This window comes from Cololabis saira, chromosome 10, assembly GCF_033807715.1.
Source record: "Cololabis saira isolate AMF1-May2022 chromosome 10, fColSai1.1, whole genome shotgun sequence".
In the NCBI taxonomy this organism is placed as follows: domain Eukaryota; kingdom Metazoa; phylum Chordata; class Actinopteri; order Beloniformes; family Belonidae; genus Cololabis; species Cololabis saira.
In genome coordinates this window covers 15,272,631-15,560,988 of record NC_084596.1, presented here as the reverse complement: position 1 = coordinate 15,560,988, position 288,358 = coordinate 15,272,631, and the positions used below count along the sequence as shown (strand labels likewise).

The following is a 288,358-nucleotide window of genomic DNA, read 5'->3' as shown; positions in this document are numbered from 1 at the left end:
AGTGTGTGAGATAGAAGTGGACGCTCCACTGCCTCTCGGAGAGACAAAGGGGCTGGTGTCTTGTCTGTATTCACCCAAACAGCATTACCTGCTCTCTCCGGAATTCATTGTCCTTGGTGACTCCAAACAGAAACGTGTGAAGCTATGGGAGGAACAGCAATGACAGGTTTTCAGACTGCGATTGCTCACAGCATCGAGAAAGTGGCTCTTTCTCTTGACTGTTTGACAGAAGATTGAAAAGTCTGTGCAAAAAAAAAAAATTGGAGTAAGAATGATGAGTTTTTTTCATATTAAGGATTAAATGCATTTTAAAAAAAAGATACTAAAAGTGTATTACTGCAACGTTTTCTTCCAGGTCAGAAAGATTGACTATACTGCATTGCTCATTACAGTACATGTCCTAAGAAAGACGTTTGAAAGTTTTCAGTCTTTACAGTAAAAAGAAAAATGGTGGTGAGCAGAGCAGAGGGGCAGTAATGCTGGTCATTAGGAATCCTAATTTTATCGTCATCACTTTCATTTGAGTAAGAAAATTAAATTACATCAACTTTACTTTGACAATTCACATTGAATATTTTAAAGTGCTTTGGGTCTTGGGAGTAACTTTAGGTGTCAATATGCTTTGAGAGTTTTATAATGACATTCTGATCATTCAGTTGTTCCGCTTTCTGAAGCACATAATTAAGTGTATTTACAATGAAAATGCAAAACCTCTCCAGCAGTACTGGATATTCTCTTTTTAAATGCATTGAATTACTTTTTTTCAATTCGTTTCAATATTAATGTATTAAAATACAAGCCTCATGAGCCATAAGCTAAGCAGTTCAGACATATGGATAGATTAATACAATTTAATCAGGTAGAAGGGCATTTTTATACCTGACATTGACATACATGAGAGTGATCTAATTGGAAATAAACAGTTCTAAATATGCTTTTTTAACTATGCCTTTTTTTAAGTGTTCTTTCAGATTTTTTTGCAATATATGTCGTCTCATTAAAACAAAAAACTGCAAGAGGGAACAGCAGGAACATCAGTCTCGCAGGGGCAGTAAATGGCGAAGCGCTGCAAAATACTCGCAGCCCCCTGCCCGTTGAGTTGATGCTCCTCCTTCATCTCTCACCCTCTTTCTGTTTCTCCTTCTCTGTCTTTTTCAGTGTGTCAATTGCGAATTAGTCTATGTTTTCCAAAGTCAAACATTAGCTCCTCCAGCTACAGAAGAGGTCATTCGCCCCACTTACCGCCACTCAGTCTGAGGAACTTTAATGAATTTGAAAGTTTATGTACTAATCACTGTAAAACAAGTGCAGTGTTTTTCACCCTCCTGGTGATATGTAGACAAAAAAAGAGTGACCTATCTCAAAAATTGCTTCTCCACATGAGGGTGGAGCACTCTCCTTTTAGTAAAATGAATATTAATGAATATTAATTGATATTAAAAGGAGAGACAGATAATGTTCATGACTTCTTCGAAAGCAAGTGAAAAGTATGACCACTGTCAGGTTGGTGCCATGGAGGGGTAAACAAACAGGAGGATCACATCTTCCTTATCGCTGCCCCAACAAGGCAAACACCAACAATCCTGTCATGTTGACTGTGTAAGCATGTACAAGCGCAGGAGCTTTGTGTTTGTGTGGATGTGTTTGTTCATGTCACTGTGTATGGTACAATAAAGCTTGACCTGAACAATGTGTATATTCTATGAAGGATGTTGCACAAATGACACTAAAGGGCTGGTGGGGACAGGCACTGCAGAGAGAATGGTGGACACGTTCCTGCAAAAAACTCATTGCAGCGCGACGCCCAGCTCACCTGTGAGCTGTTTTACAGTAGAGATATGCAGTGTTGCGCTCCAACATCAAAAATCATGAATGTTAATGAACGTTTGAGTGACAGAGGTCATACATTTCATGATTATATGCAAAATGACAGCTGCAGCGTATTCAGTGATACAGTGCACAGTAACGGCACGTTACCTAGGCAACCCCAAGTAGTAGTTGTTGCTTTTTTATTTTCTTTCTCTACCCGGGATGATTGGCATTTGTCTTTTCTGGAGCATTATTTCGTACAAACTACCAAATTAAAACTGATGTCACTTTCTGAATACTTGAAGAAAGGTTGAACAAAAGACGAAGCCGTCACACTTTCTTGTGGAACTGCACTTTGGCTGATGTGTCCTACAAGCACTCATTAACAATTTGGTGCGAGTTATTTCAGTGTGGGAAAGGGTCGGTGGAAGTCCTGAAAAGTTTTCTATGAAGATTCATGACAATGCAAACCAGCTGTATGCTTCTGCATCCCACCAAAGCTGTGCAGCATGTGGACAGGAGCAGCATCTGCAACTTAAAGTACAGAGTCTGTAGAAATTCCAACTACGCCATAGCTGGCATTTGTTGTGCTTTGTTGTGTTAGCATGGCATTGTCACTTCATAGTACTGAGCTTTACGTGTACTTCCCTTACAGTATGTACTAAAGACGTGGTGTCTAAAGAGGATCTTGGGTGATTTGGAGTGTGGAGCTACTTTTGCTGAAATTACAGCTTTTCACTTATACCCAGAGAAGAAGTAGCCACATATACTGTACATACCTAGGACATATGAGAGTGAACCAATCACAGTTGTTCTCATCTGCATGGATCCAGTGCATTGTTACATTTTGGGGTGGTGCATTGGTATAGGGTATGGTGTAGAGTCCCCAACTATTCGGGGTGTAACGATACACTAATCTCACGATACGGTACAATACACGATATTGAGGTCACGATAACGATACGATACAATATTATAGCAGTATTTTTTTAACAACCTTGAATGAGGAACATATGACTGGAAAAATTTGTTTTTTATTTGAAAGACACAAAATACAAAACAATACTGTATGTTTGCCCAATTGTTCCAGTTTGTAATGCTTTATAACTGTTTAAGTTTTAAAAAGCAAGCCAAGCCAACCATTTTCCACAAACTGAACTAAAAGTAAATGTCAGGTTTGCATTATGCATCTCAGTTTCATACAAGTAAAAATATTTAGCCACAAACTGAATAGTTTCTCTCATGTATGATCTGACTTTTTTCTTTTCCAGAAATTAAACAACTAAAATTAAATAAATAAATAAAAGTAAATAAATACATACAATGTTAAAGGAGCTGTATGTAAGAGCAATAATAAAACGAATCATAAAATGACCCCGATATGTCAACAGACATTTGAAAATCATGTTCATTTCAAATACTTATGTCACTGACAACAGCACTCAAGCCAGGATATTCCAATTTAAAAAGAGGAGTTGCAGCTCTCAACTGATGTTGATGTTGTCAATTTTTGTTTTGGCCTGAAGCTCCACCCTCCACCTATCTCCCAATCACCAAGTCAGTATTGTTTCTGAAGCTCCACCCTCCACCTATCTCCCAATCACCAAGTCAGTATTGTTTCTGAAGCTCCACCCTCCACCTATCTCCCAATCACCAAGTCAGTATTGTTTCTGAAGCTCCACCCTCCACCTATCTCCCAATCACCAAGTCAGTATTGTTTCTGAAGCTCCACCCTCCACCTATCTCCCAATCACCAAGTCAGTATTGTTTCTGAAGCTCCACCCTCCACCTATCTCCCAATCACCAAGTCAGTATTGTTTCGGCATCCGGGTTGCCAGCTCGGCTCTAATTACCGCAGCCATGGCAGCCTACGTTCCTGCTGCATTCTGCAGCCTACCTGGCAACCTCTGGTCGGGGGGAGGAGGGGGAGGGTACACGCCGCTCAACAATATTTTGAAAGTGACTGCAGTACCAGTTTTGGCCATTTCTTACAGACGGCTCCTTTAAATCATAAAAAAGATTGATTCATGCTCACCTTATAAGTGTAAGAGGAGATTTATTTTTGTTAAGAAGGTTATTTCGGTAATTCATGGTTCATTATTTTATTAATATATTCTTTATATTCTGATGTAAATCAGAGACTATAATTACACTCGTCAGTTTATCTGTAGTGCTTAATATGTTTTAGATTGGGCGGAGTGATAGGCCACAGTACGGCACTAGGTGCTGTGTTGATGTTCTAAAATCCTACACTGTTGAGCGGACATTAAAGTATCATTTTATTGCTACTTTGTTCCTCTGTTATTGTTTTGTATTCTGTCTTTTAACCTTGTGATTTTATTTGTTTTGACGTGCGCTGCTGCCTTCTTGGCCACGTCACCCTTGTGAAAGAGATCCTTGATCTCAATGGGCTACTACCTGGTTAAATAAAGGTTAAATAAAAAATTTAAAAAAAATCACTCGAACTCAGCAGAAGTTGTCCCCGTGTTTATCCTACTCACGACCCAAAAAAGGTTTAATAAGGTAAGGCTTAACTCTACACCAGCCTTAAATAAGTAAAAGTTCAGAGCTCAAAACCCCCAAGAGCCCCGTAATCGGGACCGCAAAACGGTACTAGTTTCTTCTGAGCGGAGTAAGATTTTCGTCCGTGGGTCGAGGCGCGGTCGGCACAAATACGCTGCGCGTTACTAGTCAACACAATAGATTCATATTAATAACCCAATATCGCAATACAGTTTGTCATCTCAATGATGTTTGTTTTTTTTTTTAACAAACATGGCATCAGTCATTAACTTTGGTCTCATCTGTCCACATGACAGCGGAGACTTGTTCAAGAAGTCTTGTCATGTGTTCACATGCTCCTTTGTCACCTTTAGACAGAAAGGGCTTACTCCTGGTAGCCCTTCCAAACAGACCAGACTTGTTCAGACTTAATCTATTTGTGTACTTGAACATTTAACAATGTCAGCAAAGCCTGATTGGTTCTCAGAAGGAACTATTTGTATATGATCAGAGGAGTGAAAACAACAACAAACTGTGGTGGTAAATTTGTAAATTTGTTGGGGCGTCCACCATCAGGAAGATTTGAAAATGCTTTCAATGTTTTACTTTTTTTCCCACTGTAGAATACTCAACTTGGAAATCGTTTTATGACCCTTATGACCCAGACTGATGTGCAGCAACTCATTTTTCTCTAAGACTATTGCTTTTTTTCCCCTCTTGGCATTAACACACACCGGAACGCCCCAAACCAGAAAACTGCAGAAATATATGCTTTTAAATAGATTTTTACATTTTTAAACAAAAATAGATTTAAAAACTTTTGAACTTTTTCAATAAAAGGCAATCATAAGAGCAGATACACTCTTTAATCATTTAAAATAAGCAGATCCCGGTGCTGAGAATCTGTCGGCCACGGATGATTGTGAGTGAACATCACTGAAGACCAGACAGAAAGAATAGATACCCTCTCACCATCCACGCACCAAAGAGAAATGATTCGAAGAGGACAGTGCTGCTATGTCTTTTGATCTCTTATCTCAAACATATCATTTTCCAAAGCAGGTTATGTGTCTAACATTGGTTACCATGGCAAAAATCCCTGCAGCCAGCTTCCTTTGTGACACTGAATATGCAGAGTTAAATGCAAAGTTGCCTCGTTAAACCGTAACTGTTGCTTTCTGACTCGATTTTAATATTCTCAGCAGCACAATGTCGTTTCTTTATCTTCTTTTATCGTACAGAGTCAGAAGGCTGGTAAAGTATACATATAAGACTTTAGAGTTTGGATGTTTATACATTTAGACACCTACGGTGTATGTGTGTTTGTCTGTAGAAAGGCAAATATAACGAAACCTTCACTATAAAAGCACACTAAGACACACCATCATCTGCAATTTAAATGAACAATTTGCTGATTAGTTAACAGAGCCAAAAGGTCTCAGTACAGTTATGAAATTACTGAAATGGAATTTCCATTCAATCAATTTTTTATTCATAATGAGCAATATGGAACTCTGCAGCAAAGAAGGATGGCAGAAGGATATTCTTTTAGGCAAATGCACATTTTGCTCTAAAGATGAAATAATTGGCATGTTATGGGGGGAAGGGGGCTGCTTCTCTTTTCTTTTTTTTTCTGCTGCTAAGCCTAATTAAGAAGAAAATATTTCCATTTCTGCCAAGCAGACTAAAGGTGTGCTATGAAAAATTGGTGACTTATTATAATGCGAGAGCGCAGAAGACGAGGAACCGTGACAACTTTGGCACCCAAATATTATGAACACACAGTAAAAGTTCTTTCAGAGAAGAAAACTTGTAAATGTAAAGGCGACATTACAGGAACAAGGGAATGGAGGAAACCGCGCAAAAGATCAATACAGCAACACTTGCTTCGATCTCTGGGAGGTGGTTAACAGGAGTTTTGATGAAGCACCGGAGGTCAAAGGTCCCTGTTTGCATTGATTACTTACAACTGAAGATCATCAGAAAGCCTTCCTGTAAGATCAATGGTTTATTTCTAAAAGGATGATTTATGGAGGACATTTTTACTTGTCACAGCCTTATAGAAAAATGGCAAGGCATTGTGGGTGCAGAGGGGGTGGGAAACAATAGCGGAGATGTGTGTGGAAAGTGATGGATCTGCTGCAGCGGCATTCATTCCTCTGAAGATGCAGATAATGTTCCGGTGGCTGCTTCTGACTCCCCTCTAAAGATCTGGATGTCATGCTGCTCGGTCTCAGTCGCGGACACCGTCAAAATAAAGACCAAAAAGGGTTGATCATCAGTGTGATTAAAAACTGCCAACTTTAAACATCCACTTGGTTTGTTGCAGTAAAAATGGCTTAAACAAGCGAACAGAGCTCAGAGGAGAAGTTGAGTCATTTAAAACCAGATCGTCAAAGTCTTGATGTTCTATCCTACGTGAATAGATAAACTAAATAGGTAAATTCATTAAAAAAGTAAGCAAATACAGAAACTGTGTACTGGCCGAACTGAAAGGAGCTTTGCCACGTCTTTGATGAGCGACACATTGAACTCTGCTCAGTGGCGGTCAGGGTGTGAGGGGCCGAGCAAGTGAACGGTTTCCTTCATAGGGAAGAATAAGACAGGTAGGATTCAGTTAGGAAACAACATGTGACAAGAAAAAAGATAGGTACAAGATGACAACGGATTAAAAAAAAATGTAATCAGTAACTTACTCTACAATAAAAAGTATTACAATAAAAAAGTAATGCCCCAGATTACTTTGTTACTTTTGGATTACTTCCATTGCAAACATGCAAACAAGCCAAGGGAGAAGATGGGTGAAATTTACAAATCTTTTACACAGCATACACAAAATGCTCTTTAACTTTAACTGATAAAATGTTGAACTCTAAGAGAACAGTACAGTGGCAGCACAAGTAGCAGCGTTGACGGCTACTTACAAGTTAGAAAGTTAACCACACTTGGACGTTGAGTCCCTGGATGCTGACAGCCCTTTTACTGCTGGAAGGCATTGTTTGCATTGTACCAGGATGTTGTCCGCCTTCTCCAGTCTCCAGCCAGCGAAGGCGATTTTCTCATAACTATGAGCAGCCGTCCGTGGTATCCATGACAACATGGGGTCCTGTCACGTGTTGGTTTGTTGTGGTGTTGTGCCATAAAGCGCTGTGAAGTGTCACAATGCGTGTGCACGGCACAGAGGTCAGCTGCATTGTAGTGTGATTTTAAATCGTAATCCCACTCAGTAATCCTAATTTTTATCAAATATACCAGTAACAGGATATTATTCTGCACTGTAACGGTTTACAGTTACCATTTTTTTGTATCCTGATTATGTAATCTGTTACTCCCCAACCCTGATTATTGACATCATTTATTCATGAGCACTATGACATTTTTTGCGGAAGGAAGGAAGGAAGGAAGGAAGGAAGGAAGGAAGGAAGGAAGGAAGGAAGGAAGGAAGGAAGGAAGGAAGGAAGGAAGGAAGGAAGGAAGGAAGGAAGGAAGGAAGGAAGGAAGGAAGGAAGGAAGGAAGGAAGGAAGGAACGCAGTAAGGAACGCAGTAAGGAACGCTGGAAGGAAGGAAGGAAGGAAGGAACGCAGTAAGGAACGCAGTAAGGAACGCTGGAAGGAAGCAAGGAAAAGTCTGAAGTGATCTCTGGTTTGAGGAAATATTATAATGCTCTTTGAATATTCTCAATTATTTATTTTTTTACATTTATTTTCTTTTTTTCTTCTTTATTCCTATTTTTAATAAATGTTAAACAACATATCTGCAGCACACACATTTTAGGTAAATGTTGTTCTTCATATAAGTTAATTACAATAGCGTTCATGTTTCTTAATAAAGCAGAAAAGTACAACAACATGCCGCAAGGCTTTTTGTTCACATGTATCAGACAGAGGTAAAAAATGATTTGACTTTTGAAGGCTTTTCACTTCAGAGCAACCTCTCTGATACGGCCATCTTCCACTTTGTGACATTTTCCATATGGAAAGACGGGAAAACAGCAGGATCACTGTGGAGAGAATGAACAGCTAAATGTTCAACATCACAAAACTCAGCTTGGAAAGCAGCAGCGCAGCTCATGAGATTCAACAGCTCACAATCATCATGTAGGTGGGTACGTTACCAGCTCCTGTTCACTGATATTTCTCTGGGGTTCTTCATGCAGTATGTATGTCAGTGTTTATTATTTATTTTTAATAGGACTGCACACCTAAATTGTGTAAATCACAGAGTAGAGTCTGCATTGCGATCTGTATTGCACATCCAGCGTGCAGCACGTGCTCCTACCATGTGGCACATGCTGGAAGTCTGGATTCAAAGAGGAGTATCATAACCGGATGCATCTCGTTATGGGATGAGAACTGAACTGCACTCGGAAGCACAATTGCATGAATACCCATCCCCATAATTATAACATTTACAGTTCAAGACAGGGAGCTAATTACTGGTGTAAAGAGTTGTTGTAAATATGAGTCGCTCTCTGGGCAAAAAAGTGCTCTCAGATTAACCTTTGTTTGTAGGCATCAATGTCCTCTGGGCTGATTTACAAACCGAGGCAACACAGATGGCAAACACAACAACAAGCATATGCCAGCAGTTTAAAGTGATGAGACATTAAAAATGGGGAGAAGGCAGAAAACCAAGAATGATTATCAAATTCAGCAAGGCGAGGCTGACACCAACAGCTGCGGCGTTTAAGAAAAAAAAAAAACTAAACGTTTGCGCTGTTAAAATATGATGTGGCATTTCAATAAGAAAAGCAGAAAAACGTCCTTCTGGCATCTTAAATGCTCGCCCTTGGGATGTTTCAGCTTTATACAGTTATATTTCTAATGTTATTTCAGCCAGCAGATGTTAGGTCACAATCATGTCGGGTGCACTAACAAAAGTGGGAAAAAACACCACTTAGGAGGAAAAAAATCAATATTTGGAACAAACAATCAAGCTTTCGAGGGTAGAGATCAGCATTTTATTGAGGATAACATTTGGGGATTTTTTTTAATTTTGTAAATGCTTATTTCTTTGATTTCAGTGACCAATTAATTCATCTGCAAATACATCAACTTTTTAATTAATGTTGTGCAGCAGCATTTATACCTTAACTGTATTAATTTTGTGCTGATGCCAAACAATCAGTATCCCTGTAGGAAACGATTGATCATGTGTGGTATGAATCCGCCCACCGCTACCAAAAATATTAATGTTTGACGTGGGATGATTCCTGTCCAAAACTAATCATTTTCATAAATCCTGAGATCTGGAGGCAGGTACAGACAGGAGAGGCGGCAGTCCTGTTCAAACAGGCAGGTGATTGGATTGACTGTGGAAGCCGGGCCGTTATATCACAATGGAACACGGACTCTGTGTTTGAGGACAAACAATGAGTGTCTTTTCAGCTAAGCCAAGTATGGGAAAGGGAAAAATCTGTAGCAATATACAAGAAGCTAAAAAACATACTTAGAAACTAGTAACAGTAGGAAAGAAGCTCTAAAATGATGTTCTTTAACACTAAAACGTTCATTTTTAGATCATTGCAGGTCCAAATGGAACTTTGGTAATGTTGTCAACCTATAAATGTTTCCTCCAGCCATTTGCTTGGTGCTTCTTTTATCTGGTTTCTTAACTGCCTTATGGAGTGTGTCAACATTTCCTTTTTTTGATCCACTCCTTTATGCTGTTGGATTTTTGCTTCAATGTTTTTGTGCTGTTTAACTATCCAAGGCTTCTGTCTCTGGATCTAGTTTCTGACACGGAGTTGTGCATTTGTCTTTATTTAGACATCTCTGTAATCTTGTGAATTCATCATCCATTTAGTGTACACAGTGCCTCCAGTGTCGAGACAGAAGCGCAGTGCTTGTCATGATATCATGTGTTACTGGAGGACTTTTTCAGTATGAGCTGCATTTCATCAGCTATTAAAAACCACATCTATTTTAGTTTCTGAAACACCATCCAGACATTATCCCTCACTGGAACCCTGGGGGGGGGCATGGGCATTTACCCAACCAGTCCACATGTACTTTGTGGACTTGGAGAAGACATTCAGCCAAGTCCTCTAGGGATATTTTGTAAGGGACATGCTCAGAGTACGCAGCATTGCTGGATCTGTTACTATGAGCCATCCAGTCTCTGTACAAACAGAGCCAGAGTTTAGTCCACGTTGCAGGTGGTACAGTAAGTCTAAATTCTTGGGGGTGGGAATTTGACTGCCATGGCGGTCATTCGTTACCGATGCCATTCATAATGTCTGTAGAGAGAAGTTTATAGCGCAGTCCAGGGGTGGAAGAGGTCCGGTTTGGTTCCGTCTCTCCTACTTGTGGATGATGTGGTCCCGCTGGCTTTTCCAAACTGTGATATTCAGCCGTCGCTGCTCGCACAGTTTGAAGCCGAGTGTAAAGTGGCAGGTATGAGAAGCAGCGCCCCTAAATCAGAGTTCATAGGTCAGAAAAGAGTGTAATCTCCAATCTGGCTCGGGGTGAGGAGCTGCCTTAGGTGGAGAAGTTCAAGTGTCTTGGGGTCGTGGTCACGATGGGGGAAGAATGGAGCGGGAGATTGACACGGGGACTGGCGTGGTGTCTGCAGTAATAACGATTCTGCACCAGTCTGTTGTGGTAACTGATGGTAACGGATTGTGGCTAGTGACTGAAAGAATCAAATCGTATAATATTATATTATATAAAATGATTTGAAGATAAACTGTTACTAAAAACATGGTCTGGTTTCCAGTATTGTGACTGAGCTGGGATGGGATGCAGAGCCTGCATCACTTTGTATCTGAAAGTACTCGTAGACTAGAGTTTTTGGATAATAGTGTTATTCTGCTACTGTTCTTGGTCATGGTTCATGGTAAAGTATATGGTGGGGTTGAAACGTATATACTCTTGATTGCTCTGGCCACAGATCTCTCACTGACTTTCCTCTTGGCACCATATTCCACAAAAAAGAAAAATGGTCATTTTCAGCCAACCTGCAAAAACTATAGTGTACTTGGCTGCGCTGATTACATTTTGTGAGTACAGCATGTCCATCTTTTACTGCTGCACAAATTTGAATTTGTGCTACTAAAATGAAGATATAAATTGATCCCAGTCGTAAGCTAGGTGATTTTTAGCCCACTTTCATTTCCTGTACTATTGTTCATAAAGGTTTCACAAAGCTGTAACTTTACTTCATCTGTTTCCAGCGTGTAACAGCGCAAGTCCTGATCAAATCAGGCATGGAGGAGCTGTCTTCAGTGGGACAAACAGGATCTGTCAATGCATCCCAGAGTGAAGAGAAACACAACAAATGGAGCTGGGGGGTGGGGGGTGGCAAGAGACAATAAAGGCTGAAAAATTAGAACAGAACAACATGCATTATTCACTTTTCCACAAGCTTCCAAAGAACAAACATGGTACACTGGCTTCAGGTGGAGCACTGGGCTTCCGACTTTTCTGTCCTTTTTTTTTTATTAAAGCTGCATAAAGTATAAATTTGAGCAATAGTAAAAGTGCATTAGTGAGACAGATCTGTCCACAAAATGAAGATTAATTAGACAAAGAAACGCTGTAGGAGAAGAACAGGCTGTTGATGGAGTAGCATTTAGCTTTTTCCTCCTCAGCCTACTTAAAATTCAACGTCAAACTGAACTGCAATGGCCTATAATTACAACATCAGTCATTATTGATCATTGTCACTTTAATAAACAGCTCTCAACATTTCGAAGAATTTGTCGAAGATAAAACACGAGGCAACAAAGCGGACCTCTTTGCATTTATCTCGAGGACACGCACTGAGCAAGACCAGCCAGAACAAGGAGCTGTGGGTTTTAAAGAGCTTCAGAATCAACATTCAAATGGTGTGTTTGTTTTTTTTTTTTAAAAGGGAGACTGTCATGTTGGCTCGGCCCCAAGAAAGCGCTTCAAGGATGCGCTGGCTTTGTTTGCACTGTTTTCAGGATATGTGCGAGTGTGAAATAGCTAGAGGAAAATGTCAGTGTCATTCCATTATGTATCAAGGCAAAACACTGAAGATATGAATTACAACTGCAGGGGAAAAAAGAAAAAAAGTGGGTGCTCTTGTAAGTGCCTGCGCTCAGGTAGAAAACACAAAAGAGCATGTCTTCAGGGCAAAGCAATGGTCGTTGGGTCTATTTTACATTTCAAAGTAATCACTGCGACAGCATATCAAAGAACTGCGTGAACACTAGCAGCATAAAATCATTTTTAAGCCATCGATTTGGATGTTGAGATAATTGAATTCATGGCAGAGATTTCTGATTGTTTGGATAACATGGCCACCTTGAAACAAACGGCTAGTCACTAAAGAAAGACTGAGTACACAGATCTGTTAAACCAAGCCATGGTTTCACTTCTTTATTCCACAGATTGTATGATTAAAAGTCACATAATCTCAGACAGTGATTTTCTTTCTCTTTTTTCCAACACTGAATTTTTGTATAACACTCCGGTACTGCTCAGTGGCAACTTCCTTTCACAGTATTTTGTTCCTCTGCTAAATGAGAGCCACAGCTGAGGTAAGGTTTCAGTTCTGTTAATTTTTTTAAATTCAACAAAAATTCAAAGGCTGCTCTCCATGAAACCTGATGGAGAGGTGCACTACAACCAAAACCACAACTTGTAGTTTAGAAGATTTCAACAGAGATTCAGAGAGGCTTCATTAAAAACAGCAAAATAGGATATTTGCCCTGATTAACGATGCTCTGCTAGTGCATGAAAGGTTTCCCACCAAAGGTAGCCCTTTGTGTTTTCAAAGCAGTGGAGAGGGGGAGTCACAAAAAAGGGCCACAGGCTGGGACTCAAGCCTTCACCCATCTACTTTTCCTCACGTACAGTGAATGTTTAATGACTGCTTTCAATAAAGACTCAAGAGATTATAGAGCTTGTGTCATCGGCGTAAACATGTGGCGTTTGTCCATTATAGCAACTTACTGTATACAGAGCTTAGATAACATTTTGAGGCAAATGCAGAGAAACTTTAGAAACTCTAAACAGTTCACATCTTTTTCTGGCCATATGAACGCTGCGAAAAAAAAAAAAGGTTTTCCCTCATGAGCTTAATTGGCAGTGAGCTATTAATTAGACCAATATATAGTAGCTTCTGAGCCAGTACAGGATGAGTGATGAGGCAGCAGTGGAGACTGGGGCAGGCAGCCAGTAGGAGACGGGCAGAACCAGCAAAACATAGGACATCTGATGATGCAGTTCTTTCAGTGTCTGGAAAAAGGTAAGTCTCGGTAAAAAACCTGCTGATGATTTTTGAGAAACTTTCACCATGGTCCTGAGAATTTGTGCCTACATGTTTGTCCACATTTGTTTCCACATGTTTCCGGGAAGACATTTTCCTGCCTTAATCAAATGTCAGTAATTACACACTGTCACGTGCATAATAGGTGCCTAAATACTAATAAGAAGGATTATTTGCGTAAAAGCATGACAGCTATTTACTTGTGGAACTGAAGCACTAATTTAAAACTGTTCCTTATGGGAACATTTGTTTCTGGTATAGTTGCTAAATGTCGCTATTGATTGTAAAAAAAAAAATTTTTTTTCATTTTTTCATTTTAATATTTAAAAAAATAAATTATAAATTGACAATACTTCTGTTAAATGCTCATCAGACCTTCAAAACTCAAAAAATGAATCAAATGTTATAGTTTAACAAAAAAATCCGGATCTTTCCTGTATGGACCTATTACATTCCTTATTCACCTCACACCCCTCCATGTCCCATCGCCTTGCTGCTCCATTTCACAATCAGCTTGTGACCCAGAGACAAATCAGTCTTCCCATGCAATGGTTATTTAAACTTTAATTATACAAATTCCTTCAGGACGTTTCTGCAATAATCAAATGACAGTGAGCAATTATAGTAAACCTCTGAGGAATCAGCCCACCAGTACTTTTCTACTGGTCAAGAGCAAAATGAGATGGAAACAACCAAACAAATAGTAACCAGTCAATAACAGCATCATTATCCCCCCCCCCCAACAAAAAAAAAGTAAACATCACTCAAGCTCTAGCTTGTTTGAAATGCTGTGATGTGCTTTGAGGGCTGAGACGTGATAAGCCAGGATCCCTGCTACTGAGTTTGCAGAAAAGCACACCGGCCCTTTGAAACGCACAGACGCTGTTCAGGATGCGAACCAACTAGGACAGCTGTTTGAACAGTCTCAGTATGAAGACAATAAAGATGGTGAAATGTTTTTTAATGTGATGTAATTTCCCTGGAGGAACATCTTTATGAAACAGTGCACTGCAAGTCAAGCAAACAGCAATAATGTTTTGGCTGTATCCCTTTCCTTGAAGGAGTCGTCACCACAGCAGAGCTTTATAGTCCGCACATCGTGTCGGCATGTATTTTAGACGTCCTTCCTGACACAAAGCGGGGAGCATGTACAAAACCTCACGCTACCAACCACACCAGCCACTGGGCTGCCAAAGCAGTACTGCCAGTAAACCTCACAAAGTAGTTTTCTTCTTGAACCTGAAGTGTTTATTTGCATTTTCACTAGTTTAGCTGACAAGAGTTCAGCCCTGTGTGACGTAAGTCATGTGACCTCTTAAACTCATTGAGCCGTCGTTCCTGGCTGAGGTTTAACCTGCAGCTGAGCCTCTCAATCGCAGGGCCTTTAAGGAGCATGAGGCTCCTTTTAAGAAATGAGACTCATTAGCGCCACGACGGCCGTCGGGGGTACTGCAGCCAACAGCGAAGCCGGCACGGGAGAACTGGGAGAACGCGCATGCAGCGTCATTTGACGTCACATTCGCAGGACAGCGCGGGAAATTCTGCCCCACAATTGCAGCACATTTTGCAGCACACAGCCTGTTCAAGGCAACGGAGAGATACACTAAAGGGCTCATTCTTTTAGGTTTGGAACGCTGTATCTGACATTATTACTAGAAAACTTAAAACGTATACAAATTTTTTTCATAAATCCTGCCTCAATCCTGCCTCATGCTCCTTTAAAGAAAGTCACAACAATCACTAGACATCTTTGTCACTAGGTGTTTGTGACTTCATAACAGGAATCTAAGTCATTATCTAACATAAGGAGACGTGTATCACCCTACACACTGGTTTTGTAAAGAATCATCCTAATTTAAGTTTATGCAGGTTGTTCCCTCTAAAGACCACCAGAAAATATATTTTTGTAGGGTATTACTTGACGCTCGGATGACACTCTGTCCTACACTGCAAAAACAGCCCCTGCAGGAATGAGCCTAGTATTTCTAAATCATTCAGAATTGTCTTGAGAAAAATGTCTGTGCCAATGGGGTTAGAAAAATGTCCTTGACAAGAATTCTTATAACTAGCAGAGCGGCAGAAAGGCTTTACAGGAGTGTCCTTGAGGTATAACTGGGAAGTTGGAGTCGTGTGGCTCAATTTTCAGTCGATTCAATTCCATTCAGTTCAATTCAAAATACTTTATTCATCCCTGAAGGGAAATTGATAAGTGGGTGTGGTAGTGGTGACATGAGGGGTAGAGATGCAGACGACAGGTCAGCAGTTTCTGTGGCACACCGAAAGAACAAATGTGCGTCAGGACGAATGAGACATATGTTTTCCTGCTAAATAATTTAGAAATATATTTTGGTCATTTTAAAATACTACCGTATTTTGACGACAATACGGCGCGCCGTGTGGAAAGGCGCACCCTCAGTTTTGTGTGTCATTTCTGTATTTAAAACACACACACGGCGCACCGACCGAAAAGGCGCCGTCTACACACACAGAGCGCCGCCTTACAACACGCACACACGCTGCACAACACACAAGCATACAAGTGTGCGTATTTAAAAATAAAGCGGGAGCAAAACTTAGTTTGATTGTACTTTAAGTTATTGCATTAATCAGTTGTCAGGACTCAGCGTGTCGGGCTTCATCCGAGCCTGATCGCGCTGAGACCGGGAGAACCGATCAGCTGAGACTGGGAGAACTGCTCAGTGCAGCTCTGGCCATACTGACCAGCCGAGTAACTTTCCGATGCCGGTGTTCTGCAGAGTTGTCCTACCTCCGCAAATCGTCCTACCCGTAGGATGAACAGAAAACCAAGAGTGGTCAGCACCTGTATATGCCCCGGGATGGCGCGATTCCGGCGGGTCGGTCTGTCTAACACTGGACCAGTTCAGCACATGGAACTAACATATATTTAAAACATGAAGCATCACAATTTGATTCCTCTGCTGCAGAAATGAAGACAAGTTGTCCCAGCGTGATTATCGAGGTGCAAATGTGAGAAATAAAGAGCAAAGTTGCTGTAACTCGGAGTGTTGAATCCGCAGGAGGAGAGACCGGTCTTAGTCCTGGTCCATCACCGGAGAAACACTTTCTGGATCCTGCAGCACCTGCAGCCGACTCGATATCAGACTCTGAAAGTTGCCTAAACATTCAATAACAACTTTATTCATTCATTGCTGAGTCACATCAGTTCGTAACCAACCTTTCCGTGACATCTTAGTTTTATTTTAAAGACAACTTTACAGAACCGGTTTTCTGCCGATTTCTGCTGCTTTGCCGAAAAATGCTGCCTAATGGTTTTCTACCTTTTGTAGAGCTACAATTTTACTGTGTTTTACTCCCTAGCCCACTTAATTTTCCCACAAGTAGTCCTTGTCTCTTGCCAGGCCGTCATTGTAAATAAGAATGTGTTCTTAATGACCTGCCTGGTTAAATAAATGCCAAAGACTGAATGAATATCAAATAAAGCGATACAATTGTTTTTTTTCTCTTTATCGTATAATGTTCACAAATTGTAATGCAATTCATGTCATGGGTCGTGTATTTTGAAGGATCAAATACTCAACATCCCATATTATCAATTTTACATCGTGCAAGAAATGATGCAAACTTTGCAAATCGACTGTGCGCGTGCGCAGAACCACAAAGTAGCATTTCTCGGCGGGTAGCGAGGATCGGCAGAACACCGGTTCTTCACTGCAAAATGTATTTTAATGTTTTTCTGTCCAGACACAGTTATGGGGTGTTTTAGGATCTGGCTTTAATCTCCAGTAGTCGTCCCATACGGTCTTCATGGCAACAGAGATGTCCGACCTGTAGCAGCTCCAGCTGAAAGTATCATGTTGGTCCGAACCGGAGCAGCTGGTCCAGTTCAGGGCAGAGATCCAGAAGAATCTGGTGACTAAACCAGCTGATGGTCCAGTCTTAGTCCTGGACCAGCAGATCAGTGTGATCTGATGCATCAGCAGGTTCCTCTAACGGAGACAAAGCTCCATTGGGATTTGCGGGTTCCATCGTTGAGCTCCTGCCTTTAGTTGTTTGTTCAGATCATGTGGTTGATTGTGAGATTGTTGCAGTTCTACTCGTGTGTAACTTATCTGGTGATGTGGGGACTGTCGTGTCCTTCACATGTGGTCGCGAATTTATTGTTGACGTCACGTTTCCTCATATTCTGCACTTCACTGCATCCCCAGTGAGTGTCGCCAACGGACAAAACCTCAGAAAAGTGCGTACGCCAGACATGATTTGTGCGTGAAAGACCGCAACTTTCCACGTTCAAATCACTTTTTGAACATCCGACCGTGAGCGTAGAAAGTTGCGTACTCACGTTTTTTGTGCGCCGCACGTTTTGTACATGAAGCCCCAGGTCTGCATCTGAAGTTAAGCAGATGGGAGGGAGAGAGGAAGAACCCTGGTGGAAGAAGAACTGGTGACTGTGACAGATGAACACATTTTTAGTTATTCACTAGCATTTCTACTCTACTGAACATCATTTTAGGATGCTTATTATTGATATGAGCAAATGCTCTGCCAACATCACATGCTCTGTTTCATGCACTCTAATTGGTTGTACGCCTATCTAATGATTTCCAGAAGAAGTCTCCACTGGCATTATCGCCTCGGGGGAATCCAGAAGGTAAATCCAGAAGAACCAGACAAATTCTTCATTATGATGACAAGCCAGATAATCTCTACTCAGGGAAGCTGCTCTTAAACTGGTCCATCCATCAGGATGCACCATCCCTGCACCAGTATTGTAGTGTATTTCTGGTTTCCAGTCATGTTGAGGATAAGCTAAATTTGTCCTTGTCGTCACATTCAACTTTGAGCTCAGCTGCAGGTTAAACTGATGTTTGTACAATCTAAACTACTTGTGTTTGAAATAGTACCCCATTAAGCCCCTCAAGGGTAAAACTAAGTGAAGTCCTGTAACTTATTGAAGATCTTAATCCACCATCAGCCCTCCTTTATGCTAGACTTAGCAGGCGTTCATTGGATGGTTTTTAGGTAGTAGGTCAGCACGATAATCTCAAAGGACACAGTGCATATCTGAGAGACAACATCAATTTTGACTTTTTCACTCTGAGAGTAAGAATGGATAGAAGATTAACACCAAAGAAATGTGGTTATACTGTTTCCTCAAATCATTCCTGTCATACTTTTGTATAAATTGTTGCTATAGCCAAAGGCCATAGAAAGTCCAAGTACCATGATGTGAAATCCGGCATTTGTAAACCAGACAGAGAAGGTTTTAAAAAAAAGAAAAAGCAAAGTTTGATGTGTGTTTGGCGTGAGGAACCTGAGAGCTTCAGAATTCAAACATGTTCATATGGTCTGCACCTGAAGAGCATATCCTCAAAGGAGTTGTGTAATCCCTACAGTATATTCTGGGTCTGATTTAGGGATCACCCACCGCTGGAGCCTCCAGAGAGAATGCCAAATAATCAAAAACGGGCTGTCAGCGTGAAGCTCACCAGCAGACTGATGGTGTCGAGACCTGTACGCACGGTGCTCAATCAGGCTTGGTGTGAAGTGGGAGGATGCTGCCAATTAGGAGCCTTTTCATTCTAAGTAAACATTACCATTGATACTTTTTCAGTTACTATGTCTTAAAGAAATGTGTGCAAGGCATTCAAGAGACTTCTTTTTGCCAATCAGCGCAAGTCTGATGATACTCATATCTCCATCACACCTCTACAATTGTTATTTTACGACGCTTTTGTCTTTGACAGAGCTTACACAGTGAAGGATGACAGGAATTGCGTGGGAAAGAAAGAAAAAATAAAACTGCTGACACTGTTATGTCACAGCTCTCACTGACAGATTTGCAGCTGAACAAACACCTTGAGGCTACCGGTAAATTTCCCTGAGGTATTTGTTTTGATATGTGACAGCGGTGTAAATCCGCAGAACAACATCTGCGGAAGAGTTTAGAGACCAGGAGATTTTAGGTTTCTGCAAAAGCATGTATACATATTGCACTAAATTCCTGGTGTATTTTCAAAATGATACAGCAGAGCTTTAGTAGAGTCGCAGGTTGAAGTGGATTTACTCATTTCAACAATACATACTCTATTATGTAAAGAAAAAGGGAAAAAAAACTTTCTGCAAAAGCCCACTGGGGCTTTGTAGTGAGTACTAACTTTGACGTTCATATGAGTGATGGAAGCGAGCTGCTCTGTCTGAGCAGTGACTAATTCTGGCCAGATGCCAGCAAACAGAAGGGCTTTATAGAAACTGGACAGGCAGCTAAAGGACGAAATAAAGGATTTGTGGAATTAATTGGATTGGCAAAACTTCAATGGTGGAGTTATGAAGAGTTGGTCTTAAATCTTTTCAGAGGCATTTTATTCAATAAACCAAGACCACTTACAAAGCAGAAAGTTAATGCACGCAAGTAACACAAGACTCAAACATAACTTTTGAAAGCAGTCTCCTTTGTGTACTTTAGTGCAAAACTTAGAATCTCTTTAATGTAATTGGATCACCAAAATCAGGATTTGGATTGTTTGTTTTTTTCTTATTCTGATTAAACATTTTATTTTTTATTGTTATGTACTAATATACAATAGTGTACAATTACTCCACTTATTGGTGGGAGTAAAAAAATACCCCCCCAAGCATTTCTAAATAGTAGTGGTTGCTAAGTTGTAAATACTGGATAATTTCCAGTTTCCTGAGAGCCAGAAAAGCACACACAACAAAAGACATGATCAAACAGCACCATGGGTTGAAAAAAAGGAAGCATGCAAACAAAAGACATAACAATGAAATTGTAAGAATTTTGGAAGATGAAAAAACATCCACAGTAAGAACTGAGCAAGAGTTGAGGGGGAGGTTAAGCAAAAATAAGAGTCTCTTTTTTAAAAACTGAATAGATAATGAAATTTGCTTTTTGTTTTAAGTTAGAGGTTAACCCAAATGCATTTCGAACTCTTATATGAGCAAAGTATAGTCAGAAAGTAGTTCACATAATGATGGCGCCATTGTTCTATAACTGGTACACTGCAGAATCACACTTATCTTGATACTTTTTAGTTAAAGCAAATCATTGTTAAATACAGATAGTTGTAAAAGACACACTATGTAATTAATACTACTGCAGACCAGATGGGGGCAGCACATTGTGATCACATTATTATCAAAGGGTCAAATCATGTCTATATCATGGGTTAGGTACTTAGATGAGCCCCGAAAAACTGCTGAGAACAGGATGGTGTTTGGTCAGTGCTGATTGGATTTGCTGTAGGCAAGAGATGACGTTCAGCCATCTCAGTGTCTCCTTCAAGTACTGGTCCCAAGTACTCCTCTCGTTTATCTCCACCATGCACCAGAAACGCAGCAAACATCTCGGCACCTTCGATGTTGATCTTGTCACTCTGGTTTGCTTCTTTTGTCTTTTTGTTTTCGCTTTTGTTAAGTTCTCTTCTTCATCTTTTATATATTTTTGTTTTGCAAACAGTGAAGGTGGTGCACTACTGGCACCAGGTGGCATGGGACAGTAGTTGCTAAGTCAGTACATCGTACTGGCTCCCTCGCACGGACTAAGGATGTATTCAGACCTGATGGAAATCCACTCACTTTAAATGTGTGCTGGAGCAGAGAAACATAGAAAACATTTAGTCCCTGAGGACTGAGTTCAAGAACACAGTTAAAGCTTTACTTAAAGTGTACATCTTACAGCTTGAAACGTTCAGTGATTATAAATGAGGGGGCATGTCATCAAAATACTTATTAGCCAAATTTACTCACATAAATTGGGTGCAGCTTATTTTGCAAAATCGGGTTTTCTGGATACATTATATGATAAAACTTAAAGGAGCATGAGGCTCCTTTTAAGAAATGAGACTCTCTAGCGCCACCCTTCACCACGACAGCCGTTGGGGGTACTGCAGCCAACAGCGAAGCCAGCACGGGAGAACGGGGAGAACGCGCATGCAGCGTCATGTGACGTCACATCTGCAGGACAGCGCGGGAAATTCCGGCCCGGAATTGCAGCACATTTTGCAACACACAGCCTGTTCAAGGCAACGGAGAGATATACTAGAGGGCTCACTCTTTTTGGTTTGGAACGCTTCATCTGAGATTATTACTAGAAAAATTTAAACGTATACAATTTTTTTTCATAAATCCAGCCTCATGCTCCTTTAATTATCAAAATTATTGTACAAAAACAAGAAATTCAATCAAATAAAGATTATGGAGGTTCAATATGATAGAAGTTGCTCTAAAAATGCAGTACAGTACAAAAAACTCTCAAAAAATTGTGAAAACTGCATTTGATTATCAGCATCTGAGCTCTTTTTGTTCAAATTTTGTTTTAAGAGAGCAAGCATGTTCCCAGAACTTCCCCACCCTATAACTATCATTCTGAAGATCATGATTTGATTTATTCATTAATTCTTTTAATGAAAGAACCCTGTAAACGAGGAAGTGGTGGGTCAATAATGTTCAGATAGGATTTTGGCATAGTAGCATTCCTTCTTCTTAGCTTTTTAAGTGTAATTAGAATGAGCTGTAAAGAAAATCGTTTTGAGAAACTTCCACAAACCAAAGAAAAAAAACTGCTCTTGCTGCTCATTATAGTAGTGCAATTACTTTATCTTAAACAAACATATTTTCTTATCTAATCGCATCAAGAAATTACATTTCTATCACAGGTTGGGCTGCTCTGCATTCCTCCTGCTCTTTGCACAGCTCCACACCCCAATGTGTACAATCTGTATGGATGTCTGGCATATATCCCCTCTCAAACCTTGCATAACACCCCACTACGACTCGTTCACAGTTGCATTCCCTCATATCACTGTGATTCATCGCCAAGCCCTTCTTGATCCCCATTGCAAATAGGCCCTTATCAGTCAAGAGCCCCCTCTTAAGGAATCCATCCTTTTTTCATATGCGCCACTCGCTCGTAAAGGAATTCCAATAACACGACGTAAATCAAGGCTAACGTGGCCCTGTTCTCAAGGCTCCGGCAGAATCAACAAGAGCTTGGCAGTGGGCCTGGAAGCAGGAGTGTGTTGTGAAGCGGTGCTTGTAAAAGGAGTTATTTGATTTGGCTGGCCAGGCACAACCGGTATGGTTATGTTCAACATTCTTTAGCTAATGGTCCATGTTACAGCTGGTTTGCACTCGGGGGGGATTAACAGGGAGAGCACGGAAAAAGTAAATGTTTTGAAGTAGCCTTATTCTGCTAAATCAATCTATTTGCTGACCCATGAACAATATAGTTCAATATGCATACAATAACACGGAGAGAGTTCACAAAATGTGATGTGTGGCCTGAAGGTTTGAGGCAGTACAAGCACAGTGTTACTGAGTGGATCATTAGCTTTCCAAAGATGAATCTGCTCAGATGTAAATAAAGGTGCAAATTGTTGCTTTTTAACTGAATGTTGTAATCAAATTGGAAAACAGTGAACAGTGATATCAAAGCAAAAGTACACTATATAAAACAGACTAAAAGCTTTGAGTTTTTCTTCTACTAGAAAATGATTCTGCAGTAATCCACCTTAGTTGTTTTTCATGGACTTCCAGGGATGTTGCATGTTGGATGTTGACCACTGCTTTCTATATTTTGAACGCTTTTTAGAGGTACAAATACTGGTTCTGTGGCTCCAAGAAAGAACTGCTAATTTCAACCTAATAGGTTTGTGGAAGACATCTGCCAACAGAATCAATCTTCTTTCCAAATTCTCCATAACCACTGGGAATAACAAATAACTCTCAAAGGGTGTAAGGGACCAGATTCTAGACCTGAAAAGGCTGAAATAAACAAGAGCATCAGCAAGAAGCTTGGTAAAAAATGATGCGATTATTCAGTGATGCGATTATTCAAAAATGAAAAAAGAGCATCAGTTGCCCCCAGTCTGGAGCTCCGTACCAGTCTTCATGGTGTATGGGTGAGAAATGTGAATATTGGCCCAGAATTACACAAGAGTAGCTTGTTTGTGATCTCAAGGCAGTTGGAGCCACAGTCAAAAAAGCCATTGGTAATGCACTACGTCCCTTTGGAGTGAAACGTTGCAACACCCACATAGTCCCTCTAGTGAAGAAGCCACATGTCTTAATGATTTAGAGAAGGCTTCCAGGTTTAAAGCGAGAGACGTGTCTTGTTGCTGTTTCTCAGCTAAGGGTACTGGATGACTTCACCACATTGAGGGGCCATAGAAGGTACCGTGTAGAATACAATCTTGGACGACGACCTTTCTCAGATAAAACATCAAAGATAGGTTATAGATGTGTCTTCCAGCATAAAAAAGCAAGTTCTTATTTGACTAAATCAAATTTTTATTTCTGGATTTTTCATTTTATCTCGTCTTTTTCTTTTAACATAAACCTACCATTAAAAATATATATCAATTTCTTTGTGAGAAAATGAGCAGGCAATCAAATCATTATTTCACCTTCTTACTTTGGAGAAACATCTGCTATTCTGGTCAATTACTTCTTTTGTCTCATCCACAATGGGTATTTTTGGTTCGGAGAACCCTGTCATAAGGGAAATGAACTCACAACCACATCAAAATTGAGTTTGAAGTTAGTTGGTGGAAATATGAAGGTGAGGTAAATTATTCCTTTTATATTTTTCTTTTAACATCTTATGTACTTGTACATCACTATTGATCTGTTCTCTTCTCTGTATATGTTATAAAGCCTATGAATTGTATTATACAAATACACCTGCCTTGCCTTTAAGTTGCTGAAACTGGATCATCTGAAAAATTCAGTCCAAGTTGAAGAATTTCAAGACTTTCATCTGCATAATTGATGTATTGACAGGAAAAGCAGGTAGCAGGTGACTCTTTTCTCTCTATAGTGCAAGTTTTACACCAAAATCAGAATATATGCTGGGTTCTTTTCTTCTTCTTAAACTGGCTACTTGTGATAAAGTATATTGGTCAAATTTTTCCCATTTCTTGAAGTGGGATGGTAACCCCCGGTGATCTGGAACGTTCATTCAAGTTAAGTCCAACTGGAAAGAGTCACAAAAAAAAAGAAAAAGAGGCCACATGACTCTGAAAAGCAACATCTAATATCTGAGTAATAGTGCAAGAGGGAACAACAAAAAAAATTGATTCAACAACAATAGCTTCACTCCACAGTAGGAGTTTGTAATGAGTGTGTCTGACAAGTTTAAAGGCTTTCAAAAATACACCTTCAGATTCCCCTGCTAATCAAAGTAGCATTTTTCTAATCTGCAACATTTACACAAGAGAACGCTGTCACTACTACAGTAAAATCAGCTCCTGTAGACATTGAACTTCTGAGGCATTGTTGTCATCAAATACAACCATCACTCCAGCTTATTTCTCTGTATTGCTCATCTGCCAAAACCAATCTGACTTGTGTCACTTTCAGACATCATCCATTACTATTGCAGCACTTTGGCAGAGGCTTTTTTAGATGGATTCCCTGTGTGCTGCACTGACAGTCAGAATGTAAGCGCTGGCAGCTGGCCAACATCAGTCATTGAAAGTAAAGGTTGTTGAAACGCTCCCCTGATTTTCTCACATGTGCTTGCTCACAACTATCATTTATCATTTAGACGAGTCTTTCATCGTTCGATCGTGAGGCAGCAGGGCACACAGAAGTCAGAATATGAGGCTGTTACACCACCGGCCAGTGCACTCAAACACTCCACTCAGTCGATATAATAACACAATTTAGACTCCCAAATAAAGTGTCAAGAACTGTGGTGGTTGCAGTGAGCAGCACGTCTTATATGGTCCAGTAATGGCAACAGTGGCTGAGTCTGGTTTTATTGGACAATTACGCTGCTTCTTTTCTTTAAGTTAACAGGGTAAAACATACTAATGAAAAACATATTTTAGAAAGTAAAACATACAAAAAAAACTGTTGTATTGTGGCCACGATGTGTGAAGTTTGTCAGACAAAGTGAAAACCCTTCAAAATGAGACAATTTTCAAGCAGGTGCTGACTTGCTGCTGCTCAGAGCACATGGCATCCCCCGTCTTCTTAAATAGTTGAATAAATAATGTGAAGTTAGATTAGTAAGAACTTCTGATACTCTTGTTTCTTGTTTATCTTTGCTTAGACTGATCAATCAATTTTCATTCAGAATCAGCCAACATGTTGGCTAGAGGTTTTCAAGCAAGCGAGGGCTGTATGGGATTTATAGAAAATCATACATAATGTTTACAAAATAGAACTACAGAAAGAATTACAGGTTTAATTTACTATTTTTGTACTTGGTACATACTGAATCCCTGAATCAAATATTAATTCAAATGTTGAAAAATCAATCACATTCCTACAGGGAGCAAAACTCAACCAGGACAGAGGACCAACGGAAAACTGAACTGAAATGAATTGAACTCAATCCTAATTTATTATTCCTTAAAGGGAAATAGTTATGTTGCAGCATACATTGTGACTTAGCTGGAGTTGCACAAATTACATATGCAATTTTTAGTTTTTATATTGTTTTTAGAAACCTAAGAATCTTTTTTTTTTTATCATCCATCATTACTTTCTCAAATCTTAGTTACATCTGCCATGGTGTCTACTGTAGCTCTGTGAGCAAGTTTCATTGTTGTAGGTGTGTGACAGCGCGGTAAATCATTGCTCTGTTGTTGCCTGAAATGACCAGGGCGATGTCTAAAGTTACCTTGGTGGGTTTTTGCCAAAGGTAGAGAGGGAAGACAATGAAAGGTACACAACACTTCCTAAAAGCAATCAAATATTCTGTGAAATAAAATTTAAAAACAGATTTCTTTTTTTTTTTTTTTTTTACATTGGTAAAGAAACTTATTTCAGCTGCTTTGATTAAAAAATAAAAAACATTTAAAATCTCCACAGATTACCATAAAGGCATGGGGTGTTTTTGTAGCTTGGAAACAGCCGAACTGATGATGTCATGCGACCTTAGCACCTAACATGGATGGAAACGCACAGCCATCAGTTCATTATTCAGGGAGCAAAGACATTCCTTCACATAAAAATGTCAACAATACAGCATCTGTTAATAACCACTGCAGTCGCTCCTCTTTTATCATTACTGTTTCATCTTTAGTCTCTGCATGTGTGGTATGAAAAGGTGGGTACATGAAACATGATACTGGTTTTGCTTTCATCGGAGCTCTGGGGTCTTTCATATTATGTGCCGGTTATTTCCCATTCTCCTTGACAGTCGAGAGTAAAAATGATTTAAATGTTTAACGCCTTTATACCTATTTTACTCTTGCCCCACTTACTTGATGTCTCCACTTCAACTTGTCTGGACCTTTTCTGTAAATTACTTGGGATTTCAAAATCTCAATGATATGCATCCACATAAAAAACAAACATGAAAGACAAAATAAAAATCCTCCTGTTTCTTGTTTCACATAAAAACTGCATCTACATTTGAATGGCATATCCTGAAGGGGAACCTTTTATATTTGTAAATATTTGTTTCCAGAAAAACAAACAGAACTTTAACCTTGAGAAAAGGTCAAAGGTTCCCCTTCAAATGGAGCTGGAGATTTTAATCTCAGCAAACACTATTTTTTTTGTGGGATGGGTGGAAATGTCTGACGAAGCAACACCAACAAGTTACATGCTAGCAGAATGTATGGCTAAGATTTAAAAAACTCAGTGGAGACATCCATCCTTCCGACCTGTGGAAAGAAAATGCTGAAGCAATGTGAGCTTTTGATGTGCTTGCAAAAGTATTTGACAAAACAATAAAAGAAGAAGAAGAGGAATCAACAACATCCCAGATGGCTTTGGATCAGGGATCACTGGCAGTCATTTCAGACTTTGAAACAGAGGGCTGTGTGCTATTTTTGATGAGTGGGCAGCATTGAGGAGCATTACAGGATCTCAGGCCAATGTAATCCAGAATGTTCAAGAAAACAGCTGACCTGCAGAGCAAGAAAGGAATGTGCAGAGCTTTGTATGACCGTCTCACGCCAGAATTACAGGGAGCTGCCTCTTATCCCCTCTGTGTATTTTAGCATTCTTTACATGGGTTTACATAAACAGGAGAAACTGGAGGTCATGCATGACATGGAGTGGCCGCCTCTTCATTACCTCACAGATTTGAAGTAAAAAAAAGAAAAGCAAAAACGAACAAGTCACTTTTTTTTACTCTCTTGAAATGTGGCAAAAAAAACACATTAGCCAATAAATAAAATGTGACTAAACTTACACAAACTATTTTCTTTTTCTCATGTCATTGCTACCGTTTCATATTTGATATTTGAAGTTTCAAATTAATCTTTGGTTCATCTATTTATCATTCGTGATTAAACTGATTACAGGGTTTTGTGTTTAAGTATTGCTTTGTCTTAAGATGTTTGCTTTCCTGTTGCAGTTTATGTTGCATAAAAAGTTGATCTGCCAATGATTTTAACTATTATGGCCATCTTCGCTGTCCAAGGTGCTGAAGTTCAGGGCTTATACATTATCATACTTTGGTTTTATTCAGACTGCAAGCCCAAATCAGATTTTTAGCATGACCAGATTGTGTCTAGTTAGGTTTTCTGACGGGCCCCAAAACCCAGCTGAAATTATATTTGTATGATTTAAACCACATACAGAGTTTGTTGCAAATGTGGATTCCATCAGGATATTCACAGATGCATCTCCATCTGAATGGTCTGGTCACTCAAAGGGGATTTCAAATTGTCTTTTGCATAATTCACAATGAAATACAGTACAAACAATGTTTACTTCCACAAGAGTGACAGAGGTGACAGTTTATAGTTTAAAAACAACTCAGTTTGCCTGATGGACAGTTGATATGACGTCAGAAACAGAAGTCTGTTAATGCATATTCAAATAAGTTAAGCCTCCTCCACATCTGGCACTTTTTGTTTGCAGAAAATTTGTATCATGGCTCCTCATAAATATTAAAAGAAAAGGTTTTTTTCGCCGCACATCATATTGTAATGTTTATATCAGATTGTATGCATGTACTGTATGTTACCATAGCAACTATGCAGATTAGGATATGTCAGCAAGGATTGTATCTGCTCACTTGCAGTAGGTTATGTAATGTATACGGTCAATCAGGAAGATTGGATATCTGGTTGGAGATGTCTAAAATTGAAGTTCAGGTTACACTCTTATTATAACATACTGTAAGATGAGACACCACATGGTTGCAGATCTTATTTTATATTCTAAACGCGTATCCTATGATAAATGGTCATTGGTTGATATTTGAAATAAAACTCCTGCAAAAAGACATTGATATAATCTTAATAATGTGACAACTCGCTTTATTAAAAAAAGAGCCATCATAGTAGTGTGCTTCACTACTCACATTTTAATGTTTTTTCTGTTTTATCTCCTAAGAAAAGGGAAAAAAAGTTTGTCGTTCAAATGTTATTAGGACTATCTCCTTAATTTTGTGTGGGATTCCTCATACTTCCAACAGCTCTGAAATGTTATTCTGCAGTATATGGTGCTGGGATGTTTGCTCATTAACCCGGTAGATCCAATTCCTTTATGGATTGTTATGTTACTCTGGTCACTGACCAGTTTTTACAGTATGCTGGGGCAAATATTTTTGCTGGGAGAATCTGTTTATATAACCCGATGTCACCTGGAAAATATGAATCAAAATGATCTAAATTAGAATTCCAGGACCCAATGTTTTCCCAGAAGAACGTGACTCGTAGTAGGGTTTAGCTTGGTTTGTGTTTTCCTTTGTTTATGGACTTTTGCTTCCTTATGCTTTATGGACACTGTTTTGTTTTGTTCATCTTTTCTGGTGTAGTCTTGATTTTTCTTACATTACCCTTAACAATCTATTCCTCGGTACAGTTTTTTTCCCCTGAGTCTTTGCTCTCTTATGTGTTAAATGTTTTTTTTCACTTCCTGTTTTAGTGTGGAAGTCTTTTTTCATTCTGTGTCTTACGTTGTTCCCATCTCTTCTGACCATTCATGTGTCGTATCAGCCTGTCTGAAAACATTGTTTTGCTGTTTCCCCTTTCACAATCTGTCAATTCGCTACCTCATAATAATTTGTCATTTCCTTTGCAGTTTAGTTATTTTCCCTGTAGTGGATGTTCTGTTTCTGGTCTGCATTTCTTGCAGCGCAGAACCTTTTCTTTGTAAGTGACGGGCTCTTTGATTACTCCGATTACTCCCCCATCATCAACTGCACTTTAGTCTTCCACACCTCAGTCTTTACAATACACCATAAGGAGACAATCCATGTTGTCTGCTTGATCTCAAAGTAGTGACAAGTTATGACTAATCAAATCCACATAAGACTCATTTACAGATGAGCTGTTACACAAAGTTGATGAGTTTGAGAGACAAATGTTTCTTGATCACAACACTGAAACAGTCACTCAAGAGAAGATTTGCTACAATAAAGATAGCTTCAAGGGGACCTATTATGAAAAACATGTTTTTTCTTGCTTTAACATATATAAAGTTGTCTCCCCTCAGCCTGCCAACTCAGAGAAGGAGGAAAGCAACCAAATTCTGCAGGGTCTGTACCTGGATGAGCCATTCAGTGTGATGTGACTTCTACGAGCCGTTCAGATTCTGCTCCTGTCGTAACAGGAGCGATACATGAAACCACGCCCACAACTAACTCCGCCGGCCGGAGCTTTCGCCATTTTTTCGTGGCGGTGTATCGTGTCATAGCGTCAGGCAGCCAATCAGCACAGAGCCTCATTATCATAGCCCACTCAGAATCCTGCATAGATAATGAGGTTAGAAACGGGGAAGATAAAGACATGGCTTAGAGACTGAATTTCTAATTTATTTAGCAAAAACAATCAAAAGCTTGTTTTTAAGACATTCAAGGCCTGTTTAAAATAGGGATTAGATGCCATAATAGGTCCCCTTTAAGTAAAATTTCTTGGAAACACACTGTGTACCTAGATTAGACATCCATAGTGAGGATATTATGACCTTTGATGTCACGATGCGGTTGTAGTAGGACTCAGATGCAGGAGTTCAAAAACCAGTGATCTATTTTATGAAAACAAAAAGCGCTGCTGAGCAGGATACAAAAAAACCAGTGCTCAAACAAGAACCAAAAACCTGAACATGGAAACACGGCGGGAGGTAAACAGTACAGACCAGCAGGGAGCAAGGGAAAGACAAGACCAGATATACACAAGGGTTAACGAGACACAGGTGCAGACGATCAGGGCCTCGGCGTGGGCTGAGGGGGACACCGGGTCCTTGGCAGGGGCCTGGGTGTCGGCTGAAGTGTGTCCGGGACCACCTCAGGAACAGCGAACGGTGCATCCAGGGCCGACTCGGGAACAGGAAGAGGTGTGTCCAGGACTCCCACCGGAACAGGCTGGGGCTGGCGCCGCCGTCGATTCCCCTGGGGCTGAGAACCCCTGGGCCCGCCTCGAGACAGGCGTGTTTCCCAGAAGAGGGACTCCTCTTCCTCAAGAGGCACCAACATTGTTCCCATCTCTGTCTGAAGATGGCCTGACAGCTCTTGGGCCCACCTAGAGCCAGACGTGATCCCCGGAAGGGTGAATCTGGCTCCTGCCAACAGGGCCTTCTTTTTTCTTGCTTCCTGGAAGTAGAATTGCCAAAAGGCAAAACTTTCTCCTGCTGGGTCCATGCTGGCTGGATGCGGTTGTAGTAGGACCCAGATGCAGGAGACTACAAGGCAGGAGTTCAAAAACCAGTGATTTATTTTATGAAACAAACAAAAAGCCCTGCTGAGCAGGATACAAAAAAACAGTGCTCAAACAAGAACCAAAAATTTTAACGTGGAAACACGGAGCGAGGAAAACCGTACGAACCAGCAGGGAGCAAGGGAAAGACAAGACCAGATATACACAAAGGTTAACGAGACACAGGTGCAAACAATCAGGGCCGATGGGAAACAGGAAGGTCAAACCAGAACTAAAACGCAAAGACATGGGCTTCAAAATAAAACAGGAAGTATCAAACCCTGACATTTGATGCATTTTTATCCATGTATTATTATTATTATCATTATTATTAATATTTTTTCTATAAAAACATATACCTAATTATGTATATATTTACAAATGTCATGCATGTGAAATCTTGCTACCGAAACCAAAACTGTTTGTTTTTTTCATACCAGGCTGTGAATATTGGACAGTTTAACATATGGGTCAGTGGTGAGAGTCTTACTCTTGGAAACCAGTCCCTAGTGATCATTTGATGAACTCCACATGTTTGGCACTCGGATGATGTCATTGTAATAAGACTGGATGTTACCTCTTTACATCTTTGTCATTAGATCAGCATCAGTTCCAATCAGATAAAAAACAAAAAAAAAAACATTACCTGCTTCAGACTTTTGCTTCCTATGGGGATTTCTGTGTTTAAAAATCTATTCACATCTGCCTTTTGATCTTGACAGAGAAAATCCCTTATTCTGTTTTTAATTAACTGTATTTTAATTTTGTACTATATTTGGCGACATTCTTCTCCTTTTGTTCCTTTCTTCTGTTACCTTTTTTACCTCTTACATTTATTTTGTTAATATTCCCCCTAGCTCTAGTCAGCTTGGGGTCCATTTGTAACAACAATGCATTTCAGCTTGGCTGTGATTTAGATGTTTTAGGTCATTTGGACAATAATTGATAAAAGTTAGTTAAGTTGGCTGTCGGCTGCTGTACACTGCAACACCACCAAGCTCTTAAAAACACAATTTGTAATCCGTCAGAGATGACACACTGCTGTTTTCATTTAACCGGCCTGTTAGTACTTCAAAAAGCAACACTGAAACATAGTCAGCCTTGAAATGATGAGCGAGAAAAGATTTCGTGCAGGATGCTGTCATATCACAGCCAGCAGGAAACTGAACTCCTAAATGATAATATTTATAAAATAAAAAAATGATAAAGAAGAAAAACAAATGAAAAGACAAAAACAACAGAACTCTTATTCGTTCTTATGTTTTCGCCAGCCCTCACGTATCTCTAAAGTAGAAGAGGGTTTTAATCTTCTTACAAAAACTCAGGGGTCATGAAACTAATCATGAATTAGCCAACACAAGTCCTTTCATTTAACACAAAACTTTCATTCAGAGCAGGATAAGAGCCAGCAGCTTCCCTGCTCAAATGTCCTTGAATGCAGCACTGCCAACTACAAAAGCAACCTCTGCTCAAGTTTCTCCCTCAGGTGTCAATGGAGTATATCCGTACAGTGGAGAGAAAAACACCCTTAACAGTGTACAAGCAACATTTTCCCACCAGAAGCAGTATGCGTGAAAGCTAGACTTGACATTTGGTTAACCCATATGTGTCATAGATGTCTGAAACACAACAGTAAAGGCTCTTTAATCCTCTGAGGGGGGTTGTTGTAGAACCGCATATTACAGTGAAGATGCACAGAACCATCTTAGATCACCGGTTTCCTTGCGACATTTCAACTTATATACCCATGTGAAATAAATACACAATATTTTCCAGTTTCAGTTTGTTTTTTTTGTAATTTACTAAATATTGGAAAGTTGGATACTGACTCTTATATTAGTCTGGTTATGTGTGGACTCTAGTATATTGTAGGGGGAGATGCGAAGCAGTTGTTCAAGAAACAGTACTAGGAGAAAGTAAATCAATGTAGCTGCATTAGATCTCTAATTAGTTCTTCTTTTTATTTATGCAGTAGGATGCTGGGACCTGAAGAAGCTAAAGACATTCAACCCCTACACTGGGCCATTGAGAATACTGAGTGATTCTCTTGAAAAGAGTCAAATAAAAACCTAACTCGATTGTATTTGGTGTGATAATTCTGGGATAAAACCCTCACTGGCTGGAGATATGCAACAATTCGGTTAATCAGATTTATATCAAAATGACGCAAGTGAAAAGATTCTTGTATACTTTTTTTAAGACTTGCGGAGGAGCAGAGGAGCAAATGCTTTGAAGTACAAAAGGAAACATGGAGAGTAACTGAATAAATCAAATTATTAAAAACTAGGCCTAGACCAGTTTAAGCTAGAGGCTGGTCTTAGGTGGTGTTAACTGGCCTTACCAGGTCTTAGGCTGGTTTAATTGGTTTACCAGGATGAAGACGCACACATACCACTATACACAAACAAGAGAGCATACTTAAAGAAGAGGTCTGAAATGGTAATAACTTCCTGTGGCTCCTCACTGGATGTTATCAAGTTGTGTTTAATGATGGATAAGACATGATTTGTTGTTTTTTTTCGAAAATGTTGATACCTATATGTGTATAGGTTGTATTAGGGTCATAATATTTCGCTATTTACTTCAATAAGAGAGATATGTGTTGCTAAACATTGTAAGAATGCCTGCTGGAAGACAGACAGGGCTCCAAAATTTAGCTTTTCTTGTGATTTGTTGGTTTAAAAAAATATCCCAACTTAGTTTCGGAATGATCTGAGGATGTGTGGCTTGTGAAAAAAATGTGAAGAATATTTCCCTCAAGTACTGGGAGTCTGACGAGTTGATATGAATATGGGTTCACCTTGACGTCTCCTGTCAGTCTCCTAAAAGGGTAAGTCTGTCAGAGATACGGGAAACAACTCCAGTGGGGCATTTTGTTTCTTGTTTTCCTTCTTTCTAATACTGAAGTGGTGTGATCTGACAGCTCTGGGGGACAGAGGACCTTTTGAGTGTGTCCATATTGCACTTCAGGTTCAGTAGCCTGTCACTCAAGCGTCTCCGTTTGACGACGACAGTGTGAAGAGGACGGCTGTCATCATCCACCAGCACAATGCTGCGCTGCCAGCTTGAAACAGACTTTCATCAACAAAATTACATTGAAAATTAAAATGTGTAATTTCACACACACACACACACACACACACACACACACACACACACACACACACACACACACACACACACACACACACACACACACACACACACACACACACACACACACACACACACACACACACACACACACACACACACACACACCATAACTGACTTTGAAAATTAAATTATAGTGTTTGAAAAACAGTTTTAAGAAAATCAATAGTTAAAAGGGCAAGGTGTGAAAGGTATGGAGGGATGTTTACCAAGACCCAGAGAATACAACAAATTCTCAGTTTAGGCCTGTATCGGGGGCGATGTTTGTGTTAGGCAATAAAAAAGATGAGATACATATTGTAACAATGTTTCAATGTTATAACATCCATGAACAGAAGATGCCATGATGCATTTTCTTCAGAATTTGGTATGGTTACCCATTTCCATGTTCAAATGTTTTTTAAGAAATGTCAAATTAAGAGCAACAGCTGTTTTGAGAATCTTGCTGTTGCAATTAGAAAGTCACATGCGTAGCTACGATGATTTAACTTTAATACAACAATCAGTGCAAACAGACGGGTGATTTCTGGACATACGGATGACATTCCAAACGAAAGTGTGGATGATCCGTCCAACAAATTATATCTTTGTTTTTAGAATAACTCCCTGGAACATGTGCTCAGCCCTTCAGGGACAAGTTGAATTCTTTTTGCGATTCACAAATCACGTTTTTTTTTTTTTTTTAATGTTTACATATGAAACGTTACAGGAAATGGACTTCTCCCCCCACGTTTGCAGGGTGCTAACCATGCATTACTGTCCAAATTGTGCGTGACAGCATCGAGTGGGTAAGCCGCCTTCGAGAAACTTGTCAAAGGGGTCGAGCATGGTTTGAATTAATTTCCTCCCGGGCGCTCTGGATGTTGCAGTTTGATTGACGGCACTTTTCAGCTCTGCGAGGACCAGGAAATTGCATCACAAAGTGTGTGAGTGAAATCATTTCGGTGACTGATGGCATATCTGTGCCGTCAGTGCGTCGTCTTTTGTGTGTGTATGGGTTTACAAGTGCGCATCTCTGCAATGTATGTGTGGGAATGTGTGTTGTGTTCCCTTCTTTTTTGTGTGTATAAGTGTTTTTTTCTTTTCTTCTTCTTTTGAGACTGCATATGCTGAATGCCCCTGATCTTTTGCATGTATCAGTGCACTGTGTGTGTGCTGGAAGGGGGTTTTGGAAGAACTGGGTCATGCCTAATCAAGAGGAAAGACAACTCTATCAATGCCTGTTCTCGACAGATGATTACCTAAACAATGATCTCGCCTGACATCTTCTTATTCATTCTTAATGTTGTTTGCTCACTGAGTGAAGTGGGGGAGCGCCGATGTGATCCGAGATAAATCACCCAGCAGATGCAGATGATTTTATATTGTTTTCCCCTGTGCTAAGACACCAAATGTTACATTCATTCATAGCTGGGGGCCCTTTACATTCGCATATCAAGGGTTCTGCCTACATTTGTTTCAGCTGCCAAAGAATAAGTGCTCTCTTTGAAGAATGGCATATTAGTGGGAACTGATAGGTCAAGTTAGGGTCATGGTGTCACCAGACAATAGACGTGTAAGATAATCCGTTGGAATAGCAGGGATCAACATGAAGAAAGAAGCTAAATGCGGTGCAGGCAAATGCACTCACAAGCACAAGCAGACCGCAGAGGAGAGTGGGCGATGAGGAAATCTAAAATCAAACTTAAAATCCATGCAAGCTGTAAGATATTTTCAGTCATAAATGTTCAATATAATTATGGAGTTTCCATTTTGTTTTCATTTCATCTTGGAGTTTTACAAAGAAGTGGAAAACAGTGATAACAGTTTCTTTTTGTCACTTTAAAAAAAAAAATTCTCCTTATCTTCCAGTGGGAGCAAATAATTTTTCCAGGCACTTTCACAGTTACAGGAGAATCTACCGTAACTAAATAACATCCTGAGAATTTTGCTTGAGTTGTGGCATCCCGCCATCCTCTCAATTGAAAGTGTGTCAGTTTATGAACGTTGTAAAAATCAGGTTGGTTTAGCATCGACTATATCTTTGGTATTTAACCTTGTACTATCCGAATGGTGAAGTTCAACTACATGACAAGAAGTAAGGGCACAACTTCCTGGCCATACACGTGTAACATGAAGACTCTGCTCATAGTTTTCTTGGATTGTTTAGGATAATTTGTGTATTTTAGTGGAAGTTACTGTATTTAGAGAGCAGTATACAAATAAAGTACATCACAAAATATTTAAGTGGAATTAAAGTAAGAATTAAGTAATTAATTCAACAATTATTATTCATTAATTGAGAATTTAAGTGAAGCAGTAAATTACATACAACACAAGAAAATAAAGTAAAAGAACATTTTTCATGATTCTATTACCATTATGATAACACCATTATAGTACCTCCATCGGATGAATGATGGAGGTAAAATGATCTAGTTGTGGGCAATTGTAGTGACTAATTATCCTAAATATATATTGATCCTAATTATTCTGCTGAGACGGGTTTGACATGGAATATTTTTGAACATTGATACAGCATGAAACAACTTTAACCATCTTTCAAGATGTGGCATTTGAGCTGGAGTGCAAGCTCTCGTGCTCTGTGTTGCTGCAGCTGCTCTCGCTCACACGTGCATGTTAGTGCATCAAAGTCCCAGCCGTGCAGTTTAGTGTTCACGCGGAGACGAAATTCCAGATTTTATCCCCACTGAATAGATAAGCGTCCAGAGGGATGAAACCTGGCACTGCTCCACGAGCGACTCAAAAGTCTCCAATTTTGATTTCAGCTACTTTGAGTTTGTTTTTTCAGTTGTGCTTTTACAGAAGCTTTATATTTTAGGCTTTCCTATCAAGTGTTCATGGTTGTTAATTTACAAAATTGACAGTAAATGTTTAAAGTTGTTTCTACTTTCCATGAAAATGGGAAACTTATGCTCCAATGTAGTGCAAAGTAAGAATTTTCACCGTACATTTGTTTTTCCAATTATTTTCATCATCGTGTGACACTTAAAGGGAATCCAGACCACAAGTGTGGAAATGTTACTTTGAAAAGCTTGAGGAGCGATACGATCTTTTATTTACAACATTTGTATGAGTCAAAACATTTCCCCAACCATAATTTGTACATTGAAAGACTTTTTGCACTCAAGCCACAACACAGTAAAAAAAACAATATGTACAGTAAATGACAAATGAAGGTCCCATCAGAATAGCTTTAAACTTAATCTATAAAGAGGAAACTGAATGAACAGATCAGCACTTTCCTCCCCAGTCTTGACTTTGTGAATGTCGTGTCAGCAAAGCACTGCCAACTGTGTCAGGGATTACGCGCTGCGTGTTGCTGCCCTGCACCACAAATTCTTGACTGGCACTGTTAGACTGCCGTTATATTAGGTCTTTAATGCCTCCTCCCATCTCATCTGACCTCCGCACCCCGACTCCCCAAGCGAGGCAGCGGCTCTATTTTTGGCCTCTGGGCCCAATGCTTGACACACTAATTATATAACAGCAATGCAAGCTTACATTTTGCTGCCCCATTTCTTTTCTGTGCCATAGTTTAGTGTTACAGTCTTTCTTCGTCAGCACACTGCCCTGCAGCACTCCATGTGGGTCCTTGGAACTGGTTGCAAGTGTAGTATCTGTTTATATGTAGGTAAAATTAACTTGGACCACACAAAAGTCTCTGTAAATTCCGCCCACATATTTTTTTTTTTTTTAAAGGGAGAGGGGGCTCAAACTTCAACATATGCAGTTCTAAACTATTCCATATTATACATGCACCACTACTTTTGTGAATGCAAAAGATAAGGACATGGATCGATGTCAAAGAGCTGCCAATGGTTAGCGGCAACAGCTTTGATGCAAAGGTAGAAAATGGAACTATTTTACTCTTTGAAAATGGTGTGATAGTTGGTCGGAAATGACAGCACTTTCATCATTTGAGAAAAGTGTTCCCGTGTGTAAAAGGTACCCAAAGTAGTAGTAGAATAATTTTACATGTATTTATTTCAATGGATATTTCTGTGAATGTGTGTTTTGCAAGGCGGCATGTGTTTAAGCGCCTTATATACATTTAAAAGTTTTTGTGGGGTTTTTTCTTGTCTTATTTATAAGGTATGTAGAACCTTAAAACTAAGATGATGCAAGAAAAGTAAGTTGTTGTTTTTTTTGTTTGTTTGTTTTTTTTAATTAGGAAAGTAAATAAAAGTAAGTTAAATAAATTCAACAGAACTGGATGAGTCAGATCTAAACCTTTAAAGTATGCATTGAATTTATTCGAGAAAATGTTTCTAGTGTGACCAATTTTTTTTAAAACCTTTTCTAAAGTTTGTATCCTGCAGAATAGGTCATGTTCATGCTTGTCATTGTGCATTTGATCACCACATATGGCCGTGTACATGTGCACACCTGACACTTGACTAGATTTGTTGCACAAGCATACGAGTATGACCGTGTCTGTGTGTGAATATGTGCAACAAACAAGCAGGGCAGCAGCTCGCAGAAGGCATTCAAATCACGCTTATCTTCGTCTGCCTGCTCAAACCTGACATTCAGCTTGCAACATGAGGCACTGCTGCAAGAGGTCTCACACACACACACACACACACACACACACACACACACACACACACACACACACACACACACACACACACACACACACACACACACACACACACACACACACACACACACACACACACACACACACACACACACACACACACACACACACCACACACACACACATTCCTACACAAAGGATTTGGATCACTGTTTGTGCTGATTCCCAGATTCTCCAGTGGGCTTTGACTCTCAACCCTTGCAAGGTGTTGATATTGTTCTTCCCCTTTTCAAATATTTAATTTGGGCTGCTGCCAGATTCTGGAGAGAGACAATAAAAATATTTTTGCGGAGCTTCCTATCAAGGAGTGTCTTCTGTCCTTCCTCTGTGTAGTCTAGTACTACTTCTGGGAGGATGCTCAAGGACTGTTGAGTAGCCCCAGCCCCCTTAACTAACATACACACACACACACACACACACACACACACACACACACACACACACACACACACACACACACACACACACACACACACACACACACACACAACACTTCACATCCATCTGTCTACACACTACAGAACCGCAAGGACAAATTGATCCAAACTGCAGACAAATGTATGCTGTAGCTCACATCACTTCTATGGGAGTTATTCAGTGGGTTTGGTCGATATGCATCTCTACCGCAGGGTGGCTTCATATTTGGTGAGATAAGCTTTTGTTATGTCATAATGTGCAAATACGACCTCTGAACATTGCGTGTTTTGTTTTCTCTCTCTTTTTTTTTTACTCAGCCCCAGCCCACAATCCTTGATGCAGACCCCATGACAACATTATTATTATTCTCTACGTTTTTCCACATTTCCTTGTGTTTACGTCTTAATGTTTTCTGTATGTGTGTGAGTCAGCAGGCTCCCCTTGGACCATCATCTGAGTTCTTTACACCAGTCAATCCCAACATTAAAAGCATCTGCCTAATATTGTCAAGGTCGTCTCTATGGTAACATTGGTTTCCAGGCATGTAGAGTTTTCCGACTTGTTCATAGACAGACTTTTAAGCAACAGAGCGGATTATTTTGCCAGCATAAGTGCTACTACCACGATTGGTGTTTCTGTCTCATCAGCAGCAATAATTTAGGTGGATCGTACTGTATGTGTCAAGGTAATATCTAAATGAATGCCAGGACCCAAGGGTTTCCAGCAGAGTATTGCATTGAAATAAAAATTAAAGTTACTTGCGTCATCTTGCACTTGTTTTGCTGTTTAAACTGAGCTGAAATTGATTTCCTTTGTAATGAAGAGCACATCACCTCCTTGGACCCAGTCAAGCCTTCTCATACATCATTGCAATTCAGATGAAAGCCAACTATAGCGATCAGTGTTGTCACATGACCTCTTCATGGCTGAACATGAATCTCACCTTGCCTCTGACTTATTCACATGGATGAACCTTTAACTCAACTTCTAAAAGATTGATCTACTGATCCCATCTCACACTAAACTGCCCCAGCAAATGTAAGAAACCTGTGTGTTATTATTGATGATCAATTGTCCTATGGCATGGGTAAAGCAGCACAGAGGGGAAGAAGTTTGCCCGGATCGCTTCAAATTGAGCACGGCAGCCCTCGTTCAGGCACTGAGCATGTAAGACTTCGTTTGAGTGTACCTCCGAAAGGATGCCTATTGGAACGCATTAATTTTGTTTGACTGTAGACTGATGGATGCCTTAACACTCAAGACTACTTTATATCCCTTTTCCAGCCTTGTGCAGATTAACAACTCTTGATCGTGTCCCCAGAAATTTCAAATTTTTGAGCCATGGTTCATCAGTAGACGCTTCCTCTGCTGGATAAAGCTCCTGCTGAATGTAATGTCAATGCCTCTTAGACAGTCAAACAAAACATGTTGGCCTTTTATCATTCAAAGTAGGTCTAAACCACGACTCCGAAATTATTTCATTATTTTGTCTCCACATGTGCAACCTATTAACTTCAATTAGCTTTCTACATGGTAATTAGTCCTGTGCTTCTTTTAGACAGTTTGTCTAAGTTGTTTACTTTTTCCAATGTTTAATGATGTGTTTAATGAAGACACAAGAAAGTTTAAGTGCGTGTTATCAGCCTGGGCAGGCTGAGTTTGTGTCTATTGGGACTTAGATGCAGATCCCATCACATTAAATGATTGCTTTTTTTTTTTTTAAACAGAAAATCTAAATAAATACATTCCAAAGGGTTCACATACTGTATTGTTCCTTGCCACTGTATCAAAATGTAAATTTTTATGCAGACTGTCATGAAGTTAATATAAAATAAAGCAGATTTTTTTTCAATATTTGATGACTGAAAGTGATGAATGTTCAGCAGATAAAAGTGAAGGATGTTGATGGAGGATGATGGATGAAGCTGGAGTGAGGGGGCTACACAAGGCCAGCATAACCCTGAACAACATGCCTAACGCCCCCACAGTTAAATACATATCTAATTAGACATTTTAAACACCACCAACCAATTGAGAGGAAAAACCAAAACAATCTTTTTTTCTATATATGTCAAATAAAAAAAAGAACATTCTTTGTAGCTTATTCAGAAATCGTGTTTTTGACGAGACCACACACGATCTGTTGACGTCGTTTTCACAACTGCTCAAACCCCGTGAAGAATGTCAGCCACTCTTATCTATTCATAACTGAAAAGCAAAGCAGAGGCAGTCGGTCAAGGTTGGAGGGACTCCCCCTCCTTTCCCAGACAAAGAGGAAGTGGGCAGAACAAAAGATTGTGGTTATAAACAGACGGGAATCGGCTGACAGAGAAAAGGGTTTCTGTTTCTGTGTCATTTTGAATGAATAGAGGCATGGAAGAGGAAATAGACCATGTGTTTTCCTGTGTGCTCATTCAAGGGGGGGGTGGGATATTTATATTACGGATATCGAGGAAACTTGACAGAGATGGTTATCGCTAAAGATCAAATATACACAACAAGTCATACGTTTGGACACACTTGTTTAGTTATCATGAAGTATATGAATGAAAAGTTAATGAATAATGAAATTCATAAAATTTACGTTCTTATCTATAACGTTTATTTTTTGGGTCACTGCTAAAGGGTTGCATTTTTTTTTTAAGCAAAAAGAGCTTCTTCATAGTCACTCTTACACAGTGTTGTGCTAGTTACTGAAAAATAGTAACTAGATACCGTTACTAGTTACTTCATTAAAAAAGTAACTCAGTTAGTAACTCAGTTACTTAGACCAAAGAGTAATGCGTTACTATGAAAAGTAACTATTGAGTTACTTTAAATAAAAACATTTTTTTAAATGCTCCCATTAATGCCCCTCTAGCCTTCATTTCAGCAGGTACTGTATGGATTTGCATTGTGCCTCGTTCTGCATTCTGATTGGCTAAACAGTCTCCCCGCTTCTTCACTTCCTGTATCAATAACGTTGGTTGCTTAGCAACAAGCTGAGAACGGCCAATGAACTTCAGCAGCAGCTGAAGAACGATCCTTTGATGAATCGTTTATTACAGTCTCAAATATAACCAATGGTGGCATGTCGGTTTATAAGAATCTTTTTGCCCAGAAGAAAAAACAGCAACAAAACGACCTATAACTATTTTCTTCTCTCGAAAAAACCCACCTGCACCGATGGCTTTAGGAGAAAAAGACGCTACAGAGTCGGGATGCAGCGGCGCAGTCAGAAGAGCAGTGGAATACGTGTGAGGTGGTGCTGATCTCCACAATTTGAAGCCTTTTTAATTGTAAAAAGAATTTCACTTACCACAGGTTCATTTTGGAACGGAACCGCTGCGAAAAACGAGGGATTACTGTAATGATAATATCTCCAAGTTGCGAAACTCGCCGTCTCTCGGCTCTCCATGACCGCAGTGAAGTTAATTTTATGTTGGATATTCGACAGACGTTCGCTCTGGGGGCGGTATTTCAGTTGAATATCCAACGATTATCCAACGTAAAACTAACTTCACCGCGGTCTCGCCATGACCGTCATGTTTGTGAAAGCACACACACATCCACACTACATTTCCTCCGGTCTCCGCGTGCGGGGAAAAAAAGCTTCACTGTAGCCAGAAATAACAGAGTAACGCACCGTTTAGTAACGGTAACTGCGTTACTGAATTTAAAAAGTAATGCGTTACAGTATTAGTTACCGCAAAACTAACGGCGTTACTGTAACGCGTTACTAAATAACGCGTTAGTCCCAACACTGCTCTTACATTAATCATATGGTTTGTCTACTGTTAACTGTACCAACAGACCACCACAATCTGAGCTCGTCTCAAAGAGTCCAGGGACAAAGGTCACCAAACAGCACAGGGGTTGCAGCCTTTGGCTGCGGGCGAAGCTTAGCTAAGCAGAGACAACCTCTGACTCTTTGGATGTCATCTCCTTGTAGCTCCTGGGTCCTACGGTTGGTCGACCTTTGCCTCGGACCATTTCCTGGTTGACTAACTAGACTACTAGAAAACAGTAGCCAACAGGCTGTGTTCAGTTATGCCCACTGCTCTGTCACCTAGCCGACCAAGCAACTGTAGGTCCTGGGAAAGCTCTGCTAGTTCTCATTTCAGGTGCAGCTGCTGTTCTTTCAGATGTCAGTTTGGTGGCAACATCTGAAATGAAGATGGATGGACGGATCTCAATAGCATGGGTGACCTCACAAGTGTTTCCACTTCTTTTTAAGCAGTTTATGATTGTCCTAGAGTCAATTACACAACACCCATGTCATCATTCCATGCTACATTGTCAAAGCGCTTGTTTTCAGTTCCTATTTGTGTGTTTCTTTTGGTAAAAACTCATTGTCATTTAAAAAAAAAAAATCAATTTTTTGTAAAATTCCAGATAAAAATGAACCTCATTCTCTTTGTAACATTTCCAAGCCCTCCCCTTCATATGGAGAAGATTAAAGTTGTGCTGTCTTCAGCGTCAAACGCAGGCTTTTTTCGTCTGTAAATGCATTGAAACGAGTACCCTGCTCTTTCTGCTACATCGACAGGATGACCATTGAGAGCAGGAAATGTCCAGTAGTCGACATCATATGTTCTTTATGAGTGCATCCTTCAGGTACTTGCATAGACTGCACAATTACACAGTCTTTGCTTTGCTCCCAATATATTAAGTGTAAGTGCACAAGTGTGATTTTGAACACTGCCTCATATTTCAAGATTTAGCGCTTAGCAAGTGTAGGCTACAGCATATATGAAATTAAACGCTACATGTATTTTTTTTCATAGATTTTCTTACTGTAAGAGCCTGAATAATGGTACATGTTAACAAAATGAATGTATAGTTTGAGATATAGGTCACTTTTTGTTAAAGTTATTTAAACTCTTCTTTAAACTTAGGTGTATGAGGTGTAAAAAGTTTAAAAAGAATTTTTAAATCCAGTGCTTGATGTGAAATTTTCTTAAAGAATCGATGAAGGTAACCTCCAGCTGCAGGTTGAACCACAGGAGATAACGCTAATGCTTGCAATAGTGTAAATGATCCAACATTTAAATGTATAACATCAACAATTAACCACCGTAGCCTATTTTAAATTCAACAAACGAAAATGTCTCACATTTTAGTGAAATTCTTCAAAATAAGTAAATATCAAGAAATACAGTCTTGGCCTGGCTCTGAGACCGGCTCTGAGTCTTTCTTCCAAATTATTACTTGTTCAACACAATAATAGTTGTATATTTATATTGTAAATTTAAAGCCAGAACAAGTGACTTTCTGCAGGGATCCTGCACTACAAACACACAAGCATTGAGACAAGAATACAGGAGTCCAGGGAAAAGTCCCAAGACCCTCAACATATGAACCAGAAAGTGCTCATATTTTAATTGTCTTTTTATGTGCACCACAGAGACACATTTTGGTCTGGACGTTTGGTTGATGGCACCTGCTTTTATATATCCACCTCTGTGTAGTCAAAAATCTCTGCAGGCTTTGCAACAACCGCAGTATTGACATCTCTGTGGAGCCATAGTATGACCTGAGCCGTAAACCACTCGGTCCCTTGGTCACTGCACGCTCTCAAATAAATACACTCCCTGCATACGACTCGGACCAAGTATGCATGCAGAAAATATTTCTAACATTATTGATTTGTGTATTGATTTTCTTTCTTCTTGTGGACATAAAATTAACTCCACAGTGAAATACAATCTCAATTCATTTTTTAAAGATTGTCACAGGAGTAGTTTTCCAGATATTAAAGAATGTTTCAATATTTTTGAGGCGGGATTGTTTGATGGATTTCAAAATGGAATAAACAAACTAGTTTTGACTGAGCATAATCAGTTTTTGTACAACTGCTGGTTGTGATCAAAAATTGCCAAAAGAAAAAACTGTGCTGGTGTTACGTGTTTGGAAAAGGTTTGAAGTTCTGCTCCCTCAAATATCAACAAACCTAACTGCTTTTTGCCCCATTTGTCAGTGAAAGCAGATCAAAATCAGCATTTCTGTTTCTTCCAAAAGAGCCTCAAAGTGGATCCTGAGGCTGACCATTTTTATTATTTTTTTCTCCTCAACTGTCTGCAGGTTGGCCATTTGATGGTGGAATGACGTCGAGGACCTGCAACTGGAAGCTCTGGTCCGGCCAACCTCGGTATTCCTGTTGCATTTTTGGGTTTGATTTTATTTTCACATCTGTATTAGGAATCAAACTAAACTACCTAGCTAGGATTCGGAGGAGATGATACACCTATCTAAGAGTTCTCATGCGCTTAGCTTTATATCTATATTTTTTTTAATCACCCTTAAACTAGGCCTGATATTCACAGTCCTGCTCGCAAACATGCCTGATTTAAATGTAGTATATCTGAGTAATAAGAGCTATTAGAATAATTGTAGTATTAAGTTAAAGGGAGCAGAAGTGTAAAATTAAGTAAAAATATTACCAGAGTAAATGAAGGTGGAAGATGGAACAAAGAAAAATTGGCAATTTGACAAAATATTACATGGATTCATGTAGTGAAACATCTGAGACATCAATTCAATAACATCTTTCTTTAAATCTACCATTTTTTTTTTTATTTTTTTTTTACTCAGTGATTTTGATTTGTCACACAGGCTCAGGTTTATATGAACTGGCGGAGTTTAATGTTTGGTTTGGTTTTTTACTGGAATGTGATTTATGGTTACTAAAGATCAAAAGGTAAGACGAGTTGAGATATGAGCTGGAGAAAGTAATTTCAATGTTCTTTTTATTTCCAAGTTTGAGCTTTCAGGCGATACCTTATGCGAGAGACACACCAGCTAGTTGCTTGTGCTGTTGTTGTTTTTTCGGGGGGGCGGGGTGTTGCACAATTTTTTGTCTCAATGTCTGAGGTCAAATCAGACTAAACCTCTCCTGTTTCAGGTCAGTCAGGATTACCAAAATTATTTCATTTTGCTAAATGCCATAATAATGAGAGTGTGAGAATTTATATTACTTTCTTCGAGGTCAAAAGTTTACATACATTCCCTTAGTGCAGTGGTCCTCACTCCTGGTCCTCGAGAGCCGCTGTCCTGCATGTTTTTGATGTTTCCCTGCTCCAGTAAACCCTGATACAGATGACTGTGTCACCAACAGAACTGTGCAGACCTGGAGGAAAGATTGGTGATGACCACTAATTAAAATCAGGTGTGTTGATGCAGGGAAACATCAAAAACATGCAGGACAGCGGCTCACGAGGATCAGGAGTGAGGACCACTGCCTTAGTGTTTAGTAGCATTGCCTTCAAACTGCATGACTTGGGTCAAACGTTCTGAGTAACCTTTCACAAGCGTCTGACAGAACTCTGCTGGAGTTCTGGCCCATTCCTCCCGACAGAGCTGGTGTAACTGAGGCAGGTTTGTCGGTTGCCTTGCATGTACAGACCTTTCCAGATCTGCCCACAGATTTTCGATGGAATTCAGATCAAAGCTTTGTGATGGCCATTCCAAGACATTGACTGTTGTCCTCAAGCCACTTTGTAAGTATTTTGGCAGTATGCTTGGGGTCATTGTCCATTTGGAAAACCCATTTGCAAGCTTTAGCTTCCTGGGTGATGTCTTGAGAGGTTGTCTTAATATTTTCAAGTTCTTTCTGCATGACGCTGTCTATTTTATGAAGAGCTCCAAGTTCTGCTGCAGCAAAACAGCGCCAGAACATGATGCTGCCACCTCCGTGCTTCAAAGTTGGTAGGATGTTCTCAGGTCTACAAGCTTCCCCCTTTTTCCTCCAAATGTAACGTTGGTCTTTATGGCCAATCAGCTCCATTTTAGTTTCATCGGACAACAGAACATGTCTCCAGAAGTTAACGTCTTTTTCTTGGTGTCTTTTTGCAAACTTTTTTGAGTTTCTTTAGGAGTAATGGCTTCTTTCACGCTGAGTGGCCTTTCAGCACATGTCAGTGCAGGACTTAACTGTGGATAATTACTCTCTTACCAGCTTCATCCAGCATCTTCACAGGGTCTTTAGCTTTTGTTCTAGGGTTGATTTGAACATTTCAGACCATAACATGTTCATCTTTGGGACACAGAGCCTGTCTCCTTCCTGAGTGGTGTGATGGCTGAACATTCCCATGATGTTTATACATGCGTATAATTGTTTGACAGATGAACGTGGCACCTTCAAACATCTGGAAATTGCACCTATGGATGAACCAGACTTGTGGAGCTCCATGATTCTGTCCCTGATTTCTTGGCTGATGTCTTTTGAGCTTCCCATGGTTTCAAACAAGGAAGCAGAGTGTTTGAGGTGTGGCCCTAAAATACATCCTCAGGTGTGCCTTCAATTAACTCACATGTCAGTTAACTTATCAGGAGCTTTCAAACCCATGACATCCTCTGGGCTTCCCCACATTATTTAAAGACTTAGTACTTTTTGTGTATGTAAACTTTTGACCTCAAAGAAGGTAATATAAAATCCTCTAAGAAATGTTCTCTCATTGTGGCATTTAGCAAAATGAAATTTTTTTTTTCTGACTGACCTGAAGCAGGAGAAGTTTAGTCTGATTTCACTTCAGACAGTGACAACAAATGTTATGCGTCTTTGTTACCAAGTGAGGATGTATAAAGGCTGTTTGTCAGAGAAAATACATTTAGAGTGACAAGAAGCAGACTTGTAGATGAAAGAAAAAGTTTTAATGTGTTCAAGGCTTGGAAAACTAAAGACAAAACTAACAACAAATTGCCACATAGCGTGAATCACGAGTTACCAAGTCCACCTCTGGGCAGCCTCTACCTTACTGAACCATGTTCTCCTTATAAAGTCTACTGACCCCACCCCTGATCGATTAATGGGCAAATCAGAGCATTGTTGCAACCCAAGCCAGATGTTTTCCATGAACTAATCAGCCATACAATTAATGCAGCTTCCAAATAGCAATTCCTGTATTGATAAGTAAAGATCTCTGAAAATCACATGTCCCAGCAGAATGTTTACCTTCTGTGGGACAGAGAATCCAACATGCAAATAAACAAAACACTGCATACATACATATAATGATCACGATCACTGTATTGCTTAACAGCATAAACACTCAGACAGCGGATACTCTGTCACAGTCTTTTTGCACAGTAAACTTCCTGTTTCAACTGTATATATATTGTATCAAGCTTTGTGTGATTTAAAATGGCTTGAACCCTCAGTACTGGGAAAACTCATAAGGAAGAGGTTTTTAAACATAAATAATATGCTTCAATAGCAGATTACACTAAAAGTGTGACTTTTTGGTAGGGAAAAATCTGAAATGCTACTGTAAAGGTAAAACAAAGTTAATAGATTGGATATCAAATAAATGACCAAACTGTGTGATTGTGGTAATCCGGTCTCATGTTCCTAATTAGTTGATTGTTTTAAATGTAAATCTTTGTGCAAACTAATTTGCAGAGTTTGTCACAGACGACCAGGCCCATCACCTGTCCTGTAAATATGTCAACAGTCTCCCCGCATCATATCCATCATGTCTGGGTTGACAGCAGAGACTGAACCTGATCTGGTTTTTAATAAAAGGTCAATACTGGAGCAGTTCTGCGTGGCCCTTCATCAAAAACACAAATAGCTCAAGGTCTGCATGATTTAGAGCCCTCTCGTCCCATCAGGGGTCTAAATATCCTGAAACATAGGCATTGTTCTGCCTGGACGACACTAATTAAGTGCCTCTGTGTTCAGAAAAGCTTCCCCAACCTTTCTCCATGTAAAGAAGTGCATCTCATGCACGTCTCAGTCTCTCCTCATCTTCTCTGTCACTACCTATCTTTCTTTTGCTTCTCCCTTTCACATCTTTTGACCTCTCTCACCTCCTGTATTTGCTTTCCTCTCATCTGGCCCCTCCATTTCCATGTGATCCTCACAGCCAGCATCCATTCATCCTGGATTCTTGCCTAAATGCATCATGAAAAAAAATCAACAACAAATTAATATGAATAAAAACCAAAGAAGATGGCAAGAAAACAACTGGTATCACACTGCGAGCGCTATGGCATCGGTTTTTATCTGTGAAAGGAAGCTGTGAACGTCCACTAATTCTTTACCCTGCCTTCCACAAAACCAAGCCTCTCTCTCCAAAATTTCAGTTTTTATTATCTTTTAAGTTTCACAATCAATAAGAGGTAATCAAGTATCATATATCTCGTCTGTGTTCTTAACTCCGTGGGTACTTAGACTAAATTGCATGCTGTTTACCCCTCCCTTTTGCCTGCATTTAAACTGCAATAAAAATCAATAAAGAATGTTATCATTTTATAGGTTGGCTGTATTGCAGTTATTTGTTCTAAATGCCATAAATGAGAAAAGCCTGTGTTGTCACATAAAATGTCAAACTTTCCAAAAGGCCTGTTAAATATAATCGTATTTATAGGCTGTATTTTCCTCTTTATTTATCTTTAGATGGTTAATTGTCATTTTTTTTTATTTAAAACATTAAAACATCGTGCCAGAAACGGTTTCATCAAATAAAAAGGTGACCTAGTAAAAGGTGAATGGGAATAAGCTGTTCCTTTGTTTCAATGATTTTCAAGTTGTGTGTTCCATGTTCGCTGTGAAACTGGGTTGTTCTACCACAAAGTAATGTGCTGCCAGGAAGCCCATTGGGCAGTTCTTTATCTAAGCTCACCATAGGCCTGCAAGCTTGAGGATTTTACCCAGTAACTTAGCTTTTCTTGGGACTGTGCTGGCTTGGAAGAAGAGCTCCAACGTTCTTCCCAGAATCTGCAGGAAACACTCTCCCATTTTGAAGGTTCACAACAGCAAAGTGCTCCAATTACGACTGACAGTACTGTTTTAATTTTTCCCATTTATTTTTATTTTTTATTTCCTGTTAGCCGAGTACAGTTAGCAATGTTCAGTTAGCCAGCGGAGAAGAAGTGGCTTTCACAAATGCCATGTAAGAGCACATTCAAGAAGTGCAACACTTGCTCCTTCCCATGATGTATTAGGTGGTGTTGTTGAACACTGGGGCTGCACTTTGTGTGGCAACTGCAGATTATCCCGTAATAAATGAACAAAATCTTTGCTGGCAGGCAAGAATAACTAAATAATAATACGTTTTGGTGTGCAATATTACAACGGAGTATTAGGGCCAAACTAAGACCAAAAAAAAAAAATGGAAATTACGAGAATAAAGTCATAATGTTGCGAGAATAAAGTCGTAAGAGAATAAAGTCGTAATATTACGAGAATAAAGTCGTAACATTACGAGAATAAAGTCGTAACATTACGAGAATAAAGTCGTAATATTACGAGAATAAAGTCATAATTTATGAGAATAAAATCGTAATATTATGAGAATATAATTTATATAATTATATAATTTATGAGAACAGGAAGAGTCGTCTTCTCCCTGTGTTAAAATGAGGAATATTGATTATCTTGTGAAGTTCTATTTATATATTTATAATATATTTAATATTACGACTTTATTCTCGTAATATTACGACTTTATTCTCATATTATTATGACTTTATTTTTTATTTTTTGTCTTAGTTTGGCCCTAATACTCCGTCGTACAATATGATGATTCAGCTGCCTTAGTATTAATTTGGGTTCTCATCCTGATATTTCGCCACATTTTCTCTCCTTTTTCATTGTTGTTTTTTTCTGTTTCTTTTTTTTTCACTTTACTTTTTGCGTCTCTACTGAAATTCTCCAGGCCCCCGAAGGGGAGGTGCATCTCACCCTTCAAAAAACCGCTGCTGTACCCCTTTCCAGCTACTTGGTAATGCTGCTCCACGTACGCCATATCTGCACCTCTGTGTGTTATATCTCGAGGTCTCGGGGTCAGACCCCGGCTCTGTTACTTTTGTGCTCCAGGCTTGTTCTTGTGCTGTTATGATTGCTACCTCAGTGCTATTGTGCAGACCAGACTTCTGTAGTCACTGGCAGGACTCCTGGATATCAGCTACTTCATGGCCTGGACCACCACCAGTGGTGCACACCCTGCAGGGGGTTCTTCTATCTAAGGTGGTTCATGCTCTTTCTGCTGGTTCTCTTTGGGTTTCTGCTCCTTGAAACATTCATGTAGTAGCTCCTTATTGGTTGCCATCTTCACTCTAGATATACACTCACCGCTTTATTAGATATGTCAAGTCTACCTCATAAAGTGGACAGTGAGTGTGTATACCGGTACATATAAACCTGCAACGGTGAATTTATTTTGTGTTATCAAAGCAACATGAAGTTATAGCAGGAAACATTTTAGAGCAAGTAAAATGAGCAAACCATCTTTTAGGCTGACAATGGAACCAGGAAGCAGAAGAAATCCCTTCAATCTGAAAAATATAGTGAGCAGTTAGGTGTTTGAAATGAAATGGTAGAAATTATTGGCTGCCCATGGTACATAGAAGACCCAGTTGAGTAATGGGATCACATTAATGTTGAGAGCAGAATAATGCACAACAGGCAATCACTGTCTCTCTTGCCATGCACCACTCACTCCTCCCACACCTGATAAATCTCTCACTGCTCATCTATGAATGTCCCTGAGCCTTTAAAGAATATTTCATGGATGACCTCATCAGTTTTTGGTTGAGAAGAAGCCTCCTCAGGCTGTTGCTGCTTACCACCAAAGAATAGATCAAATATGTGGAGAGCAAAGTGCAGTCAGCGATAAACTGGAGCCAATTATTATCTTTGTTTCTCAGCCCCAGGGGCCCCAGTGGGCTGGCCCAGCCGGAGACCTGAGCAGGGTGAGGGGTGGGACTGGGTATATGGTGATGTGTGTATCTTGGCCAGGGAGGGGTTGTTTGGAGCGCGCAGAGCAGCAAATCAAGCCGCTCAGCATTCCAGTCACCATAAAAATATCATGAAGCGAGACCCTTGCTTCTCTTTTTCTGTTTCTGCAAGAGCAAACTGGCTATCAGCTATTAAAGAAGCCAACCCACAGAGCAGACTGTTGCCATAGAAACGAGCAATAAAGAAGTCTGGGAAAATGAGCCTTGTTCGGGGGGGGGGGGGGGGGGGGGGCTGCGCGCAAGGTTGCTCTCAGGGTCGTGTTTGCGCTGACCACCGCGGCCTTGTTACAATATATATGACCCATTTATGTCTCCATCCACTGCAGTGGCTGACCTTGGTGTTTACGATTCCTCCGCGGCAGGGAAGGCCATCATACAATTGGCTTGATTCATGTGACATGTCGGCCAAACAACGGGCTTGTTACCCCCAACGCTCCCGCCTTGCTAGTTCATAGCGGTTGCTGTATAGGTGCTTGCTAAGATATATTAGCTCTAAGCTCAAGGCGTTATTTTGACAGGTAGATTTAGTTACTTGTTAGGATCGATGCGTGCTGCTGTACCTGTTAACCGATGCGGTACTTAATAGCATATGTTGGTGACATTTTCCAAAATGACATTATAGATTTTGTTGAGCTGAAGTGGCATTATGAAAGTTTTTCATATTAAAAGGCTATTAAACGGACACATAATCAATCACTGTTTATCCGTGAGCCCTCTTTTGAAGGGCTTAATCCAGTCTCATCCTTTTGTTGACTGTTGGGTTGTGCAGAAAAAAACACTTTCTATAGTTAAGGAAGCAAGAGATGAAAGACAAGCAGAAGCAAAAGAAAAGAAAGAGTTTGTTGCCGTTTGTTATGGCCTACACTCTGAGTTCAGCATCAGCTTCCTAAACGCATGCTGAGGCTCCAGAGATGCCACTTACATCAGCTCCGTGCAGGATGGTAGCTTGTCAAGATGACTGACAAGTCTGTAGAAATGTGAGACTAACAATAAACTTCTCATCCTATACTGAAAAGTGGTATGTTTATCTTTTAGTGGCTACGATCAACATTTTAGACATTGCGGACTAAGTACATGTCAGCCAATGCTCATCATATAAAACTTTTAATTATTATTATTAACTGAGTCATTATCCAGAAAGCATGTCAAGTAGTTTAACTGTAGTATTGCTTAGTCTGCTCCTATTTAACAACAGATTTCTTACCCTTTTGGACTCCAGTGTCCAATCTTCAAGTGTTAAATGTACAATATTGTGGCAGGGTGGAGGATTGAGCCTGGTCTGCGGGGAAGCAGCGCACAGGTGGCGCGGGCTTGGATCAGCTGATTGGGCACACCTGTGCCCAATCAATCTCTCCTCCCTGCCTGTGCATTTAAGCGATGGGTTGATTGTGCAAAGGGGTCTTGAAGAGGGATGACACGGAGCTGCCGGAGACCCTGAGATGACGACGACGGCGACGGCGGCGGCTGCTGCTGCTGCTGTTGCTGCTGCTGCTGCGGGTGCTGCTGCGGGTGCGGGTGCGGGTGCCGGTGCGTGTGCGTGTGCGTGTGCGTGTCTGTGTACGTGTGGTGACGAATAAAATCCACCATTTCTCCGCTAAACCTCGTGTCCTCATTCCTGTCGGCTGGCCCCGGTAGCACGAGTTGGCTACAAATATATTTAGGGAAACTGCTTTATCTCTTTATCTCTTTCAGAATCTTTAAGATACTTCTCTATAGGCATGGGCAAAAATATCGATATGGCAATTTATCGCGATACTTTGCCAGCTGATTCAATAACTTGAATTACAAATTTGAATATCGATTTTTTTATTATTTAAAAATAATAATAAATCATGTTTCAGACGGTTTGTAAATCCAGTACAACTCTATCGTATTTGGCAAATGTCCTTTCCCACATTAACACACACAGGTGGATTTGTGAGTTATCAACCTAAAAAAAAAAGACTAAAATTAAAGCTGCAAGCAGCGATGAATGGGCCCTCGCACCCTTGTGCACGTTCATTGCAGCACGTTCAGTGCTGCAGTGGAAGCGCTTGTATGACTTGCATGTAGATGTCAGGCCTGGACATTTAGCGGATGACACCACCCACGACTCTCTATATCAAACCATTCAAAAGTTATGGCAGAAAGTAGGGTCTATCACATATCGACCAATCAGAAGAAGAGGCGGGGTTAATTCATGCCAATGAAGGTCAAGTACGCAATACCAAGTCAGATGACACCACCCACACGTCTTTATCACAACCTGTTCCAAAGTTATGGCAGAAAATAGGGACCATGGCCGTAGCTACCATTGAGGTCACCGAGGTCATGACCTCGGTATTTTTTTCGACCAAAAAACCCCAAAAACGTTTTATTGTGAAATTACGTGGGAGAACCGAGGGAGAGTGACTCCTCTTCTCTGCGGAGACGATCTTTGACACCCGCGTGTCCGCGCGTGCAGGTCGCACTTTGTATTGGCTGCCAGAATGTGACGTGGAAGTAGAGCACGGATACTATTGGACAGAGCTTTGTTTGGGAAAGATGAGGAAAAGACTGCAGCCTGCAACGGAGGTGCCAGCACTCGGCTCAAACGTTAGCGGGAAATACAAGAAGGTACGTATAAAACATATAATATTACTGAGTGTGTGGGCTGCTTGCGTCTTGTATTTCTTTCTATATCGAAATTACATTCCATTATAATAAGCTAACCTCAGTAATCAGCGGGAAATACTCGCCTCCCGTCTTGTAACTATAGCAGAGGAATTAACAGATCAATAACCATGTGTTGCTTTTCCTCACTGACACAGAGAGACCAAGAAAAGACTTCTGCAAAGCAAGCTCAGGTTTGGAGAGGGAAAGCGAATTGCAGTCACCAAATATTGACCTCATGACTGCCTACAAAGAGGCCAGAGATGTGGCTCACGTCATTTCTGAACTGAGGAATGAGGAGGACTTCAGTGAAATTTATCAAAGATCAGCAGAACTTGCCAGCACCATTGGTGTGGTTCCAGTGAAAAAACGTGTGACAAATAGGCAGCAAAACAGAGCCAACACACCCTCACAGTCAATAGAGGAACATTACAGACTCAATCTGTTCTACCCTTTTCTTGATCATGTGACAAACCAACTAAACACCAGGTTTATGGAGAGCTCTGAGCCAGCTATGCTTGCTACCTATCTTATACCCTCAGCTCTGTCCAAGCTCACACATGAAAAGCAACAATTAATGGTGTCATGGTACAGAGAAGACCTTCCTGAGCCAGACTCCATCAACCAGGAGATTCACAGATGGAAGGTAAAGAACCCAACATCTCAAATAGCACTGCCATCCACAGCAAAGGAAACCATGGATCTCATAGACATGCAGTACTTCCCCAACATCCGCTGTATCCTCTCTATCTACCTCACACTTCCAGTGACCACCTGTTCATGTGAGAGGTCATTCTCTGCATTGAGGCGGTTAAAGACCTGGCTGCGATCAAGCATGGGCAATGACAGGTTATCTGGACTTGCAATGATTCATGTGCACAAAAAAAGAACTCTGGATTGTGAAAACGTTCTCAGGCGCTGGGATGCATCTGGACACAGACGAGTAGCACTGGCGTTCAATTAAAAGGCAGGTAGCATATATAATAAATAAACTTTGAAATATTATTCATTTAAGGCTATTCATATGTTTGTAATAGACATTGTGTTAACAGTTAACATTCATGTGGGCTAAATAATGTGATTTCAGTGATTCTACTGATAGATTTGTGTGTATTATAGTTTGTTTTGTTAATTTGTTGATAGGTAACCAACATGGACAGCAGAATGGAGGAGCGGTGGAGAACTGGAGGAACATGATCTATGTGACAGCGCTGGCCCGACCCCCCGACTCCTCCCATGACCTCTGTATTTACAAAATCCTGGCTACGGCCCTGATAGGGACTATCAAATATCGACAAATCAGAAGAAGGGGCGGGGCTAATATGCAACAATTATGTTCAAGGACTCAAAACCGAGTCCGATGACACCACCCACGAGTCTTTATGTCAAACCATTCAAAAGTTATGGCAGAAAGTAGGGACTATCAAATATGGACCAATCAGATGAAGGGGGGGACGCGCTTTTTGGCGTCTATCGTCGCCACAGTAACGCTTTTGACTGAGAAAAGTAATGCCCATCGTCGCAGGATCTAGACGCACATTTTGATGTAGAACACACCTGGGTGCACGTTACGGTTTGGGCGAAGCGGCCGAAGAAATGGCATAAATTGCGCCAAAATTACACGATTTATTCAAAATGGCCAACTTCCTGTTCGGTTTCAGCCATGGAACTTTTCTGACTTTTCTTTAAGTTGCGACATGATACAGGTGTGTAACGATTTTCGTGCATGTACGTCAAACCGTATGGTGGGGCTTGAGGCAAGAAGTTTTCTAGGGGGTGCTGTTGAGCCATTAGGCCACGCCCATTAATGCAAACCATTAAATATAAAATGTTTTGCCAGGCCTGGCTTACGTGCAAAATTTGGTGACTTTTGGGACACGTTTAGGGGGGCAAAAAGGCCCTCATTTCGTCGGAATAAGGAGGAAAAAAAGAATTCCTACGGATACAATAGGGTCTTCTCACTGTCAGTGCTCGGGCCCTAATTACAGTTGCTCGACCAATGGTCCCCGTTCATTCATATAAAAGATGCCACTTCGGTCCGGTTGCTTTGCTCCTGCTGTTTTGGTAGAACCATCACACGTCTGAGACAGTTTTCATTCAATTGACTTTCTTCTGGCTCTCATGTAGAGAAAAAAAATCTTTCAGCCTTACAGCTCTTTCAGACTTTCCCAATGTTGGACAAATGGGTCGAACTTAGATCATAAAAGTAGCCCATTTTACAGCCCTTTCTTTTCTCATGATCAGTTATAGGAAAAGGCTTTTATGACCAGCATGTGGCACAATATGAAAGAGAAGCAATCTGCCACTACGCTATAACTTGTACAACACTGCAACTCCTTATATAATACAAAACCATCTACATGGGCTTGGATAGCATGCATTTATGTCTGTACTTGTATTCAGTTTATACAAAAACACCAGAATACATTTGCAAAATGAGTGTTTATAAGGATCAAAGAACAGGAGGTGGTACCTTTTTGAAGCAGCTCTTATTAGAAGACATTATTATAAAGTTCAGTTTACCCTGTAGTGATACAGAAACTGATGGCACGCTTCTTGAAGGGAAGATTTATTGCAAGATTGCTTAATTAGACTCCATTAGTTCTAGGTAGGTACAGTAAACTGACAAGTGAATGAAAATTCAATGCCTTGAAGTTATGTTTTCAATCTGAAGTTTTTATATTTCTCCCATTTGTCTTGCACGGTGGAATAACAAAGCAGCATTCACCAAACTGCTGCCAGATCCATTTGAGTCACTTCATATTAGGATGAAAAAGAATTGTGTTGGTTTATAGCAGCGATTTCAATATCCTCGTAAAAGTGATTGTAGGCCTGAAATACAAAATAATCATGACAATATGAAAGGGTTCATGCCAGAGGAAGATTTCTCTGCCATTGAAAAAACATTTACTCTGCCCTGTTTGCTGATAAAACTGGTGAAAGACATTAAAACTTTGAGTAAACATGAGGAAATAAGCTGGTTTCATTACTTCATGAAATGTTTTATAGGCTGTTTTCTTAATGGTTTGTCATATTACCTCTTATGTCAGCTTGTTTTTTTTCTCATCTTTTCCTTCGTTATCTTAGCTTTGACTGGATTCTTCTTCCTTCATTTCACTCATTGTAAATCTGAAAATTCACATCTAATTCTTGTGAATTCTTTTTCACTATTAAAGCCACTTGCTGAAAATAAAATGTTTTAAAAATGCGTGTGTGTGTGTGTGTGTGTGTGTGTGTGTGTGTGTGTGTGTGTGTGTGTGTGTGTGTGTGTGTGTGTGTGTGTGTGTGTGTGTGTGTGTGTGTGTGTGTGTGTGTCAGTGTGTCAAAGATGCCTCCTTGTGAGTCCAATAAGAGATAGTGGAGGATTCAATTAATTAATTTTTCCTATTTTCTCAGACCTTCCATCCCGTCCACTGGGGTGCAGGTTGCAGCTATGTGGAGGTGAGTGAGTGCACGTCACTATTGCCATCACATCACAACTTCCTGAGCCACAAGTATCTCCAGTTGCAAAGCATGGGGATACAGTCATGTGACAAAGAAAGTATACAGTTTCAAATACTTAAGGTATCAAAGCATTTTTCTTTATTTTTTTAAAGGAGCATGAGGCTCCTTTTAGGAAATGAGACTCTCTAGCGCCACCCTTCACCACGACGGCCGTTGGGGGTACTGCAGCCAACAGCGAAGCCGGCACGGGAGAACGGGGAGAACGCGCATGCAGCATCATTTGACGTCACATCCGCAGGACAGCGCGGGAAATTCCGGTCACAATTGCAGCACATTTTGCAGCACACAGCCTGTTCAAGGCAACGGAGAGATACGCTTCTTTTTGGTTTGGAACGCTTCATCTGACATTATTACTGGAAAACTTAAAACGTATACAATTTTTTTTCATAAATCCTGCCTCAATCCTGCCTCAAGCTCCTTTAAAGGTTTATTAGGTCTTAAAACCAGATTAGAAGCTCAGATGACATTCACCATGTTATCATTTGTGTATAAAAACAGAAAAGAGCTTTAATTCAATAGACTGTAGAACATCAGTTTAGGATCAATAACCTCTAATATACTTTTGTATAGCGTTATCTGTTTTCGCAAATCATTGTGGCAGAATTTTGGCCAACTCTTATCAACACTGCTGCATTTCCTTGGGGTTTGCAGGCATTCCTTTACGTAACAGCCTCTTCAGGTCCTACATCATCGTACTAACTTCACTGAGGTCTAGGCATTGGAAAGAAAATTGCAACACTCTGATTTTTTTTCCATCCAGTTCCTCAAGTGGCATCAATGTCCTGCTACATGACCCAGTTCTGACTGAGTTGTGGTTGTTGAGCACATGGCCTCACATGTGACTCTATAAGGAGTTTTGTAGTCAACTCATTGGCTGTAACTTGACGACATCATGCAGCTGCAAATCAAGGCCACCATGCTGGGTAGTGGTGCTGAGGTGTTTATGCTGATGTGCCGTTTGTGTATTATGGGCCCAAATCTGACTTTGTTTCATTTGTTAAAAGGACATTGTTCCAGAAGTCTTGTGATTTGTCCAGATGTCACGTTGGAAACCTAGGCCAGCCTACCAAGTCCTCTTTTGAGGCAAAAGAGGGTGCATCTTCCGAATAAGTTTATTTTGTAATACTGCACAAACTGACCTCGGGGTAAACCGGGAAGTGTGCTCCTGGACACACCACTGATTTGATTGCATGTTTTCCAGTTGTGAATACTCTTTCCCACTCTAGAAATATGGACCTAAGATTATTTGAAAAGTACCTTTCAACATTTCCCTGACGGATAATAGAAACTATCACATGTCCAAGATTGTGGCTGATGTGTTTCCTCCTCGCCAATGTGTTAAGACGTGCCAGAGTGCTCCAGACCACCAAACTGCCAAAACTGTCTGCTTTTATCGGGTGCTGATGGTCAATATATCAGGTGCGTTTAACAACTGCTTTTACCTTCCCAATTCCTGCTGAAGCAATGAGGGTTCACTTTTTTTTTTTTAAACACACCGCTTCTGTTTTTGTGCTTAGTTTTTGTTCAATAAATATTGACTGCATGTAATAGTTTTAGTTCATCTGAGGTGTTTACCTCATGTTGAGACTTTATAAAAGGTCCTTGTGACATTTAAAACCCTCAGAAAAAGACGGTGAACTTGTTTTTTTTTTTACGACTATATTGCATGTATGCAGAAAAAGAGCAGTATGATGATTAAAAGGCCCTGAAGAGTCTGCACAGAAGATGACAACACTTCATTTGGAAATTCAAAAGCAACATTCGGAGCGCGGAGATGTTGGAACCCTGGTGTCATTTTGTATGAATAATTCCTTTTATTTGATTATGCACTTTCAAAAGTTGGCGCCTTTGATCAACACTGTGTCAGGTTGTTTGCAGGTGTGGCTGTGTCCTTTTAGAGCTGTATTTTATTGGGAATCTCTGTTTGAAGAGTTCTGTTCCAAAGTTTTTTAAATTCACAGTGGGGGAACATAAAAAAAGTTACCTCGTATTTCTAAAACATGCAGAATCTGTTTAGTGAAAGAGTGAAACTGTCAGGGTCATATTCCTCCATAAATAAATTTGATGTCTGTAATATTTACATCTCAGTGAGAAGCATATTTTTATTGGAAGCTTGAGGGTTTGAATATTGAATTCAGAGTGAATGTAATTGCATGATTATAGGAATGACTTATTTGTAAATGTGCTGTACATATGAAAAAACGGTCCAACGAGGACTTTTTTTCCCTGTCTGCACATATTAAGGCTTGTTTTTGTGCCTACAACCCTGCTTTCGAATACGTTGGGACATTTTCTAAAGAGCAACAAAAATGTAAAGATGTCATTCAGTTTGTTTGAACCTTTATTCAACATGCAGAACAAAGGAAATTATATTTCGGTGTCTTCACCAATTTTATTGTAGTTAAAGTAAAATTTTAAGAATTCTACAATTTGATGGCAGGAATATCTTCAAAAGCTTTGAGATTAAGGAAGAAAAATGACACTGCTCTGGTAAATTTTCCAATCAGCAGAGAAATCAGTGACAGGTGAGGATGCCAGCATTGGGTATAAAAGCAGCATTGATAAAAAGGTGGAATCTTTCTGTGCAAGGGTTAGTCTTTCAGTGATGTCAAAGCGATACTGAACCTCAGTCCTATTGAAAAGAAAGAAAGTAAAACCAGCATCTATGCATCTACAGTACATGATGCTGGTACTGGCAGGTCACTAGGCTGCGATCACGTCTTACACCCGTGACATGTGAAACCATATTTCTCTCTACAAAAATGACTCAGCTTCAGCCACATTTTATTATGTTGCAGGTGGCTTTTGAGTTTTAATGTTAAGAAGTTTAGCTTGCAACTTCTGGCTCGGCTGCTTTAGTCCAACCCTTTTTCCTGCACCACTTTCCTCATTTAATGTTTAGTGAATAGTCATGAAATATGGCTTTTTTATTTTTTATTTTTTGCTTTTGGCTATGATTTAATAATTGATTGTTATTTTTATTCAAATCAATTTTGCATCAATTTTATGTTGAGAACAAACCGATCAGTTGTTCAATAGTTAAAGAAAACATAATGTTACAGCTTTAATTCTCTGGAGTAGTTTGCATTCACCTCTTCGTTGCTGCCCGACTCACAGAAAGACAAGATGATCCAATTATCAGACGATGAGGGTGTTGATGACAAGTTACTTAGCAATCAGGGCCTCTTAGTAAGTATTTATTGGAAGCTAATAGGCTGTGGGCTCATGAATATCTAACCATTAGCAGCTAATTGATAATTAATTAGCTTCACACACTCATCCAATTAGAGACATATGAGGCCATTAAGGAATGACAGATGGGTCGTTAGTGTCAAATATGCAAATAAATGTTTACACATTAGGGGGAAATTTATCCAAGTAAAAATTATGAGGTGGTGCTTGGAGTTTCTGTACAACTTGGCGGAAATAATAAAAGTTAATTGCCTTCAAGCAAAAACAAAGTGCAAGGGAAAGGGAAAAAAAACAACCCAGGAACAAATTTGTTTTCAAACCTTATTGACTTACATGCCTTGGCTTAGTCATTAATCAGCTTTAATTCCAAGTCGGACCTGTTTTTATTTTGTCTTCTCTTGTAAGATCTGAATTTATGGCAAACTCCTCCTCTGGCGTCACAGGCAGCTCTGCAGAGGGCCGCTGCACAACACGGCACTAAACTTTCAACCAATCCTGAATGGATTCCTTCTTTTATAGCACAGAGAAAAGAGCTACTGTTCTCTGACTGTAGCAGGGAGGAAGATACAAACAGGAAAGCTAAAGCAGAGTTTGCTTCAGTCAATATGTGACAAGAGGCGACAGATAGAGAAGTTGATACACTTGTTATAGGCTCTGTAGCTGCAGATATACTCTATATCTTTTTGTAAGTGAAATTAAGCTAATTTCGAGTGTTACATTTTTCTTAACTAGGCTTTAAATATTGTTTTCTGCTGTAAAGTTAGATATATTAATATGGAGAATGTTATCTTAATGGAGAATGACTCGCTTTTAGAGCCAGCCTCCAGCAGCCAGTTGAGGAACTGCAACCAATATGTATATACCATATGTATTTTATATTAAAAATGCACATATATATGCTTTAGGTTATTACCAGCATGGTATTAACCATTAATATGTGTGCAGACCGTATTGTGGGGCTTGAGGCACTAAGTTTTCTAGGGGGCGCTGTTGAGCCATTTTGCCACGCCCATTAATGCAAACCATTAAATATCAAATTTTTCGCCAGGCCTGGCTTGTGTGTAAAATTTGGTGACTTTTGGGGCACGTTTAGGGGGGCAAAAAGGCCCTCATTTTGTCGGAAGAAAAACAAGAAAAAAAGAAAATTCCTACAGATACAATAGGGCCTTCACACTGTCAGTGCTCGGGGCCTAAAAAAGGCGCACACTGGAACGTCACTAGCGTTTGTGTAGGGGGTGGGGGAGTAAGAGGAGGGAAGGTGAGGGAGCAGAGGGGCGCCTATTTGGTAACATGCCTCTCTGTTATTGATCATATCATTTATACTTGCACAAACAGCTGTTAAATACAGAAAATGCCGACCCCCATCACTTTGGCGCCCCCTCTGGCGCAGTGCTCCTATGCGGCGCATATAGACCCTTTTTGTGTTTGTAAACAATGATGACGTAGAACGTATGCGCACGCATTTTGGCAACAGAAGATGGCGGAAATGAACAGCTTGTCAAGCTATGCAAGGGAATTATCAACTAAAGGTCGCGAATGTTACCTTAACAAGTTGACTTTGACAAATGGTGTCGACTTCCAGATCCGTGTTCTATTAATGAGTGGGTTGAAAACGTTAGCAAGTGGCCAAATGGGTTGTCGTCCAGGGGCGGTCCCTCCCCCCTCAACGCGGAGCTGCAGAGCCTCGAACCCAGACTGAGAGGGTCATGAGCGGCCAGCGGATCTCCGAGCTCCCGGAGCGGCTCCCGGAGGATCCGGAGCGGCTCCGGCCGGCCCTGGAGAGCCTGCGGTGGCGGGCGAAGCGGGTGTGCGGGGTCCCCGGGTCCAGAGGGGTCCGCGGGAACGCCCCCGGGTCCGGGGACCCCGCCGGCTTTTCCGACCGCTTCCTCCTCAAGTTCCTGCGGTCCAGAGACTTCGATGTCCCGCTGTCCCTGAAGGTACGAGCTGCCGCAGGAGCACCGGTTGCTCTGAAATGGTCGTGATCCTGTCGGAATCCTATAAAACTTTAGTCCGCCGGTGGAATAGCGATTCGTACAACCGTATATGCAACAACCAGACATGTTGATGCTGGGAACAGGTTGTTAAATGCCTGCTAACCAGTTGTTTCAGTCAGAACTGCTGGAGATCAACGCCACTTCCCTTGCCAACATGCGCGTGCAACATTACAGATGGTGCTAAATTAACATGGCTGTTTCACTCACGGGATACAAGATTCACGCAATTATAATAATAATTCTGGCTCCCTGCTGCTGGGGGCTGAGCGGTGTCTTCCTGCTCACAGATGCCCCTGGTGGGTGTTTGGCTACACTGCAGCCTCTGGTGACCCCCCCTCCTCCCCCCTCAAACAAGAGACGTGATTCTCACATGAGATCTCGTGAGAATCATGCGTGAGTGGCATTGCATGGAACTGGAACCATCTGTATGTGACGTAGGCTGAAAAAGGGTCTATAGTGCATACCCACTTTTTGTGCCACGGCTTCCAACAGAGCTGTGCGTGCATGGTTGGAAAGGGAGCCGTTATAATGTATATTTGTAACATTAATGCTAACATTTTAATTTAAAACCTCAGGAAATTGTGAACGTTTTGAAGAATTGTATATTATGTCCCTTATAAGGCTTGAAAAACTAGAGTTGTTTATCATGACCTCTCCAAAACAAAATGTTTAGATGATTCTAAATAAATAAAGTGCTGTGGTAGCAATTTCATTACATTTCAGATGACAAGGCTACTGAAACTGACCAACCAACCATGGCAAAGCAAAGATAACAAAGCTGTCTCTTGGAAGTGAAATGACTTGTAAAAGAAAAGATAATTTGGTCTTAAGTCAAAAACCCATAAAGATGATGTTCAATTTGTGTTTACACAGAAGAAAGGCATCAAGGCAAGGAAACACTGAATAAGTTTGTAGAAAGAAGTGGATGGAGACAGAGATGAATAATTAAAACTGGCATGTGATAATCCAGAAATGATCAAATCATTTTATGGACTTGATACCGATTGGTTGCTTTTGTTGTTGTTGTTGTTGTTGTTGTTGTTGTTGTTGTTGTTGTTGTTGTTTATTTACCATATGACCACACCCAAAGTTATGACTTTACAGTGGGGAAAAAATGTAAAAAAAAAAAAAGATAATAATTAATCTGATTAAACATTGAACCAACAGTATCTATAATGAAGACTAAAGAAAGCTTTTAGTGCCTGTTCCTCTCTCACCAGGGTAAACTTTAATACGAGAAAACTTTGTAAACCTATAAAAATGTTTGGGTCTTTCTAGGTGTCATTGTTTTAAAGCTTTATTTTCAGTTTTCTTTTGAAACCATTCCCACCTTCTGTACTCTACATATTAATCTTCTTGACCGTGCTTCATACTGGGTGGAGTTCCCAGCTGCTACACATCTGCACCAGTTCAGTCATGGCTTCCCACATTAAACATTCTAGCAACTTTCCATTTTTCCTCTTTTGTGGGGGTCACCAAAGCACATCATTGTGTGTTCCGCATATTGATTTGCATGAATTTGACCTTCCTGACACAACCCTCCCCAGTTATCCAGTCAAGAGACCAGAACTATGAGTTGCTGGGCCGGTGGGGGCAATGCCAGGTCCAGCGTCCTGCCCAGGAGCACTCTGACATGTGACCAGTCTGGGGGCTGATCTCAGCCTTCCACGTCCCACCAGGTTTAGTTTGGTGTCGTTTTGTGTCAGATCCTTCCTGTTGTCATCTTCTGCATCCTTTCCAGTTACCTGCTTGGTTCTGCTTTTCTTTGTTTCCCCTTTTGGATTTTTAGTTTCCTCGGTTTATTTTAGAGACTTCCTCCTCGCTGTGCCATGCCTGAGCTTATTTGTTAAAAAGTTTCTTTATTCAACGCCAACCTGCCTCAGTTTGGGAGTCTGCATCAGGGCCCTCCGATCTACTGTTTGTTGTCTGGCTTTAATATTGGTACAGTCGGTGTGTTGGGGTTCTTACAACAAAGGATGCCTTGTGCCTATTTCAGAGGCACTCTGGGTTTCGACAAAACGGCAATATCTGACACCCAGGGAATGAGAGCGTGTTGAATAAAAATAGGATTATACTGATTTCAATCACTGGTGCTCAACAACACACGCAACAGAACATACGAATCTGGAGGCTCAATAGCTTCAAACACTTTCCTGTATTAACCCTAGAACTTCACTGTGACCTGAACATGAATTATTTAACTTTTTTTTCTTAATTTATCTGACAGTTTTCTGTTTTTGGCAGAAGAATGAGAAGGAGGAACAAAAATTCTATTTTTTTTTTCCCACTGAGGCAAATAAATGTATTCTCTCATCAAAGCAATATGTAAATGGTGGCGCTCGCAGGATACGACTCCTTTAGGACTCGCAGTCGTCGCACAGCTGAGTTGTTGAGGGTTTGCTGTTTATTTCTTTTCTTCATACTGACTTTATAGGGGCCCTGCTATGGAAAACGAAAGAGAAAACGCCCTGTAGTTCTGTCATAAAAAAGTGAGGGAAATAAAAATCAAATCAAATTTATGTCTTTAATTAAGAATGTTGCGTGGCCTTTGAGGGAAGTTACTGTTCATGTCACAGGAGCTGGTGTCTTTTGCCCCATGAACAGTATGTGTTGTTGGGGGTTGGTTTACAACGGTCTTGGGTGCACTCTTAGGAAAAAGAAAACAGAAGATGGAGAAGTGAATGTTGCAAACTCTGCTGGAAAAATGAGAATACTTTCTCGTGAAGGGCCAGAACAGCAAACCTGAGTGAGAGTAAATATACGAGAAAATAAAGGTTTACTATGTTTGATCTTACGTAGAGAAGAAAATTCAGATTTCTCCCTTTTTTGGGAAAGGGTTTGGCAAGTAAGTTTGGCCTCGGGCCAAATTTTTTCGGAGCAACTGAATGGTGGGCCAGAATATCACATCAATCAGGCGAAACATGTTTTTTTTTCTACTAAACAAAACTTTTTTCCCCTTATCTATAGGCTACTTACGGAGCCCTGGAGGTGACATGGAAATTATTATTGTTATCTCGTGCGCACGACTTTTTATCTCGTGCGCACGACTTTTTATCTCGCGCGTGCGACTTACTGTATCTCGTGCGCACGACTTATTATCTCATGCCATTCACTTCAACATATACAGCTATTGATGCCAAGCATTTATCTAGTCGTCGAAGTCCGATCTCGGGAAACTGGCTTCACAAACGACGTTTTAAAAGTGGAACTATTTCCAGAGGCGGAGTTGACACAAAGTGCTTCGACATTGTCACGTGAGCGTGCTGGACCAATCAGAGTGGCCGCTGGTCCAAGATCGCTGCCTACAGTGCTGATTTTATTTGTAGAAATAAGCTTTAAATTATGTTATATGTAAAGGAAAATTAATCTGAATTATAAACCTAAGAGACCTGCTGAAACAGTGATAATTCTGTCATTAGAAATAGGGGGTTCTCCTTATTGATGGGAATATAATACCCATATGCTCAAAACCTATGTTAAACCTGCAATAATAACATGTTTTCTATTAGACGTAGAATTGCACGTGTGAATTTCTATTAAAATAGAAAATAAAAAAACGTGACGTGACAATGTCGAAGCACTTTGTGTCAACTCCGCCTCTGGAAATAGTTCCACTTTTAAAACGTTGTTTGTGAAGCCAGTTTCCCGAGATCGGACTTCGACGACTAGATAAATGCTTGGCATCAATAGCTGTATATGTTGAAGTGAATGGCATGAGATAATATGTCGTGCGCACGAGATACAGTAAGTCGCACGCGCAAGATAAAAAGTCGTGCGCACGAGATACAGTAAGTCGCACGCGCGAGATAAAAAGTCGTGCGCACGAGATAAAAAGTCGTGCGCACGAGATAAAAAGTCGTGCGCACGAGATAACAATAATAATTTCCATGTCACCTCCAGGGCTCCGTAGCTACTAGTATTATTATACTATTATATCTTGTACAAAAAAGTAATTTAAGAAAGTCATTAGTTTAAATAAAGTAACTTGAATTTGCTACAGACTGTAATTAGTTTGTTATTACTGCTTTAGCGCTACTCTGTGGCTGCGTTATGAAACCGTTTATAAGTAACTTGGTGATAATATTATTTTCTGCCAAGCTACTAACAATTGCAGTCCTTCTTTAAAATACACAGAACGACATTAAACACATGAAAAACCCATGACGCACCTATGAACAGTAGCACAGGGGACAGTCAGCACGTGCACATGGAGCAGCAGCTCTCTGTGTCTCCTGAAGCGAGTGAGAGGATATGCAAATGAGGCGGATTTTCCGACGTATTTTTACACATATAATGGACGTTTTACCATTTAAAAGACCAACAGCAAAACTCAAGGTAAGTTATCAGTTGTATTTTTCACAGTTTAAACCACAACAAATCACTTGACACATACGTCTTACCATTTCAACAGCTTCAGGAGTTCCCCGGGAGACTGTGCCTACGTCACTCCTGAATATTTGTGTGCACCTCTAATTAAGGTCCCCCTATGCTACAGGTGACAGGGAACTATACACAATTGTGTGCGTCCGGAATCATGAAGATTCTACTTTTATCTTTTCTAAATAAAGGCTTTGAATTCTCTATGAATTTGTCATTTGTGTGATAGTAAATAATAAAAATAAATAAATAAAAAAAAAAAGATCAGATTTTCAATGTCATATGGCGGGCCAGATATTATTGGAGACGGGCCAATTTTGGGGGCCGCCAGTTGCCGACCACTGGGTTAAGCGTTAATTTGAAAGACAGGCTGGGCTGACTCTGCTAGCATTTTCTTTATGTGTTTACCAAAGGTGACAAACAGTTACTTGATAAAAAATAAAAACACTTGACAACTGTCTTTCAACAATCAGGGCAGCACCTTCTCAACCTCCATCTGATGTTGGTTAAAACCACTGAAAAACATTGTTTATATGTGGAAATCTCGAGCTGTCTGACACTAAAACTGTTATCCACATCATGTACCCAGTGGTGGACAGTAACGGAGTAAATTTACTTGAGTACTGTACTTAAGTACATATCCAGAGGATTTGTACTTTACTTGAGTATTAGATTTCTTTGGTACTTATTACTCTTACTTGAATACATTTCCAAGACAAATATTTTTACTTTTATTCGAGTACATTTCTAGGAAGGCTGAAAAGTACTCGTTACTTTCAGGTCTGCTCTTTTTTCTTCTTCCCTAAAATCCTATTGGACACAAGCTGTTTTTGTCAAAGGAGGAGACCTATCACAGTGCACGCTCTCCACTGGGATGTACGTAAATGGAAATACGTCAAGCCTCCTCAAAACGATACCGCCAAAGTAGCCTGCGTTTGTCAAGACAGAGCCGCAACAAGTCAAGACAGAGTCGCAACAATGGCTACGCCTGCGTCAAGAGAAGAAAGTTAATAAACTCTGCATCATCTGCTCTTATGATCCCATTCATTTGATTTGTTTTTGGTGTTTCTGCAGGTTTTATATAACATTGTGGTTCTAAAAGCAGCACATCAGTGCAGCTGGTTTCAAAGAGTTAATTCTCAGAAACAAGAGTTAAAAGATCCTTAAATTAATTTAGAAAATATATAGTAATTTACTGATGTGGAAAATGAGAAATTTACTCTTACTCTTACTTTTACTTAAAGTAAATTTAAAAGCATTTACTTTTGGATACTTAAGTACCTTTAAAAGCAAGTACTTTTCTACTCTTACTCGAGTAATATTTTGACTGAGTTACTTTTACTTGTAACGGAGTAAATTTTGACCAGTAGTATTTGTACTCTTACTCAAGTACTGGGGTCGAGTACTCTGTCCACCTCTGCATGTACCAATACAGCACAGTCGCTGGACTCATGAACGGTTTGTTCACAGCTGATTGGAGGAGCTTGTCTGACATTTGAAATGTAGTGACAGTCAGTAACAAGCCATCTTTCTTTGAACCAGTTATTATATTACTATTAAACAAGCTTTTTTCCACCATTTTTGGACCATTTCTCTATTGTGATTTGTTTGCTGTGGCAATTTCTCCTTGTAATTCTGTCACTTCAATCTGTTATGATAAGTAAGCATGTCAACATGAAATCTGTTCACATGTTTAGCACATTACGGAAATAAAAAAACAATTCCCAGCTTCAACTGTCTTTTTGTACAGATTCTTAGAGAATGTCGGCAGATGGACTGCAGGCGGAGTGGTAAGAATAAACGAGAGACTGCAGTGCTTGTTAACAAGAGATGTTACTGCGAAGATATTGATCTGTTAGATTTAAGTCTTTGTCTGCTCAGAGACATGACATGTGCGGCTTACCGAGGCTGCCTGTGACATCATCAACTCAGCTGCTTGCTTTTCTGCCGTGAAACAAGTAGAAAACCCAACAAGTTGGTGTTAAATAAAGAAACATTTGCTGTCAAGCTACAAACATGTCATCAATTATTTTCATCTCTCAGTTTCTTCACTTCTAATTAGAATTGTAAACAACACTTTCTGTTGATATTTTTTCAATTATTTTTCCATTATATTTGTATATTGTTTTAACTAACTGTGTACATAAGACCTGTCTTTGCAAATCATTATACTGTTGTGATACATAAACACAGAAAGAGGATTACAACAATGATGATGGATATACACTTCATTTATTTTCATTTCACTAATATAAATTATTTTTCTGATATGATTACTTTCCCATCTTTGACAGATATTTGTTGTTGCAGCGTTTCAAGGAAATAGAATCACTAACTATCACTGAGAACATGAAATGAATATGCCATTTAAAAATGCTTTTTAGAATCATGGAAGTTTTCCATCATGCAGACAGAAAAGACAGAGTGAGATGGAAACGGAGAGCCGTAGTGATCTCATCGCCACGATGATCTCATCGCTCTGTATCCGTGGAGACTATGTAGATGTGTGGATCATCCGGTGGGGGGAACAGGGGGAGAGGTCAGCCACTGAAAGAGGGGAATTACCCTCTCTTGTCTTTCCCACAGCAGCACACACCAACACACACAGACTGAGCTTTTGTATCCGACTTTGATCTGGCATTGCTGCGAACATCAAAAAGTCCTCTTGTCACCAGCAACGCAGCAGACAGTTCAGTCAAACACAAACAAACTAAAAAAAAAAAAGAAGTTAAATGTTTGTAGAAATCACGGCAGCTGTCGATTACAGCTGTCGGAATCAATAATTATCTTTAAATGATTTATTCTGAAAGAAACCTGTTGGAATCAATAATTATCTTTAAATGATTTATTCTGAAAGAAACATGACAGAGATCAGATGACAAAAGTGTGGATGAATTTTCAAAATCAGTTTAGTAATTGCCAGGTTTTGTATATAAACTATGCAAAGCACTAACTTTGTGTACATTATAAAAGTCAGTGTTATCCTGTCTTTTCTACTAAAACTGAAAACGATCCTTCCAAAACTTTTTTCCTAAAACCTTAAGTATTACATTCAATCTATCCCCCCCAAAAAAAAAAAAAAAAAAAAAAAAAAAAAAAAAATCACAGGGGACCAGTATATCTGCACTGAATTGGAAAAAAAAGAAAAAAATATATATATATATATATATATATATATATATATATATATATATATATATCTTTATACACATATATACACACACACATACATGTATATATTTTCTTTTTTTTTATTGTACATAGATTTGCACTATTTCACTCAGGTTTTAGACATGAAATACAGCAGAGCTTGTTCAGATGTTCAAAAATGAGATGCCCCACTGAAGGCTTGTTCCCTGGACCTGAGCCATGTGGTTTTCACCAAATGACACGGCGCTTTAGGAGATGACCAGCAGGCCTCGAGTCTATTAATTCCAATGGGACACCTGAACTTGAAGACAGAACTTGATTGATTCTTCAGCTCCACAGTCTCTGAGGGAAGTACTGGACCTATTTTACACGGGCCACAAATCTTCAGCACTCTGACACTAAATTGGCCTTCTTCTTCTCCTTTTTTTTCATTTTTTTTGTTTTAAAGACACAGTTCATGAGAAAATTAGCTTTGTTCCAGACATGTTCGTCTCAGAGCACATTAAGGCAAGACCTGGCAACACACGTACCTCTTGGGAAAACAAAAGCTGAATATATGACCTTAATAAACCCTGAGATTGGGTTTTATTCATGTACTGGCATTGTGACTTACAACACCACGTTAGGTGACAGAGTATTGTCAGGATAAATACTGTGAACTGAGTGCACTTTTTTCCTTTTTTTTTTAAGTCCAGTTCTTGCCTAGCGCTATGATTTACATTTGTGAATGGGGGTGTTTTTTCCTACTTTGAGGGGGCTTTATCCTTTCTCTGAAGCCACTACTCAGTGTCTTCTTCACTGTAAAACAACTTCCATTGCTTTTATGTACCGATAAAACATACAAAAAAATAAAATTGTGAGAGAAAGAACAAATTATTTCTATACCCCCAATTTGATGAGCAAAAAGTAAGATTTGTTTCACAGCAGAAAACCCATAATTGCATCATTCCATTGAGTCTGCACTGCACAATGAGCTTTGATGAATATGAGGCTTAGCACCAAATTATTTGTGCAGGCTTTACAATAAAGTATCCAGCTTCAAAGCTGAGGTTTGTCATTGCTTTTTAAGTTAAGTAATGAGTGTATGAATCTTCACGAAACTGTAGACAAAAGAAAAATGCACAGAAACAATCTTCTTTCTGTTTTGAGCTGTGATGTTCAGATAGCGGTGACTGCAACTTCAGAGCAGTCTTTGTTTACAGGTTAATTTTTTCTTAGTGAAGAGGGATTTTTTTTCTTTCGTGTTAATTGTTCTTTGCATCAGTGCTGAATGTTGCGGAGAGAAAAATCAAGGACGTTTCTCAGAAACTTTCCTCTGGCATTCACAAGCAGCTGGAACCGACTCATTTTACTACAGATATGACTGTTCAAACAATAATCCCACAAAAATAACTTTTAATTTTGATTTGAACTTCGTAATTAAAGTAGACATTATTCATTTGATCTTAAACACATCTGCATTAACTTTCTTGGTACGATCTGTGGTGATGAGCTCAGAACAGATTTAAAGACATGATAACTGATTACACATAAGCATCTGATACCTCTTTTTGACCATTTTCAACAAGTTGCTGGCACATTTGCAAGTTGCAATTATCATATTTTGGCTTTCATGTTCTGTATGTGTCTACAGAATCAAGTCCAGAAGAGGTCCACTGCCTGTTCGTGTGTTGAAAGGGCAGAAGATTGTTTGTGTGAGATGCATTCTCACTATTAAATGTTTTCTGGAGTGATGCCAAGATAGAGCACTCAGGATGAGAGACATGATGCAAAAACTTCCCTTGGAAATCGCTTCTTGTTTACAGCACATCAGTGATAGTCGACGAGGCCACAGAGCTCTTAGCAATGATGAACACAAGTGCAGTGATTGTGATTACATGTATTTTGACATAGCTGCAAGGACAAGCAGTGGACAGGCATATGGGCGAGCAGAAAAGGGCTATAATACAACACAATATCATGACATGTCCAGATGATTATCTGCTCTGTTCCTTCAAAAGTTAAACCAAGTTTTTTTTTTTTTAAAGATCCAAAACATTTTATAGGCTATAGGCAGTTACACATTGAACTTTCAGGCCATTGTTCATCAGTGAAGCAGCATGTTTTAAAACACAGCAAATATCGTCATTTAATTTTAGTGCTTCTCAGATGTCACAAGAGGATGTAACTGACACTTAATCCCAGCTCTTATGGCCTCCATTAGAAATTAAAATCAGATTTTCTTAAATACCGTATTTTCTGGGCTATAATCCGCTACTTTTTTCATATGTTTTCAACCATGCGGTTTATACAAAGCTATTCTGTGGATTTTTCTCTTTAAATGGAAAGAGAATCAAAACTAAGACAACATTTACAGTTCAAAATCGTTCTGTACATGTAGTAAATATCTAATCTAACAACATAAATATCTGTGGCTTGCATATCTTTTTTTTTTAACTAGAGCGGATGTGGCTTGTATGCAGGTGCTGCTTGTATATCTTTTTTTTTATAATTTTAAAAAAAAATAGAGCAGATGCGGCTTATATGCAGGTGCGGCTTACAGTCCAGAAAATACGGTATATATATATATTTCTACTCGGCAAATCAAAAACAAAAATACAAATGGATGCAAACCCCATGTAATATGGAGACTGTGACTTTGGATTAAAAATAGAAATTACATCTTGTTATAATGTTGAGAAAATATGATCAGGTGTAGATTTATTACCGTCCCCATCATAAATCTGTTATTGTACCACCCCCATGTCACATTTATATTCAGGGCTAAAAGCAAACCAGAATAGTAATGTAGATAGTTAAAAACACAAAAACTGTAACTGATACTTTGACTTTTAGCTTATTGCTGCAGAAGCATGTCAGCAGTGGCTATGAACCTGCACGTGTACGGCGTGTGCAGGTTCCTGAGTTTTTACAGCAACAGTTCACATACTGTAGTGACTGCCGTTACATTAACGCAGATTGCTAGCAGCCTGTTTTTAACCGTCACAACTATGCACTGAGTAGTTGATCATAACGAACCAATGAAACAGCATTCAGAGGAATTGTCGTGGCTGTGGTAGGCCAGATTGTAAGTTTATATTTGGCCGACTGATTTTGTCCTCCTAGAGAGTGTACGTCAAAATATGACTCCAGTCACTAAAAAAGAAATGGAACCCTTTAAATTAAGAAGACAACAGTCCCAGTATGGTTTTTACTACTTGAACCCTCTTTGTCCATGAGTTATCACTCTAGAATGATGTTTACTCTCAAAATCTAACTTCTAACTGAATCCGTGGACCAATTGTGCGAAGGATCTAGCGGCGTAAAATTCAGCGCAAAGTCAATACACTGGGTATTTCTGCTGGGTTTATCCATTAATACTGCAGCCTTCTATAGCCATTAAAAATAGAAATAGAGTTTGATTTACACATATGATTAGCCAGATTTCTTAGCTTTTCCAGGCTAAATATCTACAATCTGTCAGATTTCAGACGTTCATCCAGAACAGGGTGTGAATGGAAGACAAGCAAGCATCTTATGTAAAGAAAAAAAAGAAGAAGCATAGAAAATATCAGTCATATATGCCCATTAAATAAGGTGGTAGCAAAAATAAGAGATGAATATTTCAACATGTTTACTGTTTGACAGTGATGTCTTTTTAATTTTAGATTTATTTCACTATTCTCTGTATGAAAATGTGTTCAGGCCAACCGAGCACAGACCCGAGAAGTGGAGGGAAAAACAGCCAGAAGGCAAAGCTTCGTTGGACAGGTTTACCTTTCAACAACACGGCAATTTGAAGTGTGTTCCCGAAGGTATGAAAGGGAATTTAAAAAAAGCAAAAATAAACAGGTTGGGGGCAAAGAGCCGCGACAAGCTTGCTGCCAGATTTTCAGCAGTCGAAAATAAGTGCTGTTTTATCTTTCTGCCATCATTCAGTGAGTTACTTTATACTGCAATCCACTCCTAAATACCTCAAAAGAAGAGGAAAAACCGTAGATATATGAAAAATGTCCTGTATTTCTTAAATGTAAACCTAATTTTTAAGCTTTGAGATTTTAAAATGAGACATTTTGCTGTGTGAATATACAGTTGGCCCTGTGGCCCTGTGGCCAGAATAATGAATGAGGTGAGTGGTAGTGCACACCTGACCTCCCAACACCTTGTACCATGACAAAGGCCACTGTCCTGTTACATAATATACAATGACCGTAGATATTGCACTGCTCCGCCAGGGATATATCAGACGTATCAGGCTGGATGTGTAGTTTTCATCTTGAATATTGTTCATCCCTCTGAAAAAGAGACCAGTGATAGCCACCAGAATCAATTTGACATTGTGGCAAGAGAAAACTAAATTACATAATTATATACATAATGTAAGAACAAGTCCTCACGTATGCAGCTTGCAGTCTGAAAACATGCAATAAGTAAACGAGTAGTCATTAAAATGCAGGTTTCTATCTGGTACTGCAACGGTAAGCATCTGTTATTACGATAGCAATAAATATGATCATGCCATGATAAAGGGTGGGTTTACTCGTGAAAGTCATGTATTTCTGCCCAAAGTACACCACATAAACTGCATTTAGCATGGCCCACACAGCTCCAAGAGCATCAGATAAAAAATTAAAACAAGCTCTACTTTTCAACCTGGAATTTCAAATGCATTCTGGGATACTTTGCCATCTCAGGTTTACACAAATATATCCACTTGAATGGATCTTCCCCAAAATGAGTGGAGCAAGAACACGTCCACTGATTATGATCATACTTGACTAGATGCCAACTTTGGATTGTTACTCTGGCTGCAACTGACAACATTTTACAAGTCCACAAGAACACAAGTGCAGGGAAGAATAGGCATAGTACAGGCATATCCCAGGGTTTGCCACATCTTTGATTCATTGTTCACCAGCTTTTGGAGGACATTCTTTTTTTATATGTACAGCCTGTTTTAATTTTTTATCTGATGCTCTTGGAGCTGTGTGGGCCTGCTAGCTGTGACATCATCGAGTACACTGCCATTCCAGTAACTGTGTCATCCCATCCTCACATGTATGTTCTCCTGAGTCAGACTTGCAAAGTATGAACAACCAAGAATTCAAATCCAAACTTGGTGCACAGTCCAGGAGATGACAATAGACAGACAAGAAAGGAGCCAGAGGGCTGTATAAACACATGCAAACACTCAATGACTAATGGCAAACAGGAAAGAAATGACCAACTAAGAAAGTCCATCCAGATATTATATTAAACTGAAGACACTTTTAAAATGAAACACAAAGTAAACCAAACCAACTTAGCACGAAACAAAAGTATAGAAACAAGAGTACAGACTAACATGACTGAAACTTAACCAAGGAGAAAAGAAATCCCTCAAAATTAAATCTTCAAACAAATGACAAAAATAATTCAGACGTAAGCTGATAAGAAAAGATACAAAAGAAGGAAAGACTTTTAACAAAGATGAGGACAGTTATATTTATGTGAGGTGAAACTCTAAAGCTGAAGATTTGAATGAGTAGCTCCTGTTTGCACAGAGTAAAATGCAACACTGTCTGCAAAAACGTTGTGCCGCCATTTCTTACCAGTGCTCCTTCATACCAAATGCCATGTTGGTATGCACTTTAAAACAGATTGCCACTGTTGTGACAACAGAATGTAGTTTAACCACACGAGCTCCTCCTTTGACAAACACATCAACTGCAAGAGCTGGGTTCACACGGTCACACCTCTTAACGGTTGTGCATTACAATTACAATGCAAAGGAGCATCAAAGGTTCAGTGATCCAGCCTTGCAAATCAACTGTAAAAAACACAACACATCATTATTCACTCAGAACAACCACAACTATGCATATGAAAATAAAATTTAGATGACATAGTGAATTCTGTTCCTATATGCGTGTAAAAGTGTTTTTGCATTCATCAAATCTGGGCTAGTCTACTGCAGTGCCATTTTAGTTGAAGGTCCAAATGATCCCTAAAATTCTTTCAGCTTTATCAAATCAACAATGCAACCACAGTACAAAGAGACATCACATTTGACCAGTTTTTCCAACTCCAGACCGGCTCTTTATGAAAATATTGATATATTTTTTAATTCTTAGCATATACAAATGTCTTAATGACCTACCTTCATTTTATATAAATAATTTCCTTGTTCTCTCATAAGAACCCTTGATTAAAGAATCCAGATCTTCTTGTGATTTCCAAAAAAAAAAAAAATCACAATTCATAGTTTCAGGAGTAAATTATGTACCAGAGATTGTAAACATTATGAACCTTACCTGTTAAACTGGTTTTCAGTTCGGATACAGTTGTACCTGACTGAGGACTCAGACGCAAGACACCGCCAGGTAAAGTCCTGGGGCCTCATCTATAAAGCTTGCTTGCGCAGAAAAAGCGCCTGAAAGTTGCGGAAGCCGCCATCTACGCAAAGCCTCGGATCTAAAAAGAAAAAACTAACCGAAAAATCTGCTTATCTTTACGGCAACTCGGACCCTCCCCTAAGAATTTACTTAAGACACGGGGAACTGGCGACGCAGGCTGTTAGGTGGTGAAATGAAGCCAGATGCATGTCATACTCTTAATAATGTCATCACATATCACAACATATATCAGACTTATAATAAAATAGTGCTGATAACGGAGCAGGCGGCGGGGGGGGGCGGGGACGGGGGGTGACTGCCGCTCCGAGCCCACTACTCAACGCCGAAGAGGAAAAAAGAAAGTGTTCTGATTAAAATAAGGAAAGTTGGACTATATAACAATTGCGTTCATAAGGATAAAGTTTAAAAAAAAAAAAAAATTAAAGAAATAGTCCCTTCTCCCCGTGTGTGTCTGCCTGTCGTGCACGGGTACGTGCGCTCATGTTGTTTACTTTTAAGCCGGAATTATGGTTCTGCGTCACACCAACGCAGAGCCTACGCCGTAAGCTCCGGCGTAGGTTGCGCGTCGCCGCGTACCCTATGCCGTGGGCTCTGCGTTGGTATAACGCGGAACCATAAAACAGCCTAGAGCAGCTCTGAGGGGAGACGGGAGGGAGGAGGGGGAGCGGGGGCTGCCGGGCCGCCGTCCCGAGTGTCTTGATGATTTGCTGAGCCTACCGTTAGTTTTTAAACTGTAAAACGTGGGGGGGACAAATACATCATTTTGAAAAGTGGGGGGGACATGTCCCCCCTGCCCCCAGTGGAAATTGCGTGGTGCGATCGTGGCACTAACGGGCAGCAACGACGTGCTGCCACTCACTCGCTTTATTTTATACTATTTATATACTTTTCCTACTTTTACTGTGACCACCAAATAATCTCGTTTCACTGTCCTCTCTCCACATCATCCACAACATCTAGATCTCAGATCTCAGCGAAATTCAGTGGCACGGTGGCTCGACACGTTCATTCATTCTGACGCATTCATCCCTAACAGGCTGCAGGAAGCCACTGCACATGCTCAGTAGGCTCATCCATATGGATTTATGGGCGTGTTGAGGGCGGGATATGGGGCGGATTCAGCTGCGCAGCTTTCCAGGTGGACTGTGATTCATAAAGGGAACATTGCGTGGAAGTCTGCGTGCACGCGGTTTTATAGATCCGGATTTTTTTTTGCGCCCGCCATTTTCGGCTTTTGGGCGTACGTGCACTTTTAGTATGAATCCTACGCACTCCATTTTAAATGAGGCCCCTGTTCAGAAGTCAGGAAACTAAGCAAGGACATCAGCCAATGTGGTAAATTTAACTGATAATGACCTGGCAATGGCAGAATCCACAAACAAGGCCAGAAACAGTTTTCAGAAATCCTTCCCTAAACACCAATAACATATGCAAGGCGAAAACCCAGAACAAATCGATGTCCTAGGCATAGATGAACAAATTGATGTCATGAATTAACATTAGTCATAAGGAGCAGAGACAATTTGAGCTATAGAAACTGGGGAGAATAATACACAAGATGAGTGATAACTGATTACAGGGAGGATGGTAAAAACAACTGTGGGGTAATCAACAAAACAGGCACCAAGTAAAAGTAATGAAACTAATTCCAAAGCAAAACAAAAAGTGAACAAAAACCTGCCCAAAAAAGAGAGAAACCCCCATGCAAATCCCTCATACAGTAAGATAAAGTATCGCACTGCTTTTTTATATCATCAATGTCAGCAAAAAACTGTACTTTTCATTTGTTACAGCTACTGACTGAAGTCCAGTAAAGATGCCATTCTCTCCGAGTCGCCCCATCCCAAAGCCAAAATACATGTTAGGCTGAAATCTATTAAAAAAAGTGTCAAGAAACCCTGATTCGCAGCAAATAAAGGGGGTTATATGGACTTCAAGGCTGTCTTAACTTCCTCATCCACTGTTGTTGGCAGCTAACTGGAGTAATTGGGACGTGGATAAGACAGTGATCAAATAAAACCTTCACAGCTCTGTCAGGCTTAATGAAAGCTCAACAAGCAAATACAGAACTGCCAAGGGCTTTGTAGTCTCTCACACACAAAAGTATATATGTTTGAATGTGTCTTTTTCCAAACATGCATGTTTGTGACTGGCTGAAAGTGAGTAAGTATGGTTACATGTAGCAGCTCTGATTGCTTTGGTTATTTTTAAGTCAATTATTTTGTTTTTTGGCAGCGTCAGTCAATTCGTTCTCATCCAGACTGACACGGACCGCATTCTGATAAGGCGTCTAATGGCACATATGAAATAAACACACACCAAGACACTTTCTTTAGAGTTCTGATTGTGTGTGTTCGTGCTGTGGGCTTACTGTTTTTGAGGCAATATAACACCTCGGGGGTATTGAATTCAATTATCCACAAAATTATAGACGAAAACAAAATTCACAATGTGTATATGCATGGAAAAGTAATTATTCTAGTCTCTTGGGAGTTTAGATAAAGAGCAATCCTCTGCATCCTCCCAACATTGTTATTGCTGCTGTGTGTCAGTTTGTGCTTGAATGTGGAGAGACTGGAAGTAGATGTAGGAAATGGGGTCGAACCATTAGTAGTGATGGAATATTTCGGCTCCAGTTTGTGTTTCTCATGTAATTATTGTTTTTACATATGAAACATTTGTTTTTCTTGTCAGTATAAGACCCAAAGATAGAGTATAGGCCTCTGTTTTTCCTACTTATGAAAGAATAATCTTTTTTTATAGCTCGACTCAGATGAGGAACGACATTAAAAACACCAGCAGGTGAAGTGTATAACACTGTTCATTTAGTTTTTCCGCCTGAACATCTCCGGTGTGGATGTGTCTTTGACACATACCGTCACCGAAATATTGCAGATCAAGTACATTGCCACCCAAATAGCAACAGCACACCTTGATAGCAGTGGCGTCTTTGCAAGCAGACGTGTGATCAACACTGCAAAAATGGCTCAAGAATAGTTTGAGGAATAAAACCAAGAGCTAAAGGAGTTATCCCTCTCCAATACCCAAAGAGGTCAGTCCAAGGTAGTACCGGTGAAGTACACAACAGATTAGAGTCATAGAAAACCCATTCCAAAGATACAGGAGCTAAAGGCCAGGACATGACCCTATTATTATTATTTTTACTACTATAAATATTATTATAAGCAATTGCTTCAGAGTACAGTATATAGAGTGGGTAGGGAAAGTATTCTTTAAATTTGTCCCTCTTTGTTTCATTGCAGCCATTTGCTAAATGTAGAATTTTTTGCAAATGTATTAAAAAAGAAAAACTGAAATATCACATGGCCATAAGAGTTCAGACCCTTTGCTGTGACACTCTTATTTAAAGGAGCATGAGGCTCCTTTTAAGAAATTAGACTCTCTAGCGCCACCCTTCACCACGACGGCCGTGGTGAAGCCAACAGCTAAGCCGGCACGGGAGAACGGGGAGAACGCACATGCAGCGTCATGTGACGTCACATCCGTAGGACAGCGCGGGATATTTGGGCCCGAATTGCAGCACATTTTGCAGCACACAGCCTGTTCAAGGCAACGGAGAGATACACTAGAGGGCTCATTCTTTTGGGTTTAGAACGCTTCATCTGACATTATTACTAGAAAACTTAAAACGTATACGATTTTTTTCATAAATCCTGCCACAATCCTGCCTCAAGCTCCTTTAACTCACATGCTGTCCATTTCTTCTGATCCTCCTTGAGTTGGTTCTGTGTCTTCATTGGAGTCCAGGTGTGTTTAATTAAACTGATTGGACTTGATTAGGAAAGCCAGACACCTGTCTATATAAGACCATACTTATGACCATTTGATATTTCAGTTTTTCTTTTTTAATACATTTGCAAATACATTTTGTTTTTTCTGTCAAGATGGGGTGCTAAGTGTACATTAATTAGAAATAAAAAGATTTTTTTTATTTTAGTAAATGGCTGCAATGAAACAAAGAGGGAAAAATTGAAATGGGTCTGAATACTTTCCCTACCCACTGTATTTCTTTGTCTTAGATGGAACCAGTCCTGCTACTACCTGGAGCCGTACCTGTTTTAAAACTCACACACGCCCAGGAAGAGATGCAAACTCCACTCAGAAAGATTCCTGCTCCTCTTTGACCTTTACTAAATGTAGCAAATCAGTCTTTTAATGCTCCATGTTTCCTTAGACTTGGATGCAATGGATCCATACTTATGATCATCTGGTACATGTTAATTTAACATTAAGGAGCAGCAGGTATGTTGTTCCCTGTAAAACACATTTCTTATTAATTATAGCTGAACTTCAGACAGCTGAGAGCCCATGGTCGCAGCATGCGGGTGGAGAAGTTACGCCTTAAGAACTGATCTTTACTGAAGGGGAAGTAACTGACAATACACCAATATCAAATGCCCAGGGTTGGTAGAGGGTGAGCAATGCCCAGGACTGTCACTTAGGTAGGAGCACTGGGTGATAAAAATAGGGAAGAAATCAGGATAAAAACCTTTTTTAAAACACACAAATTCCAATGCAGGCATTTGTTTGAGATGAACCCTTCTACTGATCCACATAAAAGCATGAAAATGTAGATAAGACATTGACTCAATAGCGTTAGTGCTGTTGCTGCTAGAAGGGGATGCAGTATAAAATCTTTGGAAATTGTTTCGCATCTGGAAACATCAGTTAAATATGTGTTTAAAAAAATGTGTATAAGAGGAGGAGAAGTAATAGAGTAAACAACCTGCTGAGATTTCAGATTTCGGCTTTTACAAACGGTGGCTTTTATGTGTATCTTTGACTGAAAATACAAAAGTAAAAAAAGACCCAACTCACTGCAGTCAGAGGCCATACAATTTTCTCGAGTGTTTAATGCATTGTGGGTCCTCGATTCATTTGCCCTGTGCTTATTAAGAATGCCGCTTCATCAACATTCCTCCCAGTGAGACCAAAGATGGTGATAACCAGTATGATGCCTAATTGTCATTATGTATTTGTTCAAGTATGCAGTTGCTTGTTTACATCCGTTTTATTTCAAATGTTTGTCTCCACATGTTTGATCCTACATTTAAATGACATGGAGAAACACTTCTGTCAGATACCATTTCTGCATTAACTCTTTCCTGCAGCTCTGTACAGGCATCTGTTCCTCAAACTGACTCCCCGCGGCGACATGTGTCAACTAATGTCACCGCTGCATGTCTGGGAGGTTCCCAGCACACCATTCTGTGGACGTATTGCAGGAGGACTGACAGTCAGCTCTGGATATGAGGGAGATGCTCTGAGATAAATGCGTAAAATATATGAAGAAAGTAAACACTAATGTAATTTTTTTTCAAGCGCCAACCATTTAAAGGAGCATGAGGCTCCTTTAAAGACATGAGACACTCTAGCGCCACCCTTCACCACGACGGCCGTCGGGGGTACTGCAGCCAACAGCGAAGCCGGCACGGGAGAACGGGGAGAACGTGCATGCAGCGTCATGTGACGTCACATCCGCAGCCCAGCGCGGGAAATTCCGGCCCGGAATTGCAGCACATTTTGCAGCACACAGCCTGTTCAAGGCAATGGAGAGATACACTAGAGGGCTAATTCTTTTTGATTTGGAACGCTTCATCTGACATTATTACTAGAAAAACTTAAAACGTATACAAATTTTTTTCATAAATCCTGCCTCAATCCTGCCTCAAGCTCCCTTTAACTTCCGGGTTGAGTCTCATGCACAACTAAAATCTGTTGCAGTTCCTCCACTGGCCTCTAGAGGTTGGCAGCAAACGCGAGTTAATCTCTAGTGACTCCCATGTTAAAATGTCCAATCTTAAAGCAGAAATAAATATATTTATAGCCTGGTTTGGTCCCAATTATTTGATATGAATAATTTTTGCTCTTTCATTTGTATAAGCATTACATTTATTTCTAATATGACTGATTGACAGTCAGTTCAGCCAATGGCTAGCCGCTATCACGTCCTCCCTGTAATCATCATGCTAGGCACTTAGAGAAGCAACCTGCCATTTGTATTAACCCAGCGTTGACTCAACGTGACAGTAATCTTTTTATTTCGCCATCGAGTCAACATGTTAAATGGTCAATTCTGCTGTTAACGTCTGGCTGCAGCTCTGGAAATATCTCGGAGCTGATAACCAAAGCTAACCTGGGGGGGTAGGGGGTCCTGTCAGCTTCCCAAGCAACAATGCTCCGCCCCGTACAAAGAAAAATATCCTTTAAAACTGCTCTCCAGAAACCAATGGGTCGTGTGACCTAATGCTTCGTCAATCATTTTTTACAGGTTCAGGTTCAGCAAATGTAGCATTATGATCTTTGCAGGGTAGTGTGATGCCACAGTACCCCACACAGCAGCACTGCTCACTGAAGGACATTTTTCAGACTAAGTCAGGCTCAAATAAAGTGATAGGTTTAGCTGGGAGTTTTTCTGATTTGCTACTTAAGTTGGAATCAAATAAAATCTCCCTAATGAAGTAATTCTCTTTTTTTCTATAGCTTGTCTCTTTTAAGGTTTTAAAAATATATATTCGCATATAAAGTTACATATGCAATGCATTGAAAGTGATCAGCAAATCAAGTACATATTTAATAAGTTGTTAAAAAAATTTGCCTTCTTGCTCTATGATCAATGTTGCTCTTCCAAATCAAGTGGATAGACTTTTTTTTTACGAATTGCAATCTCAAAAGTGCTTTCTATTAATGTCAAAACATCTTAAATGGTTTATTATACAGTAATTAAGATACTGAATGTATATGAATTATAGAGCAGTGAGAGAAAAAAATAATCACATTGTGTTTGTCATGTAACATTAAAGACAAGAAGTGTACATGAAGGATCGAGGGAGTGGCATAATATGTGGCAGAAAGGATGTGTGTGTGCTGCCTCCTGGGAGGTTGACTCCTCACTCAGCCGTAATGAGCTGTGCAGGCAACATTTTGCTTATAGGCCCATAAACAACACACTTATTAAGATGGAAGTCGCTGCTGGCAACCAAGGCTAATTGAAATATATATATGTGTGTGTGTGTGTGTGTGTGTGCGTGTGTACGTGCGTGCGTGCGTGCGTGCGTGCGTGTGTGTGTGTAAAAATGTTGATAGGGGAAGTGTGTGTGTGTATATATATATATATATATATATATATATATATATATATATATATATATATATATATATATATATATATATATATGGCAGCAGACAGGCTGTACACAGGGAGAGAACAGTGATAGGAGAAGATTTACACCCATATTTGACTTGACTGTGCACAAACAGATCTGGAGATGCTGAGGAGGGAGATGTTTGACAAGGCAAAGGGTCAGCAGACGGCAAAGCAGTGCAGAGCGACTGAGGGAGACGGAGGACGGCTGCAAAACAGAGAGAGACAGAGTCAGACAGAGAGGCATGGTATGAAGGACGCAGACAAACGGAAAGATTTGGACATAGAGACAGAAAAAGAAAGTGGGAAACAAGTCACAGATGGAGATTAAAATAGAGAGCCGGTGAGTCAGATGTTGAAAGAGAGACAGAAGGAAATAGTGAGTCACGTAGATAAAGACAAGATGGGGAGAAGGGGCTAGACTGAGAAAGGAAGTGACAGAAGGACACAGGGAGCAAGAGCAAGAGATGGAGGAAAAAAATAATCACTGAGACAGACTTCATAACGGTAAGAAAGTAAAAGTAAGAGCCGAAGGCAGCAAGTGGCAGACAGATGTAGAGAGTGTTAAACAGAACAACCAGAAGCACTATTTGTTTTCTTTGTGACTTTTCAAAAGCCTCAAGTAATTCAACATGTCATTCTATTGCTCTACATGTCACAAGAGTACACCTTACAATAAATAAAAGAGTGCACCCACCCTACAAGAAATCCAATGCTTTCAGCCTTCATACAAAAGAAAAGTATTTGGTTTGTGAAAAAACAAGTGTTCTGGCGATACTCTAGCCAAGAATAGGCAGTGGAAAGACCCGTTTTTTCCAATGAATAAACCATGTTCTTTGGCTGTTGAGCCCTCAACAAAGCCAGGGATAAGACCGGAGCCAGTCTAGCTCTGGATTTCCCAAGACGGAGTTTTGGTCCATATCAGGTTTCTTATTTGTGCATTCAGGTCATATTTCCTTTCTATTCTTCTTTTTTCTCTCTGTTTATTTAGAACAGTAATTTCAAAGCTTGGGTGCCTGCCTCCCCCTAAAGGGGACACTGAAATCACAGGGTATCTTGTCCCTCCATGAAAAGGTTGTCAGAATTATATTTGCGCCTCTGAAAAAAAAAAATGTTAAAAAAAATCATGACACCATTACTGGAATAACAAAGGTCCATGTGAAGATGATGCACATGAAACTCTGCTGTTAGAAGCAGATGCTTGTTGGTTGTCTCGGCGATACATGTCTGTGTTTTTTTAATAGAATTGCAGGGAAGAAAAGCATCTGCAACTCTGTTCAAACAGCTGAGTTGTGCATTTTTAAAACATACCTCGCAGATTTCGCTAAAAACCTTCAGTAAGACTAACAACCAGATGTAGGATCCTGAACACACATATCATAAAGTCCCATGACGCGGTGCATGTAGTTTTACATGCAGCTTTACTACATATACTATTCAGAAGGCTTCGAGGAAAAACAAACAAACAGTGGTTGAGAGTTAAAGTCTTGTTATATCTTCAGGTTCCTCTTTCACTCAGTAAAAAAACATAAACAAAAGGGTTACATAATCATACACCACACACGCCTTTATATAAATATGAACACCCAAACTAATGGTGACTCTGATACTCGAATGCAGGGATCCCCAGAATTGCTCCTTGACAGTCACTGCCCTTCATATTTGAGATGTTTCCCTGTTCCAACATCCCTGTTTCAAATAAATGCATCGTTAGCAGACTTGTGCAGGCCTTGATCACAACTGATGGTGATTCTGTCTGTAAATGGCCCTGTGATGGACTGCCGAGCTGTCTGGGCTGTACCCCTGCCTTTCCCCTGACGAGTGCTGGGAGACGGTGCAACAGACCCCATGCCCCTGAATAAGTAGGAATATATAATAGATTTACGGATTAATTAATTAATAATAAAAGCAAAAAGAGGAACAGGTTTGACACTCAGACTATGAAAGCTCCTCCCGAATGCACTCACAGCCTCATCTGAAGGTATTTCCTGGGACCCTGCAAGGTAACAGGAACAGGTGCTTCCAGAGAGACTGGTACAAACAGTATCCATGGCTTCAATAATCCCAAAGCCAAGACACATCAACTGTGCAGTGCAATACAAAAGCAAGTGCTTATTGGGAACCTTTTATTGTTATTGACTTTAAAAGTTTATAGAAGAGTGTGTTGTTGTACATAGTGTATTTTTATCATATTGTGTTTGACTTATTTATCATTTATTTAAATAAATATTCAAAGGAATCAATACTTTTGACCTGTATCATTTTTTAATGATTATACATTTTACCTGATATTATTGGCAGATTGATGTTGTTGAGGACTTTAATGTTCTACAATGAGAATGGCTCTGAAAATGTGTAACTACCATAATAGGTTGAAATGGAAGAGGAATAGAAAATTGTCAAATGTCAAAACAACAGTCTGACAATTCAATGAATGCTAACATGAGTTCTAGAATTCAGTTATTATACATATGTGTAGATGTTGATGCAAAGCAATGCAATATTTACACATTTTGATCACATGCCATTCATAAAGGTTCTCCCGGCAGTGGTGTAAAGTAACGAAGTACAAGTACTTCGTTATTGTACTTAAGTAAGATTTTTGAGAATTTGTACTTTTATTGATACTTTCATTTTTCTGTACTTTTACTTTTACTTCGTTACATTTTCAAGGAAAAAATCGTACTTTTAATCCGCTATATTTAAAATTGGACACGTCGTTACTCGCTACAAATTAAAGAACAGCACAGCGGGGTCTGATTTATGGTTCTGCGTTACACCGGCGCAGAGCTACGGCGTAGGGTACGCGGAGACGCACACCATACGCCGTAGCCTACGGCGTATGGTGTGCGTCGATTTAACACGGAACCGGCGGACGGGAAGGAAGGGGGGCGCGTGAATATACCGAGGAGGAGCCGCAGCTCCCGGGAGAGTTGCGCCGCAGAGGCGGGCCGGAAGGCTGGAGGAACCGCCGTCGCGTCGAGTACCGATGAGGACTGAAGCCTGAATTATGGTTCCGCGTTAAATCGACGCAGAGCCTCGCCGTAGGGTACGGGCCCTGCGTTGGTGTAACGCGGAACCATAAATCAGCCTGGAGCGGCAGCCGACGCGTGTCCATGCGCACCATTCTTTGATTCCACCCCTTCTAAGGTGGTTTTGGCATTTAAAAGTTCAAAAGTCTCATCCTTTATCAGCTGGGGTTGCTTAATTTTATCACTGCATACTACAGGCTGGGGGTGAACCTGTCAGCGGGGCCGATGGGGTACAGCAGCAGTGATGAGCAAAAGGAGAAATTAAAAAGGGGTTAATGGAAACAAACGCTAAAGGGGTCAGAATAATATCACCATTATTTAGAGTTGTAAGCAAATTCTTGGATTCTTCATTTCTTTGCAATCCTTTTGAAAATAATTTTATACTTTGAATTTTGTACTTTGTACTTTTTACTTTTTACTTTTGTACTTAAGTACATTTTACACCATGTACTTTTGGTACTTTATTATATTTAATTTGAGGTACTTTTATACTTTTACTTAAGTAATTTTCTTAATGGGTACTTTTTACTTTTACTTTTTACTTTTACTTAAGTAATTTTAAGTAAAAGTAGAAAATTTGTACTTTTACTTAAGTACAATATTTTTGTACTTTTTCCACCTCTGTCTCCCGGTATGGCCACCCCAGTCTGGTTCTGTGTCCCATCTTGGCCACCCCAGTAAAAATGTCCTGGATACGCCTCTGGAATGCAGAAACCTTTGTGGGTTAATATAGTAATTGCAAACTCTCTGGTCTGCTGCTTGAGCTTTGCCTGACAAGCACCGGCTTATAAATCTGTGGTTTAAAATGTAGAATTATCTTTTTTTTTAAGGTTTGGTTTCCTGATCGCAAAAAGGTTTTGCTTTTGAACCTGCAGCTTGGGTGAAGTAGTAGCTGGCACTTACTAAGTGTGTGTTCACCTGACACCTGACATTAAAACGAGAGCCCGAACCTTCCTGCTCGATTCACCAAAAAGCATGCACCTCATTTTTGTTTGCAAACAGGAAATGCCTTGCTTTGGACTGCCAAAGGCAGCAGCTGGAAATTACTAAACCTAACTTACTGAGGAGAAAAGAAGAAGGTGGAAATAACGAGTAAAGTTTCGATAGAAAAGTTTATTTCTATAACACCTTTCACAGACGGGGGTATCACAAGGGGCTTCACAAAGGAATAAACACAATACAATAAATGTAAAATACAATAAAAATGAAAAGATATAATAAATATTTCTTGGAGTCATCTGCCCCAAAAACCAGTAAGAAATGAATTGACAAGGAGCTTTATTGCAGTCATTTGTGCACAAAATCCAATGAGTCATCACCTAAGTCAATGATGTTAGTTAATTAAGCGGCCCCTCAATCTGTTTGATTATGCTTTTGTGCTCAGGCTACAGGAAGAACGTGGACACAAGTGCCCCTCACTACCTTTAAATGCACCCATATGAGAGTCTTGGAATGTGTTCAGACCATGCATTAGTGTTGGCCACTTATGATTGGATTTCCTGGGACACAGTTTAATGCAGGGTCAGAACAGGGTGCCCCTCCTCACACACACACACACAGACACAGTCCTAAAACACACGCTAAATTGGCAAGTAATTCTAGATTGTACCCAACAGCTGTAAGATTCAACTAAGCATCTGAACTGTGATATTTTAGGATACATCTTTACTATTATCAGACCAGAGCTGAGTCTGCTGAGGATGATCCAGGCCAGTCGCTTGCCCATTGTCCCTTCCATTGCATAAACAAGCAAACCCAGGCTTGTATGAGCAGCCGAGTAGAGATACATTGGACTGGACACGAGGGTGTCAAGGTGGAAGAAGGGTTCTACATTTCAGCATTTCACTGGCCTGTTTTTCGTACAACTGTCAATGGGTTCAGTTTTAGATTATATACGTTTTTTGCTTGGTCTCGTTCACCATACACTCACTTGCAAGGCTGAAAGCGTCTTGTGCATCCCGTCCCTTCACTGACGTTGAGCATTGCTGAATTGATTTGGGTCTTATGTGCATTGTGGAGGGAACATTGTTTTCCCCTCAAAAGTTGAGGAGCTTTCAACTTTTAATGTCTCTAGTGTCAGCCAATCAAATTGCAGCTACACACCCAGCTCTAGCCAATGAAATTGCACATAGGGACAAGCCTCTGCTGTCTGAGCCCTTGTGCAACTTGTGCGTAGTGATAGTCATTCAGTACTTGCTCTGAGTTCACACCCAACTGAGCTGCCGCTCGGCTGAACGGTTTGTGTTTCAGCACGATTCATGGCTTCCATGAGTGCTGTCGCTTGACAAACACACCAGAATCCTCTTAAAAATCAATTTATATATTTATACATACAAGTTTCAATGCTGGTCTTAGAGGGGATAAATGGTGGAAAAATAATTTTTTGAATTTTAAATTGAATCGTGGTTACCATAAAAACATCTGATTAAAACCACCTATTCTGTGTTGAGTATGTTGAGAAACTGAGCCATTTAGATTGTGGTCCTTTTTGTACGTCACAACAAAACGTCATTGTAATAACCAATAGCGTTCCACAGCAGAACTTCTTTATTTAGATGGCCTTTACCTGGTTGCATAAAGCCGAACGATTCCAAAGAGAGACCAATATTGTTATTTTTAAATCCCCTGCCATCAACAAACGACCAAAGAGTGCTGAGGATTAACCTCTTTTTTGAAGGTAAAGTCCTGGCTACAGCAGAACCTAGTGATGTGCACACACAACTTTGTTGCACAGGGAAACATGGTGACAGGCTTCCCAAGGGTCCTCATGTATAAATCCGTTTCTAATGAGGGTGGGAAGAGTTGTATCTTTCCCATTTCTCACTCAAGTCTCAAGTTAGCTATGAGTATGTTCAGTTGTATGCTGTTTAAGTACATTCACTGAATGGAGCACTGATCTCGATGCAGGCCAGGCTAACGGTTGAATTTTGTGACACTCAACAAAATCTGTAAAAAAAAAAAAAAACAGGGATTAGGAAGGTTTTTGCCAGTCTTTGTAACATTATGAGTGTAATCATCTTGCGTCATGTGATAGCTTGAATGACACATGGACACTGATTCACAAAAGGGATTTTTTTGCAGAGAAACTCTCATGCAGTCGCTCCTTGATGTGTTGTTCACAGCTGAGTTCAGTGTATCTGTGAATCCTTTCGAAGAAAGATTTGGTTGTGTTTGCAAACCCTAAAAGATTATTCCATTCAGTATGTAAACATGCTGCAGATAGCCAGTGTTGTGCAAGTTCATACTTCGCATGAACTAGTTCAAAGTTCAGTTCACATAGTTTAAAAATGAACAGTTCACGTTCATAGTTCACCATTTTCATTTTGAACTAGTTCAAATTCAGTTAATTTCAATATTTTTAGGTCCTATCCTAAAACTGTTCACTGTATACAATCATGTTTTGTCCTAGTGGCTTTTCAACTTTCCTCAGAGGCTGTAAATCTCCAACAATGTAGTCCATTATCAATGTGTCTACCTGTTGCTGGGAAATCAAACCCCTGAAGGTGCAGCAGTGTGACTGGGGTCGTTTGGGGCTGTTGGGTCTTCTTGGTCTTGTCAGTGGTTGACATTTCCCCCTGTTTGTTTCTGTTTTGCCCCGCCTGTGTCCCATCTGCCCTGATTGTCTGCACCTGTGTCTCGTTATCTCCTGTGTATATCTGGTCTTGTCATTCCCTTGCTCCTTGTGATTCCGTACTGTGTTTTCCTACATGTGTCCTGCCTGTTTTTGCTCCAGTTTTCTGATCTCTGTTTTTGTGTTTTGATCCTGCTAAGCAGCGCTTTGGTTTTTGGTCCTTGCCTTTTCTTTGGAATAAACCCTTTTTGTTGCGAACTCCTGCCTCGCTCTCCTGCATCTGGGTCCTCACCACACCAGTCCTGACAGGTCTTTCCTGATTACTTTTTTTGATTGTCAAGGACTTGCAGATATTTTCTCACCCTGGACGGATGCTTTAACTCCACATGACGTTTCTAATTTGAAGTTGACGAGGCAGACGCTCTGACTTGTTTTCTCAGCGCAGGTGGACATAATTTGCACAGAAAGGTGAGATTTTTACCGTCGGACTCTTTGGGAGACAATGTGTAAAGCAGATAATGATAAGCGGATCATCATCTGACGGCTCGCTCACTCTGCGTCCGTATCGTCTCTCTCTTCACTGGTCATGTAAAGACTGCACCGGACTCGGGCCGCCGTTGCCATGGAGGTGGTGCCCGTTGTTATGCTAGTGTGCACTGAATTGTGGGTAATGTAGTGTGAAGTTGTCATCTCATCAAGTATTTTAAATGTGCGTGCTGCTCGCTCGTGAAATGTATTCCGTAATAATTGGACCTAAACAGTGAAGCTGAAATTCCCATAATCTGAACAGTTCAAATTCCAGTTCGTGATCTGCAGAATGAACAAGTTCACGTCAAGTTCTTTATTCGCAAATATGTTGCGTTCAGTTCAACGTTCTCACAGAAATGAACGTGTTCATTTGAACTTGTTCATGCACAACACTGCAGATAGCCCACTAAATGGGTGTCATGATGTTGTTGAGCATGATGCAACATCGTGCTATGAGCCCGACGGTGGGAACAGGAATGATTTTTTCGGTGATTGGTATGGTGATTAGCATATTTAAGCCTCGACTTGGCCTTGCTGAGTAGCAGTAAAACTACCAATGTGTTATGTTTTGGATGTGACATGACTGCCACACAGCTGATTACTGCAGTTTAATAAATCAATACTTGCAATTCCATCAGAAGCTTTGCATAAAGCATGTGGATCAAGCTGCACAAAATGAATAAGAAGTGAGGAGCAGCAGAGGAGAGAATCTGGTCAATTTGTAAGTATAACAGACTGTTCAGACTTCCAATCATACAAAACACCACCACATAGACCTAACCGATGTTACCAGGCTACAAATCAATTAACTGGAAGAATTTCCTCATAGATAACGTGACATGATACCATATTACTACAAACACTAGAAAGGACAAGGAACAGAGATTTATTGCAGTAGTTCTCAGAGTGAAAAGGTGACTGGACCTTGTAATTTTGTACAACTAAAGCCAACTTGTAGAAGAAATTATTTCACTTCTGAAATACAGCCAGTGTTGTACGAAGCCTTGAGGAGAAACAAAAGTGCCCGTGAGATGTTCTGAACCCAAGTACAGCAGAGTCCCAGGGTTATTAACTTTCTCAGTGTATTTTTCTGTCATGTACTGTTATTGCATGTCTCCCTAGAAATATCAAATCCATCAGTTCGACCTGATGTTTTTTATGGAAAGGAGAGGAATCAAAAGCAGAACTGAGGCTGTAACAAATTCGTAACACGGCACTATAGTAAATATATCCAGAACTGACTCAAATCACAGCATTCAACCAACTATCTGTGTTTCTCCAGTCCCATCAAGACCGAGCATACGGACTTTGATCTTGGTATCTAGATATTACTTGTGTTCTGTCTCCGAAGATCCCCAGAAAATGAGTCTGACTGGTTTGGACAAATCCCCGTCATGCGTGCAGGTGCTTCTGCAGGAATGATGACGCAACAATGATCAGCCTGCTGACATGTAAAACACTAGATACAGAAGATACAGAAACCCGGGGCTCGCCAGCGCAGGCAGTCAGGAAAGCAAATTCAGAAGGACAAGAAGAGATAACATGTTGAAATGATTTAGAAACCAAAAATGTGTGCATGTGTGTAGAAGTGGACATGAATAAATGATAAAAACCAGATCAAAGTTGGAACACATCAGCACCTATGTAAAAGTGCTCTGACTCCCCTCAAGCTCCATTAGGCTATCCAGACAGACAGAGACAGAGCACCATGGAGTTTATAGTTTTAAGTCTGCCTTTACACGTATATTTGCGTGTATGTGTGCCGAATTTGACAAATGAGTGGTTCACATCTGTTGTCTGAGATAGTAAAGCAGCCCTTCGCTGGCTGGTGGCTGGTGGTGATGCAATACCACAAAAGAAACAAACAAACAGAAGTGTGTGTGTGTTTGCAGATGTGTCAGAATTGGTGATCATCTGTTTTTAATTATTGTATCAACATTATCAGAAACTTGCACTCCAACTGCACTGTCGGTTAGTATGAGGCATACAATAATAGTACCTGAACCACAGAATTTTCAGTTAGTACAGCCTGCATGAAATGTATGGTTTTATTGTTATTTGTACTTAAGGAACTGGCTGACTATGTGGGTTTAAATTAGGTAAAATATTGACAAAATGTGACTGTGGGATACGTATATTATTTTCTTAGGGAAATTGTTGGGTTTTGGTGTGTAGAGACACGGGAGGGCAAGAGGCAGGACCAAACACTGTCCTTTATTTGACAAAGGAGCTGCCAAAGCAGATAAATCAGAAGTATCAAATCATTCAAACTAGACAGAAACAGGGAGGGAAACCAAGGTAGAGCATGAGGAGATGGACCAGAAACATATGAAGGACAACACAGATGTGACAAAGAATCTGGCAAGGGAATGAAGAAAGCAAGGACTTTGTATACACACTCACATACAAGCTAACATGACATATGTGGAGAGACAATTCTGGGCACATTTACACTAGCCCGGTTTGGTCCATTTTAAACTGACCAGAGCTCGTTTGCTCAGAAAGTCCAGTTCATTTGGGCGACGTGTGAATGTACAATCAAACGCAGATCAGAGATCTGGCCAACCTAAAAACAAAGGTCTCGGTGCTTTTTAAGCGAACCAAATGCAGGAAATGGACTACAACGCAGAGCATTATAGGTAAACACAAACTAAACAAACGTCCATGTTGCGCAATTTTTCTGGGTGAAATGTCTTGGGGTCAGATGTGAAGTGAGGACGAGGTAAAAACTGAAGATATATATAATATGTCATATTAGCTGGTAAACATTGACAAGAAAAATAAAGTTTGGGAACTAACAAACGGGGAAGAGCTGAACTCTTTTTTTATCAAATTTGCATTTTTTTTTGTTTTTCTTTTTTATGTTGTGTATGCAATATACCCCGCTTATTTTACATTTTACTTTGTAAATTGGTAATATGAACACATAATGTACACATTATGGTACCTTTTGATGTAACCTTTATACATTTACACCAATACATTTTTTTTTTAAACAAGGAAGTAGCATCAACCAGTAGATGAAGTTTCTTCTTTATTGTTTGTCTTGTCTTCGCTTTCAGTAAGTCTTGGTTTAGCGCCACCACAGTTGAGGAGGGGAATACACTATTAAAAGGTAGTGTGAAAACAAACTGGGACCAGCTGAATGTTCAAACTCCAGTCGTAACAAGTCCACAAAACCGAGCATTGACAGAAGTGACACGCCAGGGGAAAACACTTTCCTCATTAAACAGGAACTAACACAAACTACCTTAATTCAAAACAGGAGCGCTTAAGAAAAAGAATAAAAATGAACCAAACAGGAGAACTGAAGATGACTCAAAATATTGACAGATATTTCTAAAACTCTTGTTACAAACTTGCCTGTATAAACTTGAAGCAATATTGATCACTTGATTAGATATATCTTTCACAGGAAGTGAACTGAAACTAACCTTCATCTGCCGGTTAAAGAAGCGGTGCAGGAAGATCCAACAGAGGCTCAAGAGGTCGGTGACTTTTTAACATCACATTGACATTTTATCCTGGATGAAACGCTAACCTTCAGCGGAGGTTTTTGTTTACGCGTGCGTGTTTACTCATCACACTGCCAACACATGCACGGATCAGCACACGAATGAAACTCGCATGAAGATTAGGGAATGAAACTGACACTAAATCTCTGTGTCATACACTTACTCACGCAGTCACACATGGACACCCTTTTCTGCAGCCAAACTCTGAGACATACTGCACTGCTCGTGCACGTCGGCCCCTCTCCTTGTTTTTCTTTCACAACTGCACATGCAAACAAAAGCACGCTGACAAACATCCATATGCATGCATGTTTATGTAAACAACTGTTTAAACACAAGCTGCCATTTGTACGTTTGCTCACGTGAAAAACAACATTTCATATGCAAATATATGCACATATGCAAATGTGAAATGGTCACCCCCACCACCCCCTGAAGCAACCCCGACAATCAGAGACTTATAAAGATGACAGAAGCAGAGAAAATGCTGCATGCAGAATTGCACATTGTGCTGAGGCCATATGCTATTGTTTTCTATCTTTCTTTCCCTCTCTCTCTCTCTCACACACACACACAGACGCTGTCACAGTGTGAGAAGATGGACCTTCGTCTCCCCAACACATTCACGTGTGAAGTCACCAAGCCTGTTTCCATAGAAACCTGAGGGACAAGATGCTAATGAAAGACTTTGTGATTGTGTAACAAAACCCAGAATACCTACCTGTACCTGTGTCCGCAGCAGCATGACGCTCTCATTCAACTGATGTACCTCTAAAGTTCGGCAGCAGAATTGACATTAAGAAGATGATTATTGGGGTATCAGCACACGAGGACTGATGGGCTTCCCAGACTCATGTAAACATCGTTCAGTAGCTTTTTTTGTGCTGTTATTTACAGCCTGGAGAACTCAGGAGGGTCTTAGTGAGGGCCACTGAAGCCCACTTGGTAGAGCATGCAGCTCATGCGGAGAAGCTGACGCTGTCTTGCAGCCAGCCTGGGTCTGAAACTGACCTGCAGCCATTAGCTGCTCGTCACCCCCGTCCACTATCTGCTGAAGTGTTACTATCAAAGACAAGAGAAGGAGAAGTGTCTTATTAATGGAAGAAAGTGTTTCATTCTTGCCTGGTGATAATGGTATCTGATGATAGACATCACCGTATTCCAAACTGCACTGCTTCTTGTTCTGATAATGTTAAATTTAATTGACAGACTTTTTTTGTCATTTTAAATACAAGGTTTCCACTCTAATGGGGTCTTCACTGTCATCTACTCGTATATTCCACTCATGATTATAGATCATTCGTTACAGATATTCATGAAGTTGTTTCTTGTCTTTCTCCAGCTTACCTCTGAGGGCCTCTTCCCATTGACAGGATCCCATTAGCAGATGTGAGGGTGGTTTTACGCGGCCTTGACTGTCGGCATGCCTCCTTTACCAGGAGCAGTCAAACACTGAGAATTTTTGGGTCTTCCGTGGGACCCAGACACGTTCTGTGTTGGGTCTGGTGGTCCATTGTTTGGTGGGGTCCAGTGTCGACGCTGTGCTAATTTGAGATGACATTGTTCAACCCTCTCCACATCCCCCATCAAGACTCTTCTCATTCATCTCCACCACTGCTGCACAAACAGCAAACAGAAACACAGCCCCTTCCATGTCCACTAGGTGAGCTCACACTCTCGTGGCGTTCTCTGCCATTCCCCTCTGGAAGGAGAGGGGCCACTTTTTAAGCACATCTGAGAATATACATATGTACAAACTTGTTTATGAAGCATGGATTACACTTAGTTATATAATAAAATGTAAGCACCAAGGAGAGGGGTACGCTCTGTTTCAGAACCCTCTCTCTCTCACTCACACACACACACACACACACACACACACACACACACACACACACACACATATATATATATACATATAGAAGGAGATCAATACGTGGAATAGCTAATGGCCCTGGTATGTCTAATACATACTTTCTAAGTTTGCATTGCATTTGTTTTCATTTATACATTCTTAATGAAATAAAATGGCTCTAACTTTATTATGACACAAGATCTTTACTGTCTCTTCCACATGAGCAGCTCAGGTAGGAAAGAGCAGCTTTTAGATGAATTCAAACACTGCACTCCTGGAAGCGAGTCACATGTTGCATCAGCATATGTTTTAACACACTGCAGGTGTTTACTCATTTGCCTGAAATAATCATTTTTCAGTCAAGTACTGCTGTTGTCATTTTTGCTGGTGAAACATAACATTTTAGACCAACGCTTCATCTCTCCCATGACAAAATCTTTTTTAAAGGCAAAGCAGATGCAAGAGTGTACGATTGTATTGTTTCTGAATTCCACATGGACCGAGAATCCCTGAAATGGTGGATACTTTCAAAGGCAATTTCATAAAATCTTCATAAAAGTGAAGAGCTGATGAAAATGTTTCACAATGGTGTCATCACGAGAACGCCACGCTGAGAACAGAGCTGGTGTCAGAGAAAAGGGAACAATAAGGCACAGTCTCAGGTAGGTTTGATGAGCTTTTATCAGTGATGTCAAATATGAAGCTCTTTCACATTTAAAAATGTAAAAGCATAAAGACGGCCCTATTGATGCTTACGTGTTAAATAGTTGTGAAAAGGATCATTTTCTTCAAATGACAGCTCGAAAAAGAGGCAACATTGAAAGCAATGATAACTCTGTTATTCCCTATTTATTATTTCTTCCCAAAATTTGGAAGATGAACGGACAAATAAAAAATGAACATGCACACATAAGTACAGAAATGTGACACTAAAACGTTAACTATCTCAGAAACTCTCAGAAACTAACTTGGAATGAAACAACAATTTAAAAATGGTCACATACAGGCAGACCTCAGTTTAAAAGAAAAGCTAAAAGGAGAAAGTTGCCACAGTAGCTCCCCTGAAGGACACTTGGTGCATATCTGAAAGACGCCACTGGCATTGACACAAACAAGAAAATGTGACGGAGCGGGACTGAGAACAGTTTCAATGTCACAAGTGCTGCAAAGTGCTCACAAGCGGTGATTTGGGTTCATGTTTTAATGCTTCAAGGATGGAAGTTGGATGTTCATGTTCCCTTTACTCCCTTTTAAGAAAAACATGAATAAATGTCTCGGAATCTTTTAAACCAAGGAGGCATAGATATTATTAATAACTTCATTCATTCTTATTTCTTTCAGGGTTTGATCTCTCATCCCATTTACTGCACCAACTGAATAAATCAGTTGTTTAAATGGACAGTTCTTTTTCATGTGTGGATTCCAGCTCTGCAAGAAGGTTCTCTGGAAGCTGCAGAGCCATTCCTCCTTATTTTTTCGTCTGGTCTTTTTTTTTTCTCTTTTAAACAGGTGAGTGAGCATCAAGGGAGATAAGCCTGTCACACTTTCCCTGCAAACTGAAGCACGGGGAGCACATCTCAAACAGCAAGACGACTGGCCAACAGCGATAGCTGGCCAACATCACTGTGAGACAACCGAGGTGGTGGAGGTGGTGGAGGTGGGAGCGGTGGGGGGGGGGAGCAGGGAGAGAGGCATCAAAATCTTGGCTCACTTTCACAGGAGCTGAGATACTAAGCAGCCGTCTCTGTGACAGAGCTGGGGTAATTGTTTTGCTTCCAGACAAGATTGACTTTGTTGTCAAAGTAGAGCTGAAAACAGATGAGTGATGGAAGGGAGCGACCAGGGAAATGTAGTTTTAACAGCTGTTGGTATAAACGACGTAAGGCCGCGCCGAAGAAACTTTCTTAGAAGTGACAAAATATTAGGTTTCTGAAATCGACATTTTGTCGATGAAATGTTTGTATATCACGCGTTTCTCACTGTGTCACCTGAGTGTTGAAGAGAAAAGAAACCTGAGCTTTTCCTGTCTTTGCTTTCACCATCTAATTTTCATTTTTTTAATTTCCATTTAAAGCTTCAGAATATCAAAGAGATAAAAAAAAAAAAGCTTTGATTGTGACATGGTGTGGCGTTGTATCTGTGGCTAAATCTTGAGTGTAATAGAAAATTGTACGTTGTAAACTCTCAACATTATATTTGGCCAAGATTGTGGTTTACGAGCAAACATAGGTGCAAGAAAATGTGTATTGTGTTCTAAATAAATAAATTAAATAGTTCTTTGGTTTTTAATAGTCACAGATTGTTTTCAGATCAAACTTACCCGTGCCCATGGCGTGACATTTCATGCATCTCTGCATCAGACACTATCTTTCTGTGTGTCACCTCAAATTCATCACAGGATTGAATTGAAGACAAATAAATGAATAATCTATAATTACAAGTGGGAACTATTAGCCATTTTCATCTGGCCTCACCTTATCAGCATAGCATTTTTGCCCGGAGAACTCTAACTGTGTATTTTCTCTCTTTTGTTGGCCGTTCTCTGTAAACTCTAGAGATTATTGCAGGTGAAAATACCAGCAGAGCAGCAGTTTAAATATTCAGACCAACCTGTCTGGCACCAACAAAGATGCCACATTCAAAGTCACTTTAATCACCTTTCCGCTTTATTCTAAGATGACACTCTGACACGAGGATGACCAAAACAATATTTATTTTCTATATGTGTCCATAAATGTCTCAACTTTCTGTTGTGAACGTTCAAAACCCTTCCTATGAAACCGTTGCCAGTGCATACATGCGCATCAAATTAGCATGCAAACCTCAGTCTCACAGATTCACACACACACACACACACACACACACACACACACACACACACACACACACACACACACACACACACACACACACACACACACACACACACACACACACACATCTCTCCCCCTTAAACACACGCACACTGTATATTTCCTTCTGCCCATCCACATCAAGCACACAGTGCCTTTGGGGATAATAAATGTTTTCTGGGTTAATTATGCGTACTACCCATTACATGGCCATCCAGCTCATGTGTAATTTCTCCGACGTTTATGAATGAAGGCCAACAGCCCACCAGGGGCTTGTGGGAAGCAGGTGGCTGCTGGACACTGGCTCTTCCAACAGACGACGGGGGTCTTGTTCAGGCAACATTTGGAAGTGCTCAAATACACTATGAGGGCACTTTTCTCAAATCTCAAACTTTGAAAATGCCAAACAGCAAACACATAAGTACTGTATTTCAAAGTCTGAGATCACTTACATTTTCAGGCTGTGTGGGGTAAATTTTAAGTTATCCCAAATTACAGCCTTAGACATAACAGCATATCCCTAGGATGAACCACTCTGGCTGGTAACCACTTATCATTTCACTATTACTTTGTTCAGTGGAGTATGAAAAGGGTAATTTTCTGCCCTGTTATTTAAAAGGGGCGATTTGATCTGCTCCTTAGCCTAGAGTAAGTCAAATATGTTCGTGCTGTAAAAGTTAATAGAAGTAAAAATGTAAAACCTGCAGCACATTTATTTTTGTGATAACTTGGAGCTCTGTCTTTTACATTGCAGCGCTCGCTCAGACTGAATCTCGTCTATTTGTATCCCATTTGTAGACAAATATTTATGATAAATATGATAGATATGATAAATATGTGCAGCAGGTGTGCAAATAGATTCTGCTGCTTCTATGTGTTTAAAGTCATGTTTTGCATTTCTTGTTTTCTAACCAATTAAGATGTCAAAAGAGTAGGTAAAGATATGTTGTGGTATTCTGGTAGACAAAATGCTTCCTTTTGGAGAATTTTTTCTAACATAGACTCCATATGATGTCATAAAGGGAGAAATGTCCTTATATGGTCATATTATCCAGGAAGTGTGCGTATACAACATCAAAGGCTTCAGTCTTCATGTTAAAAGCAGCAGATTATCATTCCACAGTAACAAAAGTGTGTGTCCATCCTGGTGGATCTGCTGTACTTTTCACAAAGCCTTCTGCTTCTCTTTCCAAGATGTCTCCAAAGAAATGTGTTTTGGTTTTGAGGGTTAGTTCTCTCAACATGGCTCAGTGGATGCTGTTTGTTTGTCCAAGCCAGCGATGGAGAAAATGTTTTTGTTTCTTTTATGACACTTCACAGAGGACATGAACAAGGCCCAGCACCGTGATGGATTTGCAGGAAGACCCTGAAAGTCGGTGCTGTTTCAACTCTAGAAGTTTGTGAGTCTGAACTGCAAGTGACAAGTAAAGCGTCTGTGTTCCTAGTTACTGAGTCTTAGCCTTTGTTGCTCCGTATCATGCCAGCAAGAGAAAAAGGGGAAAAAACAAAATCAATTTACTTCAATGCATCATCACGGAAATAAAAAATGAAAAAAAGGAAGAAAGTGAGCCATTTCAGTGATTATCACGCTAATCCTGCCTCTGTTATTGGCAACAATGCAGTTGAAATGAGCTTGGTGAGAGCATCATTAGCTTTTCTGTTTCTTGACTGCAGACATTTTTGAAGTGAGACGGTATCTCACCGTAATCCCCGCAGCTACACCTCGCTGAGGTGTTGAGCTCATTTACAGGAAATGTTGAAAATGTATTGTTGATGATGTGTTGTCATATTGAAAATGTGTGTGTAACCAGCACCAGGAGCGTCATGCATTCATGACCCATTAACCCTGCCCATTCGCAAACCTCCAGACATTCGACCAATAAAAAAATACTTAAGCCAAATCTGCTCAATTTCATCAAAAGCCTCTCCTTGTACTTCTTTATCTTTGCCTTTCTGAATGCTTTTGGAGCTATGCTGAGTACAAAGCTACACTACAGGCACCGGAGATTTAAATAAAAACAAAATAGGCATAGTATGGCCACTTTGAATGATTCTGCAATAGACAACAACTTTGTTTATAAAATAAGATGCAAGTTGGCATCGTGCATCTTAAAGACAGATGGGAAATCTGTCTCTGTAATGCAAATCAAGTCTTATTGGATACATTCAGAAAATGAAAAAGGTTCTACTGTTTGCTACCTAAACCTGCCTTGATTGACACATTTTCTTGCACATTTAAGCAGTGGCGTCAATTCAGTCGAAGCTAAGGTATGGCAAGGTTACAAGTCACAGAACTTAACTAGAGTATCAATCAACACGTCCAACAAATACTCATCACACAAGTCTGTTATGGAGCTTATCTGTGTGGTCAAGAAAATTGGAACTTTTATAAATGCAGTCACGCTCACTGCAAAAACTATAAATCTTACCAGGAATATTTGTCTTATTTCTAGTTAAAAAGTCTAATTTTTAGTCAAAAAAATCTCATTACACGTAAAACAAGAGTCATCACCAGAAAAATAACTTCTTATTTGACAATTTTCACCTGTTTCAAGTAAATTTTCACTTGAAATAAGTAAAAAAATCTGCCAGTGGAACAAGATTTATCTTGTCATTACAAGCAAAACAATCTTGTTCCACTGGCAGATTTTTCCACTTATTTTAAGTGAAAATCTACTTGAAACAGGTGAAAATGGTTGTTTTTGAGTCTTGTCTTAAATGTAATGAGATTTTTTTTTACTAAAAATTTGACATTTTAACTAGAAATAAGACAAATATTCTTGTTAAGATTTTGAGTTTTTGCAGTGTATAATAACTAGTGAAATCGATCATGTTGTTCTGATTTGCATTTGTAGTTATTCTATATGTATTAATTAATAGAATAATCAATACAAATAGACACAGAGTAATTCCATAAATGTATTTAAAAAACAAACATTTAAATTTTCCCTTGAAGCCAAGGTGTGGCGGCTGCCGTACCTTGCCATACACAATTGACGCCCCTGCATTTAAGAAAAGCTGATGTACACAGCAGACTTTGGTAAATAAATGAACACACACACACACACACACACACACACACACACACCACTCAGTTTCGGTGTGTAGTGCAGAGTTTACTGTACTAGCCAGTTCAGCTTGCTGTTTTTATTTCTGTCAAACAAAAAGGTCAAATGTTTAGTCACCATGGCATTTATTTAACCATTGACTGCTCTGAATCAGTCGGGCTGCTCCCCATCTCACCCTTTTATAGCTCTCTCCCTGGTCTCTCGCGCCCGTTGGGGAAAATCATTATAAATCTATCACCTTAACCCCTCCTCGGTACCACTATTGACTCCTGCTTACTGTTCAAGGGATGTTTTCATTTTTGAACATATCCTCCACCATTTTTTTTCAATCACTTTGAGAATCTAGGGTCATAAAAGATTTTGAAAACTGAACATTTCTCCAGAGGAAAGACAAAAAAAATGGGTGGGAATTATTTTATGTATTGTTCCATTTGATGGGTATGTCAGCGCTGGGGTTGAGCTTTTCAGGAGCTGGAAGAAAGGCAAGAGCAAACGCTGGTTTGAATTTGTTTATCACCTTTGAAATGCTGGGGTTGCAGGGAGGTTGTCGGGAGGGGCAAAGACAAACTCGACAGATGCTTCAGAGATGGGACGCTTCACCCACGTGTCACCCTTCTCCACCCGTCACAAAGCGGAGAGGGTGACGCCGAGGGGCCAGATTGCTGTCAAGTACAAAGTAAAGCAGAAAAGGGGAAGAGAAAAACCTTGAGAACACCATCTCTACAGTATGTAGGTGCAGGCAGCTGAGAGAGTATGTGAGTTTTGACTTTGGGAGTCATTTTGGTTGTAGAAACCCAGAACCACACTGTTTGGTCTTCCAAAGAGGTTCACTGTGGCAGAATTACTGCATATTGCCTATGACAGCGATAACGACTCTCCGCATATTGGGATTATACTGCTGTGTGAAGTCTTTGCAGCTGGCCTATTAAATATGCATGAATGTTTGAAATGAATTTTGGAGGATTTTCACCTCTTTCCCCAGCGCCCTCTCTTTTATTGTCAAACTTTATAATCATATTCCTGTCTATTAAAATTCTGATGCATAATTTAAACACATGACAACAACAGAGGGCTCTCAAAGAAAAAGGCTTCTTTCTGTTCAGCAGCTGGCAGCGAGCTTCCTTTTGATGACCGGTGTATGCTAAATTGACATTGTTGTAGTGGAAGAAAAAAGCAAAACAAAACAATAAAAGAAAAAAAAAAAAACAATCCACCAAAAATGTCACCCTTGTGAAATCCGATGCAACCGTTTCAGAAGTGCAACACAGTAAACATATCGGCAGGTATAAAATATTCAGCAAGGTTACAGCGAGGCTGCGGCAGGTGGAAACTGAGGCAAACACCCGTCAATGTGCAGTTGTTTCATGCTGTTTAATTTCGAGTCAATGACTTTTTCTGCATGACAGCTGCTCAGAACCAATTCTGCTAAGAGGGAAATGTGGGTTACATCTTAACAAACACAAAAACAATTTACCGGCTCAAACTGAACAAGGTCGCTTGCGTGTTGAGTCTGTCAACGACAGCAGCCAGAGAGGAGAGTTCACATCTGTAGTACAGTGTGTCTGAAAACTTCTGTATGGATATGTGCAGAATCTGATGGATCATAAAGGATGTGAATGTTTAACAAGAAATTAATTTAAATTGAGGAAAACTGGATAGTCCATTTCAAGAGCAGTGGAAATTTGTCTTTGACGTGACTCCAAGAAGATAAGAACACACGTTTAAAAAGAAAACAGTTTAAAACATAAAATAAAAATAAAAAAAGTTCCAAGATACTGGTATGCAAATAGATTAAAAACACCATTATTTCTTTATGAATAATGTCGATTGCAGTTGAAATGAGTGAGGTATGTCCTTGTTGGGGGGAGCCAATAACAGCGGTCTGAGATGAAGTGTGCACGGTCATGTGTGATAGTGATGGTTCTCCGTCTGACTGCATGAATGTGGAGATCTGACAGTGAAGATTGTGGTGCCTTTTATTTGGCGTGCATGTCCAATGACCCGCAGCAGCTTAGATTTGTCTCAGAGAGACGGGTGTGCCGAGGAACCGACTCCATGGCTGATTTGTAAACCAGTCTGAGTATATCATAATACGTCATGAAATGTTAGTTTAGTTTGTTAAGAAAATTAGTAAAGAATGTCTAGATCTGGATCTAGATTGAGGTTTCTTTTTCAGTACATCCCTCTTACAGAAAAATAATATTTTGCAATTTTAGTGAAAGCGATGCTGACCAGTCCCAAGTATTTTCAGTGACACAAAGGAACTTTTGTTATTTCTAGCTGTGGCCGTGGATCATAAATCACTCCACTACATAACACTGTATAACATATACTTTTGTTTTGCAGTCTTTCTGCAGCCGGCATTAATTTCCTGAGTCTCTTAGTCTCCTCTGCCGTGACATCGGTCTGTGAGCTCGGTTCATTGTTGTTGGTGTGTTAGAGAGACAGTAAGGGTGGGGGTCCAAAAGTTTTTTGTCAATAGCGGAACGGAAGTCGAGGTCGACGACACTTCATAAAGTTAATCAAATATCCCATCAGTGGAACATTAAAACGATATTTTAGCATGAAAAAAATATATATATCTTTTTTTTTGCTTTAATGCATTTTTCATAAGAGCATGCTCCAGTTCTGAAAATTTCATAATATTTGTCTTGTTATATTTTGAGAATGTCCTCCATGGCACAATATGAAATAAAGTTCTTACTGTAACTAAGCAAAAAAGGAAAAATAATGCAGGCTTATTCAGTTTCATTTTGTAATTTAAAGCAAGGATTTGGTCATAGCTGGGTGTAATCTGAATGTAATTTGTTGTGATATTTTGATAAAATCAACGATTGTTCTGACAGTGATTAAATACTTTTTTTTACTTGACCTTTTTTTAAGAGCTAAAAGAGGAAAAGTTGGTTGATATAATACTGAAGTGACAGTGTTGATACCAAATTAAGAGGACTGAACTTTGCTTAAAACTGTTTAACTGTTATCAACAATCTGCGTACTGTTGTAACTCCAAAAGTTCAAAGTGGCTTATACGGCCGAGCGCTCAGTGAAGGTTGTTAACAGGTTGTGAATCAGTCATTAGGTAAGTTCTGTCTCGAATGAATTGTTCTAATCTACAGCTCACGCTGACTTCTGCAAGAACTTGAATCACGCAGCTGCTGGCACATTTGGGGAGTCAGACTCAGACCGAGTGTTTATATTGCAAGCAGTGAAGGAAAACCGTGGCTTTGTATGCCTTTTGATCTGAGAGAAATGTAAAAATATGTATCTTTGAAGCTATGCATAATTAAACATCCCATGAGGGCAAAACACACATACCAGAGCGGAGCCCCAAAGAGCCCTGGCCAAAATTAACCCCTTGGGACCTTTACACAAGAGGCTGACCTTTTTTTTCTGTTCGCTCCCTCTGAAATAATAATAAAAAAAATTCTGTTGTAAAAAAAAAGAGAACTAGAATTAAAAATGTTAACCTCCAGCCTGGCAGTCAGTGTGCAGGGCATAGCACACAGATAAACATAAAAACTAAAATATTGGCTCATCTATACATCATGCTGTTAAAAGCTATAATTAGTTTTAAAAATAAGTGGCCTGTCAGTTTGGCCAAAAGTGGTATTTCCGAATAAGAAGCATGAGACCTGAGTGGATTTCCAACCACAAAACGTGCAATTCATTTCCACTGAACAACACTTTACCGGAGGTACATCAACACAAACTGACAGGAACCAGCTGCCTTTTAAACCCTCACTGCTGTAGACTAATAACTGGAAGAACCTGCCGAGGAAAGGCCAGACTATATAAAGCAATATGTTTCAACTCGCCCCAGTCTATACAAAACACAACATGGAGATTAAATATTAACATAAATACACACTCCTATAAATAATTCAATCAGACACACATGTGCCATATAATTATGCTAATCATTTTTGCATTCTTTTCATTTGTTTCACTCCTTTGCCTCCCATGCATTGCTGGGGATCTCACAAGGTTTTGTGCATGTTATATCATCATTACTTTGATGCCCATACACTTGTATGGCATTCACTAAAACCATAGTACAGAGTAGAATCAGGTACAGTAAAATAGTAGTTTGATACTAGTGAAAAGTACTGATTAAAGGCAGTTTCCCTCCATAAGATATCATTTGAATATGTGTAGCATCTCCCACGATCCACACTTTACTCCTTGGGTGATCAAATGATGCTATTGAGATGTGGAAAGTGACTGACCCACCATGAAACAAAAGCTTTGCTTCACTCACAAAATATTAATGCAAAAAAGCAACTCTTTGTGCTGTAGACTAATGTGACTACTGTATTTCATGTTGCACCATGAGATCCAGATACACGACTCAATCAATGCATTCTTGGGTGATAGCGACACCAAAAACGTTTATCTTTGAAAAGCAAATCCTGGAGGCAGCTTCGTTATATTGAAATCCACGTGGATTCTAAGAAGTCACACTTTTCAAATACAGCAACATTTAGTTCAACTAAAAAGATCATTAAAATATCCAATGCATGAGAACCTATTTTGTTGTTGTTGCCATTGCGAGCACATGCAGAGAGGAGAGATATGCAGTAAAAGAGTGAATCATATAAACGCAGACAGGGAGGGAGCAAAAAAGAAAGAGAGAACGACTGGCTGGATGCATACGCAACGAGATGGAGAGATAGAATCTGTGTGTGTGTGCAAGAAAGAGAAATCCTGAGCGACTGAGAGAGTGCAAGCTTGAAAGTGAATGCAGAAATTGGAGGTACAGCTGTGGGTGGAGGGCAAACTAACTTTGAACATTCATTGTGCTGAAGTTATTATCCATTTTCTCTAGAGGTCACAGGCAAGGCTGCTGGGAAGGCTCCTCAAACAGAAACAGCTCCCACGTACTGAGCTCTCAAAGCTCAACGTGAGCTCTTCCTTATTCCCCAGACCTTAGAGAAATTGTTCTTTAGATTGATAGTTAAAGGAACAGACATAGAATGTGCTAATGATCTGGCTTGCTTTTGTACAGAAATGTTGCTTAAACCTTAGCACTTGCGGGTGTCGCGTGCTGTTGAGAGTGCTCTAATTAATTGTGCAATCTCAACAAATGTCGGTAAAGCTATTAAAAACAATCAGGAGTTGTCAAAATCGTTAACCCTGCACCCGCTGGCTGTAATACAATATGAACACGAGACAACACCTGTTAGAGTACTGTTGCAGAGTTGGACTTGCAGCAATATATTATAGAGACGGGACGAAAGCGACAGAACGGCGGGGCACAGCAAAAAAGGAACAATTATAAATCAATCTGCTGCTTCTGAACCATGGTTAACGCCTTGGATTCATCAATATGCAGCAGTTAAGATGTTGATAGATTCTCATGTGCACAAACCTCAGTCAGATTAAATATCAATGCCAATTTTCAGGCCTTTCCGATTTGTGCATGCAGCTAAATAACACCTCAGCCCCAGCACTCTCTGCTCTTCAGGAACGGCTGTGGGAAGGAGCTTTATCAAGGATGCATTTTAGTTTATCTTGGGGAGGGAGGGGGGTAAATAAGATTCCACGTCATTACAATGGCGTGCTTTTCCTGGGATTAAGATCTTCAGTCTTCGGATGATTGTTGCACATATTCTACATGTGTAGTTTCACCAGGAACATTAATCACATTAAAGCTTATGGTATATTTTCAAACTCATTTTATTCTACATCCCATTATAGATGCACTGAAATAGCTGGCTCTCGCAAACTAAATACCATAGAATAAATACATAAATCCTGAGAGAATGAGAGGACGCTGATTCAATTATTGTGCAGAAAAAAAAGAGCCTTCAGTAACTAAAAATAACCCAGAAGAAAGAGATTGATTTAGGTTAACAGGGTTTGGAAACAGAAAAATTGGCAGAGAAGTTACAGGCTCTAAACTAACCCAAGTCTTCAAAATGATTTGGGATATTTATTAGCAGGCCGGAAGTCCTCAAGTTATGTAAATTGAGACCCCTTTCTCTTATTTGTAGATTTTGTAGTGATTACCTCAAACGAGAAGTAAATGCAAGTAAATGAGTTCATATAATATTTATATACATTTCCATCTCAGATGTTTTATCATGGTTTCTTCAACAGCAATCAGTCGTCACCGTTCAAAACATAAATATTGTTGTAAATGTAATACATTTGCCATGCAACTTAATGTATTAATGTAATGTATATTTATTGATGGAGAATACTAAGCTGAGGTTTAATCCACCTCTTTGAAAAATGCATTCTCAGTAACAGTCCTCCGATGAGTTAAAAGAAAAAAAAGGCCGCTTTTTTTTTTAGACCTTTTACTGCAATTTTAAAAGTTATTTTTGTACATATTGTTGCAGGAGTGGTAATCAATCCCATTCAAAACAAGCTCCGTGGCGGTACACAAACCCACTGTGGGGCTGTTAGGAGCCGGCAAACAGTTCAATACTCAATCCACAACACCTGAACGAGAGAATTCTCAGCGAGGAATGTTTTGAACCCGGTGGCCTCACGTGTCATTGATTTCCCTGTCCATGCAGACGCGATGTGTGGCAGTGCCTTTTGCTCAGGTGGCTGAGTTATGTTGGGGTGAATGCTTCACTTTTCTTAAATTGCACCACAGTCCGAATGAAAACCAGAGTGCCTCAGGCGGTGCGTCAGGGGAGCTATCTGACTCCGAGGTATGCAGCCGATGGCGTGTCCATTTAGATGAGCGTCAAAATGCTAGACATCTAACTGACAGATATGAAGCTCCAAGTTTGAGGTGCAAGCTCAGACTACATGTACTGTTGCATTTGATCAGATTTTTCTTTTTTTTTTATTAAAAAAGCTTGAAAAATCCCATGTGACATCATACATACGTTTCTGGGTAGAGACTTTGAAGCCCACTCTCTCATCTAATGCATACAATAAGACTGATTATAAACGCCCCGACGGGTATTGATTCAGAAGTCTGCTGCTCTGTGGGGTTTCTTTTGGAAAATAATACAAACAGATTTAGTCATGAAAATTGCAGGAATGCCAAAGAAAAATGGTTACGTTTAGGCATTGAAACTATCTGGTTAGGTTTAGGAAATACAGACCACACTGTTGAGACTTTTGGATTATGCAGCAGAGTTTCAGCACAGCTACAGTTACTGAACATGCTGAAATCTGAGACTCCAGGAGTCGCTCTGCGTTGATTTGAGACACGTATGGATCCTGACGAAACGGCAATGAGCAACCACTTGGAAATGAGAACCATCTCAACTGTTTTGATGAGGTGGACCTGATATTTCTCTGACATGCCAGGACAAAAATACGGTGGAGTGTCATGACCACCTTAAGGGGAAAAAATAGATCTTTAACTACAGGAATCATTTCAAACTTCTACGAGACCAAAGTTGTAAATTACAAGAGAAAAGTTGTCCTAATGAGCAAATATCATCCTGCATGATACTGCTGAACAAATGCAAATATGAAGTATCTCCTTATCTGTGAATTTGATACTGGGGTGCTTCACATCTCTCACTTTTAATACATATTATTTTATTCTTATATTACATTTCTTTTCTTGTAAAAATACAATTTATGTTCATGATGTTTGATTTTTTTTTTCTCTCATTAAGCTACAACTTGTTTCCATCAAAAGGTGTGAGATGTTTTTCATCATAAAATTGTGACTTTGTTCTTGTGATGTTACAGCTTTGCTCATGTCTTTGTGTTTTTCTTTGTGCGCCCTATGTATGCACGCATTCAGCACCAACTCTTCCTTGGGAGCCTCCATTCAATAAGTTGGCAGCAAATACAGAACCCCACAAGATCAAAGGGAATATAACCCCGCTAATTCAACTTCAGATCAGAGAGAGATCTTCAAATTAAGCGTGAGGTTTTGAAGTAAACGCTGTTTTGCCACCACGTTTCATTTACTTTCAACTCCAGCAGCCTAATTAGCCCCAGAGGTGAGGAGGAGAGTGAATGGGATGGGAGTAAGGACCCAGGGCCAACTATCCATCTAAAATATACACTAATGAAAAGGTCTAGGGAAAGATTGACATTTCAATGTGAAAAAGCCTCGCAAGATTGGATCGTTGCCAAACAAAGAGCTTTGCCAGACCAAAAGCAACTCAGTTCCTCACATTACAATAGTGAGAATTAGACAGCGTTTCAGTCCTTTTTTTTATCACAGAATATGTCTGGACAAAGAATTTGACCTTTGTTTCCTATGTAAAGTAACTGAAAAAAAAGAAATGTTTCTTTCCATCTAAGCGACCGCTGTCAGAGCCGCGATGACAGCATCGGCCAAAGAAACGGGAATCCATTCACAGGTCCACAATTCAATGGACGGGAAGGGATCAAGACATGTGGGCAGCCTGTGTGGCAACAAACCACACAAGGAAACCAGGAACCAGGAAACACCAGTAAAAGCAATGCTGCTGGTGGTGCAAAAACAAAAGCATGGTGACAAAACATGAAAGAATTAAACATAATTAAAAAGAAACACCGAAGGGTAGACACAGGTGGAAGCAATTATTTTGAATTGGAAAAAAAAATGGAGGGCAGAGGTAAAACTAACAAGTGCTCAGGGAAACGCCATTTAAAATAAGTGCCAAAGAAAAAACCCCAAACCACTTCCCTCACTCAGACTGAAAGGGACTTCCAGAGTGTTCTACTTTTGCCAAAGCCCACCATGAACTTTATTTTTTTGAAGAAATGATTGGTGTCTGCTCTTGACCAGGGCCAAAGACGACCATCCAGGCTGTTACTGGCAACAAGCCCTGAAGCCGTGCACGCTCTGTGATGGTAGGGGGTTGGATCCGTGTCCTCGACAAGGTCATTCACGCTTCTGTAATGACAGCATTAATGCAAAACGTATGCTTATATTTTAGAGCGATTCATGACGCCTTCAAGGCCACGTCTCTACACGCGCTCATTGATTTTTCAATAAGTCATTGTTAAAGCACATTCTTCGCACGTTACAAATGAGGGACTGACAGAGGAAAGAGGGTACGGCTTCTGGACTGATTTTTTTTTTTGTCTGTACTGTTGTTTCACAGGAAGAATGGGGTAAAATAAAAAAATAAAAACTTTTCATTGCTTGGTATCTTCAAGGCCCGGATGCTCTGGGCTCTTTATGGAAGCACACATGTACTAGTGGATGATGGGCGCCGTTTATGATCGAAGACAGTTTCATACAATGGAATGTGTTTTTCTCCAGAGGGCCGAGACTACACAGGTGGTGAGCATCTTGGGCATTGATTTAATGGGGAACTGGGCTCAGCTCACAGTTGTGTCTTCAGCTCAACCTGAAACTGCGGGACAGGTTGGGTCGGGTACTGTGGGCATTCGATTTGAAAGCCTGGGAACAAACAGGCTGTGCCAAAGCCTTGAAGATCAGCCTTCGGTTAAAGCTAATGGACCGTGCTGACATCTTTGACTATATAGTGTGTTGAACAGTAAATATGTGAAGGTTGTTGCTGAGAAAAGGAAACACTGACTCTGGGGAAACTGCCCCAGGATGACAAAGCTGCAATTGGCAGAGGGAGGAAAAGCGGGGGTTTTGTTTTCTATTTGACACTGATGGATCACTCGAGCCAGGATGAACCAGCTTCTGGACGGTCCAGACGTTTATAAAAATCCTGCGGATTACAGGAAGGAAAGTCAACAACAATAAACCATCATCCACTCACATCCCTGGCAACATCGTGTTTAAGCTTTGAGTAGAGCAAAATGATTTCTCTATGATTGAAAGCCTTTTTTCTGGAAAAATGTATTGTGTTGCATTTGAAGATTTAGCTGTAAACCGTTTTGTTTTATAGCCCGACACACACATGCACACACACACAGTGTGTGTGTGTCTTTAAATGATGTCTTTAAACACCCAATTTCTTTCAGTATGAAAAGAAAAATGACTGTAGAAATGTTTGCTTTATTTTTCAACTGAACCTTTTTAAGGATAAACACCAAAATATTATCACAATTTAACTTTTTACTTGAACATCCAAAACACATAAAAGTTTGAGACGTTGTTTATTCTCTCGATTGATCCATCTCTATTAGCCCTGACTCATGACCTTGCTTCAGTGGGAGCAAAACAAATTAATGAGGCAAGAATCTTGTTGCTGATTTCTTTCTTCTTTTTTGGCCTCCGGTACTTTGAAGATTTGCCCATGGTAATGATTTTGAGAGGAAATTGAAAATAAAAACATTATAATTTTGAAATATAATTGTCACGTGATTTTTCTTTTTCCAAAACAATGTCAAAGAGTCCCAACAAACATGCTAACTTGTATTCCCTCTTACTTACAGTTTACTTTTAACATAATTAACTAATTATTATTACCTGCTTTACCTCTTTAGTTTGTTTTCCACTAATTGTTCTACTGATGATCAGCCTGCAGTGGCAGCCTAGAGCCTGAACCCATGTCGGAGGAGGCTGCTGCTCTGACAAAAACCCTCCTTCATCCTTGCCAAGGCCTCCTTTTCATGCTGCTCCCACATGCTGTCAGTGGAAACACAAGGGATGACCGTGGGTGCCTGAAAAGATATTTGAAAAAGAAAAGGCAGTAGATGTCAGTGTAGGCAGAGTGATTTTTTTTTTTTTCAAGATCAGAATGGTCTAGAGAGAAATGACTACACTGTTTCTGTTGAAGTCCCCTTGTTTCTTGGTGAGTCTGCAGTTTGTAGCTATTCTGGGATGTCAAATAGTATTGCTTTTCTTGCATGTTTCCTCACTAAATTAGTAGCAAGTTTTCATACAGTTTCATACAGTTTCATACAGCCAAATTACCAGCTCCCAATCCCAGCCCAAAGATGGTTTGTGGTTCGTTTATCACTGATAACCACTTAAGAATAAAAATTATCATCTTGAGTTTCTCTTTTCGTTCAGGTTTAATTAAAATGATCTTAAAGATAATTGATCGGCGTGTGTTAATGAAAAGCTTCCAATTGTACAGACTGAGGGTTTAAAGTTTAAGGGGTAAAAACTGAGGTTTTTAAGTGCAGATATCTTGACAAAAATATAGAAAGTGAGTTGCTGCAGACTATGAATAAGGGACAAAAAAGTCAAATTTAAAAATGACTTGTTCTTGCAAATATAAAATGACATAAGCAGTAAATACCTCAAAATGCTTTATTTATGTAAATAAATCCAATTAGGAAATAATACTTGGCACACTCAATAATTTGAACAGCAAAAAATATGACGTTTGTGCTTACATAATTATGTTGCCCTGACAGAAAGATGTCCCAACAAATGTCAACATTTTAGCACTTTAAAAATTGATACTGCACCGCCATCTGCTGGAAATACTTTGTAATTGTCTCTCTTTTTTTTCATTTAGCATAGTTGACAAAAATTTTGAACAAAAAAGATATTCTATGTATTTATTTAAATTAAAAATAATGTTAAAGCGTATAATATTTGTCTGTAGGAATGCTTTAATATCCAACTAAAGTTTCATCATGCATGTCCTTCAAAAACTCCTGTCATCGTTTGGTAACCTGTGAAATCCCTGAGCCAATCGTGTTGTCGCTTCATTTCCATTTTAACCAATCAGAAACAAGAACACTCCGGGGTCGATGTTTCGCTTGTGGCTGTCAAAATGTGCGCCCTCTGTAACCGTAGAGCTCTAATGCGACGGGATAGGTCAAAGTGCGGCGTGAAATGGTTGTGAGATCTACGACCCGCGCAGGTTCACGCCTATTTTCACGTGACTTCCTCCGCCAACATGTCGTGAGCACACGGCGTGAGAGGATGCTTTCAGGGATGTTATGTTCAAAAAAAGTATAATTATTGATATTATGGAGAAATGTGTTCGTTTTATTGCTTAAGACACAGGAGATAATAATAGTTTAATTTAGCCACAGGGGAAACATGTTTCGTTTGACGAGGACGGCGCTGCAGAGTCTTAAGCGTGTGCGGTAAGTCAGGCTAAAGCTGAATCCCAGTGTGTCCCAGCATGGGGGTGTTATGAATGTTTCACTGAAAGCAGTGTCAAATTATTAATATTCTTCAGAGAATTATAAAAACTGAGGATAATTTACTATTTAAAAGCTATGCCTGCTGTGATCAACGCCAAAGATGAGCCATCAAAATAACAGATAGTGAATTTCCTATTGGGCCAGGCAGTGTGGCAGGCTTATGAAAAGACATTTAAGTTCTAATTTAACTCTAAATTGTTGATTAGAGTTCTTGAAAGCTTGATAAGATCATATTGATTTGCAGGACAGGACAGCCAAGTTCTCAGAGTAATCTATTTATTTATTTTTTTATTTTTTTATTATTTATTGGATCCCCATTAGTCCTCATAAATATGAAGACTATTCTAACTGGGGTCCACATTAAATCAAACAATTAATCAACAATACAGCATTTATACAAATAATTACATGGATCAATTAACCTGAAAATATTAACATTAATTTTCAGCGCATATGAACATTAAATAATAATAATAATAATAATAATAATAATAATAATAATAATAATAATAATAATATGAACAATGAATAATACAATGCAAATTAATGTAAATTACAGAGTAAAATGTAATGTACCGAGTACAATATAAATTAATAAGTAACCTGATTGATAGAAATATTAACATGAATGGATTCCCTTAACGTAGTTTTCTAAACTAGATTTATTTTATTTATTTCTAGACTATTGTAACATAATATTATGGCGAAACACAGCTTCTCTCAGTTTACTTTTGAAACTAGCCATTCCTGTGGTTGAAATCTACTGCACTTTTAACTATTTTGTTTATAAAGTTTCAGTGGACAGCAGCCAACATGGAGACAGAGGAGCTCTTCTGCAAGAGAGGAGGCCCTTCACTATCAGCCAGGGCAGAAAATCCATGGTTTTACCGTCAAAGAGGTATGTGTCTTGCTGAAACTGTCTTCTTGCCTTCATGTGACTCAGATTCTCACGTCATCACACCAGCTTCTGGTCAGAGTTAGTAGCTGCTTTAACGTTTTCCTTAAGCAGTCCAGAGTGCAGCATGAGCTGCTAATGCCTCGTACCAGGACTCGTGGGGTGCAGGTTTGTGGTCCCGGTTCTCAGACCCTGGGACGGTCTCTGAAGGGGACCGATCTCATTAAAAATCACCATTTACAGTTTTTCACAATTGTTTAAACACATTTATTGGAACATCAGACACAATGTGCACAACCTGAAACTCGTGTTTCAGGTGGCTAAACCAATCCTGCTGAACTCCAAGCACATTTACTGCTCTAGACTCAAATTCCCATTCCATACCACACATTTCTCACAACACTACACACAATTCCCAATACCCTGCACACTCTTCCTGAATTCCCTCTCTTGCTGTTCACACAGAACACACAGTCAATCACATTTCTAAACTCCAAAGGCTGTTGTGAAATATGCAATCAGCAATTTGCCATAAAAGGGTCACAGGTGAGCTCCTGGTTTGTTTGGAGAACAATGGATGGTGGCAATATTGAGAGAGGTGAGCAGCTTGCTGTGATGTCCAGTGGACTGCACATTTTGAGTCCAAATACTGTAAAATATTATTCTATTTGTTCTTACAGTAAAGAATTGTGTGTTGTTTTCTATTTGAGTAGCCTATACATAAGAATACTATATGGTGATATATTACATCCAACATCTGAAGGTTTACTGAACATACAAATGCATGATTCTACTGAGACATTCATATAGTGTTTTCCATTCATACTATAGTGTCTTCCATTCTGCACATCAGTGTTCAGTGGGTGCTTAGAAATGTCTACTCAAATGATGTATGTGTGGCATTTGAGAAGGAAATATCATTTAGTGAAGAGTTAATACTGTTTTGAGGGTAGAGTGTGCTTTTGCAAGAGAAGTGTAGGATTCAGCATTTTGTGTGTAGAGTTTTGAGAAAGTGGGGTAGTCTATCAGGAAATGTGTTTAAAAAATTGTGAAAAACTGTAAATACAAATGCACTCGTTCTTCTGTAGAATAAAGACCTACTGGGAAATTAGATTTTCCTAAATGCGTAATTGTGTTCATGTGATCTTCACAAGGTTTGAGTCCGTGGCTTAGTCTCGACCTTTAACCTTTCCCTGCTGATTATTCTGTCTGTCCCTAGGTTGTAGCCGTCCCGGACTTGTTCCTCACTGCAGTCAAGTTAACGCACGATAAAACTGGAGCTCAGTACCTCCACGCAGCCAGGGATGACTCCAACAACCTCTTCAGGTTGGTTAGATTGTGTTGGTTTGTTTTGTTTGAATCATGGTGAGATAACAGATCATAATAAGATAAAGTTTGTTTTATCTGTGGCGTCACTCCTGCTGCGTGTTTCAACTGCAGATATTATTTCCTCACATTACTTTGTCCTTTTTGTGATTCAGTGTGCAGTTGAGGACGACCCCCATGGACAGCACGGGGGTCCCTCACATCCTGGAGCATACTGTGCTGTGTGGATCTGAAAAGTACCCTTGCAGGGACCCCTTCTTCAAGATGCTCAACAGGTCCCTGTCGACTTTCATGAATGCATTTACAGGTACTGAAGCACCGAAATGTGTTGAGTGACCTGCCACCAAAGCCTGTGTGGTTATATTTACATGAGATTAGATTTATTGATTGTAGGGCTGGGCGATATGGACCAAAAGTCATATCTCGATATTTTCTAGCTGAATGACGAAACTCGATATATATCGATATTTTTTCTGTGCCATAATTGGGGTTTCCCCCAAAGCATTATAGCATAGCATCTCTGTTAGCATCTCTGGTAGCTTCATTTTTTTCTGAGGCAAACCCTTAAAAAAACACTCAGTTTTAATACAAAGCCTCGTGCCAAATGTCACACAGGTTCATTTATTAACAGAGGTCTGCACAATATTAAAATGTATAAAACAAATGAAATAAAAATAAACTGCATATATAGAATAAAAATGCTGAATAAAATAAAACAAATATCCCTTTCCTGCATAACAATTAAATTAAAATACACTGTGCAATTAATACAATGTAGACAGTAACAGGCAGACTTTTCCACTGAGGTTGACGGTTGTGCAAATAACAAAACATTTGTGCAAATCTCATTCAAGTCAATTCGTCACAAAATAAGCTATATCAAAATCATAAAAAAAAATTAAAAAAAATGAATCGATATAAACGATATTGACTCGTACCATATCGCGTTTGAAAATATATCGATATATATTAAAATCTCAATATATCGCCCAGTCCTACTGTGTGGTTATATTTACATGAGATTAGATTTATTGATTGTGTGGATATGTGTCATTATATATCTCATCTGCACGACCAGTGCAGCACGATGTCAAAAGGCTGGATTGTGACAGGAAAAGCCCCTCTCATAGCTTGTTTTTGTCTGTTTTTACAGCCAGCGACTACACCATGTATCCCTTCTCCACACAAAATGGGAAGGACTTCCAGAACCTTCTATCGGTCTATTTGGATGCAGTTTTCTTCCCTTGTTTGCGAGAGCAGGACTTCTGGTGAGTTTCACATTTGAACATCCTAAAACACAAAAAGGCTGCTTTGCAGACCTGAACCCGGTAATCTTGTGTTTTCTGGACCCTGTGGTCCTGAACACACACAATTTAAGGTATGAGAGTGGGATCCTGAAGCAGGTCCATTAGTGTCAGATGTATTTAATAACTAAACAAACCTTATTAAATTGTGTGTGGTTTGTATTTGCAGGCAAGAAGGCTGGCGGCTGGAGAATGAAGACCCCACAGACGCTACCACCCCACTGGTGTTTAAAGGAGTGGTGTTCAATGAAATGAAAGGAGCCTTCGTAAGTCTGCTATAACGTCTGTGTGCATTCACACTTTTAAAGACGCTCAAGCTGTTTGATTTAAACATATGTTAATGTACATGATGGCAACGTAAATCATTTACAACAAATGCAGGAGGTTTATATTTAAATCGCACATCCAGTAAATAAAACAAGTAGTGAAAAGATCTAAAGTCAAGCTGGTGTGGTCAAGAAAAGCGCAAACGAATGAATATCTATTACATATTTGCAGTGTGGACAGTAACGGAGTAAATTTACTTGAGTACTGTACTTAAGTACATATCCAGAGGATTTGTACTTTACTTGAGTATTAGATTTCTTTGGTACTTATTACTCTTACTTGAATACATTTCCAAGACAAATATTTTTACTTTTACTCAAGTAAATTTCTAGGAAGGCTGAAAAGTACTCGTTACTTTCAGGTCTGCTCTTTTTTCTTCTTCCCTAAAATCCTATTGGACACAAGCTGTTTTTGTCAAAGGAGGAGACCTATCACAGTGCACGCTCTCCACTGGGATGTACGTAAAGCGGAAATACGTCAAGCCTCCTCAAAACGATACCGCCAAAGTAGCCTGCGTTTGTCAAGACAAAGCTGCAACAAGTCAAGACATAGCCGCAACAATGGCTACGCCTGCGTCAGGAGAAGAAAGACAATCCGCTGAGTCTGATAATGAGCCGGACTCGGAGCAGGGACTTTCACAAAATCCTTGGCCGTATCTTAACTCAATGTTTGAGTTCGACCGAGTAAGGAGACAGGCACAGAGACAGACATTGGGAGACAGGCACGGAGACAGGCACAGAGACAGACATTGGGAGACAGGCACGGAGACAGGCACAGAGACAGCCAAGACAGACATGGGGAGACAGTTTGTTATGCTCTATATTGCTATATTGTACTGGTACATGTCCTTCCTGTAAAGTTAAGTGACTTCAACATTGAGTTATTGAAAGCAGAGATGTAGTTTTTTGTAAAGCAATGGTCTTTGAGGGGGATCCAGACTTAGTTGGATGGTGCAGGTTCATTTGGTTTCAGTTCATGATTGTTAATAAACTCTGCATCATCTGCTGTCCTCTTATGATCCCATTCATTTGATTTGTTTTTGGTGTTTCTGCAGGTTTTATATAACATTGTGGTTCTAAAAGCAGCACATCAGTGCAGCTGGTTTCAAAGAGTTAATTCTCAGAAACAAGAGTTAAAAGATCCTTAAATTAATTTAGAAAAAATATAGTAATTTACTGATGTGGAAAATAAGAAACTTACTCTTACTTTTACTTAAAGTAAATTTAAAAGCATTTACTTTTGGATACTTAAGTACCTTTAAAAGCAAGTACTTTTCTACTCTTACTCGAGTAATATTTTGACTGAGCTACTTTTACTTGTAACGGAGTAAATTTTGACCAGTAGTATTTGTACTCTTACTCAAGTACTGGGGTCGAGTACTCTGTCCACCTCTGCATATTTGTAACATATATGTTCTTTCTGCAGTCGGATAACGAGAGTGTGTACGCCCAGCACCTTCAGAACAAACTGTACCCTGACCACACCTACTCCGTGGTGTCGGGTGGAGAACCTCTGGCCATCCCAGAGCTGACCTGGGAGCAGCTGAGACAGTTCCACGCCACACACTACCATCCCAGCAACGCCAGGTAATAAAACACACACAAACTAGTAGCGAGCTGGCCTTTTAACTTATACTGCATCTGAGGAAACACGGGCTCAAAAACTGCTTGCAACGTCCAGGTTCTTCACTTACGGAGATCTGCCTCTGGAGAATCATCTGAAGCAGATACAAGAGGAGGCGCTGTCCAAGTTTGAGCGCATCAATCCAAACACAGAAGTCCCCTCTCAGCCGCTCTGGACCAGCCCTGTAAGTTCACCATCCTGCAAATACTACAGAACTACTGCCCTTACACATTTTACCCTGAATAAGTGAATCTTCCGTACGTTTAATTATGTGCAAACACAATTTAAGCTCTGGTCCAGGGAGCTGGATGTTGAGTCACAACCTTGATGTGGTTGTTTTCCAGAGAGAGGACCATGTGACCTGCAGCCCCGATGCTCTGGCTCCAGATCCAACCAGACAGAACACCTTGTGTGTGAGCTACCTGCTGGGAGAGTAAGATCCAATCATCTGTTTCCTGTGTGCTTTTACGCAAATACCTGCTCAAACTCATCTGGATGAAAGATGACATTTATTGATGCATGTGCTTAGTGAACCTTGGAAGACCTCGGTTTTGTAGAACATAGTGGAAAAAAACTCTCTATGGCATTTTTTCTATCCACATTATGGTTTATCTGCCTCTTTTAGCACAAAACATCACCAAATAAATGCATAGTTTTTATTTTTGGTGGTTAGTGCTTCTACGGTAGTTCAGCCAGAGGAGAAACTGGCAGCTTTAAACAGTTTGTCCAAACGGCAACTGGACCAACCTGTAGCTAAAAGCCAGGCCTTATTTGAGTTTGGTGGTTCAGCTCTGTGCAGCTATGCAATTGTTCATTCTGACACAAATTACTTTTACACCCTCATCCCCTTACCGTAAGAAAAAAAGGCTGGCTGCGATTCTGATTTGTCCGCCCTGTTTTTCTGTTCAGCATCACTGACACCTTCGAAGGGTTCACGCTCAGCCTGCTGTCCTCCCTGATGATCTCCGGGCCCAACTCCCCCTTCTACAAATCTCTCATCGAACCCAAGATAGGAAGCGACTTCTCTTCAGTTGTCGGGTGCGTACTTGAAAGGTTTGATCAGTGAGGTCGTTTTAAACGTCGTACCGCCTGAAGCGCAGGGAAGGATTGTGTATTTGCCGAGCGCTGACTGAAGCGTGCTCGTCCACAGATACGACGGCAGCACCAAGGAGGCGTCGTTCAGCATCGGACTGCAGGGGATGGCTGAAGAGGACACGGAGAGAGTCAAGCAAATCATCAATCAAACTATTGATGACATTATAGAGTAAGAGCTGTGGTCACTATCCTTTATCTGGGTTCGTACCTTTGGTTAGTAGACAAAGCTGATACCCTGAAGTACACCCCATAATTCATTAACCTCACCTTCAGCAGCATTAACTTGGAAGTAAACACTTTCTGTGTGACGTTAGTAGGGATGGGCGGTATAGACAAAAAAATGTATCAGAATAATTTCTGGCATTTATCCCGATAACGATAAAAATGACAATAAAAAAAAAAAAAATACCAATTCAACTCCACCTTTGTAAAAATCACTGCTCTGAAAAGAATACTAAATATTACTACACGTCATCAATGGGAATCTTTCTTTCTTTCTTTCTTTCTGGCTTTCTGGCTCCTTTCATTCTTTCTTTCTTTCTTTCTTTCTGGCTCATTTCCTTCTTTCTTTTTTCTTTCTGGCTCATTTCCTTCTTTCTTTTTTCTTTCTGGCTCATTTCCTTCCTTCCTTCCTTCCTTCCTTCCTTCCTTCCTTCCTTCCTTCCTTCCTTCCTTCCTTCCTTCCTTCCTTCCTTCCTTTCTTTCTTCCTTCCTTCCTTCCCGTATGTTGTGCGTGGATTTAACGCAGAACCATAAATCCGACTTTACACAAAAACGTCATCAACGGGAATTTATCGTTTTTACCGCGAGATGACAAATTCTTACCGTGGGGAATTTTTTTGACGGTATATCGTGAACGGTAAAATATCACCCATTCCTAGACGTTAGTGGTCTCTGGCAAAAGTTAGGAGAAGTTTGACCTCATTCTTTTATACATTACTTCATTTCATTGAGGTTTACAGGCTTTCGTTGACGGTTGGTTTTCTAAAGGTCCTCCAGTATTTCAGCTAACCCAGCGGTGGACTTAACTCTTTAAACACCTTGGTTCTTTTTGGTTTGTTTGTTGCTTCTCCAATGCTAAACAAGCTTCAGCTTATTTAGGGATGACATCACGTTTGACTGTAGATCAGTCAGACACGTCACTGGTCCCGTTTCCCCTGCCGTACCTCAGAGATGTTAAGTGTTTTCACGTCTTTGGTTCCTGGTAAATGTGAGGCAGCACACATGGGTCAGACACCCCCCTTTGGTCTCATCCCAGCGAGGATTGTCATTGATCCAGATGTTTTGTGGTTATTACACAATCCTTCCAAATGAGCCGCACATGTGCAGACACTTAAAACTGATTTAAATGATACATTTTGTCATCTAACCCAGGAATGGTTTTGAGGAGGAGAGGATCGAGGCTCTCATTCACAAGATTGAGATCCAGATGAAACATCAGTCCACAAACTTCGGCCTGTCGCTGGCCTCGGTGAGTTAAACCTTCACTTTATCTTCTCTATCCAAGGGCATTAAGCTTAATTATAGTTTTTTTTGCAAGTCAAGGATGTCCACGTGCTCTAGGATGTTATCTTTTGTGCACCGTGGTTTATTTGCCATTTTCTTCCTGTTGATTGCCTTATTTCTGGAGGTCCAAAATCAAACAGCAGAAGAACTATTTGTGAACCTCCCGTTTGTTACAAAGTCTTCACTGGGTTTTTCAGTTTTCACCTTTAACCCCAACTTTCTCCCGTTATTAGTACATAGCTTCATCCTGGAACCACGACGGCGACCCGGTGGAGCTACTGCGCATCAGCGAGAGCGTCGCTAAGTTCAGACAGGCTCTGAAGGAAAATCCTCGCTTCCTCCAAGACAAAGTCAAATCCTACTTTAAGGTAAATTAAACGTGTCAAGTTTTAAGAGGGTTTTAGTTTCTGGCTCTGTGCTTCACTTGGCTCAAGGTCCTCTTTTCTCCAGAGTTAGGATTTAATTCTGCGTTATTTGAACTTTCCCACCTCTGCAGGAGAACGCACACCGGCTGACTCTGTCCATGAGCCCGGACGAGGTTTACCTGGAGAAGCAAGCCAAGGCCGAGGAGGAGAAGCTCCAGGAAAAGATCCGGGCTCTGTCTGACGGCGACAAGAAGGACATTTATGAGAAAGGTATCAACAGTTTCACTTTTACAAGTCTTTACTGCAGGTTTTTATAAAGCTAGGTTCAGGTTGAACTGTCTGGTTTGTTACTTGTTCTGTTTTCCTACTAGGGCTGGGGATCGATTAAAATATCAAGAAACGATTCTGTTCCGATTCTTAAGATTCAAAATCGATTATCACGCTTTGATTCGATCCGATCCGATATTGATTTGGGTTACTGTTAATAAAACGTTTTTTTCAGCTGTTGCATGAATTATATAACTGTCTAGTTATGCAACATATGAATACTAGTATTATATTGAGATTCAACAGCAAGTATTGGCAGCTAATGATGCTGTAAGGACCAATCAGCTCCCAGAATGCTGATAGAACTGCTTTCAGAAACATCATGTGGGTCAGAATTACCAAACAGATCCAGGGAGGAAACAGAGGACGAAAGAAATCGCTTTTGTTTTTTCCCCATTTATGAGAATTTGGTTTTTAACATTTATGCAAATGTAACCCCAAGACAGTATAATAAAGCAAAGAAATATAGACAATTTATACAATTATAACTGAAAACTTTAATGTTTTCATACCTTTAAACATATCTAAAGGCAAAAACATGGCACCAGTTATTCTCGTGTCCAACAAAATATTCCTTTTTTGGGCATAAACAAAAAAAGTACCAAAAGTTGTAATGTAATGATGAAAAAAAACATTTTTTTTTTTTTTAATCGATCTTTAGACATATGAATTGATTTTTAGGAATTAATATGAGAATCGATCTTTTCAACACAGGCCTATTTCCTACAAATATGTACTTTCAAATTACTTTTAAGTTGAGTTGTGGAACATTATGAGTATTGATGTTGAATTCGAAACTGGTGTCTTTCTTTTTCTTGGAAAGGTCTGGAGCTGCTGGCTGCTCAGAGTAAAACTCAGGATGCCTCCTGTCTGCCTGCGCTCAAAGTGTCTGACATCGAGCCAACGACACCCGTCACTCATGTGCAGATGAGCGCGGCAGGTACGGCAGCACAACTCGTAGCCTCTCCCACGAGGACGTCTGCTGATGTCTGACGGGGTTTTCCTAACTCCTGCAGGAGGCGTGCCGGTCCAGTACTGCGAGCAGCCCACCAATGGTCTGGTGTACTTCAGAGCCATGTGTAATCTCAACACTCTCCCAGAGGACCTCAGGCTTTACGTCCCACTGTTCTGCAGCGTCATCACCAAGTACGTGGCACAGACGAGATGTGAAGGGCAGTGCTGGGGATTGTGGGAGGGCAAAGGAAAGATGGCTTATAATACAATTGTTGGCAAAAATAAAGGGGATGAAACGGTGGAATCAGACTACATAAAGTCTCAAATGCAGACGGATATGAAAGGATCACTGAACTGTTCATTTTCAAAGCTATACTTCCCCACAGAAACTCGGTGTTGATTTCTATCCAAGTTCCCGAGTCGTTAGTTACTTCAAACCCCTAAATGACTGTTCTCAATTACAGGATGTTGAAAGTTTCTAACACCAGTGGGAGGAATGTGGGGGTTACGAGCACAGATTTTTATTTTCCAGCGGGATTGCAAGTGAACTGAAGGGTTTTTGTGTGTTTCTGTCATTAGGATGGGCTGTGGAGCGCTGGACTACAGGCAGCAGTCCCAGCAGAAGGAGCTGAGAACGGGGGGCATGTCTGCTTCCACCCAGGTCATCCCCGACTCCGACCTCATGGACACATTTGAGCAGGTCGGTGCCAGCAGGGAGGACAGGGAGGGCATTTGTGTGCAGAGACGTGCAGGGCAGAAAACTGGGTTCACAGATGTTCTGTGTGGAAACTCTTTACTGACCTTGAAAGCTACTGTCTAAAGCAGGGCTGGGGTCCTGGTCCTTGGGAGCCGGTGTCCTGCATGTTTTAGATGTTTCCCTGCTTTAACACACCTGATTCTAATTAATCATTGTCATCAGCTTGTCATCCTGGGGCCGGATTCACAAAACTTTCTTAAGAAAGAAAATGTTCTTAAGTGTCATTTTTTTCTTAAGTTCAGTCTTAAGAAGAAAAAAGAGAAGAAGTAATATTCTCCAAAAAAGTTCTTAAGTATTTTCTCAACTTTTTTCTTAAGTTTCTTCTTAAGAAAAAACTTGAGAATACATGTAAAGTATTCTTGAAATAAAAGTTCTCAAATTTGTTCTTGACTTTTTTCTTAACGTTAAGACAACCTTGACCTGTCTTAAAATTTCTTCTGTGAAAAGGTAAGACTCTAATATCACCTTTTTCAACACATTAATCTTAAGACGGTTCTTAAGAAAATATTGAGGAATTGCACTTAAGAACTTTCTTATGAACTTCTTAATTTTAGATCTTAAGACATTTCTTAAGATTGTTCTTAAGAACACATTGGTGAATCTGGCCCCAGGTCCGCACAATTCTCTTAATGACTTGTATCATGGTGCAATGAAATAGGGAAACATCTAAAACCTGTAGGACACCAGCCCTTGATGACCAGGACTGCCCACCCCTGGTCTAAAGAGATTCAAAACCGGTGGACTCTTATTTATCGGTCTTATATCATGTATGAGGATTTATTTGATGTGTTTGCTGCAGTGACACACTGAGCTCACCGTCCTGTCTTTGGCTCTTTACTTCCTGTTTTAGGGCATCCTCTTATCGTCCTCCTGCCTGGAAAGGAACCTTCCTCACATGTTCCAGCTGTGGAGTGACATATTCAACAGGTTTGTATTGTCTGCAGAGCCCAGTGGTACAAATATACAACCCAGCTGGGGTTTGTTTTTAAAACTGAACAATGGCTGTTCTTGTTTCCGCCTCCTCGTTTAGCCCTCACTTTGACAACGAGGAACGCCTGAGAGTGTTGGTGATGATGTGCGCTCAGGAACTGGCCAACGGCATCTCCTACTCCGGTCACATGTACGCCATGACCCGAGCGGCCCGTCATCTCACGCCAGCTGGAGATCTCCAGGAGACCTTTGGAGGAATGGACCAGGTATTGAGCTCAACGTGCTGATGTGTATAAAGAACTTATTTATTCTACTCTCGTGTTAAAGCTCACACAGCTCTGATATAACTTGGACAATATGGCCAAAATTCACGATATATTTCTTAATTTTGATTAGATTCAGGCATGTTAGGCTCATTTCCAGAGGGGCTGTTCTTGTAGCGTCTTGGAAACGCTGGATTTTCATAGATCAAACCCACATCTAGAAACATGAAGGACCTTGAAAGCATATTTACATTTTCTAGCAGTACATGTACATGTCGTATGTGACATGTAGACAGTACATGTTGCCGCTGCTGGTCGGTACCACCTGACGGCATGTTTAGTTCAAAAGATGCTCTAAATGGCATTCACCAAAGTATCATAAAAGTGTTTTTTTAAAACATAATCGTTATTGAATTGGCTAATATTTTCAATATATATTGTTACTGATTTATTTTCCAACCCCAATTCTGCAAATTATATAGTATGTTTTAAAATAATTAGGCGAGCAATATATTCAGTTCAGTTATTGTAACACAATTAAGAACTTGTTTGAGGTTTGGATGAGATGTTTGATGGTGGTGTTCTCTAAACTTAAGGTGAAGTTTATGAAGAGGATAGCTGAGATGCCGAACCTCAGTCAGGTGATCCGAACGTTACCCAGAATCAAGAAGCACCTTCTCAACCCAGAGAACATGAGGTGAGCCGCATCTGCTGCTGGATCAGCTGCATCCCAGAGCCGCGTGCTTCGGTCTCTGGGTTATGTTGGTATCTGCTGCACTTTTTACACATGCTGCACGTTTCCCGCTTCGCCTGCATGCTGACAGGTGTGCGATCAATGCGACGCCACAAAAGATGTCGGATTCAGCCGCACAGCTGGAGAGCTTCATGAAGGATGTCGCTGGAAACAGAAAAGAGCGCAAACCCGTGAGGGCGAATATCCTCAACGTGAGTTGGCAGAAGTAAACCGCAAAGTCGACTCATGTGGGGGGGAGATTTTGCTCACTTTTTTTGTTTTATTTCCATTAAAGAAACCACTTGATCCTCTGGATGTTTCTGGACCAAGCAGGAAACTTATAACTGTAAGTTCAGACCTTTTTCAAGTGTAAATACTTTATTGTTGTTAAACGTGGGTTAGAAACAGATGTAAAGACTTGTTTGGGTTTTTTTTCTTTTTAAAAATAAGTAATTTATCTTCCCCTTTTGTTCAAGTATAATCCTTTTTTGAATGTATACGTTTTGATATGGTGGTAACGCTGGATGTTTGTACCGTACCAGGAGCCGACGTTCCAGCCGTGTCAGATGAAAACGTTTTTCCAGATGCCGTTCCCCGTCAACTTCATCAGCGAGTGTGTGCGCACGGTGCCATTCTCCCACCAGGATAATGCCAGGTAACATACACATGGAGAGATTATTAAAATGTTTGTATAATTCAGCTTCATTTTTATTTATTTAATCCATTTTTTTAAAGGTTTTTTTTTGTTCACTTCTTTTAACCATTTTTCTGTCTCAGTTTATGCATCTTGGCGAGGATGATGTCGGCGAAATTCCTCCACGGAGAGATCCGGGAGAAAGGCGGGGCCTATGGGGGCGGGGCCAAGATGGGAGGAGGCGGGCTTTTCTCCTTTTACTCCTACAGGTAGGTGATGATCCCCATGAAGGTCTCATTTGAACAGTGTTTCAGTGCAAAAAGTAAACGGTACATGACGTACAGGACTGTCTCAGAAAATTAGAATATTGTGATTTTCTGTAATGCAAATAACAAAAATGTCATACATTCTGGATTCATTACAAATTAACTGAAATATTGCAAGCCTTTTATTATTTTAATATTGCTGATCATGGTTTACAGCTTAAGAAAACTCAAATATCCTATCTCAAAAAATTAGAATATTCTGGGAATCTTAATCTTAAACAATATTCTAATTTTCTGAGACAGTCCTGTATACTGGTACGGTAGTTATAGTTTGTATGCAGTATGCCACTGTAAAGCAGCCTGTTGCATTATGGGATGTAGCACATGTGTCATTGGGGGGAAAAACCGCATCGACTGGTTAATTTCTGTATGTTGTTGTCTGCTACTTTTTGGTAGAAGCCGTATGTACCAGAAGTGTAGTTGGCCGGTTTTGTGTACTTTGACATCACTGATGAAACTTTTCTTTTGACCCACGAACACCCGCTGCACCTTGTAGACACTGGAACTCACTTGTGAATCTACTCACCCACCAAATGCTTTTACATGATTTAAATTCTCAATGGTTGAAGTGGATTATTTGAGGGAACCCGAATAAAAACATGCAAAGTGAACAAAGCGTCGCCCTGCAATGAACCCATATTGAGTGTGTGTATTGACCACGTGACGTCTCGTGTGTCTCAGGGATCCGAACTCTGTGCAGACTCTGTCTGCGTTTCGTAAAGGCATCGACTGGGCAAAGTCGGGAAAGTTCACGCAACAAGACATTGATGAGGCCAAGCTGTCAGTGTTCTCGGCCGTGGACTCGCCCGTGGGCCCCGCAGACAAAGGTGAGCCGATGAGTGACGGGACGCTTCCTGTCAGCGGCTGCATGGTCGGATTCACTTAAAGCCTGTTAATCATCTTTTATTGTTTTCATGTTGGCGCCGACTTGTTTCTGCATAAAGAGCAGCTGTTTATTTTACCATTTACTTCCCAGGGCTCTGTTTCTGCTTCCTCCGGTTATTATCAGTGATTTCCTAAACGTTAATGAATGCAGTTTAATTGATGGAGTTCAAGAGGCTCATTCTGTAAATTGATCCTCAGCATTGTTTTGTGTATTCAGCCTGAGTGACTGAGTTTGTTTGTGCTGCAGGAATGGGTCGTTTCCTCAGCGGGGTCACGGATGAAATGAGGCAGAGTCACAGACAGAGGCTGTTCGCTGTCGATCATAAAAGCCTGGTGGACGCGGCCGACAGGTAAAACCCACGCTGATGCAATCGCTGTTCAGACGTTACGGCTCAAAGGTTTAAGGAAAAGGGGGAATAAGACCTGGAAGATGCTTAATAATGATAATAATCAATAATTCATGCAGATGAATAAAACTGATGTTTTCCCTGCAGGTACCTGGGTCTTGGTCAGAGGACGTGCGGCGTTGCCCTCCTTGGTCCAGAGAACGATATAATCAAAAAAGATCCCTCATGGATCTTGAAATGATACTCGGTAGGTATTTTATAACTGAACACCTGGCGTGGAAGGACTATCTACTGAAAGCTCAGAAATATAGTGGCAAGCTGTGAGCTAGAACGCACAAACCAGACTCAGAAACCGGACTGATCAGTGTCATTTTAACGTGTGTAGGTCAATACTTTGTCTTCAGTTGTGTACATATTCATTTCAAATAAACTCTTCTGTTCCGTTAAGATAACCTCAGATGCTCATTAAAACTGTAACAACTTCAGTTGTTTTTTTTTCCTCTTTGCTGTGTTGTTTTGTGCAAACGCCGTTTCTGCAGCTCAGAAACGTACAGCATATTTCTGTTGAGCGGTACAGTGAGCGCTAACCTCTGACCCGACTGGAGGTTTCACCATCAGGTGTGAAGGCCAGATGGTGGAAACTACGCCCGCTGCCCAATACTGACACGTCACTCTGAGTCAGACTGTGGTGTTTCTAGCTCCACCTTTATCCCACATCACTTCCCTACTTTTGACAATGGAAAAAGAAAACCTGAAGCAGTCTGTACTACGTGACTTCCCTGAGCCCACCTAAATGATACCAGTTTGGATTTTTGCTTCCTCATTAACACAAATTAAATACTAGATCCATTCCCATCCTTGGGGATGGGGTTGAGTCAGAAATCTCATATTTTAGACCATAAATGAACATGCTAGTTTTACATGAGATGCAAGAAATCAAGGTTGTAGTGGATTATTGAAATGCAGCAGAGAATAAAATGGTTTTAAAAATGGATTTAAAGGAACTGAGTTGCAGTAGCCATGATGGATTGTGGCAGTTTGTTCAACAGGTGAGGAGCATAAAAGCTGCCTCACGGTCAGATTTTCAAAAAGGGACTTGAATGTGAAAACGTACAAGTCTGGCATGTGCACATTTTTGTCCGTTGGCGACACTCAGTGGCAATGCAGGCGAAGTACAAAATATGAAGAAACAGATCAACATTAAGTTCACGACCACACGTGAAGGACACGACAGTCCCCACATCAAAGAAGTTACACGAGAGTGAAACGGCAACAATTTCATAATTAACCACATGGTTATCTTTCACTCAGTCATCAATATTCATTCATTAAACCACAGTATTTTTTTCTTCATCTCACTAATGTAATGTACCGCTGCTGTGAATGTTGTACCATGATGTATAATTATTAAAAAACATTTCTAGCTTTTGAATGTATTAGAATTATTTGGGGGTTTTCTGAATAAAGAGCACAAATATTTACATACAATACAACTGATTCTGATAAATCGTTTTTATATTGACATTAATGAACATAGAAAGAAGACTGTGTATACATATGTATGTATACATCTATGTCAGTGACAGAGCCAGCACAGTCTCCTCTGAATAAACTGGGCTGATCTCGTCAGATTAATGATTGACATGTGGAGCAGCCAATAAAACTTAAAGGAGCTTGAGGCTCCTTTTAAGAAATGACTCTCTAGCGCTACCCTTCACCACGACGGCCGTCGGGGGTACTGCAGCCAACAGTGAAGCCGGCACGGGAGAACGGGGAGAACGCGCATGCAGCGTCATGTGACGTCACATCTGCAGCCCAGCGTGGGAAATTTGGGACCGAATTGCAGCACATTTTGCAGCACACAGCCTGTTCAAGGCAACGGAGAGATACACTAGAGAGCTCATTCTTTTGGGTTTGGAACGCTTCATCTGACATTACTAGAAAACCTAAAATGTATACGGATTTTTTTCATAAATCTTGCCACAATCCGGCCTCAAGCTCCTTTAAGCTTACAGGTTTTATGAATTCCCAACGTAAAATTAACCCTCTACTGCTGCCAGCATTTTGTGCATTTCAACACTTAGAAAGACTTAGAAATGATGGCAAAAGGGACACATTTTAATAAAATATAAAAGATATTTAACAACTCGGATTCCTTGTGAGTGTGTAATAGCTGTAACTCACTCCCAGATACGTGTTTTACAGTTATCTTTCAGATTTTAACACCTCTGTACCCTGGATAAGGGTAATATTGATGTTTTGATCAGTTTCCAAATGTTCAACATGGCAATCCAAAGTTGTCAAACTGGAAATGTTTTGTTAGTACCACCAGTGAGAACAATACTACAGCAACCACAGTTAGAAACACTAGTTTCACATACTTTTATTTCCACGGTTCTCCTCTAGCACTTTTTTTTTTTTACAGATATTTTTTTATTTTTTTTACATAAGAACAGACTGTTATACACAGATATTGAAGCGGGGCAAAGGGGGTGAGGAAAGGAGACAAAAACCATACAAAATGGTGTCTACTCAAGCACAACAAAATCTATGTGTATAAAACTGCGTGGGTCGTTCCACCGTGGCGGCACCAACCACTACCTCAATTTTTTTATTTTTTTTATTTTAAATAGATTAATAAAAATACAATCTTTTAAATGGACCTTTTAAAGTGGGCTGAAAATTAAAGATCTAGAGGCATAATGACAAGATCAATAACATAGAACAGAGGGGGTCGATGGAGCCTCTCAAAATGGGAGATGTGGCCAGACTTACGGTCACCTCCCTTCAAAAGAAAAAAAAAACCTTCTTTAAAATGGCACACGGCAACTAGCAGTGGCTACTTTTCACCATTTACTTGAACACTCAACAAGATCAACATCAGCACACATGTGGGATGTGGGGGGTAAAAAAGAAAAGTTGGGGATTTTTTTCATGTTCTCATTCACTTGCCTTAAAATAAAAAAATGCTCTCCTTGTTGTAGTGCTTCCTTGTTGTACACGTCTTAGTGGAGAGAGCAAAACAAAACAGATGAACGAGTGTGTGTGTTTAAAAGGTGAATGGGGTCGAGAGCAGCATCGTGTGACAGTGGTGGGGATGGCTCCATGCTGAAATATGGCGCACAATCCATTTAACACATACAGGTTTGTCGTCAGAAGACCGTGTGGTTTAGCAGAACGTCCCAGGTTCGCAGCCAAAAACGCACACTAGCTTCCATCGCGGGGGGTCGGCCCGACTTCTCCCACAGCACCCCGCGACTCATAAATACTAGATCTATGGATACCTAAACTAAAACAGTTTTGTCAATCTTGCATATCACAACGACCACATACACACATAAAAACCGACTTTGTGTATCTCAGTTGATGATTTGACAGTCCACTATGACACACTGGTCAACCGCACAGTTTCATTTAGGTGGCACTTCACCAGACTTCATCACCAAATTCTCCAGTTTCGAAGCAGCACAGGGAGGTAACAGGAGGGAAAGGGGGAAGGGGGAGAAGAGGGGAAGCAGGGACTGCCCTCCTCCACTTACAGATTTTAGGAATGTTGTGTGCATTCTGTTTTTTTTGTTGTTTTTTTTTTTTTTTTTTTTTTAAATAGTGTATCATTTCAAATCACAGACCCACTGAATAATCTGGCTGAATTGAAGCGTTGGCCACCCTTTTATCTAAGGAACCGACATGGCCGCTCTTTGCTCAAGTCAGGGAGGTCAGTAACCCACGGCCCCCCCAGCAGCAGTAGAGGCCCGCGCTGAGGCCCAACGCCGCCTGCCTGCCAGCTGGCCTTCCTGCCTGGCAGCGGGTTAAGCAGTTATCTTGAACTTGGAGGATGGAGCCATGCAGAGTGGCCTGTGGGATATGTGGAGAGAGCCTGGAACTAGGGCCGCTTGGAACCCTGTCATCTATTAGCTGGGAAGTAGTTAGGGTCCAGATAGTTATAGCCAGCGGTCTGCGGCAGGCGGTAGTCCCTGTCCAGGAAGGTTTCAGGCTGATGCACTGGTTCCAGGTGGTGGTTAGGCTTGTGGGTCTCCGTCTTGTACAAGCTGGAAAATCAGAGAAGAAATTATAAATAATTTGCACAAGTGGATACAAGTTTCTGACGTCGTCCCTGAAAAGGCTGTGCAAAGGTTACTTGAGCCAACATCCAAATGAGAGATTGTGCAACTGTTCCCTTTTCAAACATGAAATTAAAATTCTTTTTGTAGAAACTGGTTTTATGGGGAGAAGTGAGCCACTTGACTTAACTGAGCCCTGCCCTTCTGGACGGAGTGGCTTATCTGAGATATGTCCTACGGCAGTGGTGGACAGTAACGGAGTAAATTTACTTGAGTACTGTACTAAAGTACATATCCAGAGGAATTGTACTTTACTTGAGTATTAGATTTCTTTGGTACTTATTACTCTTACTTGAATACATTTCCAAGACAAATATTTTTACTTTTACTCGAGTAAATTTCTAGGAAGGCTGAAAAGTACTCGTTACTTTCAGGTCTGCTCTTTTTTCTTCTTCCCTAAAATCCTATTGGACACAAGCTGTTTTTGTCAAAGGAGGAGACCTATCACAGTGCAGGCTCTCCACTGGGATGTACGTAAAGCGGAAATACGTCAAGCCTCCTCAAAACGATAGCGCCAAAGTAGCCTGCGTTTGTCAAGACAGAGCCGCAACAAGTGAAGACAGAGCCGCAACAACGGCTACGCCTGCGTCAGGAGAAGAAAGACAATCCGTTGAGTCGTCTGAGTCTGATAATGAGCCGGACTCGGAGCAGGGACTTTCACAAAATCCTTGGCCGTATCTTAACTCAATGTTTGAGTTCGAACGAGTAAAAAACGGGGGCACCGACAAACCACATACATTTATTTTCAAATGTTTATTGTGTCTGCCGAAGCAGAACTACCTCTCTGCTTTCAACAACTCAACATCGAATTCTCAGAAACAAGAGTTAAAAGATCCTTAAATTAATTTAGAAAAAATATAGTAATTTACTGATGTGGAAAATAAGAAATTTACTCTTACTCTTACTTTTACTTAAAGTAAATTTAATAGCATTTACTTTTGGATACTTAAGTACTTTTAAAAGCAAGTACTTTTCTACTCTTACTCGAGTAATATTTTGACTGAGCTACTTTTACTTGTAACGGAGTAAATTTTGACCAGTAGTATTTGTACTCTTACTCAAGTACTGGGGTCGAGTACTCTGTCCAACTCTGCCTACGGGTCTGAGTGACCAGGCAAACAAACACACATTCTCCTCAAGAAAGCCCACAATAACCACGCAACGGTGCAGACAGCATCCCACCTAAAGCTCAAGCCTCCTTTAGAACAATCTTGTCACAAGATGTGCCTTAAAAACTGGGCCAAGTTGTGATTTAAAATGATTACAAATGATTGATTTTGGGATCGGCTCCAGCCCTCCCACGACCCTGAAAACTATTAAGTGCGTGCAAAAAAAGACTGATCTCTCCTAGTGAGCACATAAAACATGAAACCAAGTGCTATCAGAGCAAGAATAGTTGAAGCTTTCTTAAATTTAGTGAACTTTTTAAATGCAAAGAGAATTTGCTCGTGATATTAAAGGATAGTGCCAGTTTCTATTCACAAAAATGATTTTAGACCCTGCCCACCCTATTGTTGTAGACAATTCGGCTTATTATGGCTGGAAAAACATTTTGTTTTTAAAAATGCTTCTCAAAGTCAAAGTGAAGTTGTGGTTGACAAAGAATTGTTTGTCCAAACCAGACTAAACCGAGAAAAACGGGCTGCTACTTTTCAGCCTCGTCTTCTCAAACAGAACATGTAACTTTAAGCACTTTCTGGTTATTAAAGTTATTAAAATGATTAGACCTTTTCCTGCCTGAGCTACAAGCAATTATGTTGTGGTCAATAACTCCATGAAAAGCGAACATTATTCGGGGTAAAACTTTTTGTCCAGTTCTTCTAATCATTTCCATTCGTGGTACTTGAAGTTTATTGACAGGAGAGGACCTCACCAGTCAGAACAGTTGGAGCAAAAATCGACCGAGTTGTCTGGTGGACAGTCCTGACAGTGCCACCGTACTCCCTGGATCGGATCCATTCCACACACGTCACACTGCAAAGAAAAATCAAACACACTTCTGTCATGACAACACACAGTGCTTTATTTGGGTGAGGACGCAATACAGTTTAGTGGGTGGTCTTGTGTTTATTTTTTTTATTTCCTAGCTGCAGGAAGGGGCAATATATTTCACAATGTGAACATGTTCCATACTCTGACATTGTTGGAAAAAAGAGTATGAGTAGGAAAACAACCCATGTCCCTGCTAACTAGAACAAATTCTCTGCAGAAAATGATCGAATCCTTAGACACTGTGAGCAGATGAACAAGCACAGGCGTAAATATCGGTGCAGCAGCTGCACCAAGGCCCAGACGCCGTCAGGGGCCCGTGAAGGAGGGAGGAAAAAAAAAAAAGACGATTCAGAGCGAGTCAGGATGCAGCGGCACCGTCAGAAGAGCTAGAAATACGCGCGAGTCACAATTTGTCCTACTGTACTTATTGTATTTTTTTCATAATCATTTTTTATCTTCTCCCGTTCAAATCCTATTAATCAGGTCGTGGTGGGGTGGGGCTGATCTCCGCAATTTGAAGCCTTGTATAATAATTGCAAAAAAAAAAGGTTGCTACTACTGCGGATTTCACCTATCACGGGTTATTTTTGGAACGTAACCCCCGCGAAAAACAAGGGATTACTGTAGTCCAGCCTACCTGTCAGTCATGTTAAGTGTATGATGACGTGATTTTAACAAGAAAAAGAAAATAAACGACAAAAATAGCGTAGCACCATGTTTAGCCCAAACAAAAAAGCGGCGCATAAAAGAGAAAAGAACACACTGAATGGGTGTACAGACAAATTCTACGCTACATGGGCCCCTTTTTTTTCTTACATTAAGAAGCTTGATCTCCCTGCGGTTCCATAGCAATGTTATTTCTCCTAGTTGTGTGCAGATATTTTTATTTTTTTTATATTTAGTATCTTATTTTTTTTTATTTACACATGTATATGTTTGAGGATTTCGCTGTATTATCTGGTCGGACTGCAGGTTTTTTTAGTCAAGGCGTATTGTTGATGTTTCTTTTTTTGTTTGTATGTGTGTGGTTTTTATTGCTTTTTTTTTTTTTTTAGAACTGTTTTTGTTAATGTCCTTTACTTTAGCATTGTAATTTATTTGTGCGTTTATTCTGTTAATGTTTGTTGTGCCGAAAATCCAAATAAAAAAAGATTTAAAAAAAATAAAAGAGAAAAGAAAAAAAGAGCCAGGATGATGTTAAAGCAACACTGGCTAAATTAGGTACGTTTTATTAGTGCCACTGAGGAAAAAGCCAGCGTCCCGATGTGAAACGGCATCGACCCGACTGACCCCGAGTGTGGCCAGTTACAACATGAGCCTATATAGCGACAATAGCAGTTGTCTGTAGTGGCTGTGCATGTGTGTGTGCATGTGTGTGTGCATGCGGTGTGCGCCTTTCTTTAGGGCAACATGATGTTACGTCACTGTGAACAAGTATACGCCGGTATTCAGTGATGAGCAGCCGTACGACGGTCTCACCTTGAAGCCTACGTGCTGAACTCCAGCGTTGTCCTCCTGGATCTCCTGAAGCTTCTGTTTTTTCAGCCGCTTCAGCTCCAAAAGCTCTTTGTACTCTGGCAAGTTTCTTAACTCCACAGGTACGCTCTCATCATCCTGGTTCGGAGGAAGACAAACGCACAGAGATGGAGAGGAGTCAGAGGACGTGATTGATGGGGACTGTAATGTGCAGAGACAAATCATCTCTACATGGCACCGAAGACCCAGTCAGATTATGATATTCCCTTGATATTTTTCATCCTGCAGCCAGTATTCTTTACTTTAATGTCTTGAGACAAGCAAAATGGAATTTACTGGACCTCAGTGCTGCTTTTGACACTGTTGACCATGGCATTTTACTGCACAGGTTAGAGCATGTTGTTGGGATTAAAGGGACAGCTCTACGTTGGTTTAAATCATATCTATCTGACAGGTTCCAGTTTGTTCATGTACATGAGGTTTCTTCAGAACAGTCGAGGGTCTGTTATGGTGTTCCGCAGGGTTCAGTGCTAGGGCCAGTCTTGTTCAGTTTATACATGCAGCCGTTGGGAAGTATAATCCAGAATCACGGCATACACTTTCATTGTTATGCTGATGATACGCAGCTCTACTTGTCTATGAAGCCGGATGAAACAGAACCGTTAGTTAAACTTCAGGCATGTCTTAGGGACATCAAGGACTGGATGTCCAGAAATTTCTTGCTTCTAAATTCAGATAAAACAGAGGTTATCATTCTTGGTCCAGAGCATCTTAGGAAGGGATTAGATGGTGTTGCGATGGCTTCCAGTGCAACTGTGAGAAACCTTGGTGTTGTTTTCGATCAGGATTTGTCGTTTAAACCATATGTTAATCAGGTTTGTAAAATAGCGTTTTTCCATCTCCGTAATATTGCAAAAATTAGGAAAATCCTCTCGCAGAGGGATGCAGAGAAACTAGTTCATGCGTTTGTATCTTCTAGACTGGATTACTGTAATGTGTTGTTAGCAGGATGTCCAAGTAATTTGCTGAATAGGCTCCAGCTGATCCAAAATGCAGCAGCACGAGTACTGACAGGAATTCGCAGGAGAGACCACGTCTCTCCAGTGTTAGCGTCGCTCCATTGGCTACCTGTAAAATTCAGAATTCAATTTAAAATTTTATTACTTGCATATAAAGCCCAAAACGGCTTAGCTCCGCAGTATTTACAAGATTTGATAGTACCTTATGTTCCTGGCCGAGCTCTCCGCTCCCAGGGTGCAGGTTTACTCGTAGTTCCTAGAGTATCTAAATGTAGATTTGGAGGGCGGGCGTTCTGCTATCAGGCACCATTACTTTGGAACCAACTTCCAATCTGGGTTAAGGAGGCTGACACCACCTCCACCTTTAAAACTAAACTTAAAACCTTTCTGTTTAGTAAAGCTTATAGTTAGTGTTAAGTAAACCTCTAGCTGGTGTTGGTAAATCTCTAGGTAGTGTAAACTTTAGTGTGTTAGAGTCAGTAGTCATTGTCGCAGCTATAGAACAAAACTATAATAGTTAGTCTCAAATATAGCTTCGCGGTAGATATGCTGCTATAGGCTTATGCTGCAGGGGGGCACCGACATGATCCGCTGGGCGGTGCCTCTCACCCTTCTTCTCCTCTCCTTTTCCCTGCCTCTCTTCTCCATTACCATTTTTATTTATTATAAATATCTCATAGCTATCATTTTTGTCCATTGTTCCTGTAGTTTCTTGTGCCGGCCCCCCTTTTTTCTCTTTTGTGTATGTTTGCAGGCCGGAGCCTCAGGAGCTGCGTTCTGGCCTGTGTTCCCGGCCCTCCCCCCCCTCTGGTCATCCCATTGCTTCTTCCACCTGCCTACGTGGATGTCTGCTGTTGCTGCTTCCGCCTGCCTGCACCCCCCCCCTCTGGTCATCCCGCTGCTGCTTCCACATGACTGTTGTGTGCTGCTGACGCCCCCCCCCCCCCACCTCTGGTCATCCCGCTGCTGCTTCCACCTGCCTGCTGTGTGCTGTTGACGTCCCTGACTCCCCCAGTCTGGCCTTCGGCAGGAGGGTCCCCCCTTATGAGCCTGGTCCTGCTCAAGGTTTCTTCCCTCCTAAAGGGGAGTTTTTCCTTGCCACTGTTTGGCTTAAGGCTTTTCTCCCACTAAGGGAGTTTTTACCTGCCATTGTTTATATAATAATTGCTCGGGGGTTTATGTTTATGTTTATGTTTATGTTCATGTTCTGGATCTCTGGAAAGCGTCTAGAGACAACATCTGTTGTATTAGACGCTATATAAATAAAATTGAATTGAATTGAATTGAAAAATTGAAAATGGAAACTAACGCAGGGTTTCTTCTGTCTGGGTAGAAATGTTACATTAAGAGTGGATATTTTTTTATAAACCATGACAACAGAAATTAAAATCTCTGTGTCCTTCACAGGGTTTGGATGCGACACCAACCTCCAGCTTCTTACACAAGAAAAAAAAAAAAAAAGTGTGGTTTGCACTTGTAGACCTTGATTTTGTGATAATTCTGCAGTTTTCTCTTTCTTACAACATAGACTGCTAAATTAGGGGCGAGCTGTGGAAGTGAGAAATTATTATGGTAATCATTACACTGCTGTGACTTTCCTCCACCCCGAGCAACGTTAGGTGTTTCATTAACGGGCTGATGGAGACGGTACTCTGTTCTCAGCAGGGCGTTGGGAGCCTGTTTCATACGTTAAGGTTAGCACCATCAAAGGCAAAAAGGAGGAAATGTCAGAGCGCGGATAACAGCGTCCATCAGGAGTTGCACAGTTGAGATGGAAGAGACCAGACCAAGACGGCCACAAATGGAGTTAAAATGATCATCTGCAGACGTTAACCTCCATGTAAAACACAAATATGTATTCTGTGTTTGTCTCGTTACAGAAAAATGCAACAAATCATTCAAATAGTGTCAGTGATTACTTTATCAATAATAAAAGCCGTTACCAAGTATATAAAATGAGTTGTCAAGAATATTAACAGTGTCCTCTGCTGAGTGTGTATGCTTTGGACCCAGCACCACCCCGACACATTTCAGACACGTTTTAATGAACTGAAGGTGGAATTTATTTGATCCAATCCAAGCTGCTAGATTAAAAATCAAAAACCTAATTCTCACATGTCCCAGCTGTCGACTAAGTTAAAGCCATTTAATTTTTCACTTGGATGACGCAGGGCTCTGCTGAAGACGATGTGGCCGAACCGCCATCGCTGAACACCCTCGGCAGAAGAGCTTATGATAAATTATGGCAGCAATGCTGCCATTAATCTCCGCTGCCTCTGACACTGACACTGGTTTGTACAAGTGTAAGGTGAAAAATGAAGGTCATCTTTAACTCTTCATCACACAACTACCAAGTGTCTACTTGCTTTTGTGATTTGCATTTCCTCAGTACGTGTGCATGCGCTCCCGCCACGGTCAGTCAGTCACTGTTGACTTGGCTCCGTTTTCCACTGAGAATAAATCTGATTAATTGCTTTTGTGTGTAGCTCGTCTAACATAAGCGCTGCTGCGTTACAACTTGGCTCTTGGTTGAGTTAATCCAGTTGTGGGTTATTATTATTATTATTATTCTGCTCCCGTTTAAGTCAGGAGTCTAAGCACTCCAAGATCTGACAAAATAAGGATGACACATTTCCATGATTCATTTAGAACAGTTACATAAGTAATTATCATTTACACACCTAGATGGTTGACTGTCTGAGAAAACGGCATCATAATCAGGGATGGGTCGTTGGTATCTATACTATTATCAGTATCAATATATAATCCAGATATTTTTATCAATACTGCTTGTTATACCACTCTTTATATATAAAGTATCTTTTAGTTCATTGTAATTCCCCATCTATTGATCTCACAACTGCACGGATTGAGTTGCTCACTACACATTATATTTCATCTGCTCGAATGAACTAATGTCATTATGTAGACGCTCATTATAGAGAACATTGAGGGCGCATCACGCCTTATCTCACGTTTAACATAAGCTCTCATTGAGGAAGAGTAGTAAGGGTTTTACTAGTCTTCATCTCACAGACCACTGCTACCATGAGATGGACAATATAAGCCCACTGCTCAGCTAGAGACAAATAAAAGAGGATTAAGATTATTGGTAAAAATCATCTCCCATGACCAAAATATCAGAGCTGTGGGATTAAAGGAAAACAGCAGTCTTCAAAAAACTATGTAAAGAGCATAGTAGCTTTGCTACAGTAACAAGAGATGTGACTCACTGAATCATCAGCGGAAGGATCCTGCATGCTGTTGTAATACGCCGAGCGCTCTTCCTCTTCATCCATGTAGACGGGAGGCTCGTAGGAGGTCAGGAATGTGGATGGTCGGTAAAGGTGCTTGTTAAGGTGGTGCTGTCGCTTACTGGAGGTCTGGAGGACAACAACAACCAATCAGAACAGTAATCATTTTTAAAAACATTATTCATTGACAAATATATTAAACTGTGAACAAACTAGAAAATATTTATTTTCATAGTCATAGAAAATACAAGTATTCCTTTCATCGTTTTTAAATAGCTCTAAACAGACAAGTTGGTTGTCAGGATCAGTTATGAAAAAAGGATCATCCAGCAAGTGTTTTGTCCCAAGTACGGATCAGTTGTGGCTCCCCATTTGAGCTAAACGTCGATGAATGCTAAATATACTAATTTATATTAATACAATATTGCAAAGAAGAATAAAGCAACACAAAAACATGCACCTGTACTGTATACCCCAAACTCTCTTGCCCTGCAGATTTATCTTATTATATTACTATTACTTAAGTGTTAGGTGCACTCATTTTACGGAAGTGTTGAATTTATTTTCATGCAGTACACTGGTTCAATGTGCAATATTTGAGGGAGCTCTGAATCCAATATATTTAATACTTGTAATAAATGTTTCACAGTTGCCTGCACACTTGAAACGAATTTTAAACATTATTACTCTGCTGCCAGAAATACAGTCTGAAACTTTATTACACACGGAGGAACCCACATATCAGCTCTCTGCAGGAACACAGCTGGGCTCTCTGCACTGAGCTCCTCTCACACGGACAGAAATACAGCGTACACGTGTTCTGTGGTCACATCAGTCCACGTTTCAGCCGGCATTTTGAAAAACGTACATTGGGTTCTTCTACGTGTCAAAGATAAGACTGTTTTCAGTGAAAAGGTTGGTTATGAGGTTCTTCGGTGCCTGTGGCACAGAGATACACTGGAATAGCAGATATTTTAAAAACAAATGTGTAATTAAAATTATGGATGAAATGAAATGAGACCAAATGTACCTTGGCCCCAACTATTGTGCGTGTTTTAAATTGTTATATTTTCTAAATACATGCAGATAAAATCATCTTTTTTGTAAATATGTCTGTTAAAGCTTGAAACTGAGTAATAAGCTGAACACCTTAGAAAATAGGGTTTTTCTTGTCCCTCTGCTGTGTGCTGCAGCTGTCAAAATATCAGCCGTAATGATGGCGTAAAAAAAATAAAAACGCATAACCGAGCTAGTTAGAAACCCAAATTACCTATTCCTCCGCTGTCATTGACAATTGACAGTCTGATACAAATCATTTCTGTATGATTACTGCAGTGGCATGTTCAGTTCGCAGTGTACTGATTGTGACTAGTGTGTGTGTGTGTGTGTGTGTGTGTGTGTGTGTGTGTGTGTGTGTGTGTGTGTCATGATCTTGGGACAAATTCTGTTCTCAAGCTTTAAGTCTGGCAACAAGGTCAGTTATAAAAGGGTTTATAACTTGGTTGTGTAAGCATGTGTAGACCATGCTGCGGTCCAGTCCTGCAGACAACAGAATAAGAGGTTGTTTCCTCCACAGAAAGCACTGGGATGCAAGTTATCATCTGCTGAAATGATCCAGAAACTGATCACAACAGCTGGTTACTACATTATTCTTTAACAAAAGACATTGAGCAGAAAACACTGACTGTAAGTACCATTTTCAGTAAAGCCAATCATGTGGATGCTTTTGGATTTGACAATGTTCTGGGGAAGACGAAACCAGACGTTTACTGATTTAAACCCCAACAGCAGCAGAAATAAAGTGCATTTGGAGCAGCACATCTTGGCCCACTCCATCTGCCGTGACCCAGATGCCAGTTTAGTAAATTAAATGTCAAAGATGCTGACCAACACAACTTACGCCATTCACTGTTAATTACTAAGATATACCTCAGTTTTACAAAGACCAAAGCTAACATGAAAGGAAGTCTTGGCTTAAAGCTCTGACTTTCATTACTAAAGAAAATCTAAACATGTACATCATAATTGTAGGTGCTACAATACAGTAGTCTGCATTTAAGATACATTATTATTATATATTTCTTTAGTATAAAAAAAAAAACAAAACAAAAAAACTTGGTAACATGGTAAAGTTTTGTTTCCAAGTAACCAGTCGATATGTTCAACACTGTTTACAGTTTTACATACGATACTTCTTTACCAGTTTCTATATTGTTCTGGATTGGCTGTGTAAGCCAACTCACTTTTTTTGTATTTGTATTTTAAAATCAGACAATAAACTCTACAAACTATGCATTTATTTAACCCTGCTGTGAAGCTAACTTCTGTTATCTTTGTATGCAGTGGACTTGAACTGATACAAAAATGAGAACTTTTGTACTGAATCAAGAATCTTTATGACGAGAAATATGAAACGAGACACGTCTACATAGAGTCAGTAATTTAATTAATATGATAAGTACTGTGTTATCTGTTTTAACTCATATCTACATCAATATAAAAATCTGGTTAAATGCTTAAAATATTTCTCAGACATTTTGTAAATTGTTTGACATTTGTCCATTTCTTAGTGATCTAAGTCTTAAATCCTACCCCCCCCCCCACACACACACACACACACACACACACTGCTTCATTTGTCAGCATGAAGGTGTATTGCTTATGCTTAGAGAAGAAAAGGAAAAATCCCAACACATGCACGGATGAGTTTTGTCGCTAATGAAGCTATCAATCAAGCTCTTCATGAACGCAATCAATTCATTACACTTCTTCAGCAAAAAGCTGGTGTGTCAGTATTGAATTAAATGTCAAGCTCTAATGTTAATACTGATTGACAAACCCATTATTTTAAATTACTCAGTATCGTAAGGGATTGGATAAATGAGTGGTAGTTACCTTTTTAGTGTACATGCACAGGTTGGGGGTTCTTCCAGGCACAGGGATACCAGCTTTTGTCAGTTTGATGAAATACTTTTGAACTCTACTAGCAACCTAGAGTGTTTTAAAAGAAAAAAACATCATTAATCATGTCCAAAAGAGAACCAGCTGCTTGATATAACTGAGGTTACACACTTCTATCATCCAGGTAGACACTGCTGTCAGTTAGATGATTTTAGCGTTCAAGTTTTCCTTCTTGCATTTAATCACTTTGCTTCCATAATGAAAGCAGCGTGTTATCTCAGTGCAGCAAAATGTGCATATAAACACAGGCAATAGGTACAAAAACTGGTGAAAAATAAATGCTGAAAGTCTTGCCTAGTGGGCAAAGAAGAAATTTAACCAAATCATATTTTGTTTCTTACAAGTCACACAGAAAATCATTGTGAGAGGCAACAAGTGCATTTTATTTCCTAGTTAACACTAATCCCACAGAGCATTGCAGGGTGAAGGTTCCCGGTTCAAACCCTGACAGGGGTCTTACTGTGTACATATAACTTGTTCTCCCTGTGCCTCTCACAGTATAAAAACATGCAGTGCGAGCGTGCAGGGGTGGTTTGTTTAATTTGTCTCTTTGTGGCTTTGATTGGCCACCTGTTCACGGAGAACCCCACAGATCACAGTTGGGACTCCAGGACCACGGAGAAGATGGAAGTGGGTATGAAAAGATGAATGATTTAATAATAAAATCATTTACAACAATCATCTCCCATGACCAATACATAACAGTTGTGTGATTGAGGGAAAAAACAAGCAAACAATGTTTATAATGGGTCATTGTCACCTGTTTGGCAGTGCGATTGCCAAGCTCATCAGCAATCTTTTGCCATCTTCTGGATTCCACTTCCTCTGGAGGAAATTTAAGAAGAAGTTGCTCCAGTTTTTTCTAGCAAAACAAACACAAAAAAAACAACCACACAAAGAAAAAGGGGGAAAAAGGAGATGGTTGATAACTGTACAAGCAATTTTATAATTACATCAAAAATACATTACATTGTACATTACAATATACAATGTAATGTACAGCTTAATGAGTGTGTACATTAGACTCATTAAACTCTATGCAGTTTGTTTTATTTTGTTACCAACTGTTACATGCTACTGGAAAAATCAGAATAAAATTAAAAACAAAAAAAAAAAGGTTTATATACTGTATATCCCTTTGTATGATGCTGGGTTCTCGTATTGCGTACATATGTTTGAAAAATTACCATGCACTTTAGTCATTTAGACCAATCACTTAACAGTTGCATCACAGATCGTTCTTAACATAGAAGGTACGTTTTTTAGTAATAAAGAAAAGGCAAATTCATCCTATAAAAGGAGTTCTGTCAACTACAATTGGCACTCGTCCTGAAATGCAGACACTAAAAAAAGGTGAGGATCTGTCTTCCACAGTCATAAAAACTACGAAAAGGCCCCTGCACCTGAAAACACAGAATAAAATACTAGTGTTGGCAGTAATTGATGGCTACTGTATTGCAGTCATCCACCACAACCACACTTCTCTTTGCTGCTTTTTGGTTCAGTCAGTAGCACAGCAGCACCCAAGAATGAGCTGCATGAATGTATTGCTATAATCCAGCAGACATTTCATATACACTTATTACCAACCTGTTCTTCCACAGTCCACAGCTGGTTAAATGTGTCAGGCTTATTTGGGTGACAAATCCTCCCCCTGATCATCTGTCAAGAACACAGGGTAAAAGGCTTGTTAAAAGATTGACAACAAGGAAGAAAAAAAACAAGGATGGGCACAGCGACATCAGAGAAGCTTTTTACATGAGAAGTGCCTCCCATGCAGATCTGCCTGTCTGACTAGAAAAGACCCGACAGTCAGATGTGACTTTAGATGCGTCACCAGGAGAAACACAGAAAAACAGCAACTCTTTTGACTGACAAACAGAATCTTATTAAAATTCAGAGAGAGTCATCCGGGAGAATGCAAATGTGGTGCCACAATATAAACAGAAGAAGCAACAGAAATAATCAAGCCGTTGTTTGCTGAGAGCAAACTGCTTTGCACCTTCAAGTCCAAACAGTCCATCAAAAGTAAAACCTTTCAGCAGATAGCATTGTGGAGAGACACAGACTATTAACAGAGATAAAAATGAAATCATAATAAGAGGGAAGGGAGAGGCTTCAAAGTCATGTTTCCATAGATACCATCTTTTGTGTTCACAGTTCTAAATGCTTCACTCTGCCAAGAAGTAAGAATGAGGGTGAGAGTTTGGAGGAGGTGTAAAATGGTAATAACCTCATGATTTGTAGGACGACGGGGAGACTGGTGAGTCACCAGCTGCAGTTAGAAACTATTGCCACGGCATCTGCACTAATGATACACTGGGAGACGGCTACAGCTGTAACGACAGCAGTGGCTTGAGAAAGGTTGAACAGAGTATGGGTGTAAAGATGCAGAAACATACTTGTGTCTCTCCGCCGTTCTCTGGGGCATCACTTGTGGGCAGAGAGGAGTACATGGTGGAGCATTCACCTTCCTTCTTGGTTTCAACAGGACTTTTTGGTCGGAGAGGCAAACCTGTGGTGCAGAAACAGAAAAGGTCTCCATGGGGTATCTTGAGGTTTCAAAAAAAAAAAAAAAAAAAGGATACAAATGACGAACTTTATTTATATACCGTATTTTCTGGACTATAAGCATCACCTGTATATAAGCCGCACCCGCTCTATTTTAAAAAATAAAATAAAAAAAAGGATATACAAGCCGCATCTGGATACAAGCCACATCCACTCTATTTAAAAAAAAAAGATATGCAAGCCGCAGATATTTATGTTGTTAGATTAGATATTTACAGAACGATTTTGAACTGTAAATGATGTACATGTTTGTACCTAAATAGATCCCTTCCTACACTGCAAAAACTCAAAATTTTAACGAGAATATTTGTCTTATTTCTAGTTAAAATGTCTCATTTTTAGTCAAAAAAAATCTCATTACACTTAAAACAAGACTCATCGCTGGAAAAAACAATTTTCACCTGTTTCAAGTAGATTTTCACTTAAAATAAGTCCCACTGGCAGATTTTTCTACTTATTTCAAGTGAAAATTTACTTGAAACAGGTGAAAATTATTTTTCTGGTAATGACTCTTGTTTTAGGTGTAATGAGATTTCTTGACTAAAAATTAGACATTTTAACTAGAAATAAGACACATATTCCTGGTAAGATTTTGAGTTTTTGCAGTGTAACAGTGTCTTTTAACACGGCAGCAACTTTGCTGATTAAAACGGGACAGAACCAAGAGAAAATAACCGGTATTTATGTATCTGTTTGAAATCTGCTTCTACCTACTTCTATCTGCTAAAGAAGAAGTAACGTATTCTTCTTTCCATTTATTTTGTCTTAGTTTTGATTCTATTTCCGGTTAGAGCGCCCCGAGCGGTGGAAGAAAAATCCACAGAATAGCTGCACCTTTGTATAAGCCGCATGGTTCAAAACCTATGAAAAAAGTAGCGGCTTATAGTCCAGAAAATACTGTAAATCTGTTCTACATATATACATGCCTTGGTCAAAGATTAACTTCAGCTGCCTGGTTTTCCGTTTCTTGTCACAGAACTCCCTCTCAAAATCACCCAGGCCTGAGGTGTACTGCTCCCAAGCAATGTCAGGAAGTTGGACGACCCGCTGAGGACACGGCAAACTCAGATTGACCTGAGAGTCAAAAGAATTAAGGGTCAAAATCTATCAAGAACTGAATAATCACACTACTTCCTCAGCCTATGAAATACATCAACCTATTGAGGACATAAGTTCATGTTTTGATTACCTGTTTCTGCAGCTGCTCCACAAAGCTGATGGGATCAGAGAGAGCTTCACTCTGCTGACATGCCAACATCTCCAGGTCGTGAATGGCCTGTGTGCGCTGGGCTTCCAGGACTCCGATGGTCTGCAGCAGTCTCTGATAACTGGCACAGACAGAAGTAGAATCAAACCACAGAAAGAATGACTTAACATTAATTGACACTTACAATGCTGAAGTGTATAAAACTTTTAGATCACAGACCATGCATAATTCACCAATATTGGCAAAAACCTAGCCAGTTGGACAAAACATGACCCATTTTCTGACTTCCACCTACTTTGCAAAAAGCACATTTACAAATATGACCTTTTTCTGTGTAATTATGACTGCAGTGGCTATAAACTGTGCATCCTCATAAACCTACTGCTAATGAAAATAACCTCATCATTACAATTACTTATCTGAGGGAGCAGCGATGACTAGACAAAAAAACCCACAGTAAGATTGGAAGTATTTGTAACTATGAACAACTCGGATTTCACATTCAGTTTCAAATCCTTAGCATGACAAACACAGCTCCTGAGGAGCCTTCGGGGCTGCAAGTCTGACCTTTCCACTCACAATTTTCTGGGGCAACGGAAGAACTATAAACCGAGCCACCTATGACCAAATGCAGTGCTGACTCAAAGGTCTTACAGTGTGAGCAGAGCCAGGACAACTCCAGATGACTGTAGCAGCATCCTACATGGTTATAACCTAATACAGCTGCTTGAATAGATCAACCTTTAAGGACAGGATAAAATATAGTCAAACTGCTTCTTCAAGTTCCAGCTCTTGAAGGAAAAAAATCTAAAAGATCAAGTGTATATAAAATCAAATTTAACCCTTTGGCTTACAGAGCAGCAGTTTGTAACATTAAATTTCTACTGTAACATTTTCTGTGCAACAGAACGATTCTGTTTTGATGTATTCATGCAAGAACCTGCAGAATACGAGTTAAATTGTTTAGATGAACACATAATCTGTGCAGGCATTTGTTTTTGGGAAAAGTAGGACAACTTGGCAATGGTTTTCAGCACACTGGACACCCTCCAAGTGTCCAGGGACAAATCTGATTTTCCAAAGCAACCTATTGGGCCCCGAGATCTATTGACAACCAAAGCTCCCCAATGAAAATGAAAAGCTGGCCTGGACCCTAGTGTCACAATGTCAATGCCAGATCATGGTGGACCCACTTAATTTGATGAAGACAGAGAAGCATTCATAAAAGTATAAGAAACAAAATGCTCAGATACAAATAAATGTTGTTCTATGACTAAATGATTGAAGCCAATGTCTATTCCAGATATTAAGAAACTGCAAAATGCTTCATCATGCCTTCCTAAAAACATTGATCAAAGCTTTCAAAGTGTACCTTATTCAGCACAACCAAACCCTAGCAAGCCACAGAAACTCCACTGAATTACCTTGTAATACAAGAGCAGTGAAACCTTACTCTAAAGCCAATATCCCAGTATGAAACAGTCATCGACATGTCAGAAATAAAGAGTCAGCTGACGTCAGATGACGTTTCTTAGCCCTTCAAAATCATTGACCCCTTTCTCCTTTCAAGATGAATCAGCTGACCTCTCTAAGAGTTAAGCCTGCATCACTACCACACTAGTATGTCAAGTAGGTGGGGTGTTCACATCATTTATATAACATATCAGGTAGTAAATACACTGGATATCCCACTCAGATCCAGCAGCACAAAACGCATAAAGACTCACTATGCTCATAAAATGAATGAAAACACCAAATGGTTGTTTCAATACAAGGCTAAAATGTAGTCTTAAGTGGATGAAAAAACGAGTGCGACTCCCCTGAACAAATGTCATTACAATGATTAACCAGGTAATTATTTACAGTATCATTTTTCTCTGTGGAACATTTGTTTTATGAATGATTAATGACACAATAAACTTGAGGAAGACACTTCTTCCCAGCAGCAAACATTTTCCCATCCGTTTAAGACGTACTCCTCCCCTACCATTCATCACCTTTAGTCAGGTCACTTGGGAGCAATAAGAAAAGGAGCAGTGAAACCTGTCCGAGTGAAACCTGGGACTACCAACATGCAAACTGCATGGCAAATAGCTGGGGGGGGGGGGTAAAAAAGAAAGAAAAGGAAAACATGTAAACACTGAGAACAAACATTTCCCATAGGACAACTCTTCTTAGGATAACAGAAATAATCAGGACAGCAATTTTACCATCCAAACTTCTCTGGCTCTGAAATTGGCAGTTAATTCACACAATCGCAACACCAGATTGGAGGTGGAAATGGAAATGAGGTGCGAAAACATTTTTTTTTTTTTTAATTCTAAAAACTTGACAACAGAGAGGATGCTTTAGTTAGCTCAAAATTATTCCTCCATCACTGAAAAACTCCAAACCTAATTATGCATCTTTTCACAATGTTACTGGTGCAAAAAACCAGACATCCTTCCATGTCATCGGAGCATTTCAACAAGATTTTGGGGTCGGAGTATGTGCCAACCAAGAAGGCTAATCAGTGCGGTGTTTTGTTTGCCATTTTCGCTGGCATTAAATGCAATATAAATTGCTAAGTATTGTCATCACTATCACCACGAATTTCTATATAAAAGTTAGAACGAAAAAAAAAAAAAACTGTCAACAACAAAAAAGACCTGAGGATATTACTTGAGGCTCGCAAAATGATATATTAAGCAGAAGAAATGAAAATATTCTACTAAAACTTTTCATTCTACAAGCCATTTAATAATAAATTAATTAATTTTTATAAGGTTAACTACTTCACATTAAGATGCGATAAATCAAAAAGGTTGGTAACAATTAGTGAAGAACATCCAACCTCTGAGTGGGGATGATTTTCATCACATTCAACAGTAACTTAAGAAAACACTAAAAAATACTGGAGGTTCTACAGTGTTCAGCATTTTCAAAACATCTTAATATTTATTTTTAGTTGTTTTTTTAAGGGAAAACCCTTGTCGCTTCATCTGCACCTTTGTTTCATTCAAACTACAGGCCAAAAATGATGCAATGAACACAAATACAGTAATCAACCTGAGTGAAGAGCCACATCAACAGATAAAACAGAATCCCTGGAGAGCTCCCACATACTCTTTGTTGTGTTTAAGAGCCAGGTGGTCTGATTCAAAGTAATACACATCAGGCTCCTCTTCCTCTTCTTCTTCTTCCTCCTCCTCCTCCTCATCTTCTTCCTCCTCCTCCTCTTCCTCCTCGTCCTCCTCCTCCTCTGCAGCCTGGCTCCGCGTCAGCTCCTTGGTACTCTCAATCCCTTTGCCCTCCAAAAAGCCACCATCCTTCTCATCTGCCAAGCCTACAGGATTCAATGAAACCATCTCCTCACTGGAGAGGCCGACTGAGTCTGAGCAAACAAGTTCCTCTCCTGTTTTACAGTCCCCCACCCCCCCTTCTCCCTTTAAGGGTGCACTGTCTGTGAGAGGAGAGCTGGGTTTGGGGGGGGATGCTTTGCCATCAGACACAACAGTCCTGGGTGAAGTCCTAAGGGTGTATCTGTGTTCATAGAGCTCTCTGAAAGAAGGGGACGTGCTGGATATTGAGGGATTCCTCCCTGGCTCTGTGGGGGAAGGGGGTGTAGTTTCTCCTGAGTGGCTGATGTTGATTGAACTACAGTTCGTGGTGGATGAGGTTGAGGCGGGAGTGTTCTGCACTGGTGATGGCAGACGGCCATTGGGATCACTCTCAATGTTTGTTGTCAATGTCACCTGCTCCTCGTGCGCCAGACACAATGAGTCAACTACCAAATCTATCTCAACCTCCTGTTCTTTGGCCACTATCAACTCAGGAACAGGATCTTCTGGAGCGCCCTCAAACGTTAGTGCAGATGAGGCTGGCAAATCCTCCGAGCCTGAGACCTCCATCTGCACAGGGACAGAGTTTCTAAAAGGCACAGAGGGGTCGGGGGATAAGGGAACCCCCATCTGGCTGCCGTTCAGCAGCAATGGGGAGTCTGTGGCAGAGGTGGGATTTGCACCAAGCTGTTCAGTGTGTTTGCTAGATTCTTCTGCTTTATCCTCACCGAGTCCATTAGAGGCCTTATAAGAATCTGGGGGCAAATCTGCCTCATCAAACCCCACACGGTCATCCTCTGCCTTCATCCCTCTCAACTCACCTTCCTGTTTACCGAGGATAAGTGAGACAGGTGCTGTGTTACCAGGGGTTTCGCTGGATGATTCTTCACAATTGTTGTCCTTACTAGGCTCTGGAACAGAGACTGGGCTTTCATACTTTAGAAGTCCATGGTCCTTGTCCTGTCCCTGAGAATCTCCAGACAGGGAGCACCGCTTCGCCCTTTTGACTTGAGGAGAGGGATCTCGCAATGCTTTCCCTATGTCACAGTTCTCGGACTTCTCTGGGGTAATGTTTTTTTCTAAACAGGGCACGACCCGCTTCCTGGAGGTGGTCCACTGACTGGCCTCAGCTGGAGAAAAACTGGACTCAGTTACCTCTCCCTCCACCAAGGCCTGTTGCTGGTCATCTTGCAAGTGAGTGTCCTGCTCCGCATCGTCCTTTGTGTCCTCTTTGACATCTTGCTTTGAGTCGTGTTTAGAGTCTTGATTAGAATCCTTCTTGATGTCCTGCTTCGACTCTTGCTTCGACCCCTGCTTGATGTCCTGCTTTTGCTCTTGCTTGAGGTCCCGTTTCTGTTCTTGCTTGAGGTCCTGTTTCTGTTCCTGCTTGCCGTCGTGCTTCGACTCCTGTTTCTTCTTGGGTGAGCGGGCCCTTGGTAGCAGAGACACGGACGTCTCCTCCGGCTGGGCAATGCTGCGGTTTCGAAGGGTTCGACCACAAAAGTTCTCGTCCAATCCATTGAGACCCACTGATGACCTTGTGACACGCGATGAACGGGACGCGGCCATACTACCGCGGGCGCCTACAGTCTCCTCATCCTGGTGCACTCTCCTCTGCAGCAGAATGTAGGTACCTGCAAAACAAACAAACACATATGTGCTCTTCATTAAGTCCATATATTGACTACAAACCAACAACACACCAAGCTCAAGGACTGCACCCTGGAATCAGCATCACAGCAGTTACAGGTTTTATAAGTTTGAACAGCCCTGAATACAGTGTTTCAAACAAGAGCCTCTATCAGAGAGCCTTTGATAAATCCTGTTTAGGTCATTTCACAGTTCATACCAGAGGGTTATAGCTTTCCTCTGTCATTGTAGCTAAGCAACACCCTCTCCCCACAGGAAAAACTGGTTGTCATATACCAGGTCTGTTCAGATGAAATGTGATTTAAAGGTGGGAGAATTGGCCTAGACAAAACAAATAGTAAGCTTCAATATAGGCCAAATGAACAAAAACAATCTCTGTAGACACTTTATAAAATACCATAGCTTTGAGGCTTATCTGTCTGTCGTTTTACGAATCTGTCGTTCGTAAAACGAAAACGTGAGTGACAGTCAAGGATTTTCAGCTACAAAACAAGTCCCAATAAGAAAGTATTTTTTTTAACTATAAATTAGATGTTAAAAAAAACATGTACAATGTCATTACAGAGAAAATGTATATTATAGCCATCATTTCAATATAAAATAAAAAACATTCACGATAATTTCTGGCATTTATCCCAATAACCGATAAAAAAAATACCAATACAAAAAGTGTCATCAACGGGAATCTTTCTTTCTTTCTTTCTTTCCTTCCTTCTTTCTTTCTTTCTTTCTGGCATTTATCCAAATACTGACGGTTTATCGTGAACGGTAAAATATCACCCATCCCAACTGCCTAGCCCTTTCCTCTCCCAGGAAACCTCATCTGCCCCTTTCAAAGAGAAAACAAATTGCATGGAATGCAGCAAAGAATTATTTATTTCCTCCCGGCAGAAATTAAAGCTTATTCTGTTCGAAATAAATGGGGCTGAATAGCGGCTGGCTGATTTCTGACTCAAAAGCTATAATAAAATTCTAACAAAGACAACATTAGACTTTGGTTTATCATTGCGCAGTGGACCCTTTCGGTTGTTAATCTCTAACATGTGAGACTGTAAACCAACAGACTGAAATCTTTCTAAAAATGTTCATTTAAAATTATCGTTAAATGCCAAAAGAAGAAACCCACACAAGGCATGACGATGAACTTCCTTAAACAAGTCAAGGCAGAACAAAGCCTCAATAATTGCTCTGTGTTTTGCTCCTGTATGCTGTAGATGAATATACACTGGTTGGGGAGGGGGGAAAAAACTCCTGGCTTATATTAAGAACTGGAGTAGCAGCAAATAAAAGCCCTGAGGCAGCAATAAGTGGTTAATCATAGATATTTCATTATATTCAAAGTTAATTTCACAGATAATGGACTGAATCTGAATTCTTACGGTTTAGGATTGACCTAATATTTACATTGCAGCTAAGCATATGTTAAGAACCAAGCCTTGGTTACTCATCACCGTAGATACAGAAGTGTGCATACGCAGTCAATTAATTCTGATTTCTCTGTGTTTCTGTTCTGCACACTACATAAAAAGGTCATAGACTGAAAATGAGAAGGTGAAACAACATGGTCATGAAGATACAATGGCAAATTAGCTTTCATATATCAAATAATTGAAAAATGCTCGCAGAGGTTTAACTGAAGGAGCTTTAAAGAACTAATTTATATTATCTCAATAAAAGAACCTCAAAAAGAACATGCATTCCTTGGTCTTAATATACATGTACAAATAACAGAAAACGCTACATTTGTGCATGTAAACATGCAAATAATGAGAGCAGTAAGAAATCTAGAGGTGATAAGGACATTATTTCCCTGATTAGACAATACATTCTCCATAACAATTATAGTCAACAGTCACACTGGGAGGCTATCACTTAAGCATCATCCAGATCACGGTTCGATAATTCTAACCACGAGGACAAAAAAGGTTACATGATCAGGCTTAGTTTAAGTGCCATTCACTAAAAAAATAATCTGACTGGATGTCCTTCTCCAGAGGAGGAGCAGTCTGAGAGAAAGATTGAACTATTTGTCATTTCAGCTGGGTGGTTAGGTATATTCAAAGTCAATTTATATTGGAACCAAACTTTGACAAAACTTATTTAAAACCTTCTTGTTACCTATGCAAGAACAATCCTGCACCCCTTCCTACAATTCACAAGCACAGCAAAATCACAGCTAGTGGCTCACATGGTTAAAAACATATTTTGTTCATATCCTTCCAAAAGGCTAATGCAATAGCAAACTGGAACAAGCAATAGATTACATGGATATTAGTTGAACCCCTCTACATACTCCCCCTGAGAGAGCAATGCTATTTCTCCATGCATAAAAAAAGAAAAAAACGAGACCAAAAAAGAAAGGGAGGACCAGGATACAGTTATTTCAGAGGAGGAGGAGCAGTCATCCTTAGACTCAACATCACAAAACTTAAATTAAGTTAATTCATCTAACCCACGCCAAACAAGATTTAAAAAAAACAACTGATCACTATATCGAGATAATTAAGGTTATCATCAAGTTGAATAAGAACATAATATTTGCTCATATTTCCTTGTCACAATAATTAATATGCTGCTGGCTTATCTGGAAATGTGTTAAATTCTATAGCATGGCAATCAGTTTCAATTGGAAATTTGCTATAGGTTTGTGCCCATAAACAGTGCAAAGAACTGTAAATCTGAAGAACTTTTCCTGAAAGAGCAATTGTCAAACGACAAGGTTCCTTAGAGCTGCAGAGTGCACAGTGAATCGACTCCTATCCACTTATCTTGGCCACATAGACAGTTTGTTCCGTCACTGTAGCACCTTTTTTACAGCCAGCTGTGCAGTGTGAATCAAATGGAGGCACAAAAACGCAATATATATATATATATATATATATATATATACATACATACATACATACACATACATACACATACACATACACATACACACACACACTTCTGTTCTGCCTTGGAAGTAGTAAAAGGGGCTTAATGAAAATTATTGCTTTGTTGTTAATGGGCAACTAAGAAAGATGCAACAGGTGCATGGGAAATAAAGAAATTGATTTAAAAAAAAAAATACCACCAGATTTTCAAGCGCAGTGATTAAAAAGACCAGATGAGAGCTTGAATGACCGCATTACAAACTTTATCACTCAACTCAGGGCATTAGCTTCTCAGGGAACCCTCTTGCTGTGCTTGGCAACCTGGAAGAATCTCAACCAGCTGAAGCTGGGCCATCGTTGCCCTGCTGGAGCAGCAACATTGCAAACGTCAGCACCGATTGGGGAAAACTAAGGCCAGCACTTGGGACCAACCAGGTAGAAACATTTTTTATATATATATATATATATATATATATATATATATATATATATATATAAATCTTTTAATGTCATTTATTGAGCACAGTGTCTCATTCAAGCAGACTGAATAAAGCAGTCCGTGACCAGAGACATTAGGTACTTGTTGCTGGGGGGGTTGCACCTTTGTGGGATTGCTGTAAAACAGCTGGAGAGTGGAGGCGGAATGGAGAAGAGATGTCCATTCAGTCTCTACACTGCAATCTTTGAAAAGTGACTTGTCACTACATAAGTTCTCCCAAACTATACACACAGTTGACATTGAAAATATCAGTGTTTTTTCTTTTTTTGAAAGAAGAAATTTTTGACACTCATTCAAATCATGAAAAACTAAATCTGAAAGGTTTAACAAGTACAAAAAAAAGAGCTGAAAAGTTAAAATGTTACACAACCATGTTATGTAAAAGATGGCTCATTTTTTCTAATGTTCCTACAAGCTTTGCCCTTCCTTGCATTTAATAATGATCGCCTTCAAGAAGCTTAAAAAATGATTTGGAAAAAAAAAGAGACAGGCCAGAGTTCAATGGCTAAGCTCATCCCTCATGTTTTCACCAAGGACATTTGAGAAAGGGTCACAAGCAGACTCTGAATATACTAATATACACACACACACATACATACACACACACACAAATATACTCTTTTTTACAACTATTTGTGCAAGAATGGGTCGCTCTCAGGAGTTCAGTGAATTCCACCATGGGACTGTGATCGGATGCCACCTGTGTAACAAATCCAGTCGTGAAATTCCCTCGCTCCTAAATATTCCACAGTCAACTGTATTATAAGAACATGGAAGTGTTTGGGAACGACAGCAACTCAGCCACAAAGTGGTAGGCCACGTAAACTGATTGAGCGGGGTCAGCAGATGCTGAGGTGCATAGTGCGAAGAGATCACCAACTTTCTACAGTCAATCGCTACAGACCTCCAAACCTCATGTGGCCTTCCTCTTCCAACATGACTGTACACCAGCAAGGTCCATACAGACATGGTGTCTGGCCATTTAACGTTTGCTAAGGCAAAGACTCTCAGTATTGCAGTGGTTTTGATCAAAGACCCCACTTGGAAGGAATGTTTCAAAAAAAGAAAAACCACTGACACAAAATGTTTAGATTCATTCACTATTTGTTAAGTATCGATTCACTGGGGGTATACAAGTCGAGTGAGTATTGCTGTGTTCAAAGGGAACAGCAACACATTTTATAATTGAGCAGGCCAACTGTGACACCAACTTCTAAATGATGTGGAGAAAATAATACACACCAGGAACCTTTTCTATAGTAATATAAATAACAGTAGTAGCAGTAAAAAATGTTGCCTGCCACTAGTCTGGAAGCTCAGCTCTGAACCAAAAGCTCTCTCTACTGTTTAGTACATGCAAGTAGAGTAGTGTTGGCCCACAGAAAAAAATCTAGATGTATTTTTGTTTCTGTTTGTAAACTCTAACAACTTCCACAGACCCTTCTTCTCTATGAATAATAGTGCATTAAATCCATTGGTATGATTCATAACAGTCGAGTTTAACTATATGAATTACATTATTAATATAACATATTCACGAGTAACCACTGACCATAGCAAATATGTACAAACTTGTATAATAACTTTTAAATATCAAAGCAAAATTCAGTAATTACAGAGACCAGAGCCACACGCTACTGTTCAACCCACCTCCCGTTCCTCTAAATCAGGGGTGTCAAATGTGCGGCCCGTGGGCTGCATGCGGCCCGAGAGATATTTTCATGCGGCCCGCGAGAAGTTTCCAACGCAAAAAAACGAAATGTTAATTTACTAAAAAAGGAAGGCATAAATAATTGCCATGAATCGCAGCATATCCGATGATATATTTCTTCTACAAATCCATCGTTATTCCACAAAGAGAGCAGTTTTCGACATTTTTTTAGTTTTCTAGAATGCATTTGCCGATTTTATTTCTTTGTAGACGGTCGTTTATTTTTATTAACTGACTACTATTATATGTTTTCGCAGGAAAAATATCACTGCTAAAAAAGATGATAGAAGATATTTATTCAGAGAATTTCAGTTTTGAATACGAGGATAGTGACAAAGTAAAACAGTTAAAAGAGAAGTGCTGACTTTTTCGGCACACTGGCGTAAATATCTGCGCCAATTTTTAAAAATAAATACACTTAATTGTACTGGAAAAATCTCTAAATTACAAAGAAACACTCTCGGATGTAATAAGAAAGATTTTGCTTTTAATTAAATTTCCTATAATAAAGCGAAATATAAAAAACATACTTGTTTCTGTTTATCTTTGTAAAATGATATTAAAAGTATCTTACATAATTTGAAAAAAAAACAAGAAATTTCAAGAAAAAATCCTGAAGAAATATATTTTACATAATTAGAGTGTAAACAAAGTGCATATTTCTTTTAAAATTAACTAAACTGATATTGGATTATATAACAATAGTAAAAAAAAAAAAAGAATTAGAAAAAAAACATTTCGCACCATTTTTGTTATTTTGAGTGTGCGGCCCACGAGAAAAGAATTGGTCAAATCCGGCCCGCCAAGCAAAATGAGTTTGACACCCCTGCTCTAAATGCTTGTTTAGCTGTCAAATAGTAGCAGCACGTGCTGATTTGATAAGATTTGTTCAGAAAGATTAAAAAACAGCAGTTGTTTCACTGTTTTCATACATATCTTTATGTCTAATAGCGTGCAGCCTAAAAGGCAAATGGTGAAGTTTTGTTGACAAGTCAAGAGAGTACGGGGAGGGAAACAGTGCCATTATTTCACTGGTGGTATGCAAGTCGAGTGAGTGTTACTGTGTTCAAAGGGAACAGCAACATATTTTATAACTGACCCAACTTGTCATTGATGTGGAGAAAATAACACGCACCAGGAACGTTTTCTATAGTAATATAAATACAGAACATCTTTGAGAAGTCCTGCATCCACAAACCAGCAGTGACAGTTAACTAAAGGTTTCATACTAGCCTGTGAAATCCAGCATTTGACAATGAAATTACTAAGCCCATGTTTTAATAAAATCATCTAATATATTGGACTTTATCTACATTATGTTGCCTGCCACTAGTCTGGAAGCTCAGCTCTGAACCAAAAGCTCTCTCTACTGTTTAGTACATGCAAGTAGAGTAGTGTTGGCCCACAGAAAAAAATCTAGATGTATTTTTGTTTCTGTTTGTAAAAGTCTATCTATCTATCAACTTCCACAGATCCTTCTTCTCTATGAATAATAGTGCATTAAATCCATTGGTACGATTTATAACAGTCCAGTTTAACTATATTAATATAAGATATTCACGAGTAACCACAGTAAAAACTTGTATAATAACTTTTAAATATCAAAGCAAAATTGAGTAATTACAGAGACCAGAGCCACGTGCTACTGTTATCAACCCACCTCCCGTTCCTCTAATGCCTGTTTAGCTGTCAAATAGTAGCAGCACGAGCTGATTTGATCAGATTTCTTCAGAAAGATTTTAAAAAAAAACAGCAGTTATTTCACGGTTTCCACACATATTCCTTTATGTCTAAAAGGCAAATCGTGAAGTTTTGTTGACAAGTCAAGAGGGCACGGGGGAGGGAAACTGTGCCATTATTTGACCCTTACAGGACCATCTCAGAAAATTAGAATATTGTGATAAAGTCCTTTATTTTCTGTAATGCAAAAATGTCATACATTCTGGATTCATTACAAATTAACTGAAATATTGCAAGCTTTTTATTATTTTAAATATTGCTGATCATGGCTTACAGCTTAGGAAAACGCAAATATCCTATCTCAAAAAATTAGAATATTCTGGGAATCTTAATCTTAAACTGTAAGCAATAATCAGCAATATTAAAATAATAAAAGGCTTGCAATATTTCAGTTGATTTACAATGAATCCAGAATGTATGACATTTTTGTTTTTTTAGTTGCATTACAGAAAATAAAGAACTTTATCACAATATTCTAATTTTCTGAGACAGTCCTGTATATACAGTAGTTTTCATTTCAGCACTTCCATGGGGTGCAGTGGCAACAAAAAAGAAATTAAAATCCTCCCTCACAACAGTCCAGTTTAACTATATTAATATAAGATATTCACGAGTAACCACAGTACAAACTTGTATAATAACTTTTAAATATCAAAGCAAAATTGAGTAATTACAGAGACCAGAGCCACGTGCTACTGTTATCAACCCACCTCCCGTTCCTCTAAATGCCTGTTTAGCTGTCAAATAGTAGCAACACGTGCTGATTTGATCAGATTGGTTCAGAAAGATAAAAAAAACAGCAGTTATTTGACGGTTTTCATACATATTCCTTCATCTAAAAATCTTTCTAAAAGGCAAATCGTGAAGTTTTGTTGACAAGTCAAGAGAGCACGGGGGAGGGAAACTGTGCCATTATTTGACCCTTATATACAGTAGTTTTCATTTCAGCACTTTCCATGGGGTGCAGTGGCAACAAAAAATAAATTCAAATCCCCCCTGACATCTCAGTTAATGAAATGCCATAAGCTCAAATTGGTACGATTTATAACAGTCCAGTTTAACTATATTAATATAAGATATTCAAAAATAACCACAGATAAACTTGTATAATAACTTTTAAATATCACAGCAAAATTGAGTAATTACAGAGACCAGAGCCACGTGCTACTGTTATCAACCCACCTCTCGTTCCTCTAAATGCCTGTTTAGCTGTCAAATAGTAGCAGCACGTGCTGATTTGATCAGATTTGTTCAGAAAGATTACAAGATAACAGTAGTAGCAGTAAAAAATGTTGCCTGCCACTAGTCTGGAAGCTCAACTCTGAACCAAAAGCTCTCTCTACTGTTTAGTACATGCAAGTAGAGTAGTGTTGGCCCACAGAAAAAAATCTAGATGTATTTTTGTTTCTGTTTGTAAACTCTAACAACTTCCAGACCCTTCTTCTCTATGATTCATAACAGTCGTTTAACTATATGTTTAACTATATGAATTACATTATTAATATAACATATTCACGAGTAACCACAGTACAAACTTGTATAATAACTTTCAAATATCAAAGCAAAATTGAGTAATTACAGAGACCAGAGCCACGTGCTACTGTTATCAACCCACCTCCCGTTCCTCTAAATGCCTCTTTAGCTGTCAAATAGTAGCAGCACGTACCGATTTGTTCAGAAAGATTTAAAAAACAGCACTTATTTCACGGTTTCCATACATTTATGTCTAAAAGGCAAATCGTGAAGTTTTGTTGACTCTGAAACAAAAGCTCTCTCTACTGTTTAGTACATGCAAGTAGAGTAGTGTTGGCCCACAGAAAAAAATCTAGATGTATTTTTGTTTCCGTTTGTAAAAGTCTTACAACTTCCACAGATCCTTCTTCTCTATGAATAATAGTGCATTAAATCCATTGGTACGATTGATAACAGTCCAGTTTACCTATATTAATACAACATATTCAAGAGTAACCACAGTACAAACTTGTATAATAACTTTTAAATATCAAAGCAAAATTGAGTAATTACAGAGACCAGAGCCACGTGCTACTGTTATCAACCCACCTCCCGTTCCTCTAATGCCTGTTTAGCTGTCAAATAGTAGCAGCACGAGCTGATTTGATCAGATTTGTTCAGAAAGATTAAAAAAACAGCAGTTATTTCACTGTTTTCATACATATTCCTTTATCTAAAAATCTTTCTAAAAGGCAAATCGTGAAGTTTTGTTGACAAGTTAAGAGAGCACGGGGGAGGGAAACTAACTGTTCCATTATTTGACCCTTTTTCATTTCAGCACTTCCATGGGGTGCAGTGGCAACAAAAAAAGAAATTAAAATCCTCCCTGACATCTCAGTTAATGAAATGCCACGAGCTGAAAGAAAGCCGCAAAGTTAGAGCACGAGGTTCAGGTTGGAGTAACTAGTGGAGCCATCAGGCAGCGCTGCGGCAAACACGTGCAGCCGGCGGGCTGGAGGATTACAAAACTCAAACAAATGGAGAAATAATAAACAAAAAACACACCAGTCTCACGTCTGGGGGGGACAAGACTGCCACAATAACAGCACGGGGTGTCCAACAAACCTTAGCTCGCCATAGCATCTGCGGGCTAACCATTAGCAGGAGGGGAAGAGGGGGAGGAGGTCTAAATATATAAGAGCTAAAGCAAAACCAGATAAAGCCAAAGCAGTGGCTGTTAAAATAGGTTAATGCGAGTATTATTTAGCAATACAAACTGCATATATTAGCGGGCAGACGTGAATGTAACAGTTGCTGCTCCCCGGTGTTGTGGTCGGCTACCGTCAGCTCGGCTTGGTTGTCGTGTTAAAGCCTGATTTTTGGTTCTGCGTTAAATCGACGCAGAACCTACGGCGTACGGTGCGCGTCGCCGCGTACCCTACGCCGTAGGCTGTGCGTTGGTGCAGTTAGCCGCCGCTAGCCGCCGCTAGCCTGCTCGCTCGCTCCGCACACACAACTTTGCCCCGATGTGATTATAGTGCAGGGAGAGGCTACGTTTCTATTTAAACTGATACGTTAAAGTTATTTTTTCTTAAAAACGTTTGTTTTAGAACAAAACACATCCAAAAGTGGGAGTAGACTTGTAAGCAGCTTTCTGAAAGCTGGAGAATTACATACCTCACTTCCGTGAATTCGCTGCACGTTCGGCCGCAGCCATGTTTTCCAGCCAGCAGCAGCAGCGGCGGCGGCGGCGGCACTCGGGTGTGTGAGCGCAACTCAGCCGCTCTGCTGCACAAAACGCAGCCCCATCCTGCACTTTTTTTGCCCCTGCCACTTTTTTACTTTTTTTTTCTAATAATAAAATAAAAACAAAACACCAGTATAATGGACGTCTCTCCTTTTATTTTTCTCCAAGTTCAGCCATCATGAGTGACAGAATCCAGAGGGAAAATGTTTATGTTCTCATCAAGTTTTAATAGTGTCAGCCAGCCAGCAAAAATCAGGACAGATCTAAATGCATTAAAAAAAAAAAAAAAAAAACAGCATTCTGTTGACTTGTCAGCCAAAACATTAAGCAACACCATGCCCATACACAAAAATAATGCCTTTCATTAATTTGATTGATGATGATGCTGATAACATAGAATACAATTTCTATGGCTGTACAATGTAATGAAGATAGATCCAGATTGCGTGCACATTTTATGAGCAGCTTTGCATTTACATGCAGTTACATATGGTGTTAAACTGTGCTTGAGTGTTAAGCATGCATTCATTACAGTCTGCCTTCCACACACCTTTTTCATACAAAAAATCTATTGACATCTTATTCAATCACCCCCTTATGTGATGAATAACCAAGTGCTGCATTTTAATCAACATACTATCAGTACTGATACATTCAAATACAAATCAGACATTTGCATGGAGCATACCAATTTGTACGCCTACAGAACAGTGCAAAACAAGTCATTCCTGAGACTAGTTAGAAATTAGTCCCTTCATAACCTTTTGATGTCTATCACTTGAAGTGTTTCTTTTTGCTCTCCTTGCCATTTAGTGGACAACATTATCTTACAACAGGAAAAATGTGTTTATATACAGCTAAATGTATTGTGATTTATTCAGCAACAAAAGGACATATATGTGCTCATTTTAATCACAAAAAGAAATATGGCATTCAGAAGAGTTTTTAGCTGCACATAATTTAAATGCTTTGTTCTGAAAAAACAACCTGACAAGTGAATTCTACAGTGCTAATAGAAATTTAAGAGCTCTTTATACATATTTGTACAGCATGACAAACCTTTTTAAACATGTCAAATCCCTCCATTGAAGGCTGTCAAGTAGTAAAGATGAGGTCCTTAGCTTGAATGCTTTTGAAATAAAAGTCAAGTGCAAAATAAAAGGCTGTTTTTTCATTTCTTAAATATTTTTCAACATTTACGGTCAAGTGTTATCTTAAACAGAACGCGTCTCCACCTCGATCTTCTCCTCTGACTGCGATGACTCTGCTTCCTGGTGGCTGATGTTTGGCCGCACAGTCACAAGCGGACCGCCACCATAGATGGAGTGGAGGAAATTCCACGTCTCCTCAGATATCTGTCCCGAGTCTGCACCTGCACAAAATGCAAGCAGACACACATAACTGTGATAAGTAAAAGTAATATGACTTTGAAATACACAGATAATCAGCAACAGTTGCCATAGCATAGAAGATTTTATACAAACAGTCTAATTTGACTTGTTTTACACCTATTACAAGCTCTTAATAAAGAATTATACACTTTTATATGCAGTATAAAATCAGTGCAAAAAAAGGAAACATGTACCTTGTTTTAGTATCAAGTGGCCATTCTTGTTTACCGTTATCTTGGAATTATCAATGGGTCCTGGGGGATCTGGAGAAAAAAAAACAAACTCAATTAGCCATTAAATCATATTCAGCATATTTAATCTTTTCAGAGATTTATTCAAAATCTTGACTGACTGAAAGAGAAATTATGATAAAAAGTCAAATGTTCCTGTCACGCCATGAAAGACAATTCCTGTTCCCCAACAGCTACAAAGAGAAAACAGCATAAGAGGGGCAGAAGTCAGAGTAATAAGACGTATGCAGACGTGCCCGATGCAAGGTATTATAAATAGAAGTGACAATACAAAGGAAAGGAAAGCAAAAACAAGAAATCTATTTTGACACTCATTTTGCGGTAGCAGAAGAAACACCCAGCTCTGGGGACTAGAGCAAACTGTTTGAAGACAGATCAAGGGAAAAAAGGGTCTTCACAGTTTTATTTGAGAATTACGTGTTTAATCTAACCATTAACATTATTTTCTATTAAGAAAAAAAAGAAGACAACATCCCCAACACAAAAAAACGTATACATCAGCCAGGAAAAATCTTGCTCTATATATATATTTCTATATTATATCACAATAAATCATCATCAGACATCCGATGTCACATGGGAAATATTAACCTTTTAACCAGACATTTAAGTAAGAGAGGGGGAGGAAAGGAAAGGCCACAGTCCAATTACCATTGTCTTTTCCTTTGACAAATCCCTCCCACTCACGAAACCACTGCATGCTGATGCAGTATATGACCACAGGAGACTCCTCCTCCTGGAAGGCCTTGTTCAGCTACAGGGATGGAGCACAGGGAGGAGGGGAGAGAGGAAGTGGGGGAGGAGTGAGCAGTTCAGACAAGAGAGAGAAGGCAGAGAAGACAGGGGAGGAGAAGGGAGGGGGGTGTAGATGGGTGGAGGCAAAAATTAAAATAAAATTAAGTGAGGATGAAAGGATTAAGAGGAGAGGAGATGGAAAACATAATCAATTCTCTGTGGTACTTATTCCAATTACAGCAAATCTTAACACCTCACTGCATCAATATCATCTTTCTTAGGAATTACAGTGTCTGTCTGTTTCTGTCTTCATGTTAGCTTACTGAAGCTTTTTCATTCATACAGATAAAACATCTCTGTCTCCTCTTTGCTGCCATAGTTTGATTGGGCATCTGCTGTATGCTGCATCAATGCATTCATGATAGGGCTTTTATCTCGTTCCCTTCTCTCATCTGCTGCTGGTGTGAAGAGCACCGACACATGCAGTCCATCAGCTGGTTAAATAACTAGGAGAATAGGCCTAAATACATCAATTAGCCCTGTCAGCACAAAAGCATACAATGTGTTCTGATTCACACCTGTTTTACTTTGACTCTCTGCTGGTTAGACAGTCGAGATTACAGCGTTTCAGGTGAATGAACAGAGAGAAATGCTCACCCTGACAAACATGTCCAGCTCTGACTTGCGCCGTTTTTCTAGTTTCTCGATCTCAATCTGACAAGTGTGGCAAACATACAGGTGGTTGACGGCTGGGCCCCCTCCGTACCTGCAGAAAAAACATATATACACACGTGAGATTAAATAACCTCAGTGATATTTGAATGTGTTGACAGGCCTGTCAATTGCACACACCTGCTGTAAAGGTGATCCCACACATTCTGTGGCAGCATTACTACCAGGTCATCAATGAATGCTGCTTTACTGGGTGGCACACCTAATAAACAAAACCAAAAAAAAACACTGAAGCATTAGATGTTCTAACTTTGGCATTTCCAAATTAGTAATTGTGTCGAGAGACCCGGTAACGGATAAGCGGTGGAAGATGGATGGATGGATGGATGGATGGATGGATGGATGGATGGATGGAAGAAGAATGGAAAGTATAATGGGGATATTTACTTATTCTACATCCTGTGTACATATTTTGCCACCAGATCTCTTCATTTCTGACAGCACATATTAAAATGATAGTGAAAATAAATCATTGCGATTTGACATTTGTGTTGAAAATAGAACAAGTTCAACCACAAAACCATAAAGCTTTCACTACACTGATATTATTTCTGCCTATGTACCTGACAAACCAGTTATGGCGTGCTCATGAGCTGATGGCGGGACAGAGACTGAAAGTCCCATTTTGCATTCTGTAATATGTTTTCGTTCCCCTTTCACGACAATTGAATCTACCCCCATTTAAACTGCAGTTCAATCATTTTCAGAAATTACTGAAAAGACTTAAGAACTAAAAAAAGATTCCTTCACACAAGCTTTTTCTTTTTTTCTGCCAAAAAGGAAAAAAAAAAAAAAAAACAATCATCAGCAAGACCAGTAAAACCCTCTTTTGAAGGTGACTATGCTGTCAACAATCCAAAATCCACACTAATGATGGAAGCAAAAGCTGCATTAAGAGATTGTATACCAAAAATGTCAATATATTATTTGGACATAAAGCAAGGAGAAGGACAATTTGACCCTGCAGGGGATTCTGTAAGGAAATGGCATGGTCAGACGTACCTCCGTGCACACAGAGGAAGTCGTCATTGGAAATAGGCCCCGGCTCAGCAAAGGTCTTGAACTTGTTAAGCCACTGTCGGGAGACGTAGAACTGCAGAAGGCTGGGCTCCATCATGTTGAATAAGCCCGACACCCTCCTACGCTCTTTCACTGCATCCTCGTTGCTCTTTCTGTGACAGAAACAGAACACACATTAATCAGATTCATGACTGTGAAAGCAATGCACCGAGTTTTGGTATATTACAGCGATAAAGCAAAGTTATTTTGCATAGATGTACAGTGGAAAGTAGAGGCATTTATGTCTAACGTGTTAGCTTACTTATAGAAGAGCACGTAGGCTTCAGCATTCTGGACACAGGATTCAGACACCTCGGTCACACTTTGGTCATCAAATTCATACCACAGATTGTTCACATCATTCCTACAGTACGCTATGTAGTGGCCACCTGGGATGAGACGAGAGGAGTAGTGTGAGAGCGACAATCTCAAATCTCGCTAGTACATGACATTTTTATGTTCAGGGTTATGAATGCAGGGTGCTTGTCTGATGGCAGCTTCCCAGTCTCATATAGAAAGGGGAGTGACTGAGCCCACTCACTGCTGGCAGTGCCGTGGTGACAGATGACTGACAGCAGGTCATAGTTGGTGGTCTGGGTGGAGCCGTCTTTGGACAGGAAGGGCTGCAGGTCCAAGCCCTCGAGTGGAAAAGAGACATGGGTGCCTATCTTGGTGGAGAACATCAGCTCGTGTCTGAAGCGCTTCAAGTGAATACACAGGATCTGCAAGTAAAATGTTCTCATTTTAGAAATAATTACAATATTAATAATGCTTAATAAACTGGATGAAGATGCAGATTTATTCAAGATGGGAAATACTAAAATTGTATGTACCTCTGGCAAATTTTGCATTTTACAAAATTTGACGCCATTTCGTAATCTAAGAGGAAAGAAAAGAAAGGACGAGGGAAATATTTAGATCACAAATCCCGTCAAGGCAAAACAGTTACTGTCAAGTTCAGTACCAACAAAAGTCACAAAAATCACTCACTTCTTGCATTTTTCACAGCTGTACATATTGTCCCCTAGAAAACAATAAAGGCAGCGTTATTGAACGAACAATTTTGACTTTTGCATAACAAAAACATATTTTTCAACAAACTGTCTTGCCTTTCAATTCATCTCTGGCAAAGAAAGCTGCAAGACAGTCTTGTAATGTAACCACCGGTCCCCAGAACCAGCTAGAAAAGCAAAAAAGGACACAGTTAATCACTAGTATCTGATGTATTTAAATGTAGAGTTTATGTTGTATACACACCTTTTGATGTACTCCATGACAAATGATATCCAGCCTTGAGGTGCATACGCTTCTCCACAGGAGCCAGCTTTTACCAGGGACGTCTGGTGGGAGGATGAGTGGAGCTTGGCCAGGTCTTCCTTTCCTGGAATGGGCAACGAGATATCTTGGAAGTTTTCCAGGGTCACAGACACCTGAGAAGCAGAGACCGCAGAGACAGTAAAGCTTCAGCTATAGTCACATTTTAACATTTCTGTACATAGATGTGTTAGGAACTGGCATGTTTTAAGCTTAATATTATTCTCACGGCACAAACAGTAATATTTCACAAGACAGAAGATCTTTAACCACATGAGCCGCATATCCTGCTATTAAAATATTCTTCATCGATTCTTGAGCCCCAGAGGGGATGTAGAGAGGTGTGACAGATTATTTCTCAACACAAATGAGAAAAAACTAAAAATACAATAAACTCATGAGCCGCACTAACCCGATCACAGGTGAGGCACTGAACGGAGCTGACAATGGTTCCATCGAAGACGTCTGAAATGACACTACGGTATTTCTTCTGACGTTTGGTCTTTGGTGGGGAGAATGTGGTGATAGCTGCATGAGGGTGGAAAGGCAGAAATGAAAAGTCGATTCAGCTACAGATAAGGATGTCTGACACAAGAGCTGAAGAGGAGAGATTGTGAACTTCCTACATTCCTTACTTTCTCATTTTTCAGTTAGGATGCAACCATCTTTGAGCTTACTGGGGAATTCACCTTGTAACGTCTGCCAAAAGAAATTCTGTACCTTTTTTGTGCGCAGGGTTGAGACTGGGCCAGCCTGAAGCAGCTTTGGGAGGGCTGCTGGACATTTTGGGAATGTGTACCTCCGTGGGGATTGGACTTTGTGGTCTTGTGTTGTTGGACACTTGGATATCTGGAAAGCAATCTAGAAGAAAGAGGAGCAGATTTTAGGTTGTAAATCATCTTTTCATTTTTTTAGGTTGTAAATATATTACATATTGAAATGTAAAGCATTCAAGCAATTTCAAAAAAGGGGGAGGGGGGGACAAACAAACAAACAAAGAAACAAACAAACAAAAACCCTGGAGATTTCTGAATCTTCACCTGATGACCTTCTTTGGACCTTGATAGCTCCTTGTGTGCTGATAATGGGCTTGGTCTCAGTGGTGGTGTCAACATCTTTGTCGATGTCCATTCCAATGCTTCCTCCCATTATAACATTAACCCCAGAGCGGTAAAGATCATTAATCATGTTCTTCTCCTTCTGCCACTCCCTGTTGGCTTGGATCTCATCCTGGTCTGGAATCAGCATCTCTGCCTCGTTGGTGTCGTCCATCAGCACATTCCCACCCTGCCCCTCATTATCGGCCCTCTCGCTGCTGCCACAGGACTCACATGACTGGAAGTCATCTGACTGACTGTGGTTATCCTCCTCGGGGCTGTCATCCATGGTGATGCTGTTGGACTGGTCATAGGGCTCTGCCATTAGCTCCTTCAGCTCTTCGTGAAGCTGATCCATTAAACAGCGCAGAAACTCCTGGGAGTCCTACATGTCCGATTGGGACAGAAACAAAAAACCTTGGTAAAAATGTCAATGATTTTTCACTTAGGAATTAGATTTTTTGTTTTATTTTGAACAATATAGTTTAAGGGAGAAGTCAGTTGGCCCTGACAAAGAAAAACATGAAAACGTCATTCATCCAGCAACAGTTAAGCTTTCCAACAGCTAATCTTTTCTCAAATTACATACAGCAACTACTTCACCCCTCATTTCAACCCAATTCTGGATAGCCAAATCTGAAACAAAATGCTTGTAACTGTGTAATCAAGCTTAACAAACCTTCAAAATCCAATCTCCCACTTCAAGCCAAATTAACTCTGTTTCCCAGGAGCTGGAATGTTAATGTCATTCATAGTAAGCTGAATCCAGAGATGAGCAGCCCAGCGTGCTGTGACAAATGAATATTCCTCCGTGTAACTCCCGTTAAACAAACACTGGCAAACCATGACACGGTTCAGGCTTAAAACGCTGACTTGCAGATGCTGGCCAAAGGCAAAGAGTGTTTAAATTTAACATCTCTTAAAGCCCCTTTATGTCTATGATGCACAAAACTTTGCTTTCAAGCATCACATGCAGTCAAATCAAGCAACCAGCCCTTAGGCCTTAAGTGCAGACTGATGAGTGTGAAAGTAAGGATTTTCTACTTAATAACTGGAAGGCATTTTTTGTGACTGAGTGGTTTAAGCTGGAACTAATGTGATTCTGTGAAGGAATGAGAGTAGAATGATATGAAGTAGGGGAGGAATAAAAGAGACTGCACTTGTTCTGGGACAATATCATAGTGGGGCTGGACCGATGATAATGCCCTACTTAATACTCAGAAAGAAATCCTTAAAAAGGATACAAACATCTCTGTATGTATGTCTATATCCAGAGATAGATAGATATGTATATATACACATCTTTATTCAAATGACCCACCTGCTGTGAATATCCTCTAAACATGGGATTTATGGATTTGATCCCCTGGAACAAGTTGGTTGGGACCACATAGGAAGGTCTGCAATGTGAGAAAACACGGCTTGCTTTAGATGAGCACAGGTGCCCTCACACATGTACGTGGAAGAGGGGAGGACATCAAGTTTATGCTGCTATATGTGGCTGAAATAGTGTGAAATATGTTAATATCCACACAGATAAAGAGGACTGAGAAAGCATACCTGTTTTTATGCCACAGGTCAGACACCAACTTCTGGTAGCTTTTGCAAAGGGCAGGCTTTTTGTCCGTTCTCACCAGGCCACCACATTCAATAAAAAACTGTGTCAAGGGCGGGCTGCAGTGAGGGAAAAAAGATGAATATATTACACTTTGGAAAAAGGATTCAGAAAAATAATGAAATATCTTCCTTCCAAAAAAAAAAACCCAATAATAAATCACAAAAAAGATTTCAAAGAAAATTATAAAAATATGTATGTCCATTTTACCTTGAGTATTTAACAATTAGTAGACAGAGAGACAGACAGACAGACAGACAGTAAGAACTGGTAAACATCTGAAAGAGTGACAATGATTTTCATCATTCTTCTTTTGAATATATTCAATTACATTCTTATTTGACTTGTAGCTTGATAGAAAACATTCCCAAAAGTAGCATTTCATGCAAGTAAACTTCACACAGTTGAGAGGCGAAGGACATCAGATTAACGGCTGGAAGAATATGCTTTGACGGATACAGGATGGACAGGAAGTCACAAGAATGAAGTACAGAATGAATAAGGCATCGAGTGTTCCCTTCCTCTGGCAAGAAAAAAAAAGCCCTTCAAACTGAATAATGAACCGGCAGTAACTGTGTGAGAAGACCAGCGCTCACACAAACATACTTCAAAGGAAAAGTTTCAGAAAAAGATCCCTCCTCCTGCAGCTGTGTGACTCAGGAATACGATTTAGATTGCAAATTCTGACCCATTTTGACTCATATCCAGAGAAACTGTCGCCAAGTAAAAAAAAAAAATTGCAAAACCATCGTAAATGGTTTCAGAAAAGGGGAAGAGGATTTTACTGTGGCTCGATTTTCAATCAAAACAAAAATAAATTAACAAAGTAGATCTGTACACTGCTGCACAGCTGTTATTTAAATAACCAAAGATAACCAAACATTCAAACATGGATTGGCTCTTATATATTGATAATAATAATCAATGAAGGAGTGGCAGATTGGAAGAGAAACGGGGAAGGGGAACAATGGCAAAGTGAGAGAGGAAAAAGAGTTGGTGTTGATTTGTAACAGAAGAGCCCACTGGGAACTACAAAAGTCCATTTCTGCCGTTTCAAATGGTGCACTGCACCAAACCTCACTCAGCCATCACTCTCCCAAATGAACAGAGCGTGGTCATTTCTCATGTCTGCAAGAAGCAGGCGGGCAGTGAATAAAACAGCAAATGGCTATTAAAAAAAAAGTGTAAAAGGTGTGGTCAGTGGGATAAAAGTAACATGATGCAGAGGAAAAGTCAGTACAAAGTGGGTTAAAGAGGCTGATTTTTTTTTTTTATTCTTTTTGGGGTGGGGGGGGGGGGGGGTGTCCTCACCAGTTGGAAAGGGCCTGGAGGGCAGCATTCATGTAGCAGGTGTTGCCGATATTCTTCAACCCTGTCAGGCCTGACAGAGACAGAGAACAACAAACAAGCCAAAATAAGCTTCTCATCAGGTACTTTGTACATTCTGAAGGCAGATATAAAGTGCCTCAACATTCTTACAACAAACACTGCTCTCTGAGATAAATAATTTCACAGAAGAAACCATAAGATATAAAGAAAGATTCTACCTGGTGCAATGTGGGTCTGCTGCTATTATCAGTGTACTCCATGCTACAAAACAGATTATATTTATGACTTTCTCTTGCCTCTCTTGTGCCTCAAGACCTGGAACTACGTTTGCCATGACGAGAAATTCATCAATCAAAAAGAGTAAATCCTGTTGCAATGTACCCAAGGGTGGACTAGACTATAGTTGAATTACTGAGATAAAATTTACAAGATGCGCTCATCTCTGGAGGTGTGCGCGAAATCACTGCAGTGACTGTTATTGATGCCTGGGCTATACCACATGAGCTTTCACATGACATATGCCATCAGGGTGGGGCCTGTGTGAATCTCACAGCACTGTGTGACACATTGTTTAAATTACTCCATCTGATTTAGGGATCTTGATATGTGCTAAGGGATGGATTACAAATACATAATCAATTCATCTCTAATCCCCAGGCACTACTGCAGAGGCCACTCGGTTCGCCCAGGTAATGAAATCAAAACATGACATTGAAAAAATAAATGTGGAAAAATCAAATAAGATTGTTTCATTTAAATTTGGAATTCTGTTTTGGATGATTGGTGTGATGCAAAAGAAGCCACAGGTTGGGGTGAGCCAACACATTAGTGAGCTTTTCATCATGTCTGGTCCTCTGATGTCTGTGCAGTTTATCAGGGTCTGTACTCGGCTTTTCAATTCCAATCATAACATTCGCTTTGAACTAAGCCAACCGCTGACTGCAGCACTCCTGCATTGGCTGTGTTCATTTTCAATTTTGTCACACTTCATCAGAAGGTCACATCATTGATCTTGAGCCACTTTATTGACATGAAAGATATTTTTCTTGGCAGCAGAAGCCATTTTTTGGTGTAAATATAAATCTGCTTATTCTTTCAATCATTTTTTGTTATTTTCCTGATATTTTGTGTATCTAGTAGCAGATATTTATGAGTAAACCAGACTCGTTACTGACATGACATTTCCAGAACTGGACTGCAATGAACAATATATCCAGATGATCATATGACACATGGCTAAGCTGCAGTGTGCAACTAAAAAACTATTTACTTGCGGTAATCCTATTGTGACAAGCTGAAAACATGATCTGTCCAAACTCACCCTTGGCACGTAGGTCATCCTCCTCCTCCGTCTCCATGTCCAGATCTTCACAAATTCCATTAGCGGGCACTCTCAGAGGGGTTGGGCTCCCAGGTGCCTTGCTGTTGTCCTGGAGCCACATTATATACACAAATCACCATCATATAACTGTTACGTAGTAAATAAAGAAACTTAATTCCACTATCACAGGAAGTCAATCTTCATGTGATTATGCAGTTAAGCATGCAATATAAACAATGTTGTAGACTTAACTGCTAAATCTGCCTCCTGACTCGAATACACAGGCCATAACTGATAGCTCTGCAATAATTATAGAAGAAATTTGGGGGGGGGGGGGGGGGAGGCTTTTACCTGTGCGGCGTTCTGCAGTAAGGGGAGGGGTTTGATGTTGACATGCGTTGCATGAGGACCCAGTTTACGCTCCAGGAAAACCTCCTTTCCACATGCGTAGCACCACACTCGAAGCGTGGTCAGATTCACGGTGAGGTTGTGCCTGGTCTCCTGGATAGATGTGTTAATGAAGACAAACATTTAAAAGAAACATTACTCATATTTAACCAAGATTAGCTGATTAAACTGTGAAATCTGACATTTAGCACATTGAATTTGTTTTTGCTGAAAAAAAAAACCCAGACAAACTATTTAAGATTGACTTTTTTTTTTAAACTGATGCATAAACCAATTAAGTGAATGCAAAGCTCAATTTAAGCACATATCTGCCTTTATGGTATGTCAATTAAACCTCAGCAGTTTTAACCACGTTCCGGCTGAGTTATTTGTCTCAAGTTACGTGTGAAAGTATATGAGTGCTGCTGGGGAAACATGGCAGCTGACCCACTGCTGCTCTGACAAACTCCAGCAGCCTGGTAGCTTGACACGAGATTGAACGTGAGGAGCAGCAGACTCTGTATTATTCATCGGGCCTGCATTAGCCTTCACAGTGGGCCAGGGCAGATATGGGAGAGGGGACACACTCCAGAAGGAGCAAAGCCCCAAAATGCACACTAAATCATTCATGAAGGGAGTGCAATAGTAAAAAGCTCAGACACGATACACAGTCTAGCAATCCAGCTATTGTTTCTGTTTTATTTACTGTATCACAGAAGCAACAAGCAAAATAAATATTAACCTCGGCACACGCACAAACCCATAATACTTGAGAAAAAGGAACAATGTAGTGAAACCTGCCTAATCATCTCAGCAAATTTATTTTAGACGCCTTTTATTGTTTTCTATGAAATGCCATTAGACCCAAATGTTAAATATGTATCAGTTTTATTAAACCAGAATAGGAGCGTCAATGTCTGAAATTATTCTGCAGTAAGGTTTAATCTTAAATGTCAGTAATAAGGCCTTGTATTTACTTTCAGTACAGTCTGATTCGAAGAGACCAAAGCATCAGAAATGAGGCGGTTGCAGCTTGCATGGTGAAGAAAATGAAACTCAAACGTTTTGTCACCTCAGGGCTTACACACTAATGAAACATGGTCACCACCGGTACAAGATTTGAAGAAGCCATGAAAGGAAAACACACAAAAGGCAACGAGTGTGCTGCAGACAGACATCTCAAATCGTGGGTGCAAATCAAATTCATGAATAATATTCAACTTTCCATCATGGCATCGATAAACAGTGTTCATCTTACATCTAGATGCAGGTCTCCACTTCTCAAGAGGTTACCAGTTAAGAAAAATACCTATTTTAAATTAAGTATAGCGCAATCATGTTGATTCTACAAGGCAGAGCAAACATTTTTTTTTAATCCCTCTCCACTCCTAACCCCATTTGGCCCTAATCTACTGGGGAAAGGCCTTAGTCAACAACAAGAACGAGCTGAGTAATCGGCAGAGCAGCAAGGAGGAGTAGATATTGTTACCATGGAAGTTACAGTGCTAGTGATTCTCCCCCACTTCCCAGAGGAAAAGCAATAAATAATGGATGATCCACTGCTGAAACTGAACTGAATGTGGAGACGTAGGCACATAGGACGCTTGAACGAGCTAAAAAGATGCACGTGCAGGCTCTGTGATCATGGCAAGAATATGTTAACAAAATAAAAGCGGAACTGGAGGTAGTTTCATTCCCGTTCACGGCTCGAGGGACTCTGAAGTGGTATTCCTGTCCTGGACAGCCATCTGTGCCTTGTCAGTTCTGTACCGATACCTCCTCTTTTGGTTTCTATTTTCAATTCAACAAAATGGTCAAAGCTTCATTGTTTTCAGTTGGAACCCTATATCTCTCTTTTCCACAAAATCGTAAATCACTTTTCCCTGCAGAGGGCCCGCTGGAAGGCTCTCATATTTCTCACCTGCGAGTGGACAGTGCTGTGGTCAGCATGAGATTCTCCACAGCCCACATATGCACAGCCATTCTGGAAAGAAAAACGAGCAAAAAGCGGACACCGTGACGTTATAAAAACAGGCTTGGAGAACTATGAGGTAGTATTGATCACAAGCAGATAAACATTTTGCTGGCGAGCGTCATCTTACCTCTAGACACGCCCAAAGATTTGGTCCTCTGACTTTACAGTCTTGGCACTGGCCCTAAAAAGATATGAAGTTGTTCAGATTCACATAAAGACTCGTGAGAACCCTTGAAAAACAAACAAATCCGGCTGTGAATTACAACTTTTACAAAACTGAATTGGTTATTAAAACATTATAGAAACACTGGTAAATAATGAGCAGGGAAGTGGCCGGTATCTAGAAGGGAGGTTTCTCTCACATGGGATTTTTGAATAAGTTCATCCTTGGTGATCTCCCCCACGCAGTCCAGGTGGGGGCAGTCACAGCTGGACGCTAGCGGCATTGCTCACAGAGCAGTCTGAGGAGAAAAAGGAAAGACAATACTCAGAACAAAACTTGCATTTTGAGTTGGGTGACTGCCTAAGATCTCACTTAATAATATCATACACACAACAATACGACTTGTCAACCTTGCATGAACCTTCATCATCACTTGTGAACTGACAGAGCAAAAGGAGATGCGCTCAGAGAAATGCATCACATACCAGACAAGTATAACAGGATAGTGTTACCAACCACATATGATAGGAATCTTTTTGACATGCAGGAAAGGGGAAAAACTTTTCCTTATCAGCTCTAACTTACTAAACAGTGAATCCGGAAGCAGCATTACAACCTCGTAGTAGTGGCCAAATGCAAACACACCTAAATGTACAATGTTCAAACTGGATATACTGCATCTGCGCCCACGTGTACATATTTGAGTGCGTATCAAGGCAGACACACAACCCTGTCACTTTGTTTGGAGCTCCAGATTCTGTAAATTTCACAACACTCCGTTCAACATGCAGTACAGAGACCGAAATAATCAGGAATTAAAGGAACAAATGAACAAATGAACTAGTAGTCTATTCTTTCAAACAGATGTGCACAGTTCGCTGAACGCTTCTTGTCAGTGTCCCGTTCTTACCAATTGTGAATTTTCAAATTCGATTTTTCCCCTATTCATTAACCCTTGTGAGTAGCTGTCAAGAGATTTGTCCCTGTTGCGTTATTCAATGTGCTACAATAATGGATGTAATTATTGACTGCTGAGCAGAAGCGATTACAATTCCAATAATATATTGAGTAATAGACTAAGACCAAAAAGGCCTAAGTGAAAACCCTTTACCTTATACTGTTATTCATGCTAAATGATTTATAATGTAACATCAGTGGAGAGAGAATTGGCACGAAATGCAGTAGTAGGCCTACTTGAATGAAAAAATTATGTTCTGCAGCTACTAAAAAAGTAATGTGTCAGACTAACAAAAATAGTGGAGCTTTCTATCACAGGGCTCGTGAGAGGCCGCAAGGTCTCCATCCCCGTTCACGAAACAGCACAAGGCCCACGGACCGACTCAGATAGCCACTGGGGAAGCTGGGGAAGCACTGGTATAGGAGGGAGTTTACTTGGCATCTCACATGTTTGAGGAGCTGTTACATCGTAAAACGAGCAACTGCCTCAGTGTGTGATGAAATTACATAACTCTTAAATCATAGCTGTACAGCTGGGTAGATGATTTAAAGCCCTATGATTTCAGGAGGAAAAGGATATTTGTCAAAAAAAAGCACTAATTATTCAAAACATACAAAATGTAACTAAGCCATTTTTTCCTCCACAAAATAGATTACATTATGCTGATTTTCTGCCACCAAATCTACTCTAAGACTCACAGCAGAAGTTAATTATCTACTCCTTATCTGTACAATACAAAAGAATCTACGCAATGTAAATTAAAAAAAAGACTATTCATCCATTGACAGTTGTATATCTGTCTATTCTAGGCATTTTATGTACCTATAAAAGTGTCATCAGATATAAAACCTGTACAGTACAGTACTCTGTTACCAACATGCAACCATCAAAAGTGTGTCCATGTTTGTGCACAATTTGCCTGCAATGTGTCTGCTGTGTTGCATTTACTCAATACATTTAATTTACTGTACTAACAACATGGGTCTTTTAAGACTTGAATGTATAACTTTACTTGTCAACAACCATAAAATAACGGACGAAATCAAATTAAAAAACACAAACACAGAAATGCATAAAAGCTTCTTTTTTTTATCTATATTTTTGTGTTTGTAGTTAATGTTTAAATTGGGTTTGGGGTCTAGAACTGATGTGTTTGCAGCCACAAGGCACCAAAAACACTCTTCCCTCTAAGAACATGACATATAAGCACCTAACCACCTACAAACCAACTGCGAGATACAGTACCAAACAAGAGGAAGCGGCAGACTTTAGATCATGTTCAATAATTTGCACTGATACTGTATGTCCATATCCTCACTTACTCAACACTATGCCTGAGTCTTATCAAACACGACTTACATAATGTAGAGCTTTTGCTTTTTAGACAAATAATAACACAAGGACACTGATAAGAGACAGAGTCAACTGCATTTGTATTTACCTTACCATTGACCTGTAATTATCTTGAACTTTGGAAGTGTCAGATCAAAATCTCAAGTGAAATAAACTCAGTGTGTGCAGAAGTGAAAACACAACTGAGCGAGTAAAAACTACCAGGGAAATCTGATTAGCTTGTGGTTTTTCTATTTTGCATGCGGCAACTACAGAATCGATAGAATATCTATGTATATGCTAATGCTTTAAACCATCATAAACCGTCTTTTCAACGTCCACACAGGCAGCATCACTTTCTCAATACTGGAAAAAACAATGCACATTTGATCAAGTATTGTATTACAAGCAAACATGATAATTCATATGCTTGTTGAATTATTTATATCTAAAAGGATCCATTTTACTGTGGACTGTTTCTTATCAGGAATCAAAACAAACCGGATCCTTCCACCTACACAGTCTGTGAATTAATTAGTCCTAATACCCCATTTCATGTATAATATCCATCTGTTTTTACATCATGCTTCCTTTTACTTATACTTGTTCATGTTTGTTTATTATTCAGGATATTTCTTTTCTTTTTTGGAATATTTTGATTTCAGAATTGAGACTTATTGCTGAGACTTAAAAGTTAATTGCTCTTGAGGAAATAAAATAAAGTTGGATTATTATACTCTATTATCACTATATTGGTGGAATTGTTTGAATCAGAATCTACAATACTATTGATGATTGTGATAGTTTCTAGATAACAACATCATCCTTCAAAATTTGTTATAAGAAACAGGAAAATATTATTTCACAGTTTCTTGTTTTTTTTGTGGTTTTGTTTCAAGAAGATGAAGATTTTAAACAATGGATAATGGAAAAGATCTTAGATTAAAAAATATTCTTAAAAAGGTAAGATAAGCAATTTCTGGATGACACCACATCTGTTGATATTTGAACAAAACAAAAAGACCTAGTACCTCCCTCCCTACCTCTGCCTCCAGAAAAAGCAAGGTTAACAACTCCATAAATATTATATGGCTTTTGTGCTCAAACCTTTTTTATTTCAGTACATTCAAGCTCAGGCTGCAACGGACTATTCTGATAGATCATTAACTATTAAAATGATTAGTTGACTAATCATTGCACCCCTAATTCAAGTTATCATGTATTCTCACAAAAAGGTTTAAGCCATAAAATGATAACAGGATAGTGGTTAAAAACTTTCCTTTTCTACATTCCTTTCCTATTCATTTTGCAGAGCAATACTGACATAAAATAAAATGTGAAAGACATTGAAAAATATAGAGGAAAAAAATTAAAACTGCAAATAGCATCAAAATATAATACGCTAGAAATATAAATAAACAGCCAAATTGAAGAAAAAGCATTTGACATACACAAAAAGCAAAAGCATCACATTAAAAGTACTACACAAAGCATCACATCACCCAGTTGCTGAAGCAACATATTATATATTTATCAATGCTTCAGCATTTCTAATGAGACCAATAGTAATCAATAAAAAATTGCCACAACTTAATTTTTCACTTTTACTTCTGTATTTCAACTCAACTCATTTATTTTTATCTTTACCTTTTATTTATATTTTTTAATCTTTATATTTTTTTTATCTTTAAATGGGTGTTTGGCTTTTGGGGGTTTTGATTTGTAAATGACAGTGCTGTGTGTGTGTGAGATGGAGATGTCAATTTCCCCGAGGGAACCTCCCAAAGGGATTAATAAAGTAATCTCAATTTGAAATCTGAAGGTAGAATTTCTTATGCGGGATATTTACTAATCAAAGAAAATGGGAGGCACATCCAGGGTGGGGCTTTTACACAAACCACGCATTGCAAATTAAGCGCATGTTGTATCTTTGTTCAAATGTAAAATATTCTAAAAGATTAAGTAATTAATGCAAGTATCAATGTCAGACATTTCAAACAGGCACTGCAAGGCAGGAAGTTATTACTGAAGACAGGTTGAAAACCATTGTGTATAAAAAATAAAATAACAATAAAACGTCACGTTAGCCACGTTACCTGGGAGTTGATGATGGATAGGCTGTATACTAGGAATGGGCAATATTTTACCGTTCACGATATACCGTCAAAAAAATTCCTCACGATAAGAATTTGTCATCTTGCGGTAAAAACGATAATTCCCGTTGATGATGTTTTTGTGTAAAGCCTGAATTATGGTTCTGCGTTAAATCCATGCACAACGTATGTGAAGGAAGGAAGGAAGGAAGGAAGGAAGGAAGGAAGGAAGGAAGGAAGGAAGGAAGGAAGGAAGGAGAGAGCAGGAGGAACGAAGGAAGAAAGGAAGGAAGGAAGGGAGAAAAGAGGAAGGGAAGAAGGAAGGAGAGAGCAGGAGGAAGGAAGGAAGGAAGGAAGGAAGGAAGGAAGGAAGGAAGGAAGGAAGGAAGGAAGGAAGGAAGGAAGGAAGGAAAGGGGAGAAGGAAGGGAGAAAACAAGGAAAGGAGGAAGGAAGAAAAGAGAAAGGGAAGAAGGAAGGAGAGAGCAAGAGGAAGGAAGGAAAGGGGAGAAGGAAGGGAGAAAGAAAGAAAGAAAGAAAGAAAGAAAGAAAGAAAGAAAGAAAGAAAGAAAGAAAGAAAGAAAGAAAGAAAGAAAGAAAGAAAGAAAGAAAGAAAGAAAGAAAGAAAGAAAGAAAGAAAGAAAGAAAGAAAGAAAGAACAGATCTGATCTGAGAGCGAGATAGATGGTATTTTTTTATCGTCATTTTTATCGTTATCGGGATAAATGCCAGAAATTATCGTGATACATTTTTTAGTCCATACCGCCCATCCCTACTGTATACCCAACTTTTAAACTAAACCCCACTGTTGGACCTGGGTTTCAAAGAGAAAGAGTATTGGGGTAATGACAAGGCAGATTGGAGAAGTGTAAGCAGCTCTGGCCTCAGATCCAGCTGTCAAACCCAGGAGCCCAGATACACCACATGCCCATTCAATTACCATTCAAAATAAATGAAAAAGTTTCATAAAACAAATCAACGGTGGACTTATCTAACCAAAACTTAGAGCATTTATATCCAGACTGAGAGAGCACCTTTCAGATAATCACCATGCTAACTAGCCTGCTAACGCTCTTGATGATCTCAGTCTTCACCGGAGTCAGCTGGAGGCAGGAATAAGATTATCATTGGTCCTTACCGGCTCGATTAAAACACGGCGCTTTTTTTCCAGGTAGATCCGCCTGTTTTTGACGCTGCGGCGATGGATTCAGTCTGTTTTTAAAGACATATTTCGGAGGACAAGCCGCTCCTGTCTCTCAGCGTGGTTGCTAACGTTACAGCTGGCCACGCCCCTTTTCCGGTATTTAAAAAAAAAATAAAATAAATAAAAAAATATTATATTTTATTATCACTCTATGTGATTACTACACTTTAACACCATTTTGGCTGTACGTTTCTGGAATGAGCTCATTATAAGCTCGTATTATTATAAATTCCGACTTCCGACGACAAATGGAACGCGGCATAATGCCGCGTTCCATTTGTCCTCGGAAGTCGGAATTTCCCAGTTCGCAATCGGAATTTTCAACTGGAACGCCCCTCGAAGTGGGATTTCCTACTGGGAAAGTGGGAGAAGCTTCACCACCCCCGAGTTACCATTCAAAGATGGCTGCCATTCCCAGTTCCCAGTTCCGATTTCCGAGGTAAATGGAACGCGGCATGATCCGGGCAGACCCATACCTGTCAAGTCTCCCGTTTTGACCGGGAAACTACGGCATTTTTGTATTTTTATTTTATTTTATTTTTTATATTACCCATGTTTCCCTCCGTCCTCCAGTATTAGTATTTTCCCGTAAATAATAATCATTTTTAAAAAGCTGCCTCTCCAAAACTGTCATTAACCTCGCGAGAGCTGCCACCTGCAGCCTGTAGCCTGGTTTGCAGTTCTCGCGAGGTTAGTGGCGACAACGGGAACAAACCAAACTCAGAGGGATGAGAGGAGGCATTTCTATAACTGATATATCAAAGTATCTTTTATTTTAAGTATCTTTCTGAAATGTCGATGCTATTTGCTTTAAAATGCCTTACTGTTTCTTTGTTATTAACTTTAATTGTCTACCTTATTTTTTGTGTATATGTCCCTTGTTCATAATACCTCCCAAAATGTTCTATTTTCTTATATTATATTTCCTCTACTAGCAGCTTCTATAAAATGTGTTTTTCTTGTTTATAAATTGTGTTCAATAAAAAAATTAAAAAATTCTGCCAAAAAAGCGAAGACTTCGTGTAAATATCTGTAAATATCTCCTAAAGAGGAGCAGGGCGGGGCACAGAAACATGCGTCTGTCATGGGTCAGTGAAAACCAGAGAGCCACATGAGTGAAAATGACAAATTAAAAGAACATGTTAATGTAAATGTTAAATGTTAAGGATACATTACCTGGGATGAATGAAAAAGAGATTACCTGACAAGACAATAAACCGCACATTAAACCCATCCCAGGTGCCCTCTAGTGTGAAAAGAATAGTAATACCATCCAATCCAAATTATCTGATGATGCCCCATCAGCATCAAAATTTGGTTTTGGTTTTCTATTTTGGCGTTCTATTATCCTTTTAGCAATTCAATGTAAATAAAAAAAAATGTTTTTTTAGGTCCTTAACTTAAAATAAACAAAAGGAGAAGTAATTTGTTAAATGTGTCGTTTGACAAAATGTGTCACAATGCACCTTTCAATAATCATGTCTACCTCATACTACTGCATCTTTCACTTTTTTTTAAAATTGTATATATGTTAATAAGAGCTGTCATTTGTCTATTTACTGTACAGTGAGCGAAAATAACCGAAGTCAAATTCCCTGTCTTTTTTGACCTGACTTGGACAATAAACATAAATTATCATTATTAAATATGTATATCTTGGATTTACTTCAAATGTTATATTTAATCAACCAGTTATCCTTTATTTGTTTATAACATTTCATACCATGTGTGCAACATAAAGAGCTTTACAGGTTTAAGATAGAAGCAATTTAAATAGCACATAAATAACACTAATACTCTCAGTAGGGGTGGAATCCAATATGTTTTTTATATGTGCATGTATCTTGGTGGGGGCTTTTTTGGGAAGGGGTCTGTTTAACTTGTATTATTTTTGAATATGTTACAGTGCACAAACTCCAAACTATCTTGGACAATGCCAGCCATCCTCTGCTCGCTGTCATCAGCAGCCAGGGAAGCCGGTTCAGTGCCATCAAACTGTTCAACTCTTCACTGGGGGGAAGGAAGGCCAAGAAGAACTGAAGAACAGAGGGACTGTGGGGGGTCAGTCCGTCCGTGTGCAATAACTGTGCAATAACCAGGATAGTGCAATAACTTGTCCAATATTACACAACACTTTTTCCATCCATATTCTTTTTATGGCACTGCACTTTTTATTTTTATTTCTAGTTTTGTTTTTACCTTTTATTTCTATTTTTATCTTTCTTTTTAATTGTTTATCTTTTTATCTTTTTGTATGGGTGTTTGGCTTTTGGGGGGGTTTGATTTGTAAATGACAGTGCTGTGCTGAAAGGACTTTGTGACACATTCTTAAGTATGAAAAGTGCTTTTGAAATAAATACTTCAAAGTCAAAGTCATTTTTTAATGTCAATTTTTCATAAAATACAAGAAATCGAAAGTACGTTTCCCTCTTGTCCGACATAAAATAAATAAAAATAAAATAAATAAGATAAAAATACTAGTGCAAATAGATTTAAAATAAGGTAAATAGTAAAAATAGTTAAAATACTATAAACAAAGAGTTTTAAAATGTTTTCAGGTGGAGGAGTGGGAGAGTGGGGTGAGAGTTCAGCTTCCTGGTGGATGAAGCTGTTTGCCAATAATACATATTATTACTTATTACTATTGTTGTTGTTATTGTTATTATATTATTTCGTCTTTATTTCGAGCATAAAAAAACAATTACACAAAACAAAAAAAGAATACAAATAAACAGTCATTAAACAAAATCAAAGGGAAATAAACTTTCATGCCCGAAAAGGAGTAGGAGGAAGTAAAAAACTTATTGGGTCCTACCCCATGATTATAGTTCAATTTTGCTTGAAAATAAAAATAAGAAAAAAATAAAACAGCAAGCTTTACTTTATCAAAAAAATTATACCTGTTATTACCAGAGCAATTATAAATAATGTACATATACAACATGCATTTATGCTTGTAGTTATACATAACTGTAATTTTAAATGAATTGGTTCCCTTAATTCATATCTCCCCTGTCTTCCCTGAAACATTTGCTGTATTTTTCCGGGTAAAGAGTTATTTCTGGCTTTGTATATTATTTGTGCAGTCGTTAACTCTACAATATCGAACAATTTTATTATTTTGGATTTAATGAATAATGGATTGGTGTGTTCCAGATATTAATATTAGTATATAGCTTACACATATGTTAGTTAGTTAGTTAGTTAGTTAGTTAGTTAGTTAGTTAGTTAGTTAGTTAATTTATTTGTCCACAAGTGGAGATTTGTCTTTTGTCTCATAATACAAAAACAACAGTAACATGACACATTAACAAACACTTAACATTTACACGCAAAACATCTTAGTGGCAAAAAAGGAGGAACAACAAGGGCATGTACCGTACATAAAAGACAAGTCTACCGAGACGTGCCCTCATTCAGAGCCTTAATGGCGTTGGGAATGAATGAGTTTTTAAATAAGTTCCGGTTAGCCTTTGGTACACAGTACTGTCTACCTGAGGGAAGTAATTTAAACTCGCTGCAGAGTGGGTGATTAGGATCATTTACTATCCTAGCAGCTTTTTTCCCAATCACTTCCTTATAAATGCCACTTAAGTTTCTCTGTGTCTTCCCTATTATTTTTTAGGCTAGATTCACTATTCTTTGTAGCTTGCATCTATTTTTTGTGGTAAGGTTGCTGTACCACATTGCCATGTTAAAGGTTAAGATTCCCTCTAAGAGGTTCTTATAGACAGTCTTCATAATCTGCTTGCTCACACTAAAAGAGTTGAGCTTGCGTAGTAAATGTAGCTGTTGATTACAAGATTTAAAGATGTGGTTGGTGTTTTTATTAAAGTTAAGATTGCTGTCAATAAAGGTACCTAAGTATTTAAAGTATCCTACTAACTCTACAGTGCAGAGGTGTCAAGTAACAAAGTACAAATACTTTGTTACCTTACTTAAGTAGAAATTTTGGTTATCTATACTTCACTGGAGTAATTATTTGTCAGACGACTTTTTACTTTTACTCCTTACATTTTCACGCAATTATCTGTACTTTTTACTCCTTACATTTTAAAAACAGCCTCGTTACTCTATTTCATTTCGGCCTTTAAAAAAAAAAACTATCCAGTTAAATTGCTCTATCCGGATAGAGTGAATTTGGTTGTGGTTGTTTCAGATGTTCTTGTCCAGTTTTGTTCTTACATCCGTTGCCCTCAGATTCCTGCAACTAAACTTGGATGTACATTCCAATAAAGGTTAGGATAAATGATAACATGCCTCTGAAGTTTGACTTTTTGCACCATTACAATACTTATAGGCAACTAGTCATCATATCTCCTGCTCTCTGAAACACTTGTTAATGCTCAATAGTACACATATGTGGTTCTTTAATATACTTGCATTATACTAAGATGCATTCATTTTCAATGGCTTTTGTCTTTAATGGCTTTTTTCTCCCTTACATTACTTTTACTTTGATACTTTCAGTAGTTTTGAAACCAGTACTTTTATACTTTTACTTGAGTAAAACACTTGAATTGATACTTCAACTTCTACAGGAGTATTTTTAAACTCTAGTATCTATACTTCTACCTGAGTAATGAATGTGAATACTTTTGACACCTCTGAGTATTGATTATATAGCCTACACATATTTGGATCTAAACTAAACAAAGAAAAAAACATGAACTGTGATACCCGAGAAGGCCGGGTGGGGGCGCTAAAGCCTCACAAAGATGATAGTGCTGAAGGGCTTTTATTGTGAAGGAGCAGGTTGATCCTCGTGCTGCTTCAGTCGTCACCGGCCGAGGTCAGAGGAGCTGCTGCGGAGGTAATAACCTCTAAATGTTCCCTGGTAGGACTTACACCTTCAAACTATCATATTCAGTAAGGAACTGCTCTAAGATTTAACCATTCTGTACTTCAATGTGATCTAGTTTAAGAAACCCCGCACACCAGTGCGGGTAATTAGCCTTGTTATCTTGTTAGCCTTTAGCTGTGCTGGCGGGCCGAGATCATCATAATGTGATTATTGTTCTGATCCGCTGCTGCTCAAATAGTGACATGAGCTATTCTTTTATTGATGGTGTTTGTAATATGACATGTTTTTCCTTCGTATAATTGAGTGTTTGTTGGGAGGTTCTGACCAAAATAGTGATATAAGGGACATTGTAACACTGTTACTGTAGACCCAGTGTTGTACAATAAGTTAGAAACTTCCTATAGAGGAAAACGTTTTTTGTTTTTTTTTGTGATACAGTATCAAAACTTGCATATGGGTTGAATTAAACGTAGAAAAAATGTGGAGATTTTTACAGTAGATTGGCCACCAACCACATATACAGGACTGTCTCAGAAAATTAGAATATTGTGTATAAAGTCCTTTATTTTCTGTAATGCAAAAATGTCATACATTCTGTATTCATTACAAATCAACTGAAATATTGCAAGCCTTTTATTATTTTAATATTGCTGATCATGGCTTACAGTTTAGTGTGTTATTATTACTGTATTTGTTATTACCATTTCTATTGATGCCTCTTGTTTTTTGCACTATCTTTGCTGCTGTAATCTGCAAATTTCCCCTCTGTGGGAGTATTAAAGGATTTCTTATCTTATCTTAAGAAAACTCAAATATCCTATCTCAAAAAAGTATAATATTCTGGGAATCTTAATCTTAAACTGTAAGCCATAATCAGCAATATTAAAATAATAAAAGACTTGCAATATTTCAGTTGATTTGCAATGAATCCAGAATGTATGACATTTTTGTTTTTTTAAGTGCATTACAGAAAATAAAGAACTTTATCACAATATTCTAATTTTCTGAGACAGTCCTGTATAAATTTCTTCTCAATAAAAAAAAAATCTATAAATGTTACTGTGTTGTTTTAGTTGTATTAATATATGTGCACAATTTGAAATGTAGCACATTGTGTTTACAAAATCCTGATGGTCAGAAATCAATTAGTACTTGTAGAGACATCTTTTCCAGCCCGTTTTAAACTACTGAAATAACTCATCATTAATACTGAATCAGGTTTGAATTTATGAACATTAACTCGTTTTTGGGCAAGTAACAAATAAGCATTAGCAAGATTAGAAAACCCAGAATGGTTTATCAGTTTGTTTTAAATGCATGTATATTGTGCACCCTTTTCAACTAACTTGCATTATTTAATAGGCTACACTGTCTAGACATTTCTTCCAATGCTTCAGATTCAACACTCAGATCAAATTTTTGACTGCATCCTTTATAAATGTAATATGTATAAATGTAAAAAAATAAAAGGAATAATGGGATTCAAAAAGGTTATTGAATGTATTTAGCTCAACAGGGATTGTCTTCCCCTGAACTTTCATGGATGTAGGGTCATCTCAGATATGCCAGTTTACAATATGTGTTTTTTTACAATCTTATCACAAAGATAAACTTTCTAATTTTCTTTTATAAAGACAGTTGCTTTGATTATGTGTCAATTCTGGTGAGGTTTTATTACTCTGGTAGGGACAAACCTGTCTATCTCCTCTATTTGACAAGCTGTACTGTGCGATCAGGTCTTTATGTAATACCGTCATTATATCCCCTCCTGAGCCTCCAAGGTTAAATCCTTCCATGTTACTCACTCTTGTCATCCTCTTCAGTGGCAGGGGAATAGTGAACAGGACAACATCGTTCCCAAGCCATGGACAGACTGCCATAATGACACATGAGACACTCAAAAGCTCCCAGCTGTCTGTAAAGGCTGCTGCCCTGCGCATGGTTGACCTACCGATGTCCGTCTGCAGCTCCCTGTCACAGGTAAGCGTGTGTCTGAAAGTGGCAGATATTCTGCAGTTTTCTGGTTATTGTGTGTCTTTACTGGACCATTGCAATGTAGGATGATCCTATGAACAGATTTGTTACTCACTGTTTGTAAACTGGGCAAATATTTAGTAAAATCTTTCCTACATATTGTGTTTAAAACGGATAAAATAAAATAAAATAACAGAAGAAAACTTAGCCCCACCCCTCCCGTTTTAAAACGTATGTTAAAGTCATACAATGTGATCCAAACAATATATAAACGCTGATGTATATTCGCCAGTTCACTGTGGACGTGAGGGTTGATGCACAAGCTGCTTTTCTGAAGAAATGGCCTGACCTTTGATAACTGGATAACCAGCTGTGTTTCACTGTTTATAATGTCCTGTTATCGGCAGACTTGGCGTGCTCACTCAAAAAGAGCAAAAGTGTGTCACAGGGTGCCAGTCCAAAAAAGTACAAAACTTTAATATATGGTAAATCACTGCACAGCAGCAGAAAATCGAGAAAATCCTAGCTGAAACGCGTCCGATTTTCTGCTGCTGTGCAGTGATTTACCATATATTAAAGTTTTGTACTTCAAGTGAGTGCTGTCGGATTTTGATTTTTTGATATAATGTCCTGTTACCCATCATGTTTGGTCATAGTGTTCCTTTGCTTTTTCATGTGCATACCGGCCGAACATGAAGTACAGACACCGGGACATAAACCACTTGTAGCTAGAAATTCTGGATTTCTTTTGGCCTGTATTGTCACATATTTTTTCTTTTTTTTTTCTTTGTTTGTTTCGTTCTTTCAGGACTAGTGCATTAGAAATGTGAGAGTACTGTAAATCAGAACTACAGGTCCGATAAGTCTGAATGTGAGAAAGATCCAATTACAGCTATTTTTGGAAATGGAAAGATGCATCCCTGTGCCTCTGAAGCGCTACAACATTTCCAACAGCTTAGTTTTTCAGATGGACGTGACATGTGATGAGTAGATACAGACCCGCAGCTTCATAACTTGGCTCTTTCACGGGATTGATGCAATTCCAAACATACGGTATCTACAAAACAAAAGCCAGGAAACTTTTTTTTTTCTCCTACTCATGTAGACTGAGCTTTTTCAAAACAGTGTTAACTGTGATACGTTCCATTGACTACACACACAGAGCTCAGACATGAAGAACATCCGATATGATATTCCAGTAGGAGCATACCTGACATGTGGCAGCAGCACTTATAGACACAGATGAAAGGCTCTGCAGAAATGCTGCATAATTTAATCATGCCAGACCATGCACAATCTTTTTTTTTTTTTTTGTCCTTTTGTCATCGTGACCGTTTCTGTGATACTCAGTTGCTGATAATGTGGACGAGCAGGTTCTGTGTAGATAATGATCATTTCAGTTAGTGTCTGAAAGGTTTCAGTCTCAGTGAAAGAGACAGAAAATGACTCTTCTCCTGCTGCTGAATTATCCATATGGATGTGACTGTACGTCCATGTAGTCTTTGTGTTGTGTTTTTGTAAAATTGGGTTTATGATTAATTTAGTACTTCATGAGACGTTTTCCGACATGCACTGCTGCTCTGAACTTCATAATGTCTCTAGTAATCAGCTGCATGTGAGAACACGAGCATCGCAATCAGTTGTCAGTTGTGCTGAACGTCTGTGCAGGCCATGTCTGGCAGTTTCCTTCCTTTACCTTCAAGTTTGGATACTTTCCCATCAACCCAAAGTATAACTGTATATACCATATCATCTGTGTTGCTTTCCACTTTTTTGCCATTATATAAAAAACATCTAAATGCATGTCATTATTAAGAACTACTGAAGAGAAAACAACTTCCACATCACATCACTTTGCTTAATAGAAGCACAACTGCAGTGTAGAGTTGTAGTTATGTGTGTAGGGCAGTTTGTTGAGAGAGGGGTATAAAAGGCAGCTTGGTGCTGTCAGTGTGCTGTGTTTTGTTGGAAAGTGTCCCATAGTATTTTGATAAATGTTTATTATGAAGCTCTGACATATTCCTCAGTCTCATGCCTCTGTTGTGGATTTTGCTCTCCTAGCACTGAATTATTTATCACTTATTTCACTTATCACAGACACTCCTTGTCTTTATTTTTTCCAGGTGACTGTCAGCACAGGCACAAAGAAATTGGTTGCTGCCACTGCTTTTGGTACCATATCAATCCTCCTCCTCGCTCGCCGATTCCAGAGGAGGAAGGGCAGAAAGAAGACTCACTCACAGGCTTTTGAGTTTTTCTTCCAAGACTCAGCAGAGAATGGTAAGACTTCCTAATAGTATACATTATGTATTTTTTCCAATTTAAACCATCAGCTCATTGAACTTTGAGCTTTACTTGGTAAATGAAGCCAGATCTTGGTTTGTAACGCAGCCAATGTGACACGAGAAGCTGCTTCTGCGTTAAAATCAGCTCTGAAGATCAGGCTCCGGATAAATACTTAATCTGCGATTAGAGATGGGTATAAGAGCATCAGATTAAAGGAAGTCAACGTAATTAGTCATTTCTCCTTTGAACCACGTAATTAATTTAAGATATACATTTTTTTTTTTTATTTTTTTTTTTTTTATTAAACAGTTTAAACCACTTGGACAGAAAATTTGAACAAGGCAACCGGCTTGCAACTGCAGCTAAATCACCTCCTAGTTTGTTCCACAGTGGAGACAGTATCATCAACGAACTGGCGAACTTGGTTTGTCCGTTATGTAATCCTGTGACATGCAGACCCAGCGTGAGAGTTAGAAATCCTGCTGCCTTTTGACCTTTCTCACTCTCTGATCTCTATCTTCCCAGATAACACGAGTCAAAATATCACTCTCTCCCTCAACTCCAACCACGGCTGCTCCTCCGGTTCTGGTCTGGTTCTCACCACCAGGGATTATAAGAGACTGTCTGGGTCTCTGCTGAGCCTGGACTCGGTAAGACAAACCCAGCGTTTTTATTTAATCAGCATGTTTTATCTATTGGATAATAAAGTTATATGTATTTGGAGAAAGAACAACTAGAAGACACACACTAATTAGATCATGTGTTTCAAGGTTTATTGTGTTCTGCTTTAAATCTTCAGGTAAGAAGTGCAAACTCCTCCAGCAGCAGTACCTGTGCTAACGAATCCACTTGCTGGGACAGGGGGGAGGATGCTGATGTTTGCAGTGTGGTCAACTTATCCGTGACCACGCCTGAAAACTTGTACCTTATGGGTAAAGAGTATTTCATATCTGCTTTTGCACAATCAAAGTATTCATTTACAAAATACTGCTTCTATTTCTCTAAATCTGTCATGTTTCTAAGAATCGAGTCATGATTGAGCACATATTAATTCCTTTGTGTGCTTTTTTCCTTCAGGTATGGATTTATTTGAGGAAGCGCTGCGGCGATGGGAGGAAGCACTGACATTCAGGAGCAGACTGGCGGAGCCTGAGGACGATGAAATCTGCGCCTCCCTCAAAACAGCTAGAGACTCCATCGCTGAGCAGAGCATGGAAGTCAGAGAAGTACGGAGGTTTTTTAAGCATGCTATTACACAGAATTGGAGGAAGTTGAGACACCGGTCCTAATCATGTTTGTCCTGAGCGTTAGCATCTGTTATACTCGTTTCCAATGAGTAAATATCCTTATTTGCCCCAAGGGGGGAAGAAAGTGACCCAGAGTCATCTGTTTTTTTTTTTGTGCAACCCCCTCAGTGACTATAAATGTGAGAAGTTCAGAAAGTCACTCATTTCTTCACTGCTCTGTTCTTTCAGACAGTGTTTAAGATTTTGAAGACTCCGTTTTGTGTTATGGGAGGTTTTCCTCAGGTGGTTAAACAAAACATCCATCCATCTATTTTCTATACACGCTTTTTCCTTTGCATCGTCACAGGGTCTGCTGGAGACTATCCTCGCCAGTCTATCACAGGGCCACATATACAGACAAACAACCATGCATATTGTTAAACTAAACATTTTCCTCAAAGTGATGACAACTGTGCTGTTGGGAGCCAAAAGTTCCCAGTACTCTGTGCAAAGAAAGTAGAGGATTAGTCTTCCTGCGTACAAGCAGAGACTGTCAGTCTGAGAACACACCCGTTTCAGAGTTCAGGTTGTATAACGGCTAAGTCGGTGTCTCTTTAACCTCATTTGTAAGGTATTTGATTAGTGCAGGTACGATCGTAAAGTCTGGGCAGCTCAGGCTGATCATCAGTCCTCTTTCAAAGGATATCCAACGCGGAGTTGTTTAGAAATTTAAAAATGAGGTCACAGGGGATTCTGCGGAGAGAATTTAACATGTTTTTAAAATGTTATGTATTTTATTTACTTTTTATTTTATTTTGTTTCACACAAATACAAGGATAAAGAGAAGAAAAAATTCACATAAGGCAAATATATATTTAAAAAAAAAAAAAAAAAGAAGAAATATGTGTGAGGAGTGGTTAGAAGCTTATATAGGCTTATATGAAAACCACACCCAAACAATATACTAAAGTTGAAATATTAACAAATATAAAAATCACAATTACATATTAAATGCACAAACTGCACATTTCATGTGCAGGAAAAAGTGGGGGGAAAAAAAGATGTAACAAAACTCTAAATTTGGCCAGTTTATTACTTCCTGAAGTATGACCTCAAGAAGACGCTGTCCTAAATTGGACTGATTTCTAGTGGCCTGCATTAAATTGCATTATATCAAATGTGATTGAATTGTATCATAATTATTATTGTACTTTTATTAAATTTGAGACTCTGTAAAGCCGTCTGACATTTAGTAATGAATTGGCACTACCTTTTTTTTTGACCATGTCATTTAAGTATTAGAGTACAGCTCTGAGCATTTTCATGTTGCTCGTATAGAAGAATATCAGTTATAAGTTGAAGCTTGTTGATCATGTGTTTGTTCACCGTTTGTGTTCAGGATGTCATCAGCGCTGAGTTCATCCACAGGCTGAAGAGTCTGCTGCAGCGGGCGTACCACCTGCAGGAGGAGTTTGAGGGAGTGTTGGGCCCTTCGGAGCTTTCATCCAACAGCAGAAGCCCAGGTGAGTTGCTTATACAAAATCGTTTAATTCTTAAACCTGCAATTGAACTGTGACATGTATTTGGGTTTCATCGTTTTAAAGTTCTGCCTTCAGTGTGAGAAACCTTTTAACCGTGACTACAAAGAACTAGGCGGTTGTGCCATTACACCCTTGTTATGAACACGTATTTGAACTTTCACATACCACATGGATACAAAACCACAGCTCCATTCTCAACCACTGCTTTACTCCCATATTCAAAGTTGCTGGTTTTATGAAGCGGAGTGAGCTCTGCTCCAGCCTCTTTCATGGCACATACTTATTTTGAGATCAGTAGCATGGCCTCAAAGCATGTTACTGTATATCACATGAGTATAGCTTGAGCGCTTACACCAGCACTCCTCCTCTTTCAGGCTCAGTTTAGTCTTGAGTCATGTTGAATTGCACCAGGTTGTTAAAATATTACATCTGAGATGAGAAAAAACAGATCAGTAATTCCTCCATCACAGATGAGCTCGGTAAACACAGGTTTTCATATTATAAGTCAATTTCTTTGTGTTTAAGGTTTCACTGCTAATTTGTTTATAGGAGGCAGCAGTTCGCGCAATGTTTCCAAGTTTATATTTGATGTGATCTAGAGATGATGTTTTGTGGTCTGTCTAGACCAACGAGGCTGAAAATAAGGACTTGACTCAGGATGTCATTTGATCCAGTTTGTTCTCAGTCTAAAAACTGAGAATAATAAAGACATATTACAGGAGACACACGTTGTGACTACTGACATATGTGTTTTAAACATTAAGAAAAGATACCAAGGACTCATAACGTGGCCTTGTAGTTGGAAATGCGTCTCATCTCCTATTAGAGCAAGGCATGCAGCTCATTACCCACAATTCTCTGCCAGGTCATATTGGATATTTAGATGGATATGTGGAAATAAAGATCTCTGTGATGCACTGGTCAAGTGGAAATCTGTAATAGATATTTTCAGCCCCACTCATCCCTGATTAAAGGGTTGTGTTTAAGGTTTAATTGTTTTTAAGTCTAGTCAATTTAAATGCACAAATATTTGCTCCCAAACACAGAAAAATAAAAGCAACAGAAATGTATGTTTGCCAAGTACCTTGCCGTCAGTGCCTCTGTATTTATAAACTAAGAACAAGTCTGCAGCAGCATGAGCATTCTCATTTCTCATCCCTCCCCCAGATCAAATGGCCGACCTTTTGGCCCGAGACGAGCTGGATGACACGTGTCTGAGAGACAGCATCAGCATCGCCTCCAACGACTCCTTTGTTTCTGCTGCTGAGGTGAGATGGACTTTGAACTGGACCTGTGAACAAGTCTTTTCATGTACTCAGAAAAAATTTATTTACAGTACTTCAATGATATTTTGCTGGTAACAAAGTAATTTTTTTTTTATTTAATCTTTTACCTCAAAAGTTTTATCTAAATTTCATGGGGAATAATGGTGAGAAATACCACTAATTGAATAATGCATGAACAGCTTTTCTATCAAGTGTTTAACTATTTATAAATGAAAGTTAACACGTAGTATTTAAGTAATTAGACTGTTTAAATTGGTTTTTATTTTTTGTTAACTATTAGCTTCTGTTGATTTTTAACACATCTAAAAGTTAAAATAGAAGAGGTGATTTTATCCAGCAGCAGCCCCAGGAAACAACTTAGTCTGAAACTTTCTGAAATGTGAATTTACATCAAAGTCTCGGCGGGAGTTTGACTCAAATAGCTTTGATCTCGTTGCAGGTTCACCCCCCGGTGTTCACCAAACTCCCTTTATCTCCTTTAGTCATTAGGTCTCAGTGGGGGCTTGAGCTGCGTGCCGTTGCTGCTGCTACACTTGAAGCACAAAGTTCAAAAATAAACTGGTTAAGAATTATTTGTCCAGTGAGGCTGCAAGCTGCAAACCCTGGAATAAAAGGTTTAGGTTAAGACTTTTATGTCACCACCAGCAGAGACTACAAGAGTCGTACTTTACAGATAAAAAAAAAGATTTTTAAATGCCTTCATGGTTTTTCCCAAATTCCTGAGAGCTTCTAATGAATTTTGTCATATACAGGACTGTCTCAGAAAATTAGAATATTGTGATAAAGTTCTTTATTTTCTGTAATGCAATTAAAAAAAATATATATTTATATATATCCTACATTCTGGATTCATTACAAATCAACTGAAATATTGCAAGCCTTTTATTATTTTAATATTGCTGATTATGGCTTACAGTTTAAGATTAAGATTCCCAGAATATTCAAATTTTTTGAGATAGGATATTTGAGTTTTCTTAAGCTGTAAGCCATGATCAGCAATATTAAAATAATAAAAGGCTTGCAATATTTAAGTTGATTTGTAATGAATCCAGAATATATGACATTTTTGGTTTTTGTAACTGCATTACAGAAAATCACAATATTCTAATTTTCTGAGACAGTCACGTACACATCTTGTCATTTATTTATAGGATTTGCCCCCAGCAGTGAAACTAGGTCATCATGCGTGGTCAGCCAATAAAAAAAAAAAAAAGAAAAGTCAACATTCCTTCAGCATTATATAACATGCAGCTAAATGTTACTGTACGACTGCTTTCACTGCACATCTGGTCTCAACATGGAGAGCTGTTAACATCTGCTGCAGTCCACCACATTCAGACATGATGCAACACATGTGCCTTCACTTTTCAAACCTCGAGCTACACACGTGTCAAATACCAACTCTGCCAGGTTTCTGGAGTAACGTATGCCGCTAGTCTTGTGTCTGACTGGTGGTGACGAATAATTATCTTTATGTTGTCCAAAGATCATCTGTTTCTGACTTCAGTGTTTGTGTCACCCTCAGCTTTCAGAGCACCGAGAGCTGAGGAGCGTTTTTGTTCTGGGCCACCACCCTCTCTACGAGGAGGCGCTGCAGATGGCTGAAGAGGGCAAGATCTCCTGCAGAGTCCTGAGGTGAGTCCACTCATCAACACGGGGAACGCAGCAGAGACCTTATCTGGCATGTGTTTGGCTGGAGACGCATCAGTTTGGACACAAGGTTTACTCTCCAACTGAGAAAGGGTTTAACAGTAGATTTATTTATTTATTTCGATCATGTGCTCTATATGGTACACTGATTCATCGCATATCGTGTAATCATTTGGATCGAAAAGGAATAGGCTGAAGCTCTGAGCTTATAAATGCCTACCCTTTAACCTTCACATTATTATTATTTACACTTTCTACAACAAATGCTTTCTAGCATTTCCACCCAAAAAAAGAAGCAAACACAAAAAAAATATATATATATATGTAACAACAAAGAACCAGTAAGAAAAGAAAAAAGGAAAAATAAATAATAGTCCCGATTTAAAACAAGGACAAAAAGATCAGTAATTATTACCTGCATAATTCCATAATTCTCTCTCTTGCATTTTATCCTTCAATCTTGTTGGTATTTACCAATCATGGTCTCTTTTAAACTATTTTTAAACTGTATGATGTTTTTACTTTGTTTAAGATTATCTGGCAAGCTATTCCACAACTTAACCCCTGTAACTGAAATACACATACTTTTAAGTGTTGTTTTAACTGTTTGTTGTTTGAGATTATGTTCCCCCCTTAGCTCATATTGCCCATCTCTATCCTTTGCTTTTGATCACTTAAGTTGTGCTTGGACATTTTATTCAGATATTTTACCTGATTATGCTTTGCAGAACTGTAATACTGGAGTGTCTAAGCGACGTGGATTTCCTGGCCAAGTTGCACTGCGTGCGGCAAGCATGTCAGGTACGGTCTCACTGGATCATTCAAAAAGATTACCAAGATGCTTGCCAATGTGGACTGAATAAAGATCTACTACACCAACAAGGTGTCCCGTTTCACGGAATTAAAGGGTTCAGATATGCTAAGTGGGTAGAAATGAAGGAAATGGATATGTCAACAACTCCAGTGAGCACGATCAGATGTAAAGTAATGTTAATTTGCCTCCACAGCGGATTTTGTCTGAGAGGGCCACCAGGGTGTTTTTGGCCGACGTAGGAAAGAAAATACTGTCTTCCATCATAGTTAAAGCTAAAAAGGTAAGACTGGAGCCCTGTGGAGAAAATGAACCCTATTCTGTGAGATGTTCTTCATTAACCGGCCACTGCTTTTTTCAGAGCCCAAAGAGATTTGAGGAAGCGTTTGAGGAAATGATTTCCTTCCTTGAGCACACGGAGCACTGGGACGACACCGAGGTGGAGCTGGCTGCTCGAGGGGTCGGTGTTGCTCATTCATAATATTTACAGTTAAACATCCTGTTCAGTATCGCACAGCACTGAACGGAGCAAACCAGCCTCATTACATCATGTCTGAAACTCATCCTCAGGTTAAACACTTGAACTTCTACGACATTGTGCTGGACTTTATCTTGATGGACTCCTTTGAGGACCTGGAGAATCCTCCCGTCTCCATCCAGAACGTGATCAACAACCGCTGGCTCAACAGCTCCTTCAAAGAGACGGTGAGGAAACCAGAGAGAGAGAGAGAATAGACAAACGAGCATCTTCACACATATGTTTGTATTAAATGTGCTGGTTTCTTATGCAGGCGGTGGCATCCAGCTGTTGGTCCGTACTGAAGCAGAAGAGGCAACACATGAAGGTACAACTGTGACACACAGGAGTTTCCGTAGTGCAGGTTACTCAGTATCTGTATTTCCTTGGGTATTTTTTATCTTTTTATTTATCATATGCATGTTATATTATGTATTTATTTTTTATTCATCTATTTTTATTTAATTTTTATATCTTTTCTCTCAGTTTCCCGACGGCTTCATCGCCCAATTCTATGTCGTCTGTGAACAAATCAGCCCCGTTCTGGCCTGGGGCTTCCTGGGCCCGAAGAGCTCCCTGCAGGACTTCTGCTGCTTCTTCAAGGTGAGGAACATCCTTACAAACATAAAACCAGTTTGGTCTCTTCGTTTCTGTTCCAGTTTGGGCTTCAAATCCAAATTTCAAGATAACATTTTGACAGAATTTGGAAACAGAAAACTATAGAAAGAATAAAGCTGATTTACTTTGACACATCTGATGTTTCACCTTCAGCCATATTCCACCTCCCCATTGATGTAAAAACTTGAGCAGACATTGTAGTTATTTATTCTATTATTTATGTTTTCCATCCACTTATCTAGGGCTGAAACGATTTCTTGAATAATTCGATTACAAAAAATGATCGAAGAACTTTCTGTGCCTCAAGGAATCGTTTAATTTTGCAGCTTAACTTTTATTTTTAATCCACGCTATATTCTTCTTGTCCGTTCTCCTATATGTTCCCCCTCTAACCCGGTACATACATAGATTCCTCTAAACATCTGTTCCCGCTACAGTTTTAACTAAAAGAAAAGGCAGAAAATGTCAGGAAAATAAAAACGTAATAAAGCTAACTGGGTAGTTTTCAATTTTAGCTCTGTAGTCATTCGTGGATAAAACAAGCAGCGCTGGTTCCTAATGTGCTCCAATACAGCAGGTCTCATCATTTTATTTTGAACACTGCCAAAACTCAAAATCTTATACTTTAACTTAAAAATTAACTAAAACTTAAAATGTGCTTGACACAAATGAAAGTTCAATTGAAACACGTGGGGAAAAACACCCAACCTTTTTAAGTTATGTGTGTTATCAGGTGTAATGGCATTTTTAGGTTAGAAATAAGATTCTTAGTTTTTTGAGTGAAGGCAGTGAATTTGGTCAACTGGTGTAAGTTCAGGGTTTTTAAATGCACAGCCATGAACCTACTGTATTATATAATTTAGTCTTAGTAATATCAAGTAACATCTTATGTATATTTATAATTGCTCTTAAACTAACAAAAATGTTTTATCTGATTACTCGATGGAATTTTCAGTAGAATCCTCTAACTAAAATATTTGATAGCTGCAGCCCTACACTTATCAAGTGTGGTTTGAGTCACATTTTTCCAAACTGTGTTGAAGTTCTTACACAGTAGGACTTTTAAAATATGAACAATTTATCTTCTATCCTTGTGCTGCAGGACCAGGTGCTGCACTTCCTGAAGGACGTCTTTGATCTGGATAAAGTGCGTTACTCCTCAGTGGAGAGTCTAGCAGAGGACATGCTCTGCCTGCTGCACCGCCGCTCCGAGCTGCTGCTGGCCTACGTGGGAGCCGACTCAACCCGGCCCTCCAACGCCTGCAATTCCCCGCAGGTGCAGCTGGTTCCCAGTGCTCTGCTGGAGGCACCGGTGCAGTGAGAGGACACACTCAGCTTTTACCGTAGGGCGAGTTCAAATCAACCGTTGGACCAAAGAAGACTATCCGCAGATGTGAGCGCACCTCCGGTCTGTGTTGTGACCGTTTCAAAACATGAAATGTAAACCACTGACCGTCTCACAGTCAGTCACATCGGCCGTCATCCTTTGCGCTTCTGTGGATGTGGATAGATGTAAGCTGCATGAGCTGCCTGCCTTCACAAATGTTGACCGTGTCTGATGTGGCCTCTCCCGCGCCGCCTTTCAGTGCCATGGCAGCGCATCACTTTGCAATATCATAGCAATAATATTTGTAACTTAGACTTGAAGGGTGTTTTTTTGTGAAGTTAAAAGCAGTTTGACACTAAAAGAAGGTATTTTACCTTATTTATTTTATCAGAAAGCTAAGAGACAAGTACTCAGCATTAGTTGTGCCTGTTGTCTTCAGTGGATTGGTGGTAAGCTTCATGTAGAGTAGATCTACTGAGCACGCGCAGCTCTCAAGGCCAGTCGAGGAAGAGAATATGCATCAGGGCTGCGCAGCTCTTCAGCCGCTGAAGGACTTTGTGCCATTGTGTGTCAATGTGAGCAAGTTAAAAAGCCTTACCGTGACTGCACAAACTCGAGCCTCGTCTTTGTCACTGAATGTCCGAGTCTGTATTTGCCATTTTGTGTATTTTGAATAACTGTATACTCAGCATTCTGCTCATCGGTCACTGCCATGTACGAACTAAAACTCAAATATGGACATAAATGTGATCACCTCTGGATTTCCTCAATTTTAAGTTTGACTTAAAAGCTTAAACCCACCCTGGTGCGTATATTGTCACTGATCAGCTGTCCATGTGGGAAGAGACCTTCTGATCAAATGTGCAGTTTTCAAATTTAATTGTAAAGTGGATGAGATTCATTAAAATAAAGTACATATTTTATTTAGTACCCAGCCCTGTGTACGGCTTATGATCCATCAGCTCACACACTTGAGCTGCAACATTGATTTTGTGGAGTTTAACTTAGCAGGGCCAGTCAAGATGTTAATTGGCCTTATAAATTTGCCAGAATTATGCGTCAATCGCATCTTTACATGCATACACTAAAATTTATCAAATGGGGAGGATGGATGTGTTCATGGACAGACTGAACATTTCAATATACGCATCAGGTGTTATTTCGAGGCTGACTGGGTCCTTTTGTGCACGAGAAGGGTGTGTGACTCTTATTTTATACATAAATTAAAAGACTTAAAAAAAAACCAGATTTGCTTTGATTTGTTTTTATCCCTCAATGTGAAACTCAAAACACATTATCCCAGTTTGTAACAATTTTATTGATGAACATGGCAACATTTCAACAGTTGAGTTAAAAAAAACAAACAGAAAAACTATAGATTTAATACACAACACATGAAACCTTGATTACCTCTAAGGCATGCTCCTTGTTTTGTCGTCTACACCCCCTCGAACTCTGTGTTGAAACACTGACCATTTGACATGTATAAAGTGGACAGCCTCAAATCAACCCTTATACTACAGAAAGTGATTTTGAACCGTAAACCTCAAGTTTGCTGCCAATAAAAACTGCATGGGTCATTGATGTAGATCAGCTCCTGCTCTCATCCAACTTCAAGAAGTTGTTTTAAAAAAAGTACAGTGTAGATGAAGGCATAAACAAAACTATGGCATCATGTGATTTGTTTTTTAATAAAATCAATCCAGGCTGGTAAAAAACATGTATCTGACCAACACTTTGCAATCATAGAATTTAAATTTCATTGCGTTGCTGCTTTACCTTATAGCTGGAGCTCTTGAACGGGCTACGTTCAGCAGCAGGACTGACTCAAAGGATTCCTCCTTTTGTAGGGGGGGGACAAACTACGACACCGCCTGATTCTACGACCTAAGCCTGCAGCATCCTCCAACACTGTGAGCAAGAAGTGAAGGCAGCAATGTTTCAATAACATACTTTCACCGCACTGAAGGGCAGATTCACACCACGACAGAAAAAATATTTACTTGGAAAGAAGAAAAGATATTCCCGCCATTTTTCACCTAGCATTTGAGAACATTGCTAACGTCCGGCAACAGGTTCGCATGACATGCAGTTTACCAACAGTGTCAACCTAAAGCATCCTCATACAGCCACGGTCAAGACTTACCAGATGCAAAGATAAGGCCTTTATCCAATATTAAGCACATACGTCAACATTTCCACTTGTACAACTTTTTGTGAAGGTTAAGTCATATTTCACGAGTCAAAACTTCAGATATAAAGTGACAACTCATGCAGTTCATCAATGAAATCAGATCATCCTAAGAGAGCGTTCATATGTGAATATCCTGGACATTAACTTACAACTAGGAATGAATGCATTTAGGAAAGTTAACACAGGTAAGCATTTCTTTGCATGTATATGGGTCAAGTCATTAGACAAAAACAACATGTTTGTTTTTTTTCCCCTTAGGTTTCGCTTACCTGTGTTATTGCAGCAGAACCTAAGGTGCAAGGTCAGGGATGACACTGTAAAGATCAGATATATATAGCACTGTTTGCCATCAGTGAACAATGCAGTCAAATATTGATCTGAGTTTAAAGCAACAGCCTTTCAACAACATAACCAACAAAAAGTGAAATAATTCAGTACGAGGCTAATCAGAAGCACTTCCACTACTTGCATTTCACATGCTTATATGAGACATGTAAAGAAATCAGCAGAAACCTAAGCATGCTACGCTGGAGTTATGCAGTTTGAGATTTCTATGCAAGATATTGCAAAGAATGGCATTGGAAATACATGAACTGGACAATGACGCTGAGCGGTATTCAAAATATTCAAAAAACGCAAACTGGCATCCTTACACAGTTCCTACCAGAGCAGTGTAACAGTGCTGACATTCAAACCATCAGTTCAGAAGACCAGCTGGCACTGAAATGCTACCTGCACCGTCTACATCACACTGTAAAGACTCCGTCTAAATGTTATGCAGTCAAATCGTCACAAATAATTCTCAGAAAAATGTGGTACAAGAATCAAAGTATTCAGTACTATGCCTCTCCTCAGAATGTTATACTTACCCAAGACAAGGGAGGGGAAAAAAAGATTGCAATTTCACAAAAATACTACATATTTAGCATTTTATCAAGCATCAATAAAGACGCATTTCTCAAAATCAGTTTTGTACTTACATTACAGGAGGGCTCAACTGATGGATGAAGAGGCTGCTTAGCCACCCCCGACCCTACGACATCTACATTCTTATATTCAATCAACACTAATAGAATGGGCACAGCAAAGACGATTTTTACTCCTTTTTTTTGCAAATGTTTTATATTAAAAAACATTCTTTTTAAAAAAGAAACAAATTTATACACAACTGGAAATGGGCAAGGCAAAACTTTTAAATACAATTTCATACATTGCAAATTTACTGGACTGTCCTGGAGGAAGAACAGCACACAAAAAAAACACTAAATATAATGCAACATTTCTTGAAACCACATTTTCTGAGGAACATATTCAGAATACTTGCTTACCGCTCTAAACTTGCCTGTGGAGGAGGAAGTGGCCATCAAGGCAAAATTACAGTGCATACTAACTCAATGTCTGCAAACGAGGCAAAAAATAAAAAAAAAGCAAGAGCGCCACAGCAATGCAGTTAATGCATGAGATACAAAGACACCGTCAAGCTTTCTTAGGACAAAAAAGAAAAATGCATCTACGACTACGGTCAGTAATGTCAGGAAACGACGTGTAAAAGTTAAATTGTCTACGAGCAAGGACGTTTCTTGGTCTGAACCAGTCAGGATCACTGCACGCACATTTTTACGAGCCTTAAAGGCAGTTGGAGAGAGACAGGACAGCCTTTTCGGACAACTGAACCCACACATGGCCTGCATTTCGAACCCCTTCCCTCCCCTAATGTAAAACAAGAACATACAGAAATGCACGTCAACCCTCTTGGTTTCAACCACCCCAACTTACCGACACAGGTTTCAGTTTGTTTTATTGCAAAAAACACAACAGGCAATAGCATTTTTTCTTAAAACTGAGATGATTTACATGGCAATGTCTACAGTTTAATAAACATGAGTTCTAACCACATTTAATGTAGATACAGGGCTGGAATGACCATATGTATAATTACCTCACTAAAAACAAAGCATTTACAAGAAAAAGAAAAAAAACAACAACAGAAGAAGAAAAAAAAAATTGAAAGAGGACGTGTTCGTCGGGTAATCTGCCATCTATGTGAAACGCTTTCAAACCAAGGAAATTTAAGATCTTCATCAAGGCGTCTGCATCCAAATATTTAACAAAGGATTTTGTTTCGACAATGTAGTATTTACTTTATGTCCACTTCACATTACTGGCCCTGTGCAAAAGAAATACATAAAAGATACATTGCATGTTAACAGCAGAAACAGTTGACTCAGCTTCCAAAAAAAATAAAAAAGCTAAAAGAAAATCCTGTTAAAAAGGGAGGAAGTAGTTTGGTTATGTTTGTGAAGAGGCTGCGTTCACTGGAACCCTGTAAAACCTGAGGGACCAAGGGGGTTAAGGTGCAAAACGACTGAGTCTTAGGAAATGTTGAGGGCAGATTCTGATCTGGGGTGTACCTGAGGAGCTTGTGGTGCCGCTCCCATCGCCTGAGGGTTGGCTGTGCCGTAGTACGCAGCCTGTTGCCGGTAGTACTCGGCCCAGGCAGCGCTATAGTCGGGCTGACCCCCGGGCTGAGCGGCCGTGGCGGCGGCTGCCGCCGCTGCTGGTGGCGTGGCCTGAGGAGCTGCTTGGCCTGGAGAGTGAGACAAAACAAATCTGTCGGTACAACTCAGAACAACACTGACCTTTTTCAAGACGGCCCACAAGGCACGTACATACTGGCTTTCTTTTAGCATTTACGTAAAACTGGGCCACCGATTTTACTCCATTAGGCTTTATATGTACAGGCCCAAATGAGAGAAATCCTGCAAATGTGTCCCCTTAAGTACACGAACCTGGCATTACAGAAACAAAGAGTGACTCAACGCTGTTTGTGTCACGAGGCCTGTGTTGAAAAAAAAAATAAATAAAAAAAAAAAAAAAAATTAAAAAAAAAAATCGATTTTCCGATTCTAAATCGATTCTTATGTCTAAAGATCGATTTTTTTTTTTTTCTTCATCATTTTCGCCAGGTGAACTTTAATCCCAGTAGTCGGACACACAGTTTGTCATGACACTTCTGAAAAATGCCAGGTGCTTCATGGCAATATGTGCGCGTGGTGACAGAATAAATTAGATAAGCTAAAATGATTTGTTTACTGCATGAACTGTTGCAATTTCTTTTTTGCACTTTAAATGGATATTGAAAGGCTTGTTTGAGTTATTTCACAATAATTATTGTGAAATTATTATTTCACTAGTTATTTTCCAGTCATATAATTCAGGCAACAGCTCAAAAACCAATTTAAATAACACTAAGCCAAATCAATATCGAATCGGATCAAATCATGATAATCGATTCTGAATATTAAGAATCGGAATCGATACCCAGCCCTATGTGTCACGTTAACTGCCTTCATTGTAAATAAATGGGAAATCACAGTCAACTTCCCTCATATTATGAGATCATCAAGTCCTTTTATGGGGCAAAACAAATGTAGAAGTACACACGCATTAGAGCTGCGTGGGCGATAGTGGGACTATGTGTGTGTAGAGAATGCTGATGTGTGGAGAAGTTTACTGGAGAGGGTGGACGGTGTAACTACACAGATCGAGCTGCATGTATAGCATAAGTACTATAAATAAAAACGCTGCGTCTTCTACAGGTGGGAGTGTCCGGGTCTTCCTCGCCAGCTGCCGTTTCATTTGTGGGTGGGGTTTAACTTTGAGCGCTGGTCGTTCTGGAGCAATATGTGGCTCCTCAGTGCTCACTACCTTAGTGGGCACACGTACAACGGCTCTTACATACACAACCGGTCTCTCCTTTTTGTCTCCCCCGCGAGGTGGGGAGAGAGAAAAAAAAATAAGATTTTACACCTTTCTGGAAAGCGGCTCTTACATACAAGTAGATAACGGCAAAAGGCGTAAATGTTACGCCAACAAAAGCCAGTATGTAAGGCACAGACCAAGAGGCAAAACGTGGGCAGAGCAGTGAGATGCAGGTCTGTAGCTCTTTTAAATGTCAAGGTTCGTACCCATGCAAAAAAATGTTTATTTTCTGATTTCAAAACGCAAGATTTTTTTCTTAAAAGTTTACTTTGTCAGGAAAAAACTCTCATAAACTGAGCACATCCACCAGCAACCCCCGAGGAGTCATTTCTCTTTCAGAGATTATATCTATAATACTTCTGTGTATAGATGAGATCAGCGGGAACCAAATGATTGCAATTCTTTCATTTTTTAGCATTTTAACGGAAATCTCAAAAGGGTTATCACATTTTAAAGCGTAAAGCCCTGTTGGAAAACAATTAGCCGATATACAAAAATATCTTTGCATTGCTACTTTTTAAATCCAACTTAATAGTCAGAATTTGACCTTTTATTCATTTTTATCCCCAAAATCTTCACGCCAGGGCCATTTTTTCTTTTTAAGAGGCCTCAGCTCTGCCCAGCTGCACCCCTGTTATGGACCTAGAGACCGGAGAACAAACGGTTCCATTTAAAGAAAGTAGATGGGAAGAGCGGGAAAAAGGCCACTTCAAGTGAATATTGATATATTCCCATTGTACACACCACACCAGTTTTCTTTCTCTAACAATATAAACCCACCCCTGCGCTAAAACACCCCCACTCACTGCTACAAGAAACGGCTTTGATTTTTAACTCCTGATTAAAATCCTGATCACAAACTGGAACGCCTGCAGAGAGCAGCTGCTGTCGAAACTAGACTTGAATAATAGTCAAAAATATATACAATTGTCTATATTTAATATTTGTATTGGGCATTGTAGGAAGGGGAACGAACCAAACAACCATGTCTCCAGGCTGCAGGTCAGAAACCTTCTTCTTTTCTATTGGGTGGTTGTGTGAATAGCAACTCTACCACAGAGAGCTGCTAAAAGGAAACAACCACCCTTTATGTTACAAGAAAACCAAACGGTCCTTTCTTTGCCATAATTGTTTGTCTTTTTACGATTTTACAAACCTTGTTTCTTGTAATACTCTTCCCAGGCTTTCGTGTAGTCCTGAGGTTGTTGATTCTGTTGACCTGCAAAGAAAAGCCAAAAAATTGTTAATGCATCCAAGAGTAAAACATGAAAAATAAGAACAAACTACAACATCCTACATTACTTATATGCATGACAAGATTCAGCATTTAACTCTAGACACATTCAGTTACAAACCATTCATGACACATTGCAGACGTCTGCCATCAACTCTGATAAAGCCCTAAGATAACCTAGGAACTAAAACAAAACGCCAATTCAATAAAAGGTGGTTCTTTGTCGGCAGCTCAGACCTGCAAATATAAAGTGTAGCAGTCTAAACAGCACAGGCGTAACTTGTCAAAAAACCAAGTGGGGGCACGCTGAAAGACAGCAGGCCTCTAATGCTGACAAATACCCAGACCTGAAATAGAAGCTGACTGAATGCCCAGTGGCTGTTTAGACTGGCTTATGTTAATAGGTGAACACTGAAACTACGTTCATATACCCATTTTCTTGTAATATTCCTCCCAGGCCTTGGTGTAATCTGTCTGTCCACTCTGACCTGCAGCCTGTGGGTCACCTGTTAAAAAAAACGGTACTTGTAATTAGTGAATCATTCTCAGCCGTTTGTCCTCCACCTGCCTGGGTTGGGCTGTCAGCCTAAATATGGTGGAGGGAAACTACCCTGTCCCTGGGGTTAATACTATAAAAAAAAAAGTGGTTGGGTGGGGCTCTGCAAAAGCAAAGTCGTTTAGGTGGCGAAGCCAATCGAGCCAAATACTCTGCTCAAATCTGTTCTTAACAGACCTTGTTTCCTTGTAAAAGGAGGAGAACATCTCTCCAAAGAGATGATTTGTTACCTTGGCCATTGGGCTGAGTTGTGCCTGGAGCTCCGCTGGTTGGAGTCATGGATGCCTGCGGCTGTTGGCCATACTGAGCGTAGTAGGCAGCCCACGCTGCTGCGTTGGCATCAGCTGCTGCTTTATCTGCACACAACATCCTTCATCAACAACCCACGCACACATACGCCGAAAGCTGCATTTCATGAGTGCAGTGCTGACTTCCTCTACTGGACTCTGTTGTGGAAAAACCTGCCAAACTTCTTTAACACTTTTTTTTTCCAACTAGGAGAATACATTTAAAATGTGAAATTATTGAGTAAAACCTAGAGGAGCTTCCCACATGCTCCTTTTATCTAGTGATGCACCGATTGTTCGGTAACCGAAATTGTTCGGCCAAAAATGGCAGAAAAACACTTTTGGTGTTCGTGGAATAAAAAACGAACAATTAATAACGGCGTTGTAGTATAAGGAAATAGACTGGCCGCTCCCGTAGCTGTTGCGCACCACAAACAAATCGTTGGCCAACCAAAAAGTAACCACATAAGAATTTTACCCAACATTCACCAGGAGGTGGAACCAAAACAACATAATGCTGGGAAATTAAAACATTTTCAATATGTTCAATAAATATTTTCTACCTTGTAATTTTGTGAAAGACTTTTTTCTTTGAAAAGCATGCCTAAATCAAATTTATTTGATTTATGCAATGGTGAAAAAATTGGCAAAATAAATGAAAAACTGCGAAGAACCATGTTCGGTATTGTTCGGTATTCGGCCAAGTGTTTACTATTATTTTCATTTCGGTGCATCACTACTTTTATCAGCTACTCACTTGGATCAGGTTGTCCTTGCTGCCAGTGTGGATAACCGTTGCCCCATCCTTGAGGCTGATAAGGAGCAGGAGGACCACTGAAAAGAAATAAGATGCCTTTAACAGCTGTTCTAACAGCAGCAACAAAGGTGGGGGGGGACTGGACATGTATGCTTACTGTGGTCCTGGAGGTCCCTGGTTGTATGGTCCAGAGTTGTATGGTCCCATTGGAGCCCCAGGGGGTCCGGGTGGTCCAGGAGGACCGTGTGGGCCAGGGCCTCCATGTGGACCAGGGGGACCATGTGGGCCGCCCATTGGAGTAACCGGACCCTGAAACAGGAGAATCAAAGCAGTCAGTAAAGTTCATAGCTTCCTTGTGTCTCAATTGTTTTTTTTTTATTAACACAATGCATTTAGTGTCTCACCCCAATTTTCTCCTCCACTAGCTGCCGGGCGTAGTCGATCTGTTGAGGGGATCCTCTGACAGTGAACATTTTAATGTTGGGGTCAGCATTGGGTGGAGGATTCCTCTGCAGCTCGATTCGGGCCCCAGACTGCTGACTGATGCCCTTGATTGTCTCACCGCCTGGATATAGATTAACAATCATACATGAATCACAACATTACACTTCAGCCACACCAATTTTCTATACTGTGACATACTACTAAAAACCTTTTCAACTCACATTCTAAATCTAGCTGTTTCTTTCTTTAAAATAACTATTACGTTATGTTACGGTCTCAGATTGTTTTGTGGTTAGGTGTATACATCAGCCTGTCATCAGCGTGGTGCATGAGTTTTCATCACAGACCATATACTATTAAAAACCTACAGTTAACTACTGATTCCTCTTTACTCCTGTTAACTTGGGGCTATGTCGGATATTTAGTGTTGAGGAGCCACTTGCCCTTTCCGATGATCAGACCGGTCTTCATGGTTGGAACTGTGAAGGTGAACTCCTGCAGGCCACCGGGAGGCCCCATGTTCCAGTTGCCCTGTCCACGACCACGTCCTCTGCCACCCCCGTGTCCGGGAGGTCCTCCCGCCTGGACGCTCCTCAGCAAGTCAGAAATTATGTCCGCAGCATGCTGAGCCTGATCAGGGGGTCCCATAATCTGTGCTATCCTGTCAGGTGTGCTGCCATCGTCTGGTGGGAAAAAAATAAGCAGTTATAACTCACATTCAAACGCTATAGTTTGTTGTTTTTTTTCCCTTTAAAAGAACTATTACATCATCGTGTTATGGTCTCAGATTGTTTTGGGTTGGGTGTATACATCAGCCTATCAGCGTGGTGCATGAGTTTTCATCACAGACCATATACTATTAAATATATAAAAAGGCCCATTTCGCCAGTCACTTACCTGGCTTGAACTGGATTCTGACGCCTGTGTCGTTCTGTATCTTTTTGATCATCTCTCCGTTTCTTCCAATAACAATTCCGACTGCAAACCGGGGAACGGGAACCTAAAGGTTTACAGAAAACATAAGTTAAAACTCAGACTGCAACAATCAGTTCTAAAATACAAAATAAATTCACACGCAACAAGTACTCACGTCCAAGCTGTCTCCGCCGCCACCGCCGCCGCCGCCTCCACCTCCTCCGACTCGTGAACCATACTCGCCCCTCTGCTCCCTGAAGCCCTGGTCTCTGATCAGCTCCATCACCATCTCTTTAGCTTGCTGAAGACAAAAGAAAAGTCTTATAGCGGACGTTGCCTCAAGTCAGATTTTCAGGCTCGCAACCAGACTTTTCCCAAACAGGACAGAGGCAGACAAGATGTGGATGGTTGGTTACTTGGTCTTTTATTTTTGTTTCAATTTATTATTTGAGGAACTCTAGTGAATGTTTTTCACTTTTTTTTAAAAATGTTTTTAAACTTGTGGCTCAGGTCACTATCAAACGCCAGTCATAGGAAGGAATTCCTCATGGTGTTAGCGAAACCCCGGCCCTCTTACTCTCGCACACTTCCGACACCAGAACACTCACATAAGTGCCCGGCTTTAATTGTGTGCTGCTTTTCACTCTTTTTTGAGTAATAATAATAATAATAATAATAATTTCAATTTATATAACGCTTTTCACTTGAAACGATAGATCTCAGAGCGTTTTACAAACAAGACTAAAAACAAGAAAACTAAGACAAAATCTAGCTACTAAGTAAGATAAAAAGTTGTGGGCAGCAAAAAGATAAAAAATAAATAAAATATATGTGAATAAAAGGGGTCAAGGGAAGAGTTCAGGGGAAAGCTGCTTATAGAAGAGTGTTTTAAGGCCCGTTTTAAAAAGGACCTAGTAGCAAATATTAGAAAAGTCTTATAGCGGACATTGCCTCAAGTCAGATTTTCAGGCTCGCAACCAGACTTTTCCCCAAACAGGACAGAGGCAGAGATCACTGGATGACTCACTTGAACTTTGAATGGATCTCCTGAAATTCGGAGTGGCTTGTCTGCGCCTGTGTTCTGGGGTCCGTCTTGGATCATTACCATCTTAACTCCAGCTCGCTCCTGTAGAATAAGACAATCAAAACCTTAGTTTCTATGCCTAAATTCCAATGTGCAGCTAGCAGTTACTCTACAATACATAAGTGCCTCACACGATAACAACACACTCACCTGGAGACTTTTGATGGTTTCTCCTCCCTTTCCGATAACAAGTCCGGCTTTGGAGGCCGGGACCATAATTTCCTGAACAGTCATTCCCGGGCCGTCGTTGTGGTGGAACGCTGGAGCTGGACGGCCTTTCTCAACTATCTCAGTCAGCAACCTCTTTGCGGCCCTGATAGAAGCAACAAAAAAATAATACTTATCTGAGGTTGTCATTAACTCTTCACATGTAAATGTAAGAAAATACTGCCATAAAAAAAAAAAAAAAACATGTAAAACTTTCTGTACTTAAGGGAGACACTTACAAGATTGAATCTTGACCTCCTGTTAACGTCACAGATCTATCGGGCATGCCTCCACTGTCTAAAAAAGAGACGTCAGTATGATTAAAAACCCCTTGCAACAACCAAAACCAGCACTTTTTATATCCTAGTAGTGACAGTAAATCGAAACCTACCAGGGGCAATCTGTATTTTACACCCAGAGTCCTGCTGAATACGGGATATCTGCTCGCCTCCTCTTCCGATAACTAGAAATAAAAAAAAAGGACAGGAAAAACTGTCAGTACCTAATGTTAAAAAATATGTAGTCCCCCCACCACCCAAAAAAAAACAACTTACTGAATCCAACCATTCCATCTGGAACCTTGAATTCTTCTGATAGTGACCTGTGAATGAAAACAAGAAATGTGAATTTTTACAACAAAAGTAAGATCTGCCAGATCTGCCTAAGCCAGATCTGTTCACAAAATGCATTTGAATTGAGCTGGATTGCCTACCTTGGTGGACCACCCATTCCTCCCATTGCTGAGAAGGCTGAGGAGAAAAAAAAGATCACAGTACATTCAGGAAAGGATTTTTCGAAGTAAATATACAAGAGGTCCACAACAAGATTGTTTCGGTCAACAACTCTGGATGTTAAATATTCATTAATGACTTACCATCATTAGTGGCTACTTTCTTTGTCTCCGGTTGGTCTATAGGAAGATATAATAAACAGCATTAGCACCTTTTATTACACTCTCTGCCTCTCCTCTTGAAATTCAAGATAATGTAAGAATGCATTATACATCTTTGGGTTATTAACAGTCTGAAAGTTGTTAAAAGCAAAGGATGCATACAGAGCTGGACTACATTCTTAATGTGCAGTTATAAAAACCCCTGAAACCAAAAACCATACATTTATAATGACAGACACCAACACAAACACCTGGAAAACCACATGCCATACCCCCACGTGTGTGGGATTAAACCTTATGAAGAATCACTGGTTCATGTGGTTAGTTGTGTTGCACAATGTTAAACTGAAATGCAAAAGTACTGCACTGCGATTGTAATGCTTGGTTAGAATAGTTACAAACAACAGAGGTGAATGCAACTGTATGACTTGTAAAACACGCAGGCACATCATTTAGGATCAAAACTTGCATTGAGATCGATTTGAGCCACTGACCGGTATTCAGGTTAGGCATGGGAAAATACCCACCAGCGTCCTCCAGGGGCCTTTTCTGGCCTCCGTAGCCAAACTCGTTTGTTGGGGGTGCCGCAACGCCATCGCCACCTATCTTTGCTGCGATCTGGTAGTCAAAGCAAAATAATGACGGACAAATTGTAAGTATATTATACATTTAATAGTAAATATATTCTAAATCACTGTAAGCTATGAGTGTATATATAGTATAGTAGTACGAGTATATTATAATGTATGAGTACCGTATTTTCTGGACTATAAGCCGCTACTTTTTTCATAGATTTTCAACCATGCGGCTTATTCTATTCTGTGGATTTTTCTTCCACCGCTCGGGGCGCTTTAACCGGAATTAGAATCAAAACTAAGACAAAATAAATGCAAAGAAGAATACGCTACTTCTTCTTTAGCAGATAGAAGTAGGTAGAAGCAGATTTCAAACAGATGAATAAATACTGGTTATTTTCTCTTGGTTCTGTCCCGTTTTAATCAGCTTTCACATGTGGATCAGCTTTTAATCAAGTTGCTGCCGTGTTAAAAGACACTGTTATGAAAAGGATCTATTTAGGTACAAACATGTACATCATTTACAGTTCAAAATCCTTCTGTACATGTAGTCAATATCCAATCTAACAACATAAATATCTGCAGCTTGCATATCTTTTTTTTTTTAATAGAGCGGGTGCGGCTTATAGTCCAGAAAACGGTATATTATGATATGTAGTAGTTTATATGACTATAAATAGAGGTATGGGTATATTATAAAGTTGTTGCAAAATATTTTGCTCAAAAGTGGATACAGATCTGGTGATGGTAGCAAATATTGTTACTTAAGATGTGGATGGTTGGTTACTTAGTCTTTTATTTTTGTTTCAATTTATTATTTGAGTGAATGTTTTTCACTCTTTTTTTTTTTTTTTAAACTTGTGGCTCAGGTCACTATCAAACGCCAGTCATAGGAAGGAATTCCTCATGGTGTTAGCGAAACCCCGGCCCTCTTACTCTCGCACACTTCCGACACCAGAACACTCACATAAGTGCCCGGCTTTAATTGTGTGCTGCTTTTCACTCTTTTTTTAGTAATAATAATAATAATTTCAATTTATATAACGCTTTTCACTTGAAACGACAGATCTCAGAGCGTTTTACAAAGAAGACTAAAAACAAGACTAAGAACACTAAGACAAAATCTAGCTACTAAGTAAGATAAAAAGTTGTGGGCAGCAAAAAGATAATAAATCTGAATAAAAGGGGTCAAGGCAAGAGTTCAGGGGAAAGCCTGCTTATAGAAGAGTGTTTTAAGGCCCGTTTTAAAAGGACTCCACAGAAGGTGCATTCCTAGTAGCAAATATTGTTACTTAAGATGTGGATGGTTGGTTACTTAATCTTTTATTTTTGTTTCAATGTATTATTTCAGGAATTCTAGTGAATGTTTTTCACCTTTTTGAGTTGTATTATTAATATTTTATGTCTATGTGTGGACCCCAGGAAGAATAGTCTTCCCAATTTGAAGACTAATGGGGATCATTTTTAAATAAACAGAGGAATAAAAGCAAATCAAAAACCCAGGAGTTAAAGATTTGTCGTCTTGTGTTTTCAGGGAGGTTTTTAGAGAAACACGAGGCTCGGGGCCAACAAAGAAACCTCGCCGTTTTCCTGCAATAAGTTATCAGATATGTTTGACTTTTAGCATAAAACGTGTGTTTTAATGTCGATTCTGTGCGCTTTTAAGCTCTTTTCTTGGATTACATCCCGTTTTCTCTTTTGCAATGTGGCGCAGCGTTAGCTTAGCTTAGCACGTCGTTATTTCGATCACAGAAAAAAGGGGGAAAAAAATCCCTCTCCGCCTTCCGACTTCGGGATTTCTCTTACTTGAACGATGCAATGGGTCGTTTTTTACCTGTCTTGCACGCTGAAGGGCGTCCTTGAAGGCGTCGTTCATCCCCCCGCCGGCGTTAGAGGACGGCGGAGCCACGCTGCTGTAGTCTGCCATGTCTGCTGCTTTCTCCTCTGCGGCGCCACAAGATGGAGGCTTTCATTCACCACGGCCGACGGGAAGTCTCGCGAGAGCGCACTCGCGCGAGAACACACGCCGACCGCGTTGTTGAGCTCCTTGCAAATGGACGCCGAGTTTGTTTGCAAAAGCCGGAAACTGTAGAGCATTTGTTCTACTCTTGCTCAATTTCATTACATTTCTGGGACAGGACACCTACAGCTGGTTAAACATTGGGATTGATAACCCATCTTTTGACTCCTATCATATCCTTATTTATATGGATAATCTTCCAAGAAATGTATCAAACATGGCCGACCAAGCCCCCAGTCATTTTACTAGGTAAATGTTACATACATGAATTTTAATGGAATGACAGAAAACCCTCCATTGTACATTTGAAAAATGTACTTTGCGTCTCTTAAACTGATGTGTGAAAAAAATGATATTGTCAAAAGCTTATAGCCTATGAAACGATGTCTTTGTTTCTTAAATTTAATTAAATCATACTTGGATAAACGGGTCATTTTTGACCCATGTGTGTAAACTTGATATAGTAATACAAAAATATAAGTATATTCAAGAAATAAGGCTGGAAGCATATAAATAATAATGCATGGTACTCAAAAACTAGATATCTAAAGAATATGTGGATTATTAAATACTAAAATACATTGATCTAAAAAGATACAGGAAAGAAAAACTCAGCTTGCATGAGATAACATGGGATATGAATGTGGGTCAATTTTGATCCATGTTGTGCATTAAAAGGGGTGTACCAAATTGCTTTAGTGTTGTTTCTTTTGTATTTCTATGTGTAATTGTGTCTCTCTTACGTCTTCATGAACTTATCCTTGCCCTAATGTAATGTGAACTGTGTAAGAACAAAAGAAGACCCTGAAACTTTTTCATAAGAGGGCTGTATTTATGCATTTTTGATCCATGTTGTGCATTAAAAGGAGTACTTATTTTGTGCATCAGAGGGTTAATACACTTCCCATAGCTTAAATCAGTAAATTTACAATTTTTTTTTTTATCTGTGTGGATAATTTGTTTTGTTTCATGTGCTCTTTATTTTACACCCTACAGAAATTTGTTCAATAAAGTTGATTTAATTTTGACCACAACTGCTCTTTTTGTGATATTGAAACATTTACATTTATTTTATGATTGTAAATGTTCTAATACTTTCTGGGAAGATTTGTATGACTGTAGTGTACCAGTTAGCCATTGTGTCTGTGTCTCTCCTTTCTCTGTCTGTTTTCTCTTTTCCTGCTCTGGCCAGCTGGTAGGAGGCCCCCCCCTTACATTTTTACACTTTAATAAATTATAGCCCAATGGTTTTGTGTATACACACACTGAACTATATTATATACCTTATAATTGATGAAAATACTAATACATGAAATGCTCAGAGTCAGAATCTGTTTCAGGGTGCACTTTATTGCAAAAACATTGCAAGAACAAACAAACTTTCAAGTATATGTACAATGGTCCTGTAACAACAAATTAACAAGGGAGAGAGATAAGGACGACTATTGTGCACCCATGCAACCAAGCAAAACAACCCCCCCCCCAAAAAAAAAATACATGAAGAAAAAAGCGCGGAAAGTTCACTACTGCTTCACGCTTTCATGCAGTATCTGGAGAATTTTTAACATGACATCAGGCCGCTTATCATCAGGCACCCTCCTGAGGAAATCGGTGGCAGTCTCGCCGAACCTGGAGCACTCATCCCTATCCTGGGCCGCCCGCTGGTGCAGCTCCAGGCGCCGGTCCAGCTCATTCCTCCGGTCCTCCAGGTCGGCCAGCTGCTTGGAGTACAGCCCGTCCATGTCCCTGCGCTTCCTCTTCCGCCCCACGCGTGAGGGGGACGAGGGCTCGCCGGATCCTCCTTCCTGTGATGGTGAAAAAGCAAGACATTTTAGTCAAATGCAGTGTTACTTCCAATTCAAAAAATATCTTATATATTATATATATATACTTCAGGTGCTCTTCGGAATGGGGATCCAAAAGATTCAAAAACCATTTAGAAAAACCGAGGCACTCAAGAAGTTAAAATGCCAACATGTTTCGTACATGTAGGCCTTCCTCAAGGCAGATAACAAAGGTATTGTTAACAATGTTATCTGCCTTGAGGAAGGCCTACATGGCCGAAACATGTTGGCATTTGAACTTTTTCTAAGCCATGATTTAATAAAGGCCTTTTATATTTTTCTAAATATAAAATGTATTATTATTATAAATATATTATTTATAATTAAATATTTTTCTAACTTCTTGAGTGCCTCGGTTTTTCTAAATTGTTTTTGAATATTTATGTACTTTAACTTATATATTTTTCCAGATTTCTTTTGTACGTTGCTCATTTATTATATTGCTTTTTTTTTTAATTATTTAGCTTTATTTATTTATATTTATTGGTTATTTTTGTTTTGTTGTTTGTTCTTTTTTTAATATACCTTTTCATAATTCGTGTGTTTTTTTGTAAAATTGAGTGTGTATGTTTGCTGCTGCACAAGCACATTTCTCCTCTGGGGGATTAATAAAGTTTTATTCTATTCTATTCTAAATTAGGTTGTGACTGCAGAACTTCAACTTGTAGTGGAGTACACACCGTGGTAGTTTTTTTTAATGTAATAAATGATCTGGAATCTGCGTCCATAATCATAATAATAATAATAATAATAATATTAGTACACACTGTGGTAGTATTTTTGATGTAATAAATCTGGAATCTGCGTCCTTCCCTGCTTATGATTTAAATTATTTTTTTGTTAAATGCATGGATTAAAGGAGCTATGAAGACGGCGTTAGTTCTGGTTTAAAACAAAAGGCTGGGTAATTATGGCTGCAGCATTGTAGCTTAGCTGGCTGAGTTATGGTTCCGCGTTGGGCCGACGCCGTAACCTACGGCGTCGCCCACGGCGCAGAACCATAAATCACCCCGAGCTGACCGCTGAAAAAGGCGCTCATTTACCTGTGCATCGTTCTCCGTGTCCCGGTGTTTAATATATGGAGCCAGCCAGGACAGGAAAGTGACCAGAGCGGGCACTTTCTTCCCACTCGTTTCCCCTCTTGCGGTCAATCTTTTCCGCATGCGGACGTATTTGTCCCTGATGTTTTTCCACCTCTTTAAGCATTCTCCCACGTCCAGGCCGATGTTCATGGAGATCTCCCTCCAAGAATCTTTGGAGATCTGGCAGTCCTTGTAGCGAGAAGACGAGGAGTTGTAAAGGTGGTCGTGTTTGCGGATTTCCTCAATGAGTCGCTCGTCGATTTGATCCATAGTTGGTGGAGTTGTGTGTGCACGACGAGGTTTTTTAAAAATTGAAAATGTGTTTTTTGAAAAAGCGTTAAATCGACGCGGAGCCTACGCCGTAGGGTATGCGGCTACGCGACGCAGCTCCCGGAGAAGAATGTAGCTGCGCGTCGCGGCGACGCGGACCCAACGCGGAGAGGGAGCGCTGTGATTGGCTGGCTCGCTACGCATTTCCGGTTCTGGTTTGTGCAGCATTAGGGAACTCCCCGCGCTTTTTTTCTTAGTGTGTGTGTGATTTTTTTTGTTTTTGTTTTTTGAACAAAAGTTGTCCTTATCTATTTGATTCACTTTGCTAAACAAAGTATCAACTGTGTTTGTAATGATGATACGCAGAGCGTAGGAACCAAAGTGTGGTTGTGTAGAGACGGACCCTTTAGACCGTAACGCCGGGGCGCCAAATAGCCAAATAGCAGTCCGTCATCCCGGTGATATATTGTTATGAAGTGTTAATAAAAATGGAACAAAGATAAGGAAGGAGTGACTCGTATTCCTTTGTATAACACCACATCAACTAGCGCTCTAGGGTTTTTTTTATTTCAAAAACCTTATTTCACAAAAACAAGTTTAAAAATGATATATCTTCAACAGAACAACGCCGTGGGCGCTGCGTTGTTTTGACGCAGAACCATAAATCAGGCTGACACTTGTGCTCAAAGCAAAACACAATATTGGACACTAGAGGACGTCCAACTTTTCTAATGAAGCATACACACAGATTTAATTGCATCTGCCGAATGAATAAATGGAAATCTAAACCCAAAGGCTGAGCAAAAAGATAATATCTGTCTTTTATTATAAATTTGTGTCATTGCATCGGTCTTTCAAAATATTTTGGTATAAATATCCAATATGACATGATTTTAGATTACACATAAGGGTGTGATACAAATTACAACAGCTAGCAATTATGAAAAATAAAGATCATGCTTTTTTTAAGGAGGCTTACACGATCTCCACCTTTGAAAATTGACTTAAAACATTGCTGTTCTGAAACAGTAATGTTTCATAAAGCCACTGTTTAAGGTTTTTCTCCCACTACGGGAGTTTTTACCTGCCAGTTAACATTTGCTCAGGAGTCATGCTCTGAGTCTCTCTGAAAATTCTAAACATAAGTAATGTTACAGCTAAACCAAATGTCTACACAGAAATAAAATGTCTTTTCTAGCTTTTTGATTTTTTTTTTTTTTTATGAAAGAAACACACACACAACTTAAAGGCAAAACCAAAGATTGATTTATTTTTCCAAAGCCTAAGAAATATTGGTCCGTCAAAATTATATTTTTCTTCTCCATTCTTCTCAATTGTTTCTCTTTTATATTTGAGTCTCCTTTAGAATAAATTAATACATTGAGGTCATAGGCTACTTTCTTTGACAATTTGGGACCATATAATCTTGGGAAATTGCAGCCTCAATAATTTAAAAATGGAAATTCCAGAGCAAAATATAAATTCAATTTACATAACACTAAAAATGTGACTTATGTCAGTTACATCTTCGTAAAGTGTACATATGTTTGCTCTTTTTTTGTATGGAGTTGTTTTCAGAGGCAGCATTTTGCTCGCCTGACGTGCTGTGTCTGTTCAATTCAATGCATGTGTTTGAGCTACAAGCTCCTGCATGTTTATCAAAATGCTTTAGTGTTGTGTCTTTTGTATTTCTATGTGTAATTGTGTCTCTCTTACGTCTTCATGAACTTATCCTTGCCCTGTGTAATGTGAACTGTGTAAGGACAAAAGAAGACCCTGAAACTTTTTCATAAGAGGACTGTATTTAAGATTATAAATTATTTTACTCCCATGAGAAATTTAGGCAGAGACCTGGTTACACAGGATGGCTGTATTGCTTGTAAATAATGTAGATATTACAAACGGAGTAATGTGCATGAGATTTAAGATAAAGAAACAGCAAAAAGAACATGTTAGTGGCTATGGACTGTGAGAGGATTTTAACTGCTTCACTTTGAGAATATCCACTATAAGTGTTACTGAAAAGAACATTTTGTTAAAGCATGCAACTGAAAAATCTAATGTTAGAATCATAAGTGGGAAAAACAAAGTTAGCTAAAACAATGATCTTTCAGCCAAAAAAAAAACATTTACACTTTGTGCTTTTCTTTCTTGGCTTAAAAAAATTAAAACCATTTTTGCCAGTAGTGCCAATTACTATAAAATGCTATTTTGCCTAACAATACAGTATGTTATGTTGGGGAATTCAACACCCAAAGATATCGGTAAGCTCCACAGAGAATAACCAGTAGAAGAGATCTAATACTAGCTCAGCGGAAGACCTCGAGTTCTGAAGTTTGCCCAAACTTGCCAAGTTTCCCTAAAGGCAGACTGACACGTAGACGACGATGATGATGATGATGATGCATGTTTGAAAACTAGTCAAGTCAAGTCAACTTTATTTATAAAGCACTTTAAAAACACCAACATGGTCCAAAGTGCTGGACAGGCGAATGGAAAACAAAGACAAAACACAGTAAAACACAAGACACACAAATAAAACAATCATAATAAGTTAAGTGAATAAAATAGGATAGAATAGAAAATAAAAGAATAAAATAAAGAATAAAAGGATAAAATAAAGTCAACTGTCTTGCTAGGTGTTAAAAACCAAGGAGAAAAGGTGGGTTTTGAGAAGGGATTTAAAAACAGACAGAGAGGAGGCCTATGCTAATGGTGGTGAATAGTACGATGTGTAAATGTGAATGCAATGATTGACGACTCAAAAGGGAAAGAGGGTGCTACATTCTTTACCATATGGATGTGCTTCAGCAACATACTTGCTTTTATTGAGACCATTAATCACACCTACAACAGATCCAGCCTGGCCTGCAGTCTATGCTTTCCATCTTCAAACAGAATGTCTCTTAGCAACGTTTTACATTTCATTTTGATCAAATTTTCTTTCCTCTTTATTGTAACTGCCATAACTACTGTATTTGGTTTAGAAAGTGCCTGCTCAACAACAAAAACTGATATCAGGAAATATCTACTGTGTCCTCCAAACAGTTCATAGTTACCTGTTTGTTTCCTAAATTGTGTCTTAAAAAAATGAACTTTACAGTGCTAAACTTGATCTGATTCTCAGTTTGACGCTCTCATTTGCCTGGTATGAGTGAGGATGGTCATGGCCTCATTGGGGCTACGTTTCCTTAAAAGACAAACAAAATTGACAGTATCACTGTACGCCCCACTTTTGAGTATAATCCGTGTTTCTGTTGTAAGAATGTTGTGTTGTCTCTCTCATTTTGTCTGTTGTTGTTTTTTTCTTCTCAATAATAACTTTGCAGCATTCAAAAGGAAGTATAACTGGGGAGTTTTTAGCAGGCAAAATATCTTTAGCATGTTATTTCTCTATATTTGTATTCTTTTCTTGTCTCATTGTCTCATGCAGATGCGCTCACATATGAAAAAACACATGCTCTGGTCAAACACAAATGTGTACATTCTAGCACCTCAAAAAAAAAGGAAAAGAAAAGAAAGATAAAATAAAGCCACACACTTTCTCTCATGTGCTTATGTCTTAGGGAACAATTAAATCTCTCCCTAAGATTTTACTCAGGGTTGAAGGACAGAGAGATGGTATGTGGAGTGCAATGACCCGTGCTCGTGCAGGTTTGAGTGTGCATATGTACATGTACATACTAAGAAATATTCAATTTCTCCATTCGTCATTTACTACCTGCAGAGTTTAGTCTCTTTGTGTTTCACACAGACATTGTACTACTCCAGCGTTAATTTGTGAAATATCAAATTGGTTCGCTTTCTCCAATTTGTATCTTGAATACATTTTTCTACCAGAAAGAAAAAAAACACCTTCACATCCCTAATTTTATAGAATTTGGCTTAAATGTAAACTCATAATAGATAATAAAGAGAATATTTATTTATACGATAAATGTATACAATACAACAAACCTCAATCACTTTAAAAAAAATGACGAGGAGTGTAGATTGAAAGACTGTCCCACATGTTTTCTGAAATCTCATGATACTGAGAGACAGCCATGGTTAGGGCAGAGCCATGAGGAACATTCATACTGTACCGACTGAACCTCTTATACTGTTCTTCCTTTCACATCAGTACAATTATATAATATTTCTTTCAACTCCTTTTACGTTACATAATCACACACAGTCATATACACAGCATCCATTTGCTTGCTCTTATCGACTCACACACAACGCACAGAATACTAACCCACACTACAGAAAATCCATCAAAATGTTGATGTTTTGGAAAGGATGGTGACTGTAAAGAGTATGTAGTGTAGAAAAAGTACTTAAAAAATAAATAAAAAACAAGAATGAATGAAATGTTGCCATTCTACACAGCTGGTAGACATGATCAGAGATGGCCTCTGTTCTCGTAAATCCACCAAGAAATGAATGGTATCATTTTTCCGGCCTTGTTTCAAGAGGGCGTGGCCAAACACCACATTGCATGCTAGAATGGTAGACCCTTATAGATAATCTATGGCTTTGACCTTTCCTTGCCTTTCTGTTCTTTCACCCCTCCTTCCCTTTCTCTCTCATCTCCTGCTGTATTCCCACCCTGCCTGCTGTTGTGTTCTCCATACCTATATTCTTTTTTTTTTCTTTTTGTAGCCTTGTTTTATTTATTTAATTTTTTGTTTTACAAACATGCATGCACAAGCATCACTAACCTGTGGATGTTTTTTTGAATAATATTTTGTTGCTGAGGCCACGCAAAGTGTTTTGAATATTGCCCTTATATGTGGAATATGTCTTCTGAATGCTTTACATAATTTCTGCTGTAAAATGAAATCAGAATAAAAAGAAAATTTGGGTTGGTAGGTTTTGGTGGAGTTGAGAGTGGGCTGGGGGATTGTGGAGGGGGAGTAGCAGGGGGCGGGGTTGAGGTGAGAGTCCTTGGAGCAGAAGAGGCTCCAGTCGGGGGAAGTTGCAGCAGGGCTGGGTGGGTGGGGGGAGGAGTGGCTGGTTGTTCAAACCTGTTGAAAAACCTGTTCAGGTCATTCACCCACTCCTGGTCCCTGTCCAGCGCAGGTCTGGAGTTGCTACGTCCTGAGATTGTTGTTCAGGCTCCTCCAGACCCCGCTGACGTCGTCCCACTGCAGTTGGTCTTCCATCCTCCTCCTGTAGTTGCTCTTCCCCTCCTTGATCTTCTTCCTCAGGTCCCTCTGCACCGTCTTCAGCAGGTCCCTGTCTCCTGATTTAAAGACCCTCCTTTTGTCCCTGAGCAGGTCTTTAATCTCAGGGGTGATCCATGGTTTGCTGTTTGCAAACACTCTAACTGTCTTGGTGGGTATGATGGAGTCTACACTGAAGTTAATGTAGTCCGTGTCCCCCCCTCCTTAAGAGGTGCTGCCATGGCTTGGCTGCTAGCAGAATGATCATTTCAAAATAATGGCCACTGTTGGGACAACAACTGCACACCCTCCAGAAATGGCAATAACATCTCCATCGGGGGAGGAATGCATACAGGAGCACACCGAGACATGGATAAACTTAAGAATATGTGAGTGTGAGGAAAAGATTGGATCCCTGAATGGAACAAAGACTATGCTTTCTGCATGACAACAGATATGGATAAGTCACATTACCCTACTGCTGAAGCATTTTCTCCCTCAGTCCTACAGGCAGGAGGACTCTGCCTTCTTCTTCCTTTGCAGTAAGTCTCTGGCCTCCAGAAGAGGTTTATGGGCTGGAGTTTGGACTTTGCAGTTTGGGAGCCAAACTTGGGTCTGTTTCTTTCTCAGCTCAAACTTCAGCTGCATTGCTTCAAGTGACTGCCCAAACAGCCATCATACCAGCACATCCGAATAAACAGCCCTGTGTCAGCCCTGTGTCAACAGGAAAGTGTCAGCTACAGGTTTCTCTGTGCCACCAAAGCACACTTCATTCCCCAGCTGAGGCAGATAGCTGCACAACAGGACTCGCAAAGAATCTAAGCACAAGGTGACCCAGGTCTAATTCTGGTGGGGGGTCAGTGGACTCTCAGAAGGTACCTGTGCTCCAAGATCTGCAAGATGGATGGAAATATAGTGGATCTGCTCACACCATAGTCATGGGAAAGGGCTAGATACACTGCCAAATCCAAATACTGACAATAGCCAAGCATTGTAAAGTGGATGAACAGAGATTTGCTCCATGATGACAGCTCAGACACAAAGTCTTGGTACATGGGGACATGGTTCTTCACCATAATAGGCTCTAACAGGAGGTCGAATCCAGCAGACTGTGATGGCTTCAGAGCAGGTGGTACTTCCAGGGTTTCAGCTGCATGGTGCAACTCCACAGGGAGGGATGTGTCCTCCCTGTGGTGCAGCAGCAGCAGCGGCGGCACATTGACCTGACGATAAACCTTCCTGGTTGTCCTCTGACAAACCATGGATGTCAAACCAGGGACGTCTGTCATTCCCAGTTCCAGTCAACTCAAATTACCAATTCCAAGGACCAATCATCTTAAAATATCTTTAATTTATAGATCAGTGACTTTGTGGAATAACCTGCCTCAAAACCTCTGCTGCATATACAACAAATTCACTTTTAAAAATAATCTTAAAGTCTACTTAGCATTGTAAAGTTTTTCTTGTTTGTTTGTTCTTTTTGCAGTCTGTATTATTTAATAGTTTTCGTTTCTTTAATGTAATTGTATCTAGTATCAAACTTGTCATTGTGCATTGAGTTAAATCATGTAATCACTTCTTTTTTTTTTTGTGGACGCCAGGAAGACTAGCTGGTTGCTATGGCACCAGCTATTGGGGATCCTTAATAAAATAAAATCAAAACCTGGGGTCCCAACCTCTGACCATCCCAGTGTTTACCTCCCTCTTTCTATATAGATGCATCCGTAGGATATCTACTAAGATGTTAACCTGCAGTCCGACCCCTGACCACCTCATTGTCTGCTATCTACATCTGTTTATGTAATCATCTCTGTAGTACACCAACTAATCATGAATCAGTCATACAGTAGGTACATACAACTCTTAAGTTCTCCAACTAACAGTAAATGACTATTAATATATCTTATCTTTGATTTTTGATTTTTTTTTTGGATTTTGAGTTTTTATTTCGGTCCATTTGGATACAACATAATACAACACAAAATAGTCCAATATTTTAAATAATTAAAATAAAAAATAATATCTTATCTTTTGTACCTTTGACAATAAATGTGCACCTCTCCTCTCTCAGTTTTTCATTATTTCTTTCTTATCTCCCTTTTCCTGCTCTACCCAGCTGGCAGGAGCGTTCACCCTTATGATCCAGGTCCTGTTCAAGGTTTCTCTCCTTGCCACTGTTTGGCTTTTTACCTGCCATTGTTTATGTTATAATTGCTCGGGAGTCATGTTCTCGGTCTCTGGAAAGCGCCTAGAGACAACTTTTGTTGAAATAGACGCTATATAAATAAAATTGAATGTGCTGCTGCGGCTGCTACTGGGCTGCACCAGGTAGTGATCTGTTGAATCAGTTGTTGTTGGCGGTGCTGCTACCATGGACTGGGGAGCAGTGGTCCGGGGTTACGGGGTTTTGGGCCTGCATGGTCCTCCAAGGGGCCTCGCGCTATGGGCCGTTTTCTTTTTCTTTTTCTTTTTTTTTCCTTCTTTCCCTTATAAATATCAACAGTCACGTTCTATTACAGACCTAAATGTGTACTAGTCTGTGCATATCAATAAATATATGTGCAATGATGCGCGTGTCTGTTGTTCAATACAACTGCGTCAGACCAAGCGCATTGACACAAGGTGCTCTGATCGAGACGGGTGGAGTGTGTAACAAACTGTCACACAATGTCGAGAGAACGAGACAGATTCAGGAAATTTCCATCAGGGAAGAAAAAAAGAAAAAAACTAAAGAAAATGGAAGAGTTTAATGTTTCTCTGAAAGGCTCGTTTGATTAATTTGTTACAAAAATCCCTGATCCGACCGGGTCTCAAGCAGCCGCGGGGCCCCGCCCTGAGGCAGTCGAGGCACATATTTTTCGTTTTCATTTATTTAGCCTCTATAATTTGAGAAGATTACGACTTATATGCATAAGCATGTTGTTAACTTATGGGGCAATTTTGTTTTGTGTAGAACTGGAATGAATCACACACTATATAATGTCAGTTGAGTTAGGCCCCTATGTCACTGATATATAAGTCGCTCTCAGTAACAGGCTGATTTGATTCATGTAAGATTATTTGTGTGTGAACAATGTTGTAATAAACAAGCATTACTATAAAAATCTCGACGCTGTGTGTGAAGCTCAGCGTCTCAATATCTTGACTTGTCATGTCTTGTCAATGCAACGCTTCATAATGAAACGTGTGTATGTGTTTGTATCCAGTATTTTGCTAATTGGAGAGTTAAAATTGCGTATATAGACACCCGATCCGACCCGAAAAACCACAAAATTTTGCGCAAGGACACCCCCGGCCATTTCGCACAGGGCCTCGCAAATCTCCCAGACGGCTCTGGTCCTAGGCCCTTGGGTTCTGGTTTGGGCCTCCTGTTAGTAGGGCTGTGGCCCTTGTGGGGGTGGTGGTCCAGTTGCAGGTCTCTCCTGGGCCCCTCCTGTGCTGTGGGGTCGGCCAGCGGTTGAGTGTCCATGAGGGATCTGGCGCAGCCAGGGAGGATGGTGTGCTGTTGGTGGTGATGATGGTAATAACTACCATTGTTATTTTTTGTAGTACTACTACCAGTTATAATACCAGCAATAATGATACTATGATTGTTAATATTATTACTGGCCTTATGGTTGTTGTTGTAGATGTAGATTTACTGGCACATGTACCTCGCCCTCTCCATGTATACCTGTAGGAGTATATGTATGTGTATATGAGTGCATCTTTGCATGTTTATGTTTGGTTATATGTTTATATATGTATGGATGTAACCCAGACATTCAGACCTGCATACATGTCACACACACAGACTCTTTTCTGCTCATCTTTTTCCTTTTATGTCTGTTAGAAGTTAGTCTTTTTACTGCCACACAATTCACCCCACATTCATTTTCATACTAAGACACATCACACAAACACTTCAGCAATCACTGTCTTATCTTTCTGTCTGACTGAACCTTCATGTTTCACATTTGTGACTTTAGTCCTCTCTGTCATAATCAGGAATTCAAATATCAATAAAATTTGCTAGATCAGACTGTCAAAGATGACTGGTGAAGGAGACACTCACTCTCACACACACTCACACACTTTAAGAAAACTAACACCTGGTTCAAGATCAAAATTCATATAAATCACAGTGTTTCCTTTTTTGTAATAATGAACATTTAAAACAAAATTCAAACAAAAAATGACATTATTGTAAATTCAGGGAAAATCAGGGAAACAGTCTGATCCCTGAATTTCACCAGAACTTTATTGAACAATACGATGCATTAACTTGTTAAAACGATGCTTTTAAAGTGGCCAATTATCTCACTTTGTGACGTTATCTGACAAGTCAATACTGCTTTTTCAAGGTTTACTGGATTAAGAAATCCGATTGCATTGGCTTCATTCTTTTAATCTGAGAGAATTAAAAACTGAAAAAAGTATAATAAAAAAAACAAGTCCTGCTTCAGCCGTTTCTCAGGATAAAAGTTACTTTTGGAGTCTTAAATAACATTAATAACAGTCACATTTGTTTCTCTGCGTCCCTCAGAACTCCATAGAAGAAAACAGATCTTCAAACTTCCTCGTCAGAGTGTAGTTGATCAGCGCACACGGAACGGCCCTGACGAAGCTGGCTCCCATGCCATTATAAAAGCCTTTAAAGCCATTTCTCTCATATATGCCAATGAGTCCTGGTAAAATACCTGAGGCCTGGCGTGAATTAGAGATGAAAGCTGAAAAACAAACAAACAAAAAAATAAAAACCATTATCTCAGATTGTCTGCAGTAATTGAAAGTGTGTCACAGAGATGGGGGTCGTTACCCTGAGCTTGTTGATGAGTTCGGATTACCGCCAGTGGGTAACTACTCATTTGTCCAGAAGCAAAGGCCACAAAGCTGAAGAAAAACAGTTTGGAGTCACTGTTGTAGGCTGGATCACTCTTTGCCCAGTTCATGATTGACTGCAGAGAGAGAGGCAAATCAGTGTCCTTAACAATAAAGATGCAAATTAGAGTCCTTCACAATTAAGGCTGCGTCCCAATTGACCCCCTCGCCCTCGTTTTCTTCACTTCCCCGAAATTTTGCGCGTTCCTGTGAGGGTAGTGGTGTCCCAATTCCTCTTTTCAACTAGGGGGAGGGGGCATAACGAGGGCGAGGGGCTGAGAATAGCCCCTTCAAATCGAGGGGTTTTCACATGCTGACTTCGCGAGCGAGGGGCTATGAAAATCTCCCAGAATGCTACGTAAACTACGCCGTAGGCTCTGCGTCGATTTGACTCGCCGACCGAGAAACAGGCAGAGTCGTCTCAGATTGTGACCAAAGGAGCAAGCATTTTTTTGTGAGAAATAGAGAGAAATAATCCTGTGACTCGTCAGATTTGTTTTGGATGTTTCTGATATAATAGTTTTCAGAAACCACAAAGTAATCCAGCTGTTATCTGGGTAATTTACACACTTTCAGATAAAGCTGAAGTGAAGATAGCGGAGCTGATTTATGGTTCCCCGTTAAATCGACGCAGAGCCTATGGCGTAGGTTACGCGGCGAAGCGCGCCCTACGCCGTACCCTACGCCGTACCCTACGCCGTACCCCTACGCCGTACCCCTACGCCGTACCCCTACGCCGTACCCCTACGCCGTACCCCTACGCCGTAGGCTCTGCGTCGATTTAACACGGAACCATAAATCAGCTCCGGAGCCGGCAGGCAGGCAGGAATCCCGAAATTTTCGGAGCAAATTTCTTAACAGGAGTTATTTGGATAAACTGAGCCCAGGTTGGGGATCTTAACGGTTACTTTTACGCCTGAAAAAATATTAAAACTTAATAAAGTGGCATATTAACAGCGCTACAGCTGAAATTAAAACAGCTTTTGGCTCTCAGCTTCCTGATTAGGGGTAGGGATGAAAACGAGGGGGAGTGGGAGTATTGAGACAGGGCCCTGGGAAGATTTCAAGTGCCCTAAAATCTGTCCCTTCTTTTTTAGGGGTAGTGAAGAAAAGAAGGGCGAGTGAAAGAAAGTAGGGCTAGTGAAGAAAAGTAGGGGGTGTATTGGGATTGGGCCTTAGAGTCCTTCACAATTAAGATGCACTTGCTTTTCTAGCGCTGCTCCATCTTACCTGGTGAACTGCACACTCCACACCTGCGTAAGGGATCATACAGAGGATGCTGGGTTTGAAACCTCTGTAAAAGGAGGACAAGGACTCCTGTCTGTAAATTGAACGTGCGCCCGCGATGACGCCGTGATACGTGCCGGCTTGCTGCAGGTTCAGCCTCACCTTCAACACCTGAAGCGCAGATTACAAGAGAGTGAGAACGTAAAATAAACCTTCACTGATTCATTAGACGGTTTAATGTTTAATGTAAAATTGGACAATAATGAATGATATCTTGGATTCTTATCTTGTGAAGTATTGTGTCACTTTCACAGAGGTGTCAAAAGTATTCCCATTCATTACTCAGGTAGAAGTATAGATACTAGAGTTTAAAAATACTCCTGTAAAAGTTGAAGTATCAACTCAAGTTTTCTATTCAAGTAAAAGTATAAAAGTACTGGTTTCAAAACTACATAAAAGTAAAAGTAATGTAAGGGGGAAAAAGCCATTGAAAATGAATGCATCTTAGTATAATGCAAATATATTAAAGAACCATATATGTGTACTATTGAGCATTAACATGTGTTTCAGAGAGCAGGAGATATGATGACTAGTTGACTATAAGTATTGTAATGGTGCAAAAATTCAAATTTCAGAGGCATGTTATCATTTATCCTAACCTTTATTGGAATGTACATCCAAGTTTAGTTGCAGGAATCTGAGGGCAACGGTAAGAACAAAACTGGACAAGAACATCCTTCATTGTGCCACGACCACGACCAAATTCACAACTGGATAGTTTTTTTTTAAAGGCCGAAATGAAATAGAGTAACGCGGTAATTTTTGGAGTAAAAAGTACAGATAATTGCGTGAAAATGTAAGAAGTAAAAGTAAAAAGTCGTCTGAAAAAGAATTACTCCAGTGAAGTATAGATAACCAAAATTTCTACTTAAGTAAGGTAATGAAGTATTTGTACTTCGTTACTTGACACCTCTGCACTTTCATTACCGATTGCTGAACTTTATAATTAGATATTTTTCATTACAATGCTGATTATAAGTTCTAAAAAGCCGCTTTTTAAAAAATGAATCAATAAGGTTCAACATCCTTCCAATGTTCAGGTCACAAAACAAAAGGCCGGACAGAATGTTAAAGCTCCCAGACCTGCCTCTGATCTCTGATACCTCTAATGGGTAGAAGACGGCATGAGCAACGGCACCAGAGACGCAACCCAAGCCAAAGCGCTGCTGCACCGTCAGAGTCTCCCGGGTTCTGTCTTGGGTGTAAACTTTCATCTGGATGGAACAGAGAAACGCTGAGCGCACTTATTCGTTAGAAACACAAAGCCATTCATAAATCATTTAAAGTGGAGCGACTAGGCAGCCGTGTCTCACCTGTGCATAGATGAGACATTGCAGCGTGGACTGTGGTGTCCCTTTCAGCACGTTGACAGTGTTGCCTTGCCACATCGACCGCAGATTGTACGCTCTCATCTCCTGAAAGCCTTGGGTCATAGCCTTGGACCCCTGGATCTGTGGAGAAGACAGGAAAACATGACATCATCAAGCATAGTGCCACCACTCCTGTAAAAAGAAAAACAAGACAAAACAACTATTCATAAGAGTCTCCTAAATGATGGGGGTTAGTGTTTGCCAAATATCGATCACAGAGACTTGGGCTCCAGACAACCAAAAACTCATGCAAGACTGGACTACTGCAATTCCTCATTAGTAGATAAGATAAGACAAGATAGTCCTTTATTGATCCCCAGAGGGGAAATTCAGGTGTTACAGCAGCTCAAAGTCAGATACATGTTCAGGGCAATATGAACTCAGACTAAAAGTATTTACAGTATATATGGATCACATATATAGTGTATATGTTTTTTTATATATAGTATAGTATAGTATTTGTTATAAAATAACTCTGACCTTTCTTTAGCTGATCCAAAGCTCCTAAGCAAAAGTTCTGATAATGATTTGCGTGATTCTCCTATCTTAGCTTCGCCTCATTGGTTTCCAGTAAAAACTGGGATACAATTTTTCTTGTTTCTTTTTTTGTGGGGGGGGGGTTACTCCACCAACTTGTCAAGGTTGTGATGTAGTGATACAATCTGTTAGTGATGCAGTCTGTTAGGATCCTTAGTTCAGTTGTTTTTTGCCAATTAATGAACCTGAGAGTTTTATTTATTCAACGTGCCCAAAGTAAATTCTGAATTTGGTAAGCAGTGCTTCAAGTTTAGTTTAGTTTATTTAGGATCCCCATTAGCTGTTACACTTGGCAACAGCTATTCTTCCTGGGGTCCTCAAAATATCATACAAAATACATACAAAAACATTGAATTAAAAAATACAAATACAAATATTACAAGAGAGAACAATTCATTACAGCATAAAAAAGTTAAAATTTAAATTACAATATCTTCATTGTGTATAAGAAAGTCCTTCAGTCGCTTCTTAAACTGCCTTTTATGGTTAGATTCTGTAATACATGCTGGCAAAGAGTTCCAGAAAGTCATTGCCCTGTACATGACTGTGTTCCTCATTGCCTCAGTTCTCGGCTTAGGCATTGTGAATCGACCCATTGCAACATGTTTAGTGTTATGTCTGTGTCTATCACTAGTGTAATTAATATTTCTGTATAAGCATTCTGGCTTTTTATTTGAACAAATGTTCCTAAAAAATCCAGCCAAACTAGAAGCTAAACTAGAAACTAGAAGTACGCTGCGCCTGCTGCTTGGAATGTGTTGCAGAAAACTCTAAAGTTAAAGGAGCTCATCAACCTTGTATCTCTAAAAACCTGTGTGAGAAAAATTGGAGCAGTTTCGTACCACACTTATTATTGTTTTAATGTGAATCCGGAGCCTTGGTCCTATTGCTTTTATTCTGTAAATTATTTTATCTGTGTTGCTGTGTGATTCCTATGTGTTTTGTAATTGTTACAACTTTTTTTATGCTGCCGTCTTGGCCATGCTGCCCTTGGAAACGAGGTCATTGTGTCTCAACGAGACCGACCTGGTTAAATAAAGGCAATAATAATAATAATAATAATAATAATAATAATAATAATAATAATAATAATAATAATAATAATAATAATAATAATAATAATAATAATAATAATAATAATAATAATAATAATAATAATAATAATAATAATAATAATAATAATAAATGAACCTGAATAAGACTGAAAAGATTTTATTCTGATGATAAATGGATTACAACAAGCTGGAAGCATCCAATCCCGTATTCTTGTTGTCAGAACACAAAAAGCCCCAAGATGCAACCAAAGCAATCATGTAAAAGATCCCGGTTTCATCTTACTGAGAACTAATGTTGGATTTTTGCCAAAAGAAAATCCAATCAAGATTATTTCAGTCCCTGATCATTTGCATTTCCACGGGGGTCTAAAGTGCTCCCCAGTTACTGCACTGGTCTTAAAGCAGACTATGAAAAATTGAAAGCAGGTAGTGTATTTCAGCAGAATTAAGAAAAAACTACAATGATTATACATTTGTACAAGGTTATCAAAGTCTTAAAATGATTGTGTGTGCCTTAGTCTTAGATCACAAGTACCTAATGGGAAACAGTTTATATCAGTTAATAAAACCTTTTTTTTAGTTGATGCATGTCTTATTTTGTTTGTTTTTTTGTTTCATATTATGGCCATTCAGTCCCTTTATGGTATTTTCTGATAACATGAGTTTGAAGGTTCACCCGGTCATCAGATTATCTGCACTGTCCCAGTACTGCGACTTTTATAAAGGGTGACATAATGACTGACCTGAAGCTGGGTTTTTAGGCGGTCTATGGGTGCCGTCACCGTCCTGGACACAGTATCTGCCAGTCCTGCTGCCAGAACATACGTCCTCCAAGCACCAAAACCGGACGCCCCCTCCGGAAACTCGATGGGCATGGCTCGACTCTCACCCACGTCAAAAACCTGATGGAGGACAGACAGAGGGATTCATCTCATCATTCTCTGAGATCCATCCATCCATCCATTTCCTACACCCGCTCAATCCTTTGCCACTGCAGCCTATCCCAGCACACGACGGGTGAAAGGCAGGGCTACAGCCTGGACAAGTTGCCAGTGCGTCGCAGGGCCTTACATACAAGCAAACAACCACACACACTCACATTCATTCTCTGAGACGACCTTTAAAAATAATCTTGTTCTGTGATCTTACCAGATTGTGTTTCCAGGAGGACACCAGCTCACCGATGTTCTCCACAGGGTTGAGGATGATATAGTGCAGGAATTCATCCCAATCCACCGTCATGGAACTGTCCTTATCCATCCTGGTGACAGCAAACACAACAGCAACAGAAAACACTCACTGTAAACCAAAAAAAAATAAAAAATCTTTAAAATTCATCCTGCCTGTTGTCTGTTTTAACTTATTCCCAGTAATAACTTTACAGAATAGCAACTATCTGCTATCATTTAAGTAGAAAACACTCTTTTGGGCCCAAATCTCATGTATTTATTCTACCTGCAGGCCTTACTGTCCAGTAAACACCTGCATTTATAAAAGGTTGCACAATTTAGATGCCTTATATCTTCTTAAATAATAATAGATGGTGTACCGGATGAACATAAAAGCTCATAAATGATTTCAAATCAGGTAATTCATAAGTGCATTAACATCAACATCATGAATGTAAACGACTCAGAAGTAACTTATCCAAGAAAAATGTACATTACTGTATGATGATGTGTACAGTGAACTCTATTTTTCACCTGCATTTGTTTTTTTTTTTTTTTTTTTACCCAGTTAAACAAGAGCTATTCAACAACTGTCATAAAACCATGAGGTAGTTGGCAAAAGAATCTTACATTTGTATAATTTTTTTTGCATTCGGCTTTGAAATGACCACTCCTATATCCTTAAACAAACTTATGATGTCCTCCTGGTCAATCACCCCTGATCAAAGAAGAAATACACAAAGTTATAAACACATCCTGGTTCTACTTGTCCTCCTTGTACTGCAAAGGTGTCAAGTGATGACTGAACTATGTACCATAAACACCACTTATGTTTCCTGACAGCTTTCCCTGTCTGACCTTGAAAGGCACATTTCATAATTTAAAAAATTACTTAATTTAAAAGTTATAAAGGAATATTCCAGGGAGGAAAATATACTATGCACATTTGTAAAACATGTACCTGTCATATCCATACGGGACTTAAAACAGGAGCTGCAAGCGTTAAAGAAAGCTTCATAAAAAAAACTATAAGATTGATACTTACAAGAATATAACGGGCCAAATGTTTAGCATTTTTTAAAACCCTTGAAAAACTAAAATAGTATCACTCACCACACTTGTTCTTGTCAAGGTCATGAAAGTGAATTTTCCACTTCCTCTCTCTGTCCTTCATATAGCTGAGAAACTCTTTATAATCCAGCAGGCCATCTTTGTTTGTGTCATAAGAATCCACAATATTCTATAAGAAAATAACGACCATTTCATTTTGTGTTTGTATTAAATTACAAAAGTGCACATTAGAGCTTTCGGTTGTTAGTTGTTGTGTTTTTTTTACCTGGACCTTTTCATTTGCTGAGTTGATCCCATGTTTGGTCATTTCATCGTGGAGTTCTGTCACCGATATGAAACCGTCCTGGTCCTGGTCCAGTTTCACAAATAAGCCACGAAACAGATCCATGCTTCATGAAGTGTTGTAATTCCCAAGATGTGGAAAAACGTTAAAACATGTCCTTCCTTCCCTTCCTTCTGCAGTTCCTTACGAATGAGTGGATAAGTGCATTGATGCTCATCAGACTTTATTGACCTGCAGCTCTGCTCAGATGCTGAGTCATGGCAGAGCTCAGAGGCAATGCGGCATCCAGAGAGTCTGGCAGAGGTTTCAGAGGAAGAGTCACTTCCTCTGTGCTGCAGCAGGTGGCGCTGTGGCTGAAGAAGAGAGTCGTCACTGTGGCCTCTCCTCTGACAGCCATCAGCCTGTGGTCCCATGCAGAAAATGAATTAATGGTAGTCATCTTAAATGCCTTTAATATTCAAATTATGTGCATTCATGTTTTATTTTTCTACGCCTATTTTTTCTATCTGAGATTTTTATAAATCTTTTTTTTATAGCATGATTATAAGCATATGTACATGCAAATATACACGGATATAAATAAACAAGAAAAGTGAATATTAAATGAGTTTTGAAATGGGTCTCAGGTTAGAAAAGATAAATTCATGTTCAATAAACGATTGTTTAATATATGTATTTAATATGTTTATTAAAGGACTCACTTATTAACCGTTAATTCATGGAAAAAGGAAAGATCAAAGTAAAAACCCATCTACATTACGGGATACCACATTTCACACGTGACGTTTCAGAGATGCACTTATCTGTTATTCATGTCAGATGTCAGGCCTGATAAACGTCTTAACAGTTTGATCGACCCAGAAGGTCCAGATGGCCGCACCTCCCAGAATCTGATTCATCTCCACTCCTCCTCATGCTTGCTCAGGATGGGAGGGATTCCACCAAAGTGAAGAGATGCTGCAGTCTGTTGGGCCCCTTAGTTAGGCTGTTCTTTTATGAAATGGCATTGTATACATTTTGAGTTTCAAACTCATTTGAAAGGAATTACAATGTGATTTGCATGAATTGAATGAACAATCAATTATTTGGAATATGCATGAATTATGATGAAATTCACTCAACTGTAAAAACCTTGGACTGACTACGATTGTATAACTTTGTTGTGTAAAAGGTTGATGCTATAATATACAAGACACGTGAAAATGAATTGAAGAGAAAATGGAGCAGATGCATGAGGCCGATTTGTTTTACTTTTCTTCACGTTTGTGTGACCTTGCAATGTCAGCATCAGCTGCTCGTACGGGTACAATGGGAACTGTGCAAGCTCTTAAAATTAAAGGGGACCTATTATGAAAAACCCGTTTTTTCTGTCTTTAACATATATAAAGTGGTCTCTCCTCAGCCTGCCAACTCAGAGAAGGAGGAAAGCAACCAAATTCTGCAGTGTCTGTACAGCCGCCCGGATGAGCCATCCAGTGTCATGTGGTTTCTACGAGCCGTTCAGATTCTGCTCCTGTCGTTACGTAACGACGGGAGTGATTTACACAGGTTTGCCTCTGATGCGTGAAACCACGCCCACAACTAATGGCCCTTTTCCACTAGTATCTACTCAGCGCTTCTACCCGCCACGCCCCCGTCTTGCGCTTTTCCACTACAGGCCAAGGCGGGTGGAGCCGTGCCGAGTAGATACTTTTTCTGTAACCATTCTGCCGAGGTTCTAACCGGGCTGAGCCGGCACTATATCTGACGTCACCACCCTCCACGCCACCGATTGGTCGGGGGGCAGGGCCGTCAGACGTTTGAATCAGGAAGCGGGAGTCAGCGCGAGAGCGACTGACAGCTCGCGGCAATTTTATTATACATCGCAAACGTCTCCTTGGTGATCCAACTCTGAGGTGCAGATGTTCATAAACCTGGTGGCTGACGAGAGAATTAAAAAAGGGATGTAGATGGGCGATAAGTAACGATCAGATCCACAGGCGCTCTGTTTTACTCTCAGCCGCTCAGCTGATTTCTGATCAGCGCCGACACAAACAAAGAGGTTGCGCAATCGAGTACGTCACAGCAGCTTTATCCCAACCCGCCCACTTCTCACCTGGCTGTGGAAAAACAAACAAGGACAAAACGGGTAGAGGCGAGACGAGCCGTCCCGAGGTGAGTCGGGCTGAGTAGGTGCTAGTGGAAAAGCGCCTTAACTCTGCCGGCCGGAGGTTCCGCCATTTTTTCGTAGCGGTGTATCGCGTTATTCAGGCAGCCAACCAGCACAGTGCCTCATTATCATAGCCCCGCCCACTCAGAATCCCGCATAGAGAAGGAGGTTAGAGAATGGGAAGATAAAGACATGGCTCAGAGGCTGCATTTCTAATTTATTTAGCAAAAACAATCAAAAGCTTGTTTTTAAGACATTCAAGGCCTGTTTAAAATAGGTATTGCCATAATAGGTCCACTTTAAGGTGCAAAAAAATGACAAGATTGTTTAAATTCATAATATTCAACTGTAATTTCTTGCATCTATTCTGAACAAATTTCCCTCCTGTTCATTTTGTTTACCTTCAGTAGTGAAAACAGAGTTGGATGAGGATGGGAGGGGGTGTGTCCGGTTTCAGATTTTTTGGGGGGGTGACGTCATGCTCTGAACCATCCCGAGCAGGACTTTTTTTCCACCCTCACCTGGATGATGTACAGGACCCCCATATAGAGAATGACGAGCCTCAGCATTTGTGTTCTAGAAAGAGCTGCTGGATTCCAGTTCAAACCATCAAGCTGCACTAAATCAAACCGGAAACTGCCTTTCAAAATAAAACAGATTCGTTTTTCAAATTATGATCAGCAACAATGTTTTTTTTTTAACAATACTATTTTTAACTTGCAAATAATAACGATTTAAAAGAATAACAACAACATTTTATGCAGCCCGAATTCTTTGAGTACAAATTGTAGCCAAATTTAGAAACATAAAATCATTTCAGGATGATAGGGGAGTGAGAAACAATTTTATGTGATTCAAATCAAATCAGAGTATATACATACATACAGGACTTTCATATGATAACATGCAGAGCAAATAGCTTTACAGAATAAAAACTGTGTAAAAACAGAGTGGTTCCCATGTATCCATCCACCCCTTTCCCTTCCACCCCTAATCCCTATTAATTATGAAACGTGATCAAAGATAAAAAGAAATAACAAACAGTTGGGTGAAATAAAATAAAAATTCTAGCACTGGCATGGCAGCACATGTGTCCAACTAGACCAGGGGTCTGCAACCTTTATTATCAAAAGAGCCATTTTGCCCCAACTTCTACAAAAAATAATTGTCGGGAGCCGTAAGAAATAACAGAGATTTTAAAAGTTATTTTAAAATGTATTATTTTAGCTGTTACAACCACTAAATATAACAACTTTGAAATAAATTAAACTGTGAACTGTAGGCCTATTTCTGTCTATATTTGTGTAAAAGTCAAATAAAAACTGCCCCACTTTAATATAAATAAAAACTTTAGCTGCAGCTTAGCATCTTTAAAAATAAATATAGAAAATAAAAATAGTTCTTTTAAAATTAGATGGCATCAACTCAAACTCCAAGATAACTGCCCAACAAAATAAACTAATAATATGACTAAAAATGAATTCAGAAATATCATTTATTTATGTTCGGGGTTTTTTTCAAGGCCAAAGGGAGCCTCTACAGTGAGGATGAAGAGCCGCATGCAGCTCCAGAGCTGCAGGTTGCAGACCCTTGAACTGGACTCTCAGCAGTCTGACCCGCACTGATCCAGCTGTACCCTCCTTAATTTCGTGCTTGTGTTGTTCTCTCAGATGTAAGTCGCTTTGGATAAAAGCATCTGCTAAATGACAGTAGTAGTAGTAGTAGTAGTAGTAGTAGTAGTAGTAGTAGTAGTAGTAGTAAAAATAAAAAATAAAGTTTAGTAGTCAGTACTCGAGTTGAGGGGGGATGAGGGGGGGTGGCATCCCCCCTGAAATAAAAATAAAATTGCCATCCCCCCTTTCCATCCCTTATGTCATTTCATCAATGAATGTGGTTTTACTGCTATTTCAACATTTAGAGTCATCACCAGAAAAATAACACCAGAAAAATAACTTGTTATTTGACAATTTTCACCTGTTTCAAATAAATTTTCACTTGAAATAAGTAGAAAAATCTGCCAGTGGGACAAGATTTATCTTCTCATTACAAGCAAAAAAAATCTTGTTCCACTGGCAGATTTTTCTACTTATTTTAAGTGAAAATCTACTTGAAACAGGAGAAAATTTTTGTTTTTTCCAGTGATGAGTCTTGTTTTAAGTGTAATGAGATTTTTTACTAAAATGAGACATTTTAACTAGAAATAAGACAAATATTCTTGTTAAGATTTTGAGTTTTTGCAGTGATCCATTTTACTTATCATGTGAAGGACAGAGTCATATTGATAAGTTCAGAAAACTGTTTTTTATTGTTGTGTTTTGATGTATTTGATGTAAGCACAGTGGATAATTAAAGCTTACAGAAAGCTGCATTTAACTGCTGCTATGTCATTCCTGCAGTATTTCTGCAGGTGTTTTGGTCAGTGCTCTTATTTGTAATATATTATATTATTAGTAATCAGCACAAATTATCTGTCCCCATATGATAAAATCCACCATCCCCCCTGATTTTTTTTTACAACTCGAGTACTGGTAGTAGTAGTAGTAGTAGTAGTAGTAGTAGTAGTAGTAGTATTGGTAGTAGTAGTAGTATGACACCTGATAAAACGACAGATAAAACATAAAGAGCATGTGCATGTCTGAAGCAAAGCAAATAAAATAGAAAAGAACTGGTAAAAACACAAAAAACAACAAACAAAAAATAGTAAATCTAGCTGTGTGCTTAGATTTGTTGTGTTGAAATACCACTGATGTTTTTTCCGAGTTTCCCAGTTCAAAAATATAGTTTGAGGAGCTGTTCCAATTGAAAGGTCCGAGTTGGAACTTGGAAAAAGTCCGATTTCCGAGTACAATTCATCCATGTGACGGAACAACAGGCGGAAGTGGATTTATATAATGCGTCTAACTTGACTTTGGCTTGGTGGGATGCAGGGGAGGGAGCTGTGGCTATTTAAAGAGGGTCACGGATAAATAACAGCGGGTCTACGACATTGACTAACCGCCTGTAAATGGTACAAATCCTGTTCTCCGTCTCTGATTGTCCAGTTTGGTCGTGACAGCCACCCGTCGGTCCAGATCCGGGCCAGTCCTGCAGCTCTTCCCCAGCTATTTTCATCCTAGTGGCTCCTTTTTATCTTCCATCTTGGGGATCCGTAAAAAAAAATGGGAAAAGATTACTATAAGACGCTGGGTATCTCTAAAGGAGCCTCAGACGAGGATATAAAGAAAGCTTACAGAAAGCAGGCGCTGAAATGGCATCCGGACAAAAACAAGTCTGCATCCGCGGAGGAGAAATTTAAGGAAATCGCCGAGGCATATGAAGTCCTGAGTGACCCGAAGAAAAGGGAAATTTACGATCAGTATGGAGAAGAAGGTAATGTGTATTTATTACAAACAAACAACCTTTATAAAGACGGATGACTGGGCGTTAAACACAGCTGGCTTTAATTCAAATCCCACTGCAACCAGCAGACCGACGGGCCCACAAATCAGCTGTTCAGATCTGTGCATGTTATTATAAAGATTAGCCTCTTGGATCATGTTTATAGATAAATGCTATAAACCTATGCTTTAAGATTAACAAATAGTATATTACATAACTGTATAGTGTCTGCAGAATGAAGATAAATCTGCAGTCCAGATGGACTTGGGTAAAAACCACATTTTGCACATTTCCACCCTTGATTTACCACCGCGGTTGAATTGGTTTGATATTGGATATTCGACATTCAAATTCAACACCCATAAAACTTGTGATACATACCACTGATTTTGGTCAAACCACTTGTGATGTGTTCATGGTCATCTAGACTATATATCACAAAACAGTAATTATTAAAAAATCATATATATGGGCTGATTTAATGTGGTTTAATGAATTCAACACCCATAAAACTTGTGATACATACCACTGATTTTGGTCATATTGCTTGTGATGTGTTCATGGTCATCTAGACTATATATCACAAGAGAGGTATTATTATATAATCATATTATGGGCTGATTTAATGAGGTTTAGGATGACCATGAACACATCACAAGTGGTTTGAAAACAATCGGTGTTATGTATCACAAGTTTTATGGGTGTTGAATTCATTAAACCACATTAAATCAGCCCATATATATGATTTTTTAATAATTACTGTTTTGTGATATATAGTCTAGATGACCATGAACACATCACAAGTGGTTTGACCAAAATCAGTGGTATGTATCACAAGTTTTATAGGTGTTGAATTTGAATGTCGAATATCCAATATCCAATATCAAACCAATTCAACCGCGGTTGATTTACCCGGATCATTACCAGAAAGGTACAATGTGAATGCGAAAAGGGGCAAAAGACAGGTGAATGGTTGTAAGACAAATCCTAAATCTTTGCACAAATGTAATCATATTCCATCCCAGCCCTCCATTGCTGTTAAAACGTGTTTTCTGCTCAAATATGTACTTATGTTAGGCTAATCCAGTGTTTCTCAGCCCTGCTCCTCAAATACCCACTCCTGCACGGCATGTTTCAGGTGCTGCTCTGCTCCAACACACCACAGTCCAATGAATAGATCCCCTTATCACCTTGTCATCAAACCTGCAGAACTCTGTTCATGATCCCTTCATTGGAACCAGTTGGGTTGGAGCAGGGAAACATCTAAAATATGCAGGAGAGTCAACTGAGGGAGGAGATGACTCAGAACTTGTTATCAAGGAGTGAAGTTGCTCTTGTGGCAGTAAAGATCCACACATTGTGAGCCTTTTAAACCATTTAGTGCGGGGGTTCAACCCTAAATATGGTACAGATGGCTCATACCTTGCGTGAACAGTCCAGGTTTCTAGCCCTCATTGAAACTGAGAGCATCAAGCCCTGTAGCTTTAGAGGAGACGGGATAAGGCCTTTTTCTTGTCCCCCAAATATTGGAAAGTATTACTTTTTTTATTCAAAATACCACTAGGAGAACAGAAGAAAAGCACCCTTTTTATCTTTGTGAAGAAGTGAAGCTGCAGTGAGACTGAGATTGAGTGGGTAGAGAAGTTGTTCTCATCTGGATCTGTGATGTCACAGTATCCTACAAATCTAAACCGCTCACTGAACGACAGTGTGACTCCAAATAACTTTATTAGGTTGTTGTAAGGTGATGTTTTTAATTTGCTTGTCACTTAAAACAAAAATCAATGCTCTTATGTGAAAAAATATAATAAATAAATAAATGTATATATATTTATTCATAATCTGTTCCATTTGACTTAAATGAGACTTGGCTGCACACCTTTCTACCTACCTTTTTGTTTTTTTTAGTTTACGAATCCCAGACATATCATGCTAGACAAATGAGACTAGTATTTCAGGACCTGCTGAGTATCAGGTTTTGTGCTTTTCTCCTTAGCTGGATACATTATCTCTTGCAGTATAAAGCTTTTTCACTTCTGAGTTATAATTATGTGATTAATGATGACTCATTTCTGTCTGCCATCAGGTCTCAAGGGAGGAAGTGGGCACACAGCTGATGGACAAGGACCCACTTTCACCTACACCTTCCACGGGGACCCACATGCCACCTTTGCCACTTTCTTCGGGGGTTCCAACCCATTCGAGATGTTCTTTGGGCGTAAAACGAGTGGACGTGATGACGACGACATGGAGGTGGATGGAAACGACCCTTTCGGCTCGTTCACCAGCTTCAACATGAACGGTTTCCCTCGGGACGGCCACATCGGCCTCGGAGGTCAGCAGCGCCGGAAGCAGGACCCGGCCATCATCCACGAACTGAGGGTCACTCTGGAGGAAGTCTTCCATGGCTGCACCAAGAGGATGAAAATCTCTCGCAAAAGGCTAAATCCAGACGGCAGGACCATGCGCAACGAGGATAAGATTCTCACTATCGAGATCAAGCGAGGCTGGAAAGAGGGGACAAAGATCACGTTTCCGCGGGAGGGAGACGAGTCGCCCAGCACCATCCCTGCTGACATTGTTTTCGTCATCAAGGACAAACCTCACCCTCACTTCAGACGGGAAGGCTCCAACATTGTGTATCCTGTTCGTGTGAGCTTAAGACAGGTGAGGGACTTTCTATTTTGGAGCCCACATCGACTGAACATGGTAGTATTAATAGAGGCTGATAGATGGATTCGTCACTCTCACTAGTTTCCCCACTGAGTTCACATTCAGTTGCTGCTTTGAGGCCCGGTCACGATCAATAAAATGTAGGAAGTCTTCCCCAAAAACCCTGGAAAGTACACGCATACCGGTTAAACACAGTGCACACTCACTGAAACATGCAGACGTGCACTTATGCAATGTGTAATCACCAACACTTGGAAACATGAGCTGTATCACAGGCACAACAGAGGCGACGAACACCCACGTGCAAGATGTACATGCATACTTCCTCCCACTCTCCTCAGCTCTACGTGAGGAAACTCACAGCCTCAGCTCTGAAAATCTGATCACAATATGAAAACAATAGCAGATCATCTGCACATGACACGATTCACATGCAGAAATCAAAGTATTTACGCAACTGGGAGAAATGTTTACAATCGTAAAGTAGTTATATCTAAGCATTAGTTTCAGATTATTATGACTATGGTAGCAGCAGCTTGATAAATTAGTCAGACGTCTTATTAAGTTTACCAGAGCTGTTTACCACAGCTTAAAGAGTTCATTAGAATTACAAAATACATTTGTCCTGATACGGTATAAAGCAGATTACCAGTCTAGAAAAGGTTGTTAATTCCAACTATTTGTAAATGTGTATACTAAAATACAAGAAATTGTGATAGATGATTGTTTTTACAACCCATGTCAAGCTTATCAACAGTGGCATCAGTTTTTTTATATTTGTAGCTGAAGAAACTTGGATGAATTAATTGTGGCGAGTAGTTTTCCACAAAGGAGATGATCCTTTTAACCAAGCAACCAAAAAAAGTTTAAAAACATATTCCCTCTACAGTGCCGGTCTAAGTTTTCTGTTGTTGAGAGTTATATGGACCAAATTTGGTTCAATAACGCCAGTTTTCGCTGTTATTATTCTGTTTTTTTTTTGTATTTTAAAATTCTCTCACAAGTCTCCTCTCCATAAAGTTCAGGATTTTCCATTTTGACCTTTAACTAACTTCATTTGGGGATGTTTTTCAAGATGACGGAGAAGAAAAAGTGGAGTTTTAATATTGTAAAAAGCATTTTTGCATCAATCTCAAAATTGATTAATCAAAAACTACTAAATCAGTTTATGTGACTCCTATCTGCAGATGATCACATATGCGTTGTGGTTCTCGTGTAAATATTTACTTCTACCCTTATTATTATTGTCTTTGCAGTCTTTATGTGGATGCTCGGTTACCGTGTCAACGATAGACGGAAAGACATGCAACATGAAGATCACAGACGTCGTCAAGCCTGGCATGAGAAAAACTGTAGCTGGACAGGGCCTCCCCTTGCCTAAAAACCCGGAGCAGAGAGGAGATCTGGTGGTGGAGTTTGACGTGAACTTTCCTGATCTGTTGCCTGGCAACGCCAAGGATGTCCTGAAACGGCATTTACCTGCTTAGGACAAAGAACGAGGGCTAAACGAGGGAGGTTCGGAACCGCATGGCGGCGCTCCCCGTCGAAAGAGAAAGAGACGCTCTCACACAAGGACAGTAATGACGATACATTGATGGACCCCCAACTGACGAATGTGCAATTTAAATTTTTGAGCTGTTTGTTCCTTTTTATAAATATCATGCATGCTGCCAAGCTGACACAAGTGCAATGAAGGACTGCTTGGACTGTTTTGTGAAAGTACACACTTGATGTAAGTGGGCTTTTACCACAATCCCTTTATTTTTTTTTTGTTGGTTGGAAATATTTAGCTAGCAAAAAAAAAAAAAAGACAAAGTTGCCAGAACAATCCACGGGAAAACTTTAGTGCCAAACAGAACATTTTGTTTTCTCTTATTTAGATTTGAAAGGATTCTTTAGTGACACTTTTTAAAACCGTTTTTTGTGTCTTTGTGTGTGTGTATATGTATGTGTGCGCGCGCCTGTGTGTGTGTGTGTGTGTTTTGAGCTTCAAGTGTTAGGCCTTTAAACACGAAGACTTGAATTTTTAACATAAATGTCTAAGATGATCTTGAGCCGTTTCAATCATGGGGTTGATGCCTTCAAAGAATCATCCTCCATGACTTGATAATTACTGGTCAGTATCCTTTGTAGTCTACGTAGCAATATATTAACAAACAAAACAAATAAGGGCACGTGGGGGTTCTTGGTGGCACCCTGAAATTAAATTTACCTATATTTTGATAGCCAAATGTGAATATTTTGATGCTGTACTACACACACAGTTACATTTCTGATGTGCAAAGATCAAAAATAAAAATATACTGAGTGAATGTGATGCTATGAGTTACTAATGACAAAGGTATGAATGTGTAAATATAGCAGTCTGGTCTCAGCTGCTCATTTTCAGCTGCCAACAAGAGGCCTTTAGGTTTTCCCACCAGGGGACGCCAGTTCACTCCCCATGACGCTGGGGGCCCTCTCAGTGAAAGGGGGTCTAATGGGCAAATATTTGAATCAAACACTGCATCTGTCCCTGAAATACTTGTAGGAGTGCGTGTGTGTGCATAAGCATGTGTTCAAGATTTGTGTTAATGCTGAGTCACTATTGTCCAGGGGAGGGATGAGTGTAAACACACCTGCTTAGTGTAGGAGGTTTGCCAGATGGCAATCCTCTCTGCTTAAAAGAATAGCATCCAGCAGAGCAGAACTGATTTTAAGTTAGTACTAATACTACTAATAATAGATCAGAATCAGAATCAAAGTCAGGTCAAAAAAGACAGGGAATTTGACTCGGTTATTTTTGCTCACTGTACAATAAATAGGCAAATGACAGCTCTTATTACATATATACAATTTTTAAAAAAAGTGAAAGGTGCAGCAGCATGAGGTAGACATGGTTGTTGAAAGGTGCATTGTTACAGTGTATGATTGTGGTTATTATTATCATTATTATTATTATTACAAAGTAATTGATTTTTCTGAGACTATGAGTGAACCTAATTAATTGATTGGCTAAATGATCAATGCAAAATAAATCTGTATTGACTTATACTAACTTTCATGTGTATTGGTTCACCTGATACACGGTTCCATTCAAACCTTTGTTTTCAAAAACTACTAAAGAAACATTTTGAAAACTTCCAGAATATTCCAGGATTTTATTAGCAATTTAAATTGCAATATTTGAACATAACTTAAATTATATTAACATACACAATACATATATTAATTGTACGTATTAATAATCTCTTAACTATCCAGAATGCAAAAAATAAACATTTGTCTAAGACCATCAGCCAATCAAACGTCAATCAAAGTGAAAAGGGGTAAATGTAAGTCTGAACATAATGAAAATAATTCACTTAATAATGGTAGGGTCAATTCTATCCTTACCCAACATTTGGGAAGACAATCTAAACTACCTATATATCTGAACTCATTATATAATGCAAATAAGGTTGCTTAAAAGTTGGTGGGGACAATTTGAGCCTCCTGAGAAGTTGGTAGTGTTATGTCCCTACGTCCCTATGCAAACCTACTCCCTTGACTTCAAGTAATAATTTGCCGTGATTTTCCAAAGTGTTTATTATCACACTTTTTTTCCCTTTAAACTAAATTACCAGACAGGCCACATTAACTTGTATTTAACCGAGTAATTGTTTTGAGGTGAGGTTTGTCCCCGTACAGGTGCCCGGGTTGGTCCCAGTGCGCCTGCGCACCGAAGCACGCTCATACACAAACAGAGCAGCTATTGTTAGTCGAGGCCACAGTGGGCAGGTTGTGTCAGGCTTTATCCCACGATCACCCCTCACCTTTTTGAATATTTATGCCATTTATTTGGAAGCCGAGCCGCTGTCGAGGAGCAAAGTTTTTTGCGGCTGTGCGCAGGTGAGGAAAGGAAACGCGCAGACGGAAGGAAGGGAGGAAGGAAGGAAGGAAGGAAGGAGGGATATTGAGGAAAGGAGGAAGTAAAGAACGGCTGATTTTTGGTACCGCGTTACACCAACGCAGCGTTTACGCGAACCCTACGCCGTACCCTACGGCGTAGTCTCTGCGTCTATTTAATGCTTAAGGAGGACACACCAACGCTGCGCTCGGAACTCAACAGGTCATTCACTTCAATGTTGTAGTAGCTCTGCTCCAGACTTTCTTTTTTTTTTTCCAGCGTCAAAAAAACAAACGGAGACAATTAATAATAATAATAATAATAATAATAAAAATAAAAAATGCCGTTGGGACCGTGGAGGAAAAAGAAACAGGCGACCAAGGAGCACTTGGTGGAGAACGAGGAGGTGAGCGGCGGCCACGCAGGTGCCGGCGGCGCGGCCAAGTCCTCCGTGAACGGAGCGGGGCTGCCGCCTCCCCCCGCCGGCCTGCGGCCCAAGCTGGTGTTCCACACGCAGCTGGCGCACGGCAGCCCCACCGGCCGCATCGAGGGCTTCACCAACGTCAAGGAGCTTTACGCCAAGATCGCCGAGGCGTTCAGCATCAGCCCGCCCGAGGTAGGAGCTCACCTGTCCGGACACGGCAGGGCTGGAGTCAGCTGCTGCAGGTTCTACCTTCACTGCAAAAACTGTCTCATTTTTAGTCAAGAAAATCTCATTACACTTAAAACAAGACTCATCACTGGGAAAAAAACAACAATTTTCACCTGTTTCAAGTAGATTTTCACTTATAATAAGTAGAAAAATCTGCCAGTGGAACAAGATTTTTGTGCTTGTAATGAGAAGATAAATCTTGTCCCAGCTGCCAAATTTTTCTACTTATTTCAAGTGAAAATTTACTTGAAACAGGTGAAAATTGTCAAATAACAAGTTATTTTAACACTAGTTGAGGGGGGGTGAGGGGGGGGGGGGGGGGGGGGGGGTGGCATGCCCCTGAAATAAAAATAAAACTGCCATCCCCCCTTTCCATCCCTTATGTCATTTCATCAATGAATGTGGTATTACTGCTATTTCAACATTTAAAGTCATCACCAGAAAAATAACACCAGAAAAATAACTTGTTATTTGACGATTTTCACCTGTTTGTAGTACATTTTCACTTGAAATAAGTAGAAAAATCTGCCAGTGGGACAAAATTGATCTTCTCATTACAAGCAAAAAAAATCTTGTTCCACTGGCAGATTTTTCTACTTATTTTAAGTGAAAATCTACTTGAAACAGGTGAATTTTTTTTTTTTTTTTCCAGTGATGAGTCTTGTTTTAAGTGTAATGAGATTTTTTTTTGACAAAAAATGAGACATTTTAACTAGAAATAAGACAAATATTCCTGGTAAGATTTTGAGTTTTTGCAGTGCTGCACATGCATCTGCTTGCAGAGTTATGAGACATAGACACACAGTTTTGCCATTTAAACAACATTGGTTGTTTTTTTTCTTGGATTATTATTGGTAAAAAGAAGAAATGTCCTCCATATTAAAGACAAATGAGTTAAGCTGAGCTTTGTTTATATCCTATATTACAATTTTATTAAGTATTTGCTTTCATAGTTTGTGAAATGCTACTTAATATGGTCCCGTTTATGTTTAACTGCTGTGTAGATTGGTTAATGAAAGCATTACAGCATTGACTTCATTGGGGTTTTTTTTTCATTTTTAGTTTGAAAAATTAAAAGTATAGAATACAGAAGGATAATACAACGGTGAAAATGTTACAACTGTTGAATGTTAAAACTTTACTAAAAATGTGGAAAGTTCATGAAATAAGATTTTCTTTATTCAATTTAAAAGGCTTAAAAGATTGATTAATTTAAACAAGATATTTGATTAATTCAAAATGTTTAAGGTGTTAACTTTTGTTTCTGTCTGAGACATAAACACACAGTTTTGCCATTTAAACAACTTCGGTTGTTTTTTCTTGGATTATTATGGGGAAATACAGCTTTTTATAAGAAATGTCCTCCATATTAACGACAAATAAGTTTAGCTGAGCTTTGTTTTTATCCTATATTACAATTTTATTAGGATTAATCACATTATAACTCCTCAGATTTATTGCATGAACCATTTGAACCCTTTGTGGCATATTTGCAATGAAATAATAATGTCACACTAAACCAGAGAAAGTACAGGAATTGGTCTGGCTATTCACGCTGCTTTTAATTAATTAGCAAGACTCCTAAATTAACAGCAAGGCATGTGATTTGTATTGGTTTGGTGATATTAAACTGATTTCACCACATGTTTATGACTACACAGATATTTTGAGTGTTTCTGGACAGTCTGTAACCAAAATATTATTTGATTATGACACAAAATAACCATAAAAGTGATATTGGAGCTGGAGCTTTGGCTGTTCATGTTTAAATACAGAACAACTTTCACTGCAGAAAATTTGAGCACAGGTTGGAGGTGAACACTTTTATAAGTGGCTTTCCTAATCCTAATCTTTGCGTCACGTCTCTAAAGACACGCCCTGGTAACTCTTTGCTTATTTGTTCGCCTTGATCCCAGAGAGAATGACAGGGACCTTTGACTTATTTCCATGATGATGTCACTGGATGCCTGAGAAATTAACGTGCCTTTGTATTTAGCAACAACCCATCATCTTCATGAACAAATACTACTGAGGAAGGAAATGCAAAAAGCAGAGCATGTACCTGGAGGTCTTAAGAAAAAACAGGTTCTGTGTCTTGCCTGCAGACCAGAATGCTTAAGCTTGTCTTTTTGAAAGGAGAGGGTAAGCGGCAGGTTTGGCTTTTGTCAGCTTTAATAAGTCCAAAGGAGACGTGAGCTCCCCCACCACCACCACCACCACTCCTGGAGCTCAGTGATACTGCTGCTACACTCAACACTTGAAGTTATTTGTTTCATTTGTATTGTTGCACAATGAATCAAGTCATATGTTTCATTTGTATTGTTGCACATTGAATTAAGCACATCACACACAGCTCTGATAAGCAGAGAACTACATGTTTGAAACCAGCCAGCGATTGTTTGGTTTGAAGTTAGAAATAATTCGTAATGAGACTCAAACTGTGAAGTTTTCTTTATTCTGATGTAAACCAGCCACATTTCCGCGTTTGTGTCTTATTGTCTATTAGCTGCTCTCATTAGGATTCTCCAGTCGCTGTCTGAACTTGTTTTATTATTAAACAGCCTAACAGCGTGTTTCTTTTCTAATGAAAAGCCCTGGTGGATTTGAGCTGGTTGACAGCAGTGGAAGGTTGAGCTTTTACGTTATTTTTAACACTATATTGGTCTTAAAGCAGTTTCAACAGTGGCTGTTTTTATTTTGTTTTTTTTTCTCAATGTAAAGTGGAACAAGAGAGAATTTCCCTAACAGGGATTAGTTTAGGAATCTCAGCAGAGATTGTTTTTTTATTGGCACAGGGAATGAAAATAAATAATTTCCTGCTTAAGTAATACTTTCCCCACGGCAAGCAGAGTAAAATTAAGAGCCAAAATATCAGCCCTATAAAGCAGTCAAGTCACAACTAGTGTTACAACCTTTCAACTATTTAAATCATTTAATGCTTTCTGTTTTGCAGTAACATGATATGCAACTTTTAATCACTGTTGACAAACTGGAATCTTTTACTTCTAAGATGCCTTCAACCAGTAGTTCTTGTAGTTATAGTAGTTTATTTTTTTTGTTTTTTCAAGATGTTGTCCCAAGATGCAGTGTGAACTATTGTGTTTGCGAGCGCCGCTCAGATAAACCTGAGACGAGGAAAGACAGACAGAAAGAGTGACGGAGTGCGATGTGATTGTGGTCGTTGTAAGACCCTGCAGATTTTATCACAGGAAGTCCCTGACGTCCGACTCGGTGGGCACTGCCTCGAATCTAAGCAGATAACTCGTCCCAGGCGCAGCCTGATGTGTCCCAGAGGACCCGGGGAAGCAGATCTGCTCAGGACCTCCTCCCTTCATAAACACCACCAAACCTCGCTGTAGTAAAAACTCAACCAGGCTCGTTTCAGTATGGATTTAAAAAACCTCTTTCTATTGAAAACCACCATATTCTCCCGACTAGATTGCAGCTTTCCAGGTGCGAGGCTTGAAACGTTGTGTTTATAGAATCTCTGCTGAAAGTTCATTAGTACACAAGATCAGACTTGGAGGAATAATGTACAATTCCTGACTTATAGCAAGTACATGATGCTAGTTATTCACCTGCTAGTTATTTTAAATCTAAATATTATTGATATAGATCTCAAGTGTAATAGTAGAGTCATTAGCCAAAAAAAAAAAGCCTGGAAGCTTTAGTTGAGTGAATGTGAGACTTATTCAAAAGGAGGATATCAGAGCTTTGAAACTTTGGATGAACAAGTTTGGATAAGTTAACACCGTCTGCAGGTTCCATCCACTAGCAGAGCAAACTTCAGTGATTTTTCTTTTTCAATGACTGAAGTTTGTACTTTGAAATCATTTAATAAACTTTAAGAAAATAAGCTATAGCTGTGTCATGCTTAATTTCAACAGATTTTAACAATGTTTATTCCACAAAGTCAGAAATTACTGATCATTTACATGATCAGTCTTGTGAGTGAACTTTTCCTGCTGCTTCCTTGCTGATTTACAAAAGGCATTTGTATACGCTCGAATGCAGACATTGACCTGCAATAGATCAATTATTTCAAGAGGTGGAAAATTATTATAAAAACAATGAAAATACTTTTTTTTTTATTTTTACATTTGCTCTATCCAACAGTCTTCTACCTTCAGGAGGTGCTTCAGAAAACTTGATGAAAACATAACTCATGACGATACCATCAGCTGAGGCTTCAAAATCCTACGCATTTGTTTGAAAATACATCAGAGTTCAGATGAGACCTAAATGCAGAAATACGCTGGAGACAGTTCACATTTAATTCAATTCACTTTATTCGTCTAGATCACAAACAGAAGTCTACTCAAAACAAGTTAAATACAGTTTAATTGGGCAGCGCATCAGTGGGAAATTATACAATTTCACTTAATTTGTCCCAAGAAAATACTGTGTAGTTATGGCTTTTTTGTCATTGATTAGCACCTAGAGTTTAGTGACAAGCAGGATAATTAAACACTGTTCAACGTCAGTGGGCGGCTGTGCTCTAATTAACTTGTTCATTTAAGACAATTGTGTTGCATGCAAGAGGTGGTGGTGATGAAAATGTGGAGCTTTTGGGTGGTTTTGTTTGCCACAGGATTTATTTTTTTTTATTCCAAAAAATGTGTCCAAAAACACTGCAATTATCCATCCATCCATTATCCATACCCGATATATCCTATGCAGGGTCACGGGGGTCTGCTGGAGCCTATCCCAGCTCATTTTCAGGCGAGAGGCAGGTTCACCCTGGACAGGTCGCCAGTCCATCGCAGGGCCACATATATACAAACAACCAGACACACTCACACCTAGGGGCAATTTAGATTCATCAATTAACCTAATATGCATGTTTTTGGACTTTGGGAGGAAGCTGGAGTGCCCGGAGAACATGCAAACTCCACACAGAAAGACCCCTGCCATGGGAATTGAACCTGGAACCTTCTTGCTGTGAGGCAACAGTGCTAACCACCAAGCCACCGTGCTGCCCCGCTGCAATTGTGTACAATCCAAGACGAGATGGTGGAGTCTAGATTTTTTTTAAAGGCAACATTAATTTAATAAAACAAAAGGCTCTCTTGGAGAAGGGAATCCAACAGATGGCCAAAGAAAGAGAACTGGCAGAGAAAGCAAGATTGGAAACTAAGTGGGAAGCTAACAGGTTGCGTTGACAATGATGAGAAATTGTGAAAAAATGCAGAAATCAAAGTTGGATTCTGGAAAAAAAAAGCTTACTAGAACGCAGAAGTTAAATGCTTATAGTCTGGATGGATCAACGGTTTATTACAGTATAACAAAGTTACAAAACCAAAAAGACAAAATCGAAACTAAAAGAAATAAGCAAATGAATAAATAACCAAATTATAACCACAGACCGTGACAGCTGTGGACATGTCTCATTTAACACCTTGTATCAAAGGTATGAATAAAAGACGGATGTCATTTAAATAAAAATGTCCATGGCTTTTAACACACTTGCTTTTGTTAAACCTGGTTCAGTTATTATCTGGAAGCATAAATGTTAACGCAGCTGTTTTGTCTGCAGTTTCCATAACGTCCTTGTAAATAAGAAACACACAAATCAAGATATTTTCATATTAATGACCAGTTTAACAGTGCTGGCCGGTGGACAGACATACTGTATACTGTCATATATTTACAAAGAAGAGGTTCTGCTGCTTCCGGCGGTGTTGTTTCCCCTCATACTGTGTTTCTATTATACATTTTCAATGCCACACCATATTTAATGTTTCACAAGAAATGCAGGACCATACCCCAAAAACTTCCCCAAATACTTCAACTAGTTTAAATCATGTTTTGTTCATTATTTTGTGATACGTTACCCATAAACCTTGACTGCTGTTACTATGACAACACTGTCATTGCAGTTTATTTAAGTTTCAGGCTGTTGTGGTCTCAACAACCTTTAGTGGACCTTAGCGGACTCCTTAAGAGACTTTTATCTTTTTTGTCAAAGAACTGGATATTGCATGTTTAATGTTGTAGTTGTTGATCGGTTGGACTGGTCTTGAACTTAGAGAGTGTCATGATGATCCAAGCTATGTTCAGATTGTAGGCTAAATCCATATTTCTTGTTTTTGACAATAATCAAGATCATATCAAGATAGATTTGCTGACAGTCTGAGCAGCTAAGAGACGCGTTACACCATCTGATTTTCACAGAGCTCAACCTGAAAAATCTGTTTGCTTAAATAATCTTTTACATCATATGCATTTCCAATCCCAACAGCATCTCTGCTAACCAGAGCGTCAAAAGTGACGAGTTCAGAGTGTGAAAACTCACTTTGCTCTATTTCGACTCATGGTTTACACGTGTTGGACAGTCAACGTGACTCGCACCGTTTCTCCATATATCCATTTGCAAATGCATTTGCAAGGCTAGGTCACCATGGTTTACTTTGATTTGTTTACATCAGTTCTGTGCATGTAGGCTGCCATAGCAACCATGCAGATGTAGATGTCAGCAAGGACAACCAGGGGCCTGTACTACGAAGCGGGATTTGGGGTTAGCGAGGTAACTTCAGGTTTAACCCTGGGTTTTCAGGACTACGACGGCGGTTCACTTCTTATCGCCATGGTAACTTATGCTGAACAGCTAACCTGCTCCGGAGCAGGTTATGTTCGAGATACAGATCGCCGGGTATAAAAGCACCGCCCACTGACCAATCAGCTCTCTTGGAAAATGACATGCCCTTACGAAGAGAATCCAGTGGAGCTCGCTGCGCGGATCGTGAGAGGATCCCTCCGAAGAGAACGCGTATTCAGGGACCGCCAAAACCCCTTTGCTTTCCCTGATGAGTACCTGTATGAACGATCCCAAAAAAAAGGAAAAAAGAAAAAAGAGGTTGAGGAGAAAATAAAAAATAAATCAATCAATGAATAAATAAAACAAATCATCACCCAAAATCCGATGTACAGTCAATCCAAAACTAATATCAATTAAATAAATAAATCAAGAAGAAATCAAAAAGAAGATGCATTTGTAAGGGGATAGCAAAAAAGGGATTTTCAATTTCGTCCCTCGAACATTCTGAGAAGTCACTTTAAAATACTAAATACCCCCCTCCTGAAAAAATAAAAAATTAAATAAAATAAATAAATAAACCCATTCTTTGGTACAGCATCAGCACAAGTTATCGGTCAACAACAATAGTTATAGAACCAATATATACAGGACTGTCTCAGAAAATTAGAATATTGTGATTTTCTGTAATGCAAACACAAAAACAAAAAAATGCCATACATTCTTCATTCATTACAAATCAACTGAAATATTGCAAGCCTTTTATTATTTTAATATTGCTGATCATGGTTTACAGTTTAAGATTAAGATTCCCAGAATATTCAAATATATGTTTATATCCTTATGAATTTACGCATTTATACAGTCAGCGATCTTTTGCCAGCTGTCTTTCCTGCATTTTGCAGCTGCAACTGTGTTGCTTTTTGCCTGTATAATATTCCTATACTCATCGTATTTCTGTAGAATTATAGTTTGCTCTTCACTGCTGAAGTAAGCGGCTCTGACAGCGGACTTCTCCATGCTTGCGATTGGTCATGCGCTGAAAACACTGCCCCTTTTATGTGCACGCGCTCATATCCAGATTGGAGAAACCTGGGTTGATCTACCGAGTTGATAACCGCCGTCGTGTGACCGCTTAGCGTGATTGCAATTGTCCCGCTTAGTGAATCTGGATAAGGAAAAGATATCCTGGGTATGTTGAACTTGCTTCGTAGTACAGGCCCCAGATGGGGTTGCAGGAAGAAAACTAATGAGAAGTTGCAATTTGTAGTTTAATTGTGGCTGTTTTTTAGTTCTTCCTCATTTCTAGTTATGTGTAGCAAAAATTCAGGCAGCTGGATGTAGTTCCCTATGAAACCGATTTGCTGAAGAGTGAATTAAGTCTTTGGCGTAGACCTGAATAGTCACTAAGTGAGTCAGGAGGACTTGAATGTATGAGTTCATGAGGCAGCAGGAGTTGAAATAAAGACCTTAACTCAAATTAAAAAAAAAACTGTACAGGCAGGAGTAGTAACAACAACAAGACACCTCCAGTACAAAAATGAAAGAGAGAGTACAAAGCACAGATGATGAAGAAACACAGACAGACCAGCAGGGAAGAAGGGAAAGACGAGACAATAAATAGGGACAGGGGTGATTTGACACAGCTGTGAACCATCAGGGTCAACAGAAACAAGGAAGTCAAACTGGAATTTAAGAAACCAAGAATACATTTTCAAAATAAAACAGGAACTAGAATAACAAAACCAGAAAACCCAAGAAATAAAAAAAGGAAAAGAAATCCCAAAACACAATCTAAACCATTTTTCTGTTAAATCTGCCATCTGCCATGACTACAAAGTCAGTCACTTGCACAGTGAAGCATTAGTGTCTACTATCAGACATTGTTTGGGTTAATTTCAGGGTTGTTGCAGATCACGTTGTTTCTCAGCCTTGGCATGCTCCTGGTTTGCAGGATTTTTGTCTGCTCTGATAATAAAATGCTGTGACATTTTTGCAAAACCAGTGCATTTCATGTAATGTGTTCTTTAGTATTAACTCAGAAAGAGTTGTTTTCTCCCACTGGAAACATTGATGCAAATCCTTAAAGGGGACCTATTATGAAAAACACGTTTTTTCTTGTTTTAACATATATAAAGTGGTCTCCCCTCACCCTGCCAGCACAGGGGAGACAAAATACCATGAATTTCTGCAAGGTCTCTAACCCCCGCCGGACAGAGTCCCCCAGTGTCACGTGGTTTTTTTTTGAGCCGATTAGAATCATGGATGTATGATTAGAATCTGCTCCTGTCGTTGCGTAACGACAGGAGCAGATTTCCATAGGTTCAGCCTCCGCTGCTGAAACCACGCCCACAACCAGCTCTCTCCGCAGGCTGAGCGGTGCTTCCTTCAGCCAGTCGGACGCGGCGCCGCGGCGGAGCGGATCCAGGTTAAATCATCCAGGTTCCCGGGTGGTTTGGGAGCTGGGTCCTCGGGGGTCTGTCCCAGGCTGGACCAGCTTCACCCTCCGAGATTTTCAGGCAAATCTGTCGGTTTGATCCCCGGTAACGGCCGATGCGCCGCGGATGCGCCCCGGAGCCGATCTGTGCGCCCGCCGTGGAGTTGCGGCGTCCGCCGCACAGCATCGGCCGGGCAGATCCGGCTGAAATTCCGCTGGTCGGTCCCCGGGAGTCCCTGCTACCAGTCCAGGCCGGTTCCTGCGGTCCCGGCCGGTCGGAACCGGTCAGATTCCCCCGTTAAATCCGCGGTGATCAGGGGTGGACTGGCCATCGGGCATACCGGGCATTTGCCCGGTGGGCCGATGGTGATTTTGGGCCGGACCGGGCCGGCCCCAAAAAAAAAAAAAAAAAAAAAAAATTTTTTTTTTTTTTTTTGTTTTTTTTGGCCCGGGCCGGCCCAAAATCACCATCGGCCGGCCCGATTTTGGGCTGGCCGATTTTTTTATTTTTTTTGGCCCGGGCAGGCCCATCGGCCCATTTGATTTTGTTTTTTACCTGACAACAACTGGTACCACTGGCCGATTGGTTATGATGAGTTAGATTGGTTATGGGCTGAAGTCTCGCGCCCCAAGGGGCCTCGCGCCCCAAGGGGCCTCGCGCCCCAAGGGGCCTCGCGCCCCAAGGGGCCTCGCGCCCTGGGCCATTTTTTTTTTTTTTCAATTTTTTTTTCGTTTTTTCCCTTATAAATATCAACAGTCACGTTCCATTACAGACCTAAATGTGTACTAGTCTGTGCATATCAATAAATATATGTGCAATAATACGCGTGTCTGTTGTTCAGTACAACTGCGTCAAACCAAGCGCAGACACAAGGTGCTCTGATCCAGACGGGTGGAGTTGGAACAAACTGTCACACAATGTCGAGAGAACGAGACAGAATCAGGAAATTTCCATCAGGGGATGAAAAAAGAAAAAAAACTAAAGAAAATGGAAGAGTTTAATGCCTCTCTGAAAGGCTCGTTTGATAAATTTGTTACAAAAATCACCGATCCAACCGGGTCTCAAGCAGCCGTGGGGCCCCGCGTCGAGGCAAGCCAAATGATGATGAGGCAGGGGAAGTTATCCAGTATTTTGCTAATGTGAGAGTTAAAATTGCGCATATAGACACCCGATCCGACCCGAAAAACCCAAAAAATTTTGCGCGCGCTCGCTACGCTCACGCGCGAGGGCCCCCCCCCAGCCTGAAAATCACAGGACTTATCTGTGGTGGTGAAATAAGTCAGCAGTATGAATTTGAAAGATGTGTGAGCATCCCTTCATGATAAACAGAGGGGGGACGCATTCTGACAGCAGTATTTCACGCTGTCAGAATGCGTTCCCCCTGTTTAAAATGGGTTAATATGTCATTGTAGATATCTGAAATGTTCTTTTTGACTAGGAACAATTGAATTACAGATATCTGCAACACATATCCAGTCTAGCTATTAAATGTCCCTTGCCATACAAGTTTGCTGGTCTACTCAGAAACAGTACTAAGTACATCTATAACGGGACTGGGGGGGATGGTGTAGGTTTAGGTTTATTAGACAAGAACATACACACCAACAAGACAGTGTACAAGCGGTGTCACAAGAACGTTTGTTTTCATTCATAGGCTTCATTTTCTTTCCATCAATACCTGGTGGGCCGGTCTAGGCTCAAAATGCCCGGGCCGATTTTTTGTCCCAGTCCAGCCCTGCTCCGGGGCCAGCGTTCAGCATCCGCCGGGTAGATCCGGCTTAAATAGTGCATAAATGTTATTAATATACAACTCATATTTTATTTTTTTAACAATAAAGTTTCCATTTGTGAAAATTCAGTGTTGTGATAATTTACAGGCTTGGGCTGCTCTGGCGGAGCAGGTTTATGCTCCTCCCCTCCTACACGTCATTCAGGGAGCCAATCAGCACAGAGGCTCATTATCATACCCCCCCCCTTCCATAAAAATGAGGCGCAGAAAAAGAGGTTAGAAGCGGTAAAACTATAGACATGGCCCACAGGCTGGATTTATGATTTATGTAGAAAAAACAAGCTTTAGATTGTTTTTAAGACATTCAAGGCCTGTTTAAAATATACATTAAATGCCATAATAGGTCACCTTTAATGCATGTAAATGTACTACTGCCTGAAAACACATCCCGTTCTGCCATGACAGTAAATGAAACGAGGGGACTGAAAGTGGGACCAAATAATGTGCATTGATCTGCAGGGAGCTGCAAAAAAATCCATGACGGGAGCTGTTTGTGAAGCAGTTGCCCTGTGAAACTGAGGTTACAGGAACGCTTGGCTGCGCATGATAAGAATTGTGCAACGAACTGTAATGAACAGTAATGTTTTCATCTATTTATAAATTGCATCTAAAGCATTCCTTTTTATTTTTCTCCAAAAAAAGACATCATATTGTATCAGAACGTGTCTGGATTCACTGTTCATGTCCTTTTTTTATGTTTTAATTTAGTGTTTGCTCTTAACTTATGCTAAACCTCAGGGCCAGTCCCTTTATTCAGTAAGTGAAACAACTGGAAAGGGATTTAGTTGAGGAGTTTAAACCATAACGAGTAAAAAATACTTTAAGAAAGCTTTGAACAGCTACTGTACTCTGATACTCAAGACGGTGTTAGTGTTTCATCTGTAAGTCCACAGCACAAGCTGCAGTGATATCTTTTAATGTGCTTGTGCTTGAGCCAAAGTCTGGTTATTGGCCCTGCAGCTGTAGAGTTTGAGGTGTGGCGCTCTGACGCTTCCTCTTGGACACCTGCTTACCAGAAAGCATTTGCCTTTTGTTTGAATATCTGAGGAGAGTTTGCCTCCACACGGCTTGTTTGTGTTTCGCAGGTTTCAGGTAGTCGTGCGTCCACGCTCGCCGCTGGGCGTCTCTCACTGGGGGGTTGTTGAGGATTACGTGAAACAAGCTCATTTAGTGGGTCTTCCATCTGCTGGTATGTTAGTCTGTACGATAAGCTAATAAGGTAATAAGCTGGGATATGCTCCAGCAGGACCCCCCTCCCCCCTGTGTACCTGGTACTTGGTTTGTCATGCGTAGAGTCAGTGATGGCCTTTCCTATTTAACCTAGCAGGGCGTCTGACTACAGCATTTCTAGGAGTAACAGCATGCAAGTTTCATATTTTGTGTGTTTTAGCTCTATGCCGAATTAATAAAATATTTAGTAATAAAGAATTTACCAGAATTGTGAAGAGTGAAGTGTCGCTCTGAAGCAAGACCATGGAGTTTTTTTTTTATATGAAAACATTAGTTTCTACTTTAATTGAATTGAAAATGAAATCATGTTTAGGAAGCGTCGTCTAACCTTGTGGTCTCTCTTCCTTACTATCAGCAAAACTCCCATTTTAGTCGTCTCTTACAGCATCTCACTGTGAAAACAACTTTGGTCTTACCTTTGGTGTTTTGTCACGCCAAATCACATTCCCATAGAAAAACTCCACATGAATTATGTAATCCCACGTCTCCATTTCAAACTGAAATCTATTTTGATCTCTTTCTGTTGTAGAAGTGCACAAAAGGTTTGTTTTGAGTGGATAATGCCTGAAGGGATGTGGATTTCTGAACCATCCATTGCTTCTGCTGCTTGTGAATATTCCATATTTGAGTCTATTTTTGTTACTGAACAAGTGTAAAATGTCTTTATATAATTTGGAAGATTTGTCTAAACAAAGTCAAGTCTTTTTAGACTGAATAGTGAGATGTTATAAATGGATTTCTAGTTTTTACCTGTTTACTACGAGAATCCAAAGAAATAAAAGTGTAATATTTTGTCCAAAGGAGATAAAATACTTTATTTAACACATCATTTTATACTTTGCCTTTGTTTCAATACCAGTTTTATTCAAGAACACATTTGCATTAAATTATTCCAAAACAAAATCCCAATTTTCAACCACAGTAAACTGACCCATTTAGATTATTTTAGCTTTTCAACATCAGTTCTGAGATTGTCTTGCAGCTTTATTCCAGCGAGTATGTGATTATTGGTTCTTGTGCTTTACTGCAGATGTGTCAAGTGATGAGCGTGAACTGCTCTTGTGTGTGCAGCAACTCGTGTTATGGTACATTTAAATAAACAGAATGGAAACTTATCCTGGTCAGGCATGAGCCCGTTGTTTGTTTTGTGTGTTTTTTGTTTTTTCAGACCTTCAGCTGCAGTCGGATCATTTTTCATTTTAGAAATGGATGACAAATTATGTGTTTTTTGTAACACACTGGAAATCAGATGTGATCAGCGATTGTTTTCACCCTGAAGTATCTTATCTGAGTCAAAAACGCCTTTCATTACATTGACGTTAGTGGAGAGTAATAAATGACGATGGGTGCTTCCTCATAATGACTTATTACTTTTTAAAGGTCATGTGAATAAAGTTTAAAAAGTCCTGCATCTATAGATCCAACTATTGAAGCAACAAAAGTGACAGACGGACAACCATTTAAACATTATTTAATGTGCATCTTGCACATTTGGTAAATTTAAGCATCTGTTTCTGCCACCAACTTCTTCTTTTTTTATGATGTGGTATTGGCCCCAATATATTTTATTTCCTGTATTTTCTGCTCTATTGCCAGGATCATAGCAGTTTCACGTCACCTGTCTGATTTGAGTTTAGTTTAGTTTATTTTGCTTTGGTCATTTACATTTTAAGATGTTTGCATATACACACTGTATATGTATACATAACACAACTTTAAATGTACACATTTCCTTTTTTTTTTTTTTTTTTTTTTTTTTGACCAAAAAGGTATAGGCTGAAGCTTCATGGCTTATTTTGCCTATCCTTTTCAACAAAAGGCAGACTACAGAAAAAAAAAAAGATACTAATAAGAAGAAAACGAAACGAACGAATAAAACAAAGAAAATGAACAAAGAAGAGAAGAAAATAAATGTGGTCACTCACGATTGAGGACAGCTGCAGGAAGAAAGTTGCATAATTTAGACAGTTTAATATGAAGATAATTTATATTAGTGTTCTATCTTTATCTATTATTTTAGATTTATAATTTTTTTTTAATTTTTAAATTGAGCTACTTTTTTTTAGTTCTGAATTTGTTCGGTCACCACATGGATTTGGATCACGTGAACCACATTCTAACTACTTACCTGAGTCAGCTCACCTTTGTTGTCAGCTTGAAGAATCCCACATCCGCAGTTATGTAAATGATTACCCAGGTTTAAATGCTGATGAATGTGATTTCCGGTTCAAAATGCAAACACACAACTATAAACACAGCTAACATCAGCACTCCCTGTTAACTATTAAAAAATGCTCGACGCAGAAACACGGACTCCAGATCAGGAACACAGACGGGAAAAACAAGGGAATTAATCAGTTGCACATCAGTCATTTTAAGACGTTGTGGGGGGCTGGGTGATGGCCTGAAGCACTGACACTTTTCATATTTGTAATCATATTGTTTTTGAAAGAAATTCCATTTAATTAACAAAGAAAGATGCTGCAGTTTCAGGAAATACTTTCACATATTTTCCCATAAAACCAACCCTTCACATGGACCCCTCTGAAATGTGCTGTTTTTATGGGCACAAACATTATAAAATCTTTGGTGTTCATCACTTCACTTATGTACATGCACGTCCAGTTGACAAAATGATCAGGTTTCTTCAAACTGGGTGTAACTACATTACATCCTCTCACATGACAGAGGATAAGGCAAAGCCAGACCTAATAACTATATTTGATCATTGAGATGGGCTTTAAAATCATGATTTAAAATGATGATCCACTTACTTTTGAAGCACATTGCATTGATTGAACCTAACAAATTCAATTACAGACTGGAAAAAAACATTTAGCAACTGCATTTTTATTGTTTGATACAAGTTATTGCAAGTTACAATTCAGCACTCCTTGTATATTAGGAGCAAAGTCTACCGACCCTCTCCACCAAATTCTACATCCTTATTCATTTCCTGCTGAAAGCATGGTGTTCCTTGTTTAATCGGTCTGAACCTCTTTTACACCATTAAAGGACTAGTTGAAGTGGCTGCAGCTTGGTTGTCAAAGAAACTTAAGCTTTTAGTCACTCAGTACTGCGTCAAAGCAGGTTGTGTTTCAGAGGAGTTTCATTAAGAGGCAGTGTTTATCTGGACTTCTCTTTCTTCAAACGTAGGCAGGAGATGCGTAGCTTTACAAAGACAAAGGAAGAAGACAAAGAAGATGACTGTAAAATGTCTAAATAATATCGTGAATGCACGTCAGGATGTGGGAATTTGCAGGGAAGAGGTTCAGTGCCTGTACATGTATTATTCATATTTCATCTCGTGCCTGCTTGACTGATCGCTCTCATTATGTACTATATACTTTTGTTAAAGGAATAGTCCAAAGTTAAATTACCTTGAGGCGTATTACTAGTTGGATTATGAGTATAAAGTTTTATCAGGGACCAAAACTGTGAATCAAATCAGCTTTGAATGAGATATTCATTTGTAGCATGATCACCGTCTACGATAGCCCAGATGGCAAGTGGCAACATCACAATAGATTTCTATTTTAAGTAGATGTATTTCCACTTAAGTAATGGTGCGGACAGGGTTCCTACAAATAAACCAAAGTCATTTTAACTTTGCATGTGTACAATAAGTGTATATAAAGGACTGGTTGTGCAGGAATTTCCTTCCTGTTTGCGGTTTTGTTGTCTACAGATTACCAATGTGTGCAAAGTATTGTCAACAGACACAAAAGGCGGAGGGTTTAACTCCAGAATATTCCTCTGAGATGACAAAACTGAGTGAGAGGGTATTTTTTCATTTAAGTTGTTGAATTATGGTGTTCACTGTTGATGGTTTTGACATATAAAGGGGAGGAATAGTAGATATGTTGGTGGAAGGATGGAGAAGGAGCTGCCAGGCAGCAGAGAAGGGGAAATACCAAAGAGGAGATTGGTGGATGTGGTGTGATGGAGGAAGATGCAGGAGACAGGGAACGATGGAAATGAATCATCTGTCATGGCGACACCTAAAGGAAAAATCTGAAAGAAGAAAAAAGAAAAATATAAATTGTATCATAAGTGCACATCAGGAGCTCAAAAAAACATCTTCTGTCACTGTCATATTCGGTTTCAGTATTATAAAGCAAAGGACGTTGACAAAACAAGTGCTAACATCACTTGTTAGGAGATTAAAAGTTTAGGTAAATAAATCCACTATTTTTAAAAACTGCCAAACTGATTCATTTCAGCATTTTTCTAGCATCACCTGTACAGCTGACAGTCACCAGGAATTCAAGCCTTTTTCTTATTCATTTATACCATATTATACAACATTATTAGTCTTATTATATATATTATCATCATTATTCTTATAAAAGGTCCTTGTCTGAAACCAAAATGTGGACATTGGATGCTAGTGTTGTCATATGTTTGTCTAGTTTTTATTTTAATGGAAGTTTATACTAAGGCATTGATTATATAAATGTTTATGTTTTCTTTGAAACCGGGCCGAATCAAACAGTCTGATCTCTCTTCCACAAATCGTCCAATCATCTACCGTTCATCCTGTAATCTTATCCAGGTTCTACTCTTTACGTGGTCTGTTTCATTTTCCCATCCGCTCAAACGCACCACAGCGCTTGTATTACATAGTTGCTGTGTAAATGGCACCCTTAGGTGCAGGAGGGTCTGTGACGTCGCCATCCGTCCCCAGCGCCGCTGTCAGCTGACTCTGAATGGAGGACATGTCAAGCGTTGCTGAACTGAACTGATGCTTCATTGTGTTGTGATTACAGCGTGGTTTCTGTCAAAATTGGTGAATTTTCAACTTGTTATACTTCGACACAAGTGTCACCCTATCAAATTACAGCTACACAGCTAGTACCGGCCAATGAAATCACACAGATGGGCGACACTTTTGCACAGCACACTTTTTTATTGGTTGTATGCAGTACTCGAGTTGTAAAAAAAAATCGGGGGGGATTATGGATTTTATCATATGGGGACAGATAATTTGTGCTGATTACAAATAATATATTATATTACAAATAATAGCACTGACCAAAACACCTGCAGAAATACTGCCGGAATGACATAGCAGCAGTTAAATGCAGCCTTCTGTAAGCTTTAAATATCCACTGGGCTTACATCAAATACATCAAAACACAACAATAAAAAACAGTTTTCTGAACTTATCAATATGACTCTGTCCTTCACAGGATAAGTAAAATGGATCACTGCAAAAACTCAAAATCTTAACAAGAATATTTGTCTTATTTCTAGTTAAAATGTCTCATTTTAGTAAAAAATCTCATTACACTTCAAACAAGACTCATCACTGGAAAAAACAACAATTTTCACCTGTTTCAAGTAGATTTTCACTTGAAATAAGTAGAAAAATCTGCCAGTGGAACAAGATTCTTTTGCTTGTAATAAGAAGATAAATCTTGTCCCACTGGCAGATTTTCCTACTTATTTCAAGTGAAAATTTACTTGAAACAGGTGAAAATTGTCAAATAAGTTATTTTTCTGGTGATGACTGTAAATGTTGAAATAGCAGTAATACCATATTCATTATTGAAATGACATAAGGGATGGAAAGGGGGGATGGCAGTTTTACAGGGGGGATGATTTGGACCGTTTTTATTTCAGGGGGGATGCCATCCCCCCTCATCCCCCCTCAACTCGTTACAGTGGTGCTGCTGTTTTAGCACTGTTTTTGTCGTACAGCGATTAGCATATTGGGGGGGCACGAAGGAGTGTCCAGTGGCAAGGCAAGCCTTTTCTTTTCTGGTGGATCTACCTTTCAACCGTCACGTACTGTCATGAACTCTGAACGATTGCAGATGCAAGCGGTTGAAATGAGTTTCCGTCGCAGGGTCGCTGGACTCTTTAAGAGATGAGAGGGGAAGTTCAGTCATCATGGAGGGACTGATGAGGGTCACTGCTCCTCTGATGAAGACGCTCCCAAAACACCTCCCTCTGGAGGTGTTTTGGGCATGTCCAACCTGGAGGAGGACCGGAGCAGTGCTTGATTTCTTAGTTACTGTAGGAAAGCAGAGCTCTATAGCTCCAAATTCTGAGTCAGCAAATGTAAATTGGTGACTCAGAAGTTGTACTTAATAAAAATGTCCTAATCTCATCTGAATTTAGCATTTTAAAATGAAGCAGTCCTCTGCATTTATACAAAGTCCAAGCATAAAATTCCTCTTTAATATGTTAATACTTCCCACATGCGCCCTTTAATCGTGTTTTAAAGTCCTTGACACGTACATAGCTTTGCCTGCGGTGTTGATGAACAGATTGCTCTGAATCTCCTTTGACTTGCCCTTTTTCCAGGGTTTAGTTCAGTCAGTGTGTCACCGGCAGTGGGAGGTGTACTGGCAGCTCTCGTGAGTCAGCGTGTTAAGAGGAGAGGCTGCGTGTGACGCCGCTTGCGCCATCATGGCTACACCTGATGTGTGAACAGGAGAGAGCGGGGCTAAAGACGAGCTGCCCGCTTTGAAGGGAGAAGCAGCTTAATGCAGTTTGCAGCCTTGGTAACGAGTGGAGGCGTCTGCTGCTTTTCCTCCCACTCCTTCTTAATAATACCTTGGCCCAGGCGCAGGCTGGGAGAAAGAAAGTGAGGCATCTGCTTAGAGAAAGGAGAGGATGAGTGTCATCATCGAGGCTACACTGCCGCCCCTCCCGCGGTGGAAGAATTTTTCTCCCCCTCTTTTACTTTCTTTCGCTGCCCTTTCTCGCGGTGGCCTCTCTCTATTGTAATCTCATTCTTTCATAGTCTGGTATCCCAAGGCAACGGACAAGGCCATGTTCATCTGTGTGTGTGTGCTTGCCTGCTTAGTGGCTGTTGATACACAAGCAGGGGAAGCCTTGCTATCAGAGGCTGATTGTTGCTGATGAACCAGTAAAAACCAGTCTCTTTCCACTGTCCAACTGGGACGGCGGGCACAAAATCCCATCACGGAGTTAAAGATCCCACAGTAGAAATTAAATGCATGAGCTACTGCATAGGTTTGCACAGTGATTATTCCCACGGTTAAACAAAGCTCCATAGATTCATTGTCTGCCAATTCAGGCCAAGTCATGAATAAATGATTCACAAAGCAGGACTCTTCCTCCTGGGTGTCAGTGCTCTGTGTAAACAGTTGTTACTGTAAATTAGCTTGCATGTGGATCAGCCCCACCCCCTCAAGATCACCTTTCCAGCTCTCTGCCCTTGCAAGCTGTGTCATTTGTAAGATGTGAGGCCAAATGTTCACATTTATAACACAGGTGGAAAGGTCATTTTCCCTCTTTGCATCCTTGAAATGCAAATATATCTAAATGCACAGATGCCCTGACCACACAGTGGAGATTTAACATCAAAACATCAGTACATTTTTTTTCTCTCCAGTATACAGGACTGTCTCAGAAAATTAGAATATTGTGATAAAGTTATTTATTTTCTGTAATGCAATTAAAAAAACAAAAATGTCATACATTCTGGATTCATTACAAATCAACTGAAATATTGCAAGCCTTTTATTATTTTAATATTGCTGATCATAGCTTACAGTTTAAGATTAAGATTCCCAGAATATTCAAATTTTTTGAGATAGGATATTTGAGTTTTCTTAAGCTGTAAGCCATGATCAGCAATATTAAAATAATAAAAGGCTTGCAATATTTCAGTTGATTTGTAATGAATCCAGAATGTATGACATTTTTGCATTACAGAAAATAAAGGACTTTATCACAATATTCTAATTTTCGGAGACAGTCCTGTATAAGAGTTTCCCAGCCACACAGATATCTGACTTTAGATACATCTTTTTTTTTCCATTCCGTATTAACCGTTTTCTAAACAGACCTCATCTCATATGTGTTTATTCTTTACATATGTCTTGATGTAGTCTATGAACGTGCTGTGTTTCCTCTGTACAGATCCTGTTCTGCACCCTCAACACTCACAAGATTGACATGGAGAAGCTGCTGGGGGGCCAGATTGGCCTCGAGGATTTTATCTTCGCCCACATTAAAGGGATTAAAAAGGAGGTGGAGGTGTATAAATCAGAAGATGCTCTGGGCCTCACCATCACTGACAACGGAGCAGGCTATGCCTTCATAAAGGTAAGAAGAAAAGTCACTTTTTTTACCCTTACATACATGCACATCAACATCTTCTTTCACTCCTCATTTGCAGGAATTTGAGTCGTGATTTAAAACATTATTAAGCACAAAATGAGGCTGGTTATTTGATGCCTTGTACATGCCTATCAAAGGTAATTTGGTGTCTCCATCTTTTATCACAGTTATTTCTAATATCAGGATTCTTGGTTTTTCTATATGTAAACAGAAATATGTTAGGGGTAGGGTTGCGGCGAGGATTAGGGTAAAGTTATGTCAAGGCAGGGAGTGTGATTGAGTAACAAAAACGTGTTTTCTGCTCTGCTCCTAAGGGACTTTAATGTATATGATATATAAGTTAATAAGCAAAATGTAAAGTAACTCTGCAGTAAAATATTGAAATCGGTCAGACAACTGAATATTTTCCATCACTGAACTCTCCCGGTCTTGACTGACGTCCTTGTTTGTCTGCTGTACAGTGCTTAAAGTAATAACTGCTGCATTGTGGGAGTCATAATTCACCGTGGAATGTGGCCGACGTTGATGGATCCGGGTCTAATGAGCTTATCTGGTCTCAGACCTGCAACTACACCAGATGAAGCTGCTCACATGTGCCATCATGTGATGCTGCTACAGCACTGCATCCTGATAACCTGATGACCTGATAACCAGTTAATTGACCGTGCCACCTACTGTGGAAGCAAGAACTTTATAAGGATGCTGCCTCTTCCTTTATAAACTCTTATGAACAGTATTAGTCCATCTCAGTTAAGATTTTCCGTCATATCAAAACGTCTTTATATCTTCTTGTGTCATAAATCTCTGGTTAGAGAAGTCCATAACGTCTGTCTATTGCTTTAAACAAGTAAAACATGTGTTTAAATGTTATAAAATGTGTTCTTCTGTAGAGAAACATCCACACTTAGAATGTAGAAACTTTTTTCTGATAAAGGCAGCAATTCATCAGCCTCTTTGCTCCCCTTCTCTCGGTTCATTCCTGTTTCTCTGAATCATCTGAATTCATCAGAGCAGTGAACTCAAGAAGAGGAACCAGGTTCCTTATTAGTGCTTTTAGCTCATACTTCATCCACAATTTCTAAGATGACTCTCTTCTCCATCAACCTCTTTTGTTTGCACCCATCATCTTTCCTTTATCCCTTTTCTTAAAAAGCAGTCAAACCCACGCACTGTGAACAAGATGAATTAGCATCACAAAAGTTTATTTCCTTATATTAAAGACTTTGGTGTCTTTTCTTTCCTGTAATTATATTAGTCACTGACTTCTTTCTCTGTCTTTTTTCCCCCCTTTTTTCTAGCGTATTAAAGAAGGCAGCATTGCAGACAGGGTGAAGGTAATCTGCGTGGGCGACCACATAGAGTGCATTAACGGATGTAATATCATCGGCACGCGGCATTATGAGGTCGCCCGCATGCTGAAAGAGCTTCCCAGGGACAAGTCTTTCAGCCTCAAACTGGTTGAGCCGATGAAGGCTTTCGGTGAGTAAGAAACGCCACGCAGAAACACAAGTGATCATACTTTATATAACAACTCCAGTCGCAAAAAAAACAAAGGTTCAGACACTAAATAATTCTCTAAATTGGAGGAAAAAAAGGGAAAACAAACTATATTCATGTTTGTCACTTCGAACATTTTGGTTTGTTGTGATCCTGCAGAAGGAATCTGTGATTATTCAAAAAGTGGGATTCATTGTATATCTAATACATCCTGTGTATTAAGGTGGTTGTTTTAAGTGGGAATAGCAAGAGTAGAAAGTTAAAAACTTCTATGGAATTTAAATTATTGGCCAAAGAGGTACTGAGAGCAATTATAAATCTACTGGGATCTCCAGAGACCGTAAAAGATTCCCAATGAACTTGGCAACATTTCCATAGAGCAGATCAAGGCTTTTCAACAACATACTGGTATAATATTGACAATTATTGGTCGTTAGTTGGACTTCACATTCGCACAATGTGTGCATTTTCACTGATATGGTTTTTTACTTTGACAGATATGCTCGAGCCCCGGTCGAAAGGTGCCGCCAAGCCTGCCAACGAAAACAAGATTGGGACGGGGAGGGGCACCCTGCGACTTCGCTCCAAAGGTCCAGCCACTGTCGAGGACGAGGTACGTGTTACCTGTCGGGATTCCTGTTACAAATGCCAAAGTTATGATTAATAACAAAAGCATCCCTGTTATTTCCAGGGAGGCTCCACATACCAAAAATCCTGAAATTTCCATTTGGGGATTAAAGGCTTTTTTTTTTTTTAGATTGATATCTACATCATGTCACCATGATATTAATTAAAACTGGTGATTCCAACATTGGCTTTAACCCGCTATCGTACTCCTCTGTTTTGTTTTGATTTATTGATTGCTGGTAAAAATGAACTTATACAAGGATTCATGCTGATTTTTTTTTTTTTTTTTCCAGCCGACAGAATTTGAAGAGAAAGCTGTAAAGAAAGTAGATGACCTTCTGGAGAGCTACATGGGCATCAGAGACACTGAACTTGGTGAGGATATGTTTTTACAAGCTTGTACTAAAGGCCGTTTCCGTACCACAACCAAGATGATAGGGACAATGAAATGGCTCAGATCACTTTCAGAGCCATCAATGAACAATAAAAGAAAAGAAAGAAAGGCAAAGCTTACATTTCTGGTTTTTCTTTTGGACGGTTTCCAGTTTAACGAGTGCAGTGGTTTCAAATGATTGCAGCTAATAATAAAGTGCTGTAACGTGATCACATAGATTGATATACAAGTTTAGTAGTATATCCGGCTTTGACATCCGAGGCCTCGGTCTGAATGCTACTCCCCACAAACCCTGCAGGACTAAAACACAATATTATTTTATTATGACTCCCTGCTTTATTGTGCAGGCTCTGACACAGCTGCGGCAGTCTGTGAAAATATTTGATCTAAATATTGGTTTCAACCTGAACCAACATTTTTGCATCCAGGGCAGACAGTGCAAGTGTGTGATATGAGAAAATAACAGACAAGAGTAAAACTATTTTTTTTTTCATGTGGAACACAATGAGAAATCGCACAAAAGTGAAAATGAGCCAGGTCTACATGTACTTGTGATCTTCTCATTCTCAGTCAAGATGTGAGCTTGTTTTTGGAAATATAGTGGATTAGTAAGTAAGATAAGTGGATTTACGCTGCAATGAAGTGTCTGATCTGCCTCCTGTAGCTGCTACGATGGTCGAGGTCGGACGTGACAAGAACAACCCGGATGAATTTGCCATGGCTCTTGACGAGACCCTCGGAGACTTCGCCTTTCCTGATGAGTTTGTCTTCGACGTCTGGGGTGCCATCGGTGATGCCAAGCAGGGAAGATTATAAGTTTGCTGTTGCCCCCCCTCATCCTCACACACACACACTCCTTCCACCTGAAGCCAGCTGCACAAAAAGCACAGAGTGGGTGAAGGAAGTGTTGTTACCTTCACTTTGCTCTTCGGTGTAGCCCTGGTCTTTGCTGGAGTGTCGACTTATCTACTCAAGGAATTTAACATGTCAGCTCTTCAGTGTAATCGTGTAAAGATATCTGTGAAATGTGGAATGCAGGTTCTGACCCTGGAGCCGAAGAGTTGGTGATGAACTCCAGATGTTTCATGCTTTTGCACACCTCCTCAGAGACGGGACAGCCGAAGCTGCATCTTAAAAGCTCACAATACTGCAAATATCTAGCCAGCAGGTTTTTTGTCACACTTGACATGAATTGCACATGCACAATCTTAAATTTTAATAGTTTCAGACTCAGATTATATTTTCCAGCTGTGTAATTTTGAATATGTAGCTGTATCGCATAGCCTTTTCTAGTTTTTTTTTTATTATATGTGTGTGTGGAGATGCTGCTGATTTTACAGCAGCAGCATTGTGTACTTAGAACAACTATGATTGTAGCAGAACTTCTTTCAAGAAAGCTTTTTATTATTCTTTTTAAATCTATTCGAAGCTAATAATTTAGAATGTTCTCTAAACTCCTTTGTGTCCTTACGTCCATCCGTCAAAACCGATCAACACAAAGAGCAGAGTTTTTATTCTTTTCTTAAATTTTACACTTAAAATGCCTTTAGTCAAGTTGACGAAACACATTCCTTGGGTTTGTCTTGTTTTTTTTTATAAATAGTTGATCATCTCATGCTGTTTTTAGACCTGTGCATCATTTTCTTGTAATTTATGTGTAGAGTCTTGTACACAGACGTGACTTCACACAAAGGCCGTTTTATAAGGGTCATGCGCAGAAGAAAAACAATAGCAATGTCTTAAATAATTGCAGCTGCACTCTCACACTGTCTACATGTCTTTAGATGGTGACTTGATTTCATGTAATCCACTAATGTACAGCGTTTGCAGCAGTTGGTTGGACAAACCATAAGGGATCACTCTTTTTGCATAGTCAATAAAATTTGATATATTGCCATCATCAATGCTGTCGTGAATGTTTCTGCTTCGCAACTAAGACGACGCCAGCCACTTGGTACAATAAACTTTATTTGCACACTTGGCCGTGTACATGTATAAAATACATCAAGACAGTCAACCAACACTTCCGCTTCAACCGTTGCTTCATCGAAGAGATTAAAAACAAGAAGAGAAGCATTCCTTCACATGCAGCGGACCAAAAACAAAAACTGATAAAGAAGAAAAGAAAAGGAAAAAAAACTAGTAAGATTATATAATTATGTCAAAGAGCATAGATAACATAAATCATAGAAGCAGGGATCATGTTATGTGCTTGGTGAATGTCGTCGAGATATCAGATTCTGTACACGATCTTTGGAAGAACTGTATGTGTTAAATATTTATCTGGACAAGCAGTGAACAAATACAGAGGAAGTGAGCAGCCATCCTTAAAAAAAAAAAACACCCTTTTATTGAGATAAAACCAATTTTTGGCACAGCGAACCTTTTTTGCCTTGACAAACCTTTCCTCTGACTTCTGAAGGGCCAAGCAAGCATGCATAGACGGCACCTTGACGACTTCAGCGACTGATCTACGTAAAAACAGGCTGCCAAGAAGGTTTTATGTCCTTAAGGAACAAAAATAAGACAACATGTTCATATTTAAGCCCCAATTTCAGTTATGGCTATTAATTTCAGTTAGCAGGGAGAAAAAAATGAATGTATAACAGGTTTATTTAACTACTCTGAGGAAACAAAAGGCAGTCATGTTGAGACGGTGCTGTAAATAGACCAATTATCACAACGGCTCTTAGTCCCATGAGAAAACACTCCTGTTAACTAATAATTACAGGAGCGAACGTTTCCTGCTTCTCGACTCCTCTAAATGCCAGTATAAATTTCATGGCTGTCTAACATAAAACTAAGCTTTTAGTGCTCTAAACATCAGGTGACGGACGTTGGATGAGAGGTAATGTGGCAAACTCGCGGGTAATATCCTCTACACACATAAACAAAACAAAACAGTATGTGGCATTTACTGAACAAGAGTAACTTACAGATGCGTGATTTAAACCATGACAGGAGAATTAGTGTTTGGGAAAACTGTACAGAACAGAAATACTCGAGCACCGATGTCTTTCACCTTGGTTCAGTCAGTGCGATGGCGCCCACAGTCTTCGTACGAGTGTAATTAGTGACAGAGGTTTTCCGTGGGAGCTCTGAAACGGCCTCAGCTAGAGGAAGTGCAGCCCTTACGACCCGAGCCCGTCTCCGCCGTCTCACAGCTCGTCTCCAGTGTGACCCCGCTTGAAGGCGTCGCCCGTCAGCTTCTCGTCCGCCTCCTTCATGCCAGACACGACTAAGAGGAAAAAGCGGAGGACGCACACGTTTACTCTCAAACAGGAGGGTGGTTTAACTGCTAGAAGACGCTGCGGTATTCCAGACCGTTACCTTGGTCTGCACTGCTGTAAAAGTACTTGTAGTTGGGGTTCCCGTTTTTGTTGGTGATTTCAGGATGGACTTTACCGCTGGGATCTGTGAGCAAAGTAAAGAGACAAATAAGTTATGTTACAACTAAACCTGAAGCCAGGGCTGCAGCTTCAGATTATTTGCATCATGTAAACTTTGGAAACACACAGTCATGTCAAGTCCAGGAGGATGGCTAGAGAAGTTACTTTGATCATTTTGCATTTTTATCTGGATGGGAAAAGAAAAATGTATTTTGTTAAATTTACTGTCAACTTCATCGGCTACTTAAACTGTGAGCTACCCAAAGTTCAAAGTAGATCTGGGTATCTAAATGTCAAGAATCGATTCGATTCTTAATATTCAGAATCGATTATCATGATTCGATTCGATATTGATTTGGCTTAGTGTTATTTAAAATGTTTTTTGCGCTGTTGCCTGAATTATATGACTGTAAAATAACTAGTGAAATAATAATTTCACAATAATTATTGTGAAATAACTAAGAAATAAATAACTCAAACAGGCCTTTCAATATCCATTTAAAGTGCAAAAAAGAAAGAAATTGCAACAGTTCATGCAGTAAACAAATCATTTTAGCTTATCTAATTTATTCTGTCACCATGCACACATATTGCCATGAAGCACCTGGCATTTTTCAGAAGTGTCATGACAAACTGTGTGTCCGACTACTGGGATTAAAGTTCACCTGGCGAAAATGATGAGGAGAAAAAAAATAATAATCGATCTTTAGACATAAGAATCGATTTTTAGGAATTAATATGAGAATCGATTTAGAATCGGAAAATCGATTTTTTCAACACAGGCCTAGTTCAAAGACAAACTGGACTCCCTACCTGAAAGTAATTTTAACTCCACGTGACAAGTTTAGTAACTGGTTTTAAAACAAAAGGAAATAAGTGAAAAGGAGCAAGATGCCACGAGTGTTCATTGATTAACTCCTAAAATCTTCACACAGATATTACCTGCTTCTATCTGCTGCTCATTAAAAGCTGCAACATGATTACTTCAATGTTTCCCATTTTGTATATGATGCCTTGCAGTTAACTCCCTGTGCAGTTTGTTTATATCTTGTAATCATGCACGCTGCCACCACAGATTTGTATTTTGTCCTTCAACTCATGACAAGCCCAAACATGCAGTCAGGGACTTAAAGAGCTGTTATCAATGACAAAAAAAAAACAAGAGACAATCTTGAAAAGGGCCAGAACATGTTCACAGGCAGCTACTGCAACCCTGTTGTTGGTGGCTTAAGCTTCTGTGCAGCATGGTGTAAAACTCTGGAAAAATTGTGAAAAAAGTGACACTTCTGAGCCATCAATGTAGGAAGCAAACAACTGATACTACTCAGGAAGAGTCATTGTTAATCTCTCCAAAAGATGTTTAGATGTAGGGTGACTGTGTCACCCTCCCTACCCCCGTCGTACCGAGGAAAAGAATCCGAGGAATGTATCCACCGTCTGGACTGAAGGCTTCATCCTTGGGCTCCTCTTCATCCTGTTTAAAGTCGAGATTAAAAGGTCGTTTATCAAGCCGGAAAGCAATCCTAACCTAGCATGTGAGCTTAAACCAAGCATAGCAATAACATGAAATGCAAACAAAGTAAGTGGCACAGCAGACGTTTGCTCACCTCCAGGTTGACCATTACAAAGTTGTGGGCCAGCTCAGAGATTTCCTTGGAATCAGCAAATTTGGGCTTCAGTGCTGATGGATAAGATAAAAAAAAACTGTTATTTAATAAAATACATTAAAGTTGTTTAACTGATTTTGTAAAGTCTTGGTGAATAGCAGTTTGTTGCGGGTAAATAATCTCACAAAAAAGTCCATCGTGTTTTCAATTCGATGTGACAGGGCAGTGGGATTTTGGTTGAAGTGGAAAGCGATTTTACCTTTGCAGGCTCCACACCAGCTCTTGTGTATGAGGACCATGATTGGCAGGCCGCTGTAAATGCAACCACACGACAGCTTGTGAATCACATCCAAACAAACCTGAAAATATCTCTCTCTCTTTCTGATCTTCAGCATTCTGACACTGGCAGTACGTCTTTACTTCAGTGTCTTGATACTTCACTGTGACCTGAACCAATTCCAGACCTTCAATGTCAGAAGCCCCATAACATCTCTGAAGGCTTCATTTCCCCCTCATTTGTGAACATTTTGGCTGATCTAATATTGTCTCATCGGTCCAAAGGACATTTTGCGCGTAACTTCATGATTTGTCAAAATATATTTAAACAAATCCCAATCTTGCTTTTTTTATATTTTCTTTTCATAATTAAAGTCCTCTGAGGTCTTCTTCTGAGTCAATTATTGTTCAGAAGACGACAGGTGACTTTAAGAAACCGACATACTGTACCATGACCGTGGAGTTCAGCTTGAATTTCTTGGCTCTCTGACTATCATCAACACTTCTCAGGCCCATTTCAGAATGTTCATCAAGTAGTGCAAACTCTCAATGCGTTGAGCCCAAAATGAAGTGAACTCACAAATAAAAGGTAACCTAACCCGAAGAAGGAAGGTTAAGTCAAGCTCGTTTCAGAAGATTAGGTAACTTATACTCCATTTGTTACCATGGTACCTGATACTATGTATAAGGTACTGTGGTATCAGAGTGAGTAAAAGTAAACTTGCCCTCAACCAGGTCAGTGTAACCCAGAGTCACGCTCTAACTCCATCACAAAACTGAAACTAGTTTAATTTAAAAATCAGGCAACTGATCTTATAAAGCATATTTTGGACATGTCTGAACAATGATGTGTCCTGCTCTGCATTTCGGGTCAGGAACTGAAGATCTAAGTACATAGTTTGGCACATATTGGTTTTGTAAGAGCTCTGAGTTAGTCATTTAATTTTCACTTTAATTCAGAGTTTGTTGAACCTATCGAAGCGAGGGTTGCATTTCCTCTCCCAGTCTTGTCCTGGGCCCTTGGCTTCTGTCCTGTGGACCTTATACTTTTAAATAACATTTGCAGCTGTTGTTACAAGACCATGAAGCTGCTCGGAGATGGTTTTACAGCCTTTAACATGCTTATCTATCATTTTCCTCCTGAGCTGCTCAGACAACAGTCACCGCTTTGCTCAACGCCAAGTTCTCTCTCTTAAAATGGACTGAGTGACTGACAGAAACTTTGAAAACATCTGTAAAGATAATTAAACAGTTAAAGCGAATACACACAACTCTGCTCAGAACAGAACCAGAAACAGTCTTGTAAAATAAACAGTAAAACCTCTTTTTAAAACGTGTGTTTACTCTCTCAAATGCTAAAGATACAGGTACACACATGTGACAACTGCCTTTAATGTAATCGTTCTTCAGCAGCATTTGAAAGTCTACAACCTCTCTGTCAGAAAAGAGCCAGTTTGTCAATGAGTGCAAATATTCAGTGTAAATGTTGGACATTTCTTATTTGTCCTCAGGTTAACGACTGACACCATTACAGGAAGTGTTTGTACTCGCTCACCTGGCCTCAGCTTCCTTCTTGCCATCATCCAGTGTCCTCCAGTGGATATTATCCCCGAATCCTATAGAGAGAACAAATTAATGAGCAAACCAGCATTGGATAGTTTGTATTATATTTCCACATGGCACAGGGAATCTGCCCTAAATAGGATTAAACAGGTAAAAATAATGGATGGATGTTCATTATTTGATAAAACTTATAGTGCAGGATAGTTTAGGTGGTTTAAACTATCCCTTTGGTTGTGATACATTTGGATCTTTCCTTACTCTTTGTATGTATACGTCATTATTAGTAATAAAAATTCTTCTCATCTCAGATATTCCTGGACTAATCTCTCCGTTTGTTGGTCTCTTCCTGTCATCTCAGACCTCTAACTGACCGAGCCAGATGACCGCCCTCCCTCAGTCTGGTTCTGCTAGAGGTTTTTCATTTTTAGCTTAACGAACATGGCTTTTTACTCTCCACTGTCACTTTATGCTTCCTCAAGATGTGGGATTGTACCAAAGTGAAGATTAGATGTAATGTATTTGGTTTCTTAGCTGGCTGTTATTATGACCTTTAAATCTCAACTCTACTGGAAAGACTTGGATTACCAGAATAACAAGGAACGGGATCGAAGTGGAACATAACTGGATGTGTTTTCTCTGTGTAGTGCCTTGAGTTGACTTTTGTTTTGAATTGATACTGTACAAATAAAAAGGTGAACGCTTTAGGGTAACTCCCTTTCAAGAAACAAACACCTCATCTTTTTTTTTTCTTGTGACCTTATTGCCCTCTGCTGTTGCAGTTTTTACTGCAATTATAGTTCCAGCAGCTTACTTTATGCCTGTTTTAAGTTACCTATATACTGTATTTATCTTATGACATCTGGGTATTGGTGGAGCAAAACATTTTTCTATATGTAGGAGTTATGATGGACCAGACATGAAAAAACATAGTGATTTTATTTACCGGTATCTTACGTTTATTTTTCTTTATATGGAGCACTTTTCATAAAAACTACTTTATTGCTCGTTTTTCGGGAGCCTCCAAACAAGTCAGGGAACATTTAATGAAATTAAAACTCATCAAGAGAAAAATAAAATTAAAAAAAAGCCTTTTTTCAAAAATATAAAATGCAAAACAGAAAATACAGAAAACTCAACATGTAAAACTCATATCGTTGAAGAATATATGTAATGACTTTAAAAACGTTTGTGAATGTGTTTAATGATTTTTTTTTAAATTACTTTTGTATTTGCTGACATGTGACTGGAACACACTACAAAACACTCTCAAACTCTCTGCCCTCATATCACTCTGTCTTCAAACAAAATCTGCAACAAATTACAGTTGACCCTTGCACCTGTTGATCAGGCCGACTTGCCACATCCTATTTTCTTAATGTTTTTCAATGTTATTGTATCTATATTTATTGTACAGATTTTATGCAATTTTACATAACGTTTTTTATTTCTAGCACTCCCCTTCCCCCTCTGCCCTCAAAGTGCTTATGCTCTGTTCAGGCTGCATTTGTAAATAAGAATTTGATATTAAATTGCAAGCCTGGGTAAATAAAGGTTAAATAAATTAAAACAAGTTTTACTTCTTAAATGTTACATGCTTCTTATGCAATAATCACTTTGCAGATAAGTGTTTTGCCCAACTGTCCTGCATGTTTTACAGAAGTTACATGCTACAACACACCTGATTAACATGATGATAATAATAATAATAATAATAATAATAATAATAATAATAATAATAATAATAATAAAATAGGAACTTGTGTGTCTGTGAAAGTGGTTTGCAAATAGAAAAAAAATACAAGTTCCTTGCAATAAGCTGAACACCCGGAACTAATGTGGGATGTCACACCTGTTCCAGGATTCTCACACAAAGACAGCAGCTTCCTCTCCCTGGAGCAGCACCATCACCTCTTCTTTATGCAGAATTACTCCACATATAAACTCACCTCTCCCGCTGGCGGCCTCAACGACCTCTTGAAAACAAGTCAAAGACAAAAACACATGCAACAGCGAAAAAACGGCGATATGCGCTCTGGACGTCTGCATTTTGGCTGGTTTATTCCCTCGCTGCTTTGGCTCGTAGGAAGCAAAGTAACCGGCAGTGATACGTCACGACCCGGATGTTGAACCGATGCATTTCAAAATAAGTGCTCTAGTATATCATTTATTTATATCATTTAATTATAATGCTCAGGTATAATATTTAGAATGCTCAGGTATAATATTGCAATTAAGTGCTGCAATATTTTATAATGTAATAACAGGTATATTTTTTGAGAAAGTAAAGCTTGCTGTTATATTTATTTATATTTATTTTATTTTTGTATTCAAGCAAAATTGAAAAAGAAACAATCAATCAATCAATTTAATATGTAATAGTGTGATTGTTCTCTTAATCTGATGTATTTATGTTTACATCTGAGTTGAGTTTGTCATTGTTCTTGTTAAATAAAGTAAAAAAATAAATAAAAAAAACGTATGGCCGACTTTTCCCTTTATCCATCCATCCATCCATCCATTATCTTACCCGCTTTATCCCTTGCGGGGTCACGGGGGTCTGCTGGAGCCTATCCCAGCTCATTTTAGGTGATAGGCAGGGGTTACACCCTGGACAGGTCACCAGTCCATCACAGGGCCATCCTTTATGCAATCTCAATTTAATAGGAGGTGTGATTGTTCTCTCAATCTGATGTACCGTCAATAGCAATATTAGCAAGTGATATTTCTATCAAATATACAATCGATTGACAGTCAATACTCCATAATAATGATATATAATAATATATAAACTACATAATAATGACAGAAAGTATATTTCTGTGTTTCTGTAAGTAGTAAAATCAACAAAATCTAATGCTTTATTATAAAATAGTTGATGAATAAATACATGGAGGAAATGCGAAAAACTGTAGAGAAAGTCAACTGTGTAGCAATCAACATTCTCACCAGGACTTGTCGTCTCTTCAGCTTGTATTTGAAGGTCTTCCTCAAGCACCGACTGCCTTCTTCTGGCTTGTGCAGCTGCAGAGACATCATTTTTGATTTATTCATTAATCAATCTAAAATAACACCAAGTAATTTTAATATGAAAATGTTGCTGGCAGTCCTTCCATAAAAATGCTAGCAACTGCCAGTAAACCAAGCAAAAATTACCCCACTATTACAATTACAATTTACATTTAGCAGTACAAACAATACAACAAAAGCAAGGTTTATAATCATAATCTTAAAATTAAGCACCAATATGACTTTTTCAGTCGTGATAATGATAGCTGGGCTTTGGGTTCGGCTGATATTGAGCAAAGGTACAATACCAGTGTTTAATTATCAATTTGTATGCCTCACTGTGTGGAGGACACTGGAATCATTCTTTTGTATGTAAGGAATGAATGTAAGAAAATATTTTGGGGGCAATTTTGCCTTCCATACTAGAAAAAGTGTCATTTTCAAAATGTTTGAGGGCCACCACAATTTTTTGGTTATTTTTTAGAAGTAATCACATAAAAAGCAAAAACAATTACAATAGTGTCTTCACTCTTCGGTATAAACCACTATGAATAAAATAAAAAATGGGTTACATAATGTACGTTTTGAGAAATTGGGGGCTATTTTGGCCCCTGGAAGATGGATTTTGGAGACATTCTTGGCTAAATTGAGGGTCAAATGGCTCTTGGCCCTCCTTTATTTCTGACACTGGTATAAGGAAACACTGGGCTTCAATTAACATTGCTTTACTAACTGTATAAAACATGTCACAAATTAATACATAGATATAAATGTAATGAATTGTTATTTATTAAAAATAATGTTTTATTTTACCAGATTAGCCAAGTGTCACAAATATCCAGTCCTGCTATATTCTATATAAGGATGGGACCGATATCCAATATCAGTCCTGGTGCATCTCTACTTAATATATCAGACATTTAGTGTGGAAAAACTTCAGCAAACATTGCAACACCACTTTATTAGAGTGATATATTTAATGCACATCTTATCATGCTAGTAACCACCAAAATAAATGATGAATTAACTTTCTTCTGTGACGACTGTATTTGTGGAATATTAAAAAACAAACCAGACTGTGCTCCATGATGTTTCACACGCCTGCATGGGAGCACTGGTTTGGTGACTCTCTTTCTGCGTGTCCTCTTTTTGCTTTGAGGAGGGCAGGGTCGAGCAAGGTTTTCCTTGGCCATGGCTTCCTATATATTTGTTAGATATCAAACGTACCAAGTAAAATAACAATGTTGTAAGAATATAAGATATGCATGAAAGGGTCTAACTGTTATATTACACCAATAAACAGTAATAGCAGTGACTATTTTGCAGACTTCTGTATTTGCTTATTATAAAAAGACTCACCCTGGCCTCCTGGATATGAACCTCACTCATTAATAATGCTACGTGTATCCTGGCATCTCGAGGATCGTCAAAGATCCTGACATCTTGAGGATCAGGATGGTCAAAGATCAACACATTAGCCATGGCGCACAAATACAAACACGACAAACGTCAAATACAAACAAAACAGACACAAATATAAACACAACAGACACAAAATGAAGAGTGAGAGAGTGACAGTGAAAGGAGTGAGAGAAAGTGTGATAGAAGAGACGAGAGTAAGAGAGAGTTAGTAAAAAGGAGAGCTCGGGAGAGAGAGAATGGCTCTTAAAAGTGCCGTTGATTTAAATGTGTTTGTGTGTGTATGTAGTGGATGTCAGTAGCAATGAAGCTGTAAAAAAGGAGAAAAAAAAATATTACTACAATCACTTTGAAATAAGAAGCATTTCTTAATTGCTGACCAAAATACTTTAACTATGAATTCAGTCTTAATCAACATAATCACAATAACTATATCCAATACAAATTAATCCTTACTGTACAAATACTAATACCACAGTCACTTGACACAAGTTAGTACCTACACAAATGTAATGTATCTGTAGACCGACAGACAGTAGAAACACCGGTATAAGTTATTTAGCAGACGTTATTTATGATCTTTTTATTGTTTTGTGACGCCCATCGGGCCGATGGGGTGGGCAATCCTGGTCCTCGAGCAGGGCTGGACTGGGACAAAAAATCGGCCCGGGCATTTTGAGCCTAGACCGGCCCACCAGGTATTGATGGAAAGAAAATGAAGCCTATGAATGAAAACAAACGTTCTTGTGACACCGCTTGTACACTGTCTTGTTGGTGTGTATGTTCTTGTCTAATAAACCTAAACCTACACCATCCCCCCCAGTCCCGTTATAGATGTACTTAGTACTGTTTCTGAGTAGACCAGCAAACTTGTATGGCAAGGGACATTTAATAGCTAGACTGGATATGTGTTGCAGATATCTGTAATTCAATTGTTCCTAGTCAAAAAGAACATTTCAGATATCTACAATGACATATTAACCCATTTTAAACAGGGGGAACGCATTCTGACAGCGTGAAATACTGCTGTCAGAATGCGTCCCCCCTCTGTTTATCATGAAGGGATGCTCACACATCTTTCAAATTCATACTGCTGACTTATTTCACCACCACAGATAAGTCCTGTGATTTTCAGGCTGGGGGGGGGCCCTCGCGCGTGAGCGTAGCGAGCGCGCGCAAAATTTTTTGGGTTTTTCGGGTCGGATCGGGTGTCTATATGCGCAATTTTAACTCTCACATTAGCAAAATACTGGATAACTTCCCCTGCCTCATCATCATTTGGCTTGCCTCGACGCGGGGCCCCACGGCTGCTTGAGACCCGGTTGGATCGGTGATTTTTGTAACAAATTTATCAAACGAGCCTTTCAGAGAGGCATTAAACTCTTCCATTTTCTTTAGTTTTTTTTCTTTTTTCATCCCCTGATGGAAATTTCCTGATTCTGTCTCGTTCTCTCGACATTGTGTGACAGTTTGTTCCAACTCCACCCGTCTGGATCAGAGCACCTTGTGTCTGCGCTTGGTTTGACGCAGTTGTACTGAACAACAGACACGCGTATTATTGCACATATATTTATTGATATGCACAGACTAGTACACATTTAGGTCTGTAATGGAACGTGACTGTTGATATTTATAAGGGAAAAAACGAAAAAAAAATTGAAAAAAAAAAAAAATGGCCCAGGGCGCGAGGCCCCTTGGGGCGCGAGGCCCCTTGGGGCGCGAGGCCCCTTGGGGCGCGAGGCCCCTTGGGGCGCGAGGCCCCTTGGGGCGCGAGACTTCAGCCCATAACCAATCTAACTCATCATAACCAATCGGCCAGTGGTACCAGTTGTTGTCAGGTAAAAAACAAAATCAAATGGGCCGATGGGCCTGCCCGGGCCAAAAAAAATAAAAAAATCGGCCAGCCCAAAATCGGGCCGGCCGATGGTGATTTTGGGCCGGCCCGGGCCAAAAAAAACAAAAAAAAAAAAAAAAATTTTTTTTTTTTTTTTTTTTTTTTGGGGCCGGCCCGGTCCGGCCCAAAATCACCATCGGCCCACCGGGCAAATGCCCGGTATGCCCGATGGCCAGTCCACCCCTGTCCTCGAGGGCCGGTGTCCCTGCAGGTTTTAGATGTTTCCCTGCTTCATTGCACCATGATACAAGTGACTGTGTCATTAACAGAATTGTGCAGTCCTGGATGACAAGCTGATGACGATGATTAATTAGAATCAGGTGTGTTTAAGTAGGGAAACATCTAAAACATGCAGGACACTGGCCCTCGAGGACCAGGATTGCCCACCTGACCAGGTTTTTTATTTGTATTTTATTTGTATTTTTTTATCTGTGATATAAATAAAATGCTTTATTGTTATTAAAAACGCAAAATTATAGAAAAAACAAGAGCATTTCACGATCATAAAAACTACATTACTGCTTGTTTTTCGGGAGCCTCCAAACAAGTCAGGGAACATTTAATCAAATTAAAACTCATTAAGAGAATTATTTCTTTTAAAAAAAGCCTTTTTTCAAAAATATAAAATGCAAAACAGAAAATACAGAAAACTCAACATGTAAAACTCATATTGTTGAAGAATGTATGTATTATGACTTTAGAAATGTTTGAGAATGTGTTTTATGATTTTTTTTTAATTACTTTTGTATTTGCTGACATGTGACTGGAACACACTACAAAACACTCTCAAACTCTCTGCCTTCATATCACACTCTGTCTTCAAACAAAATCTGCAACAAATTACAGTTGACTCTTGCACCTGTTGATCAGGCCTACTTGCCACATCCTATTTTCTTAATGTTTTTCAATGTTATTGTATTTATATTTATTGTCCAGATTTTATGCAATTTTACATAACGTTGTTTTTTATTTCTAGCACTCCCCTCTGCCCTCAAAGTGCTTATGCTCTTTGTTCAGGCTGCATTTGTAAATAAGAATTTGATCTTAAATTGCCCACCTGACCAGGTTTTAATCCCACTCTGTTTGATGGCGGTAAACTCCCTAATTATTACACTTCGGACATTTCCCTCCAATTTATCACACTTTACCCACTGCCATAATTTGATTAAAAACTGTCTGTACAACACATGGGCAAAAGCCCACCGTGCTAAGGAGAACTAGGTGTCGTTTAACGTCACTTTAATCCAGATCTGCAAGCAGATACTGTAGCTCCACATGGCTGGAAGCAGCAGCAAACTACTTTGAGCAAATTGCTGCAAAAAACACGTTAATGCACAGAGTCAACCTAAGCGCTCCACATAGTCTCCAAACGCTATAGAGACTAGACTATGCTACAATGGAAGTAATAACAGCGATATTATTTTGTGTTTGAGCGGTAACGTTACTTACTGTGGTTCAGTTGCAGGTCAAGGTAGGAATGAATCAAGTGACGTGACGTTGCCGTGGTATAGGCTATGGAGGATTTTTTGTGCCAAAATTAAATAAATAAATAAATAAATACATCATTAATTAATTAAATTGGGAATGAAATATATCATTAATTAATTAAATGTGTCATTAATTAATTAAAATTAGAATGAAATATGTCATTAATTAATTAAAATACAATTCATTTTAAGTAAAAATATATATTTCTTGTTTCAGCATTTAATTAATTAATGACACATTTAATTAATTAATGATATATTTCATTCCCATTTTAATTAATTAATGATGTATTATTTATTTAATTTTGGCACAAAAAATCCTCCATAGTGGTAGACTGAATTGTCCGTTATTATTACTATTACTACTACTACTACTACTACTACTATTATTATTATTATTATTATTATTATTATTATTATTATTATTATTATTATTATTATTATCATCATCATCATCATCATCGTCATCATCATCATCATCATCATCATCATCATCATCAGCATCATCATCATCATTATTATTATTATTATTAATATTAGTAGTAGTAGTAGTAGTAGTAGTAGTAGTAGTATAATTATTATGCTCGGGCAACCGCAAATATCCATTCAAAACAGATGACGTTGAAGTTCTTCCCATAAATCCGGTGGCAAAAAAGATACCTCCGTCCCTATTCCCTTTCAAATATGCTATAGATGGATTTAAATATTTGGGAGTGCATATTACTAATTGATGGAGTCAACTTTTCCCTAAAAACCTCTCTCCTCTAGTTGAAAAATGTAAACAGGATTTTGCCAGGTGGTCTGGTCTTCCACTATCCCTTGTGGGTCGAGTCAGTTTGGTTAAGATGGTTGTTTTACCTAAGTTTTTATATCTTTTTTCGCACATCCTTGTCTTTATTAAGAAGTCCTTTTTTAGAACACTCGATCAACTAATAAGTTCTTTCCTCTGCGGCAATAAAAATCCACGTATAAGAAGATCAGTGCTACAGCTCCCGAAGGCTCTTGGTGGCTTAGCTTTGCCCAATTTCCTACACTATTACTGGTCCTGTAATTTTTATAAACTCTTGTACTGGATTAATGCCACGGCAGATGACCAGCGCCCCTTGTGGGTGGATATGGAACTTGCTTCTTCAAGGGTCTCTCTTCATTCCCTGGTTTGCTCCCAATTCCCTCTAACTACCTCTAACCTTACTCCCAATCCAGTGGTAACTAACTCGTTAGAATCTGGAATCAATTTAGGAAGAACCTGGGCATTCATAGGCTCAGACCTCTCCCCTATTGTTAATAATCGCCTATTTCCGCCCTCCTGCACTGATTTGACCTTTCGGACATGGTTCAACAAGGGGATAACAAAACTAAATGACCTTTACAACCAAGGGACTTTTATGTCCTTTTCGGAGCTCTCAAAAAAATTTGACCTGCCTAGTTCCCATCTATTTCGTTTTTTTTTCAGATAAGGCATTTTGTTCAGAATCCCCCAGTCGTCCCCCAGAATCATTGATAGATTCACTACTGTCTCTTGATCCTGAACTAAAGAGACTAATATCTAACATTTACAAGCTTATCAACTCTTCCCTTGATAACCCAGTGCTTGGCCCCTAGGACTCTTGGGAGCAAGAGGTTGGAGTTACGTTACCTGATGATTACTGGGAACAAGTATTACGGTTGGTTCATTCCTCCTCAATCTGTGCGAGGCACGGCTTACTACAATGTAAAGTAGTGTACAAAGTTCACTACACTAATTTGAGGCTATCTCGATTTATCCAAATGCACCTGACTCCTGTAACAGGTGCAAACAATCCCCAGCTGACCATTCTAAGACCAGACCATTCTGGTTGGAAATCTTTAAAACTCTTAGTATAACTATTAAGTAACTGCAAGTATAACTGATCCCTTATACTTCTTAAATGGAAACACTCTCACCCTCCATTTCATAGTAGGTGGGTGGAAGAAATTCTACTGGTCATGAGTCTTGAGAAGTTTAGATTTGCCCTCAATGGTTCCTTAGATTTATTTGAAAGGACCTGGAGACGTCTGCTAAGTCATATTGAGTCTTTGACATCTCTATGTTGATGTGCTGACTGAGCCTCCCTTCCCCTCATCTTTTTTTATTTTTATTAATTAATTTTTTTTTGTTTTTTTGTTTTCCTCTTTATACTTGGTTGTTTTTCTTGTCTATGAGTTTGTTGTGAGTGCTGGTGTGGGGATGGGAATGTGGGAGGGATAAAAAAAAGGTGGGAAAAAAGGAAGGAGAGAAGTATTTCCTGTTATATTGCTGTACTACTGTTCTATATTGTGAAACTACATCCAATAAAAAAAAAAAAACAGATGAAGTTGGAGCACTAGTATTCAGACTGAATTATTAGCCATAAAAATTAATTCGGGTGCACCCGATCGGGGCACTCATCGTCACGTGATCAGGATCACCGCTCATCACTCTATGACTGGAGGGGACGCCCAGACGGAATTCCCTGTGGTTGACGAAATGGGAGAATAGTTAAAATAATTAATTTAAATATCGCCTGTCTCCTGTTAAAACAGCATTAAAAACATGCTTTTGCAAACTGACAGTAACAAACAGTAACTTGCACGTCAAAAACTCATAACTTGTACAATATCCGTGGTGCTCACACGGAATTTTACCACTTTCCGTGCTGGTGCCATGGAAAATAGTGGTGAGAGGTCGTGGGCATTTCACGGATTTTTGTGAGATCAGGTTGCACTGGAAGCCAATGGAGCAATTTCATGACCGGTGTAATGTGGTCCAGTTTCCTGATGTTTGTAAGGACTCTGGCGGCAGCGTTCTGGATCAGCTGCAGCTGCCTGATACATTTCTTGTTAAAGCCTGTAAAGATGTCATAATCCAACCTACTGAAAATGAATGCATGAATAAGTTTTTCCATGTCTTGTTTAGACAGAACACCTTAATTCTAGCAATGTTTTCAGGTGGTAATAGGCAGATTTAGTGATAAACTTTAGATGGCTGTTGAAGTTCAGGTCTGAGTTAATTACACCAAGATTTCTGGCTTGATTTGTAGCTGTCAATGACATGGAGCCAAGGTGAGCGCTGATCTTTTCCCTTTCATTTTTAGGGCCAAAAATGATCACCTCTGTCTTTTCTGCATTTAGCTGGAGAAAATTCTGGCACAGTGCTGATACAGAAAAGCTCTGCTGAGGTTATAAAATCAACTAAATTGATTCTAGACACAAGCATGGTAGTAAAGGTAAACTTGTTTTAAGACTAAAGACACAACTTACTTGACTTTTCCTTATAAATTATGAACATGTTTGCTGATCACAAAGCTGCAAAGCACAAATAGACTGAATAAAGACGAAGAATCCTCCTTCGTGGCATTTACTGATTTATTGATGTACGTGTTTACATCTGAGTTTGTAATTGTTTGTGTTAAATAAAGTAAAAAACCACAAAAAAACGTGTGGCCGACTTTTCCATTTATGCAATCTCAATTTAATAGGTGTGATTGTTCTTTCA

The 288,358-nt window shown here is 39.6% G+C and overlaps 9 protein-coding genes across 17 annotated transcripts; 4 read left to right on the top strand and 5 right to left on the bottom strand.

Moving 5' to 3' along the window:
* The first annotated feature begins 114,529 nt into the window (after positions 1-114,529).
* Positions 114,530-129,887, top strand: pitrm1 (pitrilysin metallopeptidase 1). Its single transcript, XM_061731813.1, has 27 exons — positions 114,530-114,745; positions 115,598-115,703; positions 116,920-117,026; positions 117,182-117,333; positions 118,180-118,294; positions 118,500-118,596; positions 120,083-120,243; positions 120,338-120,464; positions 120,625-120,713; positions 121,190-121,318; positions 121,431-121,544; positions 122,750-122,846; positions 123,115-123,249; positions 123,378-123,516; positions 124,397-124,513; positions 124,590-124,719; positions 125,107-125,227; positions 126,135-126,211; positions 126,315-126,480; positions 127,074-127,174; positions 127,302-127,422; positions 127,506-127,556; positions 127,753-127,865; positions 127,988-128,113; positions 128,852-128,997; positions 129,303-129,405; positions 129,550-129,887. The coding sequence occupies exons 1-27, from the start codon at positions 114,699-114,701 to the stop codon at positions 129,641-129,643; spliced, it is 3,081 nt and encodes a 1,026-aa protein (XP_061587797.1). The 5' UTR covers positions 114,530-114,698; the 3' UTR covers positions 129,644-129,887.
* Positions 129,888-131,770: 1,883 nt separating this feature from the next.
* zzz3 (zinc finger, ZZ-type containing 3) lies at positions 131,771-163,004 on the bottom strand. 2 transcript variants are annotated; one of them, XM_061731812.1, is made up of 12 exons: positions 162,926-163,004; positions 151,109-152,957; positions 147,986-148,124; positions 147,723-147,870; positions 146,628-146,740; positions 145,816-145,887; positions 144,986-145,087; positions 144,160-144,255; positions 141,244-141,393; positions 136,995-137,129; positions 135,397-135,497; positions 131,771-133,451 (listed from the first exon to the last, which is right to left on the bottom strand). In XM_061731812.1, exons 2-12 carry the CDS (start codon positions 152,890-152,892, stop codon positions 133,307-133,309), a joined length of 2,985 nt encoding a protein of 994 aa, XP_061587796.1. In that variant the 5' UTR covers positions 152,893-152,957; positions 162,926-163,004; the 3' UTR covers positions 131,771-133,306. The 2 variants fall into 2 exon arrangements, with proteins under 2 accessions (XP_061587796.1, XP_061587795.1); XM_061731811.1 differs by lacking the exon at positions 162,926-163,004 and adding an exon at positions 162,374-162,592.
* A 126-nt stretch (positions 163,005-163,130) lies between these two features.
* On the bottom strand, positions 163,131-182,026 carry usp33 (ubiquitin specific peptidase 33). 2 transcript variants are annotated; one of them, XM_061731808.1, is made up of 24 exons: positions 181,884-182,026; positions 176,564-176,662; positions 176,329-176,382; positions 176,148-176,210; positions 174,191-174,340; positions 173,840-173,948; positions 172,501-172,570; positions 171,135-171,248; positions 170,896-170,974; positions 169,518-169,959; positions 169,198-169,338; positions 168,890-169,005; positions 168,421-168,593; positions 168,273-168,343; positions 168,154-168,187; positions 167,997-168,042; positions 167,705-167,885; positions 167,426-167,552; positions 167,107-167,276; positions 166,225-166,306; positions 166,030-166,138; positions 165,289-165,391; positions 164,581-164,649; positions 163,131-164,367 (listed from the first exon to the last, which is right to left on the bottom strand). In XM_061731808.1, the coding sequence occupies exons 2-24, from the start codon at positions 176,645-176,647 to the stop codon at positions 164,210-164,212; spliced, it is 2,745 nt and encodes a 914-aa protein (XP_061587792.1). In that variant the 5' UTR covers positions 176,648-176,662; positions 181,884-182,026; the 3' UTR covers positions 163,131-164,209. The 2 variants fall into 2 exon arrangements, with proteins under 2 accessions (XP_061587792.1, XP_061587793.1); XM_061731809.1 differs by having other exon boundaries at positions 169,809-169,959.
* Positions 182,027-186,698: 4,672 nt separating this feature from the next.
* On the top strand, positions 186,699-201,678 carry miga1 (mitoguardin 1). Of its 3 annotated transcripts, none has more exons than XM_061731805.1 (16): positions 186,699-186,786; positions 188,577-188,733; positions 190,851-191,007; positions 191,539-191,663; positions 191,813-191,945; positions 192,091-192,239; positions 193,639-193,762; positions 194,948-195,048; positions 196,592-196,701; positions 197,445-197,517; positions 197,724-197,810; positions 197,889-197,987; positions 198,098-198,232; positions 198,319-198,372; positions 198,531-198,647; positions 199,765-201,678. In XM_061731805.1, the coding sequence occupies exons 2-16, from the start codon at positions 188,635-188,637 to the stop codon at positions 199,981-199,983; spliced, it is 1,782 nt and encodes a 593-aa protein (XP_061587789.1). In that variant the 5' UTR covers positions 186,699-186,786; positions 188,577-188,634; the 3' UTR covers positions 199,984-201,678. The 3 variants fall into 3 exon arrangements, with proteins under 3 accessions (XP_061587789.1, XP_061587790.1, XP_061587791.1); XM_061731806.1 differs by having other exon boundaries at positions 186,724-186,818; XM_061731807.1 differs by having other exon boundaries at positions 186,732-186,762.
* On the bottom strand, positions 201,284-214,869 carry fubp1 (far upstream element (FUSE) binding protein 1). Of its 5 annotated transcripts, XM_061731801.1 has the most exons (20): positions 214,731-214,869; positions 212,816-212,939; positions 212,304-212,339; positions 212,142-212,178; positions 211,984-212,030; positions 211,821-211,892; positions 211,669-211,726; positions 211,373-211,535; positions 211,166-211,264; positions 210,314-210,439; positions 210,121-210,223; positions 209,667-209,906; positions 209,184-209,344; positions 208,937-209,088; positions 208,780-208,856; positions 207,966-208,091; positions 207,611-207,685; positions 207,102-207,164; positions 204,595-204,770; positions 201,284-204,350 (listed from the first exon to the last, which is right to left on the bottom strand). In XM_061731801.1, the coding sequence occupies exons 1-20, from the start codon at positions 214,821-214,823 to the stop codon at positions 204,342-204,344; spliced, it is 2,037 nt and encodes a 678-aa protein (XP_061587785.1). In that variant the 5' UTR covers positions 214,824-214,869; the 3' UTR covers positions 201,284-204,341. The 5 variants fall into 5 exon arrangements, with proteins under 5 accessions (XP_061587785.1, XP_061587784.1, XP_061587786.1 ...); XM_061731800.1 differs by having other exon boundaries at positions 201,284-204,770; XM_061731802.1 differs by having other exon boundaries at positions 201,284-204,770; positions 212,849-212,939.
* A 12,221-nt stretch (positions 214,870-227,090) lies between these two features.
* On the bottom strand, positions 227,091-235,160 carry slc25a24l (solute carrier family 25 member 24, like). The gene is made up of 10 exons (XM_061731799.1): positions 234,877-235,160; positions 234,654-234,780; positions 234,171-234,258; positions 233,521-233,632; positions 233,115-233,273; positions 230,723-230,860; positions 230,513-230,623; positions 229,353-229,520; positions 228,061-228,199; positions 227,091-227,971 (listed from the first exon to the last, which is right to left on the bottom strand). The coding sequence occupies exons 1-10, from the start codon at positions 234,997-234,999 to the stop codon at positions 227,784-227,786; spliced, it is 1,353 nt and encodes a 450-aa protein (XP_061587783.1). The 5' UTR covers positions 235,000-235,160; the 3' UTR covers positions 227,091-227,783.
* A 4,790-nt stretch (positions 235,161-239,950) lies between these two features.
* dnajb4 (DnaJ heat shock protein family (Hsp40) member B4) lies at positions 239,951-246,083 on the top strand. The gene is made up of 3 exons (XM_061731798.1): positions 239,951-240,412; positions 242,508-243,088; positions 244,351-246,083. Exons 1-3 carry the CDS (start codon positions 240,202-240,204, stop codon positions 244,579-244,581), a joined length of 1,023 nt encoding a protein of 340 aa, XP_061587782.1. The 5' UTR covers positions 239,951-240,201; the 3' UTR covers positions 244,582-246,083.
* Positions 246,084-246,808: 725 nt separating this feature from the next.
* gipc2 (GIPC PDZ domain containing family, member 2) lies at positions 246,809-272,124 on the top strand. The gene is made up of 6 exons (XM_061731796.1): positions 246,809-247,578; positions 267,506-267,691; positions 269,005-269,185; positions 269,701-269,816; positions 270,124-270,205; positions 270,889-272,124. Exons 1-6 carry the CDS (start codon positions 247,303-247,305, stop codon positions 271,038-271,040), a joined length of 993 nt encoding a protein of 330 aa, XP_061587780.1. The 5' UTR covers positions 246,809-247,302; the 3' UTR covers positions 271,041-272,124.
* A 48-nt stretch (positions 272,125-272,172) lies between these two features.
* On the bottom strand, positions 272,173-279,165 carry txndc12 (thioredoxin domain containing 12 (endoplasmic reticulum)). The gene is made up of 7 exons (XM_061731797.1): positions 279,006-279,165; positions 277,052-277,112; positions 275,480-275,532; positions 275,221-275,294; positions 275,018-275,087; positions 273,555-273,638; positions 272,173-273,462 (listed from the first exon to the last, which is right to left on the bottom strand). The coding sequence occupies exons 1-7, from the start codon at positions 279,103-279,105 to the stop codon at positions 273,383-273,385; spliced, it is 522 nt and encodes a 173-aa protein (XP_061587781.1). The 5' UTR covers positions 279,106-279,165; the 3' UTR covers positions 272,173-273,382.
* Between the last annotated feature and the right edge of the window lie 9,193 nt (positions 279,166-288,358).

Excerpts from the sequence above, each read along its gene's own strand:
- pitrm1 (XM_061731813.1), top strand. The coding sequence starts at position 114,699 with ATGTTTCGTTTGACGAGGACGGCGCTGCAGAGTCTTAAGCGTGTGCG. Across the intron at positions 118,295-118,499 it reads TTGCGAGAGCAGGACTTCTG|GCAAGAAGGCTGGCGGCTGG; the intron begins GTGAGTTTCACA and ends TTGTATTTGCAG. Across the intron at positions 127,423-127,505 it reads TGAGGGCGAATATCCTCAAC|AAACCACTTGATCCTCTGGA; the intron begins GTGAGTTGGCAG and ends TTTCCATTAAAG.
- zzz3 (XM_061731812.1), bottom strand. The coding sequence starts at position 152,892 with ATGGCCGCGTCCCGTTCATCGCGTGTCACAAGGTCATCAGTGGGTCTC. Across the intron at positions 146,741-147,722 it reads GAAGTTAATCTTTGACCAAG|GTTTGCCTCTCCGACCAAAA; the intron begins GCATGTATATAT and ends TCTGCACCACAG. Across the intron at positions 135,498-136,994 it reads TTCAGCACGTAGGCTTCAAG|TGTGACGTGTGTGGAATGGA; the intron begins GTGAGACCGTCG and ends TTTTCTTTGCAG.
- usp33 (XM_061731808.1), bottom strand. The coding sequence starts at position 176,647 with ATGCCGCTAGCGTCCAGCTGTGACTGCCCCCACCTGGACTGCGTGGGG. Across the intron at positions 176,211-176,328 it reads ATCTTTGGGCGTGTCTAGAG|AATGGCTGTGCATATGTGGG; the intron begins GTAAGATGACGC and ends TTTTCTTTCCAG. Across the intron at positions 168,188-168,272 it reads TGCCAGAGATGAATTGAAAG|GGGACAATATGTACAGCTGT; the intron begins GCAAGACAGTTT and ends ATTGTTTTCTAG.
- miga1 (XM_061731805.1), top strand. The coding sequence starts at position 188,635 with ATGACACATGAGACACTCAAAAGCTCCCAGCTGTCTGTAAAGGCTGCT. Across the intron at positions 191,946-192,090 it reads TGAAAACTTGTACCTTATGG|GTATGGATTTATTTGAGGAA; the intron begins GTAAAGAGTATT and ends TTTTTCCTTCAG. Across the intron at positions 197,518-197,723 it reads GCGTGCGGCAAGCATGTCAG|CGGATTTTGTCTGAGAGGGC; the intron begins GTACGGTCTCAC and ends TTGCCTCCACAG.
- fubp1 (XM_061731800.1), bottom strand. The coding sequence starts at position 214,823 with ATGGCAGACTACAGCAGCGTGGCTCCGCCGTCCTCTAACGCCGGCGGG. Across the intron at positions 209,345-209,666 it reads CGGTCTGATCATCGGAAAGG|GCGGTGAGACAATCAAGGGC; the intron begins GCAAGTGGCTCC and ends ATCTATATCCAG. Across the intron at positions 204,771-207,101 it reads AGAGTATTACAAGAAACAAG|GCCAAGCAGCTCCTCAGGCC; the intron begins GTTTGTAAAATC and ends CTCACTCTCCAG.
- slc25a24l (XM_061731799.1), bottom strand. The coding sequence starts at position 234,999 with ATGGATCTGTTTCGTGGCTTATTTGTGAAACTGGACCAGGACCAGGAC. Across the intron at positions 234,781-234,876 it reads CAGCAAATGAAAAGGTCCAG|AATATTGTGGATTCTTATGA; the intron begins GTAAAAAAAACA and ends ATTTTCTTATAG. Across the intron at positions 233,633-234,170 it reads GCAAAAAAAATTATACAAAT|GATGGATAAGGACAGTTCCA; the intron begins GTAAGATTCTTT and ends TGCTGTCACCAG.
- dnajb4 (XM_061731798.1), top strand. The coding sequence starts at position 240,202 with ATGGGAAAAGATTACTATAAGACGCTGGGTATCTCTAAAGGAGCCTCA. Across the intron at positions 240,413-242,507 it reads CGATCAGTATGGAGAAGAAG|GTCTCAAGGGAGGAAGTGGG; the intron begins GTAATGTGTATT and ends GTCTGCCATCAG. Across the intron at positions 243,089-244,350 it reads TTCGTGTGAGCTTAAGACAG|TCTTTATGTGGATGCTCGGT; the intron begins GTGAGGGACTTT and ends TTGTCTTTGCAG.
- gipc2 (XM_061731796.1), top strand. The coding sequence starts at position 247,303 with ATGCCGTTGGGACCGTGGAGGAAAAAGAAACAGGCGACCAAGGAGCAC. Across the intron at positions 267,692-269,004 it reads CAGGCTATGCCTTCATAAAG|CGTATTAAAGAAGGCAGCAT; the intron begins GTAAGAAGAAAA and ends CCTTTTTTCTAG. Across the intron at positions 270,206-270,888 it reads CATCAGAGACACTGAACTTG|CTGCTACGATGGTCGAGGTC; the intron begins GTGAGGATATGT and ends TGCCTCCTGTAG.
- txndc12 (XM_061731797.1), bottom strand. The coding sequence starts at position 279,105 with ATGCAGACGTCCAGAGCGCATATCGCCGTTTTTTCGCTGTTGCATGTG. Across the intron at positions 275,533-277,051 it reads AAGAAGGAAGCTGAGGCCAG|CGGCCTGCCAATCATGGTCC; the intron begins GTGAGCGAGTAC and ends TTGCATTTACAG. Across the intron at positions 273,463-273,554 it reads TTACAGCAGTGCAGACCAAG|TCGTGTCTGGCATGAAGGAG; the intron begins GTAACGGTCTGG and ends TTTTCCTCTTAG.